Below are 253,903 nucleotides of genomic sequence, written 5' to 3'. Positions count from 1 at the left end.
GACATTAGCAGACATACAGTATAAGGAAGTGTTTATGTAACCAGATACAATGTAGTCTTGTTTATTCCTGCACTGTTAATGTATTCCGGCTGAATAGTATTTAGTAGGTGGGAATACACATACTAAGCATTGTTTAAAGTTCTTTTTCTCTATGCAGATGAAAAAAGTAAGAAGCCTTTGTCTGCCTTTTCTCAGTCTGATGTCTGCATCAACAGCTGCTCTGGTTCTGGACATGCCCTAAGACTGACACCAACCCCCCAACCTACTAGCTAGACTCATTAATCCAAGAGGGTTATCCCATAATCTTAAAATGACATGAGAGCTTTCGGAGGGGATAAAAAGGATAATGGGAGGGAAAAAGAATAATGACTTCCTATAGGGAAAATAGATAACTTTATAGAAATGAGGGAAAGACCCACATCTTTCTTAAAGGACACTTTTATTTTTTCATGCTATTTAGAGTAAGGCCAGGCCAGTTAAATCTGTCTGATAAATGTGGATCAATAGAAATGGATTTTTGTAATATTGGTGTGTAGGCAGGTATATCCGGTCATTTTGCCTGGTCATGTTCTTTCAGAAAGAGCCAACACGTTATAATGCTTTAAGACAGGCTATTGGTTCTCCTAGTAGTGGGATTTTTTACTACTGAGTTCTGTTCTTATATCTACTAGACGCAAATTCGCGCCTGGCGAATAAATTCGCCGATCACTACTTGTGTCAGGGAGCTGTTATCTTGTTAACTTCTTATTGTTCTGTTAATAGGCTGCTGGGGGGGAAGGGAGGAGTGGCATCACTCCAGCTTGCAGTACAGAAGTAAAGCATGACTGAAGTTTATCAGAGCACAAATCACATGACTGAAGGCACCTGGGAAACTAACAACACGTATAGCACCATGTCAGATTTCACAATTAAATATAAAAAATCTGTTTGATCTTTTGAAAATGGAAGTCTGCTGAACTCTGCCGGAACAGCACTTTAACTGATTTTTTTTTGTGTTTTGAAAAAAATAGTTTTTGTTAATTTAAAAAATGGTGTAAACTAGGGGCTCTGGTTATTATGCCCTTTTACTACTACTAAATAGTAGTAGTAAAAGGGAACTTTGAAATAAAGTTAACTTTCCTGGGTGTGCCTGAGCCTTTAATTCACGGAAAAGAAGAAGTTGTTCAAACCTAGAGTGTGGAGGGGCATCTATAATATCTAATTGTATTGGAAAGAATACCCTTTGGAAAATGGTGCAGCCTTTTGCCTCTGAAAGTTTTTTTCTAGAGATCATTCTAGATAAACCAGCACATACCTGGAAAACAATATACAGTGCATTTTTACACAGGCTCATTTTAAGTGGCATGAGTTCATGGTGACTCCGACATGGGTGCTCTTTTTATTACAGTATTTAGCAATATGCAAGGCCAGTCTACTGTATATAAGGGTATATAATTATTCAACCTCTGAAATATAAGTTGTTTATATACAGAACTTCGGCTGAAACAAATCCAAGCTGAAGATCCTTAAAGGGATGGTTCACCTTTAAGTTAACTTCTAAAATGTTATGGAATGGTTCATTCTAGGCAACTTTGCAATTGTTCTAAAAAATTTTTATATAGTTTTTGAAGTCATTGCCTTCTACTTCTGACTCTTTCCAGCTATCAAATGGGGGTCACTGACCCAGACATCTGAAAAAATCCAATGCTCTGTGAAGCTTCAATTTTATTGTTAGTGCTACTTTGTATTACTCATCTTTCTATTCAGGCCCTCTCCTATTCATATTCCAGCATCTCATTCAAATCTATGCCTGGTTGCAAGGGTAATTTGGAGCCTAGCAACCAATAGCTGCTAAAATTATGTACTTGCAAGCTGCTGAATCAAAATCGAAATAATTCAAAACCCATATTGCCTCAGAATATCAATTCAATTCAATATCTATATCAAACTTACAGTTTTATGAATTTTTTGAAAATTTATATATGATGGAAAACATAATATTTATGCTTGTCAGGTGTTTTCTGAACAGTCTGATACACAAAACTTTGTGACATATAATGAAAATGGTGCACACACAAAATATTTACAGTCAAAATCTAGATATTCATTACAATGCAGTCTGCAATAAAATCAATAAAAATCCAATACTGCAAATCAAAGCAATAAAAAACGATTGCATATTGAAATCAGTGGTCAAAAACCCAACAACAAAATGTAACTGAATCTAAGGCAATATAAAAAGGAATACAACTCACTATAAATGCAATACACGTTCTTAAAACTTGTTTAATAAATTATACACAGGGTACCTAGTCCTTGCACAATTATAATTGATACAATTTATAGGGTAAAAAGCAAGACACAGGACAAAGCAATTTTATGCATGCATACACTAGCCAAAGTTGTATACTGTGTGAGTGTAGTAATAAAAGCTGTGAGTGTGTGAAACCTACTAAAACACAAAATCAAGTAAGATTCATAAAACTATGCATCACATATAAGTGTGCAAAACACCTGGGGGCAAACAGTAAGGCAGTCAGGCAGATCAATGTAAAACAGCTGGAGGGCTGTAGAAAGCTGGGTGGGATGCTGTGTCACAGTAAAAATGTATAGTGAGTGGCACGGGAGAGGGTAGGATGAAGGAGAACAGGATAGACGCATTTTCATCTTCCCCTCTCTGTGTATCGCCTAAGGGGGGGGGGGAATAACAGAAACACATTTGTGCTGTTCCCTATTACTATATATAATGAAAACTTCTGTACACCTAGGATTGTGCCAGTATTCTAGAATATACAAGAAATGACAACATCCAAATGTATATTCTTAAATTACAATACATGCACAACAGTGCTGGAATTCTGTGAGGCAATATTGTATTGTTGGTACCAACATAGTGAAATGAGCCAATGTTTTGCATTTCTTTATTAAATTAGCACTTACGTCACTTCTTCAGTTGGGGCCTAATATAGGTTGTAAAACAACAAAAAGCAGCTCTTTTATACACATTTGCATTTAGTTCATAAGTGTTATATGTTCTTCCAGCCTATATATTGACCAACGTTTTTCTTCTTTAAAAGTCTGATTATCTGTTAAATTTTTGATGATTATCAAGCCATTAATCATCTGTCTAGCTGGAAATAAAGGTCAACCTGACATTAATATTCAGAGTAGGGATGACAGTCAACGACTAGAATTGTGACTTATTGGGAGAGATACCTTCACAATTTAACCACGTCAATAATTAACCATGAAGTGTGCAGTGCCCCCCAGCCAAAAGAAGTCCATCTCCACATCAGTGCTCACCATAACCTCAAAATGCTGGTCTCTGCCCTTTAATCAGCAGTTGTGCTGATATTGCAAAAGGGTTTATACTGAGCATAATACATAGGCTCTGTACATGTCATATTTCTATAAACAAATGAATACATACCGCATCCCCTCCTTAATCCACACTCCATAGCTATCATAATGCAGCCTGGGGATCACATTTTTAAGCAACTGTATAAAAACGACAGGCTTGCAAGATCACTTTTTTACTGCAAATTATTTTTATTATTTTTTTATTTAAACTGCATCTCCATTTGTCAGATAGAGTACTTTTAATCCCACCTTGGCCTAAAATTGTTTTTCCAGCTAGTGAAGTTAGGACTTGGGTAACGCTAGACTCTCTTACCCAGATGGGCCCTTGCTAAGTGAAGGAGTAAGGGAGAGGTTGTTGAGAAGAAACAAAAAATTGGACACTATAGGTTCTTGCAGAGAAAGTAAAAGATTTTATTGAAACCACACCACGGGGTTTTATACTCACAGAACATTAAGGTAGTATTATATGTGATCAGTCATCGGTAGGGCAGGGGCCTGAGATATCACTATGGAGAGGCACTGAAGGTAACTGTTGTCCTGGACACTCATTTCCTCAACCAGTGGTTCACATTACCTCCATTGTAATCTATTCAGAGAACAATATGCTAAGCTTGAATCCCTTAGGCACTGTGATTCTTGCACTTTAAACCAGTAATACTAAGGAGAACTTTCTCCAGCAACAATCCTTTAGCGAAGCACAAAGCGTCCCTTTTTATCTTGTCTTACTATCCTATGTTGCTAGAGCATACAGTATTGCTGACATAGCTGGTCCTGAAATCTTCCTAAACCAAGTTCATGGGTTCCATGATCCCTGACTTAAAATATAAGGGTTGTTTTTATAGGGCAGAAGTCTTAACTCAGCCTTGCTGACCCCAGGCTCCCCCAGATACATCCACCTGGAGGCCAAAAAGCAATAACTTCTTGTTCTGTTCCTGCATATGAAAACTAAAGCTGGCCATAGAAATGCAGATGTTACCCTTGTATCAACGAAAGATCAGACATTGCAATCTTCTGACTTGCCACTAACCAATCGGATTAAATAAAGTAGCAAAAGGACAAATCAAACAATGCTCTGGCCATGACAGTTCTGCCTAAAGCTTGCCATAGATGCAACTATATAGTCGTACGAATCAAAGTTTCGCACAATTTTCAGACTGTGTGTGGATCATCCCAACATTTTTCATACCCTGGCAATTGGTTGTTTAGTGTATCAGACAGGTTAAAAGAGTTTTCTGCATTTATTTGCATGTATCTGACAATATCAATGGGTGACAGTCAATACTATTTGTCGGACATAGCTATGGTGCGATTAAGTCTGCCATTGCTTACATATTTCAGTAAAACTTAAACTACAACTTACATTTATCAGTCTATTCACATGTAGATATATTTATTTCTATTTAAATAGCTTATAGTTTGTACACATTTGAACTAATATTTTAGCACCCAAAAAGTTTGTTTTTTCCTCTTTCTTTCAGGGATTCTAGCGCCATAAACCACTTTTGCATATAAAAGCATTACTGAAATTTAGATTTATAGTATTACATGCAATGTTTTTGTGCAGCAATGTAAAAATGTCATACTGACTATCTATAAAAGGGCAAACATAGGCATAAGGCTTATTACACCAGCCAGCTGTATAACTCTATTATGGAAATAATCCATATTTGTCCCTTGAAGCCTATTGTCTTGCAGGTCTTGGACAATCCTCCTTCTGGTATCGAAGTTGTAGCATACATTATTATTCTATACAAGGGGATATATACTGTGAAAACTGTCAGTGTGGACATCATGGTGGTAAAATGGTTTGCAACTGAGACTTGGGTTCAGCTCTGCAGGTGTACTTCATTTCTTTAGGTTTGTGAGGCATTTCTCTGGTTTACTACTGCAAACCAAAACATTAGTGTGAAGTTAACTTGCATCAACTGAAACTGAGCTCTGCGTGAATGAAACATACGATTTTTGTAAGATTGCAGGACGTCATGGCCCAGCCTTGGGTGCATGGATCAGTGCAGTAATCCACCACTAGAAATTGGATTTTATTATTAATCAACCTGTAGTAGATACATATAGGGGCCCATTTACTATGCTTGAGTGAAGGAATAGAATAAAAAAAACTTTGAGTTTCGACTGTTTTTTTTGGCTACTTCGACCATCGAATTGGCTACTTCGACATTCGACTTCGAATCAAACGATTCGAACTAAAAATCGTTTGACTATTCGACCATTCGATAGTCGAAGTACTGTCTCTTTAAAAAAAAATTCGACCCCCCTACTTCGCCACCTAAAACCTACCGAGGTGCAATGTTAGCCTATGGGGAAGGTCCCCATAGGCTTCCTAGCAATTTTTTGGTCGAAGAAAAATCGTTCGATCGATGGATTAAAATCCTTTCGAATCGAACGAATCCAAGGATTTAATCGTTTGATCAAGCGATTTTTCGCTAAATCGGTAAATCCTTCAAATTCGATATTCGAAGTCGAAGGATTTACAATAGGCAGTCGAATATCAAGGGTTAATTAACCCTCGATATTCGACCATATGTAAATCTGCCCCTTAAACTAAATGGTTACTATGTGTAGCTGGCATAAGGCACATTTTCCAGTGTTACTAAAATGATCCTTACTTTTTACCAATTCAAGTTTCCAATAAGGTTTCTGGTGTAGCTAGTAGGTGAATGTCATTAAAGAAGTGTAAACTATGTGACCATAGAGTAAAGGATGCGCCATGAAAAGGTAAACTTAAAATATATTTGTGACAAAAAGATGTAAAGCATCTGCTTATCCCAAGCTGTATGGTAACCTTTCCCATGTCGTTGCATGCTGTGAATGACAGTTCTAGCTCTAGATAAAACATTGCACAAAGGTCTTTCCAGGGATGAGGCCATTAACATGAGGATAAAGGTTGCATCAGGAGAGGACGCTTTGACTTCTTTTTTTAATTCATGAAGAATAATAAAGTTAGAGCTAAAGGATATAGTCTTAAGGCTAAGTCTAGAATAAGCAGACCCCTAGAAACCAAAGAAATTGGGTTTTTTTAAGAGGGGAGCCTTGTGATCTGCTTCATGCTTTCCCCCATCTCATCATCTTTGAACGTTTTATGAGAACCACTTGTATAATAAAAGGAAATGTTGGCTTAAAAGCTGCTCAGTAATTTCTAACGTCAGGACGATGACTAACCCCTATAAAACTCCACAGAATGGGTTTGATAAGGTACATACATCCTGTTTATGACAAGAGACGGCTTATTGTGTACCCTTACATTTTCAATTGTGTTACAACTGGTACATCATTCAGGATTCATCTGGTATTGCATCAGAAGCAATTTAAGAATGATCATAAGTAGTCCCGTTTCACCAAAGAAATTGCAAAACTGATTGAAGTCAGTTCGTGTTTTTTGAGCCATCAATTTTTTGTAATTTTTTTTTCAAGTCGATTCCCATTTATTCACAACATTTGTTTCTGCGGTGGTTTTCTATTTTTTTTAACTACAAAAATCATGCCCGGCTTCATTTCTTCAAACCTAGAATTATTTTTACCTGACTAAAAGAAGACTTTTAGTTTTTAGTTTAGTTTGAAGGAAGACATTGTTTAGCTTGGTGCATTATGTGATTAACTGAAATAAACACCATGCCCTGGACGCTAGCCCTGGTTCAATTTAAAACACGTCATACCAACTGCCACAAGTCCAACAAAATAACAGGGTTTGATTTACAACCTTATGCTGAAACCTACATTCTTTGTACAGTGTGCTTACTGACACAATGCACTGCACAGATGGCGGGTATTGCATGTGGGGAGAGGCTGTGCACCAGAGTGACTGTTTAACTATCCCTTTTTTGGCTAATGGTATGTATATATCTTCTACCGTGCATGTACTATTAACTGTTGTCTTACTATCTATAAAGTTAAGTATTACAATACTACTAGTATTTTCTTTGCTTATGTGTTGGTAAGGACCGTGCAAACAGACACTCTCGTATATTTTACCAAAGGAAGAAGAGGGCTTGTATTTTAAAGGATGTGGCATAAGCTGTAGAATTCTATAAAGTGAATTATGTCTATAAATGTATAAATGAAAGTCATGTGCAGCATGATGGGAACTGAATGCTGAAGAATGCTGAATGCTGAAGATTACCATTAATACTTCATTGTTAGAATCCTATTGTGTAAATAATCACAAAATTATTGTAATTGTCAACAGATTATGATAACTTTGCTGAGCATGACCAGAGAACTGGTTTATCTTCAAGAAGGTCTATTTAAGAAAACAATGTTGTTTTTTTCTTTTGCAGGACCTCGAACACGCTTGAGGTGCTGACAGATTAATGCTTTGTTCAATTGTGGCATACATTCTTGGTTCTCATGCATGCTCTTATAAGGAAATGGAACTCAATAAGCACTTAATCAAAAGATGGGGGTAATGTTATTGTGTATCATGCAATGTTCTAATTCTGTTTCAGGAAAAGCACTTTGCTATCTCTTGTATAAACCATACCTGTCAATGTTAGTGCCAAGAGCACTGGTAAACAATTACCTTGGTTGAACAAAGGACAGTCAAACTGAAACCACAAGGTAGTCACAAAAGCCCAGTGATTTAAGGAACAGTTTTGCAGAAATCTATGTATTAACTGACTGGCTGTTCATAGCAGGATTAACATTTTTTTGTTTTGTTTTTGGCACGAGGACCCTTTCTGTCTTTCCTTCTGTTTATTCCAACAGCGACAGGAAGATATTACACCTCAATGGCTGGGAAAGGTTTTATGAGGGAACAGAAAGGATAAACAGAAATGTGTCAGGGAGCCAGTAATGAAGGAAACAAATACAGTTATGACTAATGGTTTTTGCTAAAGCTGAGAACTAAGCCATCTAAATCTTTGCCTTAGACCTATTATAAAGAAAAAAAGCACTGTGCCAATCTACACAGTTCTTGTTTTTGTACACGCCTAATGGCAGACATAAAATGTTCTCTGCCGGCAGACAGATTCCCATCCAACCGTCCATTGACTTGAATGGAAGCACTCCTTTTCTGCGCCAAGTCCACCATGGCGACAGGTGGTTGCTATTAAAGTCAATGGTAGGCAATACTGGTGGGAAATTTGGTAAACCACCATAAATATGATAGGGGAGAAAATGTATGGGGTGACTAACTAACACTTCCAATAAAAACCGCACTTACTTACTAGGCCCAAATTTCTTGGTGGGTGCAAGTCCTTAAGCCTGTTCACAAAGGCTTCCTTGTATCACATGAAAGTATATCCATCGACAGCACTCCAATTTGCTTGACAAAGCGTGGAGTGCCACTCGAAACGTTGCACTATGTTGCTATGCTGCTATGCAATGCTTTGCAAATAATAAAGGCGGTCTTAATGAAAAATTGGAGTGCTGTCGATGGATATACTTTCATGGGGTGACTAACTAAGCAGAAATTAGGTTTTACCTTGTATCCATGTGGGGTCATAATAAATGGCATAGCATGCGTATTAACAATGTTTAATTATACAGTAGGTTTGGATAGTCCTTTTCTAATGTCACCTAATAAGCTATACATTAATGTTCTCATTAGTGATGGATGAATTTATTCGCCAGACATGTTTTGCGGTGAATTTTCTCTGCCCGTGATTGTTTTCACGAAACTGCTGCGAAATTTTGATGCGCACATAAAAATTGACATTAATGCATTTGGACAAAAGAGTCACGCATATAAAAATTTTCGCTCTCATCAAAATTATTTTGATGCCCATTGACTTACAGTCAGTAAATGTGTTTCGCGAATTTTTTGCCGTTTTGCAAATTTTTCTGCGAAACAGGACAGATTTGCCCATCACTGACTCTTCATTAGGATTCTTATTAATTGTTCTGTTGTCTTATTCTCTGATGATGCCTGTAATGCCACATACATATTGCTAGTACTTTTTACATATGTGCCCAGGTGGTTGAATGGGAATGTAGGGCAACACATCTTCAAAATATTAGCTTAAAATTACATTATTGTTGAATTCACAGTAGTTCTTTATTTTTTTGTATCTGCCATTGCTTAAATTAGCTTCATTTCAAAGAGCTGTGCCTTGCAACACTACAGTGTACAATGGTGTGTTTAAAATTCTGGTCTGTTTTGTTACACTTTATTGGGTTTTTTCATAAAAGACACTGTTTGCCCAGGTGCAGGTATAGCAACTAATAAGCAGGTAGCTTTTACTGGTCATCTGTTTAAAAGCACTTCTTTTAAACAGGTAACTGGACCTGGGCAAACTCAGTGCATTTTATTACTTTAGTTGGAGTTTAAAATAATGAGCGGAGACAGATCGTTTGGAGCTGCAGCGCAAGACTGAGATGCGCAGAGCAAAGTAAAGGACGCTACGGTTTCATTTGAAAAGCGGACTTCACAGATTTTACATGCGATTTTAAAAGAGGCGTTTGTGAGTGTATTTTATATTTTTATTAAACAGCTTTTTTAAACGATACTGCACATGCCGCTCTATTTTCTGCCCAGCTAGAAGGTTGCCGGATGATTATTGGAAGGACACGGCTTGTTCTCTCAAAAGCGCAGATTCACTCACGTCTGTGAGTATAATATACCACCAGATCAGCACCGGGTGAAGATTTCATTTAAAAGAAACTAATTAAGCAATTAAACCAAAACTCTCTATGCTTGCTACCATTTGGTGTCTTTAGAACTAATTTGTTAATATATTAACTATAAGAGGTGTTTGTGAGATAAGGGTATTTTTACACATTATTATCAAAAAAATTTTTTTTTTTGTGCTTTTTTATTTTTTATTTTATTTTTTCACTGGTAAAAATAATTTTTTCTAGTCACTTATATCATTATTTACACTAATATATAAACTAACAGTGGTGTATATATATATATAAAATAGACACACAGTCGCACAATCGAAGTGTTTTAATTTTGTCACACATTGTTTGCACTTTTATATACGTTAAATCACGCACAGTTAAAGGTGCATTTATACTAAAAATAGCAGAAAATACTGCACCATATTACGCATATCTGTTTTTTGTTCCCTTTTCCTTTGCTTTGTCAGGAAATACAGCGATTCCCCTTTACCTATATTTGAGTTTAAAATAATGACCCACAGCCTCTACATCTATAGTTTATACCATTCACAGATGTATATCTAGAAGTTGTTAAGGGTCAGTACTACAGATTAAAGTATGTGATATGCCCACAACCTTTCTTTGTAAAACACAAGATTGATTCAGTACATCACTGTGGTACGTAACCTCCAGCTAAGCTCAGTATACAAAGCACTCAGTATGCATGTCACATTTTTGTGTGGTTAGTGTAAACTATGGAAACAGAACAGAAGATAAGGAGAAGAGTTTAATGAAGTAATAGGGTCAAGAGTGTAGCCTCAGAGCTTATGATAAATGGATATTTTTTTTTAAAAGACCACAATGTTTACATCATTTAGCCAGTCATGTTTTGTATAAAGCATTGCTATTTCCTGGAAAATCTTGGATTAATACGATACTGTAAAATATGGACTACCAAAATAAAACGTAACTTTAAAAACCTAGTAAAAACAACCCTGAAAAGGCTAAGTATTATTAATGCCAAATGTTAGGCACCCCCCAGTGATGATAAAACCCTAATTTGGTTACTGTCTCTTTAAATAGCAACTTACCCATGGCAATCCAGGGGCCCTGAGTCCCTTTTGTGTATGAAAAGTACCGGGATTGGGACTTTGTATTACAGTCTATGCATTGGTTTGGTGGCAACAGACAAGCAATCCTAATGCCAAATATTACCAAATATCACCATATGGTGGTGTTTCACAAACTGCCAGGTCAGCATATTTTTTTTTACTCCTGCTGGTAATTCAGTTGAGTTCAAAATTTACATTTGGTGGGAGGAGCTGCACAGAAGCTGTATGGAGGAGGAAAAGCTGAACTGGGACAGAGAAAATTGCAGAGATTAATTATTGAAGAAGAATGTAAAGGATGTAAGGGAGTAGATAAAGGCCCAATCTGACTTACTTACTGGAGAGGGAGACATTGCTGTTGTATTTACATTTTTGATTGTAAAAGCACTATGTGAAATGCAGAAACGTATGTGTTTACTGCAGATATGCAAAGGATTACGTATGTAGTTGGAAAGAAATGCAGAGGCTAATACATCAGGGAGATTCTCAAATGATAATAAAGGCTTGACACTATTCGCTGGAGCCTGGCTGTGTGGTAAAAATGCTGGGCAATGCCCCTGGGGAGAATGCTGAAGAATTATCTGTACCAAACCTGAGAGTATGATACTGTATGGTGATCAGTGCTTCCTTTCTTTTAGTAGCTACCTGTAATAAACTATATTTTAACTTGCGTTAATTAACACGGATATTTACCTTTGCATAAAAATAATAAAAAATAGTATATATAGAACAGCAAAGAGTTATTATAGGCATTAGCCAAAAATGTAAAGGATGAGATTTGAACATACCTATTCCTTTACCACCTGAAAGAACGATAAATATAATTCATCAGATAGAATGTTCATTCATTATGTGCAAAAAAGAACAAACTAAATACTGTAACTGATTCAATGGTTTATAATCGTTTTATACAAAATGGCATGACATTTTTATTCCTTTAATCTTCAGCTCAGCAAGTTCAGATACGCAGGCAAGACTGGTGCACATACAGTATAAGTACTTGGCAAAGTTTAGTCTTTAATTATTGCAAACTTCCAGACTGCTTAGTGTAAAAGAGTCATAACTTATCCCAGGACATACAATTTCAGCTTCAGCTGTCACAGTAATCCTTCAGTGGATAAACTAATATTATATGTGTAACAAGCTGGAATTTATATTTATTAAACTTTATATTCACATACTGTACTGTACACAGTGACAGTGTAGTATTAGATTTTCCCTTATTTAAATATTCATATTTATTTATTATGTGATAATAAATATAACACATTCATAAAGTTACACATAAAGTTAGACCTTGTGGTCTTCTTTTACTAATACTGGTAGTTAATCTTGGAATAACAATTCTGTTTGACATTGATTTCAGACCTAAAAGTAGAATCTTGGCTATAAAGCATTGTAAAACTCAGTGGTGTAACTACAGAAGAAGCAAACCCCCCAGACACATGGGGGTGGGGGCTGGACTGTGGTGCTTCTTCTTTAGCCACTCTACCTACAGAAAATGTGCGTGCTCGCTGCCTGTTGGGGGAGATGGCAAGGTGGGGGTAAGTTGCAGAGTCCTGAGCCACTAGATTTTTTTTCAGTAAACCTACTGTGTGTTAGAAAGGATGAAGACAAAAAATGTTGATTTACAAAGACCACAGAGGGGAGTGCAACGTCACTAAGGGGTGCAAAAGCCCTCGGAGACTTCTTTCTGGGGTCTGGCTGCGCTCTGCACCTCTAACCAAATATAAAATCTGATGTGAGCTGCAGGACACATGCAAGGCAGCACTATCCTTACCACATATGTGCCTCCCCCTGCCCCTGATGAGCACAGCTCTAATAACATGGCAGATTGCACCTATTTTATGCACTGCAGGTAGTTTTGATAACACTCTCGTCTATAGGTGCAATTTCTTTAATTGATTCTATTTGCTATTAGAGGTATTTTACCACCTGCAAGACATGGTGTAAAGTGCCAATAACTGGTGCTGGTGCAAGGGGTACTTTGCACCTTGCCCTGCAAGTAGAAAAGTTGCTGCAGTCCTGCATTGTGATGCTGCCTATTGATGTTGGGGAATCCTGGAGCCACCACCTCCTGGAATTGATGATATTTCCAGGGTTCAGACAGTGGGTTGCGTCAAAAGGTGAAGCAGACTTGAGTGAAAAGAATCACATGCAAATATAATTTTAACTCCCAACAACCAAAGTGATGCAAGTCCAACCCTGAAAATGTCAGCCACAATTTGCAATCAATGCGCTACCACACGCATGTACAGTTAATTTTGATACATTGGGTGAGACTGAATCTGCAACTCACCACATGGTCACAATTATGCTGGAATCATGGGTAAAATGGTGCATTATAGGCATACAACATAGTGATTTGCATATGAAATTGCACATTTCACACTGCACTTGGTCATAAATGAACCTTATATTATTCTCCAAACAGAACTTGCTTGTTGGTGCCCACAAATAATTGTCATTTGAGACTATTTCTTGGAAACTGGTACATTTTTGTAGCTTTTGCAGCAGAGAATGTATGAGAAGTATCTCCTTTATATTAAACTCGCTAAAAAAGCTCTGTAAGCCTGTTGAAAGCTGTACTATATAAGAATCCCTTTGGAAATCCCAAAAAACACAGATGGGTTGTTGTTTCCGTGCAGAGAATTAAGTCAGTTGGGTATTTATGTGTTCAGTAGCAATTACCATTTACAACATTTAGGCTGCTAGAGCTGCTACTGTATGTAGCACGTTCCTACCTATTCATAACAAATAGAAGCCACCGATTATATATAGTACAAACTATGAGGGGGATCTCAAATAACTAAAATACAATTTTAAATACCCCCTGGAGGACATTAGTCAGTAAAGTCATTTTTAGTAAAGTTTGCCATTCAAATTACCTACAGAGGATAACTGTATTTTTCAAAGCATCTGTTTCAGTGTTTGATGGGTGGTATTTTCAGATATATTTGTGCTTCATAGTACTGGGCCAAGATAAGTAGTTATGATTTATAAAACTACAGTAACAAATCCAACTGTATGATATGTTATATCCTAACACTCTGTTTAGTTTATACAGCACAAGCAAAAGCTTCTGTAAAGGAGAACATATGCAAAGGTAACATAAAGGTGAAAATAGTTACCTGCTGTATTTTACTTTGCTTGTTGGTTGCACTTTATTGACAATAAAATGTGTAACTGCTCTGATTGCATGTACATCTTTTTGGGGGTTACTTTATACATTTTGACACACTTTTATTTCAGGGTATATTACATTTCAAACCTGTCAACATATTTAGGAAGATATCCTGTTGATTAAAAAAGAAATACTATTGCCTTGACTGTTCCATTTATCTCATTACGGTACATAAGTAAACATGGCATAAATCTCTTATTGACAGAACTATTAGATGACTTGATTGCTCTGTGAGTAAAATTGCAACACATAGGGGTTTATTAACTAAGCCACATAATATATGAAATGCCATTATGGGTTTGTGACATGGATGTTATTGAAAGTCTGTAATATGTAGGAAGAGTAGCACAGACATTACACTAGTCCTATAGTTTAAACAAATAAGATTACGAATAGAATGAACATATCAAGTCCCTCTTTGGAAAAGGCTCTCCATGATGAGACAAAGGGCCTAACAGGTTACAGTGTGTAAAGTCTCCTTTTTATACATGACGGGGATTGGATATTTAAATTAATGAATATCAATAGCTAAAATATTGGCTACTTATTTCCCTTTGCCAAAAAGAAGTTCTTCATTCACCCATATGAAATAAAAGGGTTACTCCAGGTCAGACATGGAGAAGAAATTCCAGTAAAATATTGATCAAGGAAGAAGTTCTAAAAAATTAAAATTTAAATTCCATTATATCTGGGAGAAACGTCTCCATTTTGTTTGAAGTTGAAAAAAAGGGTGTTATTTTCCAACTGACTAATTTCTAACTTTGACAATTTATAAATTATGAATGCACTGAAGCAACAATTATTGAATTTTGCAAATCTGAACACTTATTTGCATATTAGAATTTTATAAAAATTGCAAACAAACACCAAAACGTGCCAGAACTGAATGATGATTTAGAGCATCCCGATAATAAATAGGGTTGAAAAAGTATTTGAAATACTGTATGGGGTGAATTTATTAATAATAGAGATCACAGTGTTTTGATGCAAAAAACAATCTCAGATTTTTTTTAATTCATTTTTTTCTAATTGAAACTTCCAAGATTTCTAAATTAAAAAAATATTGAAATTCAAAGGAAAAAAAAGTAAAAGTAAAACTGGTGAGCTTCCATAAGATCTTTCACGAACTCCAGGGCAATTTTTTTGGCAGACGTCAGTGGGAGGTGTTCATTTTAACAGCCAAGCAATTATAATTTCTGTGCATTTTTTAACATTTTAAGAGTGACAGGAAAAATTTAATTTAAAGGGCATGTAAAGTCTAAAATAGAAGAAGGCTAGAAATGCTGTATTTTGTATACTAAATATAAACATGAACTTACTGCACCACAAGCCTAATCAAACAAATAATTTATGCTTTCAAAGTTGGCTACAGGGGGTCACCATCTTGTAACTTTGTTAAACATCTTTGCAAGTCTAAGACTGTTCACATTCTCAGTGTGGTCTGGGCTGCTTAGGGATCGTCATAAACAAAGCTGCTTGAGTTCTGCATGTCTGGGAAGTAAGGCGGGGGCTCATAAGTATGATTATTTCCCTGCTCAGCAGTTAGGGACCATCTGACAATTCCTATCCACAGCAGTAAATGAAGGGAGAATTTCACTGCATACAGTCAGGTTTCTTATAAAAACGGTACACATTTTTTAATTAAAGTATATTGGAGATAGGTTTCTTTTTCATTAAAGAAAGTAAAAATGGGATTTTAATGTTTTGCCTTTACATGCCCTTTAATGCAATCAAGTATTTTTAAATTAGTTTTTTTGTAAATAAGCTAGAAACCAATAAAAGAAATGCAGTTGCCGAAAAAAATTCACTGTGTTTATTTTTTGTGAGGTCTTTTTAAAAAAAACTATAATGCCATACTATAATGGCAACTAAAACATCAACACAATGCCTTTATTATTACTTAAGCAAAATATTGTATTTTGTTTTACCGTTATGCCATGTGAGAAAGCAGAATCAACATTAGACTTCACTATTTACATATTTTTATTTTCATCAAGCAAACGACACAAAGCCTAATTCAAAATCAACCAAAATGACTTATGCATACTGCTTGAAGTAAAGTTCATTGGCCCCGAATGGAAGTAATAATCAGGTAGGATGCATTTGATGAGTGACTACATTTTTATCAGGCTATCATATTCAGGAACTCATTAGTTGAATGACTGTTGCTTATTCAGTGCGCAATAATCATATGCTAATTTCAGTATAATACACATAATTAATATCAGTCAGTAAGGACGCTCTTTATTTTTTTAGTTTATCTGTCAATATTTAAACTGCATGTTAAGTAGATTCCTCAACATTGCTTAACACTAGTTCAAACATAATTGAATATTTAATAACAAGTAGAATAATTTGGATTAATTCAGATAGGCTTTGTTTACAGCTTTGGGGATATGTATAACTAAGTGAAATGTCTAATTTGTTGTTTTTTCTAGACTGTGTGGAGCTTTTGAAGCATAATTTGTTATATTTTCATTTGTTCGCCTAGTACATCAATTGCAACATATTTCTGATAATTTAAACATCAAAGGTCAAATATTCATAACTAGTTTGGTTATTTTATAGAACTTGGAACTGAAATATTGTCTGATGTCTTTGGAGGTGTATAGCCAACCAAATTGGGGCTATAAATGAAACTGCAAATAATATGGGAAGGTAAAACCTGTATGTTGTGCATAAAATAGCATGCTTTTATATTGTGAAACACCCCTGATTATAACTGTGAATATAATTATGCTCTTTGCCATGCTTTAGAATAACATGTTGCAATATGAGATGCTAGCATAAATTGTACATGATTGGAAGCTAGTGATCCCAGGGCACCCTGCTACTCACAACAGTAGGACGAAGGTGTGTGAGAGTGGATTTTATAGATTCAAATTGTTGTCACAGTCAGTCTTAATTAAAACACAATAATTAAAAAAACATTTCTGTGCTCCACACCTTTAAAAAGGCTCCTGATGGTGTGGTTTAAACATCAAAATGGCACCTGATTAATAGTGTTGCAATTAACACTGGTGACTAGTGATGGGCGAATTTATTCGCCAGGCGCGAATTCGCGGTGAAAAATTTTGCGGCAAAAACGGGCGCCGGCGCCAAAAACGGGCGCCGGCGTCAAAAACGAGACGCCGGCGCCGTTTCGCGAATTTTTCGCCATTTCGCGCGAAATTAGCAAATTTTACGGCGAAGCGAAGCGGCGCAAATTCGCCCATCACTACTGGTGACAATATATTGGCTATATATTTTGCTTGCAGTAGTGCTAGATATTGAGAATGGATCTTAACATCTCTGAATTTTTATGTATTTTTGTAAGGAAAATAGTAAAGGGTGAGTATAGGATATTTAAGCATGGAGGCAACAATTTAGAAATGATTGGATAAAAATTGATGGGGTTTAAGCTACTGATCCAGGGAGAAATTCGATTTTTGTCACTTGGATTAATATATTTAGGATCTATGCAAAGTTGAATTTCATTGAATTGTGTTATTATTCAGTTGTAAAATTAGGGTGGAATAATTCCTTTGGGCAGGTTTTCGTATTGACGTTCATCATGTTGAAGAGTGTTGAATAGTGAACAGACTAAGAGATGATGCTTATTGTCATTACGATTAATAGATACTGTATTACTCCAATATATGGGTGCTAAAGTAATAAAACCCCTCAGATACTGAATTTCTACTCATGCTACAATATCAATATGTGAACGCACAGGAAAGAAGATTAACACAGTGAAATCTAGAAAGTAAAGCCAGCACTGGTCAATAGAAAATTAATTCCAATTAATAATCCTCACTCATAGTGATGGGCGAATTTGCGACGTTTCGCTTCGCGAATTTTGCGCGAAATTCGCGAAACGGCGAGAAATTAACGAAACGGCGTCGGCGTCTCGTTTTTGACACCAGCGCCCATTTTTTTGACACCTGCGGCCGTTTTTGACGCCGGCGTCCTTTTTTTTCTCATCACTACTCACTCATCCTCAAACTTAGATTACATATTAGGATGCTAAAGATTTCCTTGGAAAAGTCTTTAATTACTATACTAGATGTAAGAACGAATCACCCCCTATAGACAACAGAAACATCATTTGTATTATTTCATGGTTACAATATTTGATATTTGATATTACTCCAATATATGGGTGCTAAAGTAATAAAACCCCCTTAGATACTGAATTTCTACTCATGCTACAATATCCTATGTGAACGCACAGACCAAAGAAACAGCAAACAATAATTAGGGTCCCAGGAAAGAAGATCAACACAGTGAAATCTAGAAAGTAAAGCCAGCACTGGGCAATAGAAAATTAATTCCAATTAATAATCCTCACTCATCCTCAAAGTTAGATTACATATAAGGATGCTAAAGAGTTCCTTGGAAAAGTCTTTAATTACTATACTAGATGTAAGAACGAATCACCCCCTATAGACAAGAGAAACATCATTTGTATTATTTCATGGTTACAATATTGGCTTTCTGTAAATAAATAACATAATGTGGTTTTCTTAGGCCCATGATATGCTAGAATCTGCATATGTTTGGTCCCATTAGGCCTTATCTCACTTTCCTGCTAATGCCTATACATCTAGTATATATTATGTCTTACAATTGCAGGTATCTCCCCCCCCCTTCAGCTGCATTAAAATTCAGCTTAAAAAATTTGTGATCATTCATTAATACTAGTCATCTTCAGAAGTGATATAAAAGGTGCATTTTAAATACATTTGGTATGTGGGTGGAATATTGTTCAATAAATAATGTTCCATTAATCATTACTTCATTTTCATTGCTTGCATTAATTGTCTTGGTTTAATAATGCATTCATTCTGGACTTTCATTTATTCTGACCTGCCAGTACATTACAATGAATGAACAGCATTAAAAGGAAATTTTTTTTCATTTTCCAAGAAAAGAATCCTTTAAAGGCTGAACATTATATGTAATGACAAATATGCCATTGTATTTTAGTCTCACATTTTCTTTAAAATGTGATTATAGTACAGACTAAAGAGCATGGGTAATTTATAAAAAACGTCTTCACATTCACAGACTGCTTATTGGTTCTTATAGATAGTTATGGATGCCCAGCATCCAGGACTGTGAGAAATCACTGAAATTATGGTTGGTACATGAATGTCTTCATATGTCTGCAACCTTGTTATGAGCTAATGGAAGCCCTGACCAAATAATAAATCTCAAGTCTTGAATTAAAACAGTCCAAAACCACTGCACCAATGGGTCCAATATGTAGGGGCAGCTATATCAAAGGTCTAGCGAAAGAGTTTGGTTTGTTTTTTTACCTTGAATGACCTCGAAACTCGAATGGTATCTTATTTAAGAAAAAACTTGAATGTCTAAAACTCAAACGAATATTACCGAAAATTCAAAACAAATTCAAACTGAACACGGTTCTGAAAAAACTAGAGGAAGGAAGGCTATTAACATCTTTAAATGGGTCACTTGACCTGGACTGGTTCCCAGGGTGGAGGTATGATAAATCTCAAATTCGAATTCCAACTCAAAAATTCTAATTAGAATTTACTATTCGAACCTTAAAAAATCTGCCCCCTAATATTCAATGTATGATTGACATATTGAGCATATAATTGGCCATGACATTAATCAATTTTTACCATGCCTCATTACAACCCATACTCACTATCAGCATCAACCTCCATACTCATCCCTGCAAGCCCCACTCTGGGTTGAGTAAACAAATAAAAAACACAATGGGGCATTTAGAAGGAAATTATCATATTTTTGCACATTTCAATTATAACATAAATCATTGGTGATTTATCTGTTATTCAATTGGCAATCCTATAACGTCTTCTGGTGTACTGACCAGCACAGAATCAACTGGTAAGCCCTAAAATGAAACAACTGAGCAAATGAAATGCTGCCAATATGTCCAATATCAGGCAAGTGAGATAATATGGACATTTGTGAAGATATGGATCTTCAATGTCACAGTGGATGACTGAATTCTTGATGCCATCAAGACTTGAGTGAATATATACAGTTGTGCAGTATGATCCTCATCAAATACAGCTATGGAATTAGCTATATGATAGCAGAAGAAAAAATTGAAAAGGTTGTCTTCTTTGCTCAGCTATCCATGCAATGCAATCACCTGTTTTTCGAAAAATAAACATTCTACAGGCTGAGGCGTTCTTTGTCTTTGCATCCTTAAGCGGTAGCTATTAAATTGCTCAAATAAACAAACACTTTCTAAAGCAGTACTGCCTCAAAGCTTCTTGCTTGTTAAAAATAAGATTTTGCTTAAACTACATATGGTTTTCTTTTATCATTACCACACCAACTCCCTCCGGTTTGCTTTAATTAGCATTACTCAACCACCCGTTGTTTTCAAAATGTCCTTGTGACGTCTTTGCTGAGTGAAGGACTAAAGTGTATAAGCTGCAGACTCCTCTTTCATCTTTTTTCTCCATTCTTCCGTTTGCATATTTATGCCTCTTTGAGAAGAAATATCCTTTTTTTTGTCACAGGATCACATTACAAAGAATGGATGCAGCTTTTTCCCTATGTGTAGGAAAGCTTTGTGCCAGTAGATTTTCTGAATGTAGTCAGATTTGACAAACATATGCTACTGTCAATATATGATATCAATAAGCTGTCATTTGCTGAAACCTCTTACCTATTATTGAAAGGAACCATAATGCATAGTACAGTTTTCTTGGAATTTACAGTACAGTTCCCCATGCATTGGGTTTTTAATAACATATGAAATAAAATCTTTTTTTTTTTTTTAGGTCCAAGAATGAAGAAGTCATCTGATGAAATAAATATAAAATAAGATAAAAATTGTATGTATGTCTCTTTGGAATTCAAGGATATGGTATCTTACTGCTGAAACAATGGGGTTGAAAAAGATAAATTGCTTCCAAGGCTCTCATTTCATTTGATGCCATTCAGTTCATTTTTCATGTTGTGTCATAACTCTGTGTTTGTGCTGTGTTTGCCTAGTTTTATTTTACAGCTTTCATGAAGTAATAAAAAGAACACATTTTGAAAAACAATTTCAGTCCAGAATTTTTAAATATGTACTGTGTGATGAAGACTTTGTCCTTGATAGCCTCCAAATTAGACACGTTTAGAATTCAAGGAACAGTAGCACTGAAAAATGAAAGTGTTTTAAAGTAATGAAAATATAATGTCCTGTTGCTCAGCACTGGTACAACTGGTGTGTTTGTGTAAGAAAATCTACTGTAGTTTATATAAACAAGCTGCTGTGTAGCCATGGGGGCAGCCATTCAAAGTTGAAAAAGGAGAAGAGGCACAAGATGCACAACAGATAACAAATAAGCTCTGTAGTATACCAAGGAGGATTCTTCAGAACGTATCCATTATCTACTGTGCACTGTACTTGAATGGCTGCCCCCATGGCTACACAACAATATGGTTGTATAAACCATAATTCTGTTTCTGAAGCACAAACACCAATTTTACCAGTGCAGGGCATTAGCAAATTATATTGTTATTCCTTTATTTGTTGGTGTTACCGTTCCTTTAAAGCAATTATAAATGGCACTGAAAAACACAAAAAATCTACCCACATTTTGACAAAAGATACTGTATTACTTGCTCATTAGTTTAAGCTATACAACAATTCAAAATTAGCAATTTGCTGATCTACTTCCCTGGAAGCATCCCAAGATATTGGCAAGGCCAACTGAACAACCTTATTGTACCATCAAATAGCAAATCAGATAAAATAATCACCATAACTGCAAGGTGCAAACGTTTACTGTCTCTTGTTGTGGAGCACCAACAGAGAGGCTGAGAGTGTGGGAGGTAGGGATAAAGTTCTAAATGGTGGGGGGGCGTGGCTAGGCGAGCCACAGTGCGGCCGCAAATTCTTTGAGCTCCTGGGGCTGTTACTAAACATTAATACTTTGCCCCAACATAACGCCACCACAGGCTCCACAGGGGCTACCTAGGAGGCAGGGGAGCTGATCGACAGTAACCCGTCCGAAGAACGAGGCCTCCAGTGCCCTCAGCAGCCGCAGGGACGACGCGGCCTAGTCGAGCTAGAGAAGCCGCGGGCTTGAGTAGGCAATTCTCCCCAGGCGCGGCTCACCATCGGCGCGGTTCCAGAACGAACCGTTTCAGAAGCCTGTGGGAGACAGCAAAAACACACAGAGAGGGGTGAGTGACTGGTTAACCCAGGGGGCTCCTATATAAAGCCCATCTATTCAGCATAGCAACGCTGAGGCCACACAAGACATTCAGCCTTCTCAAAACCCTGCAAGCTGACTGGGCCCACTGCAGCTACTGCCCTTAAAGGTGCAGGCAAAGTAATATAAGGAAAAAGGGATATTCCAGCACTTGATAGAGGAGGTCCCCCTTGCTACCCCTCAGAAGCAAACCCCCCAAGGCCAATATCTGAAGCAGACAATCCCTGCAACAGCCACTGAATTTGGGGAAGCAGCACAGGGATAAGACAGTGGAAGCAGACAAACCACTCCCCAGAATGGACACATGAACTAAGAGCTGACGCTCACGGAAGGCTGATTATTTAAAACTGACTGGCGAAACCTCATTTATTCAAAATAAACACTGAAGCTCAAGCTCCAACAGATATGGGCAAACATAAAAAGAAAGCATCCCCAATGAAAATGACAGCATTCTACCCAAAAGCGGCAACGCTCTCAGAAGCGCATTCTCCCTCACAAGTTGGAGGCACCTCAGCAGATAGCAGCCCTGCTCGCCGAGCACCACATAATGGGGGATCACCGAGACGACCAGACCGCAACGCAGAGCATCCACCGCTCACAGCTGAAGTTTTGAGGGAATTTCTCACTGAACTTAGATCAGACATCCAGGAGGACATTCGAACCGCCATATCTACTCTAAGCAAAGACATCAAACAGGTGCGAGAAAGAACCGACCACCTAGAACACAAAATGGCAGAACTAGTAAGCTCACACAACCAAGTGATAGATGCAAACAATGGCTTGGAGGAAGACATCCAGAAGCTAACTGCAAAGATAGCAGACATGGAGGATCGCAACAGGCGGAATAATGTCCGAATAAGGGGCATATCTGAACAGGTCCCTGCCCAAGAGCTAAACACATATGTCTGTACAATGATTGGAGACATACTCCCGGATGTCCCCCCGGATCATATACTACTAGACAGAATACATAGACTACCACGGGCAAAAAACGCCTCACCAGGAGCCCCAAGAGACACCATTACAAGGTTACATTACTACTATGTGAAGGAGCAACTGCAATACAGCTTCAGAAACAAAAAGGATATTCCAGATAAATATAGCAATCTACAATGCTTTGCAGACCTATCTAGCTATACACAGCAAAAAAGGAAGGAATTTGCAAATGTAACAGCCATATTAAGAGGCAACAATATCCAATATAGGTGGCTTTACCCAGTGAGACTATTGATTACTAAAGATGGTTCAACAGAAGTTGCAGATACCCCACAGCGTGCAGAACAACTACTGAAAGGATGGAATCTAGAGCCAACAACATCAAAATCAAGCGATAAACCTCCGAAGAGGTCCCGTTTGCAGACCGAATGGGCCACTCAAACCAGGCAAAATAGGAAAAGCCTTAAAGCCCAAACCATCTCAGAAGAGGTTGACACAGATACCTGAAGAGACACAAGCCACAAGGCCAGTCAACTGCCTCCTCAAAGGCAAAAGCAATCATCACAACTATTCCGTGAGCTAATAAGCTCAACTATAACCAAAAACATTTCCAAACTCACCTACCGACCCCCAGAAGCTCGAAAGAACACAAGACTACTATGGCAACACCTGACCAACAACAGTAGGCCACCAGAGGCCATTGAGCTTCCCCCCCACCTGGAACCAATACCACTGCAGTATTGTTGTAAATATGTTGCATATGTAATGCCAATGCTTTTATATTATGTCTATATTCTCTCTCTTTCTCTATGCTCTTTCTCCACATTCTCTCCCACCCCAACTTCCCCATCCCCCAGGGGCCGAGAAAAAGTGAACAATCCCAGCCTGACACGCCAGCAGAAGATCATAAGAAGACTAACCTCCAATACCTTGCGAGACCAGACAACCAAGGAACATGCAAGTAAGACTATGGGTGAGTCCAGTTTAATCCAACAACATATGTATTTATCAAAATGGGGATAAAGATAATTTCACAAAATGTTAACGGCCTCAATAGCCCACAGAAGAGATCTAAGTTAGCACAATGGAGCAGGCAACACAACATTGACATACTACTGCTACAAGAGACTCATCTCACAAGCCAGAAACAAACAACTATTAACCTAAAACAATTTCCCACTCAAATATACGCTTCAAATTCAGTTAAAAAAAATGGAGTGGCTATCTGGATAAATAAGAGGTTGCCACATAGATTGATGAATCAATACACTGACCCATTGGGCCGGTACGTAATCCTCAACATTAGGTTATACGAGGAGGTCTACACCATCATAAGTGCATACAGTCCCAACAGACACCAATCAAGATTTTATAACACACTCTTCAAAAAAATAAACAGAGAAAAAAAGGGCCACATAATTCTAGGAGGTGATTTCAACATCCCTCTACAATACGAATTAGATACAAAAACCTCAAAAAAGTCCACTCAACCACAGGAATCACTAAAACAAGCCAAAGCCCTACAAAAGCATTTAACACAGGAAATGCTATACGATGTATGGAGAATTCAACATGGGACAGAAAGAGACTACACATTTTTCTCTCATCCCCACTTAAAGTACTCCAGAATTGACTACTTTTTTACAGACAAACATCTTCTCCAAGCTATACAAAAATCAGACATAGGATCCAGCACCTGGTCGGACCATTCTCCAATCGAAATATTAGTAGACACTAACCAGCAGCTTAGACAACAGTACAATTGGCGACTCAATGATTCACTACTTCACAATAAAATAAACATAGAGGACTGTAAAACAACATTGAGGAACTACTTTCTCACAAACGATAACCAACAAATAGACCAAACCACACTATGGTGCGCACACAAAGCAGTAATCAGAGGGCAGCTTATAAAAATAGCCTCAATAACCAAAAAGAACAGGGAAAATATCCTACATAAGTTAAGGAAACAAATCTCAGACCTAGAAGCCCAAAACAAACAACAACCAAGTCAGGCCAAAACAAAAGAGATAACAGATTTGAGACATCAAATACAAGGAATAGAAAATAAAAAAGTGGAATGGCAATTACAAAGATTGAAACTACACAGATATACAAAAGGAAATAAAGCAACAAAAATGCTAGCTACCCAACTCAAACAGAGACAAGTCAATCAATCGATAGCACAAATAACCACCCCAGACGGCAAATCTATAACAAATCCTAAGGAAATAGCAGACCAATTTGCGGACTACTACTCCTCCTTATACAACCTAAAGCAAGACAAAACCACCGCACAACCCACCAAAGAAGCAATACAAAAATTCCTAAAGGCAGCCAACCTACCTCAAATACAAACACAACAGCTCAGTCAGATGAATGACAGCATTACAACAGAAGAAGTTAAAAGAGCCATAAACACCACCCCCATAGGGAAAGCACCAGGACCAGATGGCTTCACAAGTGCATATTATAAAACCTTCCAAGAATTACTCTTACCACACCTCACAAACCTATTCAATTATGTGTTCCAAGGAGGCTCCTTCCCGGATGAAATGTTAGCAGCTACAATAACCACAATCCCCAAACCAGGGAAGAACCCTACATCATGTGGAAACTACAGGCCGATTTCCTTATTAAACATGGATTTGAAATTATATGCTAAGGTTATAGCTAACAGATTAGCGAAAATATTACCCTCTTTACTTCACTTAGATCAAACAGGATTCACAAAAGGCAGGCAAGGTCCAGATAATACCAGGAAGATGTTGGCACTCATTGAAATCACAGAAAAAAGAAAAGACCCAACAATACTAGTTAGCTTAGACGCCGAAAAGGCTTTCGATAGAGTCGAATGGACCTACCTGGACTCAGCACTACAACACTATGGATTCCAAGGCCCAATCAGACATGCCATACTATCCCTTTACACCAAACCCTCTGCGAGAGTAAATAATATGGGATTCCTCTCTAAACCATTCCAAATAACCAACGGAACAAGACAAGGCTGCCCGCTATCACCTCTCATCTTCAACCTCACTTTGGAGCCCCTTGCCAGGACAATAAGGAACTTAGAGACTATCAAGGGTATACAGGTGGCAAATAAACAGCACAAACTTGCGATGTTTGCAGATGACATCATATTAACACTAACAAAACCAGAAACATCTCTGGAAGCTGTTACACAGATTCTCAAAACTTTCAGCACAATATCCTATTATAAACTAAATGAAACAAAATCACAGATCCTACCAATAGGAATGACAAAAGAAGCCATACAGAAGCTGCAAACCCAATACACGTTCCAATGGCAACCCCATTCCATAAACTATCTGGGAGTAGAACTAGCCAGTAATATCACCAAAACATATGAAGCAAATTATCCCAAACTACTAACAGAAGTACAGCAACTCCTACAGAAGTGGTCCCCCCCTATACACCTCATGGCTAGGTAGAATCGCAACGGTCAAGATGATGATACTGCCTAAATTTCTCTATCTATACAGAACTCTGCCGATAGCCGTCCCACAAACCTATTTCAGGAAAGCCCAAAGAACTATCCAAGACTTTATCTGGGCCAAACGAAAACCAAGGATTAAACAAAAATACATGCAACAAGGAATACAAGAGGGAGGTTTTGGAGTACCTTCTCTAGAAAAATATTACCAAGCCACAGTATTGGACCAAATGAGAGCATGGAATCTTGCAACTAAAGAGCTCCATTGGCTCCAGCTGGAACAACACTCTTTAATTCCCTTCAAACTTAAGGGGCTCATATGGTCTAAACGAATGGAGGTTGCAGCACTACGTCATACAGCTAACCATACCACCCGAACTTCAATGAATATCTGGACAAAGATCAGTAAAAAAGAACCACTTCTAAACTACCCAGCACACCAGGCAGGAGTGGAAATGCTAGAAGCAAGCATCCCAAACCTCAATCTACAGAACTGGAGGAGCGCAAACTTACTCACAATAGGCCAACTCTACGACAACACGCTCATAAAAACATATGAACAGCTATCCGAGGAATATAATTTACCCGTGCAGGACTTTTACAAGTACCTCCAGATAAAACATCTTTTGGGAACCACCAGAACAACAAGCAGTATAAAACCCACGCCATTTGAAACATTATTGTCTCACAACCCACGCAGCCCCAAAGGAATAGCACGGATTTACAAACTTCTTACAGAGGAAGGCATAGACATCAAATCACGGCATTTCGAAAAATGGGAACAAGATCTCCATATCACAATACCCACACCACAATGGACAAAAATGGCTAATACTGCATACAAACTCTCAAAATGCACTAATCATGTCGAAAACGCAAGAAAACTATTTTATAGATGGTATAAGACTCCAACCATACTTAACAAATATTATCCAAATGTACCCAAAACCTGCTGGAGAGAATGCAAGGAAGATGGTAACCTTTTACATATATGGTGGCACTGCCCAAAAATCAAAGAACTATGGCTAACCACAGAACAAATTCTGGAACAAACTACACATTTACGAATAAAGTTGACACCACTGCTCGCACTACTAAACTATGAACTCAATAGATACCCGAAACAAGTACAGCATCTCATCTTTCATGTGCTAACGGCAACCAGGCTTCTAATTCCAAGATACTGGAAAACAACTGAAGTCCCCAGCAAAAGAGAACTCATAACATTAATAGACTCAAACCTCACCCACGAACAAATGGCACTTGGATCCATTCAACAAATAAAAATCAGCTCAATCTCTATGCAACTGTGGAAGATGTGGAAAGAAGAATTCTACTTACCTAGCAAGTCATGAGACTAACTCATCCAACAACACAGTAAAAAGATGGACACTGACCCATAACCTGAAAAGAAAGAAGAAAGGAACAATAACCTTCTGACTCAACTTAATATGAAGGACCCCAACCTATGTCCCTCCCCCACTCTTACCCCCTCTTCATCCCTCTTCTCCCTCTTACTTCTCTCTACACTCTTTTGTTGTTTATGAAAATGTTTGAAACAAAAAACTTTTGAATTAAAAAAAAAAAAAAAAAAGTTCTAAATGGTAGCTTAGTATTTAGATCTGTTTTCATTTTACCCAGAGGTCCTGAATTAAATTCTGAGATAGTTACTGTTTGCAAGTGTTCTCCACATGGGAGCTCTAGTTTTCTCCCACTCATACATACAGGCAGGTTAATTGGTTCCTGATGAACTGAGTGTAAATATGATTAGGACCTTAAAATATAAGCTCCATTAAGGCATGTACTGATGTGGATGTTGAACCATCACTGTATTACATATAAATGTGCCATTGCAACACTGGCTGCTCATAGCCTGTATAATGAGATGCCATAAATCTTTGTCACCATTGCCTACACTTGAAGAAAATAAAATGCTAGTAGTCAAACTCAATTTTACAAGATAAGGTAAAACCAATAAATATCATCTGCTGCATTTGATTAAGGATGGAGTTCTCTCCTCCAGGGACAATAGTAAGGTTAGGGAGGCAAATAATAACTATCATCAAATTAAAGTCAGATTCGGTCAGATTGAAATTCCCATACATTTTGAAGAAACCTTGGTTAGAGTAAACACTAGGATTTAAAGATAAGAAGTTTGTCCTGGTATTGGAAAGAAGCAGGGGGAAGTAGCAGTAGTTATGCAGTACAGGTATGCTGATATATTTAAAGAAAAGAATAATGTTAGATTCTACCCCTGCTGCCAAGTTAGTTCACCACATGTTTAATATAAGATGTTTCAGATAAAGGACTGAAATATCCACTTTGGCCAAACAAAAAATTAAAGAATGAAGTAGAACTTACAACATCCTTCTGAGAAGCAGAATGTATACTGGAGTACTCAAGCTTGCTTTAGAAAGGCCTTCCCTTGCTATCCAACTTCTGTTGTGCCAAGGGTCGGATTTTTTCTGGTCTATGTGGTGGAGGGACGATAATGGAAGCCAGTGTTGACCACACCCACTTTAGACCACACCAACTTTAAACCACACCCATTTTAACACAAGAACCATGTCCACATTAATAGTGGTAGCATACCAAAAAACCAAATGGTTGGTGCTCACTTCAGGGATATCGCTCATATGTGAATCAATTAAGTCATATTAAAACATACCCTTAAATCCATATACCTCCTCCTCCCCTATGAATAACACAGCACCCCCAAAACACATGATTAAACTACTTAGGGGCCCCTAAGAACAATTTCCAAATGCTAACAATCCCCCAGAACAAACCCTACCAGGCTCACATCCCAGAGGCAGAGTAGAGCACATACAGGCAGCATAGGATAGGTAGAGTATGGCACACACAGGGAGCATAGGACAGGTACCGTATGGCACACACAGGGAGCATAGGGCAGGCAGAGTATGGAACATACAGGGAGCATAGAGTAGGCACAGTCTGACACACACAGGAAGCATAGAGCAGGCAGAGAATGACACACACAGGGAGCATAGGGCAGGCAGAGTATTGCACACACAGGGAGCATAGAACATAGATCAACCATCAACACAAATTTTGTGTTAGTTAAAGTAGCTAAACTGATATGTTAGCTGTCCCAGAGGAATGGGGAAATACAATAAAGTCTGTTGCAGTCTAACATGTGATATAAATGAAGGCAGAACTCCGGGAAGAAGGAATGGCATATTTGTTTGGCAGGCAGCTGAGGATACAAGGCCTTTAACCCCTTAAGGAAACAGCCAAAAACATATCCAATCACAATGGTTCCATTAAACTATTCTGGTAGGTGTTGGCTGAAACTCACAGGTGTTAATGTGGGATCTTGTCACAATGGTCCCATAACAACTGCATCACACCAGCACACTTTATTCAGTTTCAGTCAACACTTGCCTGAACACAGTATCTAGTTGAATTACGTCATAGGCAACTGGACATTTAGAGTTTTTCTTGAAAACGTTTCACCACTCATCTGAGTGGCTTCGGTTGTAGAGAATTACCCGGCATTTAAACCCTTGAAGGAAGTAAAGTCACAGATATCCAATCTCAATTGCTCCATTGAACTTCAGTAAGGTGTTGGCTGAAACTCACAGATGTTTAAAAGTGTGATCCAGTCACAATGGTACTTTGATTTTCATTGAGACAGGTGTTAATCTCTCAATGTACATGACTGGAAGTGTGAATTCTTTTGAAGCCACCGGGGCATGGATGTCAAAGCAGCATTGTATATCGATGACAAGTGGTGTCACAGACCCCTTCCTCTGTACAGGGATGTTTTTTCCACTTTGGGATAAACGGCCTCTTTCACAGCTCCTTCAAACAATATGTCCTCTCTATCCAAAATGTGCACCTTCTTGTCCTAAAAGGAATGCCCCTTTTCCTTTGATGTAAATAGATTGATGAGTCTAGTCCTGAGTTATTGCTCTTCATGTGCTCTTCCCTACCACTTCAGTTGAACTGAAGAAGCCACTAGGATGAGTGTTGAGATGTCTAAAAGTCCAGTTGCCTTTGACTTAATTCTACAAGAGACTGTATATCATGACCTGGTTGAATGAGAATCTTCATAGACACCTACCTGAATAGTTCAATAGAACTGCCACTGACCATTGATGGTATTTATACTTTGTACCAATAACCCCTTGTAATAACTCCAAAACCCCCTATCTAGGATGAGTTGAGATGCAATGTAAGTTGCACATACCAGATAAACAGGTGGAGTATTAGCAGCTGCTTTGTCTCTTGGCCCTGATCCCCAGCACAAATACCCATCCTGGGTAAAGCTCACCCACTCCCTAACTGTGCTGGGCACACAGATTAGCTCAAAAGCTTTCCCATCCCAAATCTCACAGGGTTTTCGGTGCAAAATGTCAATATGACATCACTAGAGTCACCAGGTAGGGATTTTTTTTCCAAAGACACTAGTCAGCTGCACCCTCTGCCTCTCCCCCCAGACAAGCTCAAATAGATACATTGGTGAGACTCAGGATTTTAAAAAATGTTTCTTTTAATTTTTTAGCAAAACAGGTTTGGGGAGGCTTAGCCTCTCACAGCCTTAATGAAAATCTGACTATGGCTTTAGGGGTGTGAACAATAGAGGTTACACATTACAGGTGTGAACAGTGCAGGAGTTTACAGTCTGAATTTGAGGTTTAAACAACCTCTCTGTACTGATACTTTTTAAAGCTTACATAAGGTAAGCAGTCACAGCAGGCAGACTTTCATGTGGGGGTCACACAAGGGGGTGTTGCAAGTTGCACAGCATTGCTTGAGAATGATGAAATGACAGGCTTTAAGAAACATATATCTCTGGGGAAGACCATTGAAGGAGAACGAAACCCTAAAAATTAATTTGGTTAATATTTTACATAATAAACGTATTGTACCAGCTAAAGTTTCAGCATCTCAATAGCAGCAATGATCCAGGACTATAATAAACTTGTCACAGGGGGCCACCGTCTTGGAAAGTGTCTGCAACACTCACATGCTCAGCGGACTCTGAGCAGTTGTTGAGAAGCTTAATTTAGGGGTTGTCACAAATTATCAAGCAGAAAATTAGGTTTGTCTGTAATATAAACTGATGCTACAAGGCTGATTATTAGATTCTGATGCTAACTGCACTGGTTTCTGAACTGACATGTAGTAATTATAAGTATTAATTACTAATCATCCTTATATTGTGATATTTATAATCTGTATATATTGTCAGTTGGTCTCTAAGCTCAGTAAATTACAGCAGCGCAGAGCATGTTCAGGGAATCAGCAGAAAAGAAGATGGGGAGCTACTGGGGGATCTTCAGAGGCACAGAATTTAACCTACTTGGGCTGTGGTTGCCTTGGGCTGGTGCAGAAGCCCAAAACATAATTTACAACATTTCTAGCCTACTTCTTTAGTTAGGCTTTAGTTCTGCTTTAAACTCAATACAATACCTAGGGAACAATAAATATATATATATTTTTATAATATACATATCTGATTCCAGATTGAAAGGAAACCATTAGAGCCTGCAGAATCATTTCCTAACATCTCTTAGGCTTACAGTGTAATGCTACCCCTCCTTCACCTGGACACAGGAAACACAGGAAGATTATAATAGTCTCCTTTTAGTGTGGGGGATCATGTATGTGTGTATAAAATAAAATACATCTATATTTATATATGGAAGGTCAGATGGTGTTTCATACCTCCCAACAGGGACAAAAACATAATTTTGGCCATGGCAAAATTTATGGCCATACCCCCTAATTGCCATGTCTATAATAAATTTGGCAGGTCATGAAAGTGTTAACACATATCTGGGCGTTTTAGGGCCATTTTTTAGTTTGGCTAATGAAGCTGAACTTGCCCTTTAAGCTGTGAGTCACAATTTCCGCAAGAGACCTGCTTATCCTAAATTGTTAAAATTTTTCTTTGCTTATCTTAAATTGTTGAAGTGCAGTCGTTCAGTGTTCTGGGTTCTCTGCCCATTATTTTAATTAAGTTTTAGAAACGTTGCATCTTTTTCTGGCCTCAGTGCAGGAGATCGAAGAGAAACCCGGGACTGTGGGCTGAGCTGTCAAAATTGGGGTTGTCCCACAGTTGGGAGCAGGCCAGACTGGCAATCTGTGGGTTCTTTTTATATAGATAGAAAGAGAAAAAGTACCCGCTTAATCACTCCAATAAAAGTAGTCACAAAATGGGCCAACTTGTGGCCTTATTCAATTACCTTAAAACTCAAGTATAAATATAAAGTGCAGTGCTGTATTTATATTAAATTCATTAGAAAACAATTATTGAAAATATATCGTTAATAATTTAATTAAAGTGCAGTGCAATATTAACCCTTAAGTGATTCAATTTTAAAGGTCAAAAATCGATACTTATGCCCCGGCTTCAGTAGTCTATAAGCCACCAATTACCCTTAGCTAAATGATAGTGAATTTTGTAAATAGCAACGTTGCTTGAGAATTCAATTCATAAATTATAAAGTGCCTGGTAGTGCAGAATAATTAATTAGAAGGTAATAAAATTGAATTAATTAGAGTGACCACAATTAAAAGGATAAAATTCTAGTAAATGCTCAGTTCATGAAAACAGGAGAGAAATTGGAAAAAAGAAGAGGTGGAGTGGAGTCCCAAATCTGCTGCCTATTGATTTTCTATCCCTGGGACACCACAAAGACTGAGAAGACAGAGCAACTGGGACTGGTGGTCTCAAAATTAACTAAGCCCTATTGCTGTTGAAGGCTATTATATCCTAAAAACCACAAATCCACGGCCTCCTGAGAAATTAGATATGCAGAGAGAGAGATACAGATACGAACTGCGCAATCCCCACCAACCTTCCAATAGTTGACCGATGATTTAAATAATTAAAATTGATTTTAAAAGACTAAAAGATCTGTAGACACAGGAACGCCGACGCGCGTTTCACAATGTCAGCTTTTTCAAGGCATAATGAAAAGTTCCCCCGGGAAGCGTGGTTTAAAACACTTCTGCATTATGCATCATGCGGTAGTTCTCGCGAGACTTTATTTGCGCATGCTCGTTCTATGACGCTCGCGCATGCTCAATACCAATGGAGCGTCTCTATCCATTGCTAGTATACTTTATGATGCTAAGTCCGGGATTGTCAATATCTTAATTCAATTCCACGCAGGCTCTTCCTATTATAGTAGCGCAAGCTAGGCACCACTCCGGATTTACTGTCATATTTCCTAGGAAGGCATGTGGCACTATTATTATGCCAGCAGTGACCACATCTACCTATTAGTAGGATTTATTTAAGGTAGTATATGGTTCTAGGTCTGATCTAGGTCAGACCTCTGCGTTAATACAAAGTTAAGAATTGTTTTATTATACAAGGGAATCACTGGTGTGTTTGAATCTGTGGGTTCCGTTAAATGTCACAGGGGCTGCTGTAAAATTCATGAGAATGTCACTATTTAGTGAGTACAATTTCCCTGTAAGCATAATACGTCAAGTTTTAATTTAAACATTATAGATAACACATTATAACATCTGTATTTGCAAGTGATATATAAATACAGCTGTTCAGTATTCCATATACTGCTTATTTGAAAAACCCCAGGATAATACACTTCATGTTTTAAAGAGTGTATTTTTCTAAACGTAACCACCACCTACGACTGCACCTATTTGCTTATACAGGTACGGGACCTGTTATCCAGAATGCTTGGGACCTCCGGATAATGGTTCTTTCCATAATTTGGATCTTCATAGCTTAAGTCTACTAGAAAATCATGTAAACATTAAATAAACCCAATAGGCTGGTTTTGTTTCCAATAAGGATTAATTATATCATAGTTGGGATAAAGTACAAGCTACTGTTTTATTATTACAGAGAAAAAGGAAATCATTTTTAAAAATGTGGATTATTTGAATAAAATTTTCTGTAATCCGAAACTTTTCTGTAATCCGGAACTTTCTGAATAATGGGTTTCCGGGTAACGGATCCATATACCTGTACCTAATAAACATGTTCTGTATATTTAAGGGATTTACCGAATCCAGGATTCGGTGCGGGATTCGGCCTTTTTCAGCAGGATTCGGGTTCGGCCGAATCCTTCTGCCCGGCTGAACCGAATCCAAACGTTAATGTGCATATGCAAATTCACATTTGCATATGCACATTCTCATTTGCATATGCACATTCTGATTTGCATATGCACATTCTGATTTGCATATGCACATTCTGATTTGCATATGCACATTCTGATTTGCATATGCACATTCTGATTTGCATATGCACATTCTGATTTGCATATGCACATTCTGATTTGCATATGCACATTCTGATTTGCATATGCAAATTCTGATTTGCATATGCAAATTCTGATTTGCATATGCACATTCTGATTTGCATATGCACATTCTGATTGCATATGCACATTCTGATTGCATATGCACATTCTGATTTGCATATGCACATTCTAATTTGCGTATGCAAATTAGGGACAGGCGGGAAATCACTTGACTTTTTGTCACAAACAAGGAAGTAAAGAATGTTTTCCCCTTCCAACCCCTAATTTGCATATGCAATTTAGGATTCGGATTCGGTTCAGTATTCGGCGAATCTTTTGCGAAGGATTCGGGGGTTCGGCCGAATCCAAAATTGTAGATTTGGTGCATCCCTATTCTATTTGCTTATATGAGGGTACTCACACCAAGATCTAAGGAGCAGCTTCCATAACAACATTACATGTTTAGAGGGTTCATTTTCTCAAAAATCACCACTGGGCACAATTAGTAAAGAGAAAACAGGCAGCAAGCACTAGTGTGACCACAAGTAACTGGACTTTTTCTGACAGAAATCCCAGGAGGGAACCAACCCTTGTGATGTCACAGTGAAACGTGCATGTGCGTGATGTCACAGTACAGCCTAGGGCAGCATCGGACCTGAACACTTTATTGGCAATGCCTGCCTGCAAGTAGAGACATGGGGGCAAATTCACTAAGATGCGAAGTTGCGCCAGGCGCAACTTCGCCGCACTTCGCCAGGCGTAGTTTCGCCATCGCTTCGCAAATTCACTAAAATCCGAAGTTGCGCACAGGGGTAGCGTAAGGTTGCGGAGTTGCGCTAGCGTTGTTTCGCTATATAAAGCGAAGTTGCGCTAGCGAAGGCTAATTTGCATACGGTGCGAAATTCAAATTTCAATGGAGGAACACGTATCTGCACTACAAATGCCTAGAAAACCTTCAAATCTGCAAATAAAATTTTTATTTTGCCCTACACATGTGCCCACTGTCTAGGTAAGTTGCCATGAGTCAGGAAATGTAGGGGGGAGGAAGGGGAGCCCCAAAAAAATTTCGATCTTTTTCAGCCTATCAGCCATCATGTAGAAAACACGCCAGCATTTTTTGGGACTTAGAAAAAATTTTGACTTTTTTTTGAACAATCCCTATCTACTCTATTGCGCTTCGCCAGGTCTGAGGTGGCGAAGGAAGTCTAGCGTAAAAGGTAGCGTTCACTGCGCAAGGTAAAAGCAAGTTTACAGTACTATGAAGAAAAAAAGTTACTATTGTAGAAACCCATTTATACAATTGAACAACAAAGTTAGAGTAACAGATGAAAGTCCATAAAAATCAAGGCTTAGATCTGCAAAGCAAAAAAAAAGGCTCCATTAAACAGATGATATTAATAGCCAAACCCCAGTAGAAAAAAAAGATGAGAGACTATTTATACATCTTCTAAGCAAGGGGCAGAGGAGAGCAGGCAAGGACAGTAGGCAGTGGGCAGCAGAGAAAGGCACCATGGAGTGATAAGCCTAACACTAAACAGAACAAGAGCAGCAATTTGGATATTCCTCCTACTGTATGTCTACTTTAAATTTTAGTTATACAGGGATAAATACAATCTACTTATAGTGAGAAAAGTAACATAGTAATATAGTAACATAGTAAGTAAGGTTGAAAAAAGACACATGTCCATCGAGTTCAACCTTTTTTTTTTTTTTTTTTTGTTTATTAACTACCTATCTGCCAGTTGATCCAGAGGAAGGCAAAAAAACCCATCTGAAGCCTCTCCAATTTGCCTTAGAGGGGGAAAAATTCCTTCCTGACTCCAAAATGGCAATCGGACTAGTCCCTGGATCAACTTGGACTATGAGCTATTTCCCATAACCCTGTATTCCCTTACTTGCTAAAAAGCCATCCAACCCCTTCTTAAAGCTATCTAATGTATCAGCCTGTACAACTGATTCAGGGAGAGAATTCCACATCTTCACAGCTCTCACTGTAAAAAAACCCTTCCGAATATTTAGGCGGAACCTCTTTTCTTCTAATCGGAATGGGTGACCTCGTGTCAGCTGGAAAGACCTACTGGTAAATAAAGCATTAGAGAGATTGTTATATGATCCCCTTATATATTAATACATAGTCATCATATCACCCCTTAAGCGCCTCTTCTCCAGCGTGAACATCCCCAATTTGGCCAGTCTTTCCTCATAGCTAAGATTTTCAATACCTTTTACCAGCTTAGTTGCCCTTCTCTGTAACCTCTCTAATACAATAATGTCCTGTTTGAGTGATGGAGACCAAAACTGTACGGCATATTCTAGATGGGGCCTTACAAGTGCTCTATACAGTGGAAGAATGACCCCCTCCTCCCGTGACTCTATGCCCCTTTTAATACAGCTCAAGACCTTATTTGCCCTTGATGCTGCTGACTGGCATTGCTTGCTACAGCCAAGTTTATCATCTACAAGGACTCCAAGGTCCTTTTCCATAATGGATTTGCCTAGTGCAGTCTCATTAAGGGTATAAGTGGCTTGGATATTTTTACATCCCAGGTGCATGACTTTACATTTATCAACATTGAATCTCATTTGCCACTTAGCTGCCCAGATTGCCAGTTTGTCAAGATCCTGTTGCAAGGATGCCACATCCTGGATGGAATTAATTGGGCTGGATAATTTTGTGTCATCTGCAAACACTGATACATTACTTACAACACCCTCCCCTAAGTCATTAATGAACAAGTTAAATAAAAGTGGACCCAATACTGAGCCCTGGGGGACCCCACTAAGAACCTTACTCCAAGTAGAGAATGTCCCATTAACAACCACCCTCTGTACCCGATCCTGTAGCCAGTTTCCTATCCATGTGCAAACGACTTCATTAAGCCCAACAGACCTTAGTTTAGAAAGCAGTCGTTTGTGGGGCACAGTATCAAACGCTTTGGCAAAATCCAAATAGATCACATCTACTGCCCCCCCACTATCCAGAATCTTACTTACCACATCATAAAATGCAATCAAATTCGTCTGACATGACCTATCCTTCATAAAGCCATGCTGATTGTTGCTCATAACGCCATTCATTAGGACAAAATTTTGAATGTGATCCCTTAACAAGCCTTCAAATAATTTGCCCACCACAGATGTCAAGCTTACTGGCCTATAATTGCCAGGCTGAGATCGTAATCCCTTTTTAAATATTGGAATAACATCAGCTTTTCTCCAATCCATAGGCACCATACCAGATGACAGTGAATCTGAGAAAATCAGAAATAAGGGCTGGTCTAAAACTGAACTAAGCTCTCTTAGAACCCGGGGGGTGTATGCCATCAGGCCCTGGAGCCTTGTTTACATTAATTTGTATTAAAGCTTTTTGAATCATATCCTGAGTCAGCCACTGACTAGATTGAGCTGAACCATTCGTGCAGTTATTAAGTGAGCCTGTGAACCCAGACTCCTCTATTGTATACACTGAAGAAAAGAACTGATTTAACACATTTGCCTTATCTGTATCTGTTACAACCATACTGGTACCATTATTTAATGGAGCAACACTCTCAACCTGCATCTTTTTACTATTAATATATTTAAAAAACTTTTTAGGGTTAGTTTTCACCTCCACCGCAATTAACTCTTCATTTCTTTTCTTAGCCTTCCGGATTGCTGATTTACAACATTTATTACAGTGTTTATATTCATTAAATGCAGCTTCTGTCCCTACAGATTTGTAGTTTTTAAATGCCTTTCTCTTCTTTCCCATTAACATCTTTACCTCTGTATTAAGCCACACAGGATGATTCTTAGAGCTTCTACGTTTAGTCCTTAAGGGAATAAATTGAGAACAGTAATGATTTAATATCATTTTAAAGGACAACCATTTCTGTTCTGTGTTTTTAGCTGAAAACCTAATGCCCCAATCAATGCTCTGTAGGGCAGCCCTCAAGGCACTAAAATTAGCTTTGGCAAAATTCATGGTTTTTGTTGCCCCAGTATATTTTTGTTTTTTGCACCAGACATTAAAAGATATAACATTATGGTCACTATTACACAGGGGTTCAATGACTTGCACATTTGCTATAAGTTCTGGGTCATTTGAGATCACTAAATCAAGAATAGCATTTTTTCTGGTAGGCTCCTCAACAACCTGTGCTAAAAAATTGTCGTGCAATAAGTTTATAAACTTGTTCCCATTAACTGATCTAGCAGTACCGTTGCTCCAGTCAATATCTGGGTAATTGAAATCCCCCATTATCATTACTTTACCTAAACTAGCAGCCTTTTCTATTTGCATTAGGAGCTTTGTCTCTTCCTCCTCACTTACATTAGGGGGTCTATAGCATACTCCTACAATTAATTTGCTGGATTCTTTACAATTGGTGAAGAATTCCACCCATACGACTTCTGGCCCCTCATTTTCTAACACAACCTCCTCCTTTATATGAGCTTTTAAATCCTGCCTAACATACAGACATACCCCTCCTCCTTTTCTATTGCCTCTGTCCCTCCGAAACAAAGTATAGCCACTGATATTTACTGCCCAGTCATGCGACTCATTCAACCATGTTTCGGCCACACCAATCACATCATATTTTCCTTCCATCACCAGCAGCTCCAGCTCTCCCATTTTACCAGTCAGACTTCTTGCATTTGTAAACATACATTTAATACTGGCACCATATTGAACATATGACATGTGGTCCTCCCTATCCTTAACAGTATCCCTAGCCAAATCTCCTCCCCCATTTTCCCTTTCTTTGCCCACTATCTCATCTAACCTGTCTACCACTGAATCTTTTACTGAACCCTCCCCCCCCACACCTAGTTTAAAATCTCCTCCAACCCTCTAGCCATCTTCTCTCCCAAAACAGCTGCCCCATCATCATTGAGGTGCAGCCCATCCCTAGCAAAGAGCCTGTAGCCGACTGAAAAATCAGCCCAGTTCTCCAAAAACCCAAAACCCTCCTCCCTACACCAATCTTTTAGCCACGCATTAATCTCCCTACGCTCCCGCTGTCTCCTTAGCGTTGCTCGTGGCTCAGGTAATATCTCTGAGAAAATTACCTTGGAAGTCCTCGCCCTCAGCTTTGAACCTAGTTTTTTAAAATCATTTTTGAGGACTTCACCACCTCCTCTAACTTTGTCATTGGTACCTATGTGTACCAAGACCGCTGGGTCTTCCCCAGCCCCTCCCAATAATCTGTCAACTCGTTCCACCACATGCCGAACCCTAGCACCAGGCAAGCAGCAGACTGTTCGGCATGTAGGGGCCTTGCGACAGATTACCCTATCCACCTTTCTAATAATTGAATCCCCTATAACTAGAACCTGCCTTTCCTTCCTTGCACTCCCCCCACCACCCGTATTAGAGCCACTGCCTCCCGGGGTGCTCCGAGAGTCAGCCTGCTCCACACACGCCAGTTCGGAGTTTTCCTCCCCAGCATCTTCAGCCAAAACGGCGAATTTGCTGTTTTGGACAAACTGTGGACCAGCCCCCCTACTCTTTTGTCCCCTACTTCCCCTCTTGACTGTCACAAACCTTCCTCCCTCATTAGCCTCCACTGCCCCTTCTCCTCCCCCCACTCCACTAGCCCCTGCCAGTGGTTGCTCTGCGAGCCTCCTTTCCTCCCCCTCGTTTGCCGATGCTCTCACTGCTGCAAGTTCACCTCTTAGAGTCTGCAGCTCAGATTCCAAGATGAAAACCCACCGACATCTCTCACATGTAAATACTGCATGGAACTGCTGCTCCAACACCACATACATGTGACAAGACACACACTGAGTAATACCAGCAAACCCACTCATATTTACACTGGGTACTTACAGTCTCCCAAATGTAATTCCTCACCAACACCTTTTCAGTTTTAAACGCCTTAAGGTTTTTAACGCTGCTTAACACTTAATTCACATGCAACACTTCGATCACATGCAACACTCGCTAAGCAGCTCCCACACTCGCTTTGCCTTCACAAGTGTAAGGTTTCAACCAGAGCACTCAAAGCCTGTTCAGAATTTACCTGATTAACCCCTCCCCCTTAATTAGAAGAAAGAGGGAAAGGAGAAAAAAAAAATGCTATTTGCTACCAGCAGTAAATAAAAACCCTTATTAACTTTTTTTTTTTTTTATGTTCCCCTTAGACCTCTAAAGCTAAAACACAAAAAGAAAGTAAATGCACTTAATGTATCAACTAGTTTACCCCAAAGAGAGAAAAGAAAAAGCTGTTTGTCTCAGTCAGATATCTCACATAACACACAGCAGTCAGTTATTTGCACTTACTCCCTCCTTGCACCCAGCACTCCCAGCATGCACAGCAAACACCAACGCCTTAAGGTTTTTAACGCTGCTTAACACTTAATTCACATGCAACACTTCGATCACATGCAACACTTCGATCACATGCAACACTCGCTAAGCAGCTCCCACACTCGCTTTGCCTTCACAAGTGTAAGGTTTCAACCAGAGCACTCAAAGCCTGTTCAGAATTTACCTGATTAACCCCTCCCCCTTAATTAGAAGAAAGAGGGAAAGGAGAAAAAAAAAATGCTATTTGCTACCAGCAGTAAATAAAAACCCTTATTAACTTTTTTTTTTTTTATGTTCCCCTTAGACCTCTAAAGCTAAAACACAAAAAGAAAGTAAATGCACTTAATGTATCAACTAGTTTACCCCAAAGAGAGAAAAGAAAAAGCTGTTTGTCTCAGTCAGATATCTCACATAACACACAGCAGTCAGTTATTTGCACTTACTCCCTCCTTGCACCCAGTAGCTTTTAAACATTTTTACAAAGCACTTACAATAGCCTCAAAAAGCCTTAAAGGGCATGTAAAGTCTAAAATAGAATAAGGCTAGAAATGCTGTATTTTGTATACTAAATATAAACATGAACTTACTGCACCACAAGCCTAATCAAACAAATAATTTATGCTTTCAAAGTTGGCTACAGGGGGTCACCATCTTGTTACTTTGTTAAACAGCTTTGCAAGACTAAGACTATTCACATGCTTAGTGTGGTCTGGGCTGATTAGGGATCGTCATAAACAAAGCTGCTTGAGTTCTGCATGTCTGGGAAGTAAGGCGGGGGCTCCCCCTGCTGTTCATAAGTATGATTGTTTCCCTGCTCAGCAGTTAGGGACTATCTGACAATTCCTATCCACAGCAGTAAATGAAGGGAGAATTTCACTGCATACAGTCAGGTTTCTTATAAAAACGGTACACATTTTTTAATTAAAGTATATTTGAAATAGGTTTCTTTTTCATTAAAGAAAGTAAAAATTTAATTTTATTTTTTTGCCCTTTAAAGGAGAACTAAACCCGAAAAATTAATATGGCTGAGAATGCCATATTTTACATAATAAAGTTATTGCACAAGCCTAAAGTTTCAGCTTCTCGATAGCAGCAATGTTCCAGGACTTCAAACTTGTCACAGGGGGTCACCATCTTGGAAAGTGTCTGCGACACTCAAAAGCTCAATGGGCTCTGAGCAGCTGTTGAGAAGCTAAGCTTAGGGGTCATCACAAATTATCAAGCACAAAATGAGGTTTGTCTGTAATATAAGCTGATGCTACAGGGGCGATTATTAAATTCTGATGCTAATTGCACTGGTTTCTGTGCTGACATGTAGTAATTATCTGTATTAATTAACCTAATATTGTGACTATTCTATGTGTACTGTATATTGTGAGTGGGTCCTTAAGCTCGGTAAGTGACAGCAGTATAGAGCATGTGCAGTGAATCAGCAGTAAAGAAGATGGGGAGTTACTTGGGCATCTTTGGGAGCACAGATCTTTCATGCTAAAAGGCTGTGTTTGCCTTGGGCTGGTACAGAAGCACAAAACATAATGTACAACATTTCTAGCTACTTCTTTAGTTAAGATTTAGTTTTCCTTTAAAAGAACATGAAGATGATTGAGTCCCTTGAAAAAATGGGGTAGCTTTTTAAGAAATGAACAATGAATAATCTATACAGTATGTGTTGATCCAGGTATGTATCCAGTTTTGAGGTGAGGGTGGAAGTTATTTGAAGAAGGAACTTGTTCAATGTTTTGTCCTTTCTAATTTAAAGAAATATTTATACTGTATAGAGTAAAAAATTAAAGGAATCCCTGGGAGAAGGCAGTACCCTGACCAGATAAAAATTATTTATTTTTATAGGAAAATAGGCACACATTTTGAGTCTCTGTAAGTATAATCACTTCAAATAGAGGAAGATAATTACTTCTGCTAGAACATCAGTGACATCCCAAATGCTTACTATTACCCAAACAGGAACAGGGTTGGAGAGGGCTGACAGACACTGGGAAAAACCTCGGTAGGATCCCAGCCCAGAATAGTTATTGCTGCTGCCCCTGACCTTCCTCCCGTGCCCCAGCCGCAAATAGGAATAACAAATGCTGAGCATGTCAATGGCGAATTATAGTAGGGTTAACTCTGCATGACAAGACTCATGAGTCAATATGCACCCAAAGGAATGCAACAAAGTCAATACTTTAGTCCATGAGAAAGATGTGAAAGACATGTGAAGGAGACCATTTATATCAAGCTGGAACAAAAAAAATCTATGAATGTAGCAATTGAGTTTATCAACAACCTTATTTCAAGGGAAGACAACAACCACAGCATGGCTGGAATGAAGAGTGGTGTTGATTTAGAACCATTCAGATGTACAATAAGTCACAGTACGTTCATAGTATTCAAGATGAAAACACTACATTGTTGAGGCAGGAAATTCCATCAGATTGCTATTTTTGAATTATTGCCTATTAAACAAGGGAAAACTCAGCTGTCTAATGCCTTACGGTCAATAGAAATTGGTGGTAGAAAAGCTTCCTTTAGAGCAAGTTATTTGTTAATTATTGCCTATTAAATAAGGGAAAATTGAGCTGTCTAATGCCTTACAGCCAGTAGAGAGTGATACTAGAGCAGCTTTTTTTTTTGAGCAAGTGCTGATAACTATTTTGCAGAGACATTTTAACTTTTCAGTGTTGAGAGCGTAACATAGACCCTCCAGCTATGGAAGTAAAGACTTGTTGCTTAAGACATTACAGCAGGTGTTAAATCACCTCTGGGTAACACCTTTTGCAGATGTTTGTGTAGACAAAAGTTGTAAAGTGTCTTGTATTCCCTAAGGCTAGGCATCTACCTTTTAAAATTTGTACTCAGTTAATAACTTGGACAGGAGTAAGCTGTGGATAAAAGTTTTATTTTTAGGTGTGACACATTTTCAGATATAACAACAAATCACTTAGGTTTAGCATTCTACAGACAGCATGGTTACTGTTATTTTCTTTATTGAAGTACAAATTGTTCATAGCACGAATCTCTTGGTTGTCAAGATTTCAATGTTATGTTATGTTTTTGGTTTTCCAGAGTATAATTTGCCCAGGACCACAAATAAGAGGAATCAGGATCAGCAGGTAGTGCTGCTCAAGTCATGCAGGCACTGAGTCTGTTCTTATTGAAGGCAACATGTTTGTCTTAAGCAAATCTTGGCTGCAGGAAAATGCAAAGCATCCCAGGAGCCATCAAAGGGAATTATGGGTTGATAAGCCCGGGAAATATAAAGCCAGGAAGAGAGAGAGAAAGAAGGTTCCAGAGATCAATTTGCTGCATGTGGACCCAGTAAACTGGAAGGCCCTGAAGCTATCCTTTGGAATAGGCTGGTGCAAGGAATCCATCTCCTCTCCCTGGAGAGCTAAATATCCTGCGAGTAAACCTTGAAGGAACAGCCATCTAAAATCCCAATCAGGGTGTCTGATGGAGGTGTGGTAACCACATTGCATACTTGCAAGTGCTGAAGATTTGCTGTACAGCAGTAGAGGGCAAAATTGGCGTATTACGTCTTAAAGCGGCAGTGTTTTAAAAAACCACTTAACAGAGACTGTATTTCTTGGACTGTGAGTAGCCCTTGATTATTTTGCTTGCTGAGTTGCTGAAGAACGTTATTCTTTAGTTAGTAAGTGAAGCCCTTGTTACTATTTTCTTGTATTTGTTTCCACTTTCATTTAAAATTCCCCCTTAAGATAGAGAGTTATTCAGTTATGAGAGATTACATGTGTTATTATTGTGCCTAAATCGACCACCAGTAGGAGAATTCCCAGATCCCACTAGGATGAGGCTAATGAGTACCAGGTGCCCAGTCTCTCCCTATACAACACAGAATGACCCAGGTTTGTCCTATGCTAACAAGTAAGGACCAAACATGGCGTGGTGAGTCACATAACAATTCAACATCTTAGAATGTTCTGGAAAATTGGTTTTCAGATAAGAGATGACATGCCTGAATGAACATTTTACAATTGCATTTTATAATCTAACAAATGGTGTTTCTACCTCACCTTGTAGTTTTGGCCTTGCTACAAGCTTTCTCATAACCTGGCACAGACCTCCTTATTTGCAGGAGGTTACACATGGTCAGCCAAAAAGGTGGTAAGAAGAAAGCACTGCCTGCTAGTGATGGGTGAATTTATTCGGCAGGCATGAATTTGCTGCAAATTTCCGGATTCCGCTCGTGGCGAATGTTAGCCGTGCGCGTAAAAATTGTCACGTACATAAAAATTGTCAAGCATCAAAATTATTCGGACGCCCATTGACTTTAATGCATTTGGACAGAAGAGTTGCTCGTGTCAAAATTGTCGTGCATCAAAATAATTTTCTTTCACTTTTTTTCACAATTTTTCCGGAGATGTGCGAATTTCTCGGCAAAGCGAAACGGGACAGATTCGCCCCTCACTACTGCCTGCCGATTCCCTAACTTTTTTCACAGAGAGATACCACAGAACTACTTAAACATATATTTGCTATTACATTTTCATAAAAGTTTGCCTAGGAGATGGGTCTTTTAGAGAAATCACAAATAAGAAAACAGTCTCACTGCAAATTCAAAATAAAATAAGATAGCTGGATAAAGCTGAAGAGGAGCAAAGGCTAAGATGCACAGTGAATCCACGTTTAATAAGACTGGATGGTGGCTAGGAAGTTAAATAATGGCATTGCTCAGCATAAATGGAACATTGGATAACAGGCTTCTCTATAATTACACATGTTAGTGCAGTCACAGGGAATTCTGCCATACTGTGAGGATCATAGGGCATAGTAAGCAAAACACAGCAACACCAGTACCTACAGAATGCTTTGATTGGCCTGTACAATGTATATCTCTTATTTAATATATTGGAACTTTTTTTTTAGGATAGCCTCAATAATACAGCACTGGGCCTATTAACTAAAGATGGATAAATAATAGGTTATTGCCTAAAATTGTTGTGAGGTTGGGAGTAAGCACCCACTGGATGAATATTGGTAGAATCACAAGATTGTAACCCCTGGTTGGACATTCTAGCACAATCAGAGGGTTCCCTGACCACCACTAGGAGATTTCCATGAGTGTATTGAAGCTTAATGTGCCTTAGTCTAATGCAGCAGTGGGATAATATCATATACAGGCATGGGATCCATTATCCGGAACCCATTATCCAGAAAGCTCCAAATTATGGAATGGCTGTCTCCCATAGACTCCATTTTATCCATTTTATTCAAATAATTCAAATTTTTTAAAAAATTATTTCCTTTTCCTCTGTAATAATAAAACAGTACATTGTACTTGATCCAAACTAAGATATAATGAATCCTTATTGGATGCAAATTCAGCTTATTGGGTTTATTTAATGTTTACATGATTTTCTAGTAGACATGGTATGAAGATCCAAATTATGGAAAGATCCGTTATCCGGAAAACCTGAGGTCCCGTGCATTCTGGATAACGGGTCGCATACCTGTATCACTTGTGGTGAAGTGTGCGTTATTGGTGCAAAATCCGCTCTGTGACTGAAGTCAATGGCATGAGGCAGGGACAGTATCAGGTGGTATGTGGCATTTTTCCTTCAGCACAAATTCTGGCAAAAAAATTCTACACCTGGCCCATCAACAATACTGGTACAATACTGTATGATATTTATTTGTGTGCATGAAAGCATACTGTTCTGGGACAGCAGCTCTTCCAGTCTGGATACTGATCTCTCCACTAGGGATGCATCAAATCCACTATTTTGGATTCGGCCGAACCCCCGAATCCTTCGTAAACGATTCAGCCGAATACCGAACCAAATCTGAATCCTAATTTCCATATGCAAATTAGTGGTGGGAAGGGGGAAACTTTGTTTACTTCCTTCATTTGTGACAAAAAGTTATGCACTTTCCCTCCCCGTCCTTAATTTGCATATGTAAATTAGGATTCAGATCAGGTTCGGCCGGGCAGAAGGATTCAGCTGAATCATGGCCGAATCCCAAACTGAATCCTGGATTCGGCGCATCCCTATTCTCCACCTCTCTTGAAGCGTCTGTATCTCCTGACTGCATGTCCTCAAACTGCGCCAACATATGGGGGCATGTTTACTGAAGAACACAAAATATAATGTGGTTTAATTTTCCCCAAAAATTTAAATTAGTTTAACATCAGCAATTTACCAAAATGTAAGATGTTCTGGAGCATAAACATTGCACTGGTGCCTAGTAGTCTGGTAACTCTAAACATATGCACAATTTGGTGTATCCCTATATACTGTCCATATATACATTTTGTCACACTGCACTGCTTAAAGTAAAAGCTTCTGATTCTTTGTTGATCCAGCTTCACTTTCTCATCAGGTGACTTAAAACTTAAACTTAAGACTTAAAACTAAATATATAAAAGAGGGTGCAATCATCCATCTTTGATATATCTAAAAGCTTATGGGACAAATGGCTTGAGTTTCATACCAAGAGTTGCACAACGATGGCAGAAGACCGGTCTCGTATATACTTTTTATCTTTTACTAGGTCGTATTTATTATGAAGAACATTTTGTATTTTTTTTTTCATATGATTTTATTTAGACAGGCAGTTTTGTAATTTGCATAAACACATAAAGCTAATATAATTTCAACTTATGCTGTGAAATACTACAAAATACCAAATAGATGACAGAAATAGGATCCGGAATAATTTGAATCCATATTTTATTTGCAAATGCAAGTTTGATCAATGACAACACAAAATAATTTTACTTGGTTGGTATGATCAGGACCCAACTAGAACAAAATATATTGTAGCCCCTGAACATCCACTCAGGACAAATATCAAAAACATCAACATAATGGATTGCTGTTTGAAGCCCCACTGTCAGGGATAGTTATTAAATTAAAGATAAAGTATTCTTCTGGGTGGAGTCACTTCAATACAAAAACAAAATGAGCAGCAAGCCAAGGCAGAAATTATTCCCTATTAGAGAACTAGAATATAGTGGGCCTATACAGTACTTGTGCATATGAGACAATAATGACAACAATGACAACAATTACATTACTTTTCTGTCATTTGATACTCTATAAGAAGGAAGAATCATGTACAATAATATTTGTTTAAAAACAGCAGTTCACAGTAAACCATTTGTTTTTGTTTGTTATTTGAGTAAAGGGTAGATATAGGGTACAGACATATAGGTATTTATTGGAAATCCACAATTTAAGGGAATACTGTCATGGGAAAAAAATGTTTTTTTCAAAACACATCAGTTAATAGTGCTGCTCCAGCAGACTTCTGCACTGAAATCCATTTCTCAAAAGAGCAAACTGATTTTTTTATATTTAATTTTAAAATCTGACATGGGGCTAGACATATTGTCAGTTTCCCAGCTACCCCAGTCATGTGACTTGCGCTCTGATAAACTTCAGTCACTCTTTACTGCTTTACTGCAAGTTGGAGTGATATCAACCCCTCCTTATCACCAGATAGCAGCTCCCTAACACAAGATAACAGCTGCCTGGTTGATCTAAGAACAGCACTCAATAGTAAAATTCAGGTCCCACTGTGACACATTCAGTTACATTGAGTAGGAGAAACAACAGCCTATCAGAAAGCAATTCCATCCTTGCTGATGCAGGAATGCAATTTTATATTGTAGGGTGAATTATCTGCAGTGTAAACAATGCAATATAGGAATAAAAACTACATCATAAAAATCATGACAGAATCCCTTTAAAATCAATTGAGTTAAAGGTCATCTTAGTGTACAGGATGATTTAAATTCCCTTTTAGAATGCCTTACTGGAACATTACACAGGGGGAAGGGTTTGCTTGACTTGTACATCCATCCATATCTATAATGAATGACAAAATCAGAAACATATGGAAATTGTTTTCTAGACTTTGGTATAGCATCATTTTCCAAGACCATCGTCTTGCCAAGACATGGGGGTCATGATTGGGACAACTGGTACTGTTTTGAATTACAAAGCCCCATTGCTGTTTAGTTTCCTAGTAAACCTGGCTTCTAGCTGAAGAAATGCTACATGTACTCACAGTTGAGCTTTGTGAAACACAACAATTATGTTTAACCTATGGGAGGGATTCAGAAAAGGTTTTCCACTCTGTTTATAATGGTTCTACCTTTATATTGTAGTAATAGCAATTAAAATAAGCTGCAGATTCTAAGGCTGAAAACCATCTCACAGGGTTAATATAATTGATCTAATAAAAAGGTTCCGCAACCTTGTACGTTGTCCAGGTTGAATCTTGGTAACAAATAGTATTGCTTTTAAGGGAACATAGCTTGAGAAATGGTATTAACGTCTTCTGATCTGATGCTTTAATGTTATATAAACTCAAACAAGTTAATGTAGGAAAATAAATAAAATAAAAATATTTTCATATATTGACTGGTTGAAAGTCTGACCTGTAAGTGATCTGTTAAGTCCAATTATAATTGGATCATAAAATTAACTCTGCGTAAGGTAAATAGCCCTTATAGTATACAGTACATCAGTTATTGCCAGCAATTGACTGGGTAGAGCAAATTTTTGTAAGTGGACTTTTAGCCAACTGGAAGATAGTTACATAGACCTTTAATACTTCACTTTGCAACAGACAGATCCAATAAAATAGCTGACATACCATAGCTTGCTCTAAAGACATGAGATTATACTAGTCAACAAGCAGTCATTTTTATGTGTTTTAGACTTCACTAATACTATACAATTTCTAATAATTAAGATGGCAGAGCTGACAGCCAATGCCTTGAACCACAGGGGCTACTACAGTAGCTGCACAAAGGGAGCAAATAGGTAACCAAGTAAAATTGGTGAAATTAGTTTGCTATAAACTATTTATATTCAACCAAGATAAAAAAAAAAAATGTTGGTTTAGTAGATGGCCTACATGGCTTACAGAGTCATGTCCAATTGAAAGCCGACCATATTTCTAAATTGTAAGGTCTCATCAGGCAAGGGTTTGGAGTTTTGATGCATTTCATGCATTTCATTCCCCAGTGGTCTGCATGGGCCCACATTATGATTTTGATCAATGGCACTGGGGTCCTGATCATTTACTCAAAGCACACAAACAAAATAAGAATGAAATTCATATACACGTGTATAGCATAGCCAAGAGAAGGGAGAGTTTTTCTTTCTTTTGAAATTCTTTTTATTGAGATTTTCATTAAAATACAAGAATTTGACAATATGTTAATCATACAATGTTTCAACAAATAGGGAGAGTTTTTTAATATAAAGTTTGTCATCCTATTTATGTTAGAAAGGTAGTAGGATAATATTGCCCTTTTTCTACTGTGAAAATGTATGTGGAGACCTAACAATAAATACTGTTTACTATTGGACTGGGATGACAAATATTCTTGGAAACAGCTCATATTTATTTATATCAGTGAATGTCTCTATTCATCTTCAGTACTGAGCCACATGCATGCACCTCTCAGGATAAGCAAGCTATCATTTCTGGAATTTGCTGGTTTTAAATTAGCAGATAATGTTCTCAGAAGGGACTTGAGCAATGATCACATAAGTAAACAGTTTTAATTACAGATCAAACATCTGCTATGTAATGCCTGCCTTGCAGCTCTGCAAGACAGAAATCTGCCATATGTGGAGCTATTAACATTGGCCTATTGTACTCTGCTGTAACCTTTACTTACAGGACCTCACACAAATAGGCTGACTGAGGCCTCAGAAAAACTTACAGTAACTGTTTGCTGTATCCGTGGCTAGCCTTCCTACTTTAGTTTTTTCTTTGCGATAACTTCAGTCCTTTGCAACACTATTTTAGTCGTCATTTTAGGAACCTCCACTGAAATAGGGACTAAAGCAATGACAGGGCTTTATGCTACCCTGCTCGACAGTGTGATATGGTGGCTCTGCGGTTACTGAGAAAGTCAGTTTCATTGCCGACTAAACTAGCCCCAATTCTGTCACAGATGATGGATTATGCTGTTGATTCTGGGCAGAAGTATGGAGATCTAGTTTACTTATTTTATCAACTGCTCAACACTATGTATATGCTTTTGATCCAAGGAGAGCAACAGAAACCATTTATAATTTTATTATTATTGACAATATTTTTTAACACTATGGGATTCAAACAGCACAAGGGCCTTATACCATGACATGATTTCATAGGTAATATCTTCCATTGAATTACAGTGCAATATTTTGCGATACAGTTAGACACATGAGCAGCCTCATAAAAGGAATTTAGTGGCTTTAAAGGAGAAAGAAAGTGTTAGGCAACCATAAGTGATTGTAATTACTTACCTGACATCCCTATCCCTGCCGGTGCTGATTTCTGCTGATAGGAGCACCGGCCCGGGACGTCAGGTAAGTAAATTCAATCACTTGGGGTGCCTAACTAATCACAAAATAGTGGCTGGAATTAGAAGATGTAAAATTAAATGGCGCTGGTTATTTTATTCCGAGTCATACAGTAGAACCCCCATTTTAAAGTCAAATGTATTCAGGGAAATGTATTATGCATAATATATAGGTGGGATCACAAATCAACAATGTAAAATGAAGGGAAACTTAAAATTAGGGGATGTAAAATTGAGGTTCCACTGTATATCCAAAAAAAAAAAATGCATTCCTAAAGACTGCCTTGCCCAGTCAGTGTTCTAACTAGAAGTCAGTGGGCCCACAGGAAATTAAACTTAGAGGGTCCCAAAACATTGGTAAGTCGACCTGTTCCAGCAACATATATTGTGCACTATTTTGGTTTCATATATACAGCCAAAGGTATTGGTGCATCCATACCAACGCTTGTAATAGTCAGTAGATCAATACAATAAACCACATCACATTTGGCGCTCCCATGTCCCCTTCTGAAGTACCAAACTCCAAGCACACAGTGTAGCACATGCTCCACATACACATCACTCCCCTGGTTACCCATCTCGGTGCTACATAGTGGTAGCTCTTCAAGATATATATATATATTTTTTTTAATTAATTTATTTTTATTTTTTAGTGGGTTTATAATTAGGATATACATACATAATTGAGATTATATTGAAAAAGTAAAAAAAAACATTCTGATCTCCAGAAATGAAAGTCAATTGGCTTTTTTCTTATGGGCACTTTTTTCTTATGGGGGTTTTTTCTTATGGGCATTTTACGGGTATCTCAGCAAATTTTTCCAGGACAAATTTTCGCTGCAGTTTAGCAGAATTCTGAATTTTGCCACAAATCTATGGCTGCTGAATAAATTCGTTCATCACTAATTATGAATTCTGGAACTTAAAGTCTATCTGCTGTATCACTATAGGTGATACACAGTTTCTCTACAAGACTTCAAATCCCAAAATCCATTCATATCTTTTTATGCCTCTTATAGCAGGGCATTACTGCATTACTAGTGATGCATTCATTTGAACTGGCAGCATAAAAACATACATTAAATACAGTCTATCTTCAAGCATAAATAACATAAATACTTCTCTGGTGGTCAGGCCAAAACTGAAATGTTACCATTTGTTTATTTTTACACTTTGCTCGGCCTACCTACCATTTAAAACTGTTATTTATTGTGAATGTGCCATATCCACTACTGAATCTATTCATCATAAACCTGGTGGGGATGGAAAAAAAAAAGGATTTTGATTTATTGCTGTTATTAGCAGAACAAAGTATAGAAAATAGTTATGCAAATTTCAACTAAGCTCAGAATTTTCAAAGGCAAATAATTAGTGCAAATCGATTTATCATGATTTATTTGAGATGGATTATTGATTGTGCAGCTTTCATTCAGACTGCATAAGGAGTTGGTTCTCAAAGAGTAAAGAATAATATAATTTACTCAAAAATAAAGCAAAAGCATTTTACGTATTTCATAGATGAAAAAGTTAGATTACAGGGATATGCTCAATTATTATCACATCCTTTGCATTGCATTAAATGCTGTGGTGTGAGAAGAAGCAAAGTATTTAACTGTATTTAACAGCATAGTCCGGGCACCCCTGCCACCTCCCTTGTAACTTCAAAGCTTGTACCCTGTGACCCCTTGAGCAGTGTTTTTTGCACTCCGCAGTTTGGAACACCTTCCCTGACCTGTGTACACAAGTTATATCAGTGAATAATTCAATTATTCCTTAATGATAAGCACCAGAGGGCACAGGTCAATCGTATCCTAACTGCCTCCTATAGGCCCTACATTTATTCCTCTTTCCCCTTCATGAATTGGAACCACTGAATGTAGGCAGAAATGTAAGCATGGGGCTAACCACAGGTCTTTGCACTCCATTTGAGCAGCAATTCTCCATACAAGGAAGGCAGTGTGTAAAGTGCAAAAAAAAAAGGCACAGTCTATCTGTTCTTTGCACTTTACACACAGCCTTCTTAATAATTGAAACCTATTGTCTGAGGTCGGGGGCAGGCTGAAGACAGAGAGCAGTACAATAAACAGGCTGAAGTCAAATACCAGGAGATCCAACGGAAATTCAGGCTTGGGGAACTAGAGCAGATGAACAAGGAACAGAATAGAGAACCAGGCAGGAATAAGAGCAAGGACTAGGCACTAGGACAAGACGCCCAATATGTAGGCTAAATCAGGCTGTACGGCTTCAATGATCAAGCAATCAGGAGTTGCTTGTAACAGCCCCTTAATTGTCAGATGGCAATCACTTGGGTTTAACTAGGGAGGAAGAGGTGAGTATGAACATAAGGGCTGAACTCCCCAGACGATTCTCATTGGATCTGTCACAAGGCACCAATTATTATGGGAGTGATAGAAAAATCGCAGGTGCAAACTACACACAACACGACTGTCGGCTGAAGATGCAGAGTGCGGCATTCACATCCTACAGTCATGTCGTGTCGGATACCTGTAGTTTGTAACTGCGATTTTTCTATCACTCCCATAATATTTGGCACCTGTGACTTGTCACATGCTATAGATCCAACGAGAATCATCTGTGGAGTTCAGCCCTAAGTTAACAAATTGATAAATTAACAATATGTGTAAGACTGGATCCCAAAGTCTCTAGTGGCTCATCATGGTAATGCAGGACCAGTTCAACATGCAGCCCAGAGTTTGAGCACAGGCAAGTCCTGACAGATTGGCTATCCCCCTCGTATTGTGTTCTGGCAGGGATTGTTAGGACATTCCCACCCTCATTTTCAACATATGTCATTAGTGATACATATGGAACATATCTCTCAATATTATCAGTCTGTTATTCTTGCCTGGTAATTGCCATGTATACTGTATAAATGATGAAGTAAGTTACACTGATGCATTTTACTATAATTATTATGTACAGTACTGTATGTAGTGTCATTGCCTCCTGCAGCACTGTACACTATAGGACCAGTCATAACTAATAGGTTAACACAAACAAGATTACAATTATTTTTATTAACATATTTATTAGATGATTATTCAAGTTTGTTGCACATGGATATTGAAAATAAAAAAAATAAAATTTTAAGATAAACTGATAACTCTTCATACATGTTCATCCACAAACTGGTCTGATTGCCCTTATGGAGTAAGGAAGGATTTTTTTCCTTTTTGAGGCAAAATGGAGAGGCTTCAGATTCTCTGGATCAGACCCTCAACCCACTTCAAGTATGAAGACTCTCCTTCTCTCCAGAATAATCTGTCAAGTGCTTGAATTCTGCTAATATCTCTTTAGATACTAAAGACTTGTCTTAAATTAAGCAGAGGCATGGCAAAGATCTCCACTCTGATTTTGAGAAACAATTTAAATAAGATTCCAGTAAAAAAGTGACTCATCTTCTCTGTCATCTTCTCTGTCACACTGGGAGGTCTGAAGTTCTGCCATATCCGATTTGAGCTCCTTTATCACTTGGTTTAACCTCTGCATTTCCTTCTGAATATTGAGCACTTCAACTTTAAGTTCCTCAAAGTACAAATTAGGGATGCACCGAATCCATTATTTGGGATTTGGCTGAATCCCCGAATCCCAAAAGGAAATTAGGATTTGGATTTGGTTCAGCCAGGCACAAGGATTCGGTCGAATCTGAATCGTGCTGAATCCTGAACCTAATCCTGGATTCAGTGCATCCCTAGTACAAATCAATATGGGGAATCTCCCTCAGGGCTCCTGGGATATCAGCCTACAAGCTCAGTTTTATTGGTCCATGAACATGAATGGGCCAAAGCCCTATCCTATCTATTGCAGATTTATTAGAAAGCCATGCCAGCCAACACCAGAAAGGTGAAAGAGGGTGTGAAGGTGGGTGGTATAGTTCTGTTTATCTATACGGAGTCTGCCGAACCTTCCAGAATCCTTGAGCAAGATTCTGCTGCATCTTCTAAGGAGTTAAGAGGCACCCAGACCAAGGAAATGGAAGGCTAAGTCTATGGTGATTGCCTGTTAATCAGCAAGGTAGCAGCAAGGCCAATCATTGTTAATTGTATGGAATGGAGAGGGTTTTTTTTCTTCCATGGGTATAGCCAATGCATAAATTCCTACACCTTTTTGACAATTCAAAAATTATTAGACAAAGGATAATACACTACCATTGCTCTCTTTTGGGGAATGTAATATTGGTTGCTAATGCAAACATCGTTCTCAATTAATTTGCAATGCAAATAAATGTTTGCAAAGTGAATGATTTTGCCTTTGCGAACACTTTGCCCCTCACATGAAAGTAGGATAGCTATGGCAAATTTTATAGTTTGTGATAGTGTGCAGTGTATTTCATAAAACTTTTTAATGAAAACGTTGTTACATTTGCTCCATAAGCTTATGCCACCTGCAAGCAGATGTTAAAGGTTTGCAATGCGCAATTAAAATTGCAATGCAATAAAAACCTAATGGAGAAATATTGCATTGCAACATGCACATTTTTCTATTAGCCCGCAACTTTCATGGGAGAAACTATTTTAGGGCAACAGGTACCCTTTAAACAGCTCTGGTTGAGGAGTCACCAACTCTGTAACTGTTCTAAATTAGATGATACATGTTATATTTGGGCCTGCTGAGCAGAATCCCTAAGTTTCATTAAAGACAACTGTGAAAAGCAATTGAAAAAAGTCTTAATTTCTTGTGAGCAATGTGAAAAAACTGAACTGAAAAAAGTGTTTGGAAAGTGGACCCCTTTAAACATACCTCCCAAATGACCCGTTTTTCACAGGACAGTCCCAATTTTAACAGCTCAACCCATAGTCCTGGCCAGTGTCGGACTTGGACACCAGGGCCCACCCAAAAACCTTTGACCAGGGGCCCACCAATTAATCTTAGACCAGGGGCACACTCTTAGTACTATTTTTCTTCCTCTCCACACTCAACCTCTATTCTCCTAGTCTCTTTTCTTTAAATATTTTACTCTATTTTTCCATATATATACATACATATATACATATAATGAGTGAGTGCTGCATATTGCTCATGTGCATGTGTGTGATGTCAACCCTCCTGATGCTGGTGTCCTAGCACTGGTGGGGGATTTTTTTTAATTAAAAAAGAACAATTGTATCAATCTGTTGTAAAACAAATTCACGGTGACTGGTGCCCTTTAATAATGAAACAGGTATTTTGTTGTGTATTACAGGCTACTGTGCTGTATCTATTGCCAGTCTTAGAAATAATATGCAGTAACCTCATTAGCTGACACTATCTAACTTTCTATGCAAGTGTTCATTGTTATATGTCTTTTTCGCTGTTTCACAAGCAAAAAATTGTTTTATTTGCATCACACTGAACAAAGAATAATACAATATTGATGGGGAATTTTGTTTTATATATATATATATATATATATATATATATATATATATATATATATATATATATATATATATATATAAAAGCACAGGCTGCAATAAGACTCTGTTCTTACAACCTGACCTATGGCAGGCAGTAAGGACAGGGCTGAATTGTGCCTCTTGGTGCTGCACTCTGCTCCTCTTGCCAGACTTTGGATGTGGCACAAGGAGTAGAGTTTAGCTTTCCCTAGGGCCCTTGGAAAAATAAATGTTTACATAAACATACTGTTTTCATAGTACAAATACTGCTTTCTCAGTTTTCATAATCATATCCCCACCAACTCTATAGAAAAAATTTCAGTTGCTCACATTCAAAACTAATATTACTATTTTAAAAATCCTACTTGGTCTTTTTAATACCATTGGGGGTATCCTCATGATTTTACCATAACATTCTCTTTATAGGGTATCCTCAATATTTGCTCCAAAACTCAACAGCTGGGGTATGTATGGGACAAAACACCTTGCATGCAGTGGGGTCTAAACTCAATATTTGGTCCCTGGAAAGGCATATCTCAATCCTCACTTCAAGTCTCATCAACTTTGAAGCCATTTACTACTAGTTGTAAATCCTCACTTTCCGCAAAAATACCTTCAATGCATTGCTTTCTGTACAAGACCAAGACCCCCACCATATGCAATGAATGGGATTTGCAATAGGCGCATGAGCTGTTTACTGAAGCATGTGCACTCTAAATGTTTCTATTTTTTACAGTGCTCAAAAGTATTAACGTGTCAGGAGGACGTTTGGCACATGTGCATTTAGTTCCACGGTGCCATTTTTATGTCATATACTCAATCACAGCCACGAAAGAGGATGAAAATTTGAATAATGACTGTGGAAGACACAAATTCTTTTTAATCATAAAGTATGTGGTCAGGTACAGGCAAGGAACCACTATATTATAGTGGGGGTGGAGATGAAGTTTTTCCTTTTCCTAGCTCACTCACAGATACCTATGTGTAATGTACATAGTGGTTAATGTGTATCACTTTGTATAAATCTCAACAGAATTGAAGAGGCAGCCTTCATTTATATACATAAGATATGGGAAAGTTGCATAGCCTATTTCTACTGTGGACTGGTGTTTCAATATACATGTACTATCCAACGTGGAAGGCAAGTAAGTAAAAACACTATTTATTTATTTCCTTGTCATATTATACTATACATACAGTTATTGTTATTAAAGGAATCTATTTGTATACAGGACTTATTTCCTATGCTTTCAATACTAACCTTGCGCTAAACAGTCTGTGCCTCAAAACACAACTTAAGATCAGAGAAAAGTAGGCATTAGGCAGATCTTAGGTACAAAAGACATAATGGGCTGCATTCTGCTCTGAGGGCACAATAGTTTGTGTTAGGTAGGTTTCCTTAATTTAATAAAAATAATATTTTTTATGGAGAACAGCGTGTATGGGCTGCACACTCTGAATGTAGTCGATTCCAGTAAATGGAAAGTACATAGTGATGGCACTTTTTGTATGCAAAAATCTTTTAGGACAAAAAGAAAAAGTTTATTGATCCGAAGTTCCCACACAGGAACCTTTATGAAGGAATAACAGCGCAGTGAAAGAACTCACAATATATAGCCAAAGAGAGTCTAGGTGATCACAGAGCCCACCCACATTGATGACATCATAGAGTAAAAAAACTTGTGGCAATGAGCGAAATAAAACAATCCTCTGGATATGACACCGGGTCCCTGGATGCTGTTGCCCATATATAGGCTAACTCTGGCATCATGTCCTATCAACCCAGGATGTGAGATCATAGGGTGGCACGTAGAATGGGTACCAGCACATATAATGAATACAGTAGAGGTGGGCAAGCTGCCACTTGGTAGACACCAGACTAGGGCAATGCACACAAAACTCATTCCACAAGGGACCAAACTGTAAATTATATCCTTATAAACAAGGTGCTCATACGTGCTCATACATTAACAACTTATGGTGATCTCTTCTAGAACTTTCTCCTGTTGCACACCGCCTGATACCCGCCTAACAAAAGCACATAAGCAATGTTTATTTTGTAAAAATAAAAGTTCTGGATAATCTAATTCTATGCCCAATTGTACCAGCCATTTTTCTGCAGCAAAGAGAGAAAGCTCCTGTCTAATCTATATATATTTAACTGTAGGTTATAATATATGGAGTGGATATAATGTGCTGAAATAAAATTATGCAGCTAAAGGCCAGTTCTTTGTTAACCTGTCATGGCTACTGTCAAGGCGCTAGTCATTAACAAATGACCCAAAACCCCAACCCATCCCATATGAATTAAGGCAGCCCTAGAAGCTTTTTATAAAATTACCATGTCTCATTTGTTGAAACAACTATAGCAGCACAAAAATATGTTTCATTACAATGATTATTATTGTACAATATTATAATAAAAGCAGCTGTAAACTATAAAATGATCTGCCATTCAAGGTCCAGGACCTGATTTCTCATAAATCTAGGTTTGTCCCCATGCATGGCTTGTGGAAGTCTTCTACGTCTTTAATTTCAATAATATATTGGTATCTGTCAAATCTATAGTAGGAGATACTCAGAATGGCACTACTATTCCCACAGTGAGTCATAATTCTGTCTGCTCAGATTGTTGGCCTGTTACCCTTTTGCAAGGTGCCATGTATATAAATAGGAAAGTCATTTATATCCACTTCCGAGAGAAACATCCATTACTATAAGAATATTAATAACTTAGAATTTAGAAATAAATGAGACTATAAATAGTAAAATATAATCTTTACATCTTTAACATCTTTATTATAACATATGTCATGGTTGTAAATAGATCATACAAATAAAAAATAAATTACAATAATAAATTATATACATCAATATGAATAATCTTCATCCATCTGATTGCATTGTCAAAGTCAGAAAGGATATTTTCCCCCTTTTGAGGCAAATTGTAGATTACTTCAGATGGAATTTTTTTCATTTGTCCAGGATCAAATAGCAGTTCACTAAAATGTCTTTTTTTTTGTCATTGAAATATATTGACAGATGTAAACGCATGAACAAAAGGCTCCATGCGACTAATCTGATCCAACTTTACATTATAGCCTAAGGGCATCAGATTTTGTAGCATTCTGCAAAATCTTGTGCTGTTGCGTGGTCTTGCACCACGTTGCGTGGTGTTGCATGGCAAGATCAGATGAAATTTGACCCACAAACTCTGATCCAAATCTCCCATGTAGTTCTATCCTATGTGTTGTAAATTACTTTTGTAATGGCTTTAAGGGCTGAACTACACATGGGTACAAACTACATGTATCCGACTGTCGGATGAAAATGCTGCCATTTTCATCCGACAGTCGGATACACATAGTTTGTACCCGAAATTTTACATTGAGTGGCATTCTCTTCTGCACATTCGACACGTCGCATGTGCGTCATTGCATGGCGACGTTTCTGATGTAAATGTATACACATTTATAAAAAAAAAAACAACTATATCATATGTCTACAAATATACATATACTGTACATCATATATTAAGCAAGTTATCATATATATATATATATATATATATATATATATATATATATATATATATATATAATATGTCTACAGATATACATATACTGTACATCATATATTAAACAAGTTGCGATTGTAGGTGTGAGCGTTCATATGAGAGAGTAGGGGCAGGGGTGATCCTGCCCAATTTGCCGCTCGAGGCGGCCTTTGTTGCACTCTCTGCACTAGAAGAGCTGAATTTCCGGGTTGTAAACCGGAAATTCTGCTCTTAGTAACCAGGGGCAACCAGGGGGGCGCTGCCACCTGAGTCGAGTGCCTCAACTCTCCTCATTGGCGCTGCGCCCCTGGGTAGTGGTACAAAGAAGGCAACAAATGAGCCCACTGTCTTCCTAATACTAGTGGAACAGTACCTTTGGACAGTGTGGTAACAATTAGAATCACTAGGGGCCAGACCTGGCTACACATACCCAATGTGCACAGAAAACTTGGTAGTAAGAACTTTTCACAGTTGCTTATAGATAATATATTTCAACCGCCAGAACATAAATTAACTTAAAACAGAAGAATATAATCGATTTTTATATTGGAACAGCAAACCAAGGTTATTTCAGCTAAAATTCGTATACCATATTTTGATGTATGGTGTATAAAGGGCTTTAATAATGCTGGAAGCTGCAGGCTCAAGGGCGTGGGGCTGGGAGGTCATGGGGCCTGGAAGTAGTTTGCTCAGAGAGGTCAGGAGGAAGTGGGCATGCCATCTGGAAATGAAAACGATGGAAAGACTTGCTGCAGTATGGGCTGGTGGCTGCACAACAGATTGGGATAGGCTGTGGTGTCCCCTTCCTTTGGACTGTAATTCTCCTGAGCTGTGCCCCCATGTTATGTTCCTGGACTGTTGAACTATAACCCTGTTATACACCCACCCACAGAAGTGCAGCTGGAATACTCACCGTAACTAGGGTTGTCACCTTTTCTGCTGCCAGAAAACGGGCAAGGGGCGGGGGCAGGGCTGGTGATTTGAAGGTGGGGCTTGTGATGGGGGGCTGAACTGATGACAAGGCGATCAGCGATTGGCTGTGTCATTATTTTCAATGCCTTTCCAGAGTTACTAATTTGAAAAATCGGACAGGAAGGTTTCACCCAGACAGCCCTTCCAAATACATAGGTTTCTGGGTGAAATCAGGACAGGTGGTGGCAACCCTAACCGTGACATTTCCTCGTGCTGGACTGCCTGGAAGCTTCTATAAGGGACTTTACATAAAGAGACTATAAATTAATGACAGGGGAAATTACCTTCATACTCTGCTTGAAGCCCAACCAGGACTGGTGGCCCAGATTTCCTAAATAACTGTTAGTTGGATGTCTACATCAACTAGGCCACAAATTCAAAGTTACGCGCCTGTTGAGCAGCTGTTCCCTACAGTACACATAAAATGACTGCTTGCCATTAAAGTTTGGTTGTACTGTTACTTGCCTATGTGCTTCTTATGTGCTCATTTAAACAGTTCCTTGCTCTGGGACACCAATATGATATTTACCAAAAGAAGGCTCAAAATAAATGTTGAAACTCCAAGTTCTCTGCCAAGGGCAGAAGTCTTTTGGTATCATTTTATCCCACCGATGTTTAATAAGTTTTTGAATCCCCATTGGTTATTTATAATGGCAGAAATCTTTCTTTGGTAAGGAGTCACTGGGGGTCATTCATCAACACTACTGGCAGTAACCCATAGCAACCAATCAGTGGTTGAAAATGGCAGCTGCAGGAACCATGAATGTAACAATTTCATTGGTTGCCATGGGTTACTGCCCACAGGCAAATTGGCCCAGTGTTGACAAATGACCCCCAATATATTTTATAATTAAAAGTAGTATGAAAACTATTATCATTATCTCAATTTTATACGTTTTACTTTGTCCATCATATTTACTTTTAAAAGCATTAACAGAATCAGCCATCACAACAACATCTGACATGCATTCCACAAGCTCACTGTGAAGAACCACTAACATTGCTTCAAATGAAAGTTCTTTTCTTCTAGTCTGAAGGGGTGTCCTCTGGTGCGTGATCTTCTTTATGGGAAAAAAGGTCCCCTGCTATTTGTCTATAATGTCCTCTAATGTAAGTGTAAAGTGTAATCATGTCACCTCGCAAGCACCTTTTTTCCAGCGAAAACAACCCCAACCTTGACAGTCTACCCTTATAATTTAAGTCTTCTATCCTTTTAACCAGTTTGGTTGCACATCTCTACACTCCAGCTCATTTATATCCCTCTTAAGGACTGGAGCCCAAAACTGCACCTCATAGCAGAATCAGTGGTTGCAGGCCAGGACAGCACAGCACAGGCCAGTCATGTTGATCATGTTGAATTGCATCCTTTTTTGCACTTTACACCTTGCCTTTCACTTAATAAATGAAACCTTACACCAGCAATAAAAGAGTTCTAAATATGTCTGTGCAAGAAGTGCAGGTAATTTGAAAATTAACTTCCAGTCAGTTTGGAGAGCCTAGAGGGAGGCTCTCCCTGTCAACATGGTGCAAATGGATGTCATTCTGACTTTATTCCATATTATTTGCGGAGGAGGAGATGTCATGCTAGAGGTCTGTTTGTGCACTGGGTTTGTTTAGAGGGGTTGCAATTGATGGAATGTAGTCAAAATGTTGAATAGCTGGGAATCCCCCAGCCACAGACCACCACTGACAATGTCAGTGTGGGGTGATGGAACTATTTTAAACTACTCAAAAGTAGTTACTTTATAGTAATACGTATGAGACCTGTTATCCAAAATGCTTGAGTCCTGAGATTTTCCAGATAATGCCTCTGCATACTTTAAGTCTACTAGAAAATCATGTGACCATTAAATAAACCCAATAAGCCTATTTTATTTCCAAAAATAATTAATTACAGTATATCTTAGTTTGGATCAAGTACAAAATTCTGTTTTAATACTACAGAGAAAAAGGAAATCGTTTTTAAAAATTTGGATTATTTGATTATAGTGGAGTCTATGGAAGATGGTCTTTTTTCGTAATTCAGAGCTTTCTGGATAATGGGATACCGGATAACATATTGTATACCTGTACTTTAAAAGTACAAAAAGATTCTCAATGTTTTCTTCTAAAGTATTATTTTTAGTCCAGTTGCAAAGGAATTGCCAATGATCAGTCACTTAATTAGTCCAGAACTTTACTGTAAGGATATTTTTTCCATCTTTTGACTACAGTGAAGCAGGGACCATTTAATTAAGCCGATTACAGGTTATATAAACAATATTTTGCCTGAATCATTATGTGGTCTTTAATAAATATTTACTCAGTTTTCAGGGATTTGTTACACATATCCCAATTACAATACCTTCCAATAAGCACTTGTACTGCTAAATTTGATTTATGGTCTCAGACCAATAACTGTTCTGTAATCTCATCAGAAAATATGAGCCTTGCGGTATTAAGTGATACAGTATGTGTATCTCTGCCAATAAATAACAAATGTGGATTTGTGGAAGCGGATACATTGACAGTGTTCCAAAATAAAAAAAAAACTCACTTCTAGAGGCCTGTGAAACGGTGGTGCAGAGTCCTCTCTGACCTAATTAAATAAAGCTCTGTGCCCAATGGGACAACTAAGTTACATACTCTATATACACAAAGGGAGAACTGTATTTTTATAAGGCTGGGATGCATTTTAATACATTGTATAAATATCAGTAATCATTTGTATAACATAAAAATAAATATGAGAAAACATTTTATTGAAGAGTCATGTCCAGATTTAAAATAGTTAGTACGAAGCTAGAGGATACAAATAGAAGTTCCTTCTTAGCTGCTTCATTCAGAAAGTAGAGCTTTGCAAATAGTGGGTAAGCAAGTATCTTTCAGTGCTCTGTAGTTGCTATTCAAAGAGACCCTAACAATGAACTAATACTGAATTTCACCTTTCATTCTCCTTTAAGTATGACTAGTGCTACATCCTATATAATAAAGTTGAAGTGTCTCTGCGTCCAGTCCCTGTGTCCGTGGGATTGCGCTACTGCGCATGTGCCCCATGGACCATCTCTGGGGCATATCTCCCAACTGTCTTGCGAGAGCTGCGCAGCTGCGCGTCGGACACAGAAGGTAGGGCTAAGCAAGACGGACACAAAAGGGGGGCTGACAGCAACAAACAGTGACACAGAAGGAGGGCTGACAGTAACAAGCAGTGACACAGAAGGGGGGCTTACATTAACAAGCAGTGACACAGAAGGAGGGCTGACAGTAACAAACAGTGACACAGAAGGGGGGCTGACAGTAACAAGCAGTGACACAGAAGGGGGGCTGACAGTAACAAGCAGTGACACAGAAGGGGGGCTGACAGTAACAAGCAGTGACACAGAAGGAGGGCTGACAGCAACAAACAGGGACACAGAAGGAGGGCTGACAGTAACCAGCAGTGACACAGAAGGAGGGCTGACAGCAACAAACAGGGTCACAGAAGGGGGGCTTGACAGCAACAAGCACTGAGGGGAAGGGAGGGCTGAGCAGCAAACATGGAGGGAAAGTGAGTGTGTTTAAACTTTCATAAGCAGCCAAATTTTGTAAACTTAATATGGTAATTAGGAGGTGTGGTCAAAAAATGGGCGTGGCCAAAAGAATTTGCGCTACGCGCAGCAAACAATTTTGTCCCTCTTTCTTATTCTGAAATGTTGGGAGGTATGCTGGCGAATGTTTGACTACATATGTTCTAGCGCCAGTTAATTTAACGGGCTCAATGTCTAGTTTTATATAAAGTGGACATTATCTTATATGTTTACAGAAGACAGTAAAGTGCAGATTATTTAATTTCCAGCAGAATCCCGTAAACTAAATAAGCATAAAAATATCACTCCAACTGGTCACCATCAGACACTTTACCCCACTTACAAGGGGGGGGGTATTGATGGCAATGGGAGATAAGGTGAATGCCTGCAAGTTTAGTTGATGGTGGCCCATAGGAAAAACTGCCACGCAGGAGGTATTGCTCCTGCACAATGATAGAACCACATTCTTGGCTTTTCCTAAAGTGAAATGTGTCTTTGTGATTGCTGATATTTATTCAGCAAGTATTGTTGTGTACTCAGCTATCACTGTAATCTTGGCATTCTGAGAGAAGCCTACAAATGTTTTTGGATCCTTCTTAGATGAGGTTGAGAGCTCAAAGCAACATTAAAATGAATGGTTTCTATTTTGCAGAGGATCGGTACCAGGTAAAATATATTACTCGTGCCTTTAATTACATTTTAAATGAATCAATACTAAGATCATCCTGAAGAAAGAAAGCTTTTTAAAGATAATAAATACCTTGAACAAAAAGTATGCTTTCTGTTACTCAACCTGCATAACTCACTGAGATATCATATTGTAAAGACACCAGTATGTCGTGTAAGATATACCTGGATGAGTAAAATGGAAATAAATTGGGAAAATTTACTTGCAACAAATTAAACCAAAAAATGTTTTTTAATTCATCCAGCATAAAAATAGCATCATGTTTACGTGTGAAATATTTATGCTAATGTAATGCAAAGCAACATACTGTAACTCTGTTATGAGAAAAACATGCAAAGCATATTGACATGACCAAGGTCAAATAAGTTGCCATTAAGGTCTGGGCATAAAGGACAAAGTCCTCAGATGAGTATGTCTCCTAAAATATTGGCAGATGGAACCTTCATTATTTTTCCAGAATTATGCAGAGCTGGAAAATGCTTGGATGGCACCCAATTTCTACACATTTGAATCTGCATCATTACCAGATATAAGACTACAGGAGATTTGGACTACAAAATGATCATCATATGAACAAATACAAAAACAAAACAGGAGAGTACTCCCACCAGCATGTCCAGTCATTGACTCTTGGTCTTCTTTCCATTTTACTCCTGGCAGCTTTATATGCTATACTTTTTTTTTTATTTTGCTATAAAAGGCAAGCACTTCAGAACGTATGATGCCTCATTTACAACTGCTAGTGCAATGTGCATAGACACAAAACTGTGTACTCAATGATTCTATTCATAAAGACACTTGTGACCATATACATCCAGAGTAGTGCAGGGCAGCTCAAGGGCACTATCTTCCACATCTTCTGTTTTCTTCCGGAAGGGAATGCCAACACAGAGCTATTTAGCGCTTGCGCAGTTGGAGCCAGTTTGGTGTTCCCATCAACTGCGCATGCGCCGGAAACTCCATAAATGGCCAAAGGGAAGGAAGAGGATCCAAAGATGCAGAAGATGGTGCCCTTGAGCTCCGCTGTGCTGCTCTGCACAATTAGGGCACTTTTTTCACTAATGCACTATGTAGTGAGGAAGAAGGGAGGGGGCACTATGGAGGGTAGTGGGGGGGTTAGTTCTCCTTTAAAGCATTTGAGACCATTTTAGCTGAGCAGTCTATCATTTTCTGCACTTCTTTATATGTTTTCCCCTCTCCAACCAGAGTTTTAAACAAAGTACTCTGTTCTTGGGAACAATGTCTGGAACAACCCATTTTACTCAAATGCACTATAATCAGCATGCACAACATTTATTGCCTTCCTTCCTTAAATAAGGGCTGTAAATGACACCTGTTTTTTGACAGAATGAATGACCTCACTAATGGAACTCCACACTGCTATTGATTATAACAGGCTATTATTATTCAGGACAAGGCGCAATTAATGATTCAATTACACAGAATCAACAGCATGCATGTCATGACTGTTAGGTCTGCTGGTTTTCTATTAGGGTAGGACGACAACGATGTTTTCTGCGCGATCCGACGCGCTGCGACAAAACGCATGTGACGGAAATAAGGTAAGACAAGAAATGTTGGATGCTGAGCGTGCATCGTCTGCATCCGACAGTCATGTAGCATTGAATCAAAGATGCGACTTCATTCGACATTTCTATGTCTTACCTTATTTCCGTTGCATGCGATTTGTCGCAGCACGGCGGATTGCGCCGAAAACATCCGTGTTTAGCAGTTGTTTGAGTGGATAAAAACATTAGGTTTTTGGCAGCCATTTAGATTAGTTTCTACAAGATTTTAGTCAGGACCTGCTCACTCTTTATTTTGAGCTCAATATATTAGAAAAAGATCTCACTGTTTCAGTGTTTTTTTAAAAACTTTTCTTGCTGCAAGCGCAGTCATTGCTTATTCTGATTACATTCCTACTGCCATTTTTCCCCCTGTCTTCTTTGATGACTCCAGGCAACCAGATGTGTCTGACATATTGCAAATACTTCCTCTCTGTCAGAGGGTAGAAAAATAAGTAATTGCAGCCTGAAAATTGAGGCAGACTTGTTCTTTATCCAATATATATTAGAATTTACATTACTATGAGGCAACTAGAATTTTTCAAGCTATGTCAAATTATCTTCACCATGTTGGTAATCTCAACCCCACCAACACCACCCCCATTGTATCCTTAAAAAAAGATTATCCAGTGGAGCTAACATATGTTCCTTGTGATTTTTAATTGCTCCTAAATGCCAATAATTTATCAAGATCTATCTACCTCTTCAACCCACACTACAAGCCCGTCCACCTTTATCACAAGACAAATTCCAGTTCTGCTTAGCAACAATGCCATCATCATGCTTAGGTGTACATTTACTATAGTGTAATAGAAGGTGATAAACAGTACCAGAAATAACACCAGAGCAAGAGATAAGAGTAAACTAAACTTTTGGAATTTTGGGGTTTTCTCCATTATCATGTTTGCAATATGTAATCAGTTTAGTAAGGTAAGGCAAGATACATTTTATAAATATTCTTTTAATAAATAAGCAAACATTCTAATTTTTTTTAAAATTAAAGTTTCAAAGTAGAAAAAACTTCTGACATTGCACTTTAATTCTGATAAATAAGCCCATATGTATTATTAGAACTTCACTGTATTCAAGTAATATGACAAGAAAATAATGAATAACTAATACACATATATTGATATGTCAAATTAACTATTCAGTAGATTTTTCCAATAGTGCCAAACAAATCCAGAAGATTTATAGCAGAATATGGAGCTGGCCTAAGCTGGCGCCAAAAAACTCACAATTCATCAAAAAATGAAGTTGAAATTAGCTGTATTGCATGAATAAGTTTGGCACATTGCACCTCATTAAGCGGGAAAGCTGCATTGATTTTGACACAAAAATGAAAGAAATTAATTTAAAGAAATGAAAATAAAATAAATGAGAACAGTGGCACACCGTAATTACTTATATACTGCATTAAGCCAATAGTATGTTTCTAAAGTCCTTACCCAGATAGAAACTGAAGTTGAGCAGGATCTCACACCATTTATTATCTCACATTTTGAGTCTTTGCTGCAGTACAACTGGTGCCATCTCATACACACAGTATACTACTGCTAATATGTTGTGTATACATTCAAACCCTGCATATTCTATGATATATATTTAGAACTGTAAATAGAGGTATATGACTTGTTATCCAGAATGTTCTGGACATGGGGTCTTCGTCATGAGGAGTTTTCTGTAATTCCATACCTTATGTCTCCTAAAAAACATTCAAACATAAATTAAGTCCAATAGAATTGTTTTGCCTCCAATAAGGATCAATTACGTGTATGTCTTAGTTTAGATAAGTTACAAGGTACTGTCTACTTATTACAGGGAAAAAGGAAATACATTTAATACATTCTAATTATTTGATTGAAAAAAGAGTCTATGGGAGATGGCGTTTCCATAATTCAGAGCTTTCTGGATAACTTATCCTATACCTAACTTGTTTTGTTCAGCTCTATAAGTTCTTATTTGCTGCAAGTTCCAGATGTACCTTTGTAAAGAACTGTTAATATTACATAGGCTCCTCATACACAGTTTATAAACAGTAAACTAAAAAATATTGCAAAACACATATGCTGAGAAATAGAAGCCTAAGGACAGTTCATCAATTTTCTTATCATGATTTTAATAATGTGCAATTTCAAATGTAAATAGTTAGCATGTAGGGTCTACAAGGAGAGTTAAGTGGCGGAGACAGAAAGGCTCCCATGGTGGTAAAAAGAAACATCTTATTGTCTACAAAGTATTTTATAATGAACTTTATAATAAATGTGCACATTTTTACAATGAACAATGATATCCTCAACACTTTCTAATGTCATGCTATTGGTGCACTTCAAGAGTGGAGCCAATAGTGGTGTTGAAATAGAGCAATGCTATTGGTGCTGCTCTAACATTACATCCTTAGAAGCTCCTGTCAGTGCTGCCATTGTCATTGCCTGCCTGTACTACCTGTCTTAGCGCCTGCAGAGGAACCTGGTTGGATGTCTGGGACTGGGGTGAAATTGTAGTCAAATAGGAGTGCTGGGGTGGCAGTTGTGCATGACAAGAAAGGTGCTAGTGAAGGGGGCTTGTCAGATGTCCAAGGAGGACACTACGGGCAGTGGGAAATTAGGAGATGGGGCCTGGTACTGGGAATTGGTTATGAGAGTAAAGGTGCTAGTGTTGGAAAGCTGCAGTTGCCATATTTATTAGGCTCTTTCAAGGTCTACCATGCTTGCTGCCAAAGAAAGAAAGGTACTGCAAAGTCCCTGGTATTACTGTGGTGGAAAAGTCAGTCGGGAACATCAGTGGCAGAAAAGTATGGTCTATTTAGGGTGCAGAAGAAACGAAAGTCACTGTTAGGGCTCTGAAGTGCAAACTGACCCCCCCAGCAGCTCAGAAATAACACCATCATTCTACATTATTCTATGAAGTTCATCCTGCCTGGTAGGCTGTATGTACAGGATCTTGGTTATTTATAAGTACAGTGTCCTACAAATAAACCCATCAACTTTTCCTCTGTGTGTGTGATTGCGGATCAGGGAAGTTCCCAAGTAGGAGTATAACATCCAGTCTGTCCTAAACCCTGGGCAGAGACACATCATATTATAGTTTACCTATTCTCCCCTGTATCGGAGACACAGCACTCTTGTAGGAGGAAGAAAATCAGTGCTAGATTTCCTGCAGCAGCAGAATAGGGCTACAGTTGTATTATGCTATCCATTCGGTAATAAATAAACAATGCTGTAATTATATACAATCTTTTTTTATTATATATTTCAAGTTATTTAATTTTTACAACCTTTTTGATTTGATTAGAGTTGCCAGTTTATTTATGAAAATAAAATACATACAAAAACCTCAGGCTGCAGTGATACATACTACAAACTGCACTCAAGTCTTTCACCTTCATCTGCACAAGTAAAGTTAAAAGAATGCTAGGAATGTGACCAATTTGCTAGACAACTCCTAGTTATTAACATTTTACTGGGGTACCTCTTTTTTTAAAAACAAACCTGCCCATGGTAATTTGCGGTATACAACAGTGCCATTTTTAACTGTCCCCATGTGTCCTTTGTGGCTTCTTGGGATAGGTCCATGCACAAGAATACTAATTGGAAGCTTTACTGTACTTAATTCTATAGTTTATTATGAGGTTTTTCACCTGTCTGGTTTTCAACCAGTCACATGGTTTTTACTGTCCAGTTCAAAAATGGCTGCCAGATTTCTGAACTCAGACAGTAGTCTCCCTGAATTACACAGGATTTGGCCAATCATGGGCCACTGCGTCACAGTCATATCCCTGATGTCACTAGCCAACCCCGTAATGTCTCTGGCCCACCCTGGATGTCACCAGCCCGACCTACAGTATCACCTGCTCCATCCCCATCTATACTGTAGAGGATCAAAAGGTGGCAATCCTGGTTCTTAGACATTTTCATGCATTTGAGACATAGGCCTGAGCTCTCTCTTTTAAAGGAACAGTTTAGTGTAAAAATAAAAACTGGGTAAATAGTTTGATTGTGCAAAATAAAACATGTTTATAATATAGTTAGATAGCCAAAAATGTAATCTATAAAGGCTGGAGTGACTGGATGTCTAACATAACATAACATAATACAAATTCCTGCTTTTCAGTTTCTATTTACCTAGTTTTGATTTTTATACTGAACAATTCCTTTAATGTAATCTCCTTATAATAGTTTTACTTCACTATACCAATAAGAACTTCTCCTATATCTGCAGTACATTATTTAAGCTAACCATTGCACGCAAGAAGATAAACAGCTGCCATTTCACTGGTAGTTGGCTAATACAGGTTTTATTTACAATAACCAAACATTCGATTAATGACCATAACACAACGATATTTTTATTTTATATTTTGTCCTGTATTATAATCTTTTACAATACCGTCAAGGCATGTTTGAGGCAGTATTTTTATTCTTGTAGTGGAACATTTAAAATGCAAATCAACGGTGAGAACAAATATAGTCACTAACACACATTTTTAAAAACTCCCACTTAAAATCTCATCCTTGAAGATACACTATCAATTTAGAAAAATATAAAAAACGAATTATTTTGAAGCATACTGTAAATCTGATTCTACATTTTCTATTTTCTCATTAACCATGCAGTATGTAGATTTTAGGTTATTGAACATGTTTTTTTCTGCACTTAGTGTTCATGTTGGCTCCTACAATTAAAGAAATTCAAAACAACATAAAAAGATATACAGTAATAACTTAAAATCTATAGAAAGATACCTGTTTAATAATTAAAAATTCATAGAAGCTTATGATATAACTCAATGGATAACAATAAGTTTTAATTAAAGTGATCCTTTAAATACACAGGGACCTCCTAAATTTACTTAGCACTCTTGCCAGGAATTAAAAGGAAAGAAAGTTCAGGAGAGAGGGGAATTTCATAGCGAGCTCCACATCCATATATTCTAGGTTGCTGCCTGTTCTATTTACCACTATCTCAACTCTGGAGACAAATTCTACTTGTTCAGTAAAAAAGGTCATAAATATATTAGCTCTATGTTCTTTCTGCTGTAGATGTACCTTTTTATCGTTGACCAAGGAAGAATGTTACTTAACAATTTCATCATCTAAAGGGCAATCATACCAAATCACATAAGGTATTATCTTTAAGCTTGCAGCTTCCATTGTATATTTACTTCAGTGCACAAATGGCTACTCAAAGAACTTTGTTTTATATTTCAAGTATTTCTTCCCCAGTATCAGAGAAAAATGAAATAGAAAAGTGTGTCTACATTGAGAATGAGAAAGACACTTGGGAATATATCATGACAGGGTGAGCTTTATGCAAAGTAATAACACAGGTATCCCACAGAAAATTCTGTCAATTTAATGTATCATACTGTACTTTGCAAGTGAGATAGAGAAAATTTATACAGAAAGTGCTGATGAGGCAGCAGTCCGGAATGTAAATCAGTGAGTACTGTCCATTCCAGGTGTTTGTGACAGAGAGAAGGACAAGTTACTTATCTTACCTCTTCACCCTTTGGGATTTCCTTGACTGTGCAGAGAAGCAGACATGTGCCTTCAAATACAATCATGCAGTTGGGGTCGCAACTGTGATTCAGCAATGACAAACTGACAAAGAAAAAAAAATTAAAAATTACAGTGACAGGTTTCAAGAGATTCCAGATATTTATGCTGCCTTAAAGCGCAAAAGAAAAGCTGTGAAAAGCATCTGAAAAAGCCAACTCCTGAATTCTGTTTAAGCAGTTTTCATATTCATGTTATTTTGTAAGTATTTATATGGAACGTGCAGCAAACTGAAATGCAACTTGCTAATGCTAGAATGAAGAGCAGTGGCACCAAAAAGGGCTCTTTGCTACCCCTAACCATAAATTGTGGCTTGGATAAAGCCCCATTATTTTGGGTATGCTTTGAAGACACAAAAGTGCACTTACATGAAATCATCTATCTTACCAAGCCTGGGTTTGTGGGTAGGCTATGAAGGTCCAGGCCTAGAATGGCAGATATCTGGGAGCGGCATACTATCCACTGGCTGCAGCTGTACTGGGTGGAAGATTTTGACAGACATTTAAATATTCCGCCCAGTCCCCGGTGAAGAAGATTAGCATGTATCAGAGAAGGTGGCAGCAGCAGTGGATGGGTGAAGTGCTGCAGTGGTTGGTGCGAGCAGCCGAGAGGTAAGTGTGAGTCGGGGAGTGGTTGGGGGTGCAAGCAGCCGGGTGGCCTAGGGGCACCAAATTTTAAAATTGGGCCCTGTATCTTACAACAATAATAGTATGCCATAACTGCTATACCCTAGAAGCCCACATTCATTGGGTCCTTTCCCCCAAATTCTTCTATGGTAAACTGTATTTACGCTAGTACTAATTTTTCCCTACTGAGATCTCCAGCCTCAGACTCTTCAGCAGCATCCACCCCCTCCATGAAGTGAAGTCCAAAGAAGCATTACTTTCAGTATCCCTGGACCATTGGCAATACAGTATATTCCAACAGTAAGTCACAGGTTACATTTCCACACAGTGACTCATTTACCTTCCCTACATGTAACTTTTTTGACTTTCAGGTTTGGTATTTAAACTATGTGGATATTATGGTCCCTGAGTGTGGTATTTATAAAAATGGCCTGTAGATGTCAATGTGCTCAGACTTATACTGTACATACTTCATACAGCTTAAAAAGTGAAAGTTACTGTTGTGTAATGGCTGCGCAAGTCTCTGCTAATAAAGCACTGTTATACTCTATTCATCCTCGGCTACCCAAAACATAACAGATTGGCGACAGGATGTCTTTTCTACCTCTGCAGCAGCCTGCAGCTTTTCTTCCAAACCCTGGTGAGCCTACCATACCTTTTACTGCTTGGATCCGTATGTTTAAAAATTACATGCTGCTGACCAATACAGATTGTGAATTCAATACTGTGGCCTAATAAAGCACAGTCACAGGCAAAATAAAGTGCTAAGGAAAGGGATTCACCTACACTGCAAAACCGTGCAGCAAATACAAATAAAAAATACTGCTTTCGCTGTGGTTCAACACAACACACTGTAAATCATGTTACATGTCCTGCAAAAGCTAAACAAGATCAGATTAGATCAGATCAGATGTAAAACCAAAATCATTCCATGATTCCGCATGGGAAAAACTTGCTATTGATATTGTGGGTCCTTTTACAGATGCTCCTATAGACTGTAGATTTGCTATAACCTTGATAGACTATTACAGTAAATGGCCTGAAATTGCATTCTTTTCTCATATAATATCAGCTACAGTTATAACATTTCTGTCTACAGTCTTCAGCAGAGAAGGTAATCCAAAGTAGTTAATATCAGACAACGGACCACGCTTTGTCTCATATGAGTTTGAATCCTTTCTGAGAGAGAGATATTGTGCATAGGAATGCACACTAAGTTACATGTTGCAGACATCAAACTTCCACAAAATACTGTGCCTACAAAATCATCTACTGCGGACATTGTGAAACATCAACAAACTAAATGTAAGACTTATACTGACAGAAAACGTGGTGCAAGAGAAGTGCACTTTCAGCCTGGATCTTTAATCAGAATTAAGAAACCAGGAATACTGAAACAAGGACAATCTAAATTTACTACACCACTCAAAGTGAGACGCCAGCGGGGACCATACACATATGAACTGTCTTATGGACACATATGGAATGCAAGTCGTCTTGCTCATGTTCGATATGACTTTGGAGAAGCTCCATTTGATGAAGGACATTTTCCTACTCCTGATGTCAACTGCAATAGGCCTGAAGAAAGTGAACCTATAAGGCGTACTGAGAGAATCAGAAAACTACCTGCATGGACCCAGGACTATGTGATGTGAATAATGTATATTATTGCTTTAAGATGCATTGTTGTTGTTTATTACATTTGTCCAAATGCTTTCCTACTATAGAGGGAATATGTGGTGTTTATACAAATGGCCTGTAGATGTCACTGTGCTCAGACTTATACTGTGCATACTTCATACAGCTTAAAAAGTGAAAGTGAAAGTGAAAGTTACTGTTGTGTAATGGCTGCATGAGTCTCTGCTAATAAAGCACTGTTATATTCTACTCATCTTTGGCTACCCAAAACATAACACTGAGCAAATGCGCACTTGCTGGCTTCTGAACATTCCGTGAATCCATTATTCATTGTTATTTTTTTACTAGAGTTATAATGAATAAAAAATAATAGAAATATGGATTTGCTACAACTCATGGAATATATACTGTATCTAAAATAGGATGATCTTCTTTGCTAGGAAACGAGCAGAATAAAGCAAAACAACAAATGCCTTTCTACTTGTCAAGGACACAAAATACTTACAGTATAATAACCCTAATACCTAATAAACAGTGCATTTATCATAAACTGCTTCTGCACTTAACTCTCAGTAAGCCTGTTAATAATACAACACATTAGTGACCATGAATATGCATAAAATGCCTATATTTATTCATAAAGATTCCAACAAATACTGTTAAAACCACATTTAAAAACTAGTGGTGATACTAATAGGAGGAGGGGCCCTCCTCCTTAATTTTAAACAGGTCACAACATTATCAACCAGAAGACGCTGCCACACGTCTCTCTAAGGACTCACAGTCATTCACGGACTTCCGCATGATCGGTAATATACTTTATCTTGGTTGAGCGTGGCTGCCCTGGAAAACATCCATATTTGTAGGACACCCCACGGAGGCGTCCTTTTGGTCATTCCAATTATTTTGTACTCACCTACAGGGTTTTGGCCGTACGGCAGGTGCATAAAACCCCTCCTCACCCTTGAACATTGAACGGGGTTATTATCTAGAGGAGACCTACCCTGAAGGGGTGCTTTATTGATACCTATTGACTCTGGCACTTTGACACCTGGGATATTCCATTATTCATAATTCGGTTATAATTAATCGAATACCAGCATCGGATAATTTGGAACTTTCGCTATAGGTGGCTCCAGATACGCCACTTTCACACCACAACATTTAATCATTACCCATGCTGGGTTACACCTATAATATTCACAAGGGATCCCTTTGTACACGCAGCGCTGCTTAGTTTGGTTTTAATTGTTTTTAATTTGAGATTTTGGCATAGTGTTGAACAATAAATATTGCCTTTTATATATTTGAAGTATTCATGTATAATTGAGTAGTTGGGGGGTCACATGGGCGGGGATTTATAGTCCCAATTGTTGTGTATATATAGAAATATGGATTTGCTACAACTCATGGAATATATACTGTATCTAAAATAGGATGATCTTCTTTGCTAGGAAACGAGCAGAATAAAGCAAAACAACAAATGCCTTTCTGCTTGTCAAGGACACGAAATACTTACAGTATAATAACCCTAATACCTAATAAACAGTGCATTTATCATAAACTGCTTCTGCACTTAACTCTCAGTAAGCCTGTTAATAATACAACACATTAGTGACCATGAATATGCATAAAATGCCTATATTTATTCATAAAGATTCCAACAAATACTGTTAAAACCACATTTAAAAACTAGTGGTGATACTAATAGGAGGAGGGGCCCTCCTCCTTAATTTTAAACAGGTCACAACATTATCAACCAGAAAGCTGCAATTTATTAATAAATAATTACTATAATACACCCTATTGATCAACAATGTTTCACCATAATAGATAATAACATCATAAAGTTTTATATGGAAATCTCCAAATTACTATGATAACTATGGGCCCTAAAAACACTCTATACTGTAAATAGTTCTTAGGGTGCAGTTCCGAATGTATTTAATCCACCAAGGTGTCTGTAAATAGTTGCTTAAGTTCTCCAGTCTGTAAAAATGATTCAGTATGTAGAATGTAGTTGTAAAGAATATATAGTTTCAGTCTCAAGTTACAGGATGGTCCAACCCCAGTTACACATACATGTGATTCTTATTGATTTTAAATATTAATAGGCTACTGACTTTGTTCCAAATGCCTGCAAAATCCTAAGCTCGTAGCAATTAGGTATGCATCCCACATCAGATCAATATAAGCACAATATGTGCAGTCTCATCTAGCTATAAACTATAATACTTAGCCACCAATTGGACTAATACACCGATTCACTCGGTAGTTTAAAAGCGTTCACCATTCCCCTGCGGCTTTGTTACTTACAGAATATTGATCCCCCCCACACTCTTTGATTTGGCTGACCAATCAATATAATTGATGTTCACTCAGTCCTCAGGGACTTCTCAACAATGCCAGTGAAGAGGATTATGATGAGTTTTCTTTTATTAAACAAGAACAATACACTGCTAACCTTGACAGGCAACTCACCAATACTGGCTAACTAATCAGGGTATTTAAGTTACCTTTAAATTGCACAGGGAGTTTTTTTTTGTATACAGCAAGAGAAGCAATTTGTTCCATTTACTGAGTACATGATTTGTGTTTTAGAGATCTGCTTTGACAACAATGCTTTTTCTTTATACATTGCAGCTATACTTAATGGAAAATAAGCTAATTTCTATAATCAAGCCCCTCCATGTTTGTACCAACAATAATATATCAAAGATATATGAGTTAATATTGCAGGTACATGTATTTAAGTTTTAACAATAAAAGAAAATATTTAACATCCTACATTATATATTTTTTTCCTTTCAAGTGTTTGCTTTAACTGGGAATGAAGGGAAAAGGTTCCGTTTTCATTTCCTGCAATGGTAGATTCAATCTCAGCAACAGAACTATAAGAGCAGCCTTTAAATTGACTAATATTTTAAAATAAAACACAATATTTCTGTGAGTTACTTTACTGTAATTATATATATAACACACATGCTTATTAACAAGATGCAATCTAATAATCATAACCAAACACAATATGGAAGAGAGGACAGTAACCTAAAATACACAGACTTTAGTGCTATGCAAATAAAATCACTGAACAAGCACTTTAGGAATGTAAAAACCTGTTTTTGATTGCAGTGAAATCTGGAAGGTGAAAGGTCCTCTTGTGCTGGTATTATTAATTGCCAGGCTTAACCTTCTAATTGAAAGCATGGCGGCCACTGAATACCACTTAAATAAGTGGTGCTTATACTATTAAAATGGAGGCAATTCAGAATATACGCAGAATTATAATCCCATGCCTTCTCCTATCTATTCAAAGTATTAATGCAAGACTGGATGGGTTGTGCTATCCTTATGTTTATTTGTTTGCTAGGATGATGTCTTTTCATAGGAATATGAAAAGAACTAAGTATGTGAACTAAGCCAATTATAATTTCCAGGTTATATGGAAAAAATTCCAGTTTAGCTATTTGTATTATCTTCACTTGTATCAGGTATAAATGTTACCAGCCAGGCTGGTTAAATATGAGATAGGTTGGAAAACCAATTGCCAGCATCATTATGTGCTTATTATGCTTAACTGCAGACTTGAAAATGCTGATGCAAATCATAAGAACAATTCGTATACATGTACACAGAACATGGTTCCGATTAGTAAATTCAGAAGCTAGACAACATTATAGGGTTAATTTGCAAATCTTAAAGGGGTGGTTCACCTTCAGGTTAACTTTCAGTATCTTACAGAAATGCCTTTTCTTAGCAAGTTGTCAACTGGTCTTTATTTTTTATAATTTATGAATTATTTGCCTTCTTCTTCTTCTGACTCTTCCCAGCTTTCTAATTGAGGTCATTGACCCTAGCAGCCAAAAACAAACTATTGCTTTGTAAGACCATTTCATTGTTATCGTTACTTGTTATTACTAATCTTTCTATTTATATGCCTGTCTCTCTTTCAAACCACAGTTTTGGTACTAGGTTAAATAGGACTCTAACAACTATACAGATAATGAAATAGCATAACTGGAGAGCTGCTGAGCAAAAATCTTAATATTAAAAAATGATAAAAAATGAAGACCAATTGCAAATTGTCTTAGAATATCACCCTTTATATCATACAAGTCAGCACTGTATTGGTGAGAGGTGGAAGACACTTAGGCACCACTCTCCTGTCTGCTAACTGTAATCTAACTTGTGGGTCATTCAGTTGCACTCTGCTCTTTGAACTGGATTTTCATCTGACACTGACAAGGTGCCAAATGCAGTTCAGCCCTGGACACAAGTGCTTACTATGTGATAACTAAGGGGTACACTATTGCATTACCCCGGGGTAATGTAACTGACCCCTCATGAGTGTCATAGTTACAAAAGAAAGGATAATTGTGTTTTGTTATTCATCCACATGAGAAATAATTTAATTTACCTGTTAAAAAAACAAACTTTTGGGTTGCTAAATGTAGAAAAAGATTTTGCCCCTCATTGCATTAATCTATTAGCATTTTTGTACCCTTTAGTTATTTTTCCCAAACGATGCTAATTAGCTAAGGGTTGAAGGAAAACGTAAAGCTAATAATAAAGGTTAGGTACCATACAGTATTATATACAACATTCTATTTTGTTTATGGATATTTTTCAGCTGACAGATGTATAAATCAAGTGCTGCAGGTTACAGACTTAAACTGGAACAACTGAACGTGTTTCCAGCTGTGCGAAAGTTAAGCATTTTGGTAGAATGAAAATCTCCCTTTCCGTTTTATTGCTTACATTACCATACCCGGTTGCTACATGAAATATAAACTTGGGCCTCTAGTTACAGCATTTACCTTGTCTCCCTCCTTACTGAAAGCCACATGCTAAACTTAAACAAAAAGCCATCAGTACTGGCCTTCATGAATAATTTCTTCAGCTGTAATGAGGCAGTCTCAAAACAACTTTTTTCTAAACCAACATTTTCCCCTTATTTCCTTGCAATTTAACAGTGGAAGTCGTTTTCTTAAACCCCTCTGGCTACCCAAAGAACTAAAAAGACATTTAGTAACTGTGAATAAGCCAGTGTATGCATTACCTGGGATACAGGCCAACACCAACGTCTTGCATCTCCCCATCACTAATGGTGAAACTGTTACAGGTCACCTGTAAAAACAAGAAAAGCAAATCCGGGATTAGTGGCTTCTGACCTCCAGGAAAGAAACATCCAATAAACAAAGTCTATTAAATTCAACAAATTGCTCTAGAAGGCCATAAACACAACAAAACAATGTTTAGTTCCATTTATCACAGGTGGGTTCCAGGTACATTATTTTCATTCTATACACTGATAACATTCAACAGAAAAACAAGTGTAAATGCCAACAAGATGGTATTATGCTAGCAAGTACAACTGGAAAGTGTCCATCAAGCAGCAAGCCTTTATAAATAAGGTGCATTCAGATGGTGTGAGGCATGATTGTCCTTGGCTTATTCATTGTGCCTCAGTTATTTAATACAGTTGCTAATGATTTCTACATAAAATTATCTAGGAGACATTGAGAAAGTCAAGAATAAAAGTAATAACAAATACGCTGTGTTAGATTGTTCCATACAGCAGAAGGAAAGCATCTCAATAATTAATGCTGCCACATTGAAAGCAAATGTAGGTGTCATGCATCTTTGGTGTTATCAAGGAAACAGACATTTTAATCCATTAGCATGATTGACATTGTAGTTGTAGGTGGGAAGAATCGTCACATATAGGCACCTTATATAACCACTGCCTCACTGGCAGCAGAAGAGAACTGAGTAACTAAGAGGTAGATTCAACAGCCAAACACTAATTGCAAAATACTAAAACCCTGTTTTGAACATAGAAGGGTCTCCTCAGAGACTGTAAGGAAGTGAAAGAGATGGGAGACAAGATTATGAAAAGGCTAGGAAGGGAGCCAGAAGGTGTTAATTGCAGGGGGTTATGGGAAATGTAGTGTGGGGGTTGAATGGTTGAAGACAATAGGAAGAGAGTGAAATGGGTAGAACAGGAGGAGTTAGCCGCCATTTTACCTTTGCAGCCGCCACCCTCCTGCCCTTAATGGGGGTTATGATAAAAAGGGATGTGTTGAAATAATAGTCGTAGCAAATGGCGGTAGTGGTTTAGGGTTTTTCTGTTTTTTATTGTTAAACTTTACAACAAAATATGAACATAATTTAGACTAACATGGTTGCAGATGTCTTTAAAGAACACTGCTGTTCTTATGCCTTTAAAAAAAGGTGTTAGTCTGAGCAATCTCCCTCCTTTAAAATCTCTTACAGTTGCAGGTAAAACGTAGTCCCTTTGTAAAATGTATAATGAAGCAATAGAATTCTTAATGAATCAGATGAAAATTGAGCATAGGACTGGCCAGATATGGGATGACTTTGACGTAGTTGGCCAGCTTAAATATATTGCAATATATGGACAAACAATCCCTGTTTTGTTAAAAGGGTAAGGCATTTTTCAGTAGCAGTATGCACAAAATTTCTCTGTCTTAAATATATTGATAATGGGTTGAGTGCAGAGGACTCTTGCATTTGTCTTGGCAAACTCTCTCCATATAAAAACTAAAGGCGGATCAAGCCTGGGACTGTGACCAATGTCCAGGTCAGGAGACACTTTCCCCAAGAAATTCTACCATGCAGGGAGGTGCCAGCCTATTAAAAATATAGCTGAAGCTAGGGCCACCATATAGAGTTTACCTTGACTTGGTATGGTGGTTTGCCTATTTTATGATCATAACTTTGTAATTAAAAACCCTTGTTTTGGAAATGCATGCATTTACACAGATACTAAATTACTACTAACTACAATAGATACTACTGATTAAACAACAGATACTCAATTACTGAATAAGCAGGGACCAGGCGAGGCGACACCTGGCACATAGTGACTACTGACCACCTCCCTGAGCCGCAAACTGCCCACCCACCTTCGCTTTTGTACAGCTGCGCAGGGGGCCAGGGAGGGAAGTCAGAAGCTGCTTCCAGCTTCCACAAAAGGACCCAGACTGGGCAGGCTGGGCCTGCAAGGTTTTTTTCCAGGTGTCCTGCCAGCCCAGTCGTTTGCACCAGTGTACAGCATATGTAAAAATATTAACTTTAGGCCTGAAAAATGTGTTAGTGTAATAACTGCCTAATAGAGATTAAGGAATTGCAAAATGTATAGATTAATAGCATATCACAGGAAAAAAAACAGAATAGAAACCGTAGAGGGGAAAACTACCCTGTGTGTGTCAAACACTGTACAGGGTTGGACAAAATAAAGTTTGAACTTTAAACTGGTAGTCATAATAGGCTGATTGTCAGTTAGAACTTTGCTCAGCTATGACCATCAGCACTTCAGAGCAAATTCACTAAAGGGGGAATTATCGCCAGCAAAGGCTCCACCACACTTCGCCAGGTGGAAATTTGCTACTACTATGCTAATTCACTAAAATGCAAAGTTGGATCTCTCTAACCAAACGCTGGTGAAGTTTCACTAGTGTTAATTCTGCAGTGAGAGCATGTCATAGCGAACTTTCACAAGCGTTCATATCTGCCTAGCAAAACTTTGTTAGTACACTTACTCTTAGGTCAATTTGAATAGGGCGGGTACATACTGTATGGGGCACATTTACTAAACTCGAGTGAAGGATTCGAAGTAAAAAAAACGTTGAATTTTGAAGTAGGCTACTACGACCATTGACTACGACTTCGACTTCAAATCGAACGATTCGAACTAAAAATCGTTCGACTATTCGACCATTCGATAGTCAAAGTACTGTCTCTTTAAAAAAAACTTTGACTACATACTTCACCACTTTAAACCTACCGAACTACAATTTTAGCCTATGGGAACCTTCCCCATAGGTTTTCTAAGCTTTTTTTGATCAAAGGAAAATCCTTTGATCGATGGATTAAAATCCATTGTTTGTTTGATCGAAGTATTTGCGGTAAATCCTTCGATATTTAAAGTCGAAGGATTTTACTTTGAGGGTCCAATATCGAGGGTTAATTAACCCTCGATATTCGACCTTTAGTAAATGTGCCCCTATATGTCGCTTAGATGTCTTTATTAGAGATGTTGGCGAGAAGACTTGAAGTGGCCACTTTTTATTACAAATGTCCAAGGAAGCAAAATAAACACAAAAGAGATCCTCTAATGTCCTAGACATTAGCCCACCCTAAAAGAAATGTGGCATGCCCCTCAATTGATTTGGAAAAAAATGTTAACACAAAAATCTTTAATAGTTAGGACTTTTGAAGGCAATCCTGCTTTAAATATGAAAAACGCCAGCGTTTTTTAGAACTTTTATGACTTTCCGGCATACAGGATATGACATCACAGACATAAGATTGAGTACTATGTTGCTTCATTTTATCAGTTCGTCAGGTCTAAGGTGGCGAAGGGAACTCTGGTGAAAAAGGTAACATTGGTAAAATTCGCACAGTGAATTTGTGGACGATCATTCGTCTGAACAAAAATTTGCCAAACAATAGGGCGCAAAACTGCGATAGCGATGGACTCTTTCTCTAGCCAATTGTCTTCCACACCTGTTAGTAAATTGGCGATGTCCCTGCGGATTGGATTTCTGGTGAATTTTTGTTAGTGACGGCCTGTATTGCTATGATTGGTAGCTTAACCTACCCCACCCACACCTCACTGTATTAAAACAGGAAATCAATTGTCATGCAACACTTTTTATTACTTACACTTATCAGTGAAAAGAGTTAATATATACAGGGTTAATGAATTAATACGTTACCTAGATATTATATCATCACTCCAACCGGGGGACACGGCATTTTGGAGGCAGCAAACCATAACAGCATCACACAGCTCGTCAGCAGTGGCAAAGTCCCTAGCTATTATGGGAAAATCTCAAACCTTATACTTCATTCGTGGGGTTGATCCCACAAGGCAATTACTGATTGGGCCTGATGTTGCACAACAACATCAGGCGAGTCTGACTTTTAGTAACCTACAGGAACTATTGAATTTGGCAGCAAATATCAGTCTCATAACTATGATTCACGCTTGCAACAACATGTTTATATGAATTGTTCTTTTGACTTTTAGTAACCTACAGGAGCCTTAATCATTATCTCTATTGCCTATGCTTCATTATATTGACCCCAGTCCTTTCTATTCTGGCTAATCAATTAGTCAGTCATAGACACACACATCACATTTGTATCACATTCGGCCCCTAATGATTAATGCGACCGTAGGTTACCATTTTAATTTGTTGTGTTGTTGGTTTACAACACATGCTATAGAAGACATAACAATTCCAAATAGTTAGAATACACATACATATCATGATGATGAGCAAGGGATGAATCAGGACAGAGAACATGTGTTCAGCAGAAGGGCTATACCCAGTGAAAACATCATACCAATGGTGAGATGTAGCATCTGCAATAGTTGAACCTAACTTTACAATTTTTTGAGCTACTATGGTAGTATATAATTGGTGAGCTGCCAAACTGTTATTCAATCGTACAATAACATCACGTACTTCGTTCGAAGAATTCATAATTCGCTCTAATCGATGTAAAGACAAATTCCAATTGGGTGGATCTAGTACGTGAGGGGTCCAAATATGGGTAATATTAATCATCTCATTTGGAGATAATAAAAATGTTTGATTTTGCCATGTAAATGCTGAAACATTGTGTATGCAACCAACAAAAGGGGTCTGCATTTTAGGTATTACAGATTGATTAGTGACTACACATATCACTTGTGGACTGATTTCTAACATCCATTCATAAGATAGTGGAAGGACAGTCCACAAACACTGATTAATAGAATTTTGTAATAAACATGGTTCATATACTGATGATTGTAATTTACAAACTTTCCCATTATATGTATCTTCACAATTTTCTAAATTGTGTGTTCTATTTTTGTTATCTATATATGCTCCTACAAATAGAGGCTGCCAAAAATATCCAGAGATAATTAAAGGCATTACTATATACTTACACATAATAGTCGGACGTGTTATATTAAACAATATCACAGTTCCTCTACATATGGTGTCATTGCAGACCATTTGATGTGGATATATTTGTATCCATTCTTGTGTTCTATTAAACACGGTTCTCCATACTTGTTCATTACCCGTCATTAATAAAGTTTTCATATTATCTTTTTGTTGTTGTTCATAAATAGTCTGCAATGTACATACTGTCCAGTTAACAAATTTTTTCATGTTAGTATCAAAATTCAAACTGAAATTATTAACTTCCAATTCCATATTATTGATATTTTTATCAATTTCAACTTGTTGTTGTAATGGGGCCCAAATAGTTGGCATCCATTTAGCTTGCCACACTACAGCATCATTAGTTAAGCCTCCTGCCTTGTGCATTCTATTAGCTAAAGTTTCTATGTCAAAACTATTTAACGTTCCTGCCAATGTACCATATCCCCCTAAAAGGGTATCATACCATGCTCTTTTACGTCTCGCATTATGACATGATCTCTTGGCAGGAAATACAATATTAATATGCAATATAATTTTTTGTCCTATTGTAGCAACAGGTATACAGGTAGCCGGCAATCTTTTAATATGTCCGAGGTTTTGAGTAGCAGAATCTATATTCCAGACATGCAATAAAGATTGCCAAGGTACTCTTCTTCCAGCAATGTTAGTAGCATTTGCACATATTATCCATTTACTATTGGCAGTAAAAGTCCAATTATATTGTCCAGTTACGTTTTGTATACCCATTTTTCTTAACTGGTCCATATATTCTGTTCGATTAGAAGTATCATTTTTCCATCCCCAATTGCGAGTGGAATTATGGGTATTAGTCACTCGTATCCCCGGAGTCCATGCACTTCTGTTTGATGCCAAACACCAGATTCCAAGGATTCCAAGGAAACACCAATGGTTCTTTATCTGTAATTATAAACAAATATCAATCATTCTCGTAGATAACATTTTTCCTGTGGGACATATTCCCATCTTTCTTGTCCAGGCTTCATGATTAACAATGTTCTATCCTTTCCAACAGTTATAACTTCGGCGGGAGAGGGCGGTCCTTGTATATTTTGTACGCATATTTTAGCTCCTACATTTACAGTATTAGTGGACCCAAACCCTTTATCTCCTCGTACTGTTAATTCTGTTGGTGGCTCACCTTCCTTTATTTCTGATAAATAAATAGGTATCAGTAAAAGTTCAGCGGTTCTTTCTCCTTTGGACACAATTACTGAATCTGATCCTAGATTCATCATTAGTATCTTTATTTCTCCCTGATAATCTGAATCAATTACTCCTCCTACTACTATGGTTCTTTTTAACGCAAAACTAGATCTGGTTGTTATTTGGCCATAATGACCATCAGGAATTTTGCATTCCAGACCAGTAGGAATCATTTTTACTTGTCCAAGTGCAATTATTATAGTATCAACAGAACATAAATCTAGTCCAGCCGATGCTGGTGTTCCTCTGTAAGGTGCTTGGGCATCCTTATGTAATTTCCAATAGATGATACTATCAATTTTTGCAGCTGATACTACTAAATTAGGATTTAACATTCTCATCAATGGAGTAGTGGAATCAGTTATAGGCCTATTATTGATAATTTCTTTAGGGTTGCTTTCAGAATACCATTCATTCTTTCGACTAACCCTGCTGCTTGGGGATAGTAGGGAATATGATATACCCATTCTATATTATTGTCAGTTGCATAATCCTTTACTTGTTTTCCAGTGAAATGAGAACCATTATGTTTCTTTTTCAATGATTTCTTTGTTGGATGTTGTAAATAGCCGCTTCAGCATCTGCTTGAGAATTAAACAAACGTTCCAATGAGTCAAGAGTAACATGAGCATCCACATGAAATACAGTTACAACAGTATTTTGCAAAAAGGTACACATGTCTTTTTGAACATTCCCCCCCTTCCTATGTATGGATAAATTGACGTATGGACGAAAATCATGTTTCACCCATATGGGGGCTTGGCTAACTCCCTATTCTGAGTCCTCCTCCCTTTTTTGCCCTTTCGGAAATGTACCATTTCCATTTTATTATACTCTGTTCCTGAGCATGTCCTATCCTATTTGATTTAGGATTAGACATTATCCACTGCATAATTGGTATTTGTGGTCTTAAAAGTACTTCATGTCCTAAGGTTAGTTGTTCAGTATCAACCAATGCCCAATTACATGCCAATAGCTGTTTTTCAAAAGGCGTATATTTTTCACCTACATCAGATAATTTTCTATTCCAGAATCCTAATGGAACTCTTTTTCCTAGTGCTACTACATCACCTGATTTACAGGGAATCTTCTCTAGAGTATTTACAACATCTAGAGGGTTTATCTCTTCTACTTTCTCATCCCATTGTTCTGCTAACCCATGTGTACATAATTCTTGTGCCACTATACAATAAGGTGACTCGGTCCAGCCGGGTATATCTTGGGGTTCTTTTTCACAATTTTGGATTTCTCCCTTTTTCCAAACATTATTCTTCTCTTTTTCTGTTATTTGGCAAACTGCCAAGAAATTTGGCAAAACGCCAAATATTTTTGGCACAGTGCCAACAAATTTTATGCCTCTTGGCAAAGTTCCAAGTACTTTGGCAAAAAATGCCAACAAAATTTATATTTATGCTGAGCCACCAACATAGAAGTCTTTTCAGCTATGTGCTGGTAGTGTTCCAATTTATCTCGCAAGATTTTGACATTACATTCCAAAGTTAAACACTTTCCTTCTGCTTTCAACGTTTTCCGTTGAAGCTGTTTTTTTCCTCGATTGCCTCACATAGCCGTGTGTGCACAATACGGTATGCTGAAGCCAACACCCAACTCCTACGAGCTAGGGTAACTACATCACCTGATTTACAGGGAAACTTCTCTAGAGTATTTACAACATCTAGAGAGTTTATCTCTTCTACTACATCACCTGATTTACAGGGAAACTTCTCTAAGGTCCGTACTACATTCACTGGTTCTGCATTTTGTAAACTCTTTTCCCATGCCTCTGCAGATTCGTAGATAACTTTCTCCTTTTTCCGAAACATATCGGACAAAGATTAAGTTACCCTGCTCGCAGCGCCACTAAATGTATTGCTATGATTGGTAGCTTAACCTACCCCACCCACACCTCACTGTATTAAAACAGGAAATCAATTGTCATGCAACACTTTTTATTACTTACACTTATCAGTGAAAAGAGTTAATATATACAGGGTTAATGAATTAATACGTTACCTAGATATTATATCATCACTCCAACCGGGGGACACGGCATTTTGGAGGCAGCAAACCATAACAGCATCACACAGCTCGTCAGCAGTGGCAAAGTCCCTAGCTATTATGGGAAAATCTCAAACCTTATACTTCATTCGTGGGGTTGATCCCACAAGGCAATTACTGATTGGGCCTGATGTTGCACAACAACATCAGGCGAGTCTGACTTTTAGTAACCTACAGGAACTATTGAATTTGGCAGCAAATATCAGTCTCATAACTATGATTCACGCTTGCAACAACATGTTTATATGAATTGTTCTTTTGACTTTTAGTAACCTACAGGAGCCTTAATCATTATCTCTATTGCCTATGCTTCATTATATTGACCCCAGTCCTTTCTATTCTGGCTAATCAATTAGTCAGTCATAGACACACACATCACATTTGTATCACACGGCCTCTTTGCCTTTTAGTAAATCTGCCCCTTTAAACTATTTAACATGCCATGGACAACATCTTATGGTATATAGAGACATGCACGTACACTATAGTGGATCATGTATTTTACAAATTCAGACAATAGTGTATATAGTGGTCTGGCTACAGCATGAGATAGGGATCATGGAGAGAAAGACTTGAGTGGTGAGGGCTGCCTTAAGGGAAATAAAGTTAAAATTACCTTTCGTTCAGATCATGCAGCCATGATCCTCTTACAGTCTATGGGAAGTTTGACATCTATGGTTTACCAAAAGAAGTGCCAGAAGAGAACAGACATTCAGTCTCTCTCTCTCTCTCTCTCTCTCTCTCTCTCTCTCTCTCTCTCTCTCTCTCTCTCTCTCTCTCTCTCTCTCTCTCTCTCTCTCTCTCTCTCTCACTCTCTCTCTCACAACACTCACTTCCCAGTTGTATTTTAGGCAGTGTACTTTCAGGTTGAACAAAATGCTGAGAGTTCAATGGCACAGGCATTTCTATGAAATTGTTTTGCAGCTAAATAAATAGTATTATGCCATGATTTTCTGTTTTAAATGTTTTCATTAAGATGCATATAGATATTGTTCATGGCAGCTTTCTGTTATCTTTATCACATTTATGAACTGTGAAGTTGTGTCCTTTGCCATGTTACCCTTTAAAAATAAATCCTACCACAATTTCAACCATAGGGGTTTTTAATAACGATAACTATCATTTTAGTAAAGCATGCCAGAACTGCTGCTTTTTCAGAGGGAAAAACTTAGCGATACACAAATATAAAAGCACTCTTCTATGCAAATACAACAGTCAACTTTTTAAAATGTTCTTTTCCAATTTTTTCTAATTTGAAATTTTTTTTAATTTTGCACACTTTTTATTAAAAAATGTGAATCTCCAAAACACAATTGCCTAAAAACATGAACACAAAACTCAAACACGGTGACATACATATTTTACCCATCACTTTCAATGAGCCTGGCATATTTCCAGTTTTCTCAAACTCAAATTGAAAAATAGCTTGGATTTTAATATTACAACTCCCATTGCCTTCCACATGAACTCGTCACTTATAGATACCATCTTTTATCCAAGTTTTTTGCTCTTAATTGAGATCCAATTGAGATTTTGGCAACAAATAATTTTAATCATGGTAAAGAGAATACTAGGCTGTTCCAAAAAATAGCAGTGTCTGCATTCTTCTTTACAGACCCAAACATTTACTTTACAAACTGATAAATGTTTCAAGATTTTGCTTTCCTTTGAATCACTGAACTAATATTTAGTTGTATAACCACTTTTTCTGAGAACTGCTGCACGTCTGTGTTACATGGAGGCAGATTTACTAAGGGTGAAGTGGCAAACACTGCCAGCGTTTCCATCAGCAATTAACTAATGAGCGCAGGCGCCAATTCACTAGCGAAAGAGAGTGATAGCCTGCAAAAGGCCTAAAAATGTTTTTCCCCCATACATTTTCTAACATTCTAACATTTTCTAGAACATTAACTATACAGTGGGCTCATGTGTAGGGCATTATAATACCTCTATCATCTTTATTAAGGTTCCCTGGACATGTGTAATTAACAGTGGAAATGTAATGTATTAGCTGCAACATATAACATAAAGACTTCCACGGAACTTTAAATTTCCCGCCGTATGCAAATTAACCTGAGTGCAAGGCCTCTAGCGAATTTGCACGAGGCAGAAATGAATGCTAGCGCATCTTCGCTTTGAATTTCTCACATTGCAGAAGTAACGCTAGCGGAAAGTCGCCAGTGTGCAGTGGCCACGGCGAAACTCCGCCTTTTAGTGAATTAGCATTGTCTGAGTGAATTTTCACCTGGCGAAGTGTAGTGATGGGTGTGATGGGTATTTCGGTGGTTAGTGAATCTGCCCCATGGAGTCCACCAACTTCTGGCACCTGTTACCACAATTCTTCTGCATTTCTTAGTTTTGTCTCAGAAACAGCATTTTTTATATCACCCCACACATTTTCTATTGGATTAAGATCGGGGGATTGGGCTGGCCACTCATAACATCAATCTAGTTGCTTTGGAACCAAGATGTTGCTTGTTTACTGGTGTGTTTGGGGTCGTTGTCTTGTTGAAACACCCATTTCAAGGGCATTTTCTCTTCAGCATAAGGCAACATGACCTCTACAAGTTTTTTGATGTATTGAAACTGATCCATGATCCCTGGCATGCAATTAATAGCCCCAACACTATAGTATGAGAAACATCCCCAAATCATGATCCTTCCACCACCATGCTTCACTGTCTTCACAGTCCACTGTGGCTTGAGGTCAGTGTTTGGGGGTCATCTGACAAACTGTCTGGGGCCCCTAGACCCAAAAAAGAACAATCGTGATTTCATCAGTCCTCAAAATGTAGTGTTATTTTCTTTAGGCTAGTCAATGTTGGATCCTCTTCAGCACATCTTTTTTTCAAGATTGGTACTTTTCAGGGGCTTCTTGACGATAGCTTGGCTTTACATAGGCGTCTTCTAATTGAAACAACTTTAGACCTTCTTCTTCTTCCTGGAGCTGATTATTGGGTGTCTTTGCCATTTTGCTATTCTTTTATCCATCCGAATAGTTTTTTTCAGTTTTCTTCCACGTCTTTCAGGTTTTGGTTGACATTTTAAAGCATTAAAGATCATTTTAGCTGAGCAGCCTATCATTTACTGAACTTGTTTATATGTTTTCCCCTCTCCAATCAACTTATTAATCAAAGTACGCTGTTCTTCTGAACAATGTCTGGAACGACCCATTTTACTCAGATTTTCAGAGAGAAATGCACTATAACCAGCATGCACAACATTTGCTGCCTTGCTTCCTTAAGTAAGGGCCGTAATTGACAGCTGTTTTTTCACAGAATGAATGACCTCACTAATTGAACTCCACACTGCTATTATTTGGAACAAGCTATTATTATTTTGAACAAGCCTCAATTAATGATTCAATTACACAGAATCAGCAGCTTGCATGTCATGACTGTTAGGTCTGTTGGTTTTCTATTACTCTACGACACCTTCTAGTAAAGTATTTACCATGTAAAAATATAATTTCTACCAAAAACAGTAATTGATCAGGTTAGTGACGTTGGACTACTATATTATGTACATTTGCCCCAATATGCATTATTTTGAGGCAGAAATGCAGTTTCTATATAATAATATTTTTTTATATCATACAGTATATAATATTTTTTGTTTTATAGTAGTGTCCTTTTTTGATGGTACACATAAATGTTGTACAATAATACAGATCAAAGCAGTGTGTTCTACAACAGTACATCATTGTTTAATTTAACTTTCTGTTTCATCTTTACACCTTTGGCACATCATTTGCCTAAATATTTAACAACATATGTTTTTCCTCCAGAAAGTACAGGCTAATGGCATGATTTTTATCTAGATTTATAACAGGATACACATTCACTCTATTAGAATGTCCATAAAATGGTTAACTATGATCTACAAACATATGTTTTTATTTGACCCCTGCTGTTGCAAAAACTATTGCTTCACTGTTCAAATATCCTGTGTTTCTGGAAACATTTATGTGTATGAAACAAAAGCATCATACTAAATTTAGTTTCCTAAATATACCTCTGAATATACTGTAAACTCTGTTTAATGACCTCATGCCAATATCAGTCAACCATGCCCCATGATGCCCAGTGTAAGAAAATAGTTTTGGTATTGATTTTCCTGGTTACTTGCAAAAATCTAGTCTAGTAGATCAGTGGATGTTTCAAATATGGCCACAATATTTTAATTATTGTCTAATGGAAATAATGTTAGCTATATTTATAATAACTAGTTTAGTTTTACATTTTCCCATTTTATACTCCACAATCATTTAGATGTCCAACCAAAACCTTCCTAAAAATGATATATGACCTCATTTTATTTAGTCCTTGGTGATGTTGATTCCAGAACTAATTGAAGAGTAACAATGTAACGTATGGTATCCCAAAACCCAGCACTAACTCCAAGGCTCCAGTCACAGCCCACTCTTCTGTCTATAGAAGCCGCCTTTGGCTTCAGGTGAAGTCCTCCGCTACTCAGATGCCGCGAGGTATCTCTTGCAGGAGAACCAGGGAGAGCGTTCTGGGCAACCATAGGGACCGGCCGTGTTCACATAGGATGTCTTTTGTTATTTGCCAATTGTAGGTCAAGCTTGTCTTGTTCCTGAGTTGATGCACAATCTAAGCATTTTCTCTTTAATTAAAGGGAAAAAATAATATATATAAAGTACTGTTTATAAAAAAGAATTCATTTTGAATGGATAGTTATAAAATCATTCAAATGCACACATTTTGTATTCATGAGGAAAGAGAACAGCCTGAAAACTATAGGCCTGTTAGATTGACATCTCAGGTAGGAAAGCTTTTTGAGGTGGTAATAAAGAATTAGATACTGAAATGCATTTAAATTACAATATTATGACTTGGTGCTAGCATGGGTCCACACAGAATACATTTGAGAGACAAATATAAGTTCCTTCTTTTCCAAGACACTAGGGTGGGAAAGCATGAGATCTAGTTAGATGTTACAAAAGCATTTCATGGAGTACCACACAGAAGGTTATTGAATAATTACAGAATTTAGACCCTGAACATAATATTTGTACTTGAATAGAGAACTGGCTGAAAGAGATTATGAATAGTGGTGGTAAATGGAACATCTTTAATTTGACCAGTTGGTCCCTTGCAGTGTCAGTCAGTGTCTACTAAAACAAGTACAGCAGTGTCTTGCATTAAATGGCCATAGATGACATCATATTGCTTCTTTATTGAGTATACAGGGCAGTTTTGCGTTACAGTCTTTAAGAAGGATATTAATGAGCTGGAAAAATGGCATTCAACTCATAAAATAAATAACTGATACAATGAATGGAACAATTAAAGAAGAAAGAAAGTCATTTCATACTTGGGGTGCCAAAATTTAGTACATGACTATATGATATGTATTGTTGCTGATATTCATTTGCACCTCCTTCTCTTCATGTGTTCAATATGTCTTCCCTATGTCATTCCACTTTACTACACATAACTTAAAGGGCATGTAAAGTCCCATTTTTACTTTCTTTAATGAAAAAGAAACCTATCTCCAATATACTTTAATTAAAAAATGTGTACCATTTTTATAAGAAACCTGACTGTATGCAGTGAAATTCTCCCTTCATTTACTGCTGTGGATAGGAATTGTCAGACAGTCCCTAACTGCTGAGCAGGGAAACAATCATACTTATGAACAGCAGGGGGAGCCCCCACCTTACTTTCCAGACATGCAGAACTCAAGCAGCTTTGTTTATGATGTTCCCTAAGCAGCCCAGACCACACTGAGCATGTGAACAGTCTTAAGCTGGTCTTAAGATTTTTTGACCTGGCCTATCAATTACCTGACAGATGTCTGCCGAAAAATCGTAAAGATGTACGATCGTTCGAATTCCACTAACCGCACGATAATTTCGAAGGATTGGTCGGACTTCCCTAAAATTGGTCGTTCGGCAAGAAGAATCGTCGCGTCTATGGGGAGCTTAAGTCTTGCAAAGATGTTTAACAAAGTTACAAGATGGTGACCCCCCTGTAGCCAACTTTGAAAGCATAAATTATTTGTTTGATTAGGCTTGTGGTGCACTAAGTTCGTGTTTATATTTAGTATACAAAATACAGGATTTCTAGCCTTATTCTATTTTAGACTTTACATGCCCTTTAATTTATGAATTTATTTGCTTTTAGTTCTTTGTATGTGTGGATTAATTGGGTTGTTTCCAACACCTGGCATACATTTTATGTCAATAGCCCCATTAGAAATATATTTACTGAGAAAAATGTTGACGTGTTCAATACTTATTTTTATATATATATATATATATGTATCAACGAAAAAATAGCCGCACCAACAGGACTTTCGTGAAAAACAAATAGTGTTTTTATTCAACGTTTCAGCCCCGTACTTGGGCCGTCCTCAGGAACCAAGTACGGGGCTGAAACGTTGAATAAAAACACTATTTGTTTTTCACGAAAGTCCTGTTGGTGCGGCTATTTTTTCGTTGATACATGTACTATGGACATAGGACCAGCACACAGGCGTTGTTTCTTGTTATCGCTGTGCACCAGATCTGTTTCTTTTATATATATATATATATATATATATATATATATATATATATATATATATATATATATATATATATATATATATATATATATATATATATATATATATATATATATATATACTGTATATAAGTCTATATGTGTATGCAGATACCATGTTTTTTTTTGGAGCTTTGGAAGTTGATAAAATGTCCTTTTCCAACCTAAATTAATCATGTAACTATGCAATATTTTTGCTTAGTAAATTTGCAAATTCATATGATAAATAACCAAAAGAAAGTTCTAGTGTAGTAAGAGTAGTAATTATTTGACTTCCATGTGAATCCACCATATTTAATTTAGTTTTATTTTAGCCAACCACATTTAATTATTATTAGATCCATTTTTTTAATATCAGTCCAATACACTTCTAGTTGCTGGCTGCCATTTTTAACATGTTTCCTTTCCTACCAAAAATATTTTCAGTCAATAAGAGTATCCACCCCATGCCACAAAGATAGTCAACCAAAAATGAATGCATAGATGCTTAAATACTGTGAACCAAAATGTACTAGTTACATATAATAGGGATAGTATAGTTTATTGTTTTGGGGTTATAATTAGAAAGAAGAAAGGCAAGCTCCCATGTATGAAGATGAGATTAAAGTAGTCTCTGCGCAAGGGACTCATTAACTGTGTCACATAGATTTTCTAACCCATGAATAAAGTTATTTTAATGAATCTCAAAAGTTAAAAAAAATTAAATGAACTGTTTTGTAAGTTCATAAATAATGATTAACTGGTAACTGAAATATTTCATATGTTTATGTGTGTTAATTACATTTTACATTTCTGCAAAAAATGAAAAAGAAAATGCATCTGCAGTTCATTAACACCTGTTAAATAAGAAACAGAAGGCATACCATACTTGGGGGTGTTTTATTCCATGTGCTAAAATAATGAGAGGTTAAAGAAGAGTTCATATGGGCTGTAAAATGCTTGATGCACCATAGGTAAATGTCATCTTTAATCTACAGGACATTTCAATTCCTAATTAACTACTTGATATACTATTCCTACGACAGAAAAGGGTTTCCATAATTAAATTAGTCATACAAAGATAGAATAAAAGTGGAAACTCAAAGCATTTCTAATATCAAATTCTGATTTGTATTCTGATTTATCTTTGGATTCTGTCTGGTTTTCTACCCATAAATTGCTGCTTTGAATAAAGACATGATATAAACAGGACTTTAGTGATCATTGTTCCTCGATGTTTATGTAAATTTCTATTTCCCAGACTAACTAATCATTATTATTTGTCAGTATTACTACTTGTAATTATTATTTTAAATATTATTTAACTAATAATTACATTATCTATACTATAGATATCTGCATAACATTCATAATTCTGTCTCAGAAACCAAACCCAATAAATTATTTTGAACATACAGGTATGGGACCTGTCATCCAACATGTTCAGAATCTGGGGTTTTCTAGATAACAGATCTTTCCGTAATTTGGATCATTATACCTTAAGTCTACTAGAAAATTATATAAATATTAAATAAACCCAAAAGGCTGGTTTAGCTTCAATAAGGATTAATTATATCTTAGCTTGGATCAAGTACAAGGTACTGTTTTAATATAACAGAATAAAAAGTAATCATTTTTAAAAATTTGGATTATTTGGATAAAATGGAGTCTACCGGAGACAGCCTTTCTGTAATTCAGAGTTTTCTGGATAACAGGTTTCCAGATAATGGATCCCATACCGTATTAACTGTAAAAATTGATTACTGGCTGGTCCTTAAAGTAAGATGATTGCATATACTTTATTATTATTTAAATAATAGATTTGTTTGTGGCGCTATGGGCTTTTATACTAAAAAATGCTATATAAGAAAAAGACAAGATCTTCTCTCAGTTGTTGTTGGTGCTGCTTCATACACATTCAGGCATTGAGATCTGTATAATAAATACATGAAATTATCCAAGTGTTTTCAAAGAGCACTTGTATCACTGTTTGCCACCAAACCACTGTGTCAGATCTTTTCACATTTAATTAATTCTTATGACATTAACATAGTGGAAAGGTCACGGAAATGCTAACATAAATCGCAATTGATTTTTTTTGCTTCTCATTCCAAAACCATTATTGATTTTGTCTTTATTAGACATTGTTTTGGGGATCTCGCACCATTTGACAGATCTGTTTGACATGAGCACTCTGGGACTAAAAGTTCCTGTAGGGCAAGATGTTATTTCATATACTGCACTGGAGTTAATAATTATACAGACAAGCAGCATTATGCAGTAAATTTCAGCCCTGACAATAAATGGCAAAATTGTTTGGCTTCACCAACTAGAGTGTATAATTTGAAGCTGGCCAGGACTATGAGGGCTAGCAGTTAATACACTCATTTATAGAGCGGATAGAATTTAACTTGTAATGGGTATTTGATGAGTACTTGTAAACCTTAGGGATGTTTAATTGCAAGGTAATCCATAGGAAACAAAGAACTGGAAAATTCAATATTGACAGCCAGGATAGTGACACACAGTTTGACATAATAGATTATAGGCCATAATAATTCATGCTCTTTCTCAGTTTAAGAGCTACAATACAGGGAATTGTTTCTTAAAGGACCAGTAACATCAAAAAAATTTTTTAAAAAATTCGTTAGTATACAACGAAAAAAACACACCAAGACGAATTAAACTTTAGCAAAGCCTTTATTAAGAAATAACTTACTGAAATTCCACTTCCGCTCCTCTTCAGAAACGGCGACACGGCGACCATCCATTCTACGGCGTTTGATTTCTCCTCCCTTGCTGTTTCTCCTCCATGACGGCTGTTCTCTGACCCGATCTCCTTCTCTTCTTCATCCTCCGTCCTCCCAGGTGTCCAACAGCAGCAGTAGGAAGGCGATGTGGGTAGCCTCCCCAATGTCTCTACAAAAGGTGCAGTAGGGTAGAAGAGTGCAGACACGAGCATGCAGCCTGCGGGGGAGCCGAGCTGAACCGGTACTTATACATCCGCTGAGTCCTGCGCCATGGAATCGCCGTGTATCTAGAGCCCAGCAGCAGCGGTATGGGGGTCGCCTTCCTAGGATCTCCATGGACGTGCAGCTTGTGGGGAAGCCGAGGCAGAACCCCTGCCTATACTTCCTGTGCTGCCAACTCCGGCCGGGCAAAAGGGCCAATGCAACTTTAGGAGTCCGACCACAGCTCCTATCTCCGCTTACCGACACCTCCGTTCACGCCCACGGCCGCTTTGAAATTAAATGAGCGGCGGCTTCATTATTTGTGACCTCTTCCCCTGACCCGTGTTTGTCCATTTGTGTGTCACGACCCCGTTTTGTTTCACTGATCGCTCTGCCATTCATTCGGGTTGCGGATCTGTAAGGAATAAATGAGCCCAGCCGACCCCAGCGAGTGGTTTATGTGCAGGGGGTCGGGTTAAACAGTCCCCGCTTACAATAACCTTTTTTTAATGATCAATAAACAATTCGCACGATTGTTAAACGGGCAGCAGCTGTCCATGGATGGGATCCGATGGGCGAGATGAATGGCAGAACGATCAGTGAAACAAAACGGGGTCGTGACACACAAATGGACAAACACGGGTCAGGGGAAGAGGTCACAAATAATGAAGCCGCCGCTCATTTAATTTCAAAGCGGCCGTGGGCGTGAACGGAGGTGTCGGTAAGCGGAGATAGGAGCTGTGGTCGGACTCCTAAAGTTGCATTGGCCCTTTTGCCCGGCCGGAGTTGGCAGCGCAGGAAGTATAGGCAGGGGTTCTGCCTCGGCTTCCCCACAAGCTGCACGTCCATGGAGATCCTAGGAAGGCGACCCCCATACCGCTGCTGCTGGGCTCTAGATACACAGCGTTTCCATGGCGCAGGACTCAGCGGATGTATAAGTACCGGTTCAGCTCGGCTCCCCCGCAGGCTGCACGCTCGTGTCTGCACTCCTCTACCCTACTGCACCTTTTGTAGAGACATTGGGGATGCTACCCACATCGCCTTCCTACTGCTGCTGTTGGACACCTGGGAGGACGGAGGATGAAGAAGAGAAGGAGATCGAGTCAGAGAACAGCTGTCATGGAGGAGAAACAGCAAGGGAGGAGAAATCAAACGCCGTAGAATGGATGGTCGCCGTGTCGCCGTTTCTGAAGAGGAGCGGAAGTGGAATTTCAGTAAGTTATTTCTTAATAAAGGCTTTGCTATTTAAAGTTTAATTCGTCTTGGTGTGTTTTTTTCGTTGTATACTAACGAATTTTTAAAAAAAATTTTTTGATTTTACTGGTCCTTTAAGAACTTCTGATTATATTTATGTACAGTTGAAGACAAAAACACCATCCTCACACTGTAATAAGAAAAAAAAAGAATTCATATGGGAATTAATAGATTTCCAATAAATGATCAACTGTCATGCCTTAATACCATTTCGCATGTTCAGCCAAGCAGGAGAGTAATTTATCTGTTTCCCGTTTGCAGCTGGCTTATGTGCATTTATTTCATTTTGATCACATGACCTAAATGATGTATTTCCTATCAACAAAAAAACCCCAAACAATCTAGACATATAATAAAATAGGCAAGCATAAATCGGAGCATTCTACTGAGTACGCTCTGTTGTTGAAAATAATATTAATATCAGTGCAATCCAGCTGGACTACAGAGCCCCATCAATCAAACAATTATATTCAAAATATAATTACAAGATAATGAAAATTCAATTATTCAATTCATATTAACTAGTGTTAAAACAAAGCAAACATTTTGTCTGTGTATTATAGGTATGGGATCCATTATCCGGAAACCCATTATCCAGAAAGCTCCGAATTATGGAAAGGCCGACTCCCATAGACACCATTTTATCCAAATAATCAAAATTTTTAAAAATTATTTCCATTTTCTCTGAAATAATAAAATAGTAGCTTGTTCTTGATCCTAACTAAGATACTGTATAATTAATCCTTATTGGAATCAAAACCAGCCTATTGGGTTTATTTAATGTTTACATGATTTTCTAGTAGAATTAAGGTATGAAGAACCAAGTTACGGAAAGATCCATTATCCAGAAAGCCCCAGGCCTGAGTATTCTGGATAACAGTTCCCATACCTGTACTAGGTATCTTGCTTAGTGATATGGGAAATACATTTAGCTCCAGCTCTTTTTATTACTTGTCCTTAGTTCATTTAGGAGCACAGCTCTAAACCAGGTTTATAGAAACGTTGCTGTTACTGTTGTGTTAAAAGGCAGTTTTATGTTACCGGAGCTTTTAATAAAAGGTTTTTTTAGGAATTCAGAATTTATTGTAGAGACACAAGAACACCCTGAAGAATTGTGAAAAAAAGCCAACCTCCTCATTATATTATTTTTTTTAACTAAACTAAGGCAAAATGAATATGGCAGTGCAGACTAAACAACCAAAGAGCAATTTAATAACAGTATCTTAATATTTATAAAGAATGCTTGAAGTCGAGGTGGCTAATGTCATTTACTTTCTCTATACCAGGACTAAAACCATACTGGGAAAACGAAAACTGTACAAATTAATGTGACTTATAATGACACTTCCTGATAAACACATCATATTTCATATACTTGGCTATATGGCTTCTTTGTGCAGCATGGAATAAATAATTACAAGCAGTAGCAGCGACATAACAATCCCTTCAAAGGCCCCCTACAAAAGAAAATCTGCTATCCTGTCCTGCTATTAGCACTTATCCTAATGTGTGGATGCACAACTATCAGGTGAGATAAGGGGAAATTGCCAACATACAACAAACAGAAAGCAATATGGGTCCATGACTAAGTGCCTGCTCACCATGAACCGTGTGGGGCCTTTGGCTATATTTTATTTTTTTTCCAAGAAAAGTTGCTTTTTACTTTTATATCTGTGGCCCTGTGGATTTCTTAGAGTTCAGAAAGGTCACACATTTGTCTGTTAATAAAGTAACGGTTTCCCACACCCTAAGGAAACCCCTCAGATAAGGGTCTCGGGCTTGAGCACCTGGACCACTGATTCTACTTGGTGAGTTATTTATATTAGTTACTTCTGGCACCTATGTTGTTTTGAGAAATGGGCATACATTACTAAACAAAAAGACCTCCCCAAGTGCTTGATTATTAAAAATATCAACACTATACAGAAACATATTCAGCAAAATAGACCATTTTTTATTTATGAACTGCAGGGTCATACTAGGCCGGTGGGAAAAAAAGGATGGGCCCCTCCAACCCAGACCTGATCCCCGCAGGGAATGGTGGGCACTCCCAGCCACAACAGAAAAAATGTTACTTGAGGGGGCCTCCGAATGAGACGAGGAATGCCACGTCTAGGAGGTGCTAGGGATGAAGGGGCCCCTGAGTTGGCAGCCAAGGTGGGCCCCTGAATACCCAAGTCCAAAACCGATGAATCACTATGGCTATACAAGCATACATTTACAAAAACCAAAGAACTGTGGGTAAAACAATTACCCCAGATTTACAGGACAGAAATACCCCCAAGAGGAGTAGACAAGAAATGCCAGTGATTTGATATCTGTTACTTATCACATGCTACTTGATTATTTTAACAGAGCAATATAATAACTGACCTTAAGCAGGTCTATGTGCTTTCATGATAAAGACCAAAGCATTAAAATAACTGCTGGAAAAGATGAATAATCACTATGAAAGCTTTAGAATTCTCTAGATTCCGATAAATTCTCATTCATCAGAAGCAGCTCAGCTCCATCACTGATACATATTAAGGATGCAGAATAGATTCCTGCTTTGAGCTGATATGATTATCATTATTAGAAGCGACATACTAAAAAGATAACACATTCCATTGCAAAATCCTTCATTTTTTTCACTTATTATTAGTGGTGATCATGGGATAATTAAAATGGCTTATCATTTTATCCACACTTGATTATAACATTCAAATAATGTGTTTTACTGGGAAACTGCTGGACAAAATCAGTGGCATTTAACTGATGAAAAGTTCTTCTGGCCAAAACACATTTAAGTATAGAAGTGCTGCTAATATTGAGGCAGTAAATATATTTTCCTTTCACAAAAAGAAATGAACCTGTTTTTCCATTCTTCCATATGGGAGTCAAATTGGCAGCTTGAAAGGAAACAAATCAAAATCACAGCTGTTTGCTGAAAGAATCAGGATTTGCATTTATTTGAAGGAATTAATTCTTAAATGTTTTACAGCAAAACCAGTGTGATTGATCGCTGTTATTACAGACTAATATCTCGTTGTTTTTTTTTTGACATATAAATATAAGAGATTATATAGTAAAACAAACCATGTAATTCTAAGCAAGCTGTATGAAATACACATCAAATTTCAATCTCTGCATGTGTGTTGCCTGTAATGCTGCATATGTGATTCTGAAAGAAGGCTGTGGTCCGTAAACAGATATACTGTAGCACAAGCCAGGTTTATTCCAGTTCACTTATACAGCCCTGTCTTGTTGCCCATGAACTGTATTAGGGCTAAACTAAACGGGGGATTTTGCTCAGATTTTGTGAGTCAGTTTTCATCTGAACTTGTCACGCAACAGCGCAAGATGATGATGGATACTACACAATCTGATCCCCATAGCTATAAGTATGTAAGTTCAGATATAATAATGTAAGATCAGATAAATCAGATGGAGTGGTTTATTCATGCATAACTTTCAATGTATTTCAATGAGAAGAAAGTCAATCAGACACCATCAGACTTTTTTCTTGACGAATGAAGGCGCAGCATGCACCAATTGTATCTGACAGACATGTTGCATCAGATGACGAATCTACCGTGTAGTTTGCACATCAGATTTTTGTATCAGTCCCATTCTATTTTAACTAGTGATGGCCGAATTTATTCGCCAGGCACAAATTTGCGGCGATTTCCCACTTTTCACCACCGTCGAATATATTCGAGAAACTGCCATGAAAATTAGTCCAGTTTGGCCCCCTACATTGGTACAAAATAATATAAAGATCTACTCATCAGTCATGTGTCATCGCACACTTGCGTCCATTTTTTTTGATGCCGGCGAATCGCGTGAATTCACCGAAAATTTGCTTCTGCAAAATAAATTCACCGATCACTATCAATGAGTAATTACTGAAAGTAATCTCTTTGGAAACACAATATCCAAAAACTTACAGAAACGGAAATCTCACATAGAGTCAATTTAATTTTCATTATCTGCTTAATGATTTCCAAAGACCCCTAGGCTTAGCTCCTTAACAGAATCACTGAGCATGTGCAATGGCACTGGCACCCAAAGGATGTACTAGTAAAAAGTGGACAACTTTGAAATCCTGGGACATTACTATTATAGTGCTATTAAACTTAGCTGGTACTCTAAATAAAATACAGCATTTAAGCAATAATTGTTTTTAGGCTTTAGCTTTCCTTTAAAGGCTGTATTTCTAAGATTTTGCGTAAGGCTTTGTGTATATCTACTATTTGCCGAAATATAGTCTGCACTTCCTTTACTACGATTGCCCGTGGGATCTGTGAGTGCCTGCTGTTCTTTCCATAGTTTAATTCCTCCACCTTGAGCTCTAGGTCTGGGGCATGTGCACCCAGACCCCACTTGTGAACTGGTGAGATTCTCTACATACATGGCTATACACCACATATTTTTTTATCATATATGGTAGGAGTAGCCCAGACTGGACCGAATTTTCTAAAGAACGGGATGCACATCTTTGCACATGTACAGTACAAACCGAAAATTCTTTGTAGTAGGCACTCAATGAAGGCAATCTTCCACCAGGCAGTTAGTTCACAGTGAAAAAAGTTTGTGTCCACAGCCTTACGCATTTCATGTTAGAAACACTTAATTATAGGCATGTTCAGTACAGTTTACATACTGTACATGTGCCATTTGATAAATGAAGAGGTAACCCCTCATCTCTGCCACCGGATCTAGTAGCAAGTGTCCTGCAGTAGGCAGGGGGACATTTTTTTGGCCTATGTCACTCTAAGCTGTCACTCTAAGCACATACCAACGAGTGCCTATATATAAATATGGTCCTGATTCAAAGCCATGTAAGGCATGTTTGGTTTATGGAGGCAGCACATTTAGAGATAAAAGAGCAAGAGTTTATTTGGTTAGTGATTTAAGATTCCGATTCATTACTCACAGTAACAAAAAGGTTTTTTTTCTAAATGTTAGAGAAGAAAGCAATATTATACTAAATGATGAATATCTTATAGTGTATTGATTAGGACTGGCAGCATCCAACCTGGAACCATTTTTAGATCTGTAAACACGGAAGAACTGGAATAAAATGACTAGCTAAATAATAAGATGGGCATGAGAATGATTTATGAGAGATGTTACGTTTTGGAACATTTTAGTTTAACCTCACATGTGCCTCTCATTTTGGAAGCAAGCACTTCGGTGCCTTTGGCAGTTACAGTCAGGATGAAAGGATAATTGAAAGCGGTTCTGTGTATTTTGTCTCTCAGTCTGCCTGTGTAACTTTATATTTGTGGCGAACAGAACCAGAAAGTGATCATAAGGGAAAATACTTCAAAAAAAGATCTACTTTTGCTTTGAACCCATTGTATATACTATAAAATAAAGTGACTTTAATAAATACAATGTTGTTAAAATGCTTGTAAACTATGAACTGCTTTAGTTTTCCCATTGGAAACATTTTTTTTGTATTGTCATCCCTTTTATTTTACCTGATACCAAGGGGCTTAACTGAATTCAACTTGAAAAAGTGCTTTGGAATTTCATGAAATTCTTTTTTTGTTTTAATAAAATGGAATTGATTTCTACCTAATTGGAGGTTTTCCTTTGGCACCCAGAGATGTGGGGCACGGCCACAATCGGGGGGTGCAGAGGAACTGAGGTCCATGACCCTGTGACAGAGGGTTAATTTATAGGTTGAGAAAGAGAAGGGATTGTGGGGAAGTGGGAGGGGTGTGGATGGGTCAATGGCAGGTTTTCAGCATAATGGGGTATGGCCAGGGAGAGACCAGAACACAGCAGGGGTGTGGTCATGTATTCTTAGGCCATATTTTTTTCATACTTAATTTTTGGCAGGGCCTTTTGTCTAGTGGGCCAAGTGACCAATGGGTTAATAACCGGAGGCCCCTGCTAACTTAATAGTTTAGGCCCCTTGATTCCTGATGGCAGTCCTGATGCAAGGCCATATAAAATAATACACATGAAAGTGCTAAAATTTCAATATATATATAAAAGTATTGTGGGTCATTTCCCTCCCCTTATTATTTTTGAGTTGTGTGAAGAACAATTCCGAACCCATGGATTAATTTAGTAAAAGGAATATTATGCAGTAATAATAAAACAGTACCTGGCACTTGATCCAAACTAAAATATATCCTTATTGGTGACAAAACAACCCTAATGGGTTTAATTAATGTTTAAATGGTTTTATTAGTAGATTATGGTATGGAGAACAAAATTATGATCATTACAAATCATCATCATCATCATCATCATTACACAAATGCTTTTTTTGAGCCACAATTAAGCAAATACTTAAAAAAATATTTTGGTTCAGTTACATACACAGTACATATTTGTTTCTAGAGGATTCCAGACACTCACACTGACGAAAATACATCTGTATGTTGTATTCAGGGACATATAAAGGGCAAAAATGAATTATCTATTGTAATATGATTGTTTCGGTTTCGTTGTAGTTCAACTGGCAAAAGACAAGAAATACTGTACAAAGGTGATCCTTGTGTTCTACTCTCAACAATTCCTAGCTACAGTACATGTCAAAATTCTATTTTTCTGTTTTAACATTAAAACATTGAAAACTTCAGTCTCATATAGGATATTAATAACTAAATAATTACCTATATATAAATATATATATATAAAACTATAGAAAATAAAAAATGAAAACAGGTTGCATATAGTCTTAGGGGCAAATTTACTAAAGGGCGAAGTGGCGAAAATTCGCCATCGTTACGTCATTTTGCCACTTCACAGATTTACGAACGGTAATTACGCCAGCGAAGGAGATGGACTCTGGTGCAACTTCTCACTCTAACATCAGGAAAATTTTCGCTCTGGTGAAAGAGCGTTACTACGCAAATTCATTAAACTTTTTGATTTTACTGACCTTTACCTCTATCGCCAGACTTGCAAGTTCCAAAAAACGCGGCGTCTTTTCCTTTTTACAGGGTGATGGGCTGAAAAAGATCAAAATTTTTTTATTGGGTACCCTCCTTCCCCCCTACATTTGATAACATATGGCACCTACACTAAACTGTGGGCACATGTGTGGGGCATTATGACAACGCTATATCATTTTATTAAGGTTCCCAGGCCTTGTGTAGTGTAATGTATTTGCTGCAGCATATACGGCCACTGTACTACACGGTAACTGCCTGCCGTATGCTAATTAGCCAACGCTAGCGTAACTTCGAACTGCTGATCGTACTTTTGCTAGCGCAACTTCTCAAGCGTTCGGTGCCTTAGTTCGGTGCTAGTTTGGATCTTCATGAATTAGCATTGTCCAGGTGAATTTACGCCTGGCAAAGTTTTGCGATGTGCGCAAAACCAGCACTGGCGAATTTTCTCATGTAAGTAAATTCGCCCCTTGAATTCCACCATCTACATGATAGTAGAAAGATTTTTTTACGGAATACCACTTTACCTATTATATTGTCCAAATGATAGTTTGGTATCGCTCTGCCTATATGGCTTTATAATTTTGCTTTGTATGTGATGTATATATCATTTATTTTCAGCAGGTTTTCATTAGAGCCTGATTTATGAGTATCTGTAAGAGAGCACAGCTGGATCTGTAATGTGATACATAATTCTTACAGGTTTCATTTCTCATTTGTTGGCACATCCTAAATGCCTGGACTGTGCATTCAAAAGACAGAACCATTCCTCTAAGGGGCCAAAAATTGGGATTTCTATTTTTCTAACAAATATTTTCTTCTTCTCAAATTAGTTTTTTTTTCTCTAAAAATCTAAAAACTCTTATTCAAAACTTAATGAAGTTAATGGGAGCTGTGCTGAACCTATTGGACCTTTTTTAACCATTCAGGATTTTGGATTTTTTTCACTAGTAATTATTTCTAAAACTTAAATTTTTAGAGGTTTAGAGATATTCATATCCCTAGAGAATTGTTCAGCATTTTACCATAATCAGATCTTTTAATAACATTCATGGCCTACGTAATTTTAAAGAGATTGAGTTTTATTGTGGTTTCAAAAAGATCTAAAACCACTAAAATTCAACCTTTAATAAATGGGCCTTCCCATATCAAATTGGGTTAATGTATACACAGCTGAATTTTTGAATCGTATGATACAGATCAAAGACAAAAATTATAGTTTCAAGTGAATCTGAGTAGGGATGGGCGAATTTTTTCGCCTCGTTTCGCCGAAAAAATGACGCCCATAGACTTCTATGGCAGCGTGCGCCAAAAAAAACCGTCAAAACAGTTTCGCCGCGCGACAAAAATTTTTTGACGCCCATAGACTTTAATGGGCGTCTGCAACATTTCGCCGGCGGCGAATTTTTGGCGAAGCGAAACGGGTCAAATTCGCCCATCCCTGAATCTGAGCTCAAATTTTATCCTGTGTTTTGTTACTCTGGGGGGAAAAAATCAATTTTTTTGTGCGCATTTGGTGCAAGAAAATAGACAAAAAACAACTGACTCCAAAGCATTTGGAATGAGAAAAAACACACATTCAGCAATAACAAATGTATTTGGCGACATTTCAGAAAAAGTTCTGCAGTTTTTCAACAGAGCAAAACATGGCAGTTTTGCTAATCTGTAATTTTGAGATGTTGAGTATTGTAGCTCTGCATAGGGCAGAAAGCAAATATTGCAGAACACCAGAGATAATGAGAGTAAATAAAATGAAATCGCATTGATACTGTAAGCAGAAAATCTTAATTAACTGGTTGCTGCTCATTAACTCTAATACGATTAATTCCCTGATAATATATTGCTGGCTTGCCAGTAATGTATATCCACTGAAACAGATCCCATTATTCTGGGTCAGCATTGCTATTAGAAACTGATAATGATTTTTAATAGCTATAATTCCCATGAAACTAAGCGTAACTTTAGAGCGTTATAGCCTCCTGGGGCACCCAACCCACTTGTTAACCATTGGTAATGACTCATTTCAAAAAGGCATTTCTGCTTAATTAAATTATGTCATGTACAGTATAATGATCAGATAGGATTAGTGCAAATGTAGCCTTTGCTGACGAATACCGTAATACTCTTTAGTAAAAAAAAATTCCAAAACAGGAAAACTCTTTTTGCATTAGATCACCATATTTCAAACAAGATTCCAATTAATTTTACATCAATTGGAACAGTGCATTTATTCTGCTCACTGGCATTTGTTTTGGCCAATACAACACTATTTTAAAACAATGCACAAGAAAGCAGCTGCTAAGGGTAGGGACACACTGGGCGATTTGGGGAGATTTAGTCGCCTGGCGACTAATCGCCGCGACTTTCCACGACCAATCTTCCTCGAATGCCTCCCCTCGCTCTGCGCCTGGCTAAAATGAAAAATCGCCTGCGCTAATCACACGCGGCGATTCGTTTTCCGAAGTCGCCCGAAGTTTCCTTGTGAGGCAACTTCGGGCGACTTCGGAAAACAAATCGCCGTGTGTGATTAGCGCCGGCGACTTTTCATTTTATCCAGGCGCAGCGTGAGGGGAGGCATTCCGGAAGAAAAGTCGCTGCGATTAGTCGCCAGGCGACTAAATCTCCCCAAATCGCCCAGTGTGTCCCTACTCTAAAACTTTAAGGTTATGGCCGAGCAGGGCCAAAATCAGCCTGCTAAAATCCGCCAATTTCAGCCTCCAACCACAAGCAGAAACCTTTCCGTGTTCACATCCAGAACCCTTGTGTCGGCTCTGGTGCAAACACACTTGGAGGATTTCTGCTCAGTCTTGTGTTTCTTCACAGGAATCCACTGAGTGTGTTTGCGACAGAGCCAACACAAGGCTTCCGGACACAAACACATACTGTAAGAGGATTCTGATAGCAGTCGGGGCCTGAAATCAAGCTGCGAATTTCAGCAGGCTGATTTTGGCCCCACCTTACCCTAGCCTTACAGTTACTGCAGTTACTACTAATAAAAATCAATGGCATATAAATTTGTAGCAGGGCTAATTTATCATTGTCCTCCACCCCCTTGTCCCACACAGTTACTCCCCTGACCTGCAGAGATAAACTTTTGATCTGTACTAATCACCACTCCAAGTACTCTCCCATCACTTCCCTGCACCGTTCCCAAGGTTGGCCAGCATTATACAGGTATGGGATCTGTTATCCAGGATGCTCAAGACCTGGGTCATTCTGGATAAGGGATCTTTCGGTAATTTGGGTCCCATACCTTAAGTCTACAAAAATATATTTTAAACATTAAATAAACCAAATAGGATTGTTTTGCCTCCAATAAGAAATAATTATATATTAGCTGGGATCAAGTACAAGGTACTGTTTTATAATTACAGAGAAAAGGGAATTTTTTTAAAATTTGAATTAATTGTTTAAAATATAGTTTATGAGAAATAGACTTCCTGAAATGTGGAGCTCTTTGGATAATGGGTTTCCATATTTTGGATCTTATATCTGTATATTGAGAAAGGAAGCAACCCTACTGGCATCTCAGGTAACTGTTTCTAGTTCAATTATGCCAACAATAGTATTCATATACTGTTTACAGCTATGGTGCTAGTTATATTTGTAATAGAGATTTGAAATGCATAACTACCAATACAGCAAACGCCTTGGGGGGCTGGGGAGGAGGGACTGTTCGCACTGGGCCACCTCTGTAGATTTTGCAGCCCAACAAGTTATACCACTGACTATAACCTTAAATGATATGACAAATGCTGATTTTTTTCCCCCACACTGATCAACAATATGGAAGCAAGCTTTTTCTTGCAATATTTCCCACACTAACACTGTAATGTGCAGTAGCTAACACACCCTGTTCTACTGAATCAAAAGCAGATGCTAATGGGAAAAAAGGTTTCATAGATGTCTGTGGTTCTGTTGAATGAGTGGGCATCCTATGTGCAATATCATGTACTGACAGTCAGACTAGCGTCTGCCCTAATTCGTGATTCATGACAAGTTTATGAATGTAGCATCCTATATGCATTCTATATATGCTGCTGCTAATGAAGTCCAGGTATTATTATGTGATGGTTAAATGCAAAAAAAAAATTAGCAGGTTTTTTTTCTTTGTGAGTGTAACTGTTTTATTATAGTTGTGATGAGTAAAAGCTTTTACTGGAATTTAAACTTCCAGCTGGTTTTAAGCAAGACCATTACATATTTTCCTCTCACTAATTTATTTTTCTCTTTTAGCCAGAAGTGCATCGGAAGTGGGTTCCCAAAGCCTAGACCTCCTTTTTTCTGAGCTTTGAAGCTGAGCTCTTGATCATTTTCCTAATAATAAATGACCCACAAACATTCAACAATGAATGTGATGAACTAAAGAAGCAATAAGGATTCATGGTTTAGCATTACAAAGTAGCTTGTGATCATCTCAAAGGTAAAAATGTGACCAGCAAGCAAGTATTTTTAAAATAATATCTATGCTTTAAATATGAAATCAATTTGCCTTATAATTCTGCATCTGGAAGTATCTGTGCATAATAATTGATTCTGGTTAGAACATATTGGACAAGAAAGTGAAATTGACAATTTAATTGCATTCTGTATTATATCAATGTCAGTATCTAGAATCTTTGTATACAGAGGAAAGGCTTTATGAAAGAGTCATTTTAATAAAGCCCCCTGACATTTCTTACCCTCTGTCTCTAATACCATTGCTTCAACCACACTCTTTGTCAGGACCAAGCAGGTCAGGTTCGGGTTGAACCGACGTCTCCTCTGGCCGACGTCCCCACGCCAGCGCCTGTTGCTAGAGCAGGCGCATGTTCTAATGCGCGCACGCGTTTTAGCGCGGGCGTATGTTCTCATGCGCGCGCGTTCTTGCGCAGGCGCGTGTTCTGACGCAAACGTGCGTCCTGGGGTTAAAAGGTCGCTCAGGCCTAGGCTCAATGTGAGGTGATCGTCTCTACTGCAGATAAGTGCTGAGTCCTTATTACGAACTGTTATTCTGCGGGCTCACCTGGCACTCCTGCTATTCCTTATCTGGGACCGTCCTGTACCAACTTTCAGGGCGCAGCTCAGTGGGAAGCGTGGGGGAGGCTCATACCTTCAGACTCGCCTTGATACCTGACAGTATCACCTCGCCATGGAGTCTGAGGAACCAGCCCCTTCCCCTTTGGAAATCGTTGCTCAGCAATTGGCTGGCCTCAATCGGGCTGTTCGAGATTTACAGGGAGGCTATCAACAATTGCAGGCTCAGATGCAAGATATGACTGTTGCTGCTGCTCTTCTTCCTGGGCCCTCAGTTTCGTCAGCTTTTCCTGTTTCAGCATCTACTTCCACACATCCGACGTCCGAGCCCACTTCCTGAACACTTTTCAGGAGATCAAGCAAAATTCAGAGCTTTCAAAAATGACTGTCGGCTTATGTTTTCCCTGAAAAGTCAATCCTATGCTACGGAACAAATGAGGGTGGGAGTGATTATGTCCCTATTGTCTGGAGAACGCAAGACTTGGGCTCATCATCTTTTCGAAACCTAAAGTCCATTACTGGCTAGTGTGCATATATTTTTTTCAGCTATGGCTCAGATCTATGATGATCCTAAGAGGTCCGATACTGCTGAAACAATGATCAGGAATCTTTTTCATGGCAAACGCCCAGTAGAAGACTATGTGACGGATTTCCGTACTTATGCTACTGACACCGAGTGGAATGACCAGGCTCTCAGACATCAATTCCGCTTGGGTTTGAGCCCTACTCTAAAGGATGAATTAGCCAGAGTAGGAATACCTGACTTATTGGAATCTTTGATTGATTTGTGTGTCCAGATTGATCGTCGTCTGAGGGAAAGACGCGCAGAGAGAGCTGCAACACCCTCTCTTGGAGCATCCTGGGTATTACCTAAAGCCCCTCTGTCTCCACATGTCTCTGCAACTTCTTCGCTCATCTCTTCTCCTGCTTCAATGGCAAGTGCCCCTGAACCTATGCAGATTGGACTCATTACAGCAGCCATCTCAGCCCAGGAGAGGACTCGGAGAAGAGAGAATAATTTATGCCTATACTGTGGTCTTTCTGGTCATTTTCTGAGGAACTGTCCTACCCGGCCAGGGGGTAAGCATATTCACCCAATCTGTCTTCCATCCTCATCTTCCATCACTCGAGAATTGTTCCTATTTCTCTACAGTGGCCCCAAGGGTTCCTAGAGAGTAAGGTCGTCATAGACTCGGGAGCCTGTGGTTGTTTTGTGGATACGGAATTTATTAAAACTCACAATATTCCGACCCGGCCCAAGACACAGCCGTTTCTTGTGAGAACTGCAGATGGCTCTCAACTTTCCTCCGGACCAGTGATGTTAGAGACTACACCACCTTTTGTTATAATTGACTCTAATCATGTTGAGACTTTGGGGCAAATTCACTAAGAATCGAAGTTGCGCCAGGCGCAACTTCGCCGCACTTCACCAGGCGAATTTTCGCCAGCGCTTCGCAAATTCACTAAAATCCGAAGTTGCGCACAGGGGTAGCGTAAGTTTGCGAAGTTGCGCTAGCGTTGATTCACTATGTAAAGCGAAGTTACGCTAGCGAAGGCTAATTTGCATACGGCGCGAAATTCAAATTTCAATGGAGGAACACGTATCTGCACTACAAATGCCAAGAAAACCTTCAAATCTGCAAATAAGAATTTTATTTTGCCCTACACATGTGCCCACTGTCTAGGTAAGTTGCCATGAGTCAGGAAATGTAGGGGGGAAGGAGGGGAGCCCCAAAAAATTTTTCGATCTTTTTCAGCCTATCACCCATCATGTAGAAAACACGCCAGCGTTTTTTTGGGACATAGAAAAAATTTTGACTTTTTTGGAAACAATCCCTATCTACTCTATTGCGCTTCGCCAGGTCTGAGGTGGCGAAGGAAGTCTAGCGTAAAAGGTAGCGTTCAGTACACTGCGCAAGTTAGTGAATTTTGCGTAGTTTCGTCGCTAGCGAAAATTCGCCTGGCGTAAGGTTGCGAAGTAACACTAGCGAAACTACGCCAGCGTTCGTTAGTGAATTTGTGCAGTAGTAGCGAAAATGCCAAACGCTAGCGAAATAACGCTAGCGTTCGGCGCTTCGCGTCTTCTCCTCTTTTCCCTTTAATTCTTGGTTTCCCATGGTTGAAAACACACAATCCCTCAATAAATTGGAGCACTGAGTTATTGCAATTTTCATTATGCCCAGAACCACTTCTAAATCATTTGCCTTGTGTTCACCCCAAGATCCTCGTTTTCAGGCTATTCCAACATTTCTTCATTATTATATGGACGTCTTCGATCGAAAGGGAGCTGATACATTACCTCCTCATCGAATTTATGATTGTCCCGGAGATTTGCTTCCTGGGGCTCCTATTCCTTTCGGACGCATCTACCCTCTGTCTGAGCCTGAACTGTTGGTACTGAAAGAATATATCAATGAGAATTTGAAGAAGGGGTTTATTCATCCTTCCACTTCACCTGCAGGGGCGGGTATTTTCTTTGTGGAAAAGAAAGATCACTCCTTATGTCCCTGCATTGATTACAGACACTTAAATCAGATTACTGTGAAAACTCGTTATCCTTTACCTCTTATTCTTGAATTATTCCAGAACCTTCGTGGAGCTAAAAAATTTTTCTAAATTAGACTTGCGGGGGTCATACAATTTGGTAAGGATTCGTCAAGGAGATGAGTGTAAAACAGCTTTCCGAACACGTTTTGGACATTATGAGTACCTCGTTATGCCATTCGGCTTATGCAACACTCCCGCTACTTTTCAGCATTTTGTTAATGATATTTTCAGAGATTTTTTGGATCAATTTTTGATTGTTTATCTAGACGATATCCTAATTTTTTCTTCTTCCGAACAGGACCATGAGGTTCAATTAAGAAAGGTTTTTAACCGTCTGCGAACTCATCGTTTGTATGCTAAGTTGGAGAAATGTGAATTTTGCAAGTCTTCAGTGGAGTTCAGTTTTCTTCCTCCCTCGCAAGGTTACAATACAATTTTTGTAATTGTGGATCGACTCTCCAAGATGGCACATTTTGTTCCCCTCTCCGGAGTGCCTTCTGCATCTTCTACAGCTGAGGTGTTTATTAGAGAAATTGTCAGGCTCCATGGAGTTCCGGACGAGATTGTGTCGGATCAGGAAGTGCAGTTTACTTCCAAATTTTGGAGAGCATTGTGCAAGGCTCTAAAGATCAAGTTGGCCTTTTCCACGGTTTTTCATCCACAATCCAATGGGCAGACAGAGACGACTAACCAGACGTTGGAACAATACCTCCGTTGTTACTCGTCCTTCCTTCAGGACAATTGGAGTGAACTTTTACCATTGGCGGAGTTCTCCTACAATAATGCTCTTCATTCCTCTACCAAGCAAACTCCTTTCTTTGCCAACTATGGTTTCCTAACCTTCCTAAGGCAATAGAGGTGCCAGCAGTACAGGAGAGACTTTCCTTTCTTCTTGATAATACTCAGAGAATTCAACAAGCGATGTCTCAAGCACAGAATGATTTTAAAGTTTTTGCTGATCGCAAGAGGGGGAAGGGTCCTGAGTTTCAAGTTGGAGACCTGGTGTGGTTGTCTACTCGGCACATCAAACTTCCGTTTCCGTCTAAGAAGTTAGGTCAACGATTTTTGGGTCCTTTCTCCATTATTCAGCGCATGAACGAGGTAACTTTTAAACTCAAATTACCAGCCACTTACAGAATTCATCCTGTTTTCTATGCAGCCTTGCCGGTGGTGAAGAACACTTTTTCGGGGAGAAATCACAATTCTCCAGCTCCGGTGTCTATTGAAGGTGTAGAGGAATTTGAAGTGGAGGCTGTTTTGGACTCTAGATTCCTGGGAGGTCGGCTTCAGTATTTGATCCAGTGGAAAGATTTTCCTCCTGAAGAAAATTCCTGGGAACCCGTGAGTAATTTACAGGCTCCTCAACTTATTGAGTTGTTTCATAAGTCTCACCCTGAAAGGCCGGCTCCCACATGCACCCGGAGGTTGCATATTGAGGGGGGGGCAATGTCAGGACCCAGCAGGTCAGGTTCGGGTTGAACCGACGTCTCCTCTGGCCGACGTCCCCACGCCAGCGCCTGTTGCTAGCGCAGGCGCATGTTCTAATGCGCTCACGCGTTTTAGCAGAATTTTGGCCTTTCCCAATTCATAGTTGGTTGGCTACTTCATTCATGGCTAAATAGGCAAGACATTAAATTTTTATTTTGTAAGCAGTGGAATCAAATTAGAGCTTGATCATTCAGAATGATAATGAAGGGAACTATTTGTGCAACCATAAGAGAACCTATCCTTTCCAGGGTGGACACTTTCCTTAAAGGAGGACTAAAGTTTAATAAAGCAGTAGGATAAAAATGCTAAATTTTTTATAGGAATTCTATACCAGCCCAAGGCAACCACCGCCCTTTAGCAGGGAAGATCTGTGTCTCTGGTGCTGCCTCTGTTAGATCTCCACCTTTTTTCTGCTGATTCACTGAACACACTCTGTGCTGCTTTCATACAGGTATGGGATCTGTTGTCCAGAATGCAAGGGACCTAGGGTTAAGGGAAGGGATCTTATCTTAGACATTGATAAAACCCAATAAGATTGTTTTGCACCAGTAAACTTGAATTATATCTTAGTTGGGATCTAGTACAAGTACTGTTCATTATTAAAGAAAAAAGGAAATATTTTTTTAAAAATGTGAATTATTTGATTAACATTAAGTCTATGTGAGATAGCCTTCCCAAATTTCAGAGCTTTCTGGATAACGTGTTTCTGGATAATGGATCCCTAATCCATCATCATACAAACCATATTAGTAATTTATTACTAATTTTCATTACAGGGCAGCTCAGAAACCAGTGCAATTAATTCATAATTTAATATTCAATCTAATATTCAACACTGTAGTGTCAATGCTTCAATGACTTTGCTTGATAATTGGCAAAGCCCCTAAGTTTAGCTTCTCAACAGCAACCCAGAGCATACTGAGCATGTGCGTGTCACTGACACTACAAACTAAATGCAAGATGGGGAGCTCCTGTGTACAACTTTGAAGGCCTGGATTATAACTATTATAGAGATTCTGAAACTTTATGCTGGTGCATTAAGTTCTATGTATCTAGGGGCATAAGCTCTACATTCACAAAGTGGTAACTAAAAAAATTGCAGAGATTTAGCCAAGGTACTAATTTACAAAATTAGGAAACAATACCTAAACTACTTTTGCATTATCACCCCATTTGGTGCTATGACTTATTTTCTTCTAACTTCAGTTAAAAAATGCCATGAAATCTGGAAGGTGGTATACTATCTTTCCTGTCTTTTAATATAATATGCTCATGTTATGGAAACCTTACCTTCTCAGGCTGTATTTTAGAATAATCATGTAATAAACAGAAAAAAACAGCACAGTGCCCTGTTTTTAGATCATGAATACTGGCTGTATAAATGTCAACATTAAAGAGAAAAGCTTTTAATTTTCATATTCCATGGCATCATTTGTTCAACCAACACAGGAGACAACTTGCATTAACATGAAATATGATTAAATATCCTGACCTGCCCTGACCACATCACATTGTTAAAAGCTTTTCCTGCATATTCCATATCAACTGCTGTTTCTGCCAAAATCACATAAGCTATGGAGAAAATTTGTAACTTGTAAAACATAATTCCTAAAATATGTTCATTAAGTTAAGCCAAGCATATCATTAAATCAAAGAAAATGCTATGATTCTGTTAAAGGGCTACACTATCGTGTAGCACTATTCCTTATTATTTAAGTGGAAATCTGATGGGGAAAGAGAAAAGGATTTAATTATATAAGCTTTGAATAATACAATCCTGGAACACATTATTCCAATCATTTCCCACTGGTCAACTACAGTGACGACAGAGTAGAGTAATAACTCTCAGGCTTGCACTTTGCCCTTGTGATATCCAGCCTCAGGGCTGTAAAGTAAAATACTATCAACAATAAAGACCCTTTATATTAACTGCAGGATGAATACAGCTGACTTGCACCAATTAATATATATACTGTATGGAGAGAAGAGAGAGAGAGTGAGAGTGAGAGTGAGAGTGAGAGTGAGAGAGAGAGAGAGAGAGAGAGAGAGAGAGAGAGAGAGAGAAAGAGAGAGGGAGAGATGCAGACTCCACATCTGCACCTAGGTTACAATCTGCTTTCCTGTCTTCTACATATAATTTTCAACAAACTGAAGAAATCAGTGTCCGGTTAAGAAATTATTGCATTCTTCCAAAAGATTTATTGCATGCAGAAATCAATATTTCATCTAGTCTTCAAGCCAAGATGTGGCATCGTAAACATTAGTTTTAATATATAATGAATACACAGTGGATAGATGAGGGGTGAATTGAAGGATCACTGGATGCCTGTGGAATGCAAACTGCTCTTTGAAGTGCAACTTCTTTGCTTTTCAGAAATGTCATTTTTTATTTTAACATGAGGAAACTTGACCTGACAGGTGCTGAACATTAGCAGTCTGCGTCTGCTATTAAAATTTTTGTACTTTATTATTAGGAGGTAGAGAAGCATGTCTAGGATTCTGCCATTTACTTGAGAGTGTTTAATAGGCATTTGAAAAGCTTTCCTGTCCTTACAGTATGTGCCTGTGACGGGAGAGCTGAACATGATGGGGAGGGGGAGGCGAGCGAATAATTGCTACAGGAAAGCAAGAGATGTTTTCAAATGAGACCATGAACTCTATTCACAAGCATTTTAAAGTCAAACAAGAGTTTATCTTATTTGGGTAAATATATTGATGGCTGAAAAAAATTGAGCAGTGAGAAAAACATCCTTACAACCTTGAGATGGCCTTATTGTAGATACTGATGGGATGTACTAAGCTATAGCAGTAAGCAGTCCTTACCACCTTACCAGGAAAAGGACCAAATGTGCATCAGTTAGTTTCTAATTCAACATGCCTTTTGCTTGGAATGCAAGTTAGAATATCAGTTAGGGTTGCTACCTCACTCCTTTAAACTGCAGCGAAAATTCACCGGCTTCAAGAAACTTTGGATGCGCGCCCCGGAAAGGTTGCTCACGTCAAAACCGTTGCACTACAACATTATTCGGACGCCCATTGACTTTAATGCTGGCGTCAAAATTGACGCGAGTGGCAAAATAATTTTTTTGGCTCCTTGAATCAGCAGCTTATCTGTCCATGTATGGAACACTCTGGCCTACCAGACTGATATCTGGCCAAAAATCAGCCAGATATTGATTGGACAGGTTTAATATGCTAATTGGGGCAATGATCGTATCAATTTGTTCATGCAGTTCTTGCCTGTATCCCTATCTTTGTAACCCAACCATTTGGCCCTAAGGTTATACAATTGCATCACCCGATATTGCCCATCTAGAGGTGGGCATATCCAGGAAAGATCTGCTTGTTTAGTGACCTTGCCAAATGAGCGGATCTTTCAATGTATGACCAGCTTCAGGCATTCCCTGTTTTTCTCAAAGTGCCCATTGGATGCACCCAGTGAGCATTTTTATTACATGAAGGGCCTGTGCGCATGTGCAGTGTATAATAAGTGACATGACGGGTGCAGCATCAGGACTGCAAACCTTTACCACCACCCCCTATTTTGCACACCAGCTCATGACCCCATCCTTTCCTCATTAACTGCACTGAAAATTTGCGAAACTTGAAAACTTTGCCTAACGCACTGAAATTTATGGAATTTTTTTTTTATTTATGCTCAACAATTTTTTTCACTCATTGGAGTCTATGGTCGTCTTTTTAGCTGAAAAACCTATACATACTTTTGTTGGAAAGAGAAAGCTGCAGTTATTTATTAAATATAAAACAACATCGGTTAACAAACCATTCGTGTAAAAACATTTTCATTAACCAACAACTCTTATGTGCCTCCAAGGGAACTGAAACTAAACTCTATAGATCCTGTTTCCTTTTGCCCAGCCTTAAAGGAGAAGCAAACCCTAAAGTTAAAAAAGTCTAAGTCTTTACTTACCCCTCGGTGCAGATTCTGTCCAGCGGAGTTCACAGGCGCCATCTTCAGCCGCTTCAGTAATCTTCGGGTGTTACCCCGGTGCTTCAGCAATTTCCGTGAGTTTCGGTGCATGCGCAGTTGCCGTGAAGCAGTAAATTGCTCCAACTGCGCATGAGCCGATACGGCACTTACTTCCCAGAGATTAAAGCAGCTGAAGCATCTGAAGATGGCGCCTGTGAACTCCACTGGACAGAATCTGCACCGAGGGGTAAGTAAAGGTGCATTTGCTCTAGGTAGCAGCTAAAGTTTTTTTCAACTTTAGGATTTGCTTCTCCTTTAAACCAATGCTAACTATCTTCCCGTCAGGACACCAGGCCTACCAAGCAACTCATGCTCTATGTCAAATACCCTATTTTAATTCCCCCTGGAAGTCCAAGTAAAGTTACCCTCTACTAACTGTGACTACGACACAACCCCCTCCTCATAGGTAGAGAGAGTAGAAAGTTGCAGGCTGCTGCTCCTTCCACTGCCTGGAACCAACAGCACCCCTCTGTGTAAATGTCCCTTTTCCTCCTCCTTGCCCCTTGAACCAGCCAATTCCCTCAACCTACAAAAACATCCGGGGGCGGGGAGGGACAAGGTTGCCCTCCTAACCCATCATGCTCTGCTTCCTTATGCTCTGCTCTCGGTCATTGGGTCCCCTGAATATGGTGTATGTACATGCACATTGACATTATCAGGGAATCCTAATAGGCCATGCACACAATTCTGAGGCACTGCAGATTCTCTGACCATAATTACTTGTAAGTTGGCACCTTTGCAACTAACTGAAGTTTAGCAATGATTGCAATGATTTAACCATATGCAGTATATACTGTCATAACATGATCATTCCATACAAGTTTCTGTGTAAAAAGAATTGGACTGGAAGCAATAGGTAATTATTATTAAAAATTATTATTCATAGATAATTATTATTCCAAAGAAATAAAGCAAGTCACATACAGGATTTGCCATACAAAATTAGGTGTATTACAGAGGCACTGAAATTTTAGCCATAGCAGAGCATCTTTCTGTCATATAAACATTATGTGTATATGACAACCATGAGCCACTTGTAAAGGGTAATTTAACTTACCAGGAAATTATTTCCAAATCTGTAGCTGTTTATTTTACAAGAGAGGTACCTTAAAGGGCAAATACCAAACATGTACATACTGTATGTAAACAAGGCCAATATAAGAACCTTTTTCTTTGTTGGATGGTGCAGGGAACAAAACGATAAACACTGAGAATGAAGGAAATGTTTTCCTTCACAGTTATTATGGCAGACAAGTTATTAAATTCCCTTCCGAGAGATGTAATTCATTGGCCAGAAGGGCATGTGTTATGAGTCTAAAAACAAAATCAGATCCAAAGAGATATAAGATTGCCATCCTGAGGGTCACAAAAAATTATGTGGTTGAACCTGTAGTTGGCCCTCTGGGCTTTGATCTATTTCTGGATAAATGTGTACAGAGTTATGAAAGGTTTAATATTATGGCCTTATCTGAAATGATGGCCGTATATGACTTTAACCTAGTGAACAGGAACAATACACAATTGACTATTTGGAGAATCTAAGGCTAGGCCCACACAGGGCCGATTTCAGCCCCTACAGCGAACAGTAGCCTCCTTCTTCTTTCACGTTGGGAACCACTGTGTCTGCTCCAGTGCAAACACAATTGGTGGATTTCAACACAAAATGCAAAGTCTCCGCCAAGTGTGTTCGAGCCAGAGTCCACACAATGGTTTCAGAGGCAACCAGAAGAGGGTGGCAACTGCTAGTGGTAGGGGCTGGAATTGGCTTGTGGATTTCAGCAGGCTGATTTTGGCCCATGTTGCCCTAGCCTAAGGCTTAATGTGCATGGATCCAATTGCTAAAATATGCATTTTCATGACAAAATCAGTGTGCTGTTAGCCTAATAAAAGTATTCCACTGACACATTTGGACATTATAGGTTAGCACCATTCATATAAAATAAGTTCAAGGGAATAATTGTTTGTATAATGGAAAAAAAATTGGAATTGCATATACGTCTGCTGCTAAAGACTTTTCCCAAGAACATTCCAAATATTCTGCCTATACAGTACATTTGGTTAAGACCAGTGGTGTAACTTCAGTACCAGTCTACCTTTATTTTTCTCCTATTTTTTTTGCAGGGAGTTCCTATGAAGGCACGTTACACTGTTGGATTTGACTATATTTTATGGTATTGGTAGATAAGGAGATTTGTCACCAGTGGTTAAAGCTACCACAGACAACAAATCTCCCTAAAATGCTTTTCCACCAGCAATAAATCACTAATGGGGAAACATAGCCGCCGCTTTGATTTCCAAAGTCACCTGAAGTTGCCTTGCAGACACAGAAAACAAAGCTCCATGTTTGTTCTCCCACCAGCAATCATTGCTGACGTAAAGCATTTTCAGTAGATTTTTCGCCAGCAGTAGTGCAGATTAAACTGTGGGTGACATATTCTCCCCATCTCTTTGGCTCAACCACAGCAAAGTTCTGGCTAAATAGCAGGTGAAGTAAGAAGCTCAATTTAGTACCATTCCCTTTGTTTGTTGACACGGACACAGACCTTTTACGAACTTGCCCCACAAAATCACTTAAGTTTGCACCTGGTTCATGTTCTGCATTCTTGGAAACCACAATTTAAAATGCCAAATTAATTCTTGGGGGGGTTGTATGAAAAATAAAGAGAATAAGAATCATTTTCACTTTTATTAATAATTTATTATTCATATTTTGCACATGTGAAATAAACCGCAATTATCTATTCTTGGATTATGTTGACTGGCATTTTAGATCCTTTAATGTGATGTTTGTTTAGAAATGTATTTACATTCTTTCAATCATTTTTTTCATTTTTGATAATAAATGAGAGCTTAAATTGTCTAATCCTTTCAAAAGTGTGTTAAAGTCCCTTAAAAGGTTTATTTATGCATGGGCTGGCTGGATGGCAATTAAGTTTTAGTCTGCAACATTTCATTTATCTGCTTGGAGTTTTTTTTAATCTTAAAAGCAAATGCAAATGTAATTTTACTTTGGAAGGCCTACAGTTCCATGTGTAGGGATAATAATGATGGCTGATTTATAGGCAGGATGGGAAATCAGGTTTGTTTCAACTTATATATAAATAGGTCACTGTAACTGTTATACATTCTGCATTATAGAGGAAGAAAATATGTTTTAGACAGGGTTACATTACAGGGTGTCTGTTCCATCCCCACTCATTTCTTTTCTTGTCCTTTCTCATGGAAACCGATTTTTAAAGCTGCCTATATTGGAGGTATTTGTGTTACTATTTCAGTTCAATATGATTCACCGGAACACACACACACATAAAGAAAGGGCACACAATAAATGCACATTGTAGTTCAGCCTAAGGAAACCTCATTGGATCAATTTAAAAATAAACCAAAGGGGTTAAAAGCACAGATAATTAAGTACTGTATTTAAGTACAGTATATTGTCGACCTATGCCCAATTATTGATGGCACCAGACTGCAAAATATGTGGCAGCTTGAAACCAATAATCATATAATAATTGTTTAATTGTTTTTTTTCACAAAACTTAGGAATTTAAATGGTTTACAAATATGTCAGGCAAAAAATATCCATCCTGTAGTGCCTAAGGCACAGGCAGATAACTAAATTATTTGAAAAATGTATATTGAGACTTAAGTCTACTGACCGATGAAGAGAAAAACTGAAAAAATAACTAAAACAGAGTAACTATATAGTGATTTGTAGGTCAGGAAATACTCAATCCACACCTGACTACACTCTACTAACAGTTTTGTGGTGTTTTTCTCAACAAGAATCTCTTCTGAGCAAGAATAGTATATATATGACAGATTTTTATAGACTCATCGGTGCTATAGTACTTGGCAATACAGGTATGGGACCAGTGATCCAGAATTATTAGGACCTAGGGTTTTTGTGGATAAGGGTTCTTTTAATATTCCATTTGGATCTCCATACCTTAAATGAGAACTAAAACTTAAATAAAGAAATAGGCTAAAAATGTTGTACAGGTATGGGACCTGTTATCCAGAATGCTCAGGACCTGGGGTTTTCCGGATAATGGATCTTTCCGTAATTTGGGTCTTCATGCCTTAAGTCTACTAGAAATTAATTTAAACATTAAATAAACCCAATAGTCTGGTTTTGCCTCCAATAAGGATTAATTATATCTTAGTTGGGATCAAGTACAAGCTACTGTTTTATTATTACAGAGAAAAAGGAAATAATTTTAAAAAATTTGTATTATTTGGATAAAATGGAGTCTATGGGAGTCATTCCGTAATTCGGAGCTTTCTGGATATCGGGTTTCCGGATAAGGGATCCTATACCTGTACATTATGTTTTGGGTTTCTGTACCAGCCAAATGCAACCACAGTCCTTTAGCAGTAAATATCTGTGTCTCCAAAGATTCTTCAGTAGCTCGCCATCTTCTTTTCTGCTGCTTTACTGCACATGCTCTGTGCTGCTGTCCCTTACTGAGCTTAGGGACAGACTCACAATATACAGTACATATAAAATGTAACAATATAATGTCTAATGTACTTAATATATTGATAATGGGTCAAGTGCAGAGGACCTCTTGTATTTCCCTTTATGAATTTTGTGGTCACAGCCACATTGCATCCCCCACCAATGGTTTAAAATGTAGAATATAATGATGAGCACAATGTTCTCTTGTTTGTTAAAATTATAGTTTAGCAGTGGCCAGCTCCTTGTTTATCAAAATAAACTTAATAACATGGATAAATACTATCAACTATGTGATCACTATGCAAGAGTCCAAATGCACAGCCAGCGTCGGATTTAAAGGGTGGTCGCCCCGAGGCCGCGCGCTCCTGGCCATTGGGCGCTTCCAATAGTTTTAAAAAGCTATTTGCTGTGGTGATTTTGCACAAACATATGTTTGAAGTGAGTCACTTTATATGTTTCATTAATTAATTGCAAGTTCCATGTTGTAGCTCCCACCCTTTCCAGCTACAGTCCTAGTGGTGGCCAATAAAAGGGAAACCATGTTTGAGAGTTTTAACCTTGAAAGCAAGTAAGTTGCAGGTAAGCTTTAGTCCTTCTGTAAAATGTATATGTAGGTACCTATAGGATCTATTAGGCTCCTATAAAGTTAATCCCCTACCTTTCTTGTATCTTTCTCTATAGCTGCTGTTTATTGGGCAAAAGCCTTTATGACCTGTTTGTGTAACAGTTATAGCTATAGGCCAAAGGGTGCAATACCACTCCCCTGCCACACTGCTATATAGTGCTGTGTAGGGAGTGGCCTCTTCCTCTTTGGCTCCCGGTGTCTGTGCTGCTAGGTGTTTCCCATTGAGCCTGGGATCACCAAGGCCCCAGTAAAGCCCTTTACCCCAAAGGGACCTGTACCTTTGGTGCTGAAGTCGGGAACCAGGCAATCCCGTGAACGAGGATTAGTTATTATTAGGGCAGATTCTGTAATAGTCTCTCTAGGAGAGATAGAGATAGCCAGATTTATGTAGTATGAGCAGTTGTGTGCTCCATCAAGGAGAATAGCAGGGAGTAGCTTCCCAAAGGCTTCTAAGGTTGCCTTTTAATGTAGGGAACTCATGATAGGGAATTCAGTTTAGCAGAGCACTGCCTGACCCCTACTTGATCGATCCTGTTTCACATTGGTCGCTGGTCTTTGAGAGTAAGATATTCTTCCTACTGTTTGACTTGAGGAGTGACATCTGTACATGCTGCATCATCATCATGCTATCCTTCCTCCTCTGTGATATGCTAACTCCTACTACAGCTCCTGCGTGAGTAAACCTGTGGTCAATTGTCTTTGCATATTCTGTTCAATAAACCATCTCACCTGTTTTCACTATCTAAGAACCTCCTGGCGTCCAATTTATCTATTATCAACACTAACAAGCCTGTGGGTTGTAGTTTTACACCATTTTAAAGGGGAAGCTTCCATTTAGCGAAGGCTCCGCCCTGAGTGTAGTATCATAGTGTAACCCATGCTCATACACTAGCTGAACACCCTTAACCTCTAATTGGCGGGATAGGCCAAGAAAGCGTTACATATAATATAGTATAATTTCTAATAAATAAGATGAAAGTGAGTGAAGGACTGGCCAGACCAAGGATGACTGACATAGTTGGCCAGCTAAATATATTGTCCCATTGGGGGCCAAATTAGCCTCTTGTGGGCATGGGATGGTGGCATGACATGAGGTAGATGGGCTCAGATCCCAGATACATTCATATCATTATATAAGTTTAGTTATAAAAGTTTAATTACAGGGCATCCTATAGCTTTAAATTCACAGCTGGGCCAGCAGGTATGTGATTGGAGGGCCCCCTGCTGGCTGAAAGCCCGCAAAAATAAGTTATATATAGAGCCCTCCTCGCAGCACTCGTGTCAGCGCAGCCTGGGGATAGCTTCAGAAGAATTTCCCCACCCACCCACCCTCAAGTTATATAAATTTATAAAAAAAAAAAAAAAAAAAATGTCACAGCCAATTATATGGTTCATAATAAATGGATTCATTAATGGCGGATGTTTAAAATGTTAATTGGCTCCTGGCCGATAACATGGCGGGGCTCATATATAGTGATGGGCGAATTTGCGCCGTTTCGCTTCGCCGAAAAATTCGCGAATTTCGCGCGAAATTCGCGAAACGCCGAAAAATTCGCGAAACGGCGCCGGCGTCTCGTTTTTGATGCCGGCACCCGTTTTTCCGACGCCGGCGCCCGTTTTTGACGCCGGTGTCCGTTTTTCGAGAAAAAAATTTTGACGCCGGCGAATTTTTTCCGCGAATTTTCGCGGGAGTTTCGCAAATTTATTCGCTGGCGGCGAATCGCGCAAATTCGCCGCAAATTCGCGCCTGGCAAATAAATTCGCCCATCACTACTCATATATACACTGAATGGCAAGCTCTGCAATTGTACGGAGCTGGGCTTGGTTATTACTGTTAATTTAAGCAGTGAATGTTAATGGAGTAATTACAGATGCTGTTTAATAAACTTGGCTGTGGCCTTTCTCCACACAAAACAAAGTGTTTATGTTTTATTTTGCTAAGAACGGTTCCTTATGTTTAAATGTTCATGCCTACTGATCCCATGCAATATATGGACAAACAATCCCTGGCATTTTTTTGTTGCTAAATGCAAAAAAGTCATTAATATATTGATAATGGTTTGAGTGCAGAAGACCTTTTGTCTGTGGGAGATGGCCTTCCCAAAACTGGGAGCGTTCTGGATAATGGGCTTCTGGATAACATATCCTATATTATTATTATTATTATTAACATGTATTCATATAGCGCCAACATATTTCGTAGCGCTGTATACCTGTATATGCAGTAAAAGGGACCTAATAATAAAATCATAAATTCATCTGCTGCTCCAAGGCTTGAGACCCTATTATTAATATTCATGATAAATTTAGAAGATATTTGGTACAGATCAATGGTTCCGATTTTTCAATTGAAATAGCATCAGTGGTCAACAACTTTATTTTATTATTAACATGTATTTATATAACGCCAACATATTGCGTAGTGCTGACATGTTGCGTAGCGCTGAGAGTTTCTTACTTGAGCAGTAACCACTAGTTCACCAAATCATACTTAAATAGAGAGATACTAAAAATCAAATGTGATTGTGGGCCCATGCAAACGCATTTGTCTGTCATAATATAAATTTAGGGGGTTATGTAATAGGCAATAAATTTGTTCAGGTGCTGTAACCCATAGCAAACGATCAGTAGGTAGAATTAATTTTTTTTAAAGCAAAAATAATTGCTGTTTTAATTAATGGGGATCAATTTGGAGATGTTTGCAGCATTCCTGACATTTACGTTTTTTTCTGAGAAAAAATTCAAATCAAGTTTTTGAAATTTGTGTTTGAAATATTTTATTTGGTTTTCACAGTACATTATAAAAATCAAAATGACAGCAAATAGAAAGAAACTGAGATATTTGATTTATAGTACTAGAGTCACAGATCTCAAAATAAGCAGACCATATAAGTGTAAATGTGAGGTTTCAGCGCGCATAAGCGCACGCCAAGACGCACGCAGACACATGTGCGTCATCTTACGTTGCGTGCCGAAATGGACACGGGCGTCAAAATGTGAACGTGCGCGGCGTGATGACGCAGGACGCAGGCACCATTACGCTTGGCACCAAAATACCTCTTTAAAAGGAAGCTCAGGGGAAGGCTCTGTGCTTGTTGATAAAAACCTGCTCCTGTACCTTTTGGAACCCTGATTATTTTGATTCTGGTTTTGACTTTGGCTTTGGATCTCGACTTACGACTGAACTCCGCCTGCATCTGACCCCAGCCTGTTTGTCCGTTTACGATTGAACTCTGCCTGCATCCGACTCCGGCCTGCCTTCCCGATAACGACTGAACTCCGCCTGCACTGACCCCGATTCTCGATTGGTCGAATCAAGTTCATGGGAGTTCATGAATCGAAATTCGACCCTTGATAAATGTGCCTCTAACTTTGATGCATTAACTTTAATGGCCATAATGGCCATAAAATTATGTTATCCTGCAATATGGGCTCCAAGAACCTAATCATTTTCATTATATTCTGTCCTGCCTATTGTTATGCCACTGCTCATGTAAAAAAAAAAGTTCTGTCCTGTTGTTGCACATTAAAGGAAAACTATACCATCAGAACAAATACGTAACCAAAAGAGAATTTCCGGATGACCTGATAGCAAGGGGCCTATTTATGAAGCTTCAAAGTTTCTGGTAGAGTGTTTAAGGGGAAAAAATTAATTTGTAGAGGGAAAAAAAATCAAAATTTTCAAGATTTATTATGCTCCAAAGCTGCAAAAAATCAGAAACTAAAAATACTTAAGCTCATGTAAAAGGCAGATGTCTCTTTTACAGTCGTAAGATGCTTTTTGCATTTGATATTCAAGGGTTTCAGATGCTTGTTTTTGTTCAAAAATCCTACAAATTTGTGGTTTTCAGACGACAAATAATAAAAAATAATAATAAAAATTTGCAGAATTCGAATTGTCGCACAATTTTGTTGCGACTTTTCCCGCACATACAATTCGAAATTCGACTGGGGAATAGAATCGAATAGGCAATTCGGGCGAATTTATGCGCTGGCGAATAGTCGAATTGGCGAATATTCGCTTGGCGAAAAGGCGCCCGATCGAATATTCGCTCAAAGGATTTTCATTCGATCGAATGCCTTTTTATTCGATCAAAAACTTGGAAAACAAGTCTATGGGACTTTCCCATAGGCTTTTAAAGCAATTCGGTAGGTTTTAGGTGCCGAAGTAGGCAGTCGAAGTATTTTTAAAAGAGACAGTACTTCGATTATCGAATGGGCGAATATTCGCAGCGTTTTTGCGCTCGATCCAGTACTTCGACTATCGAATGGCGAAAAGTCGCAGCGTTTTTGCGCTCGATCTATTCGAATCATTCTACTCAGGCGAATTTACGCCAATACGATAGTCGAGGAGCACAAAAAAACACTCGAAATTCGAAGTTTTTTAATTCGAATCCTTCACTCGAGCTTGATGAATCGGCCCCTAGAAGTCACCTATTGGTCATGTTCATCATATTTCCTTAATATGGATGCTTTTGTAAGTTATCTGAAGTTCCTAAACCCGACTGTTTTGCCAACCTGACTGTCCCATCTCAGACTGTCAGTTAGAGTTTCTAATGCTAATGGACTACTGCTGCACAAATATGGCAGCCCCCTCATAGAGGAAAATGAAGGAAAATATAAAAGCATCAGGCAACATTTTTTATGGCAAAATTATAAATAACATGCAAAGACAATGTCATGATAGATTTAAAAAAAACTTTAATCTCAAGTGTCAGTATCTCTCTGACATTGTACATATAAATATGTTTTTCTTTATAATCTATGAATAATGTTTTGTAATAGCTGTCAGTGTTATCAAAATCACTCCATATTTCCATTGGAATAGTTAAAATATGACTACTGTACGAATTTGCATATTGAGTAATCATCACCAGATTCCCTTGATTATGATTTCTGTATGACACATACAATTATATATGACACATATATAATACAGCTGGATACATTAGGACCCTGCAAGATAGGGACATCTGCCAGTTTATAAGCAGCTTGCACCCCTGCTGCGCACACTCCCGCAGCCTGCAAAGATGTGATGTTTCAAAGCAGCAAAGCAGATGAAAGAGTACACAGCAGGGTCTCTACGTGCATTTTAATGCTACCATATTCAGTATGAGCCAGTTGTCTACAAATCTATGTATAAAACAGTTATAATAAATAAACCAATGTTGGCCGATACGTTATTCACTTTAGCCATTAAAAGGTTACCATGCTTGTCTGCTCTACAGAACTACAATACAATGTAAAACCCTAAAAATAAAATTTAAGGCAAAATGGAAGAAATTTGAAAAAATACATGAATAATAGAAGCATCTTCTTCACTGGCTCATGAATGGCTGGATGGAAAAGCAATGATTCAGTGATCAAGTACAAGAATACAATGGTTGTGTATACTGTATGTCTGGTCTTGGATTTATAAATCAGACAAACCAGCAACTGCAGACAACCAAAGAGTATGTATTATGTCAGTGTTTAACCCCACAGGTGTTCAGGCCCAAATTTGTGGCAAGGTCACAAAGGCCTAGGCCTAGGGGGGGGGCAAGATTTTAGGGGCGGCAAGCACTGGAGACAATAATTTTGCACATGCGCTAGAACCATGTGAATTCCAGTCCTGCAAATAGCAACCAAGCTCCTCCTTTTATCCCTTTTCAGCATAAGGCACAGGATTGAACCTTCACCCAAACAAGTTAGTTGGCGAATTTAAGGGGGGCCACATGGGACATAATTGTTCAGTGAGTATGCATCCTTAGCATGTAGCTCAGATTCAAAAGCAGCATGTTTGATGAAATGAAATTTTAAAAGTAACCAGTATATTATTTTTTAGAATTAATGGTGAAAGCACTGTAGTTAAGTGAAGCTGTATTGGGTTGTGCAATCTGCTTATGTAATATGTATACAGTATCTATATGTTAAAACGTTTTTACAGAAAAACTATATATCACTACATCCATTAGTACTTTTGGAATAATTCAATTATAAGTGCAACATTTGCTGCAGCTCTATTATCTATATCAAACAATCAGAAGGTCTCGTTTACTGGTCACCTGCTTAAAAGCAAATATTTACTAATAAAACTGCATAGTTCTAGACACAAAATTGTATGTGCACTCCAACCCCCACCTACTCGCTCCCCAAACCATTCTGAACCCTGGTTGACAAGACCTAACTATCAACACTCACTCATCTGCTGTTGCTTCCTTTACACTCTACTTCAGGGGCGTAACTACAGGGGGAGCAGAGGGTGCAACTGGGCCAGGGTCCGCACCCCCGCAGGGCCCCCCCGGCAGATTGCGCGCGCTGCAGCCGGCTGGAGTCGGCTGCAGCCGCAGAGAAAACTCACATGTACCAGGGTGGGGGGGGGGCTGCATGGCCCGCACCAGGGCCCGCCCCCACCTAGTTCCGTTACTGCTCTACTTCCTAACTCTATTTCCAGCCCTACACTCAGAGCACTGCCTTGCTCCCCAGTAAAGTTTTCTGTAAGTAGAGCGGCTATAGAGACCTCTCCCCCGCCACCATGGTGTCTGCTTCCTCTATAGTTACACCACTAGAGCATGTATAGGCTTAAACCATTGTGAACAGCATTTAAACACATGCCATTGTGTGCTTTGCTCAACACTTTAGTTTCTAACAGTATGTGTTTAATTCATTTTAGTTTTCATTGGGCAATTAAAAAAGAACACAACAGTTTTATTTCCATAGTTATTGTTTAGTGAAGGATATGAGTGTTAAAGAGTTCCATTCACGCTACATACTAAGGTTGTAATTTTCAGACACTCCCGGATAAATTGCACATTATGAATGAATCAGCTGTATGATGATCTGTATGATGATCTCACCTCGCAGATATTCCTGCTTGCCCACAGTTTTTAGACAAAAGGACTTATTTATACATAAATGCAGTTGCCAATAATTAGGTGTCTGCTTCATTTTCCAGCCTTTAGTAGTCTGTTTGTTGCTAATTGTAGATAGGATGCTACTGGCAACTGCAGTACTAATTAGTATTTATTCCTTGAGGTATGGCATGGTGCAAATAGATTGGTAAATTACTTATTTAAAAAGAAAACCTGTTCTCAATCTAAAAACTGTAGCCCTGTAAGGGCTCTTACTCATGAGCGTTTTTACCTGCGCTCCCCTGCGTTCCGTTTTTCGGCGTTCAGCACAGGAGCACAGGAATAGACACATTTCATTATTTCAAATGGGGCTGTACTCACACAGGCGCGTGTAGGCGCCGAACGCAGGAAAAATGCAGCATGTTGGGTCTAAACCTGCGTTCGGCGCCTACATGCGCCTGTGTGAGTACAGCCCCATTTGAAATAATGAAATGCGTCTATTCCTGCGCTCCCCTGCGGCTGAACGCCGAAAAATGGAACGCAGGGGAGCGCAGGTAAAAACGTGCGTGAGTAAGAGCCCTTAGTTGGATATCAGTGGTAGGAGGGGGGGGGGTAATATGGGATAAGATACTTGAATACACTGTAAATCACAACACTACTAGTTTGTGCCAGCATAGTTTTCCTACATAACAGATCTTGCCAAACTAATTTAATTGCCTTTGTGAGGAGACAAGCACTCTTCTCTGGGATGGCAGTCAAGGTGAACTACTTAAACTTTGCTAAAGTTATTGATTCAGTACCACATAGACGGTTACTGGTTAAATTAAGCAATATTGGTCTGGAACATATTATTTGTACTTATATAGAGAACTGGCTGAAGGATAGATTACAAAGATTGGTGGTAAATATAAATTTTTTTTAATTGGACCATTGTGGAGTACCACAGGGGTCTTGTCCTTGGCCCTTTGCTTTTTGACTTGTTTATTATTAACCCCGAGGTGGGCATTGAAAGTATTTTCTCTATTTTTGCTGATGATACTAAATTGTGCAGAACTATAAGTTCCATGCAGGATGCTGGGACTTTGCAGAGAGATTTGACTTAACTGGAAAACTGGGCAGTAAACTGGAAAATTATGTTCAAATATGATAAACGCAAAGTTATTTGTTTGGTAGAAATAATATAAATGTGACAAATACACTAAATGGCATGTAGTTGTGGCTATTCTTGAGATACTTGAGAAGGATCTTGCGATTTTTGTGGATAACAAGCTGTGAAACTCTAAGCATTGTCACTCAACGGCTAATGAATAAAGGAATAAATAAAGGAGGAATCAACACATAATGTTGCCTCTTTATAGGTCCCTGTTAAGGTCTCACCTTGAGTATGCAGTGAAATTTTGGGATCTAGTCTTTCAGAATGATATTAATTAGCTGGATAGAGTGCTCTAACTTCACTCTTTGATAAATATATTCCACTAGAATAGTCACCATTTATTAAAGAATAAAACCAAGTAAAGTCACCAGAAAAAATTCATCAAGTAAAAAGCAGGCGAGGTTCAATATGAGTTATTGGGAATGGTCTTTACCAGCTTTAATTCGATATTTATTTTCCTGGTTCATTAACATATGAGTTTTTTAGCCTCATTAAAAAAGAATGAAACAATGTGATTCTTGCTGGTGTGCAATGTGATTCTTGCGTGGGAATATTCTGTCGCATTTGAGAAAAAAAGTCGCACAGGCTTTGTCGCAGTTTTTTTCCTCAACTTCAAAATGAGTAAATAGGCCTCTACATGTATGCGTCTCCTGTTAATATTCTTATATGGCAGAAAACAATGGTGACGTGGGTTTTGCAAACATTGTAAATGCATAGTACTGACTGGGACCCATTACCATATTTCAGGGTATGTTTCTGCTGCTCTTTGAATGGATCTTACACAGGGCGTTTTCACTGTGTTCTCGATTGCACCATACTCACTCAGATGCATGCAAGTACCAAACGCATCAAATGACATTGCATCTGCGTTCGCCACTTGAATGCACCTGATTGGGAACGGACCAATTGAGAATAATGGCTTCATTTAAGCCTGCGTTCCCCAGTGGTCGATCAGCGGAGATAACAAATGCAGGGCAAAACACCTGGGTGTAAAAGCCAGTGTAACAGTAAAGTGTTCATCAGTGTTACAGCTGGTACTAACAAAATGCTCTTCTGGTCTGCTGGCATTGTCTTTAACTGAAGAACTGCATTAAATGAGAGCTTCTATGTCTTTATTATGCTGCTGACACTATATTTTCTGTAATTTACCTGTTGTTCTATTGCAAAGATTGAGGAGTAAAACTTACATGCTTTCAAAATAATTCCCCATATCCCATCATCCCATAGGTGACCATTATTTGTTTAAAACAAATGTCATTCTCCTCCTAGTGGGAAGCATTATCTTCATTTTCTTGTTCAGAGAAACTCAGCTTATGCTCTCTGTAGGGTCAAGTAAATACAAAAAGGCCAATTTTGTCCTTGTTTCAATTTGCTTCCAGATACTCTTCAGAGACTGCATTGCACAGATCTTTAAATGATGTATTCCTATTAATTTAACATGAGAAGATTCTGACGGTAAGACGTTTCCCAAGCCTCTGGCTGCAACTATTTGAACAGAACTGTACAAATGTGTATTCTAACCTCGTTCTGAGGTTAGACATATAAACACAATTAGACTATCAATTGACTGCACGCATCAGTGACATGTGTCATAATTAGTCAACTGCAGGAGATCCTAATGATCTCCTGTGAGGATTGTGATACCACAAAATTCACATTTTATGCTCCAAGGTGCTCATGTAAACCGTTCCTGGAATAACAGACTAATAACCCCACACCGGCACCAACACAAAGACACTATTTCTAAAGATTGAAATACTAAAGCTTTTCATTGATTCATCTATGCATATTTTCTCTTTCGTAGAAGCAACAGCAGTTGTAAATGATTGCTCTTTGATTAAAGTAAATCGGCGAAGTACCTGGGGGCGGTATCGCTGGTGAATCTTCGCCAGCGTTAGTCACTTTGCCCCTAAGTCTTTCCATCACCCTCCCCATGAGGATCTACTATGGGGCGGGCAATCAAAACTGCTATTCTCTGCATAGCCATAACCCTCCTGCCACAGGCTCTTCTGCTGCCTGCTTGTTCCTTCCTGCTCCCCCTACCTGTAAAAAATTAATTATGAGCCCTGATTGTCTCTAAAGAAACACATATACAGTATATATATATATATATATATATATATATATATATATATATATATATATATATATATATATATATATATAGATATATATATATATATATATATATATACATATACAGCATGCCAATTAGTACTTGTACTTGTACTGGGAGGAACATAGTTTGAGAGGTATCCAGTAGCTTTCAAAAGCAAAGCATCACAGTTTATTGATCTGTGCGAGAGATGTCTCTATACAGCAGGAGCCAAAATCAATATATGAACTCATCATTGATTAGTACAACCCTAATTGTGTAGTCAACAATGATAAATGAGAATCACACAATAAATTAGGTATTGGCATATTTGTATATTTGGTATATTTGTAAGTTACTGCCCTTCTAAGAGTTAAAGCTGCTGTATGTCTATATACCTTGATAAAACACAGTGAGAATTTATCTGCTCTAAATTCTTGCAGGTGCATGAAACGAGTCTGCACTAACAGCTACACTGCAGCTAAATCATTCAAGGTTAGACCACCAAGTGCTGGAAACATACAGTATTCTTTTGGTGGAGGAATAGAGGTGCTAACCTGTTTCTTAATGGAGACCATTTGCTGTAACCTGTGAAGATATTCTCTTCTTACCCAACCAAGTAAAACCCCCTCTCCTAATACTTTTTAATTGTGTACCTTCTTATCTTAAAATGAATTGAATCCTTATTAGAAGTAAATGAATCCCATAACCCTAGGTTCCATGCATTCTGGATATCAGGTCCCATACCTGTATATTTTTATTTATACTGTATAGCGCTGTATAGTAGAACAATAAATTTATAGAACTAAGGGGGCATTACAATCATAAATAATACAAATAATTACAAAGTACAGTTGCATTAAACATTAAGAGGTAAGTATTGAAGATACAAGGTCCCTGCCCCATAGAGCAAATAATGTATAAAAAAAAAACACATTTCATAGGATTATTTTTTGTTCCAAAAGTAGTCAGCTTCAACTATATTCTTTCTTAATATTTGACATTTGTTGTTGCCAAAGGAGATAGCAACATAAGACTTTCATTCAATTATAATGTTGTTTTTCAAGTGTGCTGCCTATCGATCCAGTGAAATGTTTTCAGCATTAGAGAACAGCAGTTTTATTAGTCAACAAGACACTTGAGTAAAGCTCCTGGTGGGATCATGTTCCAAGTCAAGAAATCATTAATGAGTATACTGTAGCTTTGATTTTTACTTGATCTGCATTACAAAGAGGAAAACAACATGTCTTCCATGGTTTCTAATTTTACATAAAAGTATTCTAGGTGCACACACATACACACACGTTTATCTAGTAAAGAGGGAATAATAAGAACATATAGTTACATATTATGGCTGCAAGTTCACAAAAGTATACAGCTGCCGCAAAGATTTCCAGCTTCTTCGACCATAGTGCTCAAAGGGACTTATGTTGATGTACTATTGGTTTTCTAATGTGTAACAAGTGAGTAGTATGTGGAGCTCATAATGTCGATATGTGTTCTGCATTTATTGACAGTGTTATACCAGTGCTTAAAGGAATTGTTCAGTATAAAAATACAAACTGGGCAAATAGATAGGCTGTGCAAAATGTTTTCAATATAGTTAATCAACTAAAAATGTAATTGCCAGGACAGTACCTGATTTTCAGCTCCCTTAGTTTCCACTGCCTTTATAGATTAGATTTTTAGCTAACTTTATTATTGTGTGCTATGGTAGTTTGCATTTGTTCATATAATTCTTTCACCTCAACCCCCTTTTTTTTTTTTGTTTTTTAAATCCCATATCTTATATATTTTAATGCCTTATAATTAAGTGGTTTGGTTAAGTAACCTCGATGTAGAATGTTTTATTGAGTATATATAAGTATATATACACTAGTGATGAGCGAATTTATTCACCAGCCATGGATTTCCAGAAATTACGAATTTTGCCATGTGCAAATTTTTTCGTGAAACTGAGGCAAAAATTTGCAGAGAAAAAACGCCCATAAGAAAAAACACCCATAAGAAAAAATGCCCATTGACTTCAATGCTTTTGGAAAAAAAAGTCACTAGAAGAAAAAACACCCATAAGTCCGCCATAAGAAAAAAACGCCCTTTGACTTTAATGCAATTGGAGCAAGAAAAATTGTCACTCACGTAAAAAATAAAATCCACTTTAATACGTTTTGCAATTTTTTTTGCATTTTCGCAGATTTTTCGGCAAAATGGGACAGATCCGCTCATCACTAATATACACTCAATGCAAATACTGTACATGGATTTCTCTTTGTTTACAAGATTTATGGCATAAGGCAAATTCTCCAGCATTGGGGGCTAAGAAGGTTTAAGTAATGTTTCAGCAAAGTGAAGGACATTTATATTTTGGGATCTTTCATCAAAAAAGCTTATTATTACTGAGATCATAGCAATAAAGGTTTTTGCAGCTATTGACTAGAACAGTTGTCTGATTGCTTTGTACCTTTCTCTTCCTTTGTGACAAGATTGACTTTTGCTACAATAATTGTTTTTCTTGCCTTTTACTGGACCAGTAAGAATAGTATTTATGTAAGGTTGAACTTAGCTGACATTCATTTTTTTCACCCTTCTATTTCTGCAAATATTATGAGATGTTGTCTCATTGTAACTCTTTAACCACCAGACTGACATTTCCTCATATCTTGTTTTTTGTACCTAATAAATCTGAATGTCCTATATCCCTGCAACTTCAGCATTTTGGGATCTGTATGCCCTTTATAAAGTTCTCATTAAATATCTGAAATGAAAGCACCGTGTAATGTATCATGCACAGTGCCTGAAAATGGCTTAGTTGAGTCTCTACAGAAGCAATCGATTCTGTCCTATATTTAGTTCTCTGTTCATAGAAGAAAATGGCTCATCATACCAACAACTTACAAACCTCCAAATCAACTTTCTGCAACGTCCATTTTGGTAGCGAAATCTGAAATCTTGCTGTGAATATCTAAATAATTTCTCTTTCAATTCTTATTATGTATTTTGCCTCCTATTGCAGTTAAAATCTTTGTAATCATTAGAATAATGTATTCTATAAAATTATAAGAAATTAAGAGATTAAGTAAAGTTTCATAAAATTCAATCCAAATATTTAGTCATATTTTATTAATATATTAGCAAAAAAAATAAGTGACCAAATTTCAGCAACATTAGTATATTAGTACATTAGAAGGCACTAAGAAGTTCCATGACCATATAAAAGATTTCATAAAGGTCATGGAATTCTTGTAGGACTTACAGTAGCTATTCCCACTGAATTATTATCCGTTACTTTAATGGTATGCTTAACTTGGTATTAGCTAAACATGGTACTTTTCTTTGTATTTGCAATTTGGACATGAAGGGGCAGATTTATCAAGAGTCGAGGTGAATTTTCAAATTCCAAAAAAATCGAATTTCAGACTTCGACCAGGGAATAGTCCAAATTCGATTCGAATTTGAAAAAAAATTGAATATCGAAATTTATCTCCTGTACTGTCTCTGTAAAAATTCAACTTCGACCATTCGCCATCTAAAACCTGCCGAATTGCTGTTTTAGCCTATGTGAGACCTCCTAGAATTTGGAGTCAATTGGTGAACTTTGAAAAATCTAAGTTTTTTGGGAAAAACTTTGATATGAATTAGATCGAATGGAATATTCCTTGGATTCGTACGATTCAAATTCGCCTGAATATGGACCTATTCGATCGAAAAATGACCTATTTAGCCAAAAAAAAACTTCAACTTAATTTCGGTTGGTCTTTTTGAATTCGAATTTCTAGGTTTTTCAAATTAGAAATTCGACTCTTAATTAATATGCCCCGAAGTGTATATAATTGATGTAATACATTTTCATATTCTTCAATTTTCTATTTCGGTTATGTATTTCTTCCTGATTGTAGATTCAAGATATCCTGATTCAAGATATGTTCTTGAATGTTTATATTTCTTTTGGAAGAAATTAAATAAAAAAATTGCTGGAATCATTTAGGTCATGGAACTTCAATATGAATAGATAAACATATAAGCACAAGGTTGCAATTCCAGATAATCTTATACATGTTACAGGGCTCTACAACCATATATTAAAATGAGGACCCACTAAATCCTTTCCAGTCCTAGTTTTCACAGCAGTAACAGGGCCTGCTGCTCCTATTGTTGAACCTCTGAGAATGACAAATATAAGGACAGTGTATATTTAATATATACTGTATATATATATATATATATATATATATATATATATATATATATATATATATATATATTTCTTCTTTCCTGATAAGTAAAAATAAAATGTATGGAAAATTAAAAAAGTTGTCCTGTCTTTATTTACGGACAAATTCACATTTTTGCATGTGACATCCTCAGACTTGAGGTACACGTGTATTATATTATTTCACATACCTCCCTATCTAGCTGGATTCTATGGAATGAAATTTAGATAAGATGCAGGTGGGACCATAAAAACCTTATTACCGTGAGACACAATGTTCCTTCTACCACAGAACATCTTTCACAGGAGGCATTACAAAAATACAGATGTTCTATACATGAATCATTTAAGCTTCTGGTGTCTCAATATGAAAAAAAAAGATTTATCAGCTGCAGAAAAAGAACTACAGATTCATGTTAAAGTATGTATAACATTTTTAACCCTTGTGTGACAATGAAATCATCAGCACATTCTCTCACAATTACAATGAGATTAAAAATTTCACCAATTTAGAAAATAGTAGGTTACCACCCTTCTGGCTTAGAAATAGAATTGATTCAATGTTGTTTAATGAAAGCAGGGAAGAATCCTTGTTTTATTGGAAAAGTGACAACAGTGAAGTAAATATCAAAGAATGCTGTTATTGGGATACAGTTTGCAATGCAATTACCTTTGGAGTTGCGCCTTCAGAATAAAAAAGGCTAGAAAACAATAACATAAGTAGAATATTTACTTGGATATATATGTCACTGTGTAAAGCAGCTATTTGTGCCAGAAGGTTGATATGACTCAGAACTATGGAGGTCAATGTTCACAAGCAAAATATATATACTGCTAACATTGCCTTGTGGTGATGATTAAAGGAAAACTATACTCCCAAAAAGAATACTTAAAGGGCACCAATCATAAATAAAATAATTTACTAAGCAAATACACTATGTGAAACTTCAAGAAATCCTCCCAGATCTCCCCTATCTCCACTGCAGTTCTAGCTGAGGCAGGCATCTTGGATTTCACTATCTCCTCCTACATATATCTTCCCAGCCAACTGTAGCTCTGAAATCTCACACATGCTCAGTTGAAATGCCTTGATTGCTTAGCAACCCTTCTAAACTATTTTCAAATCAGCCAAACCTCTGTGTCAGCTACTGTTCAGTAGTACTGCCACCTTCTGTAAATTAGTGTGTGCCCTTCATTTGCATGATCATCACCAGCAGGGGACAAGATAGGGTAATTTCGTGATACTTCTAGTGGAGGAGTTTACTAAAGCTAGGCATTCTGGGTAGAATACTTAAGGCAGTGTTACAATCTGAGCATGCTCTTGAAATTTGCATGTTATAGTCTCTGTTATAGTCTCAGTATGGCCTCCCTCAGTGAAATAACCCATTTGACAAAGTAAAGGATTTTTTAAAAGCTGCAGTATTTTTCAAAAAACTATATATGTTTGATTAAACTTGTTTAGGTTGTACTGGTCAGATTGTTAATATGTGTTTGATTTTGGTTGTGATAGGTGCCCTTTAAGCATCAGATATCTTATCTCAAATTAAGTGGCATATTAAAGAACCTTACCAAACTGTTACACAGTAGAACCCCCATTTTACGTTTTTCAGGGGACCGGGAAACAACTATGTAAAATCAGGGCAAATGTAAAATCAGGGAAATGTGTTAAAGTAACTATTTCTTCAAGTACTGAAAGGATATAAGCACAGGAGTCCGTTTTACTTTGAGATACAATATTTACTATGTTAATAACAACGGTTAAGCATTGCAGTGTTAATATTACACTATTGGAGGCACGTGCAAGGCCTCTCTGTCAGTCACATACCTAAAGCAATAAGTGATTGGTGCAGGACTGTTTAAGGGGCAGACTAATTGGAATTGACCATTTACAGGCAGAACCAAGGCAAAATATACATCTGGTTAGTATTGTAAACCACTTTATTTAACAAGTAATAACATTAATAGAGGAAAATCTCAGTTTTTGAGTACATCAGGACAAAATTGTGATGTAAAATCTGGTAAAACATGACTTAAAATAAGGGAAATGCACCCATTGAAATGCATAATAAATTGGGCGAACCACAAATAAAAAATGTAAAATGTGGGAAAACTTAAAATTAGGGTATACAGTATATTTAAGTAAATAAGTAAAATTACATCTCTTGCCTCAAACCACCATTTCTTGATGGTCTGTGTGCTGCCTCAGAGATCACCTGACCAGAAATACTGCAGCTGTAACTGTAACAGGAAGAAGTGTGGAAGCAAAAGACAGAACTCATGTAACCTAACATGTTTGGTTGGTTTGATTTGTTTGGGTGCACTGTGAATCCTACAATGGCCATAAAAATGGCAATTTTCTGTTTATGATTCCACAATGGCACATACTACTAAAAAGTATATTAGGGATCTTTCAATATTTGGAACTCCATACCATACATCTACTAGAAAATTGTGTAAACATTAAACAAAACCCATAGGCTGGTTTTACTACCAATAAGGATTAGTTAAATCTTTGTTCAAGGCAATTTTTTTTATACAGAAAAAAAGGAAATCATTTTTCTTGAATTCGGATTATTTGAATAAAATGGAGTCTATGGAAGACTTTCAGTAATTCAGAGCTTTCTGGATAACAGGTTTCCATATAACGGATCCCATACCTGTATTTATAATAGACAAATACAAAGGAAACATGAAAAAAAAGCAATAGTGGTGTTTTACATTCTAAACTATATCTTTTTAATCAAATATTAACTTTAATTATAATATTGTAAAGAAGTCCATCCTTTGCTGATATTTAAAGATTCCTTTTCTCTAATCCCAAGGTATATCATTGAGTCACTTTTATAATGCAGACAATAAATTAGTTGGAATATGTTAGAAATGTGTTTTCTGACATATTTGTAAAGATAAAGTGCCCCCTGTGATGGTATTACTTTTTTAGAACATAAGCCTAATTTGACAAGTCTTTATTCATAGATTTAAGTCCCAATGCCCCTTCATTAAGTTTCTTTCTTTTCTGAACTTTAAAATGTCATAAGGCTAATTTAATATACATATGTATCTATATTTTTTTTATTCAGCCAAACATGGAATCCTCCACAAAATGTGTTACTTAATGTTTTGTATCAAAGTTTTGAGCATTATTTGCAAATTCCATAAATTATGAACAAAAATGTTTTCATAAAGGGATCATTTACATTACGGGAGGCAGTGTGCAAAGTGCAAAAAGGCCACAATTTTTTCCTTGTTGTCTGCTGTCAAAGAATGGCTGCAGGCCTGTATGTACAGGGCTTACGTGCATCTCTTGACACTGTGGTCTGCAGAGTGCAACATGCTCTGGGTGCAAGTGCTTGTTATAGATAAGCACTTAGGGGCACTCTAGCACTTGCAGATTTACTAAAGAGCGAAGTGGCATCACTAGCGACAATTTGCCAGAAATCTCAACCTTCGGGACATCTCCAATTTGCTAACAAGCATAGACTACAATTCGCTAGCGAAAGAGACTGTCACTAGCGCAGTTTTGCGCCCTATCTCCAGGTTTTGTTTGTTCAAGCAAACAGTTGTTACTGTGCAAATTCACTAAATTGTGAATTTTACAGAAAGTTACCTCTTTCGCCAGACTTTCCTTCACCACCTTAGACCAGGTGAACTGATAAAACCAAGCTACATACTCCTTAATCTTGTGTCAGTGACATCATATCCTGTATGCCGTAAAAGTTATAAAAAAAAACAACGCTGGGGTCTTTTCATTTTTAGGCCTTCAAATGTCCTAACTATTGAATATTTTTGTGTTAACATTTTTTAACCAATTTGAGGGGCATGCCACATTTGTTTTATGATGAGCTCATGTGTAGGGCATTAGAGGATCTCTTTAATGTTTATTTTGCTTCCTTGGACATGTGTAATAATAAGTGGCCACATTAAGCGTTTTAACCAACATCTTTAATAAAGACGTCTATACAACCTATATGTACCCACCCTATTCAAATTTACCTTAGAGTTCTAACAATTTTTCACTAGGCATATTTGAATGCTAGCGAAAGATTTCCAAGTAATACTCACACTGATAAAATTAACTCTAGCTAAGATGCATCTTCACACTTTAGTGAATTAGCATAGTGGTAACAAATTTGCAATTGGCGAACGGGACCGAAGTGTGTCAAAGTGGTCGCTGACAAAAAATCGGCCTTTAGTGAATTTGCCCTAATGACTTTAAGGTTTTTAGATTTGGTTTGGAGTAGGGGACTATGCAAAATGAAGTTGGATCAAGGTTCCGGGATAAGTGTAGACTACAGAAGAGGATGTGCCCTAGGAAAGTGCCTCTTCTGACTACCCCTAATTCCTGCCCTGCTTTAAAGATGAAGTTCCCCTTTAAAGGAGAACAAACCCCTAAACATAAATATGGCCAAAAATGCCATATTTTATATACTGAACTTATTGCACCAGCCTAAAGTTTCAGCTTCTCAATAGCAGCAATGATCCAGGACTTCAAACTTGTCACAGGGGGTCACCATCTTGGAAAGTGTCTGTGACACGCACATGCTCAGTGGGCTCTGAGCAGCTGTTAAAAAGTTAAGCTTAGGGGTTGTTGCAAATCATCAAGCAGACAATGAGTTTGGCCTTTAATATAAGCTGATGTTACAATGGTGATTATTAAATTCTAATGCTAGTTGCATTACTTTCTGCGCTGCCATGTAGTAATTATCTGTATAAATTACTAATCAGCCTTATATTGTGACATTTCTATTCTGTATATATGGTGTATTGTGCATCGGTTCCTAAGCTCAGTTACTTACATCAATACAGAGCATGTGCAGTGAATCAGCAGAAAAGAAGATGAGGAGCTACTGGGGCATATTTGAAGATGCAAATCTTTATTGCTAAAGGACTGTGGTTGCCTTGGGCTGGTACAGAAGCCCCAAATTTAATGTACATTTCTAGCCTACTTTAGTCCTCCTTTAAAAAAGACATAAAGGTTTAGGGTAATTAAGTATACAGAAACTTTTGTCTCCCCAGGTGAATCCAAGTGATTTTTGCACATTTGCCCCATGCCACAAATACTATGTTCTTTTTGCACAAACCATGCCCTGTTCTGCCCAGATCTCCTTTCCTCATCGAGTTTATAAATATAGTAGTGTTGACATGTCTATATTTTGCTGTTGCTGTTCTCTTATTTGGAAAAATGAAAAAGGCATGCTCACATTTGTTATTCAAAACTAAATTTGTGCAACATGGGAACTTCTATCCAGAATGCTTGTACCTAGGGGTTGTCCAGATAAAGGATGTTTCCATAATTTGGATCTCCATACCTTTAATCTTTTACAAAATATTTTAAGCATTTATTAAACCCAAAAAAGGATTAATTATATATTTGTTGGAATCAAGTACAAGCCACTGTTTTATTATGACAAGGAAAAGGGCATTCAGTTTTAAAAATATAGTTACTTAATTAAAATGCACTCTATGGGGAATGGCCTTCCTGTAATTTGGAGCTTTCTGAATAATAGGTTTCCTGGATAATGGATTCCACCCCTGTTTTATAAAAGAGGCTTTGAGCTGTATTTGAGCAATTTCCTTATGGCTTCATCAAATACACTGTTAAGGCCAAATGTTACTCTTCACCTTTGATAAAATGCACTTAGGTCACTTATTAGAATATGCATGTGGTCTTACAGGCACAAATTACAAAACCTGGAAGTTCTCAGTTCTCAAAATAGATAATCTCAGTGGGTTATATGTGGAGTACCTACAAGAATTTTGCCCACTGTATTTTGCTGGAACAGTTATGCTAAATACTAAGGGTTTGTCCTCTCTACTTTACCTTGGTACATTTAATTGTTATTGAACCTAAGAAATAACATCTTATTTTTAGCATGTCATCAGATATTTCAGTAGAGCAGCAGCTGTACTGGAGTTTTTTACCCAAGATCAATTACATTCTATACTGACCAGTGGGCCTCCTTGCAGCAGCACTGACTGTGTCTTAGCATTTTATGCATTTGTAACCACTGCCCACCGAATAGTTCAGTCCCTGGACATGAAGCGATAATCATAAACACGATGCTTTCTCTACTGGGTGATCTTTTTAGGAATACAAGACAAAATATTTATCTGGAACAAATATGGTAATCGTTGCTTGGGAAGTCAATTGCCTTGGGAAAGTTAGAATGGAAATGTTTATATTTAGGATGGAATGTTCCCTTCCTTAATGTCAACTTACGGAGTACTGCAAGAATCAAATAGTTGTTTTCTCAACTTACTCTTTGTAGAAAACAATGCGTGCATGGCCTGATTTAGCTACAGGTTGTCCAGAAGGGTTGGATAGATAATGTAAATGTAGCATTTCTTGCCTTGAGGATATGTGATTCATATTAGTCTAATTAAGAGATATCTGAATCCATTATAGCAAGCAACATTTGTTTTAAAGTACTATGTGATAGATGCCTTTGTAGCAATCAATAACAGATATTGAACATATGTTTAGAGCAACAGCAAAAATAAACAAGAATGCAAAAGCAAAATAGAACCTGTTTTAATTCTGAAAGACACAGAGCATTCTAGAATTCTAGCATTCTAACTCTTATGAGTTATAAAATAGAATGTTTGTTTTAGCATAACAACCCCTCTGTCCCTGAGGCCCCCCTTGTGACCAGACCCCCAAGCCACAGGGGAGGACTGGGGGACAGAAGGCTACAGTGTCTGCTGTATTGTAGTTCCTCTTGCAATCCCCTTTTGACATTTAACGTTATTGCCTGCCACCAACTTCCATTAAAAAGAATCACAGATTTCAGCAGAAAACAAAGCAAAAATTAGGCTCCAACTTGTGATCTTTATCATGCACTCCAACCATCCAGATGCTGTCCTGGCAGTTTTTGCCAGCTGCCATTGTAGAGGGTGTAAAAAACTTCAAGGAGATGTTGGGCATCCTTAGAGCAATGTTAGTAGAAAGAATCCTTTACAGGAAGCTTGGGTAATGGGTCTAGAAGTAGCACTGTTTGCAAGAGTTAACAGAGGACGATTTTGATTGGGACAGTGCAGATTATTTTTTCTCTGCCTGAAATGCAATCAAAAGCGAAAAATCCTGACCCAATGATAACAGTAGTACCCAAATTAATTAAGCTGAAAGTGCTGGTAATTCCACAAAAGAGCATTTTTTTTGGGCTAACTTTAAGAGAGTTCATTTTATCTCTTAGTAAGGCCACCCATTGGTGGATACCCTGATCCTACTGGATAAAAACAGCACACCATACATGTATCAAATACCGGGAAGCCCATTTATAAAAGGTCTAATTTTGAATTTATGTGAGTTTTTAAAAACTCCCCCAAACTCCCATAGATTCAAAATTCGACCAATCAAAATTTATTTAAAAAATTAAATTTTAAAACTCAGATGAATTAAATCGACCCAAAAACTTGATTTGCATTTAAAAAAAAAAAAAAAAAAATGTCAGGAAAGCTGTAAGCAAATCCAAATTGATCCCTGGACCTCTTAAAGGGCCAGAGAATGATAAATCTCAAAAATCAAATTTTAACTTTTTTTAAAAAAACTCGAATCGAACTTAAATAACTCCCTAGTTGAATTTGACAGTTTTGCCCATAAAAAAATTTAAAAATTCAAATTTCAAATTCAAATTTTCAATTTGACCCTTGTTTAATACTTAGTACACAGTAAGCAGTGTAGGACTCACATTAAATGAATTGACCTTGATGTGGCATGTGAGCTTAAATATTTTGGCCAAAATGTGATAATTTTTTGTAAAATGTATTTGAAGGGATTTACAGAGGCTGAATTTGAGCACTGGAACGTGTTACCTCTTTTGAATGTGCAAAAAAAAGCTGTGTTTCATTTGTGGAAGCTGGTCAACTCCAGAGTAAAGGGTGAAAGCTTTTGTTTGGAAGTAAGTTTGCGGAAATGCTAAGCAAAAAAATAATAAAGCTACTATATGTTTATCAGGTTCACCTCCATGCAAAGTTTTTATTGTGAATAACATTTGGCAGCAGTTGCTATACTTTTTGCAAGTTCAGAACTAATGTCTTAAAGCTGTTGTCTATCTGATGGAGTATTAGGTGTGATGATTATTATACAGAATGACAACCTCAGAGAAACGTAATATGTAAAGCCACCTGATGCATTTTGCGGGACTTTGCAGTGTTTTCTACACATGTGTTATCATTTGCATAGTTATTTCTGCTGGATTTCAGTCATAAATGGATGCCTATGGATCCTAATAAGTTGGCAATAGATGGGCAACTACTGTATACTTTATACATAGCAGTTTTGGAAACTCTTGATATATCTGCTCCTCAGTGTTTCTTATCAACACTCCTGTACTTCTTCAGGTCCCAAAATAATCTCTGAAAAGGGGGTAAAGAGGGTAGGAAAAGTAAGGCATTTTCTTTTTAATGCAGTGTGACTGATATGCATGCTCCTGAGCCGCAAAGCAAAATGAATCGATCAATTATCATGCAAGACACACATCCTTCCAAGATGCAATTACTGGAAACGTGACATACAGCATGATTAATGAAATGCCCAATTAAATAAAAAGCCTTTTTCAAATACTGTACATTCTGCCATCATCAAGCAAAAAGGAGAGAACAGTTTAAAATAAATAAAGTCACTTTTAATTACTTCTCCAGTTTTATTTTAATCATTAGGGATCTTTGTAGGACCTATATTCCCATGGCCCAATTCAACAATACACATATATGTTTCAGGAAACATTGTTTTTCTACAATAATATAAGAAATTAGTTCATGTAATTAAGTGAAGAAATCTGATGCAGGTCTCCAGAACTAACATTATACAGAAGGACTTGGGTGGAATATACTATGCAGGAGTGCCGATACTTTTCTAATATGAGGTTTACTTTTAGAGATATTATCCTATGAGGATCAATATCCATAAAAGCATTGTTACAGTTCAGTTTCATGGAAAATATTACTTAAATACTGATTTATGAAAAAATGTATATTGCTATATTTAACAGACAACTGTTCCTTATGATGTAACCTTAAAGGAGATTTGAACCCTAAAGTTAAAAAACCAATACCCCCTACCCTACATAGAACCCCCTCACTCCTCCCCCCAGCCTTAGGGGTACCCTGGGCAAATGCCCCTAAGGTTTTACTTACCCCTCGGTGTAGATTTAGGCATCGGAGTTCTTCTGAATAAGATCGGTGCTTCGGGAGTTTCAGCACATACGCAGTTGTTGTGAAACAGAAAATTGCTCCAACTGCGCATACGCCGCCACGCCGGTCTTATTCAGAAGGTTACTGAAGCAGCTGAAGATGCCTGAATCTGCACTAAGGGGTAAGTAAAAGGTTAGGGCCTTTGCCTGGAGAACCAGGAGGCTGATTTAGACAAGCTGTTTTTTGACAGTGTCTTGAGATCTACTGATCACCACGTTATATTTTTTTATTTCCACAATTATGCTGAGTGTAGCCTATTGGATGGTTTGAACTCAAATCCTTGTGCTTTAAATGGCATCTGTTGACTACATATATTATCCCCAACCAAAGGTGTGCACTCCGGTTGGGGTAACAGTAGTTTTTTTTTTAATGACCCCCCCCCCTCGCCAGCACTAGGACACTCGCAGCAAGAGGGAGCTCCCGGTGACAGAGGCCATGTCAGTCAGATCACATGCTCATAATGAGCAAGTTTTGGCATTCGCTCATTATGCGCATCCGCCCCAACATGGCTTCTCGCACAAGGAGCTACCTCCCAGTGTGGGTTGCCTAGCGCAGGTCTTTTTACTAAGTCCTGGATGAATGCCACTGCAGTCTGTGTCTCTGGCTCTGCACTGTATTGTCCAGCAGCTGCCGTCCTGACCATTGTCAGAGACTCCCTCTGCCTTCTTTCTAAATAGTTAAGACTTGCACCTTGCCCATGACAGGTCTTTTTACTTAGTCCTTCTGTCTTCTTTTAGATCCCAATCCACTGTTTATTAAGATTTGTTTCTGGCCTTTGATTCCTGTGTTTCCACCTCCCCTGTCCTTCAGAGGTTTCTGTGGTTTGGACCTTGGCCATGGTTTTTGGTCAGTAAACTCCAGCCTCACACTATTCCTTGCGATATAAATCCAGCCAATTTGCCTTAATTGTAGGAACGTGGGATTCCTTTAGCACTTCCTTGATTTTGGGTCGCCATAAATTACATTGTAATATCTGTAAGCCATGCAGCCATTCTTCAGTTGCACTGTTACTAGCTCCGACCTGCACTGTGGCCATGATAGTTTTTTTATTCAAGATTCTTTTTATTACGGTTAATTAAAAATTAATTAAAACAATGTGCAATATGTAATAGTGATTCAAGCACAAGCATATTGCATGTTTAAGCCTTTCTTGATCATTTAAAGGGGTGGTTCACCCTTAAGCTAACGTTTAGCATGTTCTAGAATGGCTAATTCTAATTTAATTTTTTAATTGGTCTTCATTTTTTCTTTTGTATAGTTTTTGAATTATTTGCCTTTTACTTCTGACTCTTTCCAGCTTTCAAATGGGGGGTCACTATCCCATCTAAAAACTAATGCTCTGTAAGGTCACAAATTCATAGTTCTTGCTACTTTTTATTACTCATCTTTATATTCAGGCCTCTCCTTTTCAAATCAGTGCATAGTTGATATGGTAATTTGACCTTAGCAGTTGGAAATTGCAAAACGGAGAGCTGCTGAATAAAAAGCTAAATAACAAAAATAATAAAAAATTAAAACCAATTGCAAATTGTCTCAGATTATCACTTTCTACATCATACTAAAACTTAATTTTCAGGTGAACAACCTTTTTAACTGCATCACAGTCTCCAAGCTCCATATTCTTTATATTTAGAAGCAGGAGCCATTGGTATGAAATGAAATAAGGTGAGCAACTCTGGCAGTGTTATTGGACTGGTGGGGTCTGGGCCCACTAGGGCTGCCACATCCAGGTCTGGGCCCCTGACCCCCATGGCCAACTTCAGGGCCCCCCTTTGTCATCTGCTCACAACCTGACTTCCCCCAACCCCCACCGATCCAGCGTGTACCTGCGATTTTCTACTATCGGGCGGGAGAGATCGCCAGGCAGGTGGGAGCAGATCTGGGTGGGCAGGGCCCACAAGAGCCAGGGCCCACCAGGTTTTTTTCCTGGTGTCCCGCCAGTCCAATCCTACCCTGGAAAGCAGTAGGGGAATGAAACAAAATTTGAATCTTTCCCAATTATTTGCATATTTGCTGGGGAAACTATGTATTCAGTCTCATCAAGAATGTAGAAATGTTTCATTGGTTATAAAAACAGATTTAAGTCAATATTCTACTTGTGTTGTGTTTTTATACCCTGCAGCCAAAAGAGGCCTAAGCATTTAATAAATTTAAGCTTCAGTGTAATAATAATAATGATAATTATGTAGCTCCTTTATATAATGTTGCACATCTAGAAGCACAACAATTTGCTCTTAGTAATGTAATGATGTTATGTGTGGATTCCTGCATAATTTATATATGAGTAATAGGGTTTCAAAACTCTTTTGAAGGTAATAATGTCTGTTCAGAAGCATGTGTCTACTGCATGCTTACACATTGTTGAATCTTAATGTATTCAGAAAAATTCCCTAAACAAATGTTAGAAAAATCAGCCTCTCCTTGTATTTTTCATGAAAAGCCATAGTTTTTATTTATCTTAGGGAGAACCAGGTGGTTGTAGAGAAACATGTAAAAACAATATAGTCTACAGTCTTGCTTAATCAACGCTTTCTGACAGAAAACAAGAAAAGACAGGAAGACCAAGATGTAAATCTGTACTTTTCTCAAAAGAAATTAGCATTTTTTATTGTGTTTTTGCATTGTAACTTTAAACCAATATTGCTAAATAAAAAAATACATAACCAGATAAAGGTAAGAAAAAGCAATCAAATCAAAAGCCTCAGCCTGTCGATTTTTATTTCCAATTTAATGGGAGGCAAAAGATTGCTTTTCTCTCAGCTGTGACCAAACAGCTCAGTTTGGGAATTGCTGTTTAAAGAATCTCCTCCTCCTCATTCTTTGCATTAGGTATGACCACCACAACACACAATGAACCATGACATGTGTAATTGGGAAAAAGGGAGCCATAACAGACTTCTGCTAGAGTAGATTCCAAAATCAAGGAATAAGACATTCTGCATGATGTGCATTTTACATTTAATTCAAAAACAGAGTGATTCTTGGAAAACAAATCCTATTCATCCAATCATATGTCAAAATAGGCATGATTCAATAGGTTATTAGAGGTGTCTGGGAAAACAATTTGCCAAAGTCATGACTGTTATCTCAGGCAATGCAGTGTATATGTCTGTCTCTTAAAAATACCTGGTTGGCTGAATAATGTCATTATTGTTATCATGTTTTTATTTTTATTATTGCTAATCCATTGGGAAGTTTTAAAGGCAAGTTGCCCTTAGGTAAGTAGGAAATAAAAAGATCAATTTTGTTGTACAATGCTACTTTAAGTGGAACTGCTTGACCATCATACCGTGTGTAAGTCCCAAAGCGGACAATTTTGACAGACCATTAAAGTGATCCTGACATTAAAAATGTTCTTTTTAAAAAATATTATTCTGCATTAAAAGTTACGTATAGGTCATGTTGATCCTTTTTCGCTGATAGTTCTGCTTTAGTAAGTAATTGTCATTTGAAGTGCCTAAACCTGACTGTTTTGCCAACCTGACTGTCCCTTCTTAAAGGGATACTGTCATGGGAAAAAACATTTTTTTTCAAAATGAATCAGTTAATAGTGCTGCTCCAGCAGAATTCTGCACAGATTTTTTTTTATTCAATTTTGAAATCTGACATGGGGCTAGACATATTGTCAATTTCCCAGCTGTCCCAAGTCATGTGACTTGTGCTCTGATAAACTTCAATCACTCTTTACTGCTGTACTGCAAGCTGAAGTGATATCACTCCCCTCCCTTTTTCCCCCCAGCAGCCAAACAAAAGAACAATGGGAAGGTAACCATATAGCAGCTCCCTAACACAAGATAACAGCTGCCTGGTAGATCTAAGAACAGCACTCAATAGTAAAAACCCATGTCCCACTGAGACACATTCAGTTACATTGAGAATGAAAAACAGCAGCCTGCCAGAAAGCATTTCTCTCCTAAAGTGCAGGCACAAATCACATGACTGGGGGCAGCAGGGAAATTGACAAAATGTCTAGCCCCATGTCAGATTTTAAAATTGAATATAAAAAAATCTGTTTGCTCTTTTGAGAAATTGATTTCAGTGCACAATTCTGCTGGAGCAGCACTATTAACTGATTAATTAATTTTTTTTCCCATGACAGTATCCCTTTAACCTGTAAGTTAGAGTTTCTAATGCTAATGCCAAATATGGCAGCCCCCTCATAGAGGAACATGGGGGTAAGAAAGGTAATGTAAAAAGATCAGGCAAATACTTTTATGGCAAAATTATAAATAGCATTCAAAGACAATGTTATAATAGATAAAAAAGGTTATTTTCTTATGTCGGTATCTCTTTAAATATAAAAAAATCTATTTGCTTTTTTTGAGAAATGGATTTCAGTGCAGAATTCTGCTAGATCAGCACTATTAACTGATGTGTTTTGAAAAAAACATTTTTTCCCATGACAGTATCCCTTTAACTTATCATATGGTATTGTTTTTCATCTAGCTACACTGCAAATCAACTCTGATAAACCCTCCAAATCATATTCAATGCAACCGACTAACCTGGGAGGTAGGGTTGCCACGTTTGTCAGGCTCCCGATCCGAGCAGTGGGCGGGGCCATGACATCACAGGGGCGTTTCAGTGATGTTTGCCTGCTGCATTTGCTAAATGATACAAAACAGCAAAATAAATAACAGTAAATTCATTAATGGAACATATATTGGTTCATCTTCTGTGGAACACAAATAACTTCCCTTTGGCATAGGCCTTTCTGTCCCTGGAACTTGAACCACAGATATGGTATACCATATACAGAATTTATGGTTTAGAAGAAAAATGTTTAACGTGCCAGTCCTATAGATTCTGTGGTTCTGGACCTTTAAAAGCTCATTGCGTTCTTAGGAGCATGTGTGCTGTTCACGTGGCCTCATGTTGCAAATGAATCTAGCTTCTAGTGTCTTAATTCACCACTGATTTCACAATACACTGACGGTGGTTCTGGAGCACCTAAAAATAAGATTTTCTATTTACTAACTTTGCATAGAGGCCCTTTAAAATAAAGAAATTGCTCATTGTTTCTGCAAAGAGAAGCCACTCAACTATCAATTGATTTAGGAGATATCCAACAGCTAGTGGAAGAGAAAATGCCATCAATTTCTTAATCTTTCTTTAAGTTTTATTTTTCTATATGATGAAAAATATTAGAATTAAAGGGGTACTCAACCCAAAAACTATTTGCTGTTACAAAGAATGACTGTTTACATGCTCTGCAGTATGGTATCTTACTCCTGCATCAATGTAGATGTAGATGAATCTGCTGATTAAAAGATCTGGGGAAGCATTTTCTTCTGCAACTTCAAAACTAGAAAATAAAAACACATAAATACAGATTTCAATTACAGTTAAATTTACCAGTGCTTACAATGACACTTTCAGTGTGCAAAAAAAAAAAAGTTTTTTGGTGGAGGACCCTTTAAAGTGGACACCCAAAAAAATTATTCCAAATCCTATTTTATCATGTTAGTCAAGCAAAATTAATTACACTATATAAATTATTTGAATCTTGCTTCCATCAGCCTGGGAACTAGGGATGTACCGAAACTATTTTGGATTCGGCCAAATACCGAACCAAATCCGAATCCTAATTTGCATATGCAAATTAGCGGTAGGAAGGGGAAAACATTTTTTACTTCCTTGTTTTGTGACAAAAAGTCACGTGATTTCCCTCCCCTTCCCTAATTTGCATATGCAAGTTAGCATTCCGATTCGGCCGAATCCTGCTGAAAAAGGCCGAATCCTGGCCGAATCCCGACCTGAATCCTAGATTCGGTGCATCCCTACTGGGAACTCATAATTATAGTAAGCAGGCAGGAGCCATTTTGGGGACACTGTTATTAAGGCAAGCCTTGCATCATCTCAGAATCTTGTTTGTGCACTAGAATGGGAGACCTAATGTCCATCCCCATGCCCTAACTACACAATTAAATGGTAAAGAGAGTGGGAGGGGGATGTGGGGAGTGCAGTGACATCTAGAAAGTTCTGAATGGAAAGTGAAAGTAATTGCTTGCCCCGCCTCTATGCCTAAGGCAAAGAGGAGGGGCAGCCAATATTTGATTGACAGACGAGATTTTAAATTAATTTACAACAGCTATGAACGCTTTAATAAAAAAACAAATTTGGATTTCATCTTTAAAAAAGGACTTTTATAATACCATTTTTTATGTCTGGGTGACAGGTGCACTTTAATACTAATTTTAAGTTTTTTTTTATTTGCTGAACATATCGTTTTCAGAGGTATACTACAAGTTGCCCTAAATGCCTCAGGGTGAAATTGCACAAAATGTTGTTCATGGTTGTGAAAGATTGGCCGTTATTGAATGCAACTTAAATCTATACTCAAAACAGATTGTATTTTATGTTCCCCTGTTTGTATTGAGTTTAGAAAATCAGTCATCTGATGACTCAACTCATAGACATTCATATAACTACTAGATATGCTACAGCTTCATTATGAGGAGGGGAGTCCCTTTTGTTAGCGGGATCCATGGATACTTATTTCAAGGAAATATAAAATTATAGTTATAGCATCTCTGGCATAGCACCAAGTGTACACATTTGCATTTACAAACAAAAACTTTTTACCAATCCTGCATGGAAATGAGAAAATTCTGTAAATAGATAGGCTTGTTCAATAAAGAACACACGTATGTGTAGGTGTAATTTTTTTGGGAGTTCCACTTTTGAATAACTTAAAGAGTTATTAATGTCATATAATGTGTAGGAATCCTATCAGAATCCACTAAAACATCGATTTTCCAATATATAGCCATTATTTCTTTAGTGTTACTTAGCAGTACTTGGCAATTAGCCACCGTTCCCTTGCAATACCTAGCAGCCTATCGCAAATCCTCTGCCAACAGAGCAATCACATGTTCTCAATTCCAAGTGACTCTCAGCTAAGCTCAAGAGTCCAACTCTTATAATTAAAGGTGGTACATTCCCAATTTTGGGGAAATCGGTACTCATCATGACAAGTTTAATATACCCTGCACTTTAAAAGTGTTATTGTTTCCCCTGCTGCATTATCAAACACAATTCTCACAATTTAATTCACATTCATCTGTTCTCAGAATATATTTAAAAGTTTTGACCGCAAATGTCAAAGCTGAAATTATCTGAATGACACTGACAAACATCCATTAACTTCAAAAAAGGATTTTTCTATGTTCAGTTCAGTTAATATGTAGGCACTAGAGTTTTACTTGAAAGGTTCTGAGACTCCTCCTTATCCTACTCACTAGGTAAGATGCCTGCTAAATAAGCATGTTTTGCTAAATCCCTTCGCCATAAAATTAATAAATCTCATAGGGTACGCACAGAAAGTATCCAGACCATTTCTTTTGTAAAGAATCTCTTGAAAAATTCTGTGAGCGCTTTGTTCAATAAGCACAGTCCCATCAGCATTCGCTAATCCAAAATTAATATTGTGAAATTAAGCATAAAAAACCTTCTTCCGTTGCTAGTTTTGTATATTAGACCAGCAAATTATAGCCGAATATCTACAGTGCAACATATTTTATTTGATTATTTATTTTTAGATTCAATTATTAGTAGCTGTGATAACCTGACTTATCAGGATGAGAAACTGCATTAAAAATAATATTGGTTTCACTATTTTTTAAATCAATGTTTATATGCTAATTACAAGAAAATAATGATTATTCATTTGTTATTAGTGCGTATCCACAAATATTTAGCCACACTCAAGTTTCTAAGCATTTTTGAGGGGTTCACCTTCTGGAAACGGGCAACTGGGTTTGTAATACATAATTCATTCCTGCCTTCTGTTTTTATATAGAGTGGCAGCAACAGTTTTTTCTGGCTTTTGAATACCAGCATCTAAATGTCTAAACAAACTAAATAAAAAAATAATTAAGCAAAAACATATGGAAATTACTTTCTGTATTCTACTCTTTAAAGCAATGAGCTACACTCAAATGTTAAAAATGTCAGAGAGCAACATAAGCACGCAAAGAGTTCCTGGGGGTGCCAAATAAGGACTGTGATTGGCTATCGGTAGCTTCTGTGTGGACTACAGGAGGCTCTACAGGAGGCAGTACACAAGGTTTGCCTCCAAGCCAGGAATTCAAAAAGAAACACCTGCTTTGAGGTCACTTGGAGCAACATCCAAGGGGTCACAGAGCAACATGTTGCTCTTGTGCCATAGGTTGGGGATCACTGCTTTAAAGTATGCTATTTGTTAATGTGTTTTGGTGGGGTCATGTAATCACAATGTGCCCCAGTCCTGTGGCTTAAAGCAACAAATGTTATTATTTTTCACAGCAAAATAAATGCCAAATGCTGATTGTTGCCTATGAGTTATTTGACTATAGCAAAGGTATTATTACATAACTGTATTCAGGGCCGGAACTAGGGGTAGGGAGAGTAGGCACTTGCCTAGGAAGCAAAGCTGGGTTGGGGGTGTCAGACATGTACCTTCTCTGCCTCCTTCCCCTAGTCTTGTCCCCTCTCTCATCTCTACCTTCCTGCAGACTTTGAGCGTCCACCTATTCACACTAGTGCGTGTGCGCCTATTTGCACATGTGCACACCATTTCGCACGTGTGAATGTGTATCTATTCGTGGTTGCACTTATGCACCAATCTCTTTGCAGATGACATAGAACTTAACTGATTTACTAAATTTCCTTAGGGAAAGTTTGGCCTAATCGGCTCATTGGCCGGCCGAGTTGCACTGATTGTATAGAATCTCTACAGTTAGTAGCTTTTCAAATGGATAACATAGGCCAAACTTGGTCTTTTATATTTCAAGCTCAGGCTCAGATACATTGGGCCAAATTCACTAAGCGCCGAAGCGCCGAACGCTAGCGTCAATTCGCTAATACGCAAATTCACTAACGCGCACAGTGTACTGAACGCTACCTTTTATGCTAGACTTCCTTCGCCACCTCAGACCAGGCGAAGCACAATAGAGTAGATAGGGATTGCTTCCAAAAAAGTTCAAATTTTTTCTAAGTCCCAAAAAACGCTGGCGTGTTTTCTATATTATGGGTGATAGGCTGAAAAAGATTGAGAATTTTTTTGGGGCTCCCCTCCTTCCCCCCTACATTTCCTAACTCATGGCAACTTAACTATACAGTGGGCACATGTGTAGGGCAAAAAAAAAATTTTATTTGATGTTTTGAAGGTTTCCCAGGCATTTGTAGTGATTCTACGTATTCCTCCATTGAAATTTGAATTTGGCGCCGTATGCAAATTAACCTTCGCTAGCGTAACTTCGCTTCACTTAGCGAATCAACGCTAGCACAACCCTATGCTACCCCTGTGCGCAACTTCGGATTTTAGTGAATTTGCAGAGCGCTGGCGAAACTACGTCTGGCGAAGTGCGGCGAAGCGCGGCGAAGTTGCGCCTGGCGCAACTACGAATCTTAGTGAATTTGCCCCTCTGTCTCTTTGTCAGACACTCTCTCAGGCTTACTTATTAATTGTCAGATTTTAGTTATTTTAGAGGTTTTTTTAAACATGACTAGACCTACAAACTCTAATGCCACAACTGTCATTGAATTTTTAATAGATCGGAATATAAAAAGTAAGAGGGTAAAAAAGAGCTGAACAATCAGTTTTTTGGATAATTTCATGGAAAAAAACCTCTAAAAGTCCAAATTGATTTAAAAAAAATTCCAATCAGATCACCGCAGCTCCCATTGACTTGTATAGGACCTCGACAACTTTTACTTGGCAAAGTTTTGCCCTTTTTTCGTGGATTTTACACTTACTAAATCTCCACTTTTTATAGCTTTTTAGAAACATAGGAAAACCATACATTTTTCAAGATTCGTGTAAAAAAACTGAATTTGATTGTTATTAAATTGGCCCCTCTGTTAGGCTTTCTCTCACACACCAGTAGCAACCAGGACCGTGTCTTTTCCAAACATCCAAGGAAGAGCCAATAGGTGTGAAGGCAAATAATAAAAAAAGGCCAAATAATATACTGAATTTGCCAAAGCCTGTTTTTTTTTTATAAAAACTACCTATTTTAATCTAAATGAATCCATTGTTGAGGTATATTTGTTACTTCTGTGATGTAGCACTGTGTCTCAGAGAATCATTCCAGAAAGCAAGACTCCACCATAGGGACACTCTAACTTAATATTTTATATTTAAACAAGAAAATAAATAAATCACTCATAGATTACAGTGATGGCATGCATACAGGTTACATGTGGTATTAATCATAAAAAGTCCTCAGAAAACAACATTTATTCCTTGGAGAAGCACAGAAGACATTTTAATGTCCAAATTATGTTTTCAAATCAAGATTGGTCTTTGGGGAATTGGCCTAAACTCATCTTTTAATTAGCAGACCAACACATTTAAGAAGATAAAACTGCACATAATATTTGAAAAAAAATATATGGAAAAACTCCTGGAAGTTCTAGTTCTAAATTTGCTAGGAGTGATCAATAATGGAAAAAAAAACAATGTTTAGGAACAGCTATGCCATGACTATGTATAAACTAACCATGCCAAGAGATTCTTTGTATTTTGCAAATTCAGTTTCAGTTGTGCTAAATCATCTCTAATTGGAGGTCTGTACTACTGCTGCAAAGTGCAGCCTAGACAAAAACATATCTGCACACTTGCCAGTTAATTTGAAACATAGATTTAAAGAAGCTGATACAGCTGCAATATTATGAACTGCACAGCAAAATACATACATCATCCAATTCCATCCAGTTTCCAGAAGATACGCAATGAAAATAATATAAAAGATAAACAGTATGCTAACCTATACTATGCTGAATATATACTGCAGAAATAAACAAGAACACCACTTTTGATTATGTATGTAGAATAGATAATTTGAACAGGTATTGGACCTATTATTCAGAATGCTTGGGATGTCTGGAAAAAAATAATTTAAACATTAAATAAACCCAAAAGGATTGTTTTGTCTCCAATAAGGATTGATTATATCTTAGTTATGATCAAGTACATGGTACAGTTTTATTATTACAGAGAAAATGGAAATATGTTTTTAAATTTCAAATTATTTGATTAAAATTAGTCTATGGGAGAGCTTTCTGGATTACAGAAGCTATATATGTAATATTTTTTATTTCCATGTTGCATGTTGATTACTTCTATTTTGTTTGATTACAGACTGTCATGATGTTTATTCTTTACTATTTCTTTATAAAGGAAGCTGCAGTCATCGGTTTATCTAAGTAGTCTAATATTTGTATTAGGTCCCATTCAATTATGGTCATTGTGTTAAGAGTTTTAGGAAAAGCCATATACCTTCTGCTAACAGCATTCAACTATTATAATATTTCAGGGCATCCTTCCAAAGAAGTAAATCATGGCCATTTTGCAAAGGCATTTGTAGGCTAGAGAAAACATTTAGACACTCACAGTTTTATGCTCTTGTTCAGCTCCACACTGATCATTGCCAAAAAAATATAATGTTTAATCTGGAAGCCACAGACCAGATGAACTGTGGTCACATTCTTACCTTCTGTCACTGATAGTACTGTTGGGAACTATTCTAATAAAGACCAGCATCCATAATAAGGCAAGTTTCTGTTACAGATGGTGATTATGCATGGAGAATGCTTGCAGGTAACTCATACATTCCATTCCCATGGCAGTAGGATATTCTCAGCCATTCTTTTCCAGGGGCTGGTCTTTGACTAATACAAAGTACCTTGGAACCTCAGGGAGTAGCCCAGAATATCCTTAAAAATTTGACTCAGGAATGTGATACAGTTAAATCAGAATATTAAAAATATTGTTGCTTCATGAAGTGTCAAATATGTAATTACTGTCAGGTTTCTAGATGGATTGCTTATTTTAGAAAAATTGGATCAAAGCAATTTAGCATTTTTTCAGTGTGACAAGCTCTATAAAAGCTCAGTGCTGTCCTTCATTATAATTTATGCTATGGTTCAGTAATACTGTTAATGGTACTAACTGCTGTTATCCTACAGAGTCCTTCATAAATGACACAACAGAAGAAAGAAATGTCCCTTAGAGTCTCGATGAGTAAAAATAGAATCAAAAAGAGATAGGTAAAATCTATTTAGCTGCTCACTATGTACTAGGAAATTAAAAGGAAATTAACAATGTACAGTATATTCACTATAACTGTTCCCTAGTTTAGGAGGGGCATCAAATGAGCTTTGGGGGTGCTATGTACTGTATCCTATTCTGGTAAGCCCCAGGTTCAGCTGTATTTTATGTGGGTAGTCTTAAAATAAAGAAAAACTCAGATTTGGGTTAAAGATCTGTTAAAGATCATTAGTACAGTATCCTTAAATGTTTTCTGTTGGAAAACAACAGACAGAGATTGTTCCAACGCATGTTACTTAATGCAGGGAGGGTCTGTTGTTGCTTAGCAATGTGATGTCATATTTGACCTGTAACCCTGTGTGATTTTATTCTTCCTCCTGGCCAGGAGAAAATTATCTCATTGTTTATAAATGACCCCCAAATGTGTGGGGTTACTTTAACTCTAATGTCACTCAGGTTGCTTTATCAATTTAAGAATTTTTTTTTTTTTAAACTTGATCATAGAAAAAAAAAATTGATCACAAGTGTTTTTCTTAATTGTATGTGAATGTGTCTAGCCACATGGGAATGGCTACACTTGTTTGTTTTTGTTAGTTTTAAAAGAGACATGTTTCGGTCCGAAACATGTCGTGCACTTTTTGAATAAATGAATCACTGAACAAGAAATTGGTTCTCCAGAGTCATATCTAAGATTTTTCTTAATTGCTAGGATAGTTTCAAAAAAAGCCAAGCCAGGGATTTTTTTTAACAAAAGTTTTACTGAAGAAGAACTTTATTACAAAGAAAAAAAAATGTGTTGCATTTAGTTTTATTAATTCAGCTGTTTTAATAAAAAAACACAAAAAAATTAAATGACTTCTGTAGAAGCATGGCAGGTTTTAGTCATCACATTTGTTTTTCATTTAAATGTTTATGGGTTTTTTTCAATTGATTGATAAATCTTGTAAATTATAGTTTGCAAAACGATTTTCTCATGTCAAGGGAAATCGTACCCTTGCATTTTAATAAACCTTTCCCAATCACCACCACCCCAGTGTAGAAAAAAGCAGCAATCAAAATACCACTCTCTTTCTATAAGCACTTGCCTTAATAATTGGGGGGGGGGTGGTACTTAAAGCACAAGTAATAGTCACATTTGAACCTCTGCTTAGAAATGCTCAGCTACACAGATTACATGCAAAAAATAGTTAGTGCCCAATTTCATATTATGAAAAACCACAGAATTGCTTGTTTAAATTCTGTTATGGGCATGGTAGAAATCAGCCAGGAGTTTTGATGTACAGAAACGAATCACACAATAATGCAAGTCACATAGCCTTGCATCGAACCAGTGAAGCATAACACTGACAATGGCCAAACAGATGGTTATGTATATTGCAGAGTTATGAGCATCATATTTCTCAGTTAACGTACAAGTGTTTTGTTGATTGACCGAGGACAATATGTCTGGAAGTAATTGCCTTCTTTTGAAAAGCTTTTTAAGCTGACAATATTGTGAGGGTCCAGTAATGTGTTTACAGCCACCCCATTTGCATCCATAGATCATTATATGGTTACATGTTGTGGCCATTTCCTGCACTTACACAACATCCAATCTTTTCATTTCGATTTAATATATATAATATAATAGAGGAGCTGCTTATAGTCTCCCTGCTGGATATTTACTCGCAGCATGTTTTGATAATAAATAAAAACAAAGAAAGGAAAAGGGCATCTTAACATGTATAACAGTAATCATAATGCAGGAATACAAATTGTTTTCATTAACTGCAATTGTTTTGTTAATACATGTATTTTCTGTAGGTTTTATGGGGTAGTTTCCATTGCTGCCTTCCATTTATGGGATGCTGAGTTCAGTTCTGATAAGGGAAATATCTTTATATGGCTGGTTTTCCTCCATGTGCCCTGTTTCTGCTAAAAATCCAAAAATATATAGGAGGATTAAATGGCTCTTGATGAAAATTACCCTAGTGTATGTGTTGGGGATAGTAGAAGTGTGGATTCACCTTGAACATAACAGTTTGGTAAGGCTAGAGTCCCTATAAATACCCCTAGCAGTCATGCCAGGAGATTGGCCTGGAGCTTCATCTATGACCACAAGCAAGTGACTGCCGTCCGAAGTTCAAGAGACAGTGCCATGGTTTAGAGTGCCAGTCCAGTGAAGTTTTCTTTACCCTTTTTTACCTCATAGTTAGTTTCCATTGGAAAAATGCATTATGGTTATGACCCCAAACCACTTTATGCATTTTATCTCTCAGTGATGTGGTCAGTCAACACCAAAGTCTAAAGTGCTAACATGTAGTTACTAAATCAAAACATGGCAGTGAGAACAAAGCCACATCACATCATACATATACTTGGGGTTAATACCAATTGAATAACAATATTATAACCATTAAGACTGCAACACAGCTAATATTAACCAATGGCCAATAGAAATGATCACAAAATAATGCAGTTAGGAAGGCTGTTTTTATTCCCTGAAAATGTGACTATGATAATGGTTTTAGCAGCTGCATTGTTCCTCATGGGCACAAAGTTATTAGCATTTGTAAGTAAAGTACAAGGTTGAAAAAATGCTGATCTATACAAAGTATATGGCTCATTGCCTCAGATTTAGCCTTTTGCCCTTGATAAATTACCCCCTTTGTGCTACAGCTTTATGAAGACAGATGACCATATTTGTTGACAAAATAATCTTCAATGAAAAATTTCTGAAAAAATCAGTAAACGTATGGGAACGGTTATCCAGAATGCTCAGGACCTAGGTTTTCCAGATAATGGATCTTTCCATAATTTGGATCTTCATTCCTTAAGTATACTAGAAAATCATGTAAACATTAAAAAAAACAAATAGGATTAAAAAAAAACCTATGATATGCGTGTGTTTGTTTTTGTCGCAGTTGGCGGAGGGTACCTTTACAAGGAGCCCCAGGGGAAGTTAAAATGGGGTATTTCACAATGAGTGAAAGTAGCCTGGTAGGCCTGGGGTCCACATGGGAAGGTTGGCAGCCCGGTTTAGGGAGCGGGTTAAACAGAGCAGGAACCAGGCTTGGCAGTTGGGGCAGAGTCAGTCCCCTGGGGGGGGAAAATAATATAAAGGTGGGTTAAAAGGTTTGTTATACAAACGGTTTGTTACAGGTTGAAAATGTTATACATGTTAATTTATGGTTATTGCTGTGATAAATAACTGTGGCCATCTCTTTCCAAACCAGGCGTTTGTGTATCATTGGGGCAGGGGGTACAGGGTTGGGTCAGAGGGGAGAAGTCTCAATGCTGCACCTGTCAAGTGTTTTACAGATTTATGGCAAAATTATCTAATAATTGCTGTACTTATTCTCCCACTTTGATTAGTTTGACACAGTAATAAACAGAAAAAGTTGTACCATGTTTCTAGGTTTAATATAGATCTTGCTGAAAAAGCCAACAAGGATACGACTTAGGCCTATGAATGATATGAATGAAAGTTGCTGATGGAGCAGGCAGCTCATCGGTCCCCAGTGCCATAACTACTGTAGCCCTGGCCCAGGTGCAGGAATTGCATCTTGCACTACTGCCGATTAACCACTTTTGCAGCTCTGATTGTTACGTCACTGTTGGCCCGTGAATTGGGCCCTGTGACGGGCTGACTGATATATAGTGAATAAAGTACCCCCTCTTGTAAAATATAAGGATATCATAAGTTACCGAGGAGTTTCATGACCATATAAAAACACAAGGCCGAAGGCAGAGTGTTTTTATACAGGTCATGGAACTCCGAGGTGACTTCTAATATCCTCATATTTTGCAACTGGGGGTACTTTATTTATTATAATACACAAGTTTCAGTGAGTCATGTACCAGAAGTGACATCAGAACTCACCGTTTATAACTGATGACATAAGAACTCACCGTTTATAAGGATATAATTTACATGATATTCATGGCTCTTGTGTATTATAGGGATATAAATCAGCCAGATGTTGATTGAGCAGGTTTGAAAATCCCCTCAGGCCGAGGACTGCATTGGTTCTGTCACGGTCGGCACCCAACACCAGAACAAACACCAGGCACCCTGGTCTCGGCTCGTGCTTCACCAGTAGTGTGACCGCCTTTGGGCCTCGGGAGGAGCCCTCGGCTTACTTGGATGCCACCTGGACTTAAATGAGAGGTGCAAGATGAGGGTTCTGGATAGGCAGAGGGGCACGACTGTAAAGCAAAGTCTTTGGACAGAAGATCGTAGTACAAGGCTTTAAGCAAAAGAGTAGTCAGATCAGGCCGGGTCGAGGCAGGCAGAGAATAAACGTTATCAGGCAGGCAAGGGTCAAACCAGGAAGTCAATCAGAGGGTTAATCAGAAGAGGAAGTCGGTAATCAGGCAAGGGTCAGAATCCAGAAGTCAGAATAGTCAAAAATAGCCAGGCAGGGGTCAAAAACAGGACTCAAACAGGTTCAGAATATAGCAATGAATAGCACAAGGCTCAGAAGCACCAGGAAACAATATCCTATCACGGGCAATGCATAAAGTAAAACTGTACCTTTAAATACATTTGACATCATACGTCAGCGCACCTGCGCCTTTAAGACGCAACCAGACGTGGCGTGCGTGCCCTAGGCGCCGAAGAACCCTGGGGGTGTCCCCGCTTGGAGTGCGGCGGGCGTCCCCACCGACCCCCAACACCCCTACCGGGGTAGGTTATTACAGGTTCATTGATGCAGTCCTCATCCTTATGGCCTGAATCCCAGTCATGGTCATCTGATCATTTGGCTCCAGGTTGATCAGAGAGAGTTCCTCTTGTCTGATGTCCTTAGGTGAATCTTTTAAAGTATGGCCACCTTAAGCCTGCAGATGATCCACCTCAACAGTGTATGCTCCATAAAGCTCCGTATCGATGAAGTGACAGATGAGGATCCAGAGTGATACTGGTAAGGGTATTATTTGAATTCAATTTCTTGTTGCTTCTGCCGATGGCAAAGACAGGACAAAATTGTGTAGAGATGAGGAGATATGAGGAGATATCGTAATCCAGACGCTGCAAAAGTTGATGTAACCACTGCATGTATTAGAACTGACAGAAACGGTTGAGTCTAAAATGCTCTAGAGATGTATCTCATGTATAATTTTTAATACTCAGAGTTTAGAGCTTAAAATTATTCCATTATTAAGTGTCTTTTGCTTTATTTGTTTTCTATTGATTCAAATAAATTATTAGGCACAAATCATGAGTGCCTGCTAGCACAGAAAGTATGATTTTAATTTCAAGCAAGCATGACTTTCTGTGAAAATATTTTATTACAGAGAAGAATGTTAACTTTTTTCCTGATGAGTGCCTTTTAATGAAGTAATTTACTAGATAAAAGATTAAACGTGAAACTAGTGCTCAGAGTTATTTAAAAGAGATACATTTAATAACCAAGAAAATGATCATTAAATAAATCAGTGAACTTCAAAATAAGAAGTTTACGCAAAATGTCAAACCTGATTCTTTAAACAAGACCTAAAGACTGGCAAAGGATTCAGCTAGAAATGATGTACTGAGAAGCAAAGCAACCACACAGCAGTGAAGATCAATGACTCTGAAGATGCCCATTATCTTTCTTTTCAGCTGCAGAACAGCACATGCCCAGTCTGCTCTGGGCGCTCTGCCAATCAACTAAGTTTGGGAAATGAAGTAGCTTGCATAGGCCAGAGACACACGTGACCCACGTATCCCAACAGTGGTTTGGGCCAAAAAAACACTTCTTCAGGGCATGGTGGGACTGACTCTGGGCCAGCCCTTCCAGTATTTCTTTCATCACGGCTGTCTGCCTTCCCTACTTGCGATATCATCAAGGGTCAGCCCCATTTATACATTAGGGTTTTGACATCTGCCCTTCTGGTGACATCTGAGTTTTGGCAGGTTGTGTTTGGGTATATGAATGGATAGCAGGGTAGGTTTGGAGAGGGCAGCTTAGGGTCAAATACAAGTGAAACACAATATATTCACGAGGAAATACACACATAGACTATTATGCATGCAAAGACTGGATTGGAGAGGTCTATTTGCCTTCCCCTCAGCTCCATGGAATTTCATTCCTTTTTACAAAAAAGTTTTAAAAGATTATACTGTGATACTGTCAGAGCTCAGATGTTTTTTTCCAAATGAAATATTTCATCTGCTGTAGCCAGGTGCATGATTCATTAGCAGACGAGGAGGTTCTTCACTTCATGGAGATGCAAGCCTTCAGTCCAAACAAATGAAACAACAGCATTTAGCATTTACCTGTAAGGTCAGTGTAAGGTCAGTCTTAAAGTATACCCCCTGTTCGGCCATTACTTGAAGACCTTGTAGGGTCTACAGAAGATTTCACTGTGCACCATGTTTAGCTAACATTCTAAAATCAGGTTAATTGTATACTTTAACAGTTCTACTCTGTATACAAGTATGGGACCTGTTATCCAGAATGCTAGGGACCTGGGGCTTTCCGGATAATGAATCTTTCCATAATTTGGATCTCCATACCTTAAAGGGATCCTGTCATTGGAAAACATGTTTTTTTCAAAACACATCAGTTAATAGTTGTAATAAAAATACCTTCCCCTGGTGGTCTAGTGGGGGGACGGCAGGGACGGCAGGGACGCCTGCCGCCCCCTCGAAGGGGACGCCCGTCGCGCCGCTCCGTTCTTCCTGTGCCGGCTCCTGTGCGCGCGTGCATGCGCACTTCTGATTTAAAGGCGCATGCGCGCTGACGTAATAACGTCAGCGCGAGAGGCGCCAAATTCAAAAGTATTAAAGGGGCATTCCCATAGTTAGCATTGCCCGTGATAGGATTTGTTCCTGGTGCTTTAGCTGTTGCTATTCTGTGTGAATCTGTTCCTGATTATCTGACCCTTTGCCTGCCTGTTTGACTATTCTGATCTCTGGAACCTGACCCTTGCCTGAAACCGACCTTGACTCTGCTTAATCCTCCTGTTTGACGTTCCGATTCTGCCTCAACCCATCTGATTGATCACCTGGTTTTGACCCTTTGCCTTCCTGACGATTCTGTTATCCGCCTGCCTCGATCCAGCCTGTCTGACCATCCGCTTGCCTTGACCTTTTGTACCGTGACCTTCGGCCTAAAGACTCTGCTAAACAGCCGTGCCCCTTTGCCAGCCAGAACATCTCGCCTTGCACCCCTCGTTAAGTCCAGGTGGCACCCAAGTAAGCTGAGGGCTCCTCCCTAAGCCCAACGGTGGTCACACTACTGGTGAAGCCGAGCCGAGACCAGGGTGCTTGGCATTTGTTCTGGTATCGGGTGCCGGCCGTGACAATAGTGCTACTCCAGCAGAATTCTGCACTAAAATCCATTTCTCAAAAGAGCAAACAGATTTTTTTATATTCAATTTTGAAATCGAACATGGGGCTAGACATTTTGTCAATTTCCCAGCTTTCCCTGGTCATGTGACTTGTGCCTGCACTTTAGGAGAGAAATGCTTTCTGGCAGGCTGCTGTTTTTCCTTCTCAATGTAACTGAATGTGTCTCAGTGAGACATGGGTTTTTACTATTGAGTGTTGTTCTTAGATCTACCAGGCAGCTGTTATCTTGTGTTAGGGAGCTGCTATATGGTTACCTTCCCATTGTTCTTTTGCTTGGCTGCTGGGGGGGGAAAGGGAGGGGGGTGATATCACTCCAACTTGCAGTACAGCAGTAAAGAGTGATTGAAGTTTATCAGAGCACAAGTCACATGACTTGGGGCAGCTGCGAAATTGACAATATGTCTAGCCCCATGTCAGATTTCAAAATTGAATATAAAAAAATCTGTTTGCTCTTTTGAGAAATGGATTTCAGTGCAGAATTCTGCTGGAGCAGCACTATTAATTGATTCATTTTGAAAAAAAAATTTTTGCCCATGACAGTATCCCTTTAAGTCTACTATAAAATCCCTTTAAGTCTACTATAAAATCATGTAAACATTAAATAAACCCAATAGGCTGGTTCTACTGCCAATAAGGATACATTCTATCATAGTTTGGATCAAATACAAGGTACTGTTTTATTATTACAGAGAAAAAGGAAATAATTTTGTAAAATTTGGATAAAATGGAGTCGATGGGCGATGGCCTTTCCGTAATTTGGAGCTTTCTGCATAATGGGTTTCTGGATAACAGATCCTATACCTGTACTGTGATCTTTAGTTACAACATTCTCATTACGGGGTATTTTACTGTAGGGATATCCAAGTTTTAGGATTGGGGAGAGTTAAATATACAGTCTATAGTTATTAACAGAAAACTAGATGCAGGATTGGTTTGTAACCAGTGTAAAGTAAGTGGGAGAACATAGGGTAGTACCACTATTATTGTACAGTATATTCTGTAGTAATAGGTATGTTCAGAGTAATAAAAAGGACCATGTAACCACCATTAGGGTATATAAGAAGTGCTCCTAAGGTCGGTATACATCTAGGAGATAATGGAAGCAGTCTATGCTGATGTCAGGGCCCTTGTGAATAATGTTTAGACAGCCCAATGCAAGATCCCCATACTAAGTTGCTCTAGGAGCAAGAGACCAACCCAATTTATTAAGCTTCGAATTGTAAATTCTAATTCAAATTTTCGAGTTGGATTTGTGGTCAAAACTCATGAATTCAAGTTTATGATTTATCATACCTGGATCCTGGGAACAACTCAAATTCGACTAGTCACCTCCTAAAACCTGCCGAGTTCATGTAGAAGTCAATGGCAGAGGTCCAGTGACCCATTTGAAGAAGTTAATAGCCTTCCTAACATTCTAGGTTTTTTTTCGGAGGAAAAACCTCGATTCGAGTTTAATCTAATTCAATTCGAATTAGATCCCGATCCGGGCTGATCCGATTGTGGGCCCTAGGGCCCAACGATCGGATCCTAACGCATGGGAAACGGGGGTCGGATCGCGGGACCGCATCAACGAACAGATGCAGCCACGATCCGGCGGGATTTTTCGTCCCATCCGATCGAGATCTGGCCGACTTTCGGCCAGATCTCGATCGGTGAAGCCCGTCGGGGGGGCCCATACATGGGCCAATAAGCTGCCGACACAGTCTGTCTGCAGCTTTTATCGGCCCGTGTATGGCCACCTTAAGATACTATTCGAATTTAGATGTCGTTCGAGTTCATTCATATTATAATATATTCATATTAAAATATGCCTTGTTCACCTCTAATTGGACCATAGAGGCATTAGGATCACCCTGTTAACAATATTATTACAGTATTGTTGTATATTATATGCTGCATGACCTACTATGGACTTCAAGGGGGTTATTTATCAAAATCAAATGATTTTTTAAAATAAAAAAGTCAGACTAAACTAGAATCTATGATTCCATCTTATTTATTATTTAAGAAGCATGATTTAATTGGATCGGGGGGAAAACTCGATAAAATTGAGCGGAAACCCAAATTGTACGAATTTTTGGGAGGTTTTTCCGGAGTCATACTTTTTTTTGGGGGCTTTTCTGGCTAATTCCAGCACAGACCACAGAAACTTCCAAATAGGATAGGGACCTCTCCCATTGACTTATATACAATCTTGGCAGGTCTGAGATGGCAGATTTTTGGATTCTGACTTTTTGCAGCATAGGACTGAAAATTTTGAGTTTAAAAAAAAGAGTTTTGCAACAAAAAGCCCGACTGAACTTTAGTAAATAACCCCCCAAGCCTTAAAATGTATTTAATGGAAAATATGGCATTAACTCCATCAGAAACCACCATGGGCTCTTTTTCAAGCTACTTGATAAGGGCTCTTGGCAGCCTGAAACCTTGCATCTGATTGAGTCTATGTCATACAGTATGTTCCAATAAAGGTATTTTAAGACTTGAAGTCTATATTGGCTGTGCTGCCTATCTACTGTATGTACCTGATAATAAAAGGTTGAAATAACACAGTTAGTGCTAGTAACCTGTGCAGGGTGTTACCATGAATGACTTGTTGAGATGTTGGGGAGACAAAGGAAGGGGCAAACAAATACTGTTCAAAGACAAACAGATTTTAGAAGATCCTTTAGTAATTCTATACAAACATAATACTGTTACAAGATACAAAAAATGGTTTTGTTTATTAAAATTAATTTTCATTACAAGATGAAAATTATTTCATAGCAGAGAAATCATTCTCTCAAACAAGATTAAAATTCTAAGAAACAGAAAGACATATTAAGCTCTTGAACAGTACATTGCTGCACACCGCATTAATTATTCATGTCTCAAACATTTGATCTGCTGGAAGATTTATAACAGTTCAGATCTAGCAGAGTTGTGTGACGTATATAAAGAGCAGACAAAAATAATAAGTCCCAGATGCATTAAAAGTCCGGGCAGTGATTTAATAGAAAAAGATAGACAGATGCTTCAATAAAGGTAGTGACACAGAAGCACATCCTGTTGTTCTGTAAAAGTAAAATGAAATTATAGAAACACAATGGTTTGTATTTATAAATATGTGCTACTGTATCTATCTATCTACTGTATCTGTCACCTATCATATAACATATTATTATTATCAGTGCTCCTGTACTTGCCCTAGGTGCACAGTAAGGGGGCAATTTATCAAAAGTCATGTTTTTTTCACGATTGAGAAAAACTGTGAGTACCAATATACTCGAGAATATTCTTTGCAACCTCTAATAGTCACCATTTTTTAAAGAATAAAACACGAACAGTCACCAGGAAAATCTCTAAGTAAAAGCTGTCGAGGTTCAATAGGAGTCAATGGTAATTGTCTCTAACAGCTTTAATTAGATATTTATTTTCCTGGTTCATTAAAACATTCAAGTTTTTTAGCCTCATTGAACATGTGATTCTTGCTGGTATGCAACTTTTTTTATGAGAAAAAAAATGGCAGGAATATAATGTCGCAGTTTTTTTCTTTTATATGCTGGCATTCAAGAATAAAAGCAATATGGGTTTTGTTGCAGTTTTTAATTCTTGGCGCTCTTTTTTTGCTTTTTTTTGTCTGACCTCAAAATATGTAAATAGGCCTCTAAATATTCATAAATACTGTAGAGAATACCAGCAAGACCAGTATTATGCTTGAAAAAAATTGTTTGTTATCTAATGAACAGCAAATGATGTTTCAAAAAACTTTGGAGGAGTCGGCACTCTCGTCATTAGGTTCAACTTGCCTGGGTGCAGTGTCCAAAATTTTTGAAATAATTATTCAGTAAAGATGGTCCACACTCTCAGGACTTAAAAATTAAATAATGTTTTATTAACAAAAGATTAACGTTTCAGCCTCTCCGAGGCCTTTCTCAAGTGAGTATATATATATATATATATTTGTGAAATAATAAATAATCACTTTTTTTGCAAGATCCTGTTGTGCAACAGCTTTCATTCTACTTTTATACATATACGGGGGAATGTAATAAAAATCGCTAACGGAAAAACTATTCGCAATGCGAAAAGTTATGCCTTTGTGCGAACAAATTTAGCTTTGTGCAAATTTAATATAGCTTTTGCGAGCCCGGAAACTGTTTAGCGACCACTTCCGACAGTGAAAGACCGTTTGCGAATTTTATAGTTTGCGCCAATGCGCAGTCAATGTAATAAAACTTCTTACTGAAAAAGTCGTTATGTTTGCTCCAAAAGATTACGAAACCTTCAAGCACTTCTTATGAGTGCGCAATTAAAATTCGCAATGCGCAATTAAAATTCGCAATGCAATAACAGTTTAAGGAACAATATTACATTGCGAGATGTGGATTTTTAGTCTTATTGGTGCGAATTGTTTTGCTCTTTGCGACTTTTATTACATTCCCCTGATATTCTGTTAGCACCAGGGCAACAACCCAGATAAGTGAGTGCAGGAGGCATCCTACGATTTATATATATACTGTATATATATATATTTATATATATATATATATATATATATATATTTTTTTTTTTTTTTTTTTTTTTATCATTTTTTTTTTATATATATATATATACATATGAAAAAATGCTGGATCAGCTCAAACCTTTATATCAAAGGGAATAAAATGCTAGTTCCTAGGGGAATTAGATATCATATACATCTCAGCAGGTATATGGGCTAACCCCTGCATTATTTATTTTCAGAGAAGTGCACCAGCTTAGTTACATTATCATTTCATATCGGTTTGGCACAAGCCATATATTCATACATTCATTGAGATACACCAGCTTAGTAGGGGTAGTCAGGTTTAAGGATAAATAATTACAAATCAGAGCTATATTTAGGACTTTATCCTTCTGTGCACTATGGACATATACTGCTCCTGCCATTAACCCCTTATCCTTTATTATGAACTAATCATGACAATAAAAGTCTACTATTTAAACATATTTCAATGTTGAATAATAGATTTCTGGAAAGATACACAAAAAATGGGACATTTTATGAGAATAATAGAAAACGATTCTACTCAAACACCTCCCCATTTTCACCCAATTTCTACACCTCACTATCCAAGTTAGTGATCTGATGTGTCAGACAAACAGGTACAAACAGGAAAATTAATGAGCTGCCACTGGAGCCCTGCTGCACTGTGCATGTTTTCAACCAAGAAAACTTTTAATCAGGGAAGTAAATGTTACGGAAACAAGCAAAGCCTCATAAACATTTAATTCAAGCATACACATTTCATTAAAAGCTTTTACTCAGATATCCAGTGGAACTGCTCGTTCTGTGCACAAGTATTCTGTTCTAGCAGCACAACACAAATGCAGATAATTGCTATACATAAAATATACCACATTATTCTCTGGTATTATTTAGAAGAGCTGGAATAGAATACATACAATTACTGTCACACTGTTATGATGCCATTTGCAATAAGACATTTTAATAATTTTAATATCCCTTTTAAAAAAAGGGACATATACCTATATATACACCTGTTTTCTGACTGAGCAAAAAAAAATATTCTAAAAATGCATTCAGCAATAATTAAAAAAACTCTAACATTCAAATTCTGTTTTAAATACATAGAAAAGATGATTGCTTTATTTTTACACTGACTACCACCCCCCATAAACTAATGAGTTATTTTAAAGGAGAATGAAAGAATACCATGGCCCCCCTCTAGAACTGAATTGTGTTGCACTGCAGGCCCCTTTAAAATGCCCATTTGCAGTACCTGGTTCTAAGGAACATAGTAGCACAGCAGGGGTGGCAACATACCAGCAACATTGTTGCTCTTCTATTTTATTTCCCTACAAAGATATGCATAGTTGTAGCATTTGGTTGGTTACAGAGAAGAGGACCAGATACAGACAGAAACCAGCTTTCATTCTCCTGTAAATAGACATAATGAGTTTTGAATAAACAAAACATTACCCATCTCCTATTTGTTGTGTCTTTTTCCTAAACTGCCCAAACAGGGGTGCTTCGCCAATGAGGCGAGTTGAGGCTGTCGCCTCAGGCGGCAGCACCCCACTAGGTACCAGGGGCGGCAAAAATGCTGCTCCTGGTACTTTAAGAGTGAATTTCCGGGGGGAGGTGGGGCAACTGCTGCTGCCTCAGGCGACGGAGGGGCCAGGATTACCCCTGTGCCCAAAGAACAAGGAAGTCTGAAAGTGAAAGTAGCTTAAATTCTCCTGAATGCCCTGTATGCTCGGGAGCTGGGGTTTCCATCTAAAAGATCTTTTTGCAATTTGGATCTTCATAACTCTACTAGAAAATCATGTAAACATTAACTAAACCCAATAGATTGGTTTTACTTCCAAATAGGATTAATTATATCTCAGTTTGGAGAGCACAAGGTATTCCAAAAAAATTTTTTTTAAATATTTGGATTATTTGGATATGATGTTATTTTGGATAAAATGTATTCTATGTAAGACATCATTTCCATAATTCGAAGCTTTCTGGATAACTGTTGTTGTTGTTGTTATTATCAGGAACAACTGTGAGCCTGGGTATTCCCCCTGAAAATTTGCATTCAAAGATGAGCCAATGGGTATATTGGGGGCTTCTGGAAACGGAGTAGTGAGTGACTCACTCAGAGCTGGACATTTCCATGAGTTTTTGGAGCAACAGCTTATAATATCTGTAGGTTGCAATGCTCACAAACAATTAATTTTAGGTAAAAAAACATTTGGGTCCCATGGCTGGTGGATGTCACCAGGGTACTAAGCCCTCTCGTACTCCTCAATGTAGCTATATAATGCTCAGTTAAAAATCTTATGATCTTTTATCTATGTTTCTATGTATCTTGCATGTATGATATTAACCCTAGCACTGGCTATGCCTCATAGGACCACCAGTCATGGCATAGGTTAGGCACTGTTACTCAGGCTTTCAACTAATGTCCTTCCCACATCCTTGAGTAAGAACTTAAAAAAGGAATGTGACTAAATCTCTTTTGTTTTTTAGAAGGGGGATGGGGTCATGAAACGCATATTATTAGCTTTACCCGGTGGAACACTCACCTAAAGGAAGGTTCCATCCAGTATTCTCTATGTGGAATTAATACGGAAGCCCCACACTATAGGTAGCCATAGACGTTAAGGTTCTCTCTCCCTAATGACCAATTTTTATCTCAATCCGGCGAATCCGTTAAATTATCATCGTGAGGTGAGTGAGTACCAGACAATTGTGCATCTAAAAAATTTTCTGTATGGTAACTTAAAGCAGTAGGAATGTTATGCCACTGTAGTCTATGAGTGGAGAAGAAAAGATTCAATTCAAGAAGGAAGATTTAAAGAAGATTACGTGGACTAGAGGTTTAGACAGATGCTTTGTCAAGTATATATTAACCAAACTACATGGTTTCTAAAGCTTTAGATTGGCTTCCTAGTGATAAAGTGTAGCTGTATGATGTGAAAATTACTATTATTTATCTCAAGCCGCATCTCTAGTTTGCATCTTCTTTAGAAGTGTCCAAACAAATATACAAAAATTCATTCCACTCATTACAACTAATCCTTCACACGGATAAAATTGTCTTCAAGTGTAATTAGAATTTACACTTCAAGATATGCATTAACAATCAGCCTTTTTTATCAAAAGAACACAAAGATTCTGAGGCTGAAATATTTTTATTGCCATTTCCTCTCAGTCAAATAATCTTGATCTTAGTGCTTAATGAAAGATGCTATTCAAGGCCAAATACCTGTATACTGTTGCCAAAAGGCAGCTCTCAAATTAGCCAAATCTATAATCCTCTGTGCAATGAAACAAATATTTTAAAAGAGGTTTTCATTTTTAAATTCAAATTATAATTATTGCTTTTTTAATCACTGAGTTGTGACAGATAAGCATTCTAAGAATCTGAGATCTGTTGTGGCCTTCATTCCATCAATATCCTTCTTTCAATAGATTCCGTGCCTTATACATCATGAGATCTAACCTAAATAAACATACAAGGTATTGATATCTGCCAAAAAAACATGTAACGTTTGTCACAATAGGGACAGTCACTTGTATCCAATGTGTACATTTCTCAAAGAAAATATTTAGCACTGTAACTCAAGACACAGGGTACCAAGCAGATATACTTAAACAGGATCCAAGTGTTGTTATATTTGTACCTCTATGACCTCGTACGTAAAGCAAAACCACGAAATAGTGCAAGTTCAAATACAATGAGGTAGTTTATTGTGTCCAAAATACAAGACAATAGTTTTTGCCTGGGGAAACAGTCGTGTGTCACCTGGGTGGTACCTGAATGCTTTCCAAGGATACTCCCATATAACATAAGTTTATATACCCATTTTGATGTCATAGATGGGGGTGATAACAAATGTGAGTATGCCAATACCATACATAGTCTGACTCCTCCTTGTACAATTAATGTCTAAATGATTTACTTAGTCTTACATGTTATCAAAGGAATGTGGTAACATACTGTGCCTAGCTCCAACGGTCCACAGCCTCGCAATCAGCTATCGGCTAACCAAGGCCATTGTGGTATTTCAAGTAATTTGAGCAGCACTTCAGCAAGAAGGGGCCCCAACAGACAGACTGGCGTTATGCTGACACTCTGGAATTTAAGAAACAGAGTGATGATCTTTTGTTTGTATGGCCTAGTATAAGCTATATGATTGACCATTGTCCACAGTAGACCATTAGTCCATCCTGCCTTGGGCCTTATAGCGTTATGGCGTCGTAGAGGGCGGGGGTGACAAATATCAACCCTCTGACACTAGCCATTCGTCCGTCATAGGAATTGGACCGTTCCCGATATATTTTTATAATAACACAAGGGGGTCAGCTGGGTTTCAGATTTTCTTCATAAGGCTCAAAGAAAGAATGTGTGGGGCCATATAATCAGGCCCAGATTTGTGGTGAGGCCACAAAGGCCCGAGGCCTATGGCGGCAAATTATTAGGGGCGGACGTGCAGCTCCCCAGTGCACCGGCATGTGCGCTCGCCAGGGATGGGCGCTAGGCCTAGGGGCGCCTGCGATCCAAATACGACCCTGCATATAATACAAATGATACATTTGCAGTACCGTATATACTCGAGTATAAGCTGAGTTTTTCAGCCCCCAAAATTTGCTGAAAAACTCTACCTCGGCTTATACTCGGGTCAAGCGCAAAAATGGTCGCCGGCACCTAAAAATAGTCGCCGGCATCCAAGAATAGTCGGCAATGTCCAAGAATATTCGCCGGCATCCAAGAATGGTCGCTGGCATCCAAAAACGAGACGCCGGCACCTCCAATAGGAGCAGAAACCCTCAATTTTTTGATTGAAACTTACCAGAAGCTGCTGCATTTCTCACCCTCGGCTTATACTCAAGTCAATAAGCTTTCCCAGTTTTTGGAGGTAAAATTAGGTACCTCGGCTTATACTCGGGACGGCTTATACTCGAGTATATACGGTACTTACTCGTTGTGTGAACAAGGCAAGGAATGGCCATCAAGCCAAGTCCTTCTCTGCCATAGTAAAAGCCCATCCACCACAAATCTTACAGAAGCACAATATGCAATGATAACTAATACTACATATTCTACAGTGTAAGTTCTTTGCAAAATACCCCTGGCTTGGAGGTCAACCAAGTATGCTGTCCAACCAATCAGTTCAAGAAGCAGATTGAAGAACATATGAGGGGCCACACACAGTATTGCTGCCTTAATATTCTGATAATTTCTCCAAAGTGCACAGACAATTAGAACAAAAATGGAGTGTTTGCTTCAGAAACCCAACTATAGTTTATATAACAAGCTGCTGTGTAGCCACGGGGGCAGCCATTCAAGCACAGGATACATAGTAGATAACAGATGAGTTGTGAAGAATCCATTGTATACTACAGGGCGTATCTATTATCTGCCATGTAGCCCGTGCCTTTTATCATTTTTTTCCGCTTTGAATGGCTACACAGCAGCACAGGGCAACAGTTCTTTATATTTTCATTACTTTAAAATGCTTTCATTTTTTGGCATTACTGTTCCGTTAAGTTTCAATTTACTGACAAAAAAAGTAGCTTAAAATTTCCCAACATGCACCGGATTTCATTATGTCAGGGAGACCCTGTAAGATATCACCATTTTGCATCTCTGTTAAATACTTCTTAACCAAGAGTAGGATCCCCCCCCCCGAGTCAAGTCTTTATTTTTCTCATACCATATGAATACCATATATAACCACCAAACAATAAAAAAAATTGCCATTGAAAGCAATACTTGTTAGTCCCCCTATAAACACAGTTAGACAAGGTTATAGTGATACTAAAATCTACAATGACTTTAGATATTGGTATATATAGTTTAAAGGGGTGTGTGTAAGTATGTGCTCTGAGTTTATTTGGAGTTGAACTTGATGGACTTTGGTCTTTTTTCAACCCAACTTAACTATGATGGAAACGTTGTGTGGTTGTGGTCTAGTATTAGCTGGAGCATGGTCAACTGAAGAGGCTGTTGTAGTGGTTTCTTAACAACCTCTTCAGCTGACCATGCTCCTGCTTACACTAGACCACAACCACACAATGTTTCCTAATCAATTTGTGTAAGGGGATTATGCAATTTGAAACATAACAAGAAAATTATTTTGGTTGAGTACACTCTTCTTTTTTAGTTTGCACGCCAAGCAGAAGGTAATATCAGAAATTAACACCGTAATGCTCCTAACATTTCAATTTTCAGGAACATCTCGCTCAATTGGTGACAAAGGAACAAAAGTTGGGTCCAGCAAGCCTAAAGCAAAGGGAGCTTAGGGGTGGCATAAACTACAAGGTAAGTCAATAGCAATACTAAATCAAGAAAAGAAAATGAAAGGGACTTATCCCCACACTACAAAAGCCTGAAAATTATGAAAATTGTATGAAAACAAATAAGTAACCAAAAATAAATAAAAAGCAATTTTTATTCACCACCATGCCATATTGAGAACAGTGAAGTTAAAACCATTTAAAATAATAAACAGCGCTGCATATGGAAATGAAGGGATCCCTTCTATCAGGACAAAAAACCCAAAGCTGGTTATGTTAACCAACAAAGGGGAAAAAAAGGGTTAGCATGCTATCAAAAATTGTTTAGTAACAAAATTATGAAGAAATTCAGAGCAAGATGGTACATGTACGTTTTGCAATGCAATGGTTCAGTGAAATTCAATTAAATCAGTCCATCTTGATCCTAAAAAGAAAAAATTCCAATGTTCTGAGAGTACAGCATGTGAATATTCCCCTACTTGATTTATTCAAACGGATTGGCAAGAAAGCAGGGGTTAAGACCCCTAAGTCTCTGATGTTGGAGGGTCAACAATTGAAGGGCTCCAATCCTAGGGTTAATGCTTAATGGACGTGCTGGGGCTTCAATAGGCCAGGGTAAAGGGTTGGCTCGCCTCCGGAAAGTAATGGCGATTATCCGTCAGAGTAAAATTTCACCACATATATTGCCCAAATATTTCCCAATGTTCGCAAGGTCCACCGCCTCTTGTGACGGTTCTGTAGCCCTCATAAATAATGAAAATATACAGACCGTCTGGCGGGTTATGCTCACGAATGTGGCCGTATTTCCTTGGGGCGTCTGTGTGTAGATAAAGTCCTTAGCCTCTCCCAGTCACGCCAAAATGCAGTCCAAGAAGGGACCCCCTGCGTCCAGTGCAGCGCCAAACCTCGACAGCTGTTTCGCCACAACGCGTGGCTTTGTCAAGAAGCCGAACGGCGGAAGTGTTGGGGATTTAAAGACAACGTCACGTGATTTCGTAACCTAGCTACGTGGAGATACTATGTATGCGGCAAAAGTTGTTGTATCCAATTGAATTGTATCTTCGGGTACTCCAGCCTAAAGGTCATTGTTGCCACAATATTGAAACAGTATCAGTCTGTATCCTCAGCAAAGTGGATCATCATCATTCCCAATGCCGGTTATTAGCAATAATAGCAACGATATTGGTGGCTATATTTGGAGTGCTCCTGAGGGAAAAAGGAGGGGAGGAAAAAGGGGAGGGGGAAAAGGGGAGGATAGAGGAAAGGGAAGGGGAAAAAGACATACAATCCAATATATGTTATGCCCATTAGTCAGATGAACATCCATGACTCTTAGTTAATAAAAATTCCGTAGGTAGGATGTAATATGGCATGGTGATGGTGTAGTTTCAAAAAATGAATAAATGTATTCAAAATTATAATAATAATAAATTAAACCCATATGAGGTAACCGGTAACCGCTAGTTACACAACTAGACTCGTTCATATTGGATACTTCTCATCTTTTAAGAGAAATTAATGGATTGGTCTTAGATGCAGACTGCATATTGGTAAGCTTGGATGTAGAAGCATTATACATGAGGATACCGCATAACAAAGGCCTAGAGGCGATTAGATCGATCTTTATGCAAAATCACAATCCCATCACCAAACAACATGAATTCATCCTACAGGCATTGAGTTTTGTATTGCAACATAATGTCTTTCTATTTGATGGCGTTTACTACCTACAAAAACAAGGAGTGGCTATGGGTGCCAAATGTGCCCCTAGCTACGCCAATTTATACCTTGGAGAATGGGAAAGGCAAATTTTTTCTGCTGAGACATATGAAAGATACCTGGTCCACATTCTACGCTGGCACAGATATATCGATGATATTATGCTAATTTGGCAGGGATCAGAACAACTTTTAAAAGAATTTGTGAGCCATCTAAACATAAACACATTTAATCTAATATTTACTTTAAATTTCGATCGGGACAGTTTGGAATTTTTGGATATTCTAATCACAAAGGACAATGGTGGTCTACTGTCCACTAATTTGTACCGAAAAAAGACAGCCAGCAACAGCCTTTTGCATGCAAGCTCCATGCATCCCCATAAGTGTATCGATGGGATCCCTAAAGGCCAGTACCTCCGATTAAGACGAATCTGTTCCTCAGATGAGTCCTTCAAACACGAGACCTATAAATTATATCAAAGATTTAAGGCAAGAGGCTACAAAACACGCTGCCTCAACAAAGCTTACCAACATGCTCTCAAACAAAATAGAGATGAACTTCTATACCAAAATCACAAAGCTGGGACACCTAGAAAAAAATTCCAAAAGCCAAATGAAACTAGATTGATAATGACTTTCAGTGAGAATGATAAGGAAATTCGATCTATAATTGAAAAACATTGGAACATTTTGTCAAAAATTCTCTTCTAGGTCCTTTGGTTACCCCTTATCCGCTCATTACTTATAAACGGAACACAAGCATTGGTGATATGTTGACTCATAGCCATTTCCAAAAACATTCTGGGGCTATTTGCTGTAAGATGCCAGGAACTTATAGATGTGGAACATGTGAACAATGCAGCCATTTGAAAATATCTACCACTTTTGGGAGGGGCACAACAACCTTCGACATGCGTCACTATATTTGCTGTACCACCACATACGTAGTCTATTTGTTCACATGTCATTGTGGCAGCAAATATGTGGGCAAAACGATAAGACCATTGAAAAGACGTATATATGAACACTTACGAGACATAAAAAATTGTTATTTGATGTCTAGCATTGCAAAACATGTTTATTGTGTGCATGATGGGAAATATGCAGGATCCTTTTTCCAAGGCATAGATCGCCTTCATGGCGATATAAGAGGTGGTGATTTGGACAAAAAATTGCTCCAACTCGAGACTAAGTGGATCTTTAGATTAAACACCTACAAATCTAACTTTGGACTAAATGGTCATCTGAATTTCCAAGCTTTCATCAATACCTAATTTCGGCTAATGCCGACTTTTTCTGTTTATTGAATTATTTTTGTTTAATTTTGTTTAATTTTGTTTATATTTTGTTTGACCATATTTATTTATTATCATTTTCTTCTTTTGATTTATTTTGGTTACATTTATATCCTTGTGCCCTCATATGGGTTTAATTTATTATTATTATAATTTTGAATACATTTATTCATTTTTTGAAACTACACCATCACCATGCCATATTACATCCTACCTACGGAATTTTTATTAACTAAGAGTCATGGATGTTCATCTGACTAATGGGCATAACATATATTGGATTGTATGTCTTTTTCCCCTTCCCTTTCCTCTATCCTCCCCTTTTCCCCCTCCCCTTTTTCCTCCCCTCCTTTTTCCCTCAGGAGCACTCCAAATATAGCCACCAATATCGTTGCTATTATTGCTAATAACCGGCATTGGGAATGATGATGATCCACTTTGCTGAGGATACAGACTGATACTGTTTCAATATTGTGGCAACAATGACCTTTAGGCTGGAGTACCCGAAGATACAATTCAATTGGATACAACAACTTTTAGGTTACGAAATCACGTGACGTTGTCTTTAAATCCCCAACACTTCCGCCGTTCGGCCTCTTGACAAAGCCACGCGTTGTGGCGAAACAGCTGTCGAGGTTCGGCGCTGCACTGGACGCAGGGGGTCCCTTCTTGGACTGCATTTTGGCGTGACTGGGAGAGGCTAAGGACTTTATCTACACACAGACGCCCCAAGGAAATACGGCCACATTCGTGAGCATAACCCGCCAGACGGTCTGTATATTTTCATTATTTATGAGGGCTACAGAACCGTCACAAGAGGCGGTGGACCTTGCGAACATTGGGAAATATTTGGGCAATATATGTGGTGAAATTTTACTCTGACGGATAATCGCCATTACTTTCCGGAGGCGAGCCAACCCTTTACCCTGGCCTATTGAAGCCCCAGCACGTCCATTAAGCATTAACCCTAGGATTGGAGCCCTTCAATTGTTGACCCTCCAACATCAGAGACTTAGGGGTCTTAACCCCTGCTTTCTTGCCAATCCGTTTGAATAAATCAAGTAGGGGAATATTCACATGCTGTACTCTCAGAACATTGGAATTTTTTCTTTTTAGGATCAAGATGGACTGATTTAATTGAATTTCACTGAACCATTGCATTGCAAAACGTACATGTACCATCTTGCTCTGAATTTCTTCATAATTTTGTTACTAAACAATTTTTGATAGCATGCTAACCCTTTTTTTCCCCTTTGTTGGTTAACATAACCAGCTTTGGGTTTTTTGTCCTGATAGAAGGGATCCCTTCATTTCCATATGCAGCGCTGTTTATTATTTTAAATGGTTTTAACTTCACTGTTCTCAATATGGCATGGTGGTGAATAAAAATTGCTTTTTATTTATTTTTGGTTACTTATTTGTTTTCATACAATTTTCATAATTTTCAGGCTTTTGTAGTGTGGGGATAAGTCCCTTTCATTTTCTTTTCTTGATTTATATGCTGTTTATTTAGTGGACACCCCAACACTACAAGCCTGTTATTATCTGACTAAGCCTTACCTGAGTTGTTTTTCATATGTTCAATAGCAATACTCACCTTGTTAATTAGACAAACTTTACCATAAGACAAAAGGTACTATCCAGAGAGAGATGACCAATGTCATGACAAATGGGGAAGATAGGCCAAAGGAAGGACTTCTTAGGTTGCTGGGTTCAAACCTTTCATTATGTATAGATAAGGATGCGAGTGTCTCTTAAAACGCATTCCTTTCACTTGACAACATTATTACAAATATGTGAAATTCAGGTCATGCATAAAAGTGTGTGTAGAACTGTTTCTGAATATTCCAAAAACACAGTTTTGTTCTGAAGCAGCTTGTATTTAAGCTATAGATTTCCTTTAATGGATAAAGATTTGGTATCAGCCCAGAAAGCTTGTATGTTTCACTGCAGAAACAGATGTAGAGAACAAGATGATTAATGGCTTCTGCAGTGTTACACTAGATTCAGTGACTGTCAGCAATTTTAGTCACTGATTCTCTAGTTACAGCATATGGGCTCACCTTCGATTTTTTCATTTATACTACCAAATCAAACTTGCCTTTATAGGATCCTTTTAACCCTTGGTGATCACAGGCATTGCTTCATTGCAAACACTGTCTTACACTGGAGACAGTGTACATATACCAAATAGCACTCATTCGGGAACTAGTGCATTTATATAGGTACAAGTATGGGATCCGTAATCCGGAAACCCAAATTACAGGAAAAGCCCCATAGACTCCATTTTATCAAAATAATACAAATTTTTCAAAATGATTTCTTTTTTCTCTGTAATAAAAAAATAGTACCCTGTACTTGATGCAAATTCAGATATAATTAATTCTTATTGGAAGAAAACCACTGTTTACGTGATTTTCTAGTAGACTTAAGGTGTGAAGATCCACATTACAGAAAGATCTGTTATCTGAAAACCCCCAGGTCCCGAGCATTCTGGATAACAGGTCCCATATCTGTATATCATATGCCATATATAAATATGGTGCTAAAGGAAATTAGTCATTAAGAAAAGGATACTCCAAGGAGATAGATCTGCTGCTTGCTTAGTAAACTCTACCAGTATCTTAATACAAGTGTTCAAAAGACCCTGAATCAGTGTATGTGACTGTAGTAATTATTGAAACACAATAAAATATCAATTAAATCTCATATACTGTATACACAGTAACAAAAAAGTATTGTCTTAATTAACTGTCACTTCAGATTTATATCCTTATTAACAGAACTTTCTCTTAAAGGGATTGTTCACGTTAAAATTAACTTTTAGTATGATGTAGACAGAAATATTCTGAGAAAAATTGCAATTGGTCTTCATTTTTTTTAAAAAAAATTATTTAGCTTTATGTCCAGCAGCTCTCCAATTTAGAAGTTCAGCATATATCTGGTTGCTAGACTCTAAATTACCCTAGAAACCAGGCAAAGGTATGAATAAGAGCCAGCAATATGAATAGGAGAGGGCCTAAATAGAAAGATTAGTAATAAAAAGTAACAATAATAATAAAATGTTACCCTCTTTAACCAATTGTTTTTGGCTGCTGGGGTCAGTGACCCCCTTTTCAAAGCTGGAAAGAATCTGAAGCTGGAATATGAAAGCAAATAAACTACATAAAAAATAAAAAGATGAATGTAACAGTTTCTTCGAATTAACCATTCTAAAAGTTTGCTTATAGATGAACTAACTCTTTAAAAATAGTTAGTTAGGCAAAAATGTAATGTATAAGGCTGGAGTGACTGGATGTCTAACATAATAGCCAGAACATTCCTGCTCTGAGTTCTCTTGGTTTCCACGGAGCATTAATGTTCTGTTATATTATGCACATGCGCATGAAGTCGAAATTCGACCTTTGATAAATGTGCCTATATTGGTTCCTCTGCTTTCCTGATTTCTTTAGGCTCTATAGTCGATGTGACATCATACAAAGGATTTATATGGCCTTATATGAGAAAGAAAAAATGGTCAGATATCACGACCATGATATTCGAATATTCGAATTCGAATATTTGCCACCTAAAACCTGCCGAATTAATTAATTCATCAAATTCAAAAAGGACACTGGCCAGCCAGAATATTAATAATATAAATGAATACTTATCAACAGGAACGTCACTTATTTCATATTAAAAAGCAGCAATGTAATTAATAAAAATTATCTTAAAAAGCTCTCCAAGTCCTTAATCCATATCCAAAAAGTATTCAAAAAGCATCAACCAGTTTGGTACAGCCATCATTGGAAGTGAACATAACATAAATAATCACCACTTGCTCAACAACCTTATGTATCAGTTATTCCCAAAATGTAACAACATAAGCTCTTATGAGCAAAGCCTTGTAATCCCAGTTTTATGCCATAACCCATGTTTTTTAAGATATTATTAATGATCCCTGTTTTTAATCAAATTATTATAAATGACTGCAAGACCAGTCAGTGCTATCTAAACACAATGGTGCTAGAGAAAAAAAATAGCAGTGCCAGTGAGCCACAAGTTTGAGAAATATGACTGCAATGGATGATCTGTGGTAGTACAAAAATAAATATAGGACCAGAGTTAAAGAAGACAGGACCCTTGGCAATGCATAATTGCAGGAACACCCATCAGGGGAATGCTGGTACTGTAAGTGAAAGAAAAATATAATAAATATCCTTCTGTATAAACAGGACATACGTTAAAGATCTAGTAGTATTTTTGGTTCTTTGGACATATACATATTCAGAGTAAAACTATTTTAATTCTTCCAGGTTACACAGAACTCACTGCTAATATTTGAAATGTTTGCTCCAGTTCTGTCTAATGCTCCTGTTTCTGCAGTCATCACATATTTTATATCCCTCGTAGGGCTTTCTTTATGACCCACTTCCCTTATTCCCTGTGATACTGGCACTAATAAAGCAAATCCCTCAGGTGTACTGCAGCATTCTAATCATCTTAGTCGATCTGCATGACCCCTTTAAACCTGCTGCAGCACATGTAAGCATCATGCATCCATTTTTATTTAAAAAAAGACCTTATAATATATAAAAAAAGACCTTATAATATATAAAAAAGACCTTATAATATCATCAGTCCCTGCCTAGTGAAGTTTGCAGTCTCAATTCCCTATTCTATTTACTTGGGTCAAGTTGATCAGGAGCCAGTAAACATATCTGCATGTTTTCAGAGCGCAGAAAATAATTTCAAAACTTTGCATTAATCATTATCCCCCTTCTGAATTCCTTACTTCCAGTGCAATACCCTGTGCCTGTCTTCCAGGAGCCCCTGAAATAGGCATAAAACAATCACTTCCTTGGTTTTACAAGATGGAAGTGTTCTTTATGGATCAGTGGCACCATATTTGTAAATATAAACATTTCCTGGCCCCTTTTCTGTTGCCCAAGCTGGCTCTGTGTATAGAGTCCCTGACAAAGTTTTTGTTCCTGATTTTTGATGCCCCTGGTTATTGACTCCTGTCTGGTTCCTGACTCCACTTGTACACTGCTGGTCTTGACATTGTGTAGAAGTTTTCGCTGTAACTCTGCAGCAGAAAGGTCCAGGGCCCCAAAAGGTAGACTGTGAAGAACACATTCACCAGGGCTCTCCTAATGGGATAATTTAATAAAAGTCGTTCATGGAAAAAATATGCGCAATGCGCATATTCAATATAACTTTAGCACACCTGGAAACTTTTTAGCGACCACTTCCAACAGTGGAAGAAGGTTTGGGAATTTTACAGTTTGTCAGTGCACAATGTATGTAATAAAACTTCTTACTGAAAAACTTGTGATGTTTGGTCCAAAAGATTATGAAACCTTTAAGCGCTTCTTACAAGTGGGCAATGCACAATTAAATTTCGCAATCCAGTAACAGTTTAAGGTAGAATATTACATTGCGAAATATGAATTCTTATTTGCGAATTATATTAAAAACATTTACTTATATTACTTTCCCCCATAAGAGTGCTATCCTCCAAGCAGCCCCCCTCAGTTACCAATATACAGATTGTGACACTGGTTTTAAGATTTTCTGTGTTTTACATTAATTTTGTTTGTGGTCCTACCATTATATACCACATAATAACCATTTAAAAAACATACTACATTTCCCTGATACATTTTCCCAGATTTAACAACATTTTTATGATGTAAACTAGGGGTTCTACAGCATACTTTTATGGAAATTCATATAAAAAAATATTGTATAAAAAGAATACAAGACTGCAGAAAGATAAAGGACTCTCTACTGAAACTGTGCATGTACATATATACATGCTAAGTAGTACCTACATCTTTATGTCTAACCCATATAAATGAAATAACTTGAGACACATACAGTATGTACATTTACTAATGTTCTATACAGGTATGGGACCTGTTCTAACGACCTCATGCTTTCGGGATAATGGATCTTTTCAAAATTTGGATCTCTATACTTTAAATATACAAAAAGAAATATTAAACATTATTTAAACACCATAGGATTAATTTGCCTCTAACAAGGCTAATTTTATCTTAGTTAGTACAAGGTACTTTTACAGAGAAAAAGGATATCCTTTTTTAAAATTTGAATTATTTAGTCTATGGGGGGTGGTCTTCCTGTAATTCAGACCTCTTCCAAATAACAGATCCCATACCTGTACCATAAATGTTTCTAAAGCATATTTCCAAGTTAGGAGGATATGCATAGATGTGTCTACAAAAGCATGGCTATCGAATGAGTTACCTTTGAATGAGTTTAGCTTTTCTTTTACTGTAGCCTGTTCCATAATTTAACACAGATTAAGAAATTTGCCCCATGAAAGGAGCAGTTTATCCATATGTTTATTATTGTGTAACTGTGTTTTTGCTTTAATCACCTAAATTGGGTTTTGAGTCACCTGAAATGATTATTTTCTTCTGTTGTCATTGTCTGTTTTCAGTATTTCTGGGACCTGTATGCATACCTCCCAACTGTCCCGTTTTCAGAGGGACAGTCCCTCTTTTGACAGCTCAGCCCGCAGTCCCTCGTTTGTACTGGAAAGTCCAGATTTTCTCTGCACTGAACAGCCAGAAAAAGAAACAATGATTCTAGCATAATTGACTTTTGGCTGAAAGCCCAGAACAGCCACAGCTGCAGATAAAATACTTTTGTAACAATTTTGAGAAAAGCAAATAAGTAATTGTAACAATATAAGATAACCGGTCCCTTGGGAGAAGTTAGACTCACACTCACAACTTAAAGGTCAATTCACCTTCATTAGCAAAACTGTAATAACTGGAAAAAAACACAGCAATATGTTAAAATTTTCATAACCTGCCAAATTTTGTAAAATGAACATGGTTATTAGAGGGTGTGGTTACAAAAATGGGCATGGTCAAAAAAATTGCCACGCTACGCACGGCAACTTTTTTGTCCCTATTTTTATTTCCAAAATGTTGAGAGGTATGTGTATGCATTACTTTAAAGGACACAGAAACCTCAGTTGACTCATTAACCAGATATAACTGGTGTAAAATACAAAGACCCCAAATGCAAGTTCTCTAGCACTTAGCACTTTACTTTTATTGGAAATAAATGTATCAACGGCTCCTAATACCCATCAAAAGTTTCCGTTGACAACATCCATTTTTTTGCAGACCATTTAGTGCCAACAATGTATTCATGGCAATGACAATCTTGGCGGTCAACAGGACAACCATCACTTTGTTTTTTACTTTTCATATATTTAATAGAAAAGTTACTGGCCAATTATTTTACACTTAGTTTGTTTTCTGTAGCTTCCATAAAGTTGGTATGTTTTTACTGAATTTTGATATCATACAGCACCATTTTCATGGTATTCTTAAATCACAATTGTCTAACAAAATCATCACATCTATTTCAAGTATTTCTAAAACTCGAAAATAAATGTGGAATATGTGTTGCCTTCAAAGGTTATTTTCAAACTTGTTCTTCAGCTCAGTTTCATAGAGATCAACTGTGTGATTAAATCATCACCTTGGGTCATGGTAATGTCTGTTTCTATGGCAGTTGTTTGAACTGTGTAACAAATGGCTGTTGTTGTTTTGGATGGATAAGCAGTCATTTCCTCTTTTTGGAGAGATTAGATTTGTTTACTACTAGATTGTATGGCAATGCTAAGACAAATGTCACAAGAAGCAATAAAGTCCACAGTGGTATTGCAGCAACTTCATGATCAAATGAAATGTAAACAAAAGATTCAGATTTTATCTAATTAGAAGGACCCCTTAGCTCCTGCCTTGGACAGAATTAGTATTTAACCAGAATGCTTGATGTATACACTGTTTCATTGTACTGAACTGTGGAATATACTGGTGCTTTACTAATAAATATTAATAATAACTAGTAATCATGTCAGCAGATGGTCAAACTTTAGCAAGCTTAATGGCTTCTTGATAAAACAAATGCAGCCAACTACACTCTGTGGTAAACTGCAGATCAATAGCAGATTTTCTGTTTACAATTGGAAGATATCATGATCTGTGCTGGGTTTCGTACAATAATGTGAACAATTTGTGGTTTTCAGGGCAATATCTGAAAAAATCTGATATTTGTGCGTCAAATCCAAAAATATCATACAATAAGGATTTTTCACTATTTTATCAACTCTTTTCCCGCACCAGATTTTTTACCAGTAAATTTATGGATAAATACGGTAATACTATGCATGGTGGTTTGGTCTAAGTGGTTTAAAGAAAACAGTGAGAAATGTTTGGTTTTTAGTAAATAGTCCCCTAAATCTAAGGGCAGATTTATTAATGCTTGAACTTTTATTTCATTTTTTGCAAACCCCATTTGGGGGGGGGGAACTGATTAGCAGAAAGTTCAGGAGCTCACTTATGGTTTCTGTAACCGATTAGTATTATAAAATCTGACCCTTAGTCTTGCTTAAGCCATTTTCTTGCTGTAAGAAACCTGGGGTCTTCATGCTGGGCTCTGGAAAAACAGAGCAGCTTCCCTGAGCACAGTACAGAACCTCAAAAGAACCCTAAGCATCATGTGACACAAAAGATACCAGATTGCAGAGACTTGTATCTTCAAAAATGTATTCTATAAGTATGCTGTTTGATGCGCTTTAAGTCAGAAGAGTAGTAGTAGAGTGTTGTACCATGTTAGAAAAAGGCATTTTTTGTGCTTACATGATACCGTTTATTGGCTAACTAAAGAATGCAAGCTTTCTAGAAAAAATTCTAAATTTCATCTATTCGTCAGGCGTTTTCATGATGATAGCATCTGTTATTTGTATTAATTATATAGCACCAGTAGGTTAATTAATAGAGGACATACAGAGAAACACCGCAAATAAGGTGAAATATGCAAATAGTTGCAACTTCTGACAAATTGGTTCTTGGCCCTTGCCCTGGTGTTTAGTCCTTAATAATGTATGATATATAGTCAAATCACCTAGATAGATAGAGGAATTGGATGCTTCCAAAATGTTAACGTTGCTGTCTGGACATTATTTATCCAGTAAATAAGAAAGAGCCAATACCTGTATTTGCAGCAAATGGGGGGATCCCAACTTTATTCCATGGTGCTAGTGACACTTTACACAAGATTTTGGGACAGCATGGCCCTTCCTCAGTGATACCATACCACAGAGAGTGAGCAGTTTTATAGGCATACAATTATCGACCTGTAGTAGTGGTCAATGCCATATGTCCATCAGTAAAAGCAATAATGATGTCCAATTTTCAATTAATAATGCAGACGCTAGAACTTATTCAATCATATCTATTTATCAAAAGGATGGACTGTTTTTCCATTACTATAACCTAACTTATACAGGGTTTTGTTGACAATTTCTAAGGGAAACGAAAAAATAAAATCATCTAGAGTAGTATAAATATCCTGCAGCCGGGGCCCCCGCCACCCCCCTACAGAATAGTGGGGCAGCTCACTCCTGCACTGAATAATTCCCCCATACCCTGCCACCCACAATTAGATTTATCGATGCTGCAGTGGGCCCCATGGGTGTGCAGTCCCAGGGGTGCGATCACACCTGCCACATGATTGTCCCTGTTGGTATTTTACTATATTTCTCTGTATTTATTAGAATCCTGTGTATTTTTAATTTCTCACCTCTTTGTTAGTCTCAAAACAAATAAAGATACATAGATTTTTTATCTTGAAACAACATTCACAAAGTGGTTACTTTTTGCTTTCTCCATCAGAAATGTCAGGACATATTACCTGACTCCAGCCCTAGCATTTGCAAAACACTTCTAACATTCGACTTGATTGTCTCTGAAGCCTGCAGTATGTGTTTCCATTAATACCGTAGCTAAACAACTCAGGACATCAGTGCTTCAGGTACAGTAGGCAATGAAAAATGTTGCTTAGCAACAGCAGTCAAGTGCTTGTTACATGCTGTGAGGGTCCAGCCTACATGTTTAAAATTATTTGTTATGCTGAAATCTTTTTGACTTTTCTATTCTGAGCCCTTTTGAAGTTTTCTGTTCATATTGAAAAAGCCAGTGGTAATTATCCAGACATGATACAGCTTCATTCACTATTTATAACAACTAACCTGATTAATCTCCTTCACCTTTTTGTGCCCCAATGTGGTCTGCTTCAGCAGCACAAATATAACAAAAAAAAGCAATTACCCTTGATTTGTATGCATTATCCATGCTGGACAGGGGGCTTGCAACAGCTGCTCGGGTTTCTAAAAAGAGTTCCTTAGCACTATTAATGGCAAAGGTATATTCAGGTATAAACATTTAGAGGAGTTGTATGAACAATTCTGGATTTATTTCTTAACAGCAAAAGTGTTGACTGGGGTCTCACTACATAAAACTAATGACGAATGCAAGAGAACAGGAAAGATACAGATACAAAAAATGTGCAACAGAAGTCGGTCCAGATAAATGGCCCTATTAATAAAATAGTCCATTAAATATAAAATAATATAAATATAATGATATGAAATATCTAACCCAGTAGCATGAAATGAGTATGAAATGAGTATGCAAGATGCAGAGTGAATGATAATTGTCTCTATGGGTGTTAAGATTAAGAGAATAAGTGGACAAAATGTCAGCAGTAATGAGGATGATGACATTTTGAATGCCATGGCGGTCATACAAGAAAATGTTATGGTAACAATAATGGTTCAAATTAAATTAAATTCTTGGTTAAAATTGTAGGCACTTTTCCATAGTCAAGAAATATCCTAATTACTTCTCTCCATTTAAACCAACAAATGCTGGAATTGATATCTCAAGGTTGCAATAAGCAAGGGTTTTGGAAGGGCTAGTGGGAGTATAAAGAGAACTGGAGAACATATTGTCTTAGATTTAAATCATTGATAAAGTCTGATATCCTAATTCAGTTCCATATATCCCACAGACTTTACTTTTTCAAGCAATAAATCAAGATGTTTTTCTCATTGAACTGAGATTGGCCTAGCTGTGATTGATTTGTAATCTTTTAACACACTTATTTTACAGCCCTTACTCCTTCAACATGAAGTACTGCCCCATGTTTTCTATATGTGGGTAGCAATAGGTGGATACAAGTGGCATAACTAGATGTTATTGGGCCCCGCAGCAAATTAATTTTAGGGCCCTGTAAATATCCAGATGTTGTCCTGTTTTACCAATATATATATATAATCTACAGTCTGGTCATTTCCCTATGGGACCAGACTGTAAATTATATCCTTATAAACGGCGCGTTCTTTCGTCAGAACGCGCCAATTATAAGCTTAAAGAGACAGCACTCACAGCTGCTGCCTTGCTTCCCACCGCTATAGCTTTCGGGGCTCCCCATTTAATCACTTCCCACAACGGATTTACCCATTTTATGCGATGAACGGCTTCTATTTCTTTCATCGCATGTCTCACTCCTGTCACAAGTCTCCTGTAGCTGCCTCCCTGGTGTCGCTTTCCTCACAGGATTCGGCTCCATTTTTGCTCCCCCTCCCGTCCAGTGTCTGAAGTCTCGCTCCGCCTCCCTTACACTGCCTAAATCTCGCTCTGCCTCCCTTACACTACCAAAGTCTCGCTCTGCCTCCCGTCCACTCGCTCCCCCTCCTTCCCTGCATGACCGGTCTCTGATGCAGTAAAAGAAAATGATGTGACACAGAGGGGGAGCGATTCTTTAGATAGTAGACAGGAGGGGGAGTGAAAATGTAGAGGAATCCTGGGAGGAAAAGAGCGAGACCAGGGAGGCAGCTGCAGGAGACGTGTGCCATTTAGAAAGCAAGAATAAAATACAGGTACCTAAAAGAGCTGCAGTTAAAGATAAAAATCAACTTGTAGAGACACTTCAAAAAAAGTAAACATAAAACTGAACCCAGAAACTGTAGATTATAATAGATAATGTACCCCCCACTTAAAATTTATAAAGATATTAATAGTCACCTCGGAGTTATGTGACCTGTATAAAAGCACTCGGCCTGCGGCCTCGTGCTTTTATATGGTCACATAACTCCTCGGTAACATAATATCTTTATAAATTACAGTAGGGGGTACATTATCCACTATATAAATTGCTCATTAACAAGGGCCTTATGGGGCCCCTTATACCTCCTGGGCCCCCTGCAGCCACGGGGTCTGCTTCCTCTGCAATTACACCCATGGTGGACACTGGCTCAGTCTTCTGCTGATATCGGTTGTCTCGTCTCCCATTATACAGTATATGAACCGAATATCGTACGAAAATTAGTTTCATACGATATTATCGATGCGTCTATGGCCACCTAAAGAATTAGAATTGTGATTGATATAAAACAGCTTAGCAAAGCAAATAGATCCATGACAGTAGGCTATATTTAGTGATATCATTCTTTATTTACTGTATGTTGAATATAGAACAGACATACAGTATTCTTCAGCAGTTTTTCAGAGATTATACATAAATCACATCAGTCCCATCCCCAGGGCCGAATTTCATGTCAGGGTGTCCAGAGGCCGGCATCATCCAGCACAGGTTAATCATCATCCACCATCAGATTAATTTTGAGGCTACATTTTCATTGTTATTGCTATTTTGTTGTCAAATATCTTTCTCTTTAAGTTTGACATTCAAACCAATGCCTTGTTGCTAGGCTAAGGGGGATAAGAAGAACAAGATTAAATTCCATCTTTAAATTCATACATAGATAGCTGTAGAATCACAAGTGAACCACTGCCTTTTGCAACCCCATTGTAGTCTCCACTAGTGATGGGCGAATTTATTCGCCAGGCGCAAATCGGCGGCGAATTTGCGCGATTTGCAGGCAGCGAATAAATTTGCGAAACGCCCGCGATAATTCACGGAAAAAATTCGCTGGCGTCAAAAAAACGGGCGCCGGCGTCAAAAACGGGTGCCGGCGTCAAAAACAAGACGCCGGCGCCGTTTCGCAAATTTTTCGCCGTTGCGAAACGCCGCAAATTCGCCCATCACTCTCCACAAAGATATAAGAGTTAATGAATAATACACTAGAAAACAATAGTGGCCTCACTCCTCTCCATTGGACAAAATTTTTTTTATAATTTAAAGTAAGAGGCAAATAATTGCATATTACAGGCAAGAAAAAGCTTTCAATTCAGATACTGGCCCATTTCACACCACTTGTTGGAATATACATAAACACCTGCATTCACACAGTTGTATGAGCATATACACTTAGCCAATGCAATAATACATTATTCCTATAATATTATAATGTTGACCATTGTGATATCACTGCGAGTGGGAGTATTGAATGGAATGAACTGAATTGAGTTGAGTTGAATGGAATGCTAATTTTCATGCTTGAAAACTGAGTCTGATTAAATATAAGCAATGCATGTAAACTGGGAAAAAAAGATATACCCTGCAAATGCTGATTGATTAATGTGGTTAATTAATATGCTCAGTTAGCTAATTTTCTGAATTTCAATGCAGAAATTAACATAATAAAAACCACAGTTTGAGAATTCATTTTGAAAATTATTTCTGATTTAAGAGCTAGTAGAAAAAATGGTTTGCATTTGAGGCGAGGGAAGCCTTTTCTTGGAATTAAAGAAACTCTCTGATCTGGAAACCCAAAAAGATTAATTATATTGAAAATATTAAAGGGGAACTCTTCCAAACCAAAATTTGATAAAGAGGCCCACATTACACAGACACCCCTAATATATCCATCACAGTTACCTGTTTCTTCAAAAAGTATGACTAAATGCCATTTGCTAAGCTGAAATCCAGCTGTTTAACAGTTCTTCTCTTTTTGCATCTTTTGAAATCCTGGCAGTGAAGGAGGGACTCAAAACACTGCTGTTACAAATTGTAACAACTTCTCCACAGCTTACAGACAGCATGCAGGAACTACATCACCCAAAATGCATTGCACTGTGATGTTTGTTTCCTTATTGAAATCATTTGTGCATGGAATTGTGGTGTTTGGAGAATGCAGGCTGAGGACAGCTGGCTGTTGATACAAAGTGACAGTAGTCAGCCAGCTCAGCAAAGTAGTCAGAGAGACCAGCAGGAGAGCAGGGCTAGGCTTATAGAACTGTCAGAAACCATTAAAAATCATGTAAAGTCTGCATATTTTTTAAAGGTTGTACATTGAATAGTTGCTTGAAATTATGTTTACTTTTCAAAAAACATCACATGACATGCATCTTCAATGCAGTATTAAGAATTTAACATTCTTCTTGTTATATGTGTCTATGGGCTTCAATATGGTATGGAACCTGTTATCCAGAATTCTGGGGACCTGGAATATTCTGGAAAACAGATCTTTCCGTAATTTGGATCTTCATACCTTAAATCTACTTGAAAATCATTTAAACATTCAATAAACCCATTAGGCTGGGTTTGTTTCCAATGAGGAATAATTATACCTTAGTTTGGATCAAGTACAAGCTACTGTATTATTATTACTGAAAAAAAGGAAATCATTTTAAAAAATTTGGATTATTTGGATAAAATGGAGAAGACCATCCCATAATTCGGAGCTTTCTGGATAACTGGTTTCTAGGTAACGCATTTCCTACTTGTACAATTACCTTTTTTCAACCCATTGTAATTTATTTGTATATATTTATACTGATGAATATGATGAATATGTCAACATACCTTTATCTTTCTTCCTATTTTATCTTAACATCTTAGAATAACATGTTTTCATAAATAATTCATGTGCATGGTGCATTTTTGCAGTGGAATGGACTATTAATCCTGTACTTCTTTACTTAGTATTGTGTTTTATAATGATCTATGCTTAAACTGAAAGTTAATCTAGAAGTGTATTTGCTTTTAATATAGCTAACCTCTGAATATGACCTATTCTGTGATACATATAAAGCTATGGGACTTTAAGGAAATTACTATTCAGAAGTGGCTTATCACAATCTAAGGACACATGGAAATGTGTATGAAAAGAAATTTCTAACCACTCCAGTCAATTCATATTCTAGAGGGCACTGGGGATATCCCAATTAAATATCTTATATAGGCTGACTTCATCTCTCCAGAGGCCTCTGAAACTCATAGAGAGGACGGGTTGTATCACAATTCTAAGTTAGTTCCTGCTCATTATTATTCACACCTCCAAATCCATATACCATTTATTATGGCTATGGCAGAACACTAACTATCATCAAACAAGTCATTTGGGCCATGGTTAGTGTGCTGCATTGCAGTTCTCTAGTGTTAGAACATGTCTATTTATCATATTCTAAGCCATCTACCCATACAAGCAATCATATTTCTATTTCAGAGAAAAGCATATGATTTAGGAGCTTACTTTCTGAATAACAATTTTTTCTTCTGCAAGAATCTATTGTCTCAGGGAATGCAACTTTATATACTAAAGTTCCAGGAAAATAAGAGGTAGCATAGCACAATAAAACAGCAAGCACATAGCAAGTTTCTGTATTTGGCATCCCAGAATCATTATTTATTGGGAAAAGTAAAGGCTGGGGTGAGGTAAGTGATTATAATCGCTGAGAAGTACCTAACAAATTAGCACCCCAAGTGATTATGCTTTTCTTCCTTCTTTAGATTTGACAGATTTGCACCATTGGTTATGTATATCCCCCAAATGACAGTACAATCTAAATATAAGATATTTCCAGATGTTCTCATCTAAATGTAAATAAACAGATAGTTTTACATTAATAATTTTTTTATATTTATTCATGTTTAACATCTCACGTATAAAGAGTAATTTTTTATACTATTAGAAATGCCATATTTTAGTGTGAATTTGGCATAAAAATTTGCATAATATCAAAGGAATCTTATGTACTGAGATAAGTACATTAAAATAACAAAAATGTTTACAAGAGCAAGCAGGTATTAATGGATTAGTAAATGAGTCTAAAGCTGGCCATAGACGCAAAGATCAGATCGTAAGAATCGAGGATTCCTACGATTTTCGGACTGTTTGTGGAAAGTCCCAACATTTTTCATCTGCCGGAGATCGGTCGTTTGGTCGATCAGACAGGTTAAAATATTTCTGTCGGCGGCGGGTAATATCTCTGCATGTATTGTCGATCGTACGATTTTCAGAGGGAGACTGTCACCAGCTTTGTCGGACATAACTTTCGTATGATTGCTGTCAGGGGCAGAACATTGGCTGATCTGTTCTTTTGTACTTTATTTGATCGGAATGGTTAGTGGCAGGTCTGGAGATGGGGAAGTCCGATCGTACGATGATTCTATGGCCAGCTTAAGGCACTGTCAAGGCCCTGTCAAAAACCATTAACAAAATACAATTCTTTTCATTTAGGTAAAAAATAAATGAAGCAAACATATGCAAGACAGAAGTAAATCAGGTAGAACCTGTATTTATGTATGCAGTGCTGTAAAGTAATGTCACACTTGGCTTTTTCTCCACCAGTGGAAACAATTCCAGTCCCACTACAAGCTGCCCTATCAACCAGTCTTTGACTTGAAAAGGATTAATACATTTATACATTCTACATGGAAACTCCACATTTGCATGAATATATAGTATACACAATATCCTGTTTGCTTACTCATAATATTCTCTGTTTTAGGATAGTCAACATGTGTTCCCTGTTGCTGGTTTTATGGTTGTGGAAAAACAAGCCATAATGGTCTGAACCATTACATCAGCTGCCTCTCAGTGCACACACATATGGAGAATCCTGGATTGAAAACACTCAAGTGTGCCTTTCAGCCTGACATCTGCCCCAAATGTCCCATATTTGGGTCAATGGCTTTGCCATTAAAGTCAGATAATCACATGAAGGTAATTCTGCAATTTTACTGAATGTAGCGGTCTGGGTCAATGCTATTATGGCAATTGGTTTTTTTTCCATGTAGGATATGAAATCAGGCTCAGATCTGCCTGCTTGGTGACCTCCCCATACAGGGTTATCTGTCAGTGTATAACCAGCTTTGTTGTTCAAAATGAGTATAATTCCTCAAAACTCAAGGTCCCAAGCATTTCAGATAACAAATATCATACCTCTACCGGGAAGTGCCTTAAATTTATAGCTCTGAATAATATAGTGAATAAAGCACCCCCTATTGTAAAATATGAGGATATTATAAGTCACTGAGAAGTTCCATGACTGTATAAAAGCACGAGGCTGAAGGCTGAAGTCATGGAACTCCAAGGTTACTGCTAATATACTCATATTAGGGGGTATTATTTATTATTATTTAATATAATACACAGTTTTATTGAGTCATGTGACAAAAATTACATAACTAATCTCAATTTAAAATTGATGACATCCCTAAGAGCCATTTATAAAAACAATTTACAGGAATTTCATGGCTGTGAATTATAGATTTATAATTGTCAGAATTTTGCTGTGCCCATAAAGATTGTCAGGGTAATGTATGATGCTTGGTCAAAATTGGTATTACAAGATAATATGAATAAGTTACCTATGAATATGGAAATACCTGTATTTTCAATTTTCCTTAAATCCCACTATCCTAAAATATACACACATTTGACTGTACTGCCACTGCATTTCTATCACTCTCTTAGATCTCTTTACTGGAACTTACTGTATACTTATAGACCTATTTTCATTGATTTTACTTTTTTCCAGAATTGTAGTAAAGTCTTATATTGTATCTAACATCTAACTGAGTCCAGAAGGATTCAGTATTTTGATTTAGTTATTAATACGTTGCTGATTGTCACCAAAAAACAGAAAAAACATTTTTAAAATGTTAGAATCGGTATATAAAATAAATGATGTACATATAATTTATTTCATATATTTATCAGCATTTACTTATGTCTGTATGAAAAAATCTTTGCAAGAGCATTCCGGTCTGCATCCCCTGGTATTCAAAAGTGTATGAGGCATCAATTTTTGAGTTAAACATTACAGGACAAATCTCACACTTCGCAGTCATGTTGGGTTACAGAAAAAAATTATGAAAAAAAATCAAATCCAATCATTTTCATGAAAATCTCAACCATTTTACTAAAGTGGAAAAAAATATTCAAGCTTTCAAAAAATATTCTTGAGCACATTTTGTCTTGAATCATGGAAAACTCAATCTCGAATTTTGATAAATGGGCTAATAAATGGATAATGTAGAAGTATACAAACATATCAATAATTGAAAATTATGATTTCTAATCACTTTTATTAATGTTATTATAATTTTTGTATTAATAATAATCATTGCCTACATAAAAGAAAATTCTTTGTGAAATGGGGTTGGGGCTTTCTACTGAAATTAAATGATATATTGTAACTCTTAAGCCTAGAGAAAGGTACAGTATGCACAGACTAATGCTTACAAATGAAACAGAAGGGACAAGAATGAACTCTATAGACTTCATATTTCATTTTGGTTTTCATAGCCCTTTGCCCTTGCTAAATTTTGATATATTAGCTGAAAGTCTATGCTTTTATTTTGGTGTAGTTGCCCTTGACCCCTGAATATAAGATTGATATATTTTCCTATATTTTCTCAAGACTCCCCTGAAGAGTTTTTTTCCCAGTACTTTGGATGTAGAGACTGCATCTCTACAGGATTTCTCTCAATTTCTCACTGTCTAATGTCATTGATAAATTAAACCAGATAACCTTTATGAAGGTGCCCAGAAAGGCTTATGGAATTTAAAGAATTATTTTACAAAATAACAATGAATTTAGATTCTATAAATACATTTTTGTTTTTGAAATAATAATTATTCTGGATTTTCCTGAACCCACTGTTTGATAGACCTAAAAATAAAAGGGTCACATAGACCATTTTCCAAAATGACATTACGAAATAGACTATCATTATAAATAACCACACAAACTGGTCAAATTCATAAACACAAGCAGATTCTACTCGTTGTTCAGCAGAATACATCATATGTTTTTAATCTTATACTGTTTCCTGGAATCCGACAAAGAAATATTAATGCTAATTATACTATTCCCAATAGTGTACAATACCCACTTTAAATGGCATACTATGTCAGCATGGTTATATGATAATATGAATTACATTAATTAATTTAATGAACTTATTGAGTCACTGGAGACACTGCAAGTTGCTTCTGTCATTTTCAGAATTCTGGAACATTTTTCGGGAAATCAAAACAAAGACCCATATAAAAGTAAGAGTGTCATGGCAGCTAACATGTAGAAAATAATATCTGTGACAGTTTAAGATAAGACCTTGACTTGGTCATTGTTGGTTAGACATGGTTATTCAATCAACTCAAAGCGCATCCACATTCAGGCTAACCCTACTCATGTTGGGGTCCAACTTTTAAGAATGTCTTAGTAAATTCAAGACAGTTGGCAACTGTGGACATATTAAGGTTCACTTACGTCTGTAGAGCCAGTGGGCAGCTTGTGCTTTTCCCTGCAGCGAATTGCATCTTAAACCAATCTCATAAACGTTACTTGCATCCAGATGTGCTCTATGCACGTATGTATACTTGCAGCAGAAAGGCAGTCCTTTCTGTTGTCCCTTTCTGAACTGAGAGCTGCTATGCCTATTGAAGCATGACACACTGTCCAAAACCTGGAGCTACCTTCACCTGGCCAAATATTCTACACAACTGTGCCTGATCAGGGTTGGACTGGGCCGGTGGGACACCAGGAAAAAACCCGGTCGGCCTAGGCTCTCATGGGCCTAGCCAGGCCAGATCCACTCCCCGAACGGGTGCCGCGCCAGTTTCTGCACCAGCTTTTGCACAGGCACGCAGGGCCCCCGAGGTTTAGAACCCAGTGGGCCCCGAATGTGCCAGTCTGACCCTGTGCCTGATATACAAATGAGTGCAAGCTCAATTGCATCTACTTTGAGGAATCGAACACACTTGCGGCAGACGCAACACACAAGAGTCACACACAACACAATTTGTGTCTGATTCAGCACCAACATTGTGCACGCAATAACATATGAATTCTAGGAAAAATCTGTGCATTTTTGGTGAAAAAACATGGCAATTGCATCTCAAATTGCAATTTGCTCACTGCCCCAGGGTAAGTGAATGAGCCCATTGTTCTTCCAGCTGAGAAATAAAGCTTGCTATATTAACATTAAAATGTATGCAAACAATATAAGTGGGAGTATAGTGTCAGTTTTCAAATTTGTGAAAGAATTCTTTGTTAATTATCAAAAAAAATTTTTGGAAAGACAACATTTCTGTTGGGCAGCAATTAGAAAATAAACAAGAAGTGTGCAATTATGAGATTCTCTAATGCACTTGGGTTTATACAGTTATTTGAATAATAATTCACTGAATAATTCAAACTAATTATTTGCACTCCTACAGCTAAAATGTAATGCAAAGTGTTTTCTTAATTCTGTTTATTGTATTATGTGCTTGCATTGGCAGTCACATTGCTCCTTTTTAAAATGTTGTTATAATGAGTTAGTAACCGTATTTCCTATTGTGTTTTTCATAAGTGAATTCTGTGGGTTATCATATTTGTTGGTCATGTTGCAAGAAGCTATTTTTATGGCTTATCGAAAGTCACTTAATTGGGAGCTAAAACTGATTGAGCCTCTAAATGGGACCATTCAATTGAATGATTAACTATGGTTGATACTGTACTAGCAGAATTCAAATAACAGTTTAATTAGAATACCTTTGACAATTAAACTGAGGTATATGTTTTCATTCAGCTAAAATTATGTACATGCCTTACCTTGGGTTGTTAAAAGACAAAAGCTTATTACTCATTATAGATTTTCAAACAAAACCAAGAAACTGTCTGCCACTGCAGAATGCATATTGTAAATAAGTAAAAAGTATTATATATTTAGATGTCCTAAATGATAATATGTGTCATTTTGCATAAAATATTTTATAATTGTTGAAGACTTTCTTTTTTTATTTAAGCAGCAACAACAGAAAACAGAATATGCTGGGTTTTTCATGCTTACAGTATGTGAAGACCAGCACGTAACATCACAGGCATGTGTTATGACACTCTGGTGCATTAATTATGTCTGGGATCCTTGTTGATAGTCAGGCCTAATTTTCTATGTGCTGGTTGTGCTTTGACAAAGTTTGCCTTTAAAATCTGCTCTCCTACCTTGGTCCTTGGCCACTCAAGTCCATTGCTCTGTAGATTTTCTCTGGTTGTAACTTAATTTTTGTCTCACTCTAGTATGTTCCAAGTTCCTTCTGGTTAGTTCTCTGAAGTGTGTTGGTTCCCTGTTGGTATTGCACCCAAAAGGGTGTTGGTGAATACAAGTCAAGAGCTAGATGTTCTTCTCTCCTTCTGCTTAGGCTCCACTTCACAGTCATGACAGTACCAATGGAAACATTACATTTTAAGTGCACTTAAAGGGAAGATATATAATTGAACAATGCAGGTTTCCATACAAATAGAACAGATAAAACAGCACATGTTTAAAGCTCCTTTTTTCTTATAAATAAAGCCTTTTTATGTAAAATATATTTTCTTATACATGGGAGAATTTGAGGGAGAAACTTTTTCTGACCCGCATCTGTCTTGTCATGCAACAGAATGCAACAGCAGAAGATTTTGTTTGATACCACAAAACTGAATCCCCCCCACTGTAATATAAGTTGGCTGGAGTGTTTATTTCATGCATCTGTGTCTGACAGTAAGTGTATTACAATGACAGACAAAAATCTTTCAGACTTCATCAGATTTTATCTTATTGGATGCAGGCACAGCAGAGTTCCCTTCTGTTAGGCTTGTTTGGTTGGATAACTAATTTTCCATGTAGTTTATATTTCAGATATCTACATAAGACCCATTATATTTTGACCCGCTCAACTACATCTGACTTGTAAGATTCAATCTGTCATTCTAACACAACCCTACATACCGGGGCTAGAACTAGGCGAAGGCAGAAGAAGCACGTGCCAAGGGTGCAGAGGCAAGTGGGTGCCATGTACATATCTTTTTTTGTAGCCTGTGTCCCTTCACAGCTTGCCGGTTTTAGTCTGCATGCTAGGTTGCCAGTGTACACTCACTCATAAGTGGGCATACGTGGTGGGTAGGTCGGGTGCAAGTTCGTATGGCCAATCGTGTGTGTGTGTGTGTGTGTGCTGCTGGCCAGTCAGGGTTGTTTAGGGCTCCAGGTTGGCTTGGCCTGCCCGTGCTATATACTGTAATCTCTGGTGTAGTTTAGCTCTTACGCTTAGATGCCTTCTTATTACAATTAGAACCTACATTTTTTCAGCAAGTGATCAATCAGAATCATAAGAATGGTGGGTGACTATTGTTTGATGCATTCTTATTAGGATATAAAGTATCTGTTGATTTATATCCTATATAACTAAGGTTGCCACTTTTCCAACAAATTATATCCGGGCAGGGGGTGGGCCATGATGTCGCGGGGGGGCAGGGAGGTGACACAATGGGGGGAATAGCTGGCACAGAGAGGCAGAGCCATGACATTAGGGGATGGTTTTGTGACATTGCTACACCAATCTGGATTTCCATATTTGTAAAACCGGCAGCATATTTTGATCCGAACAGCCCTTTTAAATTGTGCTGTCTGGGTCAAAAGTGAACAGGTCACAGCACAATTTTACAGAAAAAGAATGAAAAATCAGCTACATTTGTGATATTGCAGAAGACACATGACCACAAAGAATAGTGCAAAAAGCAGAGGAGAAACTTACTGTATATAGAGTACTGTTCCCCAAATGGCAATTCATACCTTCATGAGCATTTTCTGACAATGGGTCCCTCTGAGGCTAATGTATTACAGATTATTAGTAAAAGCAAAATAAGGATTATTTGACTTAGAATACTATTTATTTTAATTGTGTAAAATGTTTATCTTGTAAAACTGAACTAGACATCCCAATTTTATATTTGTGTGTCGGATAATACTAGGCCTGTTATGTTCAGCCACAATAGAGTAATTTACACTAGATATTAATTGGGAATGCACCAAATCCAGGATTCGGTTTGGAATTCGGCCAGGATTCTGCCTTTTTGAGCAGGATTCGGATTCAGCCGAATCCTTCTGCCCGGCCGATCCGAATCCTAATTTGCATATGCAAATTAGGGACAGGGAGTGAAATTGTGTGACTTTGACACAGAACAAGGAAGTAAAACATGTTTTCCCCTTCCCACCCCTAATTTTCATATGCAAATTAGGATTACGATACGGTTCAGTATTTGGCCGAATCTTTAGTGAAGGATTCGGGGGTTTGGTGAATCCAAAATAGTGGATTCGGTGCATTTCTAATATTAATAACCTCCCCAAAATGCCCTGCAAAAAAGGATACTTCAAGGGGCAGATTCACTAAGGGTCGAATTTCGAAGTTAAAAATACTTCGAAATTCGACCCTCGAATTGAAATCCTTCGACTTCGAATATCGAAGTCGAAGGATTTAGCGCTAATCCTTCGATCGCACGATCGAAGGATTTTTCGTTCGATCGAACGATTAAATCGTTCGAATCGAACGATTCGAACGATTTTAATTCAACGATCGAAGGAAAATCCTTCGATCAAAAAAAGATTAGCAAACCTATGGGGACCTTCCCCATAGGCTAACATTGACTTCGGTAGGTTTTACCTGCCGAAGTAGGGGGTCGAAGTTTTTTTTAAAGGGGAAGTACTTCGACTATCGAATGGTCGAATAGTCGAACGATTTTTCGTTCGATTCGTTCGATTTCGTTCGAATTCGAACGAATTTAACCAATTCGATGGTCGAAGTACCAAAAAAATACATCGAAATTCGAAGTATTTTTCATTCGAATCCTTCACTCGAGCTTAGTGAATCAGCCCCCAAGTGTTTTCAAATTGTACTGTTATGATTTCAAGAAATCGAGCAGAATTTCTGAAAGCACATACTATGGGAACCCATCTTGAAAAAACATCTACGGTATTCTAATTTCCCAGTTGTAATAGCCATTTAAGCCTCTACTATCGGGTCACAGGGGTCTCTTGGTGGGGTAGCATCAAAACAGGAATACACTAAGGTTATTTGGAAGTTAAATCTGTCTCTATTTTCCACTTTAAAAAGGGGCTTAGTGAATGGAAAAGAAAACCTTTACAGCTATACAGCCTTTATGATAGAAAGTCTTGACCATCATACTCGGAATACTAAACACTATTCTACTGTTAGGCATGTGGGAAGCTTTACACTTAGCTTGAATGGAACAGTGGTGAAACATTATCCGCCCAAATCAGAAATTACCTTGCATTCTGCTACAGAAGGCTATAGTATATCAGAGAGACATTTAGGGGCAAATTCACTAAAGCACGAATCGCCTAATGCTAGCACAAATTCGCCAGTGTGACGTCATTTCTTTACTTCGCTGATTTACTAACGGGCGCTGGCGTAAATTCACTAGCGAAGTGGACCTACTCTAGCGCTACTTCACACCCTTACGCCAGGCGAAGTAGCGCTATGGCGAAGGGATGTAACTACGCTAATTCGCTAATTTGCGCATTTTACTGAACCTTTCGTGAACTCTTGCGCCAGACTTGCCTTCGCCACCTCAGACCAGGCAAAGTGCAATGGAGTAGATAGGGATTGCTTCAAAATAAGTTTACATTTTTTCTAAGTCCCAAAAAATGTTGGCGTCTTTTCCTTTTTTAAGGGTGATAGGCTGAAAAAGATAGCACATTTTTTGGGGGGTACCCTCCTTCCCCCCTACATTTCCTAACATACGGCACCTAAACTATACAGTGGGCACATGTAAAGGGCAAAATAACAACTCTATTTTATTTTATGAAGATTTCCCAGGCTTGTGTAGTGTAATGTATTAGCTTCTACATATACGTCCATTGTACTATAACTAGGTGCTGTATGCAAATTAGCTGGCGTAACTTCGCTTTGCTTGACGAATTAACGCTAGCACAACTTCGCTACCGTTTGCCTCCCTGAGCGGAACTTTGCATTTTAGTGAATTAGCGGCGCCCTGGCGAATTGCGGCAAAGGCGTCGATAGAGCGTTTTCGCCGATTAGTGAATTTACCCCCTAGATGTTAACAAAGCTGGCGTAAATTCACTAGCGAAGTGGACCTACTCTAGCGCTACTTCACACCCTTACGCCAGGCGAAGTAGCGCTATGGCGAAGGGACGTAACTACGTTAATTTGCGCATTTTACTCAACCTTTCCTGAACTCTTGCGTCAGACTTGCCTTCTGATTAAGGGCAGCTGAGCCCGAAACGCGTCAAGCGGAAGATACAGCGTGTATTTTTAATCATGATTGAATAAAGATTTTCTACTTTTACTAAACGGCCTGGTATGCGGAATCGCTCTCCTCTATTTATCCTTATCGTTTACGGCTTGGGCCGCCGAACTTCCAGCACCCGAACTTGGATTTATTGTGCCGGCTGCCTTCTAATCAACTTGCGGTGAGTCGGAGCGGTTCTCGCTCTCCCAGACTTGCCTTCGCCACCTCAGACCAGGCAAAGTGCAATGGAGTAGATAGGGATTGCTTCAAAAAAAGTTTACATTTTTTCTAAGTCCCAAAAAACGCTGGCGTCTTTTCCTTTTTTAAGGGTGATAGGCTGAAAAAGATAGCACATTTTTTGGGGGGTACCCTCCTTCCCCCCTACATTTCCTAACATACGGCACCTAAATTATACAGTGGGCACATGTAAAGGGCAAAATAACAACTCTATTTTATTTTATGAAGATTTCCCAGGCTTGTGTAGTGTAATGTATTAGCTGCTACATATACGTCCATTGTACTATAACTAGGTGCTGTATGCAAATTAGCTAGTGTAACTTCGCTTTGCTTGACGAATTAACGCTAGCGCTACTTCGCTACCGTTTGCCTCCCTGAGCGGAACTTTGCATTTTAGTGAATTAGCGGCGCCCTGGGGAAGTGCGGCAAAGGCGTCGATAGAGCGTTTTCGCCGATTAGTGAATTTACCCCCTAGATGTTAACAAAGCTGTGATAATGTTGGATTTTTATCATAGTTCTATGATATGCTTTATATAGCATCATCCTATTTAGAGAGCTAGCAATATGAAAAATAAAAAACAATCATTCAACTTTATTACCTATACCAACCATTCACATTTTTTTTTCAGATAAATACAGTATGGATACTTTGAATATGCAAGATAAATATGTATACTATGAAACTACAATATTGCTTGTCTTTGAACAGTCATATTCCACACACTCAAACATCTTGTTTATTTGAATATTTATTATGGACAATGTATATTCTGGGGACAAACTACACTATGAGTTCATCCTTAACTGTCAAAGTAAAGTGGCATGTAATCCTGAAATCTTTCTTTTATCACTGGGTTAGTTGCAGCCAAGGCTTATAATAAGCACTTTGGAACTTTGCACAATATGTGGGGCATTGAAAATGTCCACTAATAAGTACTGTTCAACACAACTGGTTCACATGTATGTGTGTCTCGACACAATTTTTTAATTAATTTATTTTAGCAATTTCAATTACAGATCATTAAAAAATCTTACTGTCCAGGCTGGATCACTTTCTAATAAAGCAAAGGTCGGGAACAGACAAGCCCTAAATTTATCACAGTCTTGAACAGTGTGTTGTTCCGGCCTGTTATGCGCCAAGGAAATGCTCAGGTGCCAACTTGTTTTCTGTGACGGCACTGTCCATCTGTTGACTGCAAAGAAACATTTCCCTAGTGCTCCAAGGATATTCAATATCAAATATTCAAACTTTGATAAGCAAGCATACATGCATTTTGATTCAGTCTAAAAAAATTTAAATATAGTTGCAAAGGTAATATGTTTATTATACAATTATATGTTTATGCCACAATACAACTATCATATAGTGAAAAATAATTTCCAAAGTCTAATAAAGATAAAAGTATCCACAGACTCCAAAAAGTCAGAAACGTACAAAGTTGCAACTAAAGGTGGCCATAGACGCAAAGATCCGCTCGTTTGGCAACATCGGCAAACGAGCGGATCTTTCCCCGATATGCCATTAACAGGCATGGCTATATCGGGGTTAATCTGATCATTCGGCTTTATGGCCGAACGATCAGATTACGATGTGCCGTGGGCTCCGGTGGGATCGGTCGGGTCAAAATCAAACCTGACCGATCGACTAAACGACCGATCTCCGCCGGACAAAAGATGTCGGCACTCTCCACACACGATCTGAAAATCAAACGAATAGGATCTGTGTGTCTATGGCCACCTTAAACTAGAGAGCACCATGGAACTTATGTCCTTAAAGGACATGTAAAGCCTACATTTTCCTACCATGTATATAATTTGGGCATATCTTCCCCACACAAGCCACATCATTTGCACTGCATATACCACCTCCATTTGTCAGCGCCATCACATTTTCCTAAAACAAATAGCAGCTTTCACCCAGCTGCCATTTTCCCTCTGACACAACATCAATAACATTGACATCTGCAAACAGGACATGTATGCTTTTCAATAAAAAATGAAATCTACCTTTCATGCACTTGTTAAGACCCAACCCCCAGGAAAGTTTGAGCAAAGATACTGAGCATCTAGAAAAAAGTGCCACATACATATATCCTTAGAATGTAAGCCCTTGAGCAGGGCCCTCATTCTGCTGTCTCCTAATAATATACAAATGTAACTATGCACGTGCTCTGATGAAATCTTTGTCTGTATATGTAAGCTGTAAGTGCACGGGGAGAAAATGGCACTGTATAAATTACAACAATATGGCTACATAGTGTGCATTTATAATGGTCAAATAATTAAATAATAACCTAAAATTATGTTTACAAATGTAAACTATATCTTTAACTCCTTCTTAAAAAGAGTCTTTGAATTAGACCATTACTTTGTATACCTACAGTACATACATAGCTTTCCTCTGTTATTACTTAGCAAAGGTTGAAAGCATATGATAACATCAATATTCTGTGACCCACCCAAAATGCTTAAAGGGGAACTATCACGAAAATGAAAATTTAATATAAGCTTCATCAAACAGAAATAATAAACTTTCTAAATACAATCAATTGTATTCTTTCTGCATTTTTCTGAAATAATCTAGTTCACTATCCCTCTCTCAGCATCTGTTTCTCATTATTCTGTCTTCTTGCAGCAGTTGGGTGTCAGCTATTCATTGACAGTTAGATCCAATACATCTTATGGGGGGGGTTCCTTTCCTAACAGATTAATTAGAGCTCACTCAAATAACTGATTCCATTACAAACAAAATCTAACAAGATAACTGCTTTTTGCACAAATCCTGCACGTAGCGAGACTTGGGGGCAAATTCACTAAGATGCGTAGTTGTGCCAGCGTCCGCTTCGCCGCACTTCGCCAGGCGTATTTTCGCCAGCGCTACGCAAATTCACTAAAATCCGAAGTTGCGCTCAGGGGAAGCGTAAGGTTGCGAAGTTGCGCTAGCGTTAATTCGCCAAGCAAAGCGAAATAACGCTAGCGATGCTTAATTTGCATATGGCGCCAAATTGAAGTTACAATGGAGGTATATGTAGCATCACTACACAAGCCTGGGAAACCTTCAAAACAGCAAATAAATTTTTTATTTTGCCCTACACATGTGCCCACTGTATAGTTAAGGTGGCATGAGTTAGGAAATGTAGGGGTGAAGGAGGGTAGCCCCAAAAAAAATTTCGATCTTTTTCAGCCTATCACCCCAAATAAAAGAAAAAACTCCAGCGTTTTTCATGCTGGAAAAGAGGTGCTTACGGTTGATATGATAGCTATGTATAGATATATAAGAATATATAATAATCTCTCTAATACTTTATTTACCAGTAGGTCTTTACAACTGACACAAGGTCACCCATTCTGATTAGAAGAAAAGAGAAGAAAGTTATGGCTAAATATTCAGAAGGGGTTTTTTACAGTGAGAGCTGTGAAGATGTGGAATTCTCTCCCTGAATCAGTTGTACTGGCTGATACATTAGATAGATTTAAGAAGGTGTTGGATGGCTATTTAGCAAGTGAGGGAATACAGGGTTATGGAAGATAGCTCATAGTACAAGTTGATCCAGGGACTACTCCGATTGCCATTTTGAATTCAGGAAGGAATTTTTTCCGATGAGGCAAATAGGAGAGGATTCGAATGGGTGTTTTTTGCCTTCCTCTGGATCAACTAGCAATTGGTCAGGTTATTTATAGATTATAAATTTGAACTTGATGGACGTGTCTTTTTTCAACTTAACTTGCTATGTAAATAGTTTAATTAATCAATCAATTAATTCATTAATTAACTTGTAAAATCAGAATGAAGTAAGAGATTGCCACAGCAATCAAAGGGTGAACTTTCACTTTCACCCATTGATGGATTGATAGTAGTGGAGATTTGAGGGCACTAGGGGGAGATATAATAGCTGTTGAGCTGTACCGTGGGTGGGACAAGATATAACAGCGCTTTTCAGACATTTCTTGGCCAGGGGGCCAAGGGGCTACTTAGCCCAAATGGTGGGGCACTTTGGATTTTCCTTGACCAGTAGAAAGGGATATGAGGGCATTGGTGACATTCTTGACTCTGTAGCCATACCCTGGTGGAGGGGAGAAGGGGATCGGGGGTATGGGGCACAGGGAAAAGTTATAAAGACTAGCAATATTGAATAATGTTATTGCCACTACTGAAAGCTCCTAAAGCCTCATTGTATCTTGTTTATGGTCTTGACCCATAACTCCTTGCTGATGGGGGGGCAGATTTTCATAGATTTCATGAGACTACTATATTTCAAAATTGAATATAAAAGAATCTGTTTGCTCTTTTGAGAAATGGATTTCAGTGCAGAATTCTGCTGGAGCAGCACTATGAACTGATTCATTTTGAAAAAAATGTTTTTTTCCCATGACAGTATCCCTTTAATCAAATTATTCTGCATATCCTGTGTATTCAATGCTCCAGAAAAGGCATTGACTATATAGCTCAATAGCTGTACCGTCATAACCCACAGTAAAGTCAGGACAGCAAAAAAGGAAAATAAATAGAACATACATTCTGCTTTAAATAGGTTGTATTTACATTATGCTCAAGATAAATTAAACCGTAAAGCAAATACATAATTTTCAACCCCAAAAAACGAGTTTGTAACTTTAAACAACATAATATGCAGTTTTCTTTTGTCATTCCCCGATATAATTCCCCAGATGGATGGAAATATGTATTATGTAACAAGACTATGATACATAAATGCAGAGGGTGAAGAAACTACTTCATAGTTGGAGCATAAAATAAAGATGTATTGAATAATGTTGGAAGTGCTGATATAGTCATTTTTTAAAAAACAGAAAAGAAATATATAGCTGTTGGAAAACTTGTTTTACTTGTGATATTAAATGATGAAATAACAACAGCAAAATGAAAAAGGGATTTTTAAAATGGAGGATGTGTTACTTGTTTTAAAACCTGGTACATATTATATAGAAAATGTTGCCTGCTGGGGCATTGCCAGATCTCTCCAGGCCCTTCACCAAAATAATTCCTAAGGCCCCTGTCCAGCACATTTGGGAGCCATGATCACTGTGTCTATAAATGTGCCATTGGGATGATGTGGGTGGGAAGGAAAAACATATCCCTACCCCTGTACTCTCAGGCCCCCTGCAGCCACATGGTCTGCTCCAATTATTATAACAACACTTCTGCCTGGACGGTACTTTGCTCAAAAGTTTTGTTTAAAATCAACACAGCAGCATATACCATTCATAGCAATGGTCAAAACATACTGAAGTGTTTTGTGCAGTGGGACCTCATATTTCCTTGTATATTTTCAAGGATCATTAGAACATACAGTAGCTGCAATTTTCAAAGGAGAACTTGAGCTTAACTAAAGAAGTAGCTAGAAATGTTGCACATTATGTTTTGGGCTTCTGTACCAGCCCAAGGCAACCACAGCCCTTTAGCAGTAAAGATCTGTATCTCTGAAGATGCCCCAGTAGATTCACTGCACATGTTCTGTGCTGCTGTCAGTCACTGAGCTTAAGGACATATTCACAATATACTGTATAAACAGAATATAAATGTCACAATATAAGGCTGATTAGTAATTGATACAGATAATTACTACATGGCAGCACAGAAACCAGTGCAATTAGCATCAGAATTTAATAATCAGTCCTGTGGCATCAGCTAATATTACAGACAAACCTCATTTTCTGCTTGAACATTTGTGACGACCCCTAAGCTTAGTTTCTCAACAGCTGCTCAGAGCCTACTGGAAATGCGAGGGTTGCAGACACTTTCCAAGATAGTGACCCCCTGTGACAAGTTTAAAGTCCTGGATTATTGCTGCTATTGACAAGCTGCAACTTTAGGCTGGTGCAATAAGTTCAGTATATAAAATATGGCCTTTTTAGCCATATTAATTTTTAGGGTTACATTCTCCTTCAGGGTCGGACTAGCCCGGCCGGACACCGGGAAAAAACCCGGTGGGCCCCGACCCTCATGGGCCCCGCCCGGCTAGACCCCCCTCTACCATTATTCGGGTTGAAAACAATTTTTTCCCAGGGCTGCGCAGCGCATCTGCGAGTTGCACCGTTTGCGCATGTGCATGGCGATGTTTGGCCATGTGCACCGAGCAATTCCTTCTTGCTCTGCGCCTCACAGTAGGCGAGCGGGGGGCCGGAGTCCAAGACCCTGTTCTCCTTTAAAGTGTTTCCCCATTTATTAACAACACTTGAATAATACTGGAAACCAACTGTTAAATACTGAGGTACAGGCCAATCATACCATTTTTACTTTCATACCTTCACTTGACAAAATTTAAGGTCAAAGGCCGATGAAAGAGGTAGAGAAGGCATGTGTGGTATGCAGACTGATATAGAAAATGTTCCTCTGTGACAGGAGCTTATCATTTTATGGCTTGTTCATGAGTGATGACTGTCAATCTGCCAAAGGAAGGTTTAGCTAAGCACCGTGGACAAATAAGGAGCCTGAAGATCAGTTGAATTTCTTGCTAGAGGATTCCAGTGACCTTAGACCTGATTATACTGGGGGTTTAAGTTCATATGCAATATATACACCAACCACCATAGCACAGCTGGAATGAGTTCAGACAGAATATTACTGTTAGGGTTTATTATGCCATTTTTTCCATTTCACGTCAATACCCAGTTGTCTGTTTTAGGCAAAGGATAGAGGTTTCATTAAAAAGAGATTTACACCTAATTTTCTGTTATCTGTTAATAAACTCAGGATCAGATACTGTGGAGGTCTTGTGAGACTAGACAAGTACTATGTACATTGCACAAATGCTAGAAATAATATTAGCTGTTACTAATCTACCAACACACTTTATATCTGTTATAGCTATATCATTATTTAGGGCTCACTCCATCTGTGTATACCATTGTCCTTTGAATATTTGTATCTACCAGTGCTTGTTATCTGGCAAAGCCCTTTTTCCCATAAAGAATCAAGGCTTGTGTTAACTCTACGTGGCAGGCTTATCAATGTGTGAGATTAGAGCTCACCACAGGGATAAAAACTCACCCACTTTCTGTTAATTCCTATGGGATTTTTAAAAGTGTATTTATCATATGTTGAACTCTAACTTTGACCCACCGATAAATAAGCTTCTAAAAATCCCACAGGAATAAATGGAAAGTGAGTGAGTTTTTCAGAATTGACCTTTAACTTTACACTTTGATAAATCTGCCCCTAAAGCTATAATTCTTTTAAATATTTAAAATATGTGAAAGGAGAAGTCTGCCTTTAAATATACATTGGATACCTATAGATGAGCAACTTTAACTTGGTCTTCATTTTCTTTGTGATTTTGTTTTAGATATTTAGCACTACTATTCTGCTTCCTTTTACCCTGCAACTGACAAAGCTATTCGGTTGCTATGGTCACTGATCATTCTAACTTCCAAACTGCTGCCTGGTTGCTGGGGTAATGAAACAACCAAACTACAAGTCTGACAGTTGCCAGGAACGGGCCTGCAATGCTGTTCATGTAGACAAATGCTCTCTCCCACTTGCAGGTAATGTGCATGCACCAATTTCTTACAGTAGTTCACTGCGCAAGCAATGGGTCTTGGTGCAGAACAGATGCACTATGGGTACTTTTTTAAAATTAGTCACCATTTTTTTTTTACTAAAGTACTGGTTTTAAACAGCTAAAAGGTTGCAGATACAAGTGTATACTAGTGTATACCAATACCACTGTAGAGAACACAAGAGGTATGTCTGTAGAATCACTTAATTATATTGATATAATTGTCCTTTACAATACTATTCTCTACATCATACTAACACATTTTTTTTTTTTAAAGGTTTTTATTCTGCGTTTTGAAACAAACAACACAGTTAACAACAGACAATGTAGGCATTGATGATGAAGAGTGCATCAACAGGACCACAACATATTAGATTAAGACATTCAGTTATATATTTGGAGCATAGATTATGTTACATACAGTATTAGGTTAATGTGTGTATTACATGTTACTTCTGTTCTCCCAGGATTTGAGCGTGCTTATATAGGATTTAATTTACTGAAAAAGAAATAGGTATATTACATATATATTCTCTAATACATTTGAATTTATTGAGACTACTTATTGGGTCTACTTCGGGACAGATCTCTAACCAGGGTTCCCAGATTTTTTCAAATTTTATCGGGCATTGTCTGGCTATGTATGTTACTTTTATCATCAGGAGCCTGTATTGACCAGTTTTACCCACTGCTTTACTGTGGGTTGAGGGCTCATCCATGTCTTGGCAATCTGCTTTTTGGCGTAAAAGAGAAGGGTTTTTAGTAAATACCTCGTTTTATTTAGAGGTGCCAATTCGTCCACCAGTCCCAGTAGGCACACCTCTGGTGTTAGTGCTCCGTGGAGCAGAATGTCATGTAGGCTATTACCTTGGCCCAGAATCTTTGTATCAGGGGACATGACCAAAGCAGATGAAAAAAATCAGTGTCCTGGTGCTGGCATTTGGGACAGTTTCCATTGGGACTTTTGCCCATGGCTTTGAGCCTGATTGGAGTAATATATGTACAATATGATACGGAATTGTACCATCCTATCTTTTGTAGAGATTAGAAAGCTGTATAGTTCCCCTATTGCATCTTCCCACATATCATCATCTAGAGCAGGAATAAGGTCATTCCACTTGGTTTTTGCAGTAGGTGAAGTAGATGAAGTAGGTGCTGCAGATTGGAGTTTCTCTATAGTGGGGTATAGGGGGATGGAGGGCTTGCAGCTTTTGAAAGAACTTTAATCGCAAGCATCCAGGCTCTTTGTGGGCAGCGTAGTGTGGGGGGCAGTTCAGGGGTGTCTTTGGCTTTCCTGTAAGGTATATTCCTAATTGCTTCAAGAGAGCCCGCCAGTGTGGCGTGTAAAGCTGTGAGTGAGTTTTCGGGTCGGGGTTAAATCAGTTATGTATGAGCGCTAGTTGGCTTGCATAGTAATACATTTGTAGATCCGGAAGGGCTAATCCTCCCTTGTCCAATCGAGCCTGGAGTGTTAGCTTGTTGACTATAGGGGGTTTGTATGCCAAGATAAAGGGGAAAGAATAGCATCAATGCATTTAGAGACCTGCGGGGGGTGTCTATATTGGGGCATTCTGCAGGAAGTATAGAAATTTGGGTAGTGTAAAAGCCAGACGGGATTTATAGTGGATGGCAGATAAGGGAGTCAGCAGCAGGTGTGCAGGGTGTGTGAGAGAAGGAGCTGCACAGGAGGGCTGGGCTGTTGGGTTGGAACAGCTGTACTTTCAGAGACCTGGGGGGGGCCTGATAGCCAGGGGGATATTTTCCTGGTGTTTTTCCCACAGACCAAGCCTAGATAGTACCTTAGGGTACTGAAAACGTAAAAACGCTGAAGTGAGCTATTTTCTTTATTGCTGGACTTTATGTTGCTGAATGAAGCTGTTTTTCTTTCTGTTGCATTTTGACTGCTGCTGGAAGCTCTTTGTGTTCAAAATAAATGAACTGTTTTTCTTTTCACCTTGGAGTGGGCTGCATTTATGCTAACAATCCCGCTGTGATTCCCCCAAACTTCACAGTAGGTATACCATTTTGAATAGGTTGACCCTGCCCCATACCGTTAATGGTAAATGGCCCATTGGCTGACAGTGTTTTTGAAACCCTGTATCACAGGATCAATGTTTTCTGTTACATAGTTTTGTGTGCTTGGCGAGATAATCAAACCAAGGTATTTAAAGCTGGATACCCACCATAGACCCTGAATTGTACCTGCTCTCTGTTCAGTTTCTAGAGTAAATAAGACTGACTTCCCTTTATTTATGACCAGACCGCTGTTTGTGCCAAACTTGTCAGCTAGGCAGAGCGCAAATGTGAGTGAGTCATGTGGGTCAGCTAGGAATAGTAGAAGATCATCCGCATATAGTGCAATTTTTTCCTCTAATTTCCCATATTTGAGTCCATTAGTTTCAGGGGTTTGTCAGACCATAATGGCATAGGGCTCTATCGCTAAGGCAAAAAGGAGGGGAGAGAGGGGGCAGCCCTGTCTGGTGCCTCAAGTAAGAGGGAAGGCTCTGGAGAGAGTGTTATTGACTCTAACCTGCGCAACTGGGTTTAGGTAGAGGAGTTTAAACCAAGCTATGAAGTTAGGGCCTATGCCAAATTTCTATAGGGTTTACCATAGGTAGGGCCATTCAACCGAGTCAAAGGCTTTAGTGGCATCTAATGCTGCCATAAGTCTGGTACCTCCATTTGTATGAGTGGCTTGCATATGGGTATGTAATCGTATATACATGCCTCCGTCACCTCCGTGTTGTTGAGCCACAAGGGGGATAGTCTCCAAAGAGAGTGTCCTTGCCTTGGTGTAGTGCTAATCAATAGTTGCAGGGGGCCTCTGTTTTTGTATGGTCGGTGAATAGTCTGGATATAGCGGCACAGTGGCTCCATTAAAGGAGAGGTCCTTTGAGCTGCCCTTAGTGCTGCGTCGCGATCTCTATAATTTAGCATGCAGAGAAGAAATGGTCGAGGAGGGGCCCTGGTGGCAGAGGTCTAGTGGGTACTGTGTGCGCTCTCTCAACCACGAAAATATTGGAGAAGTTCTCCGCCCCCAGCAAATCTTTAAGCCAGTTCTCTATGAATATTTCTGGGTGTTGACCTTCTGACTTCTCTGGTAGACCTATGATACGCATATTGTTCCTGCATAGTCGGTTTTCTAGGTCGTCAGATTTGTCAAGAGCTGTCTTAAGTTGCTGTTTAATCTCCCAGATGTAATTTGGAAGAGGAGTTACGGTGTCCTCCAGTGTAGAGACCCTTGTCTCTAGTTCAGTAGTACATTCTCTAATATTTTGGAAGTCATGTTGTAAGAGCGAGAGATCAACGTTTATTTCCACTAGTTGTGTTGTTGTCGCTGTTCGACTTTCCATTATCGCTGCAAGCAGCTCTGGCGAGGTTGGTTCTCTCGTCTCCTGGTCCATAGGAGGGGGGGCTGGTGATGATGGAGGTGAAGTATTGTCAGAGTCTTGCGATGGGCCCTGAGATGTTGTTCTTGCAAAGTGTTCAAGCTTCACTGCTGCGTCAGATTTTTGTTTTTGAGAAGCCCTCACTTGCGCGCAATGGGTGCCGGTTTGCCTCCCTGCTTTCTGGATTCCGGTGGTGAGTGCTGTATTGGCGTGTGTGGGAGGATATAAGGGGATTTTATCGGAGCCCTGGGAGTACCCAAAAAAATGCGGCCATGTAGCTGCTCAGTCGGCCACGCCCCTTTACAAACACATATTTTTAAGATGACTAAAGGAAAACTAATGCTAAACTAAAGAAGTAGGCTAGAATATTGTAGATTATTTTTTGATCTTCCACACAAGCCCAAGGCAACCACAGGCCTTTAGCAGGGAGGATCTGTGTCTCTAAAGGTGCCCCAGTAGCTCCCCATTTTCTTTTCTGCTGATTCACTGCACATGCTCTGTGCTGCTGTCACTTACTGAGCTTAGGGATCACTCAAAATATACAGTACACATATGAATATAAACGTCACAATATAAGTCTGATTAGTAATTAATACAGATAATTACTACACGGCAGCACAGAAAACAGTGCAACTAGCAACAGAATTTAATAATCAGACTTGTAGCATCAGCTTATATTACAGACCAACCTCATTTTATGCTTGACAATTTGTGAGGACCCTTAACCTTAGCTTCTCAATTGCTACTCAGAGCCCACTGAGCATGTGTCGCAGACACTTTCCAAGATGGTGACCCCCTGTGACAAGTTTGAAGTCCTGGATGATTGCTATTGAGAAGTTGAAACTTTAAGTTGGTGCAATAATATCAGTATATTAAATATGACATTTTAACAATATTGATTTTTAAATTCTGCCCCTGAAGAAGTATTCCAGGATATGAAACGCGTTGGGCTATGGGCGATACTAAAGCTCTGTAAAAGATTTTATTTATTTAAATATTTATTCCAATAAAAGTATTCATTCATTCCCCTTAACAAGCCTGAATGCGTTAATGCCTAAAAAAAAATAAGCGGAGACAAACCCTTCACTCGGAAGCGTGAAAACAGGCTGAGAGCTACCCTCCGGAAGCGAAAAGCAGTTGATCCATCGCCTACTGCTGAACTCCATCTCCCAGCTGAACTTAGCAAGAACGGCGAACCGGACCGGCGAATCCATCCACGAGGACTGCTGCATCGGACCGCTACCCCCAGAGGACTGAATGCGCCTTGATTACTCATTGTTCGGTAAGCGCAGAAATTTTCTGTCTTGCACCTAAACACCAGCCGCTCTACACTATTGTAAGCTTTTCCCCGCCAGGCACGCAGTAGAGAGGGCACAATACACCCCGACTCGGGAGCGATCACGGATCTGAACTGCCTAACTATCGCCAACTCCATGTGAGTAAGTCCGAGCGCACAAATATCCGTTTATACAAAGGTTAATACACTATCTAGGCCTTTTCTTCTTTTTTAGGCTATTGCCATTCGGGAATACAGCGCACCAAATCCATTTTCACGTTTATCCACAAGTGGGCAAGTGGGCCCACACTCTCGGTGCAGCTGTTCCCCCTCCCCCCCTTCCCTCCCTGTTCCTAGCTAGCGCGGACTACAACTCCCTGCACCCAGTAAAATGCATCTACTATCTATCTAGGAGGTAGAAGGAGGATGAACATAGTAGCCTAAGCCCCATGTTTAATAAGCTTTACAGGCATATTAGAATTGAATATTTTCATCAAAAAAATTCTGATTACACCTTGATAAATGCTCCCAAATAATTCATGCATGCATATTTTAAGGACACAATCATTTATATGGGGATATTGTATGAGATGTTGCAAAGTCTACATCAGTTCTAGTAACCTATGTCAACCAAGGATATACTTACATATAAATGTGTGACCAGTATATACTATATTGCTCATAGGTTGTTATTGGTCAGTGGGCCTTCTGCCAACTCTGCAACTGTGTATTCACCGATGACCACGCATTTCATTAAATAGTATACTGGATGTATCTAGACTAAGTGAATCAGAACTGTATAGCTAAATCTTTGAAAAACTGAAATATTACTACTCCGTGAAACAATCATTGCCTGTAAGCAAAAAACAAAAACAGATAATAACTCGTCTTCTCACTGTGACCATCATTTTCTGAAGACATCTGAACTTAAATATTCATACAGTGATTTATATTTCATTTATACTTACAAATTTGCTTGTTTTACAAAGAAAATAGAATCCTGTATAATGTCTTGTGTGGGATTTTGTGTTTCCAACTAACAGCACAAAAATGGAACAATATCCACATGATTCAACATCAAATGATTTTGTCTGGATCAAAATGCATTCCTTTATGTATATTTTTGGGTCAATGCAAAGGAATGAACAGTCGCACACCCTTCTTTAGATTAGCCTGGTGCACAATATTAGAGGTTCCGGCAAACTCACAAGCAATACTAGAAGAAAATATCGGCGCACAAGGCATTCAAGTTGCAGGGAGCAGATAATTCAACGTTTCTAGGACACCCCCCCCCCCCTTTGTCAAGCATGTGAGAACTGTAGTGCAGAAGATACAAATAGAGTGAACAATTGATAAATTAGCATATACAATTGGTAAGATTATAAAATAGCAACTTGCGTGAAGAGTGACAGTGAATTGTTGTAAAATATTAAAACCCCCAAGGGAACATATTCAATGTCCAAAGGTATTTCTTAATTGTAGTAATCCATATTTGGAAACTCCGAAAACAAGTCCATAAGTGTTTGAAAAAAGTCATTGAGTGCAAAGGTACAGTGTAACAATTTACCTAAAAGGAAACACCACTTGTAAAAATAACAAAAGTAGCAGTCAAAACAGGATAAAGAAGATTGGCAACATTTGTAACAAGTTACAACATATCATACTACCACTGCATTTAAAGGGAAGGGAATAGATAGTAGATGGGTAGATATCAGGATGGTTTCTTATCTGTTAAAAAAGATAAAAAAATTAGGTCAATGAATACATGGGTTCCTGCGGGTTGCCTACCCCTGGAGTAGCCAAATCCAAAAACACTCCCTACGAAGTTGCTGGCTTTTTATGTCCTGACCCTGACATGCCTCCACTTTTTCCAATATCTGCCAGCGTAACTGAGCCACCCGATGTCCCTGTGTATGAAATTAATAAAAAAATAATAAAGTTTCTTTTTTAGATTTGTCATTTCTTTTATTGCCCATAGAATCAAATGTTGTTGCCGGGGGGTTATAATTACATATTGTGGATTTATGTTAATTTAATCTAACTTTAATGGATCTGGATGTTTGTCCAACATAAGATAAACCACAGGGACATTTGATGCAATATATCACATTATTGCTATCGCATGTAAAAAAAACCCTGTTGTGGATGTATAAATAATACAAATATTACCTATGATTATCCCACTGCAATGGCCGCAATTCCTGCAAGGAAAAGTACCATTGGAGTTGTACCTGGTATGGCCATGTTCACCCAGACCATATTTAGGTTTGGGTTTGATAAGATCACCTATTTTCTTGCCCCGTCTATATGAAAATAATGGTGGTGACTGGAATAGATGTCCATATTTAGGGTCATTACTTACAACAGGCCAATATTTAGATATAACCTTACAAATGGCTTTTGAGTTACTATCATAACCTTTCTCGATAAATTTGTTAAGCCTATCCATAGCCCCCTTCTCATACAATTCATCGGATGAAATAATGCGTCTCACCCGTAATAACTGGCTTTTTGGGAGACCCTTACACAGCCCTGGAGGATGATATGAAGTTGGTCTTAATAAATTATTCCTGTCGCTAGGTTTGGTATAGACTGAAGTAATAAATTAAGTACCCCTGACTAGTCTCCAAAGTTAATTTGATGGTAGAGTGTACTCCATTTAAATACTTCAAAAACTCATCCAGTTCAGCCCTTGTACCTGTCCATAGGAAGAATGTATCATCTACATAGCGCATATCCGCATGTATCAGATGAGAAAATTGGTTATTAGAATACAGAAAAGTTTTTTTCAAAAAAATGCTCTCTAGTCTGTTTAGGAATTCGGTAGTATCAATCAAACACGGTTTTAAATTAGGTAAAATTTCCTGTAGATACATGTCAATATATATTGCCAATGGTTGCCAGATTGATCCTATATTAGACACAATTGGTCACCCCGGGGGGTTAGTCAATTGTTTGTGGATCTTTGGAAGAAAATACACATGGGGGACTTTGGGATGTTCTGTGGTAAGTAATTGACAAACCTCATCAGTGATTAAACCCTCTATCTGCACATTAAAACAAGCAGGGTGCTTCCTGCAACTTGAATGCCTTGTGTGCCGATATTTTCTTCTAGTATTTTTGGGTCAAACCACTTCCAAATTTCTCATAATATATTCATTAAAGATGTTTTTGTTTATTCATTATACCAAGGCTGGGTCCTGCCATTCACATATTTTCCAAAGGATCTAGAATATATTTATTGTAAGTGTATATCACTTTTATTGGCATGAAAAAGGGTAAACGTTTACCTATTTTAGACTAAGGCTAAAATATACCTAAACCACAGATCTAAGAAGCCATCAAAGGCTTTATTCTGTTTCCATTGGACAGAACAGCATTATAATTTCAGAGCAAATGAAGCAGAGCCAACAAAGGTAATGAAAAAGGTTATCTGTATCTCCATACTAAAGGTCAACAGTTTTTTTTCCACACCATGAAGAATGGCTACAATTTAAATACACTGAGGATATTACACAGTATGAATGAATTTCACTTGATAGCTGTTTTAGTTTTAGGTGTAAATCATCAAAAGCATAAACAAATAAATAAACTCAACTTAAAGGATGCTTGAGAAGTCTGTAATGATAACAGTGCCATTGATACAGTAGGTCAAGTTTGCAAACAGTAGTCAGCAGTCATGATTGTCCTTTACACCCATGACAGCTGATAATGAGTCACAAAAGACTGATTAAAATTAGTGATGGGGTGTTCATTATGTCCTCCTCAAAATCTAACACAATACCCTTTTGACACTTCAATTATAGAACGGTCATTGAATATTGCCAATGCATTCTAACAAGACCTTTACAAAATGAAATCTTCATTATGAAATCACATAAGGGACTAATTACCTGCACTGTCCTTGACAACAAAGTCATGCTGATTTTGTGGAATTCGGTATATACATGCAAACAGTTGTATTCAGAATAATAGCAGTGTTTTTAAAAAAAGTGACTAAAGCTCAAACCCCTTATAATAGCTTTTATATCCATACAAGCAAATGCATTGGGGACACTGTACATTCTATTCCAAATCAAAATTTGAAGACAAATTGATCAAATTTGTGTTATTCCTTTACAGAAAGTGAAGAAAAGGAAATATTGGGCTGTTCCAAAAAATAGCAGTCTGCATTCTTCTTTACTCGTTCACTGTATAAACTGAAAAATGTTTCAAGATTTTGTTTTCCTTTGAATCACTGAACTAATATTTAGTTGTATAAGCAGTGTTTCTGAGAACTGCTGCACATCTGTGTTACATGGAGTCAACCACCTTCTGGCAACCTGTAACATTCTACAATTCTTATGCATTTTCTTGGTTTTGCCTCAGAAACAGCATTTTTTATGTGACCTCGCAAGTTTTCTGTTGGATTAAGGTCCGAGGATTGGGCTGGCCACTCCATAACATCAATCTAGTTAGTCTGAAACCAAGATGTTGCTCATTTACTGGTGTTGTTGTCTTGTTGAAACCCATTCAAGGGCATGTTCCTCTTCGGCATAAGGCAACATGACCTCTTTAAGTAGTTTGATATATTGAACCTGATCCATGATCCCTGGTATGTGATAAATAGGCCCAACACTATAGTATGAGAAACATCCCCATTTCACAATGCTTCCATGGCTTGCATTCAGTGTTTGGTCTTCATTTGGCAAACTTTCTTCTGCCTCTAGACCCAAAAAGAACAATCTTGGTTTCATCAGTCCACAAATGTTATGCCATTTCTCTTTAGGCCAATCAATGTGTTCTTTGGCAAATTGTAACCTCTCCAGCACATCTTTTTTCAACAATGGAACTTTATGGGGGCTTCTTGCCGATAGCGTGGCTTCACAGAGGCATCTTATAATTGTAACAGTACTCACAGGTAACTTTAGACTTTCTTTGATCTTCCTGCAGCTGATCATTGGCTGAGTCTTTGACATTTTGGCTATTCTTCTATCCATTTCCATTTCTTCCACGTCTTTCATGTTTGGTTGCCATTTTAAAGCATTTGAGGTCATTTTAGCTGAGCAGCTTATCATTTTCTGCACTTCTTTATATATTTTCCCCTCTCCAATCAACTTTTTAATCAAAGTACACTGTTCTTCTGAACAATGTTAACAGAGAGAGATACACCATAACCATCATGCACAACATGTGCTGCCTTCCTTCCTTAAATAAGGGCCATAATTGAAACTTGATTTTTTACACAATGAATGACCTCACTAATTGAACTCCACACTGCTATTATTTGGGACAAGCCTCAATTAATGATTCACACAGAATCAGCAGCATGCATGTCATGACTGTTGGGTATGTAGGTTTTCTATTACTCTACTACACCTACTACAGGTATGAGATCTGTTATTCGGAAAGCTCTGAATTACGGAAAGGCTGTCTGCCATAGACTGCCATAGACTCCATTTTATCCAAATAATGCATTTATATTCATTTAAAAATGATTTCCTTTTTCTCTGTAATAATAAAACAATAGCTTGTACTTGATTCAGACTAACATATAATTCAGCCTATTGTGTTTATTTCATGTTTACATGATTTTCTAGTAGACAAGGCATGAAGATCCAAATTACAGAAAGATCTTTTATCTGGAAAACCCTAGGTCCCAAGTATTCTGGATAACAGGTCCAATACCTGTAGTAAATTATTTGCCATGCCATTCTACCAAAAACAGTGATTGATCAGTTTAGTGATGTCGGACTGCTACTATTCTGAACACAAATGTATGTGTATTACAGATTCATTTTATTGTGTATCACACACTCATTTTATTGTGATGCCAAGTATTAAATTATTATTTTATGCACACATACAGTCAGGGCCGGATTTACATAGTGGGAGCCCCTAGACCCACTGGCGTTCGTCGCCCCTGTCCCCTCCCCTTTATTCATGCAAATTTTCACCATCTGGATCGGAGCAATGGGGATTGGCGCATGGGAATTTAAAAAATGATTGTATCTCCAGCGCATCCCCAGTGTTTTCGAACCAATGTGGGTGTGGTTGGGCAGCATGCTTCCCCCCTAAAATCCTGCTGCCCTAGGCCCGGGCCTAGGTGGCCTTTCCATAAATCCCGGCCTGCATACAGCTGGCAAGTTTTAATAACTCACTAAAATTTTCAGATTTTAAAAAAAGTGTCGTCCCCTAAAAGAAATGCACCAACTGTGTTTATTATGAAAGAAATATAAAACCTCCTCAGTAAGATAAACCTTTATAGGTATGAGATCTGTTATTCAGAAACCCATTATACAAAAAGCTACAAAATACGGAAATGCCATGTCCCATTTTGAACAAATATTTTTTTAAATAATTAGCTTTTTCTCTGTAATATTAAAATAGATGGTAACTAAGTTGTGTGAATCAATACGGTTGGCAAAACAGTGATATTGGTTTAATTTAATGTTTTAGTAGACTTAGGGGCAGATTTATCAAAGGTCGAAGTGAAAATTCAAATTTAAAAATGTTTAATTTCAAGCTAATTTTTGTGTACTTCGACTAGGCAATAGTCCAAATTCGATTTGAATGTACTGTCTCTTCAATTTTGACCATTCGCCGTTTAAAACCTGCCGAATTGCTGTTTTAGAGTATGGGGGACCTCCTAGAACCTATTTGGAGTCAATGGTGGAAATCTAAGGGTTTTTTGGAAAAACTTAGAATCGAATTCGATCGAATGCGCTATTACTTCAATTCGTACGATTCAAATTAGACCGAAAACTGACCTATTCGGCCAAAAAAAACCTTAGATTTAATTTTGGTTTGGTCTTTTTAAATTAGAATTTCGAAGTTTTTCAAATTCAAAATTCGACCCTTGATAAATCTGCCCCTTAGGGTATGAAAATACAAGTTAAGAAAAGATCCCTTAGCTACAAACCCTAGATTCTAAGCATTCCAATAATAGATCCCACACCTGTATACAAAACAGGTCCAACAAACGCCAACGTGAAAAACCCCACAATCTTCCTTTTCAGGTGCTGTAGAACATTGTAAAGTAAAGTCATTGGGACTTACTTAATGGTAGAGCAGAAAAAATTATGGCATTTAAAATGCATATTTGTTCAGTCCAGATTAAACTTCATAACAAAATTGTTATATAGTCTAATCTATAACAGATTTAGAGGATATTATTTTCAACTGACTGTTCCTTATTGGGTGTAAACTGCAAATTGTAAACTGCAAATTGAAGTTATTCATTGCCCCATGTTTATAATATAAAAAAAGATTAGTTTGATTAGTGTGGATGTTTCATTCATAGATATGGAGCAATCACATAGTACCAGATTTACCCACTTTTATACATATCTCCCATAGTGTCTGCAATCATTCAGCCTTGGCATCAGTACACAGTGCTTTAGTACAGTCCTGCCCAATGTGCCAGCTGGAAAATGTTTGCAGAAAGCCATCCATAAATCTATTTACTTTTAGTAAAGCCAGCTGTCAGCTAGCCAGTTGTTTATACAACAGCGCCCAAATTTTGTTCGATTAAGCAGATGTGAACATAATCTGTAAGAGCAACCTGTGTAATGTTTAACCCTTGTACTGCAATCTAAACCAATCTCAGATTCAGACAGATTTCCTCTATTTACCAAACCTGCTCATGTCGACATTACAAATAGCCATACAGACACAAGTCAAACAATCAATGCATTTTACCTTTACAGATACATAGTTCATTTACGTTCAAAAAAGACACACAGGGATATGGTTGAAAGGTTTTTTTGTAGAACAATGTAATTTTAAATAACAAACATATGTACAGTATCTTTTCACAGTCTCTCTTAGGTGGGTGCTGTTTATAGTCACACAAATGAACAGTAAGTGCTTCGAACAAATCCAGTGCATACTCACAACCTTAAGGATGACATTGCCTGCCTTTGGTGCACAATCCCCACGGAAGGCAAATCTCACAGGGGTCCCACACTACAAGGTTCTCTCTATCCCTGAGCCAAACCGGTAGCTCAGGGATAGAGACTGGTAGCCGTGTCACCACTATCCCTCCTGGTCTCCTCGTTGGAGCCTCTGGCTTCTCACTAAATAACTCCTGAGCCGGTCTTTCACTCCTACAGTGACTATAACAGAACTGACCTTGAACTTCACCTATTCTGGAACCTTCCTTTGTTCCAGGTACTAGGGAGCACCATTGTACTTTCTGCAGCAAGTATGCAGCCCAAAGAGACTGAGTACATGGGACCTTCCCCTTTTATAAAATAGAACAGTGACATCTACTGGCCAGTCACTGCCACCAACTGCCAACATAAAAGTTTTCTGCATTTCATGTAATTTGTTAAAATTATCGAGGGGCAAATCTGACTTTAGTTTCATCAAAAAATCACAAAACAACACAAAATTTGTCATAAGCGTTGAAGTCTGTGGGCGCCAATTTTTTTTCTTTGACAAGCAACAATTATTTTTTACCCATTGGAGTCTATGGGCGTCTTTTTCATGTCAAAACCTAGCAAAATATTTTGCTCAGCACTAGTTATAATCGGTGCTGAGTGGTGTAAATTCTATTACATGACTTAATGAAACTTCTGTATTATAATAAATAAAGTAACTCCCCCTGAAAAATATAAAGACATTATGTCACCTCTGAGTTCCATAACCGTATAAAAGTGCTCGGCCTTGTGTTTTTATATGATCCTGGAACTACCCGGTGACTCATATATCCTTATATTTTATAGTAGGGGGTACTTTATTCATTATATATATTTTACAAACAACACTGTAATATAATACAGTACAGGTTTTAGACCTGTTATCCAGAATGCTCGGGACCTGGGGTTTTCCATATTAGCGATTTGGATCTCCATACCTTAAGTCTGCTAAAAATTATTTGTACATCAAATAAACCAAATAGCATTGTTTTCCCTACAATCAGGATTAATTATGCCTAAATTAGGATCAAGCACAAGGTACTGTTTTATTATTACAGAGAAAAAGGAAATATGTTCTCAAATTTGTAATTATTTCATTAAAATGGAGTCTATGGGGGAGGTTTACTAAAGGGCGAAGTGGCCGTCGCTAGTGACAATATGCCAGAAATCTCATTCACCGACATCACCGATTTAATAACAAATGGAACGGACAATTCGCTAGTGAAAGAGACCATTGCTAGTATAATTTGAGCCCTATTGCAGGTGTATATTCACTCAGGCAAGCGGTCGTTATTCCAGAAATTCACTAGTTTCAATCTTACAGAACATTACCTCTTTCGCCAGAGTTTCCTTTGCCACCTTAGACCAGCTGGTGAGATGAAGCTTCATCCTCCTCAATCTTATGTAAGTGACATCATATCCTGTATGCTGGAAACTCATAAAAGTTGCAAAAAAGCGGGATTGCCTTCAAAAGTGCTAACTATTAATGATTTTAAACAATTTGAGAGGCATGCCACAAATTGTTTTAGGGTGGGCTCATGTCTAGGGCATTAGAGGATCTCTTTAAACTTTTTTTTTTTTTTTTTTGCTTCCTTGGACATGTGTAATAATAAGTGGCCACTTCAAGCATTTTAAGGAACATCTCTAATAAAGAAGTCTATATGACCTATATGTACCCGCCCGATTCAAATTGACCATAAGTGTAAGAGTACGATCGAAGTTTCGCTGGGCAGAACTGAACGCTAGCAAAAGATCACTACAAGTTAACACTAGCGAAACTTCTGCAGCATTCGGCAGCTGAGACAAATCTTTGCGTGCCCTTCCTGATGACCTTCCTGTAATCCGTCCTTAACTTGCAAAACCAGCAAACTAATTAATATGTTTTTGATATTTATCAGTATATTTATTTAAATCATTATGTTACATTTATATTTGGCAGAGGTTTGCAATTCTAAAACAATTCCCTGTAAAGTCTGTGACAATGCACATTCCTGTAGAGTTTACCAAAGAAGAAAATGATTAGAAAAACTTTTTCACATTAGAGTTCGGCAAGTTAATCAAACATCTATTCATAATTAAAAACAGGGGCCTTAGCCACTTGCTGACATTCACTCATCAGGAAAAGAATAGGCAGGAAAACATGGTTTGTGCAAGTTAACATATTCAATCAACACCTTGGCGGTTAAGAACCTAATCTGCCTTGGAAACGCACAGTAGAAAGTATTAACGTGTTTTTATTACGAGAGTGTTAAGAAGCATATACAGTATGATTACAAATTTTAAAGAGATACTGACAGTCTAACAAAAATTTTTCAAAATGGAACATAAACATTTAGGGGGTTATTTATCAAAGGTTGAATTTTAGAGTAATGTGAATTTTTTAAAACTCAAATAAATTCAATTGTGTAAAATTTGATCAAACAGTCCCGACCAAAAACTCGAATCTCATACTTGAAAACTCGAGTTTTCCTCCTAAAAAAAACCCTCGACTTTTGTGCGTCAGTTGTTTTTGTCACGCAACATTTTTTTTTGACCCATAACTTTTTTTTTCTCCCATTGGAGTCTATGGGGCATAATTTTTGCAAAGAAACTTTGCAAAATCTGGCTTATTGCTACAATAAACGTCTTCATATGGTTTAATGGACCTCTGCCATTGACTTCTACATGAACTCAGCAGGTTTTAGGTGGAGAATAATGGAATCAGAACTGTTTCCAGGGTTGAGTTGAGATAAATCTCACATTCAAATTTAAATTTGAATTGGTGATTTAAAGTTTGAATTTGTGAGTTTTGACCCCCCAAAAAATGAGACAATTCTAATTTTGAATTTACAATTTGAACCTTAGTAAATGTGCAAATTTATCAAGGGTCGAATTGAAAATTCAAATTGTTAAATTCATATTTCAAGTTTATTTTAGTGTAATTTGACTGGCGAATAGTCCAAATTCAATTAAAATTTTTAAAAAAAATTCGAATTTTGAAATTTATCATGTACTGTCCCTTTAAGAACTCAAATTCAACTATCCGCCATCTAAAACCTGCCGAATGGTGTTTTAGCCTATGGGGGGACCTCCTACAATAAATTTGGAGTTATTTGGTGGACTTTTGGGAAAAAAAATGTTTTTTTTGGGTGAAAAACCTTGAATCGAATTTGATTCAAATTTGCAGCTCGATCCTATTCACCCGTTTTTTTTTTAAATTTTTTTAAAATAAATTTCTATTGGTTGTTTTTTTTTTCTAATTTTGCGTTTATAGGAGATGATGGGAGTTTTTAGAAACTCCCATAAACTCGAAATTTGACCCTTGATAAATCTGGGGTCATAGATGCAAAAATCTGATTATACGAATCGAGGAATACGTACAATTTTCGGACCGTGTGTGGAGAGTCCCGACATTTTTCGTCCGGCGGAGATCAGTCATTTGGTCGATCGGACAGGTTAAAAGATTTCTGTCAGCTGCGGGTAATATCTCTGCATGTATTGCCGATCGTACAATTTTCAGAGGGAGACTGTCGCCAGCTTTGGTCGGACATAACTTTCGTACGATTGCTGTCAGGGGCAGAACATCAGCTGATCTGTTCTTTTACTACTTTATTTGCTCGAATAGTTAGTGGCAGGTGGGGAGATGGGAAAGTCCGATCGTACGATGATTCGTACGATCGGCTCTTTGCTTCTGTGGCCAGCTTTAGTATCAGAGTTAATTTGTAGTACCATGGAAAACAAAAAAGTACTGTAGTTGGATCTTAAAGGGGTTCTTTATCTTTAAATGATGTAGAGAATTATTACGGGACAATATTTTAAGACGATTTGAAATTGGTTTTCATATTTTTAATATTTGTGATTTTTGAGTTATTTAACTTTTTATTTTTCTCTCTAGTTTGCAATTTCCGCAATCCAGCTGCTAGGGTTTAAATTACCCTAGCAACCATGCATTGATATGAATAAGAGACTGGAATATGAATAGGAGAGATGAGTAATAAAAAGTAGCAATAACTATGCTTTTGGTTTTATATGGGGTCAATGACCAGTCAGAAGAAGAATGCCAATCATTCAAACACTATAATAAAGAAAAAATGAAGGTCAATTGAAATGTTACAATTACAATTAGCCATTCTATAACATACTAAAAGTTAACTTACATATGAACCACCCCTTTAAACTGACCTCTGCAGTCCAAAGCACAACCTGCATAGAAAATAATGGCCTTCATTAGAGCATCCATGCAGTAGAACACATCAAAAAGCCACCACATGGAAACATATCTGTTAATGCCCTAAAGCACAATGATTAAAGCCCAAGATTCCTGCATGCAAACATAAGCCCTCATGTCCTGCTAGTTACTAGTAACTTATTAATGCTTAAAGGAAAACTATACCCCCAAAATGAACACTTAAGCAACAGATAGTTTATATCAAATTGAATGACATATTAAAGAATCTTACCAAACTGGAATATATATTTACATAAATATTGCCCTTTTACATCTCTTGCCTTGAACCACCATTTCGTGACTCTATCTGTGCTGCTTCAGAGATCACCTGACCAGAAATACTACAACTCTAACTGTAACAGGAAGAAGTGAGGAAGCAAAAGGCAGAACTCTGTTAATTGGCTCATGTGACCTTACATGTGGTTTGTATGTGTGCACAGTGAATCTTACGATCTCAGGGGGCGGCCCTTATTTTTTAAAATGGCAATTTTCTATTTATGATTACCCAATGGCACATACTACTAAAAAAGTATATTATTATGATAATGGTTCATTTACATGAAGCAGGGTTTTACACATGAGCTGTTTTACTCAGTATCTTTTAATAGAGACCTACATTGTTTGGGGGGTATAGTTTTCCTTTAATAAATGCTCAGCAGCAATACCTGCCACATATCATAGACAATAGAAATAGCAGGAATTCGCTATAAAATCCAAATCAAACTAACCATTAAGCTAAGACAGGTTCTTCTAATTCAGACCACTTTAACCTTTTGTTTCCTTGGCAGTGTGCTGCACAGTCCCAGCACAAGCAAATATACATTGTATATTGAGTGGGTACAAAGGCATGCAATTTTTGCTGCATTTAGAAAATAAAGCTTTTCTCAGCCAGATTAATTTTGCACCCCAGTCGAGCCTAGTCAGTAGTCATGCACATGCCTATGTATTGAACAGAACAGTAACACTCATCAAATTGGTTTTAAAAATACAGTACACGAGGCTGAGGTCTTGATAACCATTACATTTATGAGATAAATATAGGGGCACATTTACTTAGCTCGAGTGAAGGATTAGAATGAAAAATACTTAGAATTTCAAAGTATTTGTTTGGCTACTTCAACCATCGAATTGGCTACTTCGACCTTCGACTACGACTTCGACTTCGAATCGAATTAAAAATCATTCGACTATTCGACAATTTGATAGTCAAAGTACTGTCACCTAAAGCCTACCGAGCACCAATGTTAGCCTATGGGGAAGGTCCCCATAGGCTTTCCTAGCAATTTCTGATCGAAGGAAAATCGTTCGATCGATGGATTAAAATCCTTTGAATCGGTCGATTTAATCAGATTTTTTGCGGTAAATCCTTCGACTTCGATATTCGACCCATAGTAAATGTGCCCCATAATGTCAAAGCAGATTAAGCCAATTAAAGGGCATGTAAAGTCTAAAATAAAAATAAGTTTAGAAATGCTGTATTTTGTATACTAAATGTAAACCTGAATTTACTGCACCGCGAGCCTAATCAAACAAATAATTTATGCTTTCAAAGTTGCAAAAACACGGCACCTCAAACCTGTCGAGGTTGCATAAAAGTCAATGGGAACAGTCCCATTGATTTTTGGTTGTGTCGGGGGTTTCGGGCAATTTCACAATGTTTTCAGGTTTTTTTAGGGACCATCTGACAATTCCTATGCACAGCAGTAAATGAAGGGAGAATTTCACTGCATACAGTCAGGTTTTATTATAAAAACGGTACAAATTTTTTAATTAAAGAATATTGGAGATAGGTTTCCTTTTCATTAAAGAAAGTAAAAATGGGATTTTATTTTTTTCCCGTAAGATGCCCTTTAAGCTTTCATAGGATAAACCACAAGATTTGATAATACAATGAAACCTCAATTCTACATCCCCCAATTTTAAAGTTGTCCTCATTTTACAGTGTTTTTTGTGGTCCCACCAATACACCAATATATAGTGGATTTTCCTGATTTTACATTATCTTGATATGTATATTTATATATATATATTTATTTTAGGCTAGAGTGCTAGCCGAAACGTCAGTTCTTTTCAATAAATAACCTTTTCACTTTTTAAGACCTGAGAGTGCAGACATTGTTGTTCGATTATGCTATATTTTAGGACTGCACCCAGGCACTTTTTTTTGTAACGTGAGTGCCTGTTTTAAATATATCTATATATATATCTATATATCTATATATATATATATATATCTATATATATATATATATATATATATATATATATTTATATGTATGTATGTATATATGTATATATATTGTAGAAGCTGGGGGGGATATATTGTAGATGACCGGTATATATCCCCATTCTTTAGGTTTTAAAATTACCTCTTTAAAAGACACCATGGGGTTAACCAGCCAGAGGTGGGCTGGACATCCAAGAGGTGTTTAATGGAGGTGAACAGCAGGTGAAAGGGGTGGAAACTCACTGCTGTGTTAAACTGAAAAGTTTGGTTTTCATGTGTGGCTACTCACTGTGGAGTTGGAGAAAGTTCCTTTCTAAAAGACTAGGGAGTTCACTCCCGGCAGACTGGACACTGCAAGTTTTCATGGCAAGTACATGGCTCTTTTGTTGGGACTTATTTTGTTGCTGAACTGAAGCTGTTTTGATTTTTATGCCACTGCTTGTCTGTGAGAGATTTATTTGAACTGAAGAAAATAAAGTAAATGTTTCCCTTAACGAGGAGTGGCCTGCATGTTTGGTGAAAAAACCCCGCTGTGATCCCCCAAACATCACAAAATAAATAAAAAAAAATATATATATATATATATATATATATATATATATATATATATATATATATATATATATATATATATATATTACAGGTATGGGACCTGCTATCCATAATGCTCAGGACCTGGGGCTTTCCAGATAACGGGTCTTTCCATAATTTGAATCTTCATACCTTAAATCTACTAGAAAATTGTGAAAACATTAAATAAGTGCAAAGGGTTGGTTCTGCTTTCAATAAGGATTAATTATGTCTTGGTTGAGATCAAGTATATGGTAAGGTTTTATTGTTACAGAGAAAAAGGAAATCATATTTAAAAATTTGGATTATTTGGGTAAAATGGAGTCAAAGGGAGATGGCCTTTCCGTAATTCTGAACTTTCTGGATAACAGGTTTCCAGATAACGGATCCTGTACCTGTATGTATATGTATGTATGTATGTATATCCATAAACATAATCCCCCAGTAATACACATTGGTACATCAGCCATGAAAAGAGAAAAGCTGTGTCGCAATCTCTTTGTCAGACCACAAGTCAGTTCAAAGCGATAAAAAAAATTAATTAGTGCAAAATTGACTTTTTATGACCCAAGAATATAAGATTCACTCCAAGAGAATCACAGTGTCATGAAATGTCACCAGACAGCAGCATTCAACCAGAACAGAATCAAATTACTATATATGCCATTACAGTCAAATTGGTGTAGACTGGTCACAGCTGATATATGAAGCAGCCTCCCCGAGTCCTTACTGTGTTGTGCAGATTCTGAGAATCCCTTATGTTTTCCTTGTGCGACAATGAAAATACATTGAACACTCAACTGAATTATGCAATATACTCATAAATATAAATATACATACATACATACATACATACATACATACATACATACATACATACATACATACATACATACCCGGACTGGGAGTAAAAAGCAGCCCGGGCAAAATAATCAAAGCAGCCCACATGTAAAGACAGAGGGGCAAATTCACAAAACACCGAAGCGCCTAATAATAGTGTGAATACGCTAGCGTAGTGCATTTTCGTTAATTAGCCATTTCACTAACGAACGCTGGCGTAAATTCGCTAGTGTTACTTCGCACCCTTACGCCTGGCGAATTTGCACAACGGACGTAACTACGCAAATTCACTGACGCGCGCATTTTTCTGAACGCTACCTTTTATGCCAGACTTAGCAGAGTAGATAGGGATTGCTTCAAAAAAAGTTAAACATTTTTCTAAGTCCCAAAAAACGCTGGCGTTTTTCTTTTTTATGGGTGATAGACTGAAAAAGATTGAAAATTTTTTGGGGCTCCCCTCCTTCCCCCCCAAATTTCCTAACTCATGGCACCTTAACTATACAGTGGGCACATGTGTAGGGCAAAATAAACATTTTATTTGCTGTTTTGAAGATTTCCCAGGCTTGTGTAGTTCTGCTACATATTCCTCCATTGTAACTTTGTATGCAAATTAACCATCGCTAGCATAACTTCACTTTGCTTGGCGAATTAACGCTAGCACAACTTCGCAACCTTACGCTACCCCTGAGCGCAACTTCGGATTTTAGTGAATTTGCGTAGCGCGTTGGCGAAAATACGCCTGGCAAAGTGTGGCGAAGTGGACGCTGGCGCAACTACGAAGCTTAGTGAATTTGCCCCACTATGTTTTGTACTCATCCACACATACAGTCAGGGTTAAAACTGCAAAAATGAAGAAAGCACTCACTGAACTAGAACTCATCAAGTCCCCCCCCCCCTCAACAGTCCAGATTGTAGCTGGTACCTGCGCAGCACGAAACATTCTTAGCAATAAACAGTTAAACTGAAAAACAAAGCACTTGTTGAACTAGAACTCCCCAAACCCCCCTCCCCCCTCAAAAGGTCCAGATTGTATCAGATTGTGGCTAGTACCTGCGCAGCACAAAATATTTTTAGCAATAAAGTCAGTGATCCCTCTCCCAGGCTCCCTTCCCGTGTCTGTAGCTTTAAACTCCTCTACTGAGCAGTACCTCTTACAAGGACCTCATTCTATGCCCCAGTACAGTACAGAGACCCCAGAAAACCATATATTTTCACAAAGTACACATTCTAACGAATCCAATATGGGTAAATATGTGTTTCTACTGCAAACTGCCAAACTGCAAAGCAATGCTGAACATAACGGTTTTTATCAAATTTTTGAAAATTTTCAGAAAGATTGAATTTTACCCCATTATATGCCCCACATTTCGTAACGTATCAGCATAAAACATCCTAAATATGAACGCCAGGGGTCTACTGAACACTTTGATGCCCAATATGCATAGATATACCAAACTATGTGGCGCACAGAGACCACCAAATGACAATAGTGTATATACATTTTCACAGCTGACGCACTGGCTGCTGCAATATAAGCACCTGGTGTGTGTATTATGTGACATTAGACCCCCCTAACAGTACAGAGACCCCAGAAAACCATATATTTTCAGAAAGTACACATTCTGACGAATCCAATATGGGTAAATAAGTGTTTCTACTGCAAACTGCCAAACTGCAAAGCAATGCTGAACATAACGGTTTTTATCAAATTTCTGAAAATTGTCAGAAAGCTTCAATTTTACCCCATTATATGCCCCACATTTCGTAACGTATCAGCATAAAACATCCTAAATATGAACGCCAGGTGTCTACTGAACACTTTGATGCCAAATATGCATAGATATACCAAACTATGTGGCGCACAGAGACCCCCAAATGGATATATAGTAGATAAAATTTACAAGGCAAAATAAGGCAGTAAAGAGTGAAATGCAAAAAAATCCAATAAAACCACAAAAATCAATGTTTTTTTTCCAGACTAGTGTTATCGGCCGTCAGAATCACAGTTTGAATATTTTAGCTGGGCCAAACAGGTTATACGGCTAGAAACAAGTGAACACAACATATGCAGAGCTGAAAATGCAATAAAATGGCTAAAAATTCAATAAAATGGCTAAAAATGCACCAAAATACCCAAAATTGCAATATAATCACCGAAATAACATACAAAAGGTATTGCACAGTACGGTTAGCGAATACGCTATTCGTAATGGCAATAAAACATTTTTTTCAGCCAAAAAAAGACGATGCGATAAGAAAAAAAAAGCCACAATGCCATGTATGTGCGTGTGCGTGTGTACAAATGGTAAATTACATGTTATGTGTGCGTGTGCACGTGTGTGTAAGTGCAGTGAGTGTAAGTGACCCCCCCAATCCCCAAAAATGTATTTGTAAGTGTGAATCTAAGTGTGTATTACTGTAATAAGTGTGTGTTGGTGTGTTTGTGTGTAATTTTTGCACTAACCTGAAAAAGTCGCTGGAGACTGTTGCAGATGATCAGGAAGAGCCCCTGGAAGAGATCTGCGACGTGGTTCCTGTCTCTGTGCTGTGGGGGCGGAGATCGACGGCGCAGTGTAGGCTGCAGCAGCAGGACACGTAAGTAACACGTGCCTGCTGCTGCTTTTGGGCCCCTGGGCGATCGCGCCCTAGGGGCCACTCGATCCCCTGCTCTGCTCGTTGCCTAGGGGCAGGGGATCGAGGAGGAACGGAGCGAGCGGCTCTAACAGCCGCTCCTCCGCTCGAGAACCAGGAAGTGCTGCAGAACGTAGAATCTACGTTCTGTGGCATTTCAAGTACCTTTGCCACAGAACGTAGATTCTACGATCTGTGGCATTTAAAAGGTTAACCTACTGCTGACAGCCATAATCCATGCATAACAGATGACATTTAAAAAAAATATATATATATATATATATATATATATATATATATATATATATATATATATATATATATATATATATATTGTATTTTTTTTTTTTTACCTATGAATAGTTTCTATATAAACTGCAACTTACTAGCTGCATGAACATTAAAGGAAACTAGAGTATAACAGTGCTTTATTAGCAGAGTCATGCAGGCATTACACAACAGTAACTTTCACTTTTAAGCTGACCGGAAGTATGCACAGTATAAGTCTGAGCACAGTGACTTCTACAGGCCATTTTTATAAACACCACATATTCCCTCCTAGATAAAAGCCCCCATCCACTGCCCTCCATTGGCCTCCACTACCTGTTCTTTCCTCAAGAGTTTATTACAAGGGAAAAAAAACAGATAACCTATAGATACAGAGAAGTGCAGCAGAGGTCACAGGTGCCATCTTCTGTATGTTCGGGTTTTCTTCAGATCATTTTGGCAACGTGGAGCTTGCTGGCGCACATGCAATCAGCAAAAATCTTCTACGGCGCATGTGGTTTCATGAAGAAAACAGAGGAAACCCGGAGATACAGCAGATGGCTTTTGTGAACTCTACTGCACTACTCTGCATTACAAACAGGGTAATTTTCTTGTAATAGACTCTGTGGGGAGGGGGGCTGATAGTGAGCAGTGAATGGAAGCTTATCCAAGGCCATCTGAATGCCAATGCAGTTTTTTTTGGTACACTTTTTCTTTTTTCCCTCTGTTCTGAAATTTAAACTATAATTTGGTTATTCCAGAAATTGTAATTAACATTATTTAAATTGATCATATACACCAGTGTGTCTGCCTGTGTTTGTGAAAGTGTGTGATTAAGACTGTATAAGAATGCTTGTACCAGTGAGAATTAAGGATGTTGTTCTGCTTATAGTGCTCTCATGCAAACCAGTGTAATTGCCAGCATTGTGGATCGCTGTGTCTGGTTAGACTGTAGGTGGGGTGATGTGTGCCAAGGCACGTAGTGCCAGCCGGTTTACCGTCTGTTTACAACAGAGACAACAATGTATGTATTGATATATGTAATGTGTATAGTGATCTAATATAAATAAGTGATTTGCAGCATGCCATCAGCATACTATGAACATACTTCTGCCCTGTTGTCTACTTTCCCTGATAAATTGAACACAAGCTAAACTCCTGTCTGCAAGTAGTAATAAATAGCTGGATTTAAGCAGAAAGTCTCCTGCGGTTGCTGGTGTAGATTTTAATTTTTCTTTGAAATGTGTATTCAAATATATAGGCACTAAAGGGCCTCCACCAAAAGCTGCCGACCCTAGACAGACCCCTGGGTGCTTATATATAAATATGGCCCTAACATTTTTCTGTGATCTGGAACCCCACATAGTTTTATTAGGGATGCACTGAATCCACTATTTTGTATTCAGCCGAACCTCTAAATCCTTCTAGAAAGATTAAGCTGAATACCAAACCGAATGGTGGTACTGTGTCCTGTATGAGCAATGTGGCTGTGTTTGTCTTATTTCTGCTCTGTTTTGACCAAATCAAAATAATTGGCAGGCTACTAGGGTTTATTTGTTACACCAAGAAATAAACAGAACACTCAGGCATAAACTGCAGAAGACCACACCATGATTCTGCTATAAAAAGTAGGTGTAACAAAAATGTCACCAATCCTGCGGGCCTTCCCTAGCTTTTCTTTATATAAATTGAAAATTATGGCCATCCTTAACTATGAATTGGATATCAGTATAAATATCACTCTAAATATAAAGCTCTCCCAGTAGAGATGCACATCAAAAATTAATCCAACACACAAGTAATAGCAATAAAAAAAAGCACATCTAAGCACCAAAGGTGGTTAATATGTACACAGATGTAAAGGACAACAAACAGAAACAGCAACTTCAGTTACATCGAAAGCACAGGATCAGGCAAAATGACCTGACATGGCTGCCTACACACCAATATTACATATCCTTGTTGGTTCAGGAATAACATTTTATGTGGTAGATCATTTGCAGTGTAAACAATGTAATTTACCAATACAAACTACACCATAAAAATCACACAGTATTATTATGGTTGCTGTCGATAAATCAATGGCATCATGTTCCCAATGTTAGGAAAGACAAAGTAGGTGTTATGATAAATGGTGGAGTTTGTGACAAAGGTAAATATATGGGAAACGGCTCATGTGAACAAAAGCTAAACCTTTTTCATAGCACAAAGCTTCAAATGATTGAAAGGCACCCTTACCATTACCATCCTCCTAGAGTGAGTGCTGAACACTATGCATCAACTGTTTAAACACCACATCTAAGCTGTGCAAGCCAATGACTGTTGTTGGAGAGAGCATGTCCTTTGCTCTACTGAGTTTATGCATTAAAAAGTAACAAGAAAATGAAAGGTTAAAATAAAATTGTAGTATCTAAATGTTACTCATTGAAGGAAAATGTGTTTACAATATATTTAATAAAAAACTATTTCAAGACCATACGTTTCTCTTCAATATCTTAAAACTTTGACTTTATGCAATTAACTATTCATTAGTGTACTTTGAAAAAGCATCACTGCCTTAGTAAATCAGTATCAGCTGGCAGATTATCTGCAAGGTACATAGCAATCTAGTTGCCAAATCTAGCAAAGAGCAAGCAAATAACAGTACAATAAAGATGAAAAATATCAGTCTGACAGGGTAATCAATCTTAAATGTATTTCCACATTTCAGAGTCACCTGAAAAGCACAGAGAGTGAGCTTTCAATGAGGTGCCTTTAATTTATTTCTTCATGGCTTGCTTTTTGAAAAGACCTTTTTTAACCATATAAATCATAACAAACAATCACAGCTCAACTATATTTATGCAGAATGTCTTCATTCTTTGGATGTTCATTCATGTATGATGATGATTAATGCAATTTACTGACTTTTTAGGCAACAATAGTGACTACTATAATCTGTGTGCACCAAGGGGCCATCAGAAAACATTTTGTCTTAAAAAGGCAGCTTGCCCTCACATTTTCTTGCCACATTTTGCTTAGTACAGGCAGCAACTCTGCTGACTTAGTTTTATGGTGTCTCTTAATAAGGCCACCAGAAGATATAATGAACTGCCCTGCTATGGACAACTCTACTTGCAGCCAATTCTGGCAGGCAAGCACCCTAATGTCATGCCATTAACACTTTTGGCTTTTTGTCAGTGGATTACAATATAAGGGCAGCTGGAAGTGGGGAAAAAAACTTCTTTCAAGTCCTCCTGACATGTGGTGGCAACTTAAGAACGGTTGGCCCATCTCAAAAAGCAGTGATGTTTCTAGGGTTCCCTCTGCTGCTACATGTGAGTGGGTCATAGAAGGGACAGCTTTGATAATGCAGAGAGACCTATTGTGTTCGATCCCCTAGTAGAGCTACATTTCCGCTTGGAAAATTCGGCTCTTAAAGGGATACTGTCATGGGGAAAAAAATGTTTTCAAAATGAATCAGTTAATAGTGCTGCTCCAGCAGAATTCTGCACTGAAATCCATTTCTCAAAAGAGCAAACAGATTTTTTTATATTCAATTTTGAAATCTGACATGGGGCTAGACATATTGTCAATTTCCCAGCTGCCCCAAGTCATGTGACTTGTGCTCTGATAAACTTCAATCTCTCTTTACTGCTGTACTGCAAGTTAGAGTGATATCACCCCCCTCCCTTTTTCCCCCCAGCAGTCAAACAAAAGAACAATGGGAAGGTAACCCGATAGCAGCTCCCTAACACAAGGGTAGATCTAAGAACAGCACTCAATAGTAAAAACCCATGTCCCACTGAGACACATTCAGTTACATTGAGAAGGAAAAACAGCAGCCTGCCAGAAAGCATTTCTCTCCTAAAGTGCAGGCACAAGTCACATGACTGGGGGCAGCTGGGAAATTGACAAAATGTCTAGCCCCATGTCGGATTTCAAAATTGAATATAAAGAAATCTGTTTGCTCTTTTGAGAAATGGATCTCAGTGCAGAATTCTGCTGGAGCAGCACTATTAACTGATTCATTTTGAAAAAAACTTTTTTTTCCCATGACAGTATCCCTTTAAAGTTACAGAAAGTGGCTTTTTTGCCGGTAACTAGCCACTCCCTGCCGCCTGAGGCAAGGTTTTCACAAAAAATGCTCAAGATAACAATAAAAAGAACAAATCCAAAACATTAAGGTATAGTTGTCTTTAGGTAAACATAAAGGCGGAAATGTTATAAAAGAGACAAACATTTTATTTGAATATAAATAAAATTCACATTTGTCAATGTAATATTTTTCTTAGGACTCAAATCAAAGTTCTATTTGCAATTTTGAGAATTTTCTTTAAAAAAAAGCATTAAAATGTCAAGAGTCATAAAGCTGATGCTTCATGCATGAGTAGCAAGAAGGTAAGCTAAACCAACCAATAAATGCTTTTATAATGCTTAATGCTTTATACCAGTAAAATCAAACTGCTTATTGATCTGTGTTTCCAGTCCGGTCTAAACATTTGCCCGTATTATTCTTTACTTCTGTAGCAGTAACATGTGATGCATCCCATTACAGAGTTTAATTAAAATTCATCCCAGCCCCTCAATATCTGCCCCAGTGCATCCCTATCACATTCACTCACACTACGGTCGATTTCATCAGTAGCCGGTTAACTGACTTGTATGTTTTGGAGAGTAAGCAAACTTGTATCTCCAATTTATACTCCCATTTATTGTACAGCGCTGCAGAATACTGTATGTTGGCATTTTATGAATGGTTTCTATTTATGTGCCCAATAACCGGTTGGTGTAGCCCTATCCCATAAACTGATTAGATGATGTGGTAATTGCAAGATGTGCAAAGCCTCTTCATCTCACAGTCAGAGAATGGTAACACTGTGACTCCTCTGCCTTGGATAGATCTGAGCAGGATAATTTTATTGACTAAATTTGCCTAACTAAGGTAAACTTCTCTAGATTTCTTTCAACCCTAAATAACCACTTAAAGGGCACTTCTTGGGCAAAAATGTTATCCCCAACCAAAGCTGCAGGTTAATAGAGCCTGTTCTCCAGTTGGGGGTAACACTGTTTTTTTCTTTTTTAAATTGTCCCCTCCCCCCCCCAGCGCTATGACACTCTCATTGGGAGGGAGTTCCCGGTGAGAGCAGGAATGTCAGTCAAAGCACAAATGCGCTTTTGACGTCACACGCATAATGAGCAGTGTGCCCCACCATGGAAGCTCTTACCTGGAACTCCCGATGAGAGTGTCCTAGAGCTGGCAGGGGCAATTTTTAAAAAAATAAATAAAATACTGTTACCCCCAACCAGAGTGTGTGCTCTAGTAGCCTGCAGCTTTGGTTGGGGATAACATTTTTGCCCAACAGGTGCCCTTTAAGAACTCTATCCCCAAAGGCCTTTTCTAATTTACCTGTAGTAAATGGTTCAATATCTACCCAGTAAAATATAAAAATAAAAAGAAATGCAACTTTACAATGGCACTTTTATTTTAATTACTAGATTATTACAACTAGCAATGTTAAAAAAAAGGAAGGTTATTATCCTAAATGCCAGGCTATATTCTCTTTGCCTTTCCTTGTCACACCTTGGCCATTAGGGTACTGGTTACATGTTTAACTTTCTCTCTATGGGCTCGCTCCTTAGGGCACTGTAAACGTTCTGCTTGAAGTCTCCTAAGAAACGATACAGAAAACTGCCAAGAAATGTATTTCCTCCATTCCAGGCATATACTGTATATCAAGTTCATAGACCTTTCTATTCATATTTATAGGTCTCAATTCTGCTGTGTCATACAGGTATAAACCCTGTTATCCAGAATGCCTGGGACCTGGGGGTTGCCGGAAAATGGATCGTTCCATAATTTGGATCTTCATACCTTAAGTCTACTAGAGAATCATGTAAACATTAAATAAATCTAAAAGGCTGATTCTGCTTCCAATAAGAATTGCTTATATCTTTGCTTGGACCAAGTACAAGGAACTCTTATTATTACAGAGACAAAGAATATAATGTTTTAAAAATGTAATTATTTGGATAAAATGGAGTCTGTGGGAGACTGCCTTTCTGTATTTCTGAGCTTTCTAGATAATGGGTTTCAGGATAAGAGATCCCATACCTGTAATATATTTTAGCCTCAGTTTTGACACCTACTAGACTCAATTCCTTCTTGGTTTTATGTAATGTAAAAATGTCTGTTTGACACTGAATTCTTCTCCAGTCCTGACCCATGCCTATGTCTTACCAACAGAATTCTCCTTTCTCTTCCACCTCTGACCTGGACAACATTGTATGATGCCTTTCATGTCACTGTACACAAAACACAGGGTGGATTGGAGCAGACTGGTATTTTATCTAATTGCATTTTCCAAATGCATCAGAGCAAGCTGGCATTTTCAGTAATGGGATTTCACTGCCATCAACATATCAGTTAAAAAGAAAGCTGTGCAAGGAAGTCTAAACACATTGGCCTTTAAAATATATTCAGTGACCCCACAGCTAGGGATGTTTCAATTCCAGATTGAATGGCAGAATAGATAGGCAAATAGTTCAAACTCCACAAAATAGAAAATAAAAAAACAAGTGAAAATTGTTTCAGTATCAATGTGTCCATCACATTAAATATTGTGTGTGTGGGTATATTATGACATGTCTGTGCATGGGTGGGTATGTCTTGTAGTTACCAGTGATAAAGACAAATACAAGAGTCCTCTGCACTCAACCCATTATCAATATATTTAAATAGATAGGCTAAAATAAAACATGTTTCTAATATAGTTAGTTAGCCAAAAATGTAATATATAAAGGCTGGAGTGAACAGATGTCTAATAAAACAGCCAGAATCCAACTTCCTGCTTTTCAGCTCTATAACTGAGTTAGTCAGCGACTTGAAGGGGGGCCACATGGTACATTTCTGTTCAGTGAGTTTGCAATTGATCCTCAGCATTCAGCTCAGATTCAAAAGCAATAGATATGACCCATGTGGCCCCCCCTTAAGTCTCTGACCAGGGTAACGAGTCCGTGTAAACCAAGAGAGCTGTAAAGCAGGAAGTAGTGTTCAGACTGATATGTTATACATCAAATCACTCCAGCCTTTATACATTACATTTTTGGCTAACTAACTCGGCTAACCAACTTTATTAGAAACATCTTTTATTTTGCACAGCCTATCGATTTACCTAGTTTTTATTTTTACACTGAACAATTCCTTTAAGACAGAGACATTTTGTGCAAAACAGGGATTGTTTGTCCATATATTGCAATATATTTAAGCTGGCCAACTACCTCAAAGTCATCCCATATCTGGCCAGTCCTATGCTCAATTTTCATCTGATTCATTGAGAATTCTATTGCTTCATTATACATTTTACAAAGGGACTAAGTTTTACCTGCAACTTACTAGCTGCTTTCAAAGTAAAACTCCCAAACTTGGCTGCCCTTTTATTAGACACCAGTGGGATCACCTGACTATAGCTGGGAAGGGTGGGAGCTACAACATGGAGCTGGTCACTGCTCCTGTATAAACTATAACAAACAAGGGAAAGTTGTGCTCACCACTAATTTTTAAAACCATTAGGCGGGGGTGCAATGAGGCTGTGACCACAAAATACATATAGACAAATACAAAAGTCCTCTGCACGCAACTCATTATCAATATATTTAAGACAGAGACATTTTGTGCATACTGCTACTGAAAAATGCCTTACCCTTTAAACAAAACAGGGATTGTTTGTCCACATATTGCAATATATTTAAGCTGGCCAACATACGTCAAAGTCATCCTATATTTACCAATGATAAAGCCTATTAATAAATAATTAAAAATAAGTCAATCTGACATTGCAGATGCTTGATGAAGTTTCAGTAATGTTACAAAATCACCACAAGTCAATTACCAGGGAGAGCTTCACTGAATTCATGGTATATACTGTATACATAAAAAAAACTGCTTCTCTTGAAGTCATAAACCAGCTTTAAATGTTTTTGCCACATCCTAATTTATATTTTTATATGCCCATCACAAAGGAAAGCAATACATCTTGATATGGAAATACATTTCAACAGTTTTAGATTTCCAAAATACACGCTCATAGGCTGGCTGCATTTTTGAGCCCCTCCCCCCAACACAAGCATGCGTGCATGCGTGATCTCACTGTTCCGGTAGGCTCCTCTGCTCCCCATTATAGATATGACTGCCACAAACCCAGGCCTGCCTTTCATACATAATACTGAAGGCACACTAACAAGTAAATTTAAAGAATAAATTTACATTTTTAACATAAATGCGTATATTATTTTAAGTATTAAGTACACTTTTATGACTCTTTTTGCTACCATCCTTCAAACCATTTTTCAGTTAATGAAGGGTTTCAACAATTGTGTTTATCCCAAATAAATGAATTGCAGATAACCTGCTGGAGTTCTTCTTCACATTCTTCTTGTTTTTTTGCTGATTAAGCTGTTGCCTCACAGAGCAGCATAAAGGAAGATAATTATTTTGCTTTATAACTTATGGACCATTTTTCAGTTGTCATATCTGACTTATCCATTTGAGCTCTAACCCCAGACTCAAGCCTGGCAGGCTAAGGGGGCTGAATAAATGAAGGTGAGCATGACCAATAACCCCAGATTTCAAATTCTCAGCTGGAGTGGCTAGGATCAGATTCAGAAGCTTGGGGGTCATGAACTGAACCTTCCCTAAAAAATCCCTGGCTGCTTGGGTTAGATTAATGAAAGTAACATTTATTTATGAAACCTATTATTCTCTCTCTGAATGGATTTCTCCATTTGCCATTGGGGTTGAAGATGTGCCACAAAAATATTGTATATGTACAAATGGTTTTCTCTATTACTAGATGTGAGGGTTAGGGTCTCCTAAACTAAGGATTATCTACATATATATAACTTATAATATATAATATCTATGAGGAATACAGTTTCAACAAACATCATATTAATAGGGATTATTTGGATAGGTGTGTCCCTGGTGTTTCATTAACTGTAATACAAACCAACATATACATACAAAGAGCAATGGGCTGAAACTGCAAGTATATACACGACACTACACCTTGTTCACAGAAGTTCAGGCTTAATCTAAATAATTTCAGTCTTGCCAAATGATTCTGTCACGTAATTTAATAAATGAACTTGAGGGCTGTGCCAACAGTTTACAAAAGTGTTACTGTAGTGTCAAACATATGTCTTGTGTACATTTATCACATTAAATCAAAGCTTACTTAAACCACCCACCTGTATGATTTACCCGACATGAACTGCATTATTATATCAGGCTTAAACCAAAACAATCATAAATACAATGGCAAAACAATACAAGAATGCAATGACAATAAATACATCACTAGATTTTATTTTTTTACATTTTTTTAATTTTATGTTGAATTGTTTTGATTTTGAGAGCTATGTTATTTTCTGTTAATGTTTCAATTTTGTACAAACATGGTACCTGTTATCCAGAATGCTCAGGATCCAGATAAGGTATCTTTTCATAATTTGTATCTCCATATTTTAAGTCTACTAAAAAATAATTTATCCATTTATGTGCAGAAAAAGTGCCAAGTACGTAATACCTACATGCTTCACATTAAAGGGCTTCCTCGCTGCACTATCAACTTTTGCCAACGTGCAGCGAGTAGAACACCTAAGCAACAAGCCAAGGGACTTTCATGTCGATCCTGCAACACGATCGTCACAGGGCCCAACTTCTTCATTGATCGTTGCAGTACCAGGCAGCTCCACACACACTACACATTTTACTAAAGTTAGCTTTTTTTGCTTCTCATGGTTTTTTTTTCTTTTGCACACTCTTGCACATATTTACACACTCATATACATACTTTTTAGAGCTGTACACACATAAACAGACATGCATTGTTTTACTTTTTTTATTTAGTTCTTTGTTTTATCATTTTGTCTCTTGTTTTCCCCTAAAACTGATTGCACAGCATAGCAATTGGATCAAGTATTCTGACCATTAGCCATGCTATTTGGTCTGTTATTTTGTTATGTTATTAAATTGCCTAATTGTATTGGATTGTTGTGATTTTATTGCAGTTTTATTCCTGCATTGTTTTTTTTAACGTAGCTTTGTAGTTTGGTATTTTGGGGGATATAGACATTATTACACATTTTCATTTGGGGTCCGAACATTCCACCTATGCATATTGCATATAAAACTGTTTAGTGGACCCTTGACATTCATATTTAGGGTGGTTTACCATTGTATGTAAGAAATTGGGTGAGATAAACACAACAAATTGCAATACTTTTAGGTGATATTCAGAAATGCCATAAAAACGTTTCTTTTAGTATAGCTTTGCAGTTTGGTAGTTTGGGAGTAGAAAGACATAATCACCCATTTTGGATTCATTAGAATGTATACTTTCCAAAAATATATGGTGTTTGGGGAGTCTTTGTACTGTTAGGCGGTCTTGCAGCACATAATATGCAGTCAGAGGCTTTGTTCACAGAAGTCGAATTGGCAACGGAAAATTCATATGCCCTATTTTAATTTGGGGTCTGTACAAGCCACCTGCTTTAGTATATTTGGTACATAATTACCCATCCTGGATTTGCCAAAAAGTGTACTTTTCAAAAACGTATGGTTTTCAAGGGTTACCGTAATTAATTGTCGGTTTTATCCCACATAAAACGGCAGTTTTTATAAAATTGTGTAAATGTAAACCATCAAATAAGTAAGGTAGAATTTAGTGTCTTTACTGTTAACTGTTTAGCAGACCCCAGGAGCTCATATTTAGGGTGTAGATATGTACCTAATGATATGTGGGAGATAAGATGCTGCAACATGGAAGCTTTGAGGTGATTTTCGGAAATGTTACCACAATTGGCAAATTTAGGAAAGCTTTGCAGTTTGGTACTTTGAGGTAGAAACACATGCATACCAAATGTGGATTCGGAAAATGTGTATTGCAAAAATATATGGCTTTCTGGGGAGAGTGCACTTTTTTTTAGTCTCATCCCTATATGTTGATTTTGCAGTACCTGAAATGACAGATTATATAGGGTTGTCTTCATCTTGGGGCCCCTATATGCCACCTACTTAACCTATGGTAAGCATTCAAAATGGAAGCTTTGAGGTGATTTTTGGAAACGTAACCAAAATCGCCAAAATTCTTATACATTCTGGAAATCTAGAAATGTTGCACTACATTTTGAGAATGTATTTTATTTATGCTTATATTATGCTTTTCTTTTATATTGTGTTTCTTTTGTTTTTATTCTTGCACTTTGAGGGGCCTAGCTGAGACGTGATTTCAATATGCTGTAATGGGAATATAGCTGTATGGAAAATAAAAGTTTCTTGAATCTTCAGTCTTAATAGCCTGAATCTTGCACTGTATTTTTATCCTCTTTCCCTCTTAGCTCTTTTCCCTCTTCTTTCCCCGCCTTTTTCTTCCTTCTTATAAGTCTATTGTTTTAGTCGACTATACAATATAATTGGTAAGTTCAATGTACATTTCTTGAAAATTCAATAAAACCTTTTTGTTTCAAAAAAAGACCCCAGTCTATTTTAAATCCCTCAGCTACAGATCTTACATATGACAGGAAAGGATTATTCTGAAACAATCTTAAAATGTGAATTGTTAGAAATTTCAAAGAGCAAGTTATAACCTGAAGAAGCATTGCCATAGATCATCCTCACCTGTGTAAATATGACTGTTCATCAAATACAGATAAAAACGATTTGTTAGAGCCCTAATCTGTCAATGCATGCTGTGGCAAAACCACTATTAGTGAATACAGTGACTATAAAAGGGCATTCTGCTTTACACTTTACATTCCCTTACAATTCCACATCCTTTTTTGGTGTTAAATCTTTTAATTATCCTTTAAATTACTTTAAGAAATACCAAAAAATGTATGACATACTGTGGTTTAAAGGAGAAGGAAAGCTACCAGGGCAGTTTATTGCCAACTGATTAGCCACAACAGTGCAACACTATTTTTATACTTTAGAATGCTTTTCAATACCCAAGTAAACAGCTCTAGACACTCTCTGTTTGTTTAGGATAACAGCTGCCATATTAGCTTGCTGTGGCATCACTTCCTGTCTGAGTTTCTCCCTACTTGCTCATAGCTCTGAGCTCAGATTATAGCAGAGAGGAGAGGAGGGAGGTGAGAAGAGAGGAGCAAACTGAGCATGCTCAAGCCCAAGCCCTGGAGGTTTAAGTTGAAAACAGTAAGTCTGATACAGAAGCCATGCGTACACAATAGAAGAAAAGAAATGTATTTTTTTTGACAGAGGACTGTGAGCAGCATTACTTTGAGGGTTTACTAGTGTTTTCATATAGACCTTTCTGATAAAACTAACTTAGTTTTAACCTTTCCTTCTCCTTTAAGCCTTTTACAAGAAGAACCTGAAAACACAGAGCGAAGTTGCGCTAGCTAATTTGCATATGGCAGGAAATGATAAAGTTGAATGGACGTATATGTTGCAGCAAATACATTACACTACACAAGCCCAGGGAAGCTTAATAAAATAAAATAGAGTTGTTATAATGCCCTACACATGAGCCCAGTGTATAGTTTATGTGCCATATGTTAGGAAATGTAGGGGGGAAGCGAGTTACCCCACAACATTTTTACACTCTTTTGCAGCCTATTAACCTGAAAAAAGGAAAAGACGCCAGTGTTTTTTGGGACTAAATTTTTGGGAACTAAATTTTGAGGACGTCCTATGTACTCTATTGCACTTCGCCTGGTCTGAGGTGGCGAAGGCAAGTCTGGCGCAAGAGTTAACGTTCAGTAAAATCCGCATCTTAGTGTATTTGCGCAGTTACGTCTCTTCGCCAGAGTGCAACTTCACCTGGCGATTGAGTGTGAATGAGCGTCAGCGTCAGTCTCTTTCGCTAGCGAAGTTACACCTGCGGCCGTTAGTAAATTGACAAAGTTCCAAAAAGACATCTCGCTGGCGAATTTTCACCAGCGTTAGTCACTTCGCCCTTTAGTAAATTTAACCCTCAGTCTGTATTGAGGAATGATTCATTGCATGGCGGCGAAGCGCATGCAACATGTCGGGCATGCTGAATATAATGGGACTGATATCGCAGGTACAAACTACACATGATATGACACAGCATACAGCGTTCACAACCGACACTCGCGTGGTGTCGGATATATGTAGTTTGTACCTGCATTTTCTCAATCGTTCCCATTAAATTCGGCATGTCCGATACTTTGCATGCGTTTCGTCGCTGTGTGATGAATCGTTCCTCAACGTGCCATGGAGTTCAGCTCTCAGGCTTTTAGAAATCATTAAAATGCTATATACAGCTATCTGAAAATTTTGAGGAAATCACAAATTTAGCAAGGATTTATGTTTGTACAATGATATGTATTTTTCAGGATCTCTGCTTTCAAGATATATATATGGTGTTACCTTAGTTTTAGAGGCATTGATAAGAGTTTATTTCCAGGAAAATATATATTTACAGTTAATAGATTTGGGTCTCCACGGAACTACATACTTTGGAATCACTATGAATGGGACATATCTGTTTGCTCAGGTGAGATATGAAATTAACATTTTGCCAATATTCCCAACAGCCAGTGTGAGATAAAACACATAAACTGATAATGACACATTAAATGCAGGCCATATGCTCTATAGGTGCTACTCTCATTCTGGGCTCTCTAAATGCCACATGCTTTGGTATTCATAAAATTGATCACCAGATTGTTCAGAAGACTCCTCGAATTCAAATTTATGATGTTTAATCTTTGCACCCAAAATCTTGTATAATGTTGTTAAGGGAAAGTGTTAATACATGTTATCTATATATTTTTGTAATAAATATTCTTATAAGACGGTCACCTAGTTTATTTTTTATGCATTTTCTGGCAATTTTCTGTAAAAGCCCAATATAATTATTTTGCCATCAACAAAGATTAATACTAATATCATTGCGACTGCTCGTAGCAACCAATAGGATCTTTTCTTTCATTTTTTTAATAGAACAATTATACAAAAGTCAATGGACCTTGACTTAGGTGCCATGGAGTATGGTGATTAACTATTAGTACAATATAAGAACTGATAATAATACTTTTAACGCATGATGCTGGTGTGCCATTGGTTAGGGGTTAATGTATTGAATGTCATGCTATATACTGCTGTCTCCCCCTATGTCAAACAATTATGGTTTGCATACTTAACATCCTAAAGTCTTAACATTGAGAAAGAAGTATCATTACTAACCATTTCTAGAAACCTTTTACAAAGGGTTTTAGATGTTCCATACCATTGATAGAGGGAGTGTGACATGTATTTTTATAAAGGCCAAATATTTATCAAATGGCCACTAGATTAAACTGGTCTAGATAGCGAGAACGTGGGATTATTTCTGGTCAACTCCCTCACCACTACAGAATAGAGCGCAGTTTATGCTCCCTGGAGAGTATCATTAAGACGAATAGGATAGCATTATGAGCTATTTCAGTATATTTGTATGTGTGTGTGCTATACAGAGAAAGCAATGCAAATTTTTTAAAAAGTAGTTGCAGCAATAATGGAAAAATACATCAGATATGAATATTGTTGTTTTGCTATATATTGATGCAGAATGCATCTTTTCATGCTGTGCGATTTAATAAGAATTAGATATACACACACATTTTTCATTTAAGATAATTAGTGTAATGATAGAGCAGATGTTACAATTCTTCATGTGATGCATCATGTTTAAGAACTAAAAAATAGAAGGCAACAAAAGTACTAACTACAACTAAACAAAAGAAGGGAGATGGGTGGGTGCAATTATTTTTCCATGAAAACATGTGCATTCAGCTAGCTAATCATATACTCATGTTTGTCTGGTAAAATATGCAAATAATCATTTCTCTATGGGGCAAATCCACTGCTTAAATTATCCACGTCTTCTACTTTATTTCCATTTCGTTTTGAGTCTCTATTCAACAATAATAAACCTGTAATAAATAAATTGCAATAAAATGCAATTCCTGATTCATTTTTTTGTAGCAATTTAAAGTAAATTTTATATTATATACGATATAATATATGCTCATCTGGGCCATGGGCAAGCTGTGGATTTCATTGTATAAGTGCCAAGGGGCATTAGTGAAATTATATGGATCAAATGAAATGTGAATAAAGAACTATATTCTGCTATCGGATTCACCATTTCACTCCAGTACTATTTTTTAGGGATCCGAAATGAATCCGGGGTAGATAAATAAAAATCTATTTTGTTTGAGATGATTAATTTCATAGGCCAGTTAGAGTAACCTTGGAAACATTACTGCACAGAACAAATTAATTGTAGGATCTTTTATAGCCTTATAATGTTTACCTTTTTTGAACACCACACAGCTGAAAAACTCATTTTTTTTCGCTGTAGAGAAAACATATAAATATTATGTTATATTGTAGTAAAAATGTTAATTGTTGGTATTACTAGTCATTTAAAGAATTTTTTTTTATGGATTAAAAATCTTCTACGTGCAGTTAAAGAACTGAAAATTTGCCACTAGTGGCATTTACATTTTCCGAAGTGAGAGTCATGTAGAACACACTATCCCACAATTATTTGCACATAAATTCTGACTATTATTAATGTGGGTGATTATTTATTATTACACTTTATTCAGTAGAGGCTGTGGGCAGAATCTTGCAACCAACAAAATCTGAAAATCTGTTTTTTTGCCCTGGCAGGAATCTTTCTGTCTGGATCTTTGAACTTCAGATAAAAAAATACATTATAAGGAACCATGATTTATGGATTACTTAAAAATCTTATCTTGGCACTTACTTTGCCGAAGTATTCGAGCACTTGAAAACCAGGTGGGAGCTGAGATATGTCTTGGATTTTCTCCTTCAGGTAAAGCTGTAGAGCAGTAGCGAGGTGCCGCGGGCCATCTTGCACTTCTTCACTGGCTTCTTTGATATCTAGTGACATAAATGGGCGTGGGAGAATTGGGGGAACAGTGTGGCTACAGGCAAGAGTCTACAGACGAGTGGGAGGCAATGCTCAAGTAATGTCTTTAATAATTTACAGATGTGCACCTTAGGTATGCTTCTGTGCACACAACAATCGCTAACACAAATCATTCTTTGTCCGTAAAAGGCAGGTAGTATAAATGCTTAAGACCAGTTTGTCAGTGAGACATCATATAAATCATTTTGGAATAACAGAATGGATAGAAAAAAAGCCTCTCTCTATATATAAATGAAATTATTTAATCCAAGCATGTGGACACAGAAATAAAGTTAAAGGAAAATTAAAAGAAGAGAACAAAATATCGCATTCAGCATAGTGTAATGATCAGTAGCATCTACAGTCATGATATCTATATTTATACTTTATAAATGGCAGTTTAGCGCAAACCAAGGCAAGACAAAATGGCAGCTCCAACTCAGATATAAATGCACAGAAGGAATAGCCAGTCTCATTTACATAGCTAGTGAGGTCCAACTGGATTTTGTTTGCCATATAAATTACATTTCTGATAATAGTTCTTTTTAAAGTCCAGTTAAAGAACCAAAATTCAGTTTACTGGTTTCCTATGGCAAAAGCTAACTTACAACAAACACTAGATCAAAAACTCAGCGCTCAGTGCAGAGAGTAGTGTCAGGAGATGCCCTGTCCTTATTGACCTAAAGCATGTGGTAACGATAGGTCTCTGATGGGCTCTGTGCCTCCTGACACTCCTAAATACTTATCTTCACTCACCCCTATTAGATAGAGTGCTGGCTAATATGGGCAGCTTTCTATCAAATGGACAAGCCATAGGCATGATGCAACTTACACAATGCACTTTCCACACTGCGTACTGCATTGTAAATGGCCCTAATGAGTTAATTTATAGAGAAACTGAGATTTAGATAGCACTGTGAAGGAAGTAGAAGAAAGACAGTGCAGACA

General features: G+C 37.8%; 2 protein-coding genes across 3 annotated transcripts; both read right to left on the bottom strand.

Moving 5' to 3' along the window:
* Window positions 1-21,941: 21,941 nt before the first annotated feature.
* LOC108717409 (histone-lysine N-methyltransferase SMYD3-like) lies at window positions 21,942-253,077 on the bottom strand. Its single transcript, XM_041564450.1, has 5 exons — window positions 252,791-253,077; window positions 80,265-80,332; window positions 72,884-72,986; window positions 28,126-28,188; window positions 21,942-22,327 (listed from the first exon to the last, which is right to left on the bottom strand). Exons 1-4 carry the CDS (start codon window positions 252,935-252,937, stop codon window positions 28,147-28,149), a joined length of 360 nt encoding a protein of 119 aa, XP_041420384.1. The 5' UTR covers window positions 252,938-253,077; the 3' UTR covers window positions 21,942-22,327; window positions 28,126-28,146.
* Window positions 83,869-88,849, bottom strand: LOC121394197. Of its 2 annotated transcripts, none has more exons than XM_041564448.1 (2): window positions 88,109-88,849; window positions 83,869-88,039 (listed from the first exon to the last, which is right to left on the bottom strand). In XM_041564448.1, exon 2 carries the CDS (start codon window positions 85,942-85,944, stop codon window positions 84,394-84,396), a length of 1,551 nt encoding a protein of 516 aa, XP_041420382.1. In that variant the 5' UTR covers window positions 85,945-88,039; window positions 88,109-88,849; the 3' UTR covers window positions 83,869-84,393. The 2 variants fall into 2 exon arrangements, with proteins under 2 accessions (XP_041420382.1, XP_041420383.1); XM_041564449.1 differs by having other exon boundaries at window positions 83,869-86,984; window positions 88,417-88,849.
* Window positions 253,078-253,903: the final 826 nt, after the last annotated feature.

Source organism: Xenopus laevis, chromosome 5S (genome assembly GCF_017654675.1).
Source record: "Xenopus laevis strain J_2021 chromosome 5S, Xenopus_laevis_v10.1, whole genome shotgun sequence".
In the NCBI taxonomy this organism is placed as follows: Eukaryota; Metazoa; Chordata; class Amphibia; order Anura; family Pipidae; genus Xenopus; species Xenopus laevis.
This window is presented reverse-complemented; position numbering and strand designations above follow the sequence as displayed.

Coding starts and splice junctions, on each gene's coding strand:
- LOC121394197 (XM_041564448.1), bottom strand. CDS start 85,944: ATGGACCAGTTAAGAAAAATGGGTATACAAAACGTAACTGGACAATAT.
- LOC108717409 (XM_041564450.1), bottom strand. CDS start 252,937: ATGTCACTAGATATCAAAGAAGCCAGTGAAGAAGTGCAAGATGGCCCG. Junction 80,333..252,790: donor TGCTCGAATACTTCGGCAAA/GTAAGTGCCAAG, acceptor TTGTTTTTACAG/GTGACCTGTAACAGTTTCAC. Junction 72,987..80,264: donor GGTGTTGGCCTGTATCCCAG/GTAATGCATACA, acceptor TTTCTTTGTCAG/TTTGTCATTGCTGAATCACA.